Below are 234,945 nucleotides of genomic sequence, written 5' to 3'. Positions count from 1 at the left end.
ATCCCCATCCTGTCTCTCACGCTCAAAAAACTAACACATCACTCTATGTGGAAAACAGCAATAAGGACACCAAAATCAAACCCCCAAGCCACCCATTGGCATTGGGAAAGAATGGGTAAAGCACAGAAAACTGAAGGAGACCAATTTGAATTATAGTTAGTTTGAGCGTCAGTCCACGGTCCAATCTATAAAGCTTAGAATTTTGATAACATCGAAATATTGGGGGGAGGTAGAGTGAAGATGATGTTTGGGGATTCTAGGTTAATTCTAATTTGGGTGAATGGTGAACTTTGAACTTTCTCAAGGATTAACTTTATTTGCCATATACATTTATATTAATTGGGAATTTGCTGTCGTGTCAGTGTGGGCATGTGGCCAAGTGGTTAAGGCACTGGACTAGCAACCTGAAGGTTGTGAGTTTGAGCCCCAGCCCAGGCAACATGTTGTGTCCTTGAGCAAGGCACTTAATCACACATTGCACTGCGACGACACTGGTGCCAAGCTGTATGGGTCCTAATGCCCTTCCCTTGGACAACATTGGTGTCGTGGAGAGGGGAGACTTGCAGCATAGCCAGCTGCTGGTCTTCCATACAACCTTGCCCAAGCCTGCGCCCTGGAGAGTGAAGACTTTCCAGGCGCAGATCCATGGTCTCGCAATAACTAACGGATGCCTAAGAAAGTTAGTGTGCCATGCAACAAAAATCAACAACATTCAACAATCAAGAATAAAGAATTACATATAAAAGTTAGAGGTTAAAGTACAGAAATGGAATAAAATGTAAGTACATAAAAAGCAGCATGTATTTACAATTTAAGCAACATTTTAACAAGTAGTTTAAAGTTTACTCTGCAGTGCAGTGTAGGAGCTAACTAGAATAATAGTTGATTAGATTAAGTGCCTGGAAGAAGAAACTTTTAAGATGGCTTGAAGTTTTTGTCTTAATAGCTCTAAAGCACTTCCCATAAAGGAGCATTTGGAAAAGGCAGTTTGTTGGGTGGCCAGTGTCCACAATGATTTCCAGCCCACTTCCTTGTTCTGGACACATATGGGTCCTGTAGTAATGGTAGACTGCAACCAATAACCCTTGGTCGATTCACTGTAGGTTTCATATACAATATTGAGAGGATGCTGCACCAAACCAGAGGGTAATATCTGATGCAAGGATATGATGGCAGTGTAGAATTGCACCAGTATGTTCTGGAGAAGGTGGAATTTTACCAACTGCAGTAAGAAGTATATCTTCTGCTGACACTTTTTGTTAATGAAGGAGATATGGTTCTCTCTCGTGCAAAATAAGGATGCCCAGGAAACCAAATATTGAAATGGTGCCAACTGTAGAGTTGTTGATAATGAGTGCATGGAAAGGAGATACTTTTCTCCTGAAGTTCACTTTATTTTAAGTGTTATGTATTTTCCCGTCCATTGATCCCCTTCTTCCCCTCAACCTAAAGAATTCAAATTCCAGCCATAATAATTGAGAAGGCAGTCACACAAATTGTTTTACTTTTTCTGAGCAAAATTAATTTTGCAGTACCGGTGGACTTAGAAACATTCCAGTTTATGTTACATGCTTGGGATTGGTGGACAAGTTTCTTTATTCAATTGTAATGGAGAAGGGGTGGGGAGTTGATCAGGCCACACTTCGAGTATTGTGAGCCTCTTATCTAAGAAAGGATGTGCAGGCATTGGAGAGGGTTGTTACAAGGAAGCAGGTTCACTAGTTTGGTAAGTGGGGCAGAAGACACTAATTATGAGGTAAGCATGTTAACCATTTACTTACAACAAAACATCTAATATTTGACCAAATATCTAAGTTACAAAAACTACAACCCAAAATATTCAGTAACACTTCAAAACTCAACAGGTATTTCATTAAGTCTCAAGTTATACAACTACAAAACTAAACATTGAACCGATACTTAGTTCAATGTGTGTGTGTGTGGGCCCTCCCATATCTGTAGCACACTTTCCCAATGGCTCTTCAGCACTTGTCACAAACTCAGTGTAAAGAGGAGCCCGTGGTGACAAGGGAAAAGCCTATGAGTCTCTCACACAAACTCTTCTTATAGCCCTGAGGTGCTGTGGCACACATGGCAACCAATGGGAAAGCTGCTCCATCCCTTGAATGGGCCAATCAACAAACAGCAAGGCGGAAGCAGCTTTCAACCAGCAAGTAAACTATCCCTTCGCATTACAAGAGCAGGTTTACGAGAATGATCTCAGGAATGAAAGGGCCAAATTATTAGGAGGGATGGATGGCTCTGGGCCTGTGCTTGCTGGAATTTAGAAGAACAAGTGGAGGGATCTCATGGAAACCTATCAAATATTGAAAGGCCTAGATAGAGTGGATGTGGAGCAGATGTTTTCCATGGTGGACGAGTCTAGGGCCAGAAGTCATAGCCTCAGAATAGAAGGATGTCCCTTTATAACAGAGATGAGGAGGAATTTCTTCAGCGAGAGAAGGGTGAATCTGTGGAATCCATTGCTACAGATGGCTGTGGATGTCAAGTCATTGGGTACATTTAAAGTGGATGTTGATAGGTTCTTGATTAGTACGGAAGTCAAAGGTTAGGAGGAGAAGGCAGGAGAATGGGTTTGTGAGGGATACTAAATCAGCCATGATGGAATAACAGCAGACACAATGGGCCAAATGTCCTAATCCTTCTCGTATGTCTTTGATCTTACGAAAGGCGGAGGAGAAATGTTTTTCAGATCATGAAAGATAAGAATAAAGGTGAAAATTTCAGTACTAATACTGATAAATCTTGAACCCAGAACAGGAAATAGTATTTGTACCATTGGTTTGTGACCCAGCTATAGCAAAGGTTGGGGTAGTGTAGAAGATTGTCGTAAGTTGCAGCAGGACATTGGTAGGATGCAGAGCTGGGCTGAGAGGTGGCAGATGGAGTTCAACTGAGAAAAGTGCAAAGTGATACACTTTGGAAAGTTGAATTTGAATGGCACTATTAGCAGTGTGGAGAAAGAGGGATCTTAGAGTCCATGTCTGTAAATCCCTCAGTGTTGCAACATACGTTAGAAGGTGGTAAAGTATGCATATGGTGAGTTGGCCAATGTTAGTCAGGGGATTGAGTTCAAGAGCCACAAGTAATGTTGCAGGTTTATAAAAAATGGTTACACCACACTTGGTGTATTTAGTTCTGGTCACCTCATTATTAAAAGAATGTGGACGCTTTAGAGAAGGTGCAGAGGAAATTTACCAGAATGCTGCCTGGATTAGAGAGCATGTCCTATAAAGATAGGTTGAGTGAGCTAGGGTTTTTCCCTTTTGAGAGAAGGAGGATGAGAGATAACTTGAGAGCGGCATACAAGATGATAAGAGGCATAGTTGGAGTGGACTTTTTCCCAGGATGTAAATTGGTAATAAAGGGGGTACAATTTTGGAGAAAAGTATAGTGGGATGCCAGATGTAGGTTTACTACACAAGAGTGGTGAGTGTGTGAAATACTCTGCCAGGAGTGGTGGTAGAAGCAGATACATTAGGGCCATTTAAATAACCCTTAGATAGACAAATGGATGATAGAAAAATGATGAGGTATGTCAGGGAAGGGTTAGATTGATCTTGGAGTAGGTTCAAAGACTGGCAGAATATCATGAACCAAAGGGTCTGTACTGTGTTGTACTGTTCAAAGTGTTAATTCAATTAAACTTTGAAATAATGCACGAGGTACTGGAGCAAATTAATCCCAACCACCTCTTCGTCCAAACTGCCTCTTTCCTCTCTTTCTTTCAGTAAAGATGAAGAGATTTTGCAGATGCTGGAAAGCTCGAGGAACACAGGAAAACTGCTGGAGGAACTCAATAGTTCAGGCAGTATCTATGGAGAGGAATAAACAGTCCACGTTTCAGGCTGAGACTGGCGATGAACGGAAAAGAAACCAGAATAATACTGGTGGAGGGGAAGGAGCACAAGCTGGCAGGCGATAGGTGAGACCAGGTGAGGGGTAAAGTAAGTGAGTGGGGGAGGTGGAGGATGAAGTAAAAAGCTAGGAGATGATAGGTGGAAAAGATAAATGGTTCAAGAAGAAGAAATCTGATAGGAAAAGAGAGTTCAATAGACCATGGGAGGAAGGGAAGGAAGAGGGGAACCAGAGGGAAAGATGGGCAGGTGAGGAGAAGATGTGAGAGTAACCAGAATTAGAAATGGAAAGAGAGAGGAGGGAGAGGGATAAATTACACAGTACAACAAAGATTTTGCTTCCTGAACATTTTTGGGTGTACCTTATGCTGACTTTGTCCGATGATTTCACCGCTTCCCAAATGTGCTGTTATCACATCTTTGATAACTGACTCCAGCAGTTTCCCCACCACCGAGGTTAGGCTAACCGGTCTATAACTCCCCGGTTTCTCGCTCCCTCCTTTTTTAAAAAGCGGGGTTACATTAGCCACCCTCCAATCCTCAGGAACTAGTCCAGAATCTAAAGAGTTTTGAAAAATTATTACTAATGCATCCACTATTTCTTGGGCTACTTCCTTAAGCACTCTGGGATGCAGACCATCTGGCCCTGGGGATTTATCTGCCTTCAATCCCTTCAATTTACCTAACACCACTTCCCTACTAACATGTATTTCCCTCTGTTGCTCCATCTCACTAGACCCTCTGTCCCCTAGTAGTTCCGGAAGATTATTTATGTCCTCCTTAGTGAAGACAGAACCAAAGTAATTATTCAATTGGTCTGCCATGTCCTTGTTCCCCATGATCAATTTACCTGTTTCTGACTGTAAGGGACCTACATTTGTCTTTACCAGTCTTTTTCTTTTCACATATCTATAAAAGCTTTTACAGTCAGTTTTTATGTTCCCTTCCAGTTTTCTCTCATAATCTTTTTTCCCTTTCCTAATTAAGCCATTTGTTATTTCAATGCATAATCTAAGTCAATTAAAATGTTGCCCACAATGTAAGCTGAAAAGTTTTCTATCTTGTCCAGGTATGCTTTGGCAGGGCAGATACTGCATGGCAGGACAGGTTTCAGAAAGGCTATAAATGGTTCACGCACACACCGTTCTACGCATCACGTTTACATGTATATCAGTTTGTGATCACGTTGATGTGCATAGCATATTGTGTGTACTCAATATAATAAAATAATTTTTTTTCTTTCTTAGCCAAAAAGAAAAAAAATAATAAAATAATTACATTTTCAGGAGTATTTGTGACAGCAAAATGTCTCGCCAATGTTGTAACAGCCGCGATAGCTTCTGTTATATTTGTGGCAAGTCCCAAAGTGGATGATTCCTCTTATTAAGAAAGCCTATGAGGTCTACTTTGGGTATAAGATTGTTGGCCAAGACAAACAACAGACAAGAGAAAATCTACAGATGCCGGAAATTCAAGCAACACATGCAAAATGCTGGAGGAACTCAGCAGGCCAGGCAGCATCCACAGAAAAGAGTACAGTTGACGCTTTGGGTTGAGAGTCTCAGCCCAAAATGTCAACTGTACACTTTTCCATAGATGCTGCCTGGCCTGCTGAGTTTCTCCAGCATTATGTGTATGTTGTGACCAAGACAAAGCCTGGATTCCTCACATGTGTTGTGCAACATGCACTGTCAATCTGAGATCTTGCATCAGAGGTACTCGGAGGTCAATGCCATTCACTGTAAGAATGATGTAGTGAGAGAAGGATCATTTGACAGGCTGTTACGTCTGTCTGACTAGTGTGTCTAGTTTTTCTGCTAAAAATCAGAAATCCATTGAATACCCTAATCTCCCTTCAGCCATGAGACCTGTGCCGCATGACAATGCTCTTTCAATAGCAAAGCCATGAGAGACATGGAGTTTAGAGGAGGCAGATGAAGATGAAGCTGTATGAATCAGGAAAATGACACTGATACTGTTACAGATTTTGAACCCTTTATGACAAGTGACCTCATCCAATAACTCAATCTGAGTTAAGTGCAAACAACAGGAATTCTGCAGATGCTGGAAATTCAAGCAACACACATCAAAGTTGCTGGTGAACGCAGCAGGCCAGGCAGCATCTGTAGGAAGAGGTGCAGTCAACGTTTCAGGCCGAGACCCTTCGTCAGGACTAACTGAAGGAAGAGTGAGTAAAGGATTTGAAAGTTGGAGGGGGAGGGGGAGATCCAAAATGATAGGAGAAGACAGGAGGGGGAGGGATGGAGCCAAGAGCTGGACAGGTGATAGGCAAAAGGGATACGAGAGGATCATGGGACAGAAGGTCTGGGAAGAAAGGCGGGGGGGGGGAACCAGAGGATGGGCAAGGGGCAAGGGGCAAGGGGTATATTCAGAGGGACAGAGGGAGAAAAAAAGAGAGTGAGAGAAAGAATGTGTGTATAAAAATAAGTAACAGATGGGGTACGAAGGGGAGGTGGGGCATTAGCGAAAGTTAGAGAAGTCGATGTTCATGCCATCAGGTTGGAGGCTACCCAGACGGTATATAAGGTGTTGTTCCTCCAACCTGAGTGTGGCTTCATCTTTACAGTAGAGGAGGCCGTGGATAGACATGTCAGAATGGGAATGGGATGTGGAATTAAAATGTGTGGCCACTGGGAGGTTGACCTGGTCAGAGACTTGGGTTTGTCAAAGGCAAAAGCAGAATTACTGGGTTCAAGACTGCAAGGATGGAATCAGCTGTCACCAGGTACAAAATCTTCCGTGAAGGAGACAGATGTTACCCTGAATAACTAACGTCAAGATTGATGAAGGCACTTTTGTTGGTCCATAAATCAAGCAGATCATCAATGATTTGCAACTTCTAGTGGAACCGGAGAAAATCACATGGAAGGCATTCAAAGATGTTGCTGAAAATTTTATTGGCAGCTATGGAGCACCAAACTACGTGCAGCTGGTTGACAACATGTTTCAAGCATAAAAAAAACATGAAGCACATGTCACTAAAGATTGTTTTCTGCGTTCCCATTTTAACTTTGTTCCTGCAAATCTTGGTGCTGTCGGCGATGAACATGGTGAAAGGTTTCACCAGGACATTGTGGTCATGGAGAAATGGTATCAGAGCAACTGGAATCCATCAATCCTGCCTGATTATTGTTGGACACTTAAGCGAGAAGCCTCAGACACTGAGTACAAATGAAAATCATCAACAAAACAATTTTAGCTTAGTTGAACTATTGCAAAGTTTCAGCAGTGTTATGCAATTAAACACATTATATTAAATAAAAGCTAATTTCTTGTTTCTCCAAAATCCTACTTGTCACTAGTGGTTCGTAATTATAGTTGTGCTCAACTTCAATGCGTCTCCCATAACCATGAAAATTTTTAAGGAACCAGCACTTAGAAAAATTGTAGTCCAGTGTTAACAGAAGTTAGAGAAATCGATGTTCATGCCATCAGGTTGGAAGCTACCCAGATGGAATATGAGGTAATGCTCTTCCAACTGAAAGTAGCCTCATTCTGGCTGTAGAGGAGGTCATGGTGTGACAAATGAAAATGGCAAGTTGAATTGAAATGGGAAATAAATGAATGAATAAATAAACAAATTGATTAATCAATGCTCTGTTTCCTACACTATAACTATTCTTCATTGTGCTTTGGCACATACCATGAAAGACATTGAATAAAAACAACTCCTTATTAAATATGTATATGTCACTAAAAAACAAATAAATCTTTTTGCACAATAGCTCATTCTGATAGTATCCTTAGCATCAATATTGCGTTTCTTGTACCTATCAGAATGAGCTATTCAAGTGCAAAAAGATTTGTTTGTTTGTTTTATCGACTACACAAAAGCATTTGATAAAGTGAAGCACAATAAGTTATTTGAAATATTACAGGAAACTCTAGGTCTAGATTCGAAAGACCTCTGCCTAATCAGTAATCTGTACTGGGAACAAACTGCCGCTGTAAGAATAGATGGAGAAATGAGTCAGTTTATGAAAATCAAGAGAGGTGTTGGACAAAGGTGTGTTTTCTCCCCTGATTTTTTTTAAGTGTACAGTGAAACAATATTATAAAAAATAAGAGCCATCTTGGGAATCAAAGTTGGCAGTGAAAACATCAATAATTTTAGATATGTGGATGACACTGTGTTAATTGCAAGTACAGAGGAAGAACTACAAAATTAATTGATATAGTTGTTAAAGAAAGTGCAAAAGTGGGTCATCTATCAATTGCAAACAGGCAGAATGTATGGTGATATCCAAAAAGAAGGAGAATCCTATCTGCAGGCTGAGAGTAAATGGGGAAGACATAAAACAAGTACAGAACTTTTGCTACTTAGGAAGCTGGGTGACATCAGATGGCAAGTGCGACATGGACAGCAAAAGAAGAATAGGGATGGCAAAAGACACCTTTACGAGAATGAAGAACCATAGAACCATAGAAACTACAGCACAGAAATAGGCCTTTTGGCCCTTCTTGGCTGTGCCGAACCATTTTCAGCCTAGTCCCACTGACCTGCACACGGACCATATCCCTCCACCCCCCCCCCATCCATGTATCTGTCCAACTTATTCTTAAATGTTAAAAAAGGATCCGCATTTACCACCTTGTCTGGTAGCTCATTCCATACTCCCACCACTCTCTGTGTGAAGAAGTCCCCCCTAATGTTCCCTTTAAACTTTTCCCCCCTCACTCTTAACCCATGTCCTCTGGTTTTTTTCTCCCCTTGCCTCAGTGGAAAAAGTCTGCTTGCATTCACTCTATCTATACCCATCATAATTTTATATACCTCTATCAAATCTCCCCTCATTCTTCTATGCTCCAGGGAATAAAGTCCTAACCTATTCAACCTTTCTCTGTAACTGAGTTTCTCAAGTCCTGGCAACATCCTTGTAAACCTTCTCTGCACTCTTTCAAGCTTATTTTTATCCTTCCTGTAATTTGGTGACCAAAACTGAACACAATACTCCAGATTCGGCCTCACCAATGCCTTATACAACCTGATCATAACTTTCCAGCTCTTATACTCAATACTTTGATTAATAAAGGCCAATGTACCAAAAGCTCTCTTTACGACCCTATCTACCTGTGACGCCACTTTTAGGGAATTTTGTTTCTGTAGAGTATACTGACCAACACTAAACTAGGCATGATAACCCGCCTCAGAGTACTGAAATGTTACATTTATCCAGTTATGTTATATGGCTCAGAATGTTGGACAATATCTAGTAACATGAGGAAATGAATTGAAGCAGCAGAGATGTGATTTCTGAGGAGGATGCAAAGAATATCATGGACGAAACGAATATCTAATGAGGATGTCATGAACAGAGCAAGCACAAAAAGAGAAATAATGTATGAGATCATGAAAAGGCAACATGACTTTATTGGACATGTGATTAGGAAAGAGGAGTTAGAATGCACGGTAATTATGGAAAAGATTGAAGGGAAGAAAGCAAGAGGAAGGCAAAGACAAATGATGATGGAGACAGCAGCCAGAGAACTGGAAATGAATACCAATGAATTGATCCATTTGACCCAAAACAGGAGTGTGTGGGCCATGGCAGACAAAGCTTAGACTGGGTATGGCACCTGATGATGATGATGATGATGATGATGATGATGTGTCACAAAAGAGCTAAAACCAATTTAACCACGTGGTATTTATTGCAGGTCTAATCTCCAATGAGCATAGTCAAACTAGTTTACATTTCCATGTAGATTAACGACATCACAATTCTGACGTATTCACTGACATCACAATCATCTTGCCAGTCACCACACGCACGAGCTTTTCACCAGTTTAAGTTTAAATTGCATCCAACTGACATACTTACCTCAGAAATAACCATCATGTATAAAAAGTTTCAAATGTCCATAAGGATACCATTTACTAAGGGATGGTTGGCTAGAGAAAATGCTATATCAGCTCTTTTTTTCCCCCCAAATCATAAAGCTGCTAGAGATACCAGCTTCACACTAACTCCTCACATTTGATAAGAATGTCTTTTTTCTTCAATTACCATAGCAATGGAATGCTCTGACATCAGCTGCTTCGATTTAAACAATAACTCCACTTGGTGTTCTCACACTCCCATTTTGATGTTCCCACATTTGACTTAATATTCCAACACAGATGAGTTTTGGTTTAAAGGGGGCATCTGTTATCAAAAGAAACCAATCACGTTACTTTCGGATCTCAAAGGGTCCTCAACACCATATAAACACGTTTGATGACATAAAGGTCATAGAGATGGAAAGGTTTCCAATTTAATAAAGACTGGAGGCGCCAATATTGATGATGTTGCGCAGTCAGCCAGAACTGCTGAAGGGATGCAAGATTGCGAGGAAGAGCACTTCATTTCAAACTGAAAGGATTGCGTGATGTGTAAGTAGTTTCCTCTGGTCTGTGGCAGGATTGTTATTAGGAGGGAAACTACAATACTTCAAGAGCCAAATATTGTAGGTATCAGTAAAAAAAAAGCAACCTTTGTGGAGAGAGAGAGAGAAACAAAGTTATTTTTGTATGACAGAGAGATTTTGTCAGAAGTATATTGGTGAATAAAAAGTTGAAGCACTTCCGGGAAGCTCACTCATTTGGGGACTTAGGAATGATCGCAGATTCGAACATCAATCCCAGCTGAATATGGTCGATCACAGTTAGATTCCAGATTTCAAGATTCAAGATTGTTTATTGTCATTCTTCAACACGCAAGTGTAAAGGAGAATAAAATGATTGTTACTCTGGATCTGATGCAGAATTTAAAAAAAACACAATAAGCATAAAGAACACAATAAATATAAAACAATCCTATGAAGTACAATGTACAAGTAATTGCGTGTCGCTGTGTATACATAAGATTAGCTTATGTACATAGACTGATACAGTACTGTGCAAAGGTTTTGGGCACATACGTATAGCTAGGATGCCTAAAACTTGCACAGTACTGCAGAAATTTTATGTTTTGCACTGTACTGCTGCCACATAAAAACCTAATTTCATGGCATATGTGAGTGATGATAAACCTGATTCTGATACAGGTCTTTATTATGGACTGAAAGTGGGAAGGGAGCAGGGAGAAGGAAGTCATTGTTGAGCAGGGAGTAGGAAGTACTGTACCTGAGAGATATTATGTAATGATCAGTTTGGAATCATATGACCTTGTCTGGTGTGTCAGTGCTTGGTGTGTCTGCACCCACTCCAGAATAGGAATGGAAAAAGAACAAAGGGGGAAAAGGGAGAAATTACCGGCCGTTAGAGAATTCAATGTTCATGCAGTCAAGCTGGAAGTAGGCCAGATGGAAGATAAGGTGGTGCTCCTCCAATCTGAGAGTGGCCTCATTGTGGTAGTAGAGGAGACAATGGACTGACATGTCAGAATGGGAATGGAAAGTAGAATTAAAACCTGCGGCCACTGGGAAATCCCACCTGTTGTAGTGGTTAATGATTGTCTTAAAGGAGGAGGGAGATGTAGAAAATTCTGTCTAGAGCAGGAGTTCCCAACCTGGGGTCTACAAACCCCTTGGTTAATGGTAAAGCTCCATGGCAAAAGAGAGGTTGGGAACCTCTGATCTGGAGATTAGGTAGCTGAACGCATAGCTGTGAAGGGTGGAGGGCAGGAAAAGGAGCTGGGTATCAGGTGGTAATTGAAGACCCTGCAAGGTTATGGGGCTGGAGGTTACTGTTTTCAAGAGGTGAAGTAATGCAAGAATTGAGGCAAGAGATCAACTTTAAGGTACTCTGGGCCAAAGATCAACATAGGCAGAGGGTTGATGGTTAACTGGGGCCTGATGGGAGTTACAAAAATGCAGCATCAAAAGTAAATTTTGGTTTGGAAATGGGAGGTCACTGCCAGTCAAGAAGGAATCCAATCCCAGCCAACCTTGACCCATTTGCCAGTGTTTTCACTTCCTAAACCTTTCTAGTCCAAATTCTTGTTCAAGTATATTTTAGGAGTTTAAGAATATAAGGAGCAACACCTTATATTCCATCTGGGAATCCCCCAACCTGATGGCATGAATGTCGATTTTTCCTTCCAGTAAAAAAATTCTCCCCCTCCCTTCTTCTTCTATTTCCCACTCCGGCCTCTTACCTTGTCTCATCTGCCTATCACCTGCCCCTGGGTTCCCTCCCTTCCCTTTCTCCTATGGTCCACTCTTCTCTCCTATCAGATACTTTCCTCACCAGCACTTTACCTTTCCTACCCAACTGACTTCACCTGTCACCTTCAAGCTCTCTTCCTTCCCCTTCCTCCACTTTTTTATTCTGTCATCTTCCCCCTTCCTTTCCAGTCCTGAAGAAGGGTTTCAGCCTGGAAAGTCAACTGTTTATTCACTTCCATAGATGCTGTCTGACCTGCTGAGTTCCTCCACCATTTTGTGTGTGAGTCTTTTAAAAGTTGTTATTTTACCTAATTTAGCCATAACCATAAATTAAAATAACACCACCTGTTGGAAAAAAAACAACTTTCTAACCATGTGAAAAATAACTGTCTAACATGGGTCACTGCTTTTTCATCTTTTCAACTCCCTTGATTCCTTATCTATGTGACCAATGACCAATTCATTTCACTTCTTGAATTACTCATCAGTCTTTAATGTAGGACTTTGTTTACATTTTATATTTATATTTTTAAAATCTGTTCACACACAGTGGCCACTTTATTATGTGTACCTGTACATCTGCTTGTTAATGCACATATCTAATCAGCCAATCATCTAGCAGAAACTCAACGCATAAATACATGCAGGCATGGTCAAGAGGTTCAGCTGATGTTCAGACCAAACATCAAAATGGGGAAGAAATGTGATCTAAGCGACTGACCATGGAATGATGGTTGGTGCCAGATGGGGTGGTTTGAGTATCTCAGGATCTGCTAATCTCCTGGAATTTTCACATACAACAAACACTCTCTAGAGTTTACAGAGAATGGTACAAGAAACAAAAAGCATCAAGTGAGTGGTAGTTCTGTAGGTGAAAACACCTTGTTAATGAGACAGATCAGAGGAGAATGGCCGGACTGGTTCAAGCTGACAGTGAGGAGAGATTAACTCAAACAACCACTCATTACAGCACAGTGATGTGCAGAAGAGCATCTCTGAAAGCACAACACATTGAACCTTGAAGTGGATGGGCTACCGCAGCAGAAGATCATGAACATACACTCAGAGGCCTTTTTGTTAGGTACAGGAGGTAACTAATAAAGTGGCCACTGAGTATAGTTTAGCTGACCTGATTCCCTATCATTACCCTTTTCTGTTACCTCAGTGAAAACATCTATCAGTTTTATTCCTGCCAACAAATCAATGATTGTTTAGTTATTAACTCAAACTTCTCCAATAGTCCATTGATTTTTCTCTCTCCTTGAGAACTGAGAGAAATTTGTTTGACAGGAAATGAGATTGCTCCTTCAAAAAGAAAAGAAAATTGGAAACAATTGGTTAGAAATTCACATGGGGAAAGACAATGAATCAGTATCACATTGGCCATCCATATGCTCCTTCTGATATTCGGTTGCATTTCACTTAATGGGAGTGAATATCACAAGGTTGCTTATAGAAAATCAAGGCAAATTCTCTGGTTATATTCAGTAGCCACTTAATTAGTTACCTCCTGTAGCTAATAAAGTGGCCACTGAGTCTATGTTTGTGATCGTCTGCAGCTGTAGCCCATCCAATTCAAAGTTCGACATGTGTGTTCAGAGATGCTCTTCTGCACATCACTGTTGTAATGCGTGGTTATTTGAGTTACTGTTGCCTTCCTGTCAGTTTGAACCAATCTAACCATTGGCAGTGGCCACCCATTTTAATTCCACTTTCCATTCCCATTCCAATATATCCATGATGAGGCCACACTTAGGTTGGAGGAGTAACACCTTATTTTCCGTTTGGGTAGCCTCCAGTCTGATGGCATAAACATCAATTTGTCAAACTTCTGGTAATGCCCCCCCCCAAACCCTTTTCCCTCACTCATCTCTTTGCCCACCCATTGCCTCCCTCTGGTGCTCCTCCCCTTTTTCTTTCTTCCATAGCCTTCTGTCTTTTTCACCAATCAACATCCCAGCTCTTTACTTCATTCCTCTCCCTCCAGGTTTGACCTATTGTCTGGTGTTTCTGTCTCCCCTCCCCCCATCTTTTAAATCTATTCCTCAGCAATTTTTCTCCAGACCTGCCAAAGGGTTTTGGCCCAAGACGACGACTGTACTTTTTTCCATAGATGTTGCCTGGCCTGCTGAGTTCCTCCAGCATTTTGAATATGTTGCTGGCCATTCTCCTCTGACTTCTCTTGTCAAAGAAACATTTTTTTCCCATATTATACTCCTCACCCGATTTTTTTTTTGTTTTTACCTACAGGAAGATGAATCTCAGAGTTGTATGCTGCATACATACTTTGATAATAAATGTATTTTATTCTCTGTAAACTGTAGAGTTTGTAGTGCATGAAGATCCCAGGAGATCAGCAGATTCTGACCTATCCCGTCTAGCACCAACAATCATTCTACAGTCGAAGTTTCTTAGATCATATTTCTTCCCCAATCTGAAGTTTGGTCTGAACAACAAGTGAACCTTTTGACCATGTCTGCGTGCTTTTATGCATTGGCTTGTTGCCAAATGATTGGCTGATTAGATATTTGCATTAACGAGCAGGTGTACCTAAAAACTTAGCACTGAGTGCAGAATATAAAACGCTCTGATCCTCGCAGTTTCAATTCACCATTACGATTTCAATAAGCTAACATCCTCAGGACTTAAAAATCAAACTCTCCAGACCAACCAATGTTATTCCTAAACACACTTTTATTTCACTTTTTCATTCTATGTTACACTGTAGTGTAGGAAGTTTTTCAGAGGACCTGGTGAGTTTAAAGGGAGCTAGAAATGCAGAAGTTTGTGGTAGCGTTATGTCCTGGTACGTCAATTCCATCGTATAGTATTGCAAGAGATTGCAGAGAGACAGCCCAGCAATCATGGGCAGAGCTCTTCCTACCACTGACAGTACCGACAGCACAGTGCTGCCTCAGGAAGGTGGCATCTGTCATCAAGGGTCCTGGACATGTATTCTTCGCACTGCTACCATCAGACAGAAGTTCGAGAAGCCTGAAGATCCACACCACCAAATTCAAGAACAGCTAATGTACTTTCCTACTAGCATCTGGTTCTTGAACAGACTTGTATAGCTCTAATCCTAACTCAGTGATGGAACACCATGAACCATCTCTTGCACGAGGTTGGACTTGTCTATTGATTGTGCCTTTTTTTTTGGACTGGCTTGGTTTGTTTTTGTCTTTCTTTTGTATAATTTGTTTGCTGTCTGTAACTATGTGCCTGTGAAGTTGCTGCAAGTAGGGTTTTCAGAATCAGGTTTAATATCACTGGCATGTTGAGCCTGGAAGTTTGAAATCGGAAGGTGAGCGAGAGTTTAGCTCAGTGCCGACTGTGACTGCCTTGTCTGCGAGTGGCCTATCATTGAGTGGCTCACTGTGGCAGGAGGGTAGGCCTCTGCGTCATGTGGTGTTCCTCTCTTTCAGTGAGGCAGAGGATGTTTCGTGGTTCTGCATTCATGGATTGGACTATGGCATTTGTGAACTGTAGACTTGTTCAGACTTATGGTTTTTTATATTCTGCGTTTATTCACCCATTCCTTTTCCATTATGTTGTGTGAGAGGAGGGGGGTTTGGGGTTGATGTTCTTGTTCCGTTTTGTGCAGGGGAGGGGATTTGGGGGCTGATAATTGGGGTGCTGTCCTTTTTTGTGTGGGGGGGGTGGGCTTGATGTTTATCTCTGAATGACTTTCATATTCTTTCTTTGTTTCGTGGCTACCTGGAGAAGACGATTCTCAAAGTTGTACATGAATACATGCTTCAATAATAAGTGAATCTTTGAGCCTTTGATACATCGTGAAATTTGTTGTAATGTGGCAGCAGTACATTGCAATGCAATGCATAATAATAACTGTAAATGGATGAAAAAAGTAGTGAGGTAGTGTTCATGGGTTCAATGTCAGTGCAGAAATGGCATTGCACATGTACCTCAGAGCACTTGAATTGAATTGACCATGTTCCTGACCACTTGTGTTTTAGCCTCCCTAGAACACAAAACTGTACAGCATGGGAACAGAATCTTTGTCCCAAAATGTTTTGCCAGACTAATTACATTAGTAATCAAGTGCCCAAATTAACATTCACGTGCCTAAGAGACTCTTGAACAACTTTATTGTGTTTCCCTCCACTAGCAGCCCTGTGAAAATAAAATGGTCACACATCTAGAGATAACCCAGGAAATTATAGATCAATGAGTATGACTTCAGTGGTGGGCAAGTTGTTGGAGAAGATCCTGAGAGGCAGAATTTATGAGCATCTGGAGAGACATAATCTGATTAAGGATAGTCAGCATGTCTTTGTCAAGGGCAGGTCATGCCTTACAAACCTGATTGAATTCTTTGAGGAAGTAACAAAACACATTGATGAAGGTAGAGCAGTGGATGTGGTGTATATGGATTTCAGTAAAGCATTTGATAAGGTTCCCCATGCCAGGCTCCTTCAGAAAGTAAGGAGGCATGGGATCCAAGGAGACCTTGCTTTGTGGATTCAGAATTGGCTTGCCCACAGAAAGCCCACAGGTGGTTGTAGATGGTTCGTATTCTGCATGGAGGTTGGTGACCAGTGGTGTTCCACAGGGATCTGTTCTGGGACCCCTCCTCTTTGTGATTTTTATAAATGACCTGGATGAAGAAGTAGAAGGGTGGGTTAGTAAGTTTGCTAATGACACAAAGGTTGGCGGTGTTGTGGATAGTCTGGAGGGTTGTCAGGGGTTACAGCAGGACATCAATAGGATGCAGAACTGGGCTGAGAAGTGGCAGTTGGACTTCAACCAGAGAAGTGTGAAGTGGGGTTCATTCTGGTAGGTCAAATTTGAAGAATATAATATTAATAGTAAGACTCCTGGCAGTGCGGAGGATCTGAGAGATCTTGGGGTCCATGTCCATAGGACACTCAAAGTTGCTGTGCAGGTTGACAGTGCTGGTAAGAAGGCGTATGGTGTGTTGGCATTCATCATCCATTGGATTGAGTTCAAGAGCCATGAGGTAATGTTACAGCTAGATAACTCCTTGGTCAGAGCCCATTTGGAGTACTGTGTTCAATTCTGGTCACCTCACTACAGGAAGGATGTAGATACTATAGGGAGAGTGCCAAGGAGATTTACAAGGATGTTGCCTGGATTGAAGGGCATACCTTATGAGAATAGGTTGAGTGAACTTGGTCTTTTCTCCTTGGACCGTCGGAGGATGACAGGTGACCTGATGGAGGTGTATAAGATGATGAGGAGCATTGATCATGTGGATAGCCAGAGGTTTTCTCCCAGGGCGGAAATGGCTAACATGAGGGGGCATAGTGCTTAGAAATAGGTACCGAGGGGTGTCAGGGGTAAGTTTTTCACTCAGAGAGTGGTGAGTGTGTGGAATGCACTGCCAGCGGCGGTGGTGGAAGCGGATACAATAGTGTCTTTTAAGAGCCTCTTAGATAGGTACACGGAGCTTAGAAAAATAGAGGGCTATGCAGTAAGGAAATTCTGGGCAGTTTCTAGAGGAGGTTACATGGTCGGCACAACATTGTGGGCTGAAGGGCCTGTAATGTGCTGTAGATTTCTACGTTCTACGTTTTATCTCCTTTAAATTTGCTCCTTTCACTTTAAATCTTGTATCAGAAATTTCAATCCTGAGAAAAAGATGCTGCCTGGCTGCTGTATCTCTGCTTCTCATAATCTTATAAACCTCTATCAGATCTCCCTTCAGCCTCTGCTGCTGCAGATAAAAACAACCCAAGTTTATCCATCCTCTCATTATAGCACTTGCCCTCTAATCGAGGCAGCATCCTGGTAAACCTTTTCTGCACCCTCTCCAAAGCCTTAACGTCCTTCCCATTACGGGGCAGCCAGAACCGAATGCAATATTCTGGATGCAGCATAACTGAGGTTTAATAAACCCGCAAAAATAACTTCCTGAGTCTTGAACTTAATTTCTCAAAGTCCAAAGTTCAAAGTAAATTTTATTATCAAAGTATAAATATGTCACCATATACAACCCTGGGATTCATTTCCTTGTGGGCATGCTCAATAAATCTATAGAATAGAAACTATAACATAATCAACGAAAGACCGCCCAACTAGGGTGCTCAACTAGAATACAGAAAACTACAAACTGTGCATATACAAAAAGAATAATAATAAATAAATAAGCAATAAATATTTAAAACATAAGATGAAGAGTCCTTGAAGATGAGTGCATTGGTTGTGGGAACATTTCACTGATGGGGCAAGTGACGTTGAATGAAGTTATATCTTTTGTTCAAAAGCCTGATGGTTGAGGGTAGTAACTGTTCCTGAACCTGCTGATGTGACTCCTGAGGCTCCTATACCTTCTTCCTGATGGCAGCAGCAAGAAGAGAGCATGTCCTGAGTGGTTGGGGTCCCTGATGATGGATGCTGCTTTCCTGTGACCGTATTTCAGTGTGCCATGGACTGAGCCATATCCATTACTTTTTGGAGAATTTTCTGTTCAAGGGCATTGGTGTTTACATACCAGGCTCTTATGTAGCCAGTTAATATACTCTCCACCACACATCTATAGAAGTTCGTCAAAGTTTTAGACGTCACGCCAAATATCCACTCAACTACTAAATGCAAGTATGCCAAATGCTTTTTTTCACCACCCTACCAATCTGTATAACCACTTTCATGGACTTGGACCGCAATATCATACTGCACATCAATGCTGTAAAGGGTCTTGCCATTAACTGTGTACTGTCACTTTACATTTGATCTCCTAAAGTGCAGAACTTCACATTTGGTGCAGATAAATTCCATCTGACATTTCTCCACCCATATTTACAACGCATCTACGTATATCCCACTGCATTCCTTGGCAATCCTCTACACTATCCGCAATGCCACCAAGCATCATATTATTGCTAAACTTACTAACCCACCCATCAATACTTTCATCCAAGTCATTTATATATGTATCACAAATAGCAGAGGTCCCAGTATGGATCTCAGTGGAACAAGAGATTCTGCAGCAGTTGAGAAATCCAGAGCAACACACAAAATAATGGAGGAACTCAGCAGGTCAGGCAGCATCTATAGAGGCAAATGAAAAGTCAATGTTTCGGGCAGAGATCCTTCATCTGGACTGGACTGATGAAGGATCTCAGTCTAATGCATTGACTGTCAATTTCCCTCCGTAGATGCTGCCTGACCTGCTAAGTATTGCCCGTCACAGACATTCAGCCAGAATAAGTGCCACTACCCTCTGTTTTCCATGAGCAAGCCAATTCAAGAATCCAAACGGCCAATCCACCATGAATTCTAAACATCTTAACCTTCTGGATGAACCTACCAGGAGGAACCTTTTTAAACCACTTACAAAAATTCACATATACAACATCTACAACTCTACCTTCATTCAACTTCATTACCTCCTCACACAGTTCATAAGACACAACTTGCCCAGCACAAAGCCATGCTAACTGTGAGCAATTAGGCCACGGTTTTCCGAATGGTCATAAATCCTATCCCTAAGAATTCTCTCCAGAAACCTCTCTACCATTAACAAGAAACTCACCAGTTTATAGTTTCCAGGATTATCCCTATTTTCCGCCTTGAATAATGGGACAGCATTATCTATTCCCTTGTCCTCCAGGACTTTGCTTGTGGTTAGAGAGGAGATGAAGATATCAGTCAAAACCCCAGCAGTCACACCTCTTGCTTCTCTCAGTAAGCTGGAGTATATCCATCAGGCTCTGGGGACCTATCCACCTTAATATTCTTTGAGAAACCTGGCACTACCTCCTTCTTTATCTTAAAATGCCTGCGCATATTAGCACACTCTGCACTAATCTCTGTATCTTTCATGTTCTTCTCCTTTTAATCATTTAAGACCTCACTCATATCCTCCGTGTCCAAGCACATGTTATCTCCTTTATCCTTGAGTGATCCTACCTGCTCCCTAGTTAAGTGTATGTAGAATACCTTGGGATTCTCTTTAATCCCATTTGCCAAGGACTTCTCATGGCATATCCTGGTCTCTCCTAACTCCTTTCTTGAGTTCTTTTCTGCCCTCTTTATAACCCGTTTGATTTTAGCTTCCAAAGCAAGGTGTACAAATAAGAGTTGCTGTAGTGGGTGACTTCAACTTCTCTAACATTGACTTGCACCTCCTTAGTACAAGAGGTTGAATTGGGGAAGAATTTGTTAGGGGCATCCAGGGGGGTTTCTTAAGTCAGTACGTAGATAGTTCAACACTCTGCTTCTACTGTTTTCTTAAAGAAGAGCACTCCATGACTCAATACTCAAGGAGAAAAACGTATTTTAAAATTCATTTAGCAATTGAGCCCTTCTCGCCCAATCAGCCAGTGCCATCTAATTTCAACCATGTGACTAATTAACTTGTATGTCTTTGGAATGTGGGAGGAAACCGGAGCACCCAGAGCAAACTTGTGCGGGCATGGGGAGAGCACACAAGTTCCTTATGGACAGATTTGGACCTGGGCCGCTGGCACTGTAATAGTGTTACACTGCCTGCCGTGCTGCCTTCATTCAGCTGGGTGGTCAACGCACAACCCTTTCTTATTTCAACAGTGGGAAGTAGCTGAGGTTTCTGCCGCCAGGGGAAACAAACTCTCCACATTACCCTGCAAACACCTTCCACCCTGCCAAAGTAGGGGAGTGCACGAAAATTTAAACTGACCAATGACACTGGAGGATATTAAACAGATGGATTTTATACACATTCAAATACATGTGACTCCATAAGACATTGGACGGACCACACTTGGAGTGGTGAATCTATGGAATTCGTTGCCACGAGCAGCTGTGAAGGTCAAGCCTTTATGTCTGTTTAAGGCAGAGACTGATAAATTCTTGATTTGTCAGGGCATAGAGGGATACGGTGGAAAGGCAGGAGACTGGAGCTGGATCAGCCAGCATGAAATGGCGAAGCAGACTTGATGGGCCAAATGGCCTCATTCTGTTCCTCTATCTTACGTTCTTATGGTCTTTCTGGCCCCTCAATCCACACCACCCAGTAATCCCCTGATTTAATCCTAGCCTAGTCATGGGACAATTTACAATGACCCATTAATTTACCAAGTGGTACGTCTTTGGACTGTGGGAGGAAACTGTCACTGATACAGTCAATTTTCAAAGGGAAAAGACTATGTAGAAATCATCCTTTGATTTACTTTCTGTCCTACTCAATTGTTTATATGCACTTACTAACTAGAAAGCCACTTTGTATTTAATCTCTAGTTTCCATTTTGAATGAAGAAAAGGCTTATCCTTGTTTGTTTTAGATACTCCTTTGACTTTTGAGTCTAGTGGTGATTTGGCAAGTATTTCCTCATTACTATGCTACCAACTTCAAATACCGGTTCTCTGTTGACAGATGACTTTGAGGTAAATATTTATATTTTACATCAGAGTCTTTGTTTGGAAAGAGCTCTTTCCTTTTGCTGCCTTTATCCAAGGCCATCATTACTCCCAAATTACACGTTCATTTCAAAATTTCACCATTGCTCTAGAGTAACATACACAAAATGCTGGAGGAACTCAGCAGGTTAGGCAGCATCCATGGAGAGGAATGAAGTTTCCGGCTGAGACCTTTCTTCAGGCCTAGAAAGGAAGGGGGATAAAGCCAGAAAGATCTTCATTGCTGTTCTTTTGAACTTTTAAGCTTATTTTTAGACTCGAGGTTCTGCAGATGTAGGAAATCTTGAGCAACACACACAAGATGCTGGAGACCCCATCACTTTCTCTCTACCTATCGCCCACCACCTTGTACCCCACTCCCTCCCCCCACCTCCTTATTCTGTCTTCTTCCCCCTTTCTTTTCAGTCTTGATGAAGGGTCTTGACTCGAAACATCAACTATCTATTCTCCTCCATAGATGCTGCCTGACTTGCTGAGTTCCTCCAATCTTTTGTGTACGTTGTTAACCTATTTCAATCATTGAATTGTATTTTCAAACCCATATTTGGCTTTAGCAAAGCCACCATTTAAAAATTCCATTCTTCACCTCCCACATGATCTCATTTCTCTCCAGTTCTATAATTCTCTAATGCAGGAGTTCCCAAACTTCTTAATGTCACAGACCAATACTATTAAGCAAGCGCTCTGTGGACCCCAGGTTGGGAACCCCTGCTCTAAGGTCTCAGCTCTTCCAACCATCTTCTCTTTAGGATCCTAAAGCTTAATGGACTTAGCCATTAGAGTCACAGATTCATAGAGATACACTGCATGGAAATAAGACCTTTGGCCCAACTCATCCATGTTGACCACGTTGTCTAACTGAGCTAGTTTCCACTTACCCGAACATCTCTCCTATCCATGTACCTGTCTAAGTGACGTTGAAACATCATGATGGAAACCACCTCCATCATTTCCTCTGGCAGCTCACTCCATATAGGTGCCACTTTGAAAACATTTGAACATAGAACATCAAACAGCGTTGGAACAAGGTGCTCAACCCATGACGCCCATGCTGAACACAACGCCAAAGTAAACTAACTCTCTTCTGCCTGTACCTGATCCCTATCCTTCCATATTCAAGTGTTTCTCTAAAAGCCTCTTAAGCATAGATATGTTTCCGACACTATCTATCCCATTATGATCTTGTACTTTACTGTTTACCTGCACTGCACTTTGTGGTGGTTGCCCATGGGGTCCGACAATGACAGGAAACCCGTGTGGTTAGAGCTTCGAAACTGGAAAAGCCATTGTATTGGGGCAGAGCCACTCTCTCGATCTTAGAAGCAAGGGTCCAGTGGTACGAACGACCATCACAAACTGGTGTTCTTGGTTGCAGTGGATGACTACGACGTCTTCTATGCCTTGTCATGCCCTTCGCTGGTTGCAGTACCACCTTCCTGCCCACTAGATTTTATTGCAGATTGCCCAGTCCGCCAGAGCAGACTTTGTGCGCTAAGACAGGCATGTCCCTATCTCAGCGAGGTATGAGGCCCACTGGCTACCCTCACCTAGTTAGTCCACCTGTTGAAGCGGGTGTGGCTGCTGTCACTTGCTAACAGCTACTTGGAGCCACAGGTGACAGCTGAGTGTCCGGTGGGGGCCAAAGGCGAGTAAGCTGCCCCAGAATGGACACAACAAGCCCCTTCACCAGAGATGCTACCCCTCCATGGACACCTCATATACCCCATTATATACTTCATACTGCGTTGTTAATGTTCTACCTTCTTCTACCTCAATGCACGTTAAAATGGTTTCATCTGTATGAGTAATATGCAAGACAGGCATTATTACATTTCCATAATTTTCTTGTCTACAACTTAGCCAGAACATTTTAAGTTAACCCTGCAACTACTGTAGTAGTAATAATAAGATCACTCCAAGTCATGTGTGATGTTTTCCCAAGGGGTTGTTTATTGGTGGGTCCTCAGGTAGCTGCAGAGGCCAATCTGGGGTCCACATATTCTGACAATGGAGAATACCTGTGCATGACTTTGTTTAACGGTGGGAGGCTGATGCACGGGCAGACTCCATGCAGTCCTTGACAGATTGGGGCAGTGTCCAGTGGCATGAAATGCAAGACAACTGAGAATCTTTCACTGCTGCAGTCTTCTTCCACCTTCTCTGCCATTGTGATGTCTCATCATCTCCCTCCAACTCTACCATCGGAGCTCTCTTCCTCTGGACACCACCCTGCCGTACTAGGACCCGAACTCCAGATGTTATCATCCTTGCGATCTTAGGAACTCACAAGCCTCTCCACCATGACAAGGTGACAATCATCAGAGAAGCATCTAGTGTAGGGGCTTATGGTGGGCTGAAGCATTGTTCACTTCTCATTGGTCTGGACCCCTCTGGTCCCACGCGCCCAGGTGCAGCTCAGCTAGCAAGATGTCACCTTTGACAGGTTTATTCATCTTAAAATAACTTGGTCACCTCATCCAGAATCAATGGCTGGTCTGGACAATGAGTGACCATTTACTCAACACTTATAAAAGTACAGAGAAGATTTACAAGGATATTGCTGGGACTTGAGGACCTGCATTATAGGGAAAGGTTGAATAGATTAGTATTTCATTCCCTAGAGCACAGATGAGGGAAAATTTGATGGAGGTATACAAAGCTATACAGGATGTAAATAAGGTAAATGAATTCAGGCTTTTGTCCTTAGGTTGGGTGAGACTAGAACTAAAGATCAGAGGTTTAGGGTGAAAAGTGAAATATTTAACTGGAACCTGAGGGAAAACATCTTCCTCAGAGGGTGATGCGAGTGTGGAACAAGCTGCCAGTGGAAGTGGTAGATGCAGATTCAATTGCAACATTTAAGAGGAGTTTGGATAGGTACGTGATTGAGAGGGCTACAGAGGGCATGGTCCAGTTGCAGGTAAATGCAGGAGACCACATTGGCACAAATTTCATGGGTTGAAGCTCCTGTTTCTGTGTTGTAAACCTATATGACTGGAACACTGCTGAAATAGAGGGCAGGAAGTTCCCTCTGGGCGAGGGGGGTAATAACCACTGCGGCTTCAAGCTGCGGTCGGGTGCTTCCAATGGTGCTGCATCGGCAAGTTGGTGGCACTTGGAGGTTCATGGCAGGGAGAGTTTCTCCCTTCTGCCGCCTGTGTGTGATGATGAGTCTATCGGGACTTTGAGACTTTTTTTACTGTGCCCATGGTCTGCTCTTTATCAAATTATGGTATTGCTTTGCACTGTTGTAACAATATGTTATAATTATGTGGTTTTGTAAGTTTTAGTCTTGGTTTGTCCTGTGTTTTTCTTGTGATATCATTCTGGAGGAACGTTGTATCATTTTTTAATGCATGCATTTCTAAATGACAATAAACGAGGACTGAGTGTCCTCATAATCTAATCTAATCTAATATGCAATAGCAATGGCCTGCCAGGCCAGAGAAACAGTTGCCATTGCCTCCTGATCAAATCGATTTGCTGTTGAGCCGTCCCTGCGACCACTGCCCATAACAGCCGGGTATGATAAGCTGTGTGCCTCAAGAAGATGCTTTGCTCCCAAGGTGCAAGGCATGGACGTCCTATGATCAGTTCATTTTGCCATCAACATCTGCCATTCAATGACACCATGCCAACTTCTATAACCAAAAATTGCACTTGGGAGGAACCCAAGGTAAAAATCAAAAAAAGGGAAACTGCAAACAGGTTTTCCCATTGAGGTTGGGTGATATTGCAGAGATGTTTGGATGGGCACATGGATGGGAGGGGCACAGAGGCCATTGTCCGGGTACACGACGGTGGGACGAGGCAGATTAACTGTTTGACATGGACTAGATAGGCCTACTTCTGTGCTGTGGTGTTCTATGACTCTCTCGCCAAATTCCTGTTGAAAACCCTCAACGTTACTCAAGTTAGCCTCCTTGCTTTGTCTTTTCAAGTTCACCTTCAAGCTCAAGCTTGTCACAGGTGTTAATACTCAGGGCATATAAGCCATGAAAGTTAGCATTATGCAACAGCACAGTACAGTAGAGACATGTCAAACATAAGTGAGCCTGAACTGAAGTTAATACAAACTGCATAGAGTTCACACAATAACATAAACATCACGGCACTATTGTAGGTTGAGGGTGAGAAAAAGAAGGATAGCCTGAGAGAGTGTTAGGAGTTGTTAAGTAGGTTCAAGAACCTGATGGGAGTCAGGAAGGAGCTGTTGTTGAACTTTGGGTTGTGTACCTCCTGCCTGATGGCAGCATCAAGAAGAATAATGTCCCAGATGGTGGTGGTCCCTCATCATTGATATCATCTTCCTGAGATGTTGCTTGTTGTCGCTGAAGTATCGCCTACGGTTCTAGTCGCCCCACTATAGGAAGGATGTCGAAGTTTTGGAGAGGGTGCAGAAGAGGTTTACCAGGATGCTGTCTGGATTAGAAGGCGTGTGCTATAACGAGAGGTTGGACCAAGTTAATGAGCTGCCAGCGCAAGTGGTGGATGTGATTTTAATTCCAAAGTTTAAGAGCAGTTTCAATAGATACATGAATAGGAGGGGTATCGTTCTGCAGCAGATCAATAGGACGAGGCAGTTTAAATGGTCTAGCGTAGAGTTGAAGGGCCAAAGGGCATGCTTCTGTACTTTTCCATGACTCTAAACTTGGGATGTTTTCTCTCAAATGGTGGAGATCTGATAGATGTTTAACGATTATGAGAGCCATAGATAGAGTTGACAGATAGTATCTTTTTCCCAGGGTTGAAATGTCTAATACCAGAGGGCATGCATTTAAAGTGAGGGGGAGGGGGTTTAAGTTCAAAGGAGATGTGAGGGGCAAGTTTTTTTAATACAGAAAGTGGTGGGTGTCTGGAATGCACTGCGTGGGATTGGTGGTAGAGGCAGAAACATTAGAGAATTTTAAGATATGTTTAGATAGTCACAAGAATATGAGGGAAATGAGAGGATGTAGATACTGTGCAGGCAGTGTGAGTTAACTTAGTTGCCATTTGATTACTAATTTAATTGGTTTGGCACAAGATTGTGGGCCAAAGGTCCTGTTCCTGTGTTGTACCGTTCTGTGTTCCTTGTCTCCTCCATGGGGGGGAGGAGGGAGATCTGTGCCCTTGATGGGACATTACCTCCTGTCGGCACTTGCAGTGACTCTTTGGAAAAATTCCCGAGGAAGAGAAAGCTAACAACTCATATTGCTATTCTGCCTTTAACATACACCAAAACTAACAATGGTGTACCATCCACTGAGCTCAGACTGAACAGCAGCTACTGCCATGAGAGGCTAAGATTAGAATCTCTCTGTCATGTGCATTACTGCTCCAGAATGGATAATGTGACCTCTGGAAAATGACAGTCTCTCTCCTGTTAGGTAGGAGCTCTTGATGAAAGCAACTCAGATTCAGATTAATTTACCACAAGTACATCAAAATATACCGTGAATGTGTTATTTGCATTAACAACCAACACGTCCGAGGATGAGCTGGGGGCTGCCTGCAAGTGTCGCCACACATTCCGGTGCTAACATAGTGTGCTCATTGTGTTCAGCAGAACACAAGCAGCAGCAACAACAACAAAACAGGACAACAACAGCAAGACAAGCCTCTTTCCCAGGCCCATCCACCCACACACAGGCCTCCAACCCTGGGACTGGCTGCTTCTGGGTCTCCAGCCCTCGGCCCCAGACTCACAGATGTCAGATCTCCAACCGCCAGTGTCCGGCCTGGACTTGCAGACATCTTCGGACAAGTCAGCCCAGTGGATTTGACCTCAGGTCTCTACCTCTGGACCCATCAGCTTCAGTCTTTGCCCTCCACACTTTGCTGACCTCTTGGGTACTGACATACCAATTACAGGTTTGACCTTTGGGCCTCAACCCCAGGACTCACACGGACCTCTGACCTTAGTGACCTGGGTGTCACCTTTCCTCATAATGCCTGCAGGTCCAATCTAGGATATACAGACCTGAGAAAAACCCAGGTCTCCCTTTGTTGTCTACATGCCAATGATGCAGCTGGAAGCGAGCTTGTGTGTACTTGTGCACATGACAATAAACTGGACTTGACCTAATTTATAACACTTACTTGATTGAATTACAATTTGTACAGGTGATATTTTCCACCAACTGTTTTAGAAAAGACAAGCGCCCTTTTAACACCAAGTCAGAAGATCTTTGAGTTGAAACTTCAGCCTTGCCCTTGGCAAACGTGCTCTGAAATTGGAGTGGAGACGATTGCATCCCATTGAGCGCGTGTCCTGTCTGTTGGCACACATCCCTCACTTCCAACTCTCTCTTTGCCCTGACACAAACGCTCCGGGTGACATTGTGCAATGTCAAAGTTAGGAGGACGGTAGACGACAACAGCACCTTGCTCCAGAGAGGGGGCTCGGGTTTATTTTTACTTGCGGTCAGAGATTGACCATTGCCCATTTTTAAAAAAATGACTTGGAGCTCCGGCGCTGACCCCGCCCCGGCAGGTTGATTGGACGGAGCCGTCTGTAAACCCGAGCGGTGGGGAGGGTTTGATCAGGTGTTAAGACACTGCTTGAAGCCGCAGTGGTTATCACCCCTTCGCCCAGAGGGACGGCAGTCCAAGGAGTTTCTCCCTTTTTTTTCCCTTTGAAAATTTCACTGCGGGACGCAATTGTCAGCATGCCTGGTGAGTATGCATTTTTATTTTAAACACCTGACTGTGCTACAAAAAGGCTCTGCAACTTGTTTGGAGCGTTCCGAACGAGAGGTAACTCCGGTCGTGGCAACAAGTGAACCCCGCGTCGTGCGTTCGTCTGTCTTGTCTGGGTGCTCACCGAGTCCCCAGCTGCAACACTAACTGACCCCTGCGTGAGCAAGTGGGGGAAGTGACCGGCCCCAACAGCGAGAGATTCTCCAACCACCCCGTCTTCCACCCGGGCACTATCAGAATTGGAATGATTACTACGACAGAGCGTACAGATAACTGGCAGCCCATTACGCTGCGTGTATATTTAAATACATTTTTGTTTCCTTCTTTAATCCCCCTGTTTAACGTTACAATTTAGACACGTGCTAATAATCTCATTTGCGCCTTCTCAATTTGTGAGGAAAAAATACGGTTTTATTTTATCTTTCTGTCCCCCTCTGTATCTCTTCTTTGTCCCACGTAGCTTGCGAGGGGACTGTTGCTTAGATCCTTGAAAATATTCAGCGAGACGGGCCTCGTCCGTGGAGCGATGGAGACCGAGTTAACGTTTGGGTCAACGACCTTTCGTCAGACTATCAATGGCTCGGACGAAAGGCCATTGAGTTGACTCATTAACTCATTTGCTCTCGTCACATGTGCAGCCTGACCAATATTTCCAGCATATTTTGAATTCCACATCCGATGCTTCTGTCATGCTGTGCTTTCATGTATGCGTAGAGTTTTCTATAGTTCCATATAGAACAACAGATAGGCCCTTCGGCCCATTTTGTTGTGCTACACGTTGACCATACTTCTTGACATTTCAATTTGGAGGGCTCTGGTCCAGGTGCAAGTCAATGGGACTGGGAGAATAACAGTTCAGTACAGAGTAGATGGGCCAAAGGGCCTGTTTCTAGACAATGACTCTATAAGACATGGAGCAGAATTAGGTCATTCACCCATTGAGTCTGCTGTGCCATTCCATCATGGCTGATTTATTATCCCCCTCAACCCCATTCTCCTGCCTTCTCCCTGTATGATTAACTGTGTGACTCTAGTGCAGATCTAAGAGTCTCTGAAATACTCCAGTGGTATCTGCCTCTATTGCCACTCCTGTGTAACAAAAAAAATCTTACCTTGCATATCCATAAACTTTCTTCCACTCATCTTAAATATATGCTAAATATTAGACATTTCAATCCTTGGATAAAGATACTGGCCGTCCATTTGTGCCTTGTGTAATTTTATAAATTTCTATCAAATCTCCTCCCAGCCTTTGCCACTGTAGGAAAAACAGCCTCGGCTCGTCCACCTTCTCATAGTCCTCCAAACCGGTCAGCATCCTGATAAACATTCACACACTCTCCAAAGTCATCCTGTCCTTCAGTAATGAGAATTTCATATATTGAATTGCATGCAGACTCCTTAAATACAGGAGATCCTGAAGATACTGGAAATCCAGAGCAAAACACACCCACAGTCTATGGTTTTTGGGCCGAGAGCCTTCGTCAGGACTTGAGCACCCTTACCTCTGGTCCTTCTGCTCCAGCACCTACTTTAGAGAGGAATTTTTCTTTTATATTATCTCTTTATTCTCTGCCTTGTATTTCTTCACATTATCTTCATCTGCCCCATATATCAATGTGCTTGTATTCTGCTTCAGTTTATAGAATATTGAACAGGTCCGCACAGAAGCAGGCCCCTTGGCCAACGTTGTTGTGCTGAACCAGTTAAATTAGTAATCAAATGGGCAACTAAACTCCTCCCTCCTGCCTGCATAACATCCATATCCTTCCATTTCCCTCATGTTCGTGTGCTGGTCTAAATGTCTCTTGGAATTCCCTAATGCATCTGCCTCTACCACCACACCAGGCAGCATGTTCAAACATTCACAACCCTCTGTATGTTTTTAAAAAATTTGCTCATCTCAGTTCTTTTGGGCTTGCCTCCTCTCACCTTAAATGCATGCCCTCTGGTATTGGAGTCACTGGCATGTGTCATGAAATTTGTTGTTTGGTGACAGCAGTGCATTGCAATACATAGTAATTGCAAACACCATAAACACAATAAGAAAAAAGTAGTGGAAAAAGAGAGCCAAAAAAAAGTGAGGTAGTTTATATGGTTCATTGTCCATTCAGAAATCTGATGGCAGAGGGGAAGAATCTGTTCCTAAAATGTTGAGTCTTCAGGCTCCTGTACCACCTCCGTGATGGTTACAATGAGAAAAAAGCATGGACTGAGTGACGGGAGTCCTTAATAATGGATGCTGCCTTTTTGAGGCTTTGCCTTTTGAAGATGTCCTCAATGCTGGGGAGGCTGGTGCCCATGATGGAACTGGCTGAGTTTGCAACCTTCCGCAGCTTCTTCTGATCCGGTACAGTGGCCTTTCCGTACTAGATGGTGTTGCAACCAGTTAGAATGCTCTCCATGGTACATGGTTAGAAATTTTGTGAGAGTACTTGGTGACTGTACCAAACCTCCCCAAACTCCTAATGAAATTGCAGTATAGATGCTGCCATGCCTTTTTGGTAATTGCATCAGTATCTTGGGCCCAGGATGGATCTTCAGAGTCTTCAAAAAAATATTCATACACAGGATGTGGGGGTCGCCAGCTAAGCCAGCATTTATAACCCATCCCTAGTTGCCCTTGAGAAGGTGGTGATGAGCTGCCTTCTTGAACGGCTGCAGTCCCTGAGGTGTAGGTACACCCACAGTGCTGTTAGGATTACTTTCTTTTTAGCAGTGGGATAGAACTGAATGGCTTGCTAGGCTATTTCAGAGGGCATTTAAAAGTCAACCATATTGCTGTTGGTCTGAAGAGGTAAGGATGGCAGGATTCCTTCCCTAAAAGATATTAGTGAACTAGATGGATTTTTATGACAATCAACATGGTTTCATGGTCATCAGGTTTTTTTTATTGAATTCAAATTCACCAGCTGTCATGGTGGGATTCGAACTCTTGTCCCTAGTATATAACTGCGTCTCTGAATTACTGATCCAGTGGCAATTACCACTATGCCAAATCTCTCCCAGGAAACTGGATGACACCCAGGAACTTGAAACTGCTCCCCCTTTGCACCACTAATCCCTCGATGATGACTGGTGTGTGTTCCCTTGACTTGCTCTTCTTGAAGTCTTACGATCCATTCCTTGGTCTTAAATTTGGTGCAAAGTTGTCACCGTCTGAAATTCTGCCAACAGTAGTTGTGTCCACTGTTCCCTCTAAGCTGCATTGGTGCATGACCACACAGTGACTGAAAGTTATTTATTTATTGAGATACAGCACAGAACAGGTCCTACCGGTACCTGGCAGCTCATGATTTAACCCCAGCCTATTCATAGAACAATTTTGCAATGAGTAATTAACCTACCAACTGGCGCATCTGCAGACTGTGGGAGGAAACTGGAATACCTGGAGGAAACCCACGTGGTCAAACGGAGAATATAAAAACTCCTTACAGGGTGTCAGGAAATGCTCCTGTGCACATAGCCTTTGTTGCTGCACAGCAGGCATTTTCTTTTGCAGTAAAGTTATTATAAATTGCTGCCCAGTTTTCAGGCCGTGTAAAAAGTAAATAAATTAATTTATTTCCTGCTTAGAGCAATGCTCAGTCCCACACAGCTGTTTTCAAAAATAAAAATTAGGGTGAACGTTGGTTGTGTCATTGGGAAATTTATAGTTGATGGTTGAGCTGTGACTAGCCACACAGTCTTGGGTGCAGAGAGAGTAGAGCAGTGCTGAAGCACACGTCCTTGAGATTGTCAGCGAGGAGGAGACGTTATTACCAACCCACACAGACTGTGGTCTCCCGATGAGAAAGTCAAGGAACCAGTTGCAGAGGGAGGTACAGGGGCCCAGCATTTGGAGCTTGTTGATTAGTAGTGAGGGGATAATTGTATTATACAATCCATGATGATACAATCATCGTGTACTATCATGATTGGGGGGGTGGTGGAGAAGATACTATCTGTCGACTCTATCTATGCCTCTCATAATCTTACCTCGAACAGATCTCTCCTCATCCTCGCTCCAGAGGAAAAAAACTCAAATTTGTCCAACTTGATGTTATAGCATATGTCGTCTAATCCAGGTTCTGTTTGTAGTTGACAAAACTATCCAATTCTGTCCTCTACAAGTTTAGACTGTGGCTAGATCTAGCTTATTTCTTTATAATAAAGATAAAACAGAATATTTAACATGGATCCCTCTATTACAGCTGTTCAATTTCCCCCTGGTCTAAGAAGCAACTATTTACCATTATCCTCTGTTGTAGAAATCTCAACAAGAGTGTGAACCGTAACAATTTCTCTCACTCTGATTCCAAGCTAGATGACATAAAATTTCATTGGCTGATGGGAGTGAAATCAGAACGAATTTCGGCACTGGCAAGAAGAAGTGATGGGTGCAGTTAACGTGGATTGGGCTAGGTTATCTCTGAAAGTAGCCAGCTGTTATTTAGGCAAGTAATTTGAAATATTTTGGCAAAGTCAAGTTTATTGTCATTTGCATCATTGTGCAGGTGCAATGGAAATCTTGCCTGCAGCTGCATCACAGGCACAGAGAGTTAGTTCAGTGGTGTTCACAGGAAAAACATTAATTAAACATAGTATACACAACAGTACAAAAATGCAAGTAGAACCAAAATACAAAGTTCATATTGGGACATAGAACAGTATAGGCTTTTCAGCCCATGATGTTATGCTGACATTTTAACCAACTCCTAAGAACAAACTAACCCAGCCCTCCCACATAACCGTCCAGTATTCTTTCGTCCATGAGTCTCTTTTATCGCCCTCATGCATTCACCTCTACCACCACCCCTGGCAGTGTGGTTCATGCACTTATGCACTGTGATTTAAAAAAAAACCCTACCTTTGACATCATCCCTATACTTCAATCACTTTTTAAAATTATGCCCTCTTGCTGTTTGTGTCCTGGGAAAAAGACGCCTGCTGTTCCCTCAATGACTCTTTATCAATTCCTACACCTCTGTCAAGTCACCCGTCATTGTCCTTAACTTCAAAGAGACAAACTCTGGCTTTTCAATCCAGACAGCATCCTGGTAAATCTCCTCTGCGCACTCTCTAAAGCTTCCACATCCTTACTATTGTGAGGCAACTAGAAGTGATCACACTACTCCAAAGCTGTGTCCCAGAATTGAACATGATACTTTTAGTACAAAGTATCGTATTCCCAAACTCAGTGCAATACTCTTAGTGCAAAGTGATCCTAGTACTGTTATACTAAGGTAGTGATTAGGGTTGTGCCAACTGGTTCAAGAATTGAATGGTTAAAGAGAAGTTGCTGCTGTTGAACATGGGAGTGTGGGACTTAAAGTTTCTTTACATTTTGTCCGATGTGTGGTATGCCTGCAGAGGTGTTCTGACCCATTATCTTAGAATTACCTACCAAATATTGATGGGCCTGGATAGAGTGGATGTGGAGAGGACATTTCCTATATGTTAGGGTGTATTCTGGAGCTAGGGATACAGCAAATGTTAACCTTCAGCAACTAACTTTCAGACATGAACGTGGATTGCAGATTGTTATGAACCCATGGGTTTTGTTTACTGTGGACTGTCGCTTTAAGCACCTGAGTGAGGTGGGACTATGATGTCAGTCACAGGCTGAAGGAGTTTGCTTCAGATTTTTACACAGACAGAGAAAGAGGGAGAGAGACTGGGGAAGCCGGTAGCTTCAGCTTGTCACAGCTGAGGCTTGGAACTCTCCTATGCCCACAAGGGTGGGTTGATCATCGGCACGCAGTGCACAACGAACGTGTGACTGTCACTTCGTATAATCCATAGGAGTGGATTTTGGGATATCTTGTGGGACTACTTGTGTAGCCCTTGCCTGGGTATGTTGTGTGGTAACCACTGGAAGGCGATGTTCCTGTGACAGGTCACTTTTGGTCTTAATTTGTACGTGGACAGATTCTACAGACAAGATCTTCAGCATATTACTTTGTTTTACCTGACATGGAACTTGTGGAATACTTCGTACTCACCTTCTCTCTCCATTACAACGTGGATTACAAATATCCCTGCCCCATCATTTATTTTGTGGATTACTGAGCTTTCCTACTTTGCTGTCTCAAGACTCTAAGCCTTGTTCCCCCAAGCTCAATAGTTTGGGAGTTATATTTACATACATATATACACATAACACTGTTAACTTTTGTTTATCTTGGTTGAGTTATTATATTATAAGTAGATACTAATAAAGATAGTGGTTTTAACATTAAAACCTGACTCAGTGTGAGATCTCTTGCTGCTGGTTTGTTTCTAAAACGTTACAGTTGGTAACAAGATCGAATTTAAAATGCAGCCCTGAACAATAATTTTCCTGGAGTTTGAGGACTAGAGTTGATTGCAAACTAGACATTACTGATTAACATTCATTTTGGTTGTCTGGAGTATGGGTGCGAAGTAGGAGGTGTGTGAAAACTGTATGCAATTCAAAGGAAGTGTTGTAGATACATTGTAACTATAGAATTGTCCTGCTGTTACCTTTAATCTTTAGCATGTAAAAATGTCATGTCATGTTGGGTCGGGAGACCTCTTCCTCCAAGAGCGTCCTTGTTTGTGTTGAACAAAACAATTCTATACCCGTTAGCTTCAGTGTCTCTCCGGTGAATTTGTTCATGTTACAACAGTCTAGGACCAGAGAGTGCAGCCTCAGAATTAAAAGGATCTCCCTTTAGAATAGAGATGAGAAAAAATTTCTTAGCCAGAGGGTGGTGAATCTGTGGAATAATTGCCATAGATGGCTATGCAGGTCATGTAATTGGGTATATTGAAAGTAAAGTTAGGTTCTTGATTAGTAAGGGCAACAAAGGTTATGGGGAGAAGGCAGAAGAATGGGGTTGAGAGGGGAAATAAATCTACCTCATTGGCCTACTGCATCCCATGTCTTTTGGACTTAACTACCAGGATTATCATCTTGGACACTTCCAATCTTAGAATGCTTCCAATCTAGTTTTGTGTGTTATGGTGTGGGTACCTTTGACTTGCCCACAGGTGAGATAGGTGCAGAACCCAGGTGAGTTGCTTGTGAGCTGGTCTTTGTGCAAGTTGAAGCATACAGTGAAGTGCATTGTTTGCATCAACCACCAACACTGTCCAAGAGAATTCACTAATAGGTATAAGTCCAAAGCTCTGGTGTGGAATTTTAAATGTAGAAGGTGGCGGTGCGATGCAGTGCGTGCGGCTGTTCTGAATGAATATCGATATGTGTAACTAGGGGACCATGCACAATCTGGATTTGATGGGGACAGCTGTGAGAAGTGCAGAGGAACATCTGGAGTAACTTCTGAAATGCCTGCTTTGCTGCCGCTGATACTGTGTGATCGAGAATCTCCGGAGAGGAAGGCTCCAAATCCTCGGCTTTGCGTATCGCCTGTTGCCGGGGCTGGGGTCAAAACGCTCGGCAGAGATGGAGCTCGGTGTCGAAGAGGTGGTCGGAGGCTCGGAGTTTTCGGACGGACTCAGGTCGGACTGTGTTTGGATGCTTCCGGGATGCTGCATCGGCAAGTTGGCGGCGCTGGAGGTTTACCGTCTGCATGAGATGATGGGACTTTTGAGAGACTTTGAGACTTTTACTGTGCCATGGTCTGTTCTTATCAAATTACGGTATTGCTTTGCACTGTTGTAACTATATGTTATAATTATGTGGGTTTTGTTTTTAATTCAGTTTGTCACGTGTTTTCGTGATATTCTGGAAAAACATTTTTATCATTTCTTAATGCATGCATTATTAAATGACAATAAAAGGGGACTGCATGTCCTCATAACCATAATCATAAATTTTATTGATCTGAAATTGGAAGAAAACTTTAAGGATGTTGTTTTTCTAAAGAAAATATATATTGAGATCATTAAAATCATTGAGGGGAGGACATATTCCAACATTGTCCGGTCTAGTCTGTATGTAACTCCAGGTCTTCCTTTGTGGTTCAGTGGTTGGTTCGAGCACTGCTGGGTATGGGCCTCACCAATGACACTCAGATCTTGAGAAAAGAATCATTACATGCTAATTAAACAGAAAACTGTCTTCTACACTTCATCCCTCCACAAAGATATGGACCACCCCTTACCTTAAAGCAATATTCAAATGAAAATTTTACTCTACAGTTGTAGGAAAAAAAATGCAGACTCATGAGAGAGTTGAAACAAAAGCAGAGAAAAAGTGGGAAGACATGGCAGGTCAGGCAGCCTCCACAGTGAGAGAAACAGTCTGCCTTACTGCAACCTTCTCGGTTTTTATTTGGGGTTTCTTTCATCTGCATCTTTTTATTTTGTTTATCGATAATGGAAGGTGGTGTGTAGTTGAGTGGAAGATATTGGGGATGAATGGAGAATATTTGACTATAGGGTGTGCTACCTGCCTTGCGCAAGCATTTTACTAACGTGTGGGTGCATTAGGTGTTCATTTCAATATGTGGCAACTTTCTAAAATAACAGGAAATCACCTGAACAATGCTTTTCTTTTAGGTAAAGTGTTTTGCAAAGAGAACATCTTTTTCTTTGACCTCACAACTTGCTAAGTGGTATTGTTAATTGATTTCAGAAGTAAAAGAATGGGAATTGGTGTCAGGTTGACCCTGGAGTATATTTCCTCACAGCGAGTTGATGATAGAATGATGATAATGCATTACCAGATGAACATTATTATAAATGAGATTTGGATTCCAGTCATCAGCTTGTACAAGAGTATAAACCAAAAGTACACCAAATAAATACATAAATCCTTCTGTGTGGAATTAGCTGTGTAGATCCTACAATGCACAACTGGCCTCTGGAGATGCCTAGAGTCATGCAGCACCACAGTAGAGAAACAGGCCCTTTGCCCCATCTGGTCTGTGCCAAACTGTTCTTTTGCCTTGTCCCATTAAACTGCACTGAATTGTGACCCACCATACCCGTCCCCTCCATGTACTTATCCAAATTTCTCTTAAAATGTTGAAATTGAACCCACTTTCACTGGCAGCTCATTATATACACACACACACACACACACACACACACACCCACACCCAAGTGGAAGTGTTTCTCTCAAACAACAGGAATTCTGCAGATGCTGGAAATTCAAGCAACACACATCAAAGTTGCTGGTGAACGCAGCAGGCCAGGCAGCATCTGTAGGAAGAGGTGCAGTCGACGTTTCAGGCCGAGACCCTTCGTCAGGACTAACTGAAGGAAGAGTGAGTAAGGGATTTGAAAGTTGGAGGGGGAGGGGGAGATCCAAAATGATAGGAGAAGACAGGAGGGGGAGGGATAGAGCCAAGAGCTGGACAGGTGATAGGCAAATGGGGATACGAGAAGATCATGGGACAGGAGGTCCGGGAACAAAGACAAGGGGGGGGGGGGACCCAGAGGATGGGCAAGAGGTATATTCAGAGGGACAGAGGGAGAAAAAGGAGAGTGAGAGAAAGAATGTGTGCATAAAAATAAGTAACAGATGGGGTACGAGGGGGAGGTGGGGCCTAGCGGAAGTTAGAGAAGTCGATGTTCATGCCATCAGGTTGGAGGCTACCCAGACGGAATATAAGGTGTTGTTCCTCCAACCTGAGTGTGGCTTCATCTTTACAGTAGAGGAGGCCATGGATAGATTCCCCCATTTCACGTACAATTCCTCCGTCTCCGCCGCATCTGCTCTCAGGATGAGGCTTTTCATTCTAGGACGAGGGAGATGTCTTCATTTTTTAAAGAAAGGGGCTTCCCTTCCTCCACTATCAACTCTGCTCTTAAACACATCTCCCCCATTTCACGTACATCTGCTCTCACTCCATCCTCCCGCCACCCCACTAGGAATAGGGTTCCCCTGGTCCTCACCTACCACCCCACCAGCCTCCGGGTCCAACATATTATTCTCTGTAACTTCCGCCACCTCCAACGGGATCCCACCACTAAGCACATCTTTCCCTCCCCCCCTCTCTCTGCATTCTGCAGGGATCGCTCCCTACACAACTCCCTTGTCCATTCGTCCCCCCCATCCCTCCCCACTGATCTCCCTCCTGGCACTTATCCGTGTAAGCGGAACAAGTGCTACAAATGCCCTTACACTTCCTCCCTTACCACCATTCAGGGCCCCAAACAGTCCTTCCAGGTGAGGCAACACTTCACCTGTGAGTCGACTGGGGTGATTTACTGCGTCCGGTGCTCCCGATGTGGCCTTTTATATATTGGTGAGACCCGATGCAGACTGGGAGTCCGCTTTGCTGAACATCTACACTCTGTCCGCCAGAGAAAGCAGGATCTCCCAGTGGCCACACATTTTAATTCCACATCCCATTCCCATTCTCACATTTCTATCCACGGCCTCCTCTACTGTGAAGATGAAGCCACACTCAGGTTGGAGGAACAACACCTTATATTCCGTCTGGATAGCCTCCAACCTGATGGCATGAACATCGACTTCTTTAACTTCCGCTAGGCCCCACCTCCCCCTCGTACCCCATCTGTTACTTATTTTTATGCACACATTCTTTCTCTCACTCTCCTTTTTCTCCCTCTGTCCCTCTGAATATACCTCTTGCCCATCCTCTGGGTCCCCCCCCCCCCTTGTCTTTGTTCCCGGACCTCCTGTCCCATGATCCTCTCGTATCCCCTTTTGCCTATCACCTGTCCAGCTCTTGGCTCCATCCCTCCCCCTCCTGTCTTCTCCTATCATTTTGGATCTCCCCCTCCCCCTCCAACTTTCAAATCCCTTACTCACTCTTCCTTCAGTTAGTCCTGACGAAGGGTCTCGGCCTGAAACGTCGACTGCACCTCTTCCTACAGATGCTGCCTGGCCTGCTGCGTTCACCAGCAACTTTGATGTGTGTTGCTGGAAATGTTTCTCTTAAATGTTTCACCTTTCACCCTTGACCTATGACCTCTAGTCCTCGAGTCACCCAACCTTAGTGACCATGATTGTTCTTGGCAATTTTTTTCTGCAGAATTGGGTTGCCATTGCCACCTTCTGGGCAGTGTCTTTACAGGACAGGTGACCCCATTATCAATATTCTTTGGAGGTTGTCTACCTAGCATCAGCGGTCACATAACCAGGACATGTGATATGTATTAGTGCATCAGCGGCTCATACAGCCATCCACCACCTGCGCTTATGGCTTTATGTGGCCCTCATTTGTTGGGGGGGGGGGTTGCTAAGTTACGTTGCTCCTTGCATGAGAGTGACTTGCAGGCTAGCCCAGCGGTCCCCAACCACCAGGCCGCGGACCGGTACTGGCCCGCAAAGCATATGCGACCAGGCCACTGGCTGCGAGCCGCGAGGAAATGATATGATTTGGCGACATGAAATGATATGAGTCAGCTGCACCTTTCCTCATTGCCTGTCACACCCACTGTTGAACTTTAACGCACGCGAGGTCATCAGTGACCCAAGACGTGCAAAGGAATGGGTCCGTGACCTACTTGTGAATGTTTCCGGTGAATCTTCCATGTCAGCGCGGGAAGAAGATCAACTCCTCGAGCTTGCAAATGACAGTGGGCTGAAAAGAAAGTGACATAACATCTCTGCCGGCATTCTGGATCAAAGTCAAGGCTAAACATCCTGAGATAGCCACAAAAGCAGTGAAAACGTTGCTTCCATTTCCAACATCATACCTCTGCGAAGCAGGGTTTCTGCGATGAATGCAACGAAAACTAAATTGCAGAATAGACTGGACATAACAAACCCCCTTCGAGTATCGCTGTCTCCCAGCACCCCTCGATAGGACCGTCTTGTTGCAGGGAAACAAGCCCAGGGCTCCCACTGATTCAGCGATATTGGTGTGTTGCAATGATTTTATATGTTCATACAAGGAAAATATGTGCTGTGTTTAATATCCAAACATTACTTAAAATGTTATGATGCTATTGACTTATAGGTGACTTATAATTCTGTGCTCCCCAATCTCCGGGCTGCGAAGGATGCAGCGGTACAGCGGTGGCCGGAATGCACCCAGCACATCTTCAAGAAAAAAAAGCCAAAATAAACAAGTTTCTTCCAGCATCTGCAGAATTCCTGTTGTTTGAAATAAACAAGCTAATTATTTAGGTGCTGCCCGGCACGTAAATGTCGGCCCAGATCAGAGGCAATTGCCGATTGCGTTGCCTCTGATCTGGGCTGGTACTTACGTGCCGGGCAGCACCTAATCAATTAGCTTGTTTATTTCGGCTTTTTTTTAAAGACGTGCTGGGTGCATTCCGACTACCGCTGCTGTGAAGAATGGAGCGGTACAATGTATCAGCTCGCGGCCCGGAGGTTTGGGACCACTGTTACAATTGACTTATCACTATATTCATGCGAGGAAAATATGCGCTGTGTGTTTAATATTAAATTCGATAGATAAACCCCTTTAGAAACGAAATTGAGTGTATTAGCCACTTATAAGTGACTTATCACCTATATTCCAGTGGTGATTAACACCCAACCCCCTTCCCCCGATTGGCCGGTTTGCCGGTCCGCAAGAATATTGTCAATATTAAACCGGTCCACAGTGCAAAAAAGGTTGGGGACCCCTGGGCTAGCGGATGGAAGGAGCACCTTACAGCTCCTTTGGTAGAAACTTAACTCCACCTCACCACCGTCTCGTTATAGGTATACATCACATAAACTTTCTTTGGCTCCTTATCCAATCAGCAGAAATTCTACTCTTTCCTCCCTCTGTAATCTCTTTTGAAATACACATAAAATTCACTTCAAAAACTTGCTGTGGAGGTGAGTTTTGGTTTATGGACTCAAAGATTTCTCCTACCTTTCTCATTAGCTACATTGTTGTATGGATATTTAAGTCAATCGGAACAATGACATTTATGACATTATTAGACTGGAGCTGGGTATGGGGAGGGGAGTTAATTGGGAGCAGCTGTTCGTAGTTGATTTGACATCTGACATGTGGAAAGTTTTTTTTTAAAAGACCAGTTGCTCAGAGCTTGGGACAGATTTGATCCAGTAAGGAGGAAGGACAACTTGGCAGGGTAATGGAATCTTCGATGAGTAGAGAGGTTATGAACTTTGTCAAAACAAAAAGAAAGTGTACGTGTGGTTCAGAATTAGACAGGGCACTTTAAGAGTATAGAAATGGCAGGAACGAGGTCGAGCATGGAATTAGAAGTTCAAAGAGGTCTTTAAATATCATTGGCAAGTGGGTTTCAAGTGAATATCAAGGTATTTTATACCTGTATTAAAAATTAGAATAACTAGGGAGAGTAGGATCCCTCAAGGAAAAAGGGATCTTGAGGTCCAAGGCCATTAACTCACTGAAAGGGGCCACACAAGGAAGGAAAATGGTGTGTGGTTGCCTTCATTGTTTAGGGCACTGAGTAGAAGAGTCAGGAAATTGTGTTGCAGCTGTAGAGAGCTGTTAGCATTGTATACTTCAAAACTTGGAGTTGACATCATCATCATGTGCCATGTTGTATGGTGTAGGCAATCATGGTCACATGACCATGGTTGTTTTTTGAAAAGTTTTTGACAGATGTGGTTATCATTGCCTTCTGGGGAGTGTTTTTTCAAGATGGTCTACCCCAGCCACTATCGATACTCTTCAGAGATTGTCTGCCTGGCTTCAGAGGTCGCATAACGAGGACCTGTGATATGCACCTGCGGCTCAAATAACCATCCACCTGCTCCCATGGCTTCAGGTGACCCTGATCGGTGGTGGTGGGGGCGGTGGGGGCTTAGCAGGTGCTGCATCTTTCCCAAGGGTGACCTGCAGGCTAGCGGAGGGAAGGAGCACCTTAAACCTCCTTTAGTAGAGACTTATCTCCATCCCACCATCCAAAACTTGGAGTATTGTGTGCAATTCTGCTTATCCCATTACAGGAACAATGTGCAGGCTTTGGAAAGGGTGGCAATAATATTCAGTGGATGTTGGCTGGATTAGCGGGTAGAAGCTTTAAGGGCAGGTTGGACAAACTTGGGTTGATTTCTCTTGGAGGCTGAAGGAAGATCTGATAGAAGCTAATAGTTTGAGAGTCATAGAGTAGATAGTCAATCTTATTTCCAAAGTAGAAATGTCAAGAAAGAAGGCGTGCATTTAAGATTAGAGGGTAAGAGTTCAAAAATAAAGATTTAAATATTAGTTTTGTCACATGATGGGTTGGAGATTGGTATTTGCCAACGGAGGTGTAAGGCGCTTCTTTCCTCTGCTAGCCTGCAGGTCACCAATGGGCAAGGTGTAGCACCTGCTTAGCCTCCCAATCAGGATCAAGTGAAGCCACAGGAGCAGGTGGTGGATGGTCATATGAACAGCTGGTGCATATCACAAGTATGTGACTACTGATACCAGGCAGACAATCTCTGAAGAGTGCTAATAATGGCTGGGGTCACCTGTCCTGTAAAGACACTGGCCAGAAGAAGGTAATAGCAAACCAATTCAGTAGGAAAATTTGCCAAAAAACAATCAGTCATGGTCATGGAAAGACCATGATCTCCTTCATCATACAGCATGACACATAATGAATGAACATTGAAACATAGGTAAGAGTATGTACTTTGTGACAATGACCAACACAGTTTGAGGGGGTGCTGGGGTGGGAGGGGGTGCAGCCCATAAGTGTCAACATGTTTCTGGTGCCAACACAGCATGTCCACAACTCACTAACCAGAATCCATGTGGCTTTAGAATGTGGGAGGAAACCAGAGCACCTGGAGGAGATCCATGGAGACATGAGAGAGATATGTGCAGGGCAAGTTTCATTTACACAGAGTGTAAATGCTTGGAAAGGGCTACTGGGAGCAGAGGTGGGGTCAAGTGGAAGCAGATACTATAGTGGTGTTTCGCAGTTGTCAGATACAACATGCAGGGAATGCAAATGTACGGATTATGCACAAGCAGAACAGAATTAGTTGAATTTCACATCTTGTTCACTGCAGACATTGTGGGCTGCATTGTGTTCTGTTCTAAGGTTTCATGTAATTCAAGTGTCCTGTGATTGTTTTATGGTTGCAAATGGTGAGTGAAAATGGGATCTCCTGCAGCACCCTAGTGTAATTACTAATGCAGCCACTGGAGACAGTTAGATTGTCCTTCCATTCCTTTCCTTCCAACCATCAGTGACAGACGGTCCTTGCCACTGAAGTAGTGATACTTACATTTCTTCCAGCTTGATGCATTACATTGTGTTCATGATGTGGTTTTCTTGACATTGATGATAGATTTACTTTGAACTTTGATTTCTCCAAAGTACATATACGTTAGCCACGCAGGCAGGGGATTAGTGAGGGAGGCCACCAAGAGACCTATGACAACTCTGGAAGAGTTACAAGCTTCAGTGGCTGAGATGAGAGAGACTGCACATACAACAACTGTTGCCCAGGTGCTTCACCTGTCACAGCTTCATGGGAGAGTGGCAAAGAGAAAACCACTGTTATAACAAAAAACTCCCATGAAATCTCAGCTAGAGTTTGCCAGAATACATGTGGGAGACTCTGAAGTCAGCTGGAAGAAGATTCTATCGTCTGATGAAACCAAAATTGAGCTTTTTGGCCATTAGACGAAACACTATGTTTGGCATACCCCAAACACTGCACATAATCAAAAACACACCATTCCTACCATGAAGCATGGTGGTGGCTGCATCATGCTGTGGGGATGCTTCACTGCAGCAGGCCCTGGAAGGCTTGTGAAGGTAGAGGGCAAAATGAATGCAGCAAAGTACAGGGAAATCCTGGAAGAAAACCTGATGCAGTCTGTAAGAGAACTGCGACTTGGGAGAAGATTTTTCCAGCAAGACGATGACCCCAAGCATAAAGCCAAAGCTACACAGGAGTGGTTTAAAATCAACAAAGTTAATGTCCTGGAATGGCCAAGTCAGAATCCAGACCTCAATCCAATTGAGGATTTGTAGATGGACTTGAAAAAGGCTGTTCACTCATGACCCCCATGCAATCTGACAGAGCTTGAACAATTTTGTAAAGAAGAATGGGGGAAAAATTGCAGTGTCCAGATATGCAAAGCTGATGGAGACCTATCCACACAGACTCAAGGCTGTAATTGCTGCCAAAGGCGCATCTACTAAATACTGATTTGAAGGAGGTGAATACTTATGCAATCAATTATTTTGTGTTTCATACTTGTAATTAATTTATTGCACTTTGTAGGGATCAATTTTCACTTTGACATGAAAGAGTCTTCTTTTTCTATTGATCAGTGTCAAAAAGCCAAATTAAGTCCACTGTGATTCAATGTTGTAAAACAAAAAAAAAAATGAAAACTTCCAAGAGGTCTGAGTACTTTTTGTAGGCACTGTGTGTCACCATTTACAACCCTGAGATTCATTTTCCTGTGGGCATACTCAATGTCCAAGAACTGTGATCAAATCAACGAACGATTGCACCCTGTAGGGTGGACAAACAACCAATATGCAAAAGGCAACAAACTGTGCAAATACAAGAGAAAGAAAAATAATAAGTAAGTAATAATTATCGATAATTTGAGATGAAGAGTCCTTGAAAGTGAGTCCATAGTTGTGGGAACAGTTGGGGCAAGTGAAGTTAACCCCTTTGTTTCAAGCGTCTCTTGGTTGAGGAGTGATAACTGTTCCTGAACCTGGTGGTGTGGGCTTTGAGGCTCCTGTACTACCTTCCTGGTGACAGCAGCGAGAAGAGAGCATGACCTGGGCGGAACGAGTCCCTGATGATGGATGCTGTTTTCCTGCCACAACGCTCCGCACAGATGTGCTCAGTGGTGGGGAGGGCTTTATCTGTGATGGACTGGGCTGTATCCACTACCTTTTATAGGGTTTTCCATTCCATTGGTGTTTCAATACCAGCCTGTGTTGCAGCCAGTTACTACACATCTATAGAAGTTTGTCACAGTTTTAGATGTCATACCAAATCTTCACAAACTAAGGAAATAGAGGTGCTGCTGTGCTTGCCCAGGGCAGGTTCTCTGAAATGATAACACCGAGGAATTTAAAGCCACCTCATTTTCTGTCTGAGCACTCTACGCCCTTCTGGACTGTATATGAAATTCTACAACTTCAGTTAACTGACTGGCATCCCTCCATATGTCTCAGACCTAGCTATTTCTGCATTGATCAATTATTTTTGGCTTGTTTTCTATCTCCATTAGCGCAGACTGATCTGGGCATGCTCTGCAGCCGTGCATTCTCCAGTGTTTTGCAGTCTTTCATTTGTATCATTACCCTATCAGGTTTTGTTGTTTTCTCTCTTTAACTGTCCCCATCAACCAGATGATTACTGTAATTTTTATCCCCATGGCAACCCCATTTTCACCTAATCAGATATTTGCCTTTATCTTGTCCACCCCTCCTATATATTCAAGAACTTTTATTAAAAAAGAACCTGTTTTTCTCTCTTGAGCAACACATACAAAATGCTGGAGGAACAGCAAGTCAGGCTGCATCTATAGAGGGGAATAGAGAAGTGGCTAGTAGAACTACTTGCAGTACAAGTGGCCCGGGTTTATTCCCCGCCTATGCCTGTAAGGAGTTTGCACGTTTTCCCCGTAACCGCATGGGTTTCTTCTGGGTGCTTTGGTTTTCTCCCACCATCCAAAGACGTACTGGTTGGTAGGTTAATTGGTCATTGTAAACTGTCCTGTGGTTTAAATTGGGGGATTGCTGGGTGGTGCAGGTCAAAGGGCCAGAAGGGCCGACTCGGTGTTGAATAGCAATAAATAAATATAGTCCATGTTTCGGGCCATAAGACCATTAGACATAGGAGTAGAATTAACCATTCAGCCCATCCAGTCTGCTCTGCTATCCCTCAGGGCTGATTTATTATCCCTCTCAAACCCCATCCTCCTGCTTTCTCCCCATAACCTTTGGCCTTACTAAAAAGAGCCCTTCAGCCTCTGCTTTAATTATACCCAAGACCCTTCATCGGGACAGCTTACCTGTTGAGTTCCTCCAGCATTTTGTGTGTGTTGCTCAAGATTGCCATCATCTGCAGAATCTCTTGTGTTTGGTTTTCAGAATCGGAATCGGGTTTAATATCACCGGTGTATGTCGTGAAATTTGTTGTGTTTGCGGCAGCAGTGCAATGCAATTCATGATAATAGAGGGAAAAAAAAATTGTGATGTAGGGTCTTTGAGTGGAAGCATTATCACTATTTCTCTTTCAGATGCTGCCCGACCTGCTCAGTGTTTCCAGCATCCCTTGGTTGCTGTATAAAAGACAATTTTTAAAAAATTAATTTTGAAAAGCCTTCAACAGGAATGGGTAATACTGGCCTTATCAGCACTTGATGCCCACTTGTATTGTAAGGGTTAATCTTTGTGCTTGTCTAATATCTTCACCATTGTGGCCTTGGGTGTACGTGAACTGGCGGCAGAAGCTTTGATTATGACCATGGGATACAATATAACAGTGAGAATACAAAATTATGGGGGTACGACTGGAAACATAAAGGTTAGGTGAACACAAGGGTTGGATGTGAAGACTGGTAACGAGTGATGGTTGGTTGATATTTGGTAGTTTGAACTGGTGCAGGTGTATTGATCTACTTGTGCAGCATTCCATATCGGTGGACGGGGATAAAAATAGAGCTTTTGGGGGGTATGGAGATTTTCAGGGTTTCACTGGGCTGGTTGCAACTGGCACCATGGACTGGCAAAATGGGAGATGTGCTGCAGTGAGAGGGACCTGTGCGTACCTAGATAAGTGTTTTAATTTTTAGAAACATAGAAAACCTCTAGTACAATACAGGTCCTTCGGCCCACAAAGCTGTGCCGAACATGTCCTTACCTTAGAAATTACCTAGGGTTACCCATAACCCTCTATTTTTCTGAGCTCCATGTACCTGTCCAGGAGTCTCTTAAAAGACCCTATCGTATCTGCCTCCACCACCATCGTCGGCAGCCCATTTCATGCACTCACCGCTCTCTGCGTGTGTTTAATAAAAAAAAAAACAAACTTACCCCTGATATCTCCTCTGTACCTACTTCCAAGCACCTTAAAACTGTGCTGTCTCGTGCTAACCATTCCAGCCCTGGAGAAAAAACCTCTGACTATCTGCACGATTAATTCCTCTCATCATCTTATACACCTCTCTGTTCTGTTCTAACAAACAAAGTTTTGACTAGAAATTGGAGTTTGTGTATTACTGCCTATCTGAGCCAGACCGAGAACATTTTGGAGTGATGTAACATTTTGGAGTAGCCGGCAGGATAGGCTGAAAGGCACAATTTGCCCGAGAGAAGATGTAGCATTAAGAGAACTGCTATAGGAACTTGGAATCATAATGGGCGTATTGTCATGAAATTTGTTATGTTTCATTACAATGTAGGCATAACAAGTTACTATAAGTTGCATAAAAATAAAATAGTGCAAAGGTTCTCACTGTTGCTATCTGGAAGGAGGTACAGGAGCTTCAGCACTCACACCGCCAGGTTCAGGAACTGTTATTACCTCTCAACCTTCAGGCTCTTGAACCAAAGGAAATAACTTCACTTGTTCCATCATTCAAATTTTCCCGCAACCTATGGATTCGCTTCCAAGGGCTCTTCCATCTCATGTTCTCAATTTTTATTGCTTTATTTATTTATGTATGTATGTATGTGTTTGCACAGCTAGTCTTTTGTATTGTATACTGGTTGAACAAAAGACAAATGGTCTTTCATTGATTGTATTATGTTATTATCCTATTATGGATTTATTTAGTACGCCCATAAGAAAATAAATCTCGGGGTTGTATATGGTGATATATATGTGTGTTGGCGCATGGCCAAGTGGTTAAGGTGTTCATCTAGTGATTTGAAGGTCGCTAGTTGAGCCTTGGCTGAGGCAGTGTGTGTGTCCTTGAGCAAGGCACTTAACCACACATTGCTCTGCGACGACACTGGTGCCAAGCTCTATGGATCCTAATGCCCTTCCCTTGGACAACATCGGTGGCGTGGAGAGGAGAGACTTGCAGCATGGGCAACTGCTGGTCTTCCATACAACCTTGCCCAGCCCTGCGCCCTGGAAACCTTCCAAGGCGCAAATCCATGGTCTTGTGAGACTAACGGATGCCTATAAATAAATATATATGTGTACTTTGATAATACGTTTACTTTGAACTTTGAAAAGGGGATTAGTGAGATAGTGTTCATGGGCCATTCAGAAATCTGATTGGCAGAGAGGAAGAAGCTGTTGCTAAAATGTTATGTGGGTTTTCATGCTCCTGTACCTCCTCCCTGATGCAATAAAGAGGACATGTCTTGAATAGTGAGGATCCTTAATGATACATGCTACCTTCTTGAGTCACCACATTTGGAAAATGCCCTTGATGGTGGGGACAGTTTAAGTTCATTGTCATCTGACTGTAAATAAATACAACCAAAAGAAACGATGTTCCTCTGGACCATGGTGTGCCCACAAAACTGATATCACACATAGCACATAAACCAAATATTATTGCAAATTGGGTAATAAAATATTTCAAAGTGCATTTTGTGTGCAACACAGGTAAACAGCTGATTGTCCTAGTGCTGAGAGCTTGGTGGCGGCAGAGTATTCATTAGTCTCGCAGTGGAGGGAAGAAGCTGTTACCCAGTCTAACAGTCTGAGTCCTATTACTTTTGTACCTCCTTGATGGTAGTGGGTTAAAAAGATTGTGGGGTGGGTGGTAGGGATCCTCAGCAATTCTTTAGGCCCTTTGTCTGCAATGCTGATGGTGATTGTCACAAATGGGGTTGGACAGAGACCCCAATGATCCCCTCGGTGGTTTCACCATCCTCTGTAGGGGCTTGTGATCCGATGCCTTGTGGTTTCCATACCACACATTGATGCAGCCAGACAGGTCACTCTTGTAGAAAGATGTTAGAATGGGTCAGGGAGCATTGCACAATTCAGTCTCCTCAGAAAACGTAGTCACCTTTTTGACTAGTGAGGAATTGTTGTGGGTTCATCCATTATGTGCACACCAATATGCACTTCACTCTCTCCATAGCAAAAGCTATTGATGTGCAATGAACAATGGTCAACCTGCGCCTTCCTGAAGTCCGCAATCATCTCTTTTGTCTTGTCCATGTAGAGACGCAGATTGTTGTTCTCACACCATTTGACAAGCCTCTCTATCTCCTCTCTGTATGCCATTGTTGCTGATGAGGCCAACTATTGTAGTATCATCAGCGAACATGATGACGTAGTTTGAGTTGAATCTGGCAGTGCATTTGTGAGTCAGCAACGTGAACAGCAATGGACTGAGCTCACAACCCTGGGGGTCATCAGTCCTCAGCATGATGGAGCTTGAAATGTTGCTGCCAACTCATTGGGGTCTTTCCATCAAGAAGTCTAAGATCCAGTTACAGAGGAGGTGTTGAGTCCCATTGAGGACAACTTTATAGGCATCCATTAGTCTCATGAGACCATGGATTTGCACCTTGGAAGGTTTCCAGGGTGCAGGCCTGGGCAAGGTTGTATGGAAGGCCAGCAGTTGCCCATGCTGCAAGTCTCCCCTCTCCACGACACCAATGTTGTCCAAGGGAAGGGCATTAGGACCCATACAGCTTGGCACCGGTGTCGTCGCAGAGCAATGTGTGGTTAAGTGCCTTGCTCAAGGACACACACGCTGCCTCAGCCAAGACTCGAACTAGCGACCTTCGAGTCACTAGACAAACGCTTTAACCACTTGGCCACGCGCCAACACACAAGGACAACTTACCCACGATCATTCCTCACAGGCTGGTGTTAAACAAGTTGAAGTTGATGAATAACATCCTGGTGTATGAGGCCTCGTTTTCGAGGTGGGACAGGCCGGAGTAGAGGGCTGAGGCTATGGCATCATGAGTGGATTGGTTTGAGTGGTAGTTGAAGTGGAAAAGGTCCAATGTAACTGGAAGGTGGGATTTTTCTGCGATCCGTCGCCAGCCGCACAGAGCACTTCATGATTGTTGAAGTCAGTGTCAATGATTAAGCCCGTTACTGTCACTCTGTTGGGCACCAGGATGACGGTGGCTGACTTGAAGCCTGTAGGGACAGTGGACTGGGTTGTGCCCGTGCTGGAGATAGCTGAGTCTACCCCCCTCTGCAGCTTCTTTCGATCCTGCACATTGGAACCTCCATATCAGACAATGATACCCACGGTACCTCTATAGCAATTTGCTGCAAGCAACACCTGCCACCTCTTGCCTCCTCTTTGCCCTTGAGAATGGAAGCAAGCTACCACTTCAGACCACAGCATTCCTTCTGGTGAAGGTGCTTCCTGAATCCTCTCAGCAGGAAGTTGCAAGTTTAAAACTAGTAAAATTAAAGACATCCGTTAGTCTTGCGAGACTGTGAATCTGCACCTGGAAAGCCTTCACTCTCCAGGGCGCAGGCCTGGGCAAGGTTATATGGAAGACCAGTAGTTGCCTATGCTGCAAGTCTCCCCTCTCCACGACACCAATGTTGTCCAAGGGAAGGGCAGTAGGACCCATACAGCTTGGCAACAGTGTCGTCGCAAAAGTAAAATAAGGAACAATGATGTGTTCACTTAGATGCAAATCTGCAGGTTGTGATATTCCAAGGTGCTTGTTGCTCTAGTGGTTACAAATTTGGAAGTGATACGGGATTGGGTCAGTTGAGTCGATTTAGAGCTCGTTTGTTTGCTCATTATGTGCCATGTCCTATGATGTGGGTGATTATGCTCTTTCCAAGATCATGACAGTGCTGCCTTCTGGACAGTGTCTTTACAAGACGGGTGACCCCAGCCGTAATCGATACTCTTCAGAGATTGTCCGCCTGGCATAAATGGTCAAACAACCAGGACCTGTGATATGCACCAGCTGCTCACATGACCACCAGCACCTGCTCCCATGGTTTCACATGATCCTGACTGTGGGTGGTGGGGGGGGGGGCTAAGCAGGTGCTACACCTTGCCCAAGGGTGACTTGCAGGCTAGCAGAGGGAAGGAGCGAGCACCTTACACTTCCTTTGGTCAAGATGTGTCTCTACCCCTCCACCCTCAGATTTAGAGCTACAGCATGGAAATGCGCCTTTCCGCCCATTAAATCAGCCATCACTAACTCATTCACATTAATAATCCATAGATCATAGAACATTACAGCACTATGCAGACTCTTTGACCCATGCTGTTGTGCTGACCTTTAACCTGCTCTAGGATACATAGAAACATAGAAAATAGGTGCAGGAGTAGGCCATTTGGCCCTTCGAGCCTGCACCGCCATTTATTATGATCATGGCTGATCATCCAACTCAGAACCCTGCCCCAGCCTTCCCTCCATACCCCCTGATCCCCGTAGCCACAAGGGCCATATCTAACTCCCTCTTAAATATAGCCAATGTACTGGCCTCAACTGCTTCCTGTGGCAGAGAATTCCACAGATTCACCACTCTCTGTGTGAAGAAGTTTTTCCTAATCTCAGTCCTAAAAGGCTTCTCCTTTATCCTCAAACTGTGACCCCTTGTTCTGGACTTCCCCAACATCGGGAACAATCTTCCTGCATCTAGCCTGTCCAATCCCTTTAGGATTTTATATGTTTCAATCAGATCCCCCCTCAATCTTCTAAATTCCAACGAGTACAAGCCCAGTTCATCCAGTCTTTCTTCATATGAAAGTCCTGCCATCCCAGGAATCAATCTGGTGAACCTCCTTTGTACTCCCTCTATGGCAAGGATGTCTTTCCTCAGATTAGGGGACCAAAACTGCACACAATACTCCAGGTGTGGTCTCACCAAGACCTTGTACAACTGCAGTAGTACCTCCCTGCTCCTGTACTCGAATCCTCTCGCTATAAATGCCAGCATACCATTCGCCTTTTTCACTGCCTGCTGTACCTGCATGCCCACTTTCAATGACTGGTGTATAATGACACCCAGGTCTCGTTGCACCTCCCCTTTTCCTAATTGGCCACCATTCAGATAATAATCTGTTTTCCTATTTTTGCCACCAAAGTGGATAACTTCACATTTATCCACATTAAATTGCATCTGCCATGAATTTGCCCACTCACCCAACCTATCCAAGTCACTCTGCATCTCTTAGCATCTTCCTCACAGCTAACACTGCCACCCAGCTTCGTGTCATCTGCAAACTTGGAGATGCTGCATTTAATTCCCTCATCCAAGTCATTAATATATATTGTAAACAACTGGGGTCCCAGCACTGAGCCTTGCGGTTCCCCACTAGTCACCACCTGCCATTCTGAAAAAGTCCCATTTATTCCCACTCTTTGCTTCCTGTCTGCTAACCAACTCTCCATCCACACCAATACCTTACCCCCAATACCGTGTGCTTTAAGTTTGCACACTAATCTCCTGTGTGGGACTTTGTCAAAAGCCTTCTGAAAATCCAAATATACCACATCCACTGGTTCTCCCCTATCCACTCTACTAGTTACATCCTCAAAAAATTCTATGAGATTCGTCAGACATGATTTTCCTTTCACAAATCCATGTTGACTTTGTCCAATGACTTCACCGCTTTCCAAATGTGCTGTTATCACATCTTTGATAACTGACTCCAGCAGTTTCCCCACCATCGACGTTAGGCTAACCGGTCTATAATTCCCCGGTTTCTTTCTCCCTCCTTTTTTAAAAAGTGGGGTTACATTAGCCACCCTCCAATCCTCAGGAACTAGTCCAGAATCTAACGAGTTTTGAAAAATTATCACTAATGCATCCACTATTTCTTGGGCTACTTCCTTAAGCACTCTGGGATGCAGACCATCTGGCCCTGGGGATTTATCTGCCTTCAATCCCTTCAATTTACCTAACACCACTTCCCTACTAACAAGTATTTCGCTCAGTTCCTCCATCTCACTGGACCCTCTGTCCCCTACTATTTCTGGAAGATTATTTATGTCCTCCTTAGTGAAGACAGAACCAAAGTAATTATTCAATTGGTCTGCCATGTCCTTGCTCCCCATAATCAATTCACCTGTTTCTGTCTGTAGGGGACCTACATTTGTCTTTACCAGTCTTTTCCATTTTACATACCTATAAAAGCTTTTATAGTCAGTTTTTATGTTCCCTGCCAGTTTTCTCTCATAATCTTTTTTCCCTTTCCTAATTAAGCCCTTTGTTCTCCTCTGCTGAACTCTGAATTTCTCCCAGTCCTCAGGTGAGCCACTTTCTCTGGCTAATTTGTATGCTTCTTCTTTGGAATTGATACTATCCCTAATTTCTCTTGTCAGCCACGGGTGCACTACCTTCCTTGATTTATTCTTTTGCCAAACTGGGATGAACAATTGTTGTAATCCATGCAACCTTTAAATACAATACACTAATCCTATATTAATTCTGTTTTTTTTTAACTAACCCTACATTCTCATTCATTGCTAGAAAAACTAAGTGTAGGTCGTCAATGCCTTTCATTCGAGTCACACTTGCTGCATATGGATCTCAGATGTTCCCAAAAGTAGAGAGTCCAGGGCACAGCCTCAGAATACAAGGACATCCCTTTAAAACATAGGTGAGAAGAAACTTCTTTAACCAGGGGGTGGTGAATCTGTGGAATTCATCGCCACAGATGGCTGTGGAGGTCATAGTCATAGTCATACTTTATTGATCCCGGGGGAAATTGGTTTTCATTACAGTTGCACCATAAATAATAAATAGTAATAACACCATAAATAGTTAAATAGTAATATGTAAATTATGCCAGTAAATTATGAAATAAGTCCAGGACCAGTCCATTGGCTCAGGGTGTCTGACCCTCCAAGGGAGCAGTTGTAAAGTTTGATGACCACAGGCAGGAATGACCTCCTATGACACTGTGTTGCATCTCGGTGGAATGAGGCTCTGGCTGAATGTACTCCTGTGCCCAACCAGTACATTATGTAGTGGATGGGAAACATTGACCAAGATGGCATGCAACTTAGACAGCATCCTCTTTTCAGACACCACCGTGAGAGAGTCCAGTTCTATCCCCACAACATCACTGGCCTTACAAATGAGTTTGTTGATTCTGTTGGTGTCTGCTACCCTCAGCCTGCTGCCCCAGCACACAACAGCAAACATGATAGCACTGGCTACCACAGACTCGTAGAACATCCTCAGCATCGTCCGGCAGATGTTAAAGGACTTCAGTCTGCTCAGGAAATAGAGACGGCTCTGACCCTTCTTGTAGACAGCCTCAGTGTTCTTAGACCAATCCAGTTTATTGTCAATTCATATCCCCAGGTATTAGTAATCCTCCACCATGTCCACCCTGACCCCCTGGATGGAAACAGGGGTCACCGGTACCTTAGCTTTCCTCAGGTTTACCACCAGCTCCTTAGTCTTTTTCACATTAAGCTACAAGTCATTGGGCATATCTAAAGTGGAGGTTGATGGGTTTCTGATTAGTAAGGACATCATAAGTTGGAAGAGAGGACAGGAGAATGGGGTTGAGGGGAATAATAAATCAGCCATGGTGGAATAGTGGAGCAGACTCGATGGGCCAAATGGCCTAATTCTGCTCCTATATCTTATGGTCTTGTATCAGCCCAAGCCTGAATGATATTTTAGTGTTGCTGTGTGCAAGCACTGCCTTACCATCTGAGGCATTGTGAATGTAATTAAGCAATGTATATTGTATTCGCTGCAGTCTGCAAAAAAAAAAAGCAGTAAGTAGTTTTATTTTCATTCTTCAGAGTTCTGTGATGGGAAAGAGAAATAATTAATGTTGGACAAAATCTAATTCACAAGGAAGAGTGCATTACTTGCTCATTGGTACATCAGGGAAAAAGAGATTAACAAGCATGTCTGTCAGGTCTGAGTGATAGTCACAGAAAAGAGCATGAATATCTGGAGATGTTTTAATTTTTGATAGAAAGGAGCAAATTAATGGAAGTCTAGGCAGGATGAGCAGGGAGAACCCATTTCCTTGGGAGAGGAGTTATTTCGTGGGTACTGGCGTGGGCCAATTGGTAGAAGATCTGGAGGAGATTGGGCTGGTGTTATGGAACTTGCTGCCTGAGTAGTGGTGGGAATGGAAGCCCTCATGTCTTAAGCACAGTACTTGTTACATATACCTGGAGTATATGCAGCAACAGAGCCTGTTTGAGTATCAGATGGGGCTGCTCCTCAAATTTTGGCTGCACTTCAGCTGTGTACTCCTGATCTACAGTCACCCAGTACGGAAGGGGATGGGTCACTCGTGGGATATCCTGGTAGGCTTGCTCCTGGGCCTAGCCATGATGGCCATTCACACATCCAGGCAGCGGTCAGACAAGGACTCTTTGGAGTGAAAGAGGATGAGAAGTGATTTGATAGAGGTGTGCAAGGTGATAAGAGGCATAGATTAAGTGGTAGACAGACTTTTCCCAGGGTGAAATGGATAATTCAAAGGGGCATAAATTTGAAGTGATGGGGGGGGGGGGCAGAATATAGAGGTGATATCAAAAGTAGGCCTTTTATGAGGAGTGGTAGGTATGTGGAATGCCCTGCCAGCGTGGTGGTGGAAACAGATACGTAAGGGACATTTAAGAAACACTTAGGCACTTGAATGTTAGAAAAATGGAAAATTATGCAGGAAGGGAGGGTTTGATTGATCTTGGAGATAGGGTAAAGGGTTAGCAGAACATTGTGGGCCTAAAGGCCTGTACTGTGCTATTTTGTTCTAAGACTGTTACAAAGTGGGAATAATGTACGTATTGGAAAGGAGCAGATATCTCGCATTTACAATCTGTGCACCCCCTAGTAATTGGTATTTCTTGATTAACTGGTCCTTTCAGTTAACTTGTATTCATGGCATCTATTGGAGTTTTTACTATAACCTTCCCCGTCCGCTCCGTCTCAATGTAGGGTCTTCACCCGAGGTGTTGACAATTCCCCTTTTCCCTCACAGGTGCAGTTTGACCTGCTGAGTTCCACTAGCCGGTTGCTTTTCCACTACAATTCCATCTTTAGTGAACATTGGTACCGTGAGCTAAGCAGCTACCTCCTGGGCTTGGAATTGGCTTATTATTGTGGCATGTACTGAGGTACAGTGAAAAGTTTGTTGTGCATGCTGGTCATTCAGATCAATTCATTACCCAGCGCGTTGAGGTCAACCAAGGAAAAGCAATAACAGAATGCAGAATGAAGTCTACAGAGAACGTGCAATGCAGGTAGACAGGTTGATACAATACATTTCCAGTGTTGTGAATAAACTCTTTCAATTTATGATTGGTCCAACTGGATCTTACAATGTGTCACATTATTTTAATAATCCAGTGGACCTTCACAGTAATCTAATCAACATTATTTTCCTAAATTTATGACTATGCCCTCAGTGATTGAATTGAAGAACTTCTGGAAGTAGATGTTAACTGTAGAAAGCATCTTATCCACTGTGGCAGCTGCTCCGCCTGAGACAGTAATAAACTGCAGGGAGTTATGGGCACGGCTTAGCACGTCATGGAAATCAGTCTCCCCGAAATAGACTCTCTACACTTGTTGCCTTAGTAAAGCAGCCAAAATAACCAAACCTGGGCCATTCTCTCTTACTCATCCTCCTATTAGGTAGGAAATACAAAAGCCTAAAAGCATGTACTACCAGATTCAAAGATGGCTGTTATCAGTCTCCTGAATGATAACATTAAGTTACAGCTACATGATTGGCTGTTTGTTTGAATTAGGTGTACCTAATAAAGTGGTCTAGTATCATCAGGTAGATAGGTAGATAGATACCTTATTGATGCCAATGGAAATTACAGCGTCACAGCAGCATTACAAATGGATAGATATACGAATGTACAAATATTAGAAGAGAAGTAAGAAAGAATAAAAAATAAATTACCTCAAACAGTCTAACGGGAGGGTATCGTCACTTCCCTGGCTATAGGTTGACTTATTGTAGAGCCTAATGGCCGAGGGTAAAAATGACCTCATATAGCACTGTTTGGAACAGCGTAGTTGTCTTACTCTATTACTAAAAATATTCCTCTGTTCATCTGTTCAGCCAAGGTGGCATACAGAGAGTGAGAAACATTGTCCAGATCTGCCAGAATTTACCATGGGGACCTTTGTTCTACAACAGCCTCCAGTGTGTCCAGTTTGACTCCTGTAACAGAGCCAGCCTTTCCAATTAGTTTAGTGTCTCATGACCGCTCAATCTCCCTCAAGGCCTAGCATGTTATTTTTACCCGTACTGCGCTTTCTCTGCAAATGCAGCATTCTGTTATTCCTTTTCCCTTGTACAGATGTGATGAAGTAGTCCAGATGGATGGCATGCACAGCAAAGATTTTCTCTCTACCTCCGTACATGTGACAATAATAATCTAATTTATTCATGAATTTAATCTCCTGTTGCAACCAGTGTGATGCATTAAGCTACGTGCATTGAACTGCTTACTTTAATAGAATCAGACAATTTCTGAAGTAGAGTTCATTGTGTGTTATTTTATTGACATTGTCCAGGTCAACTTGTTCTGTATTCACTAGAGTTTAGAAGACTGATGGGGGATTTCATTAAAACTTCTGACACGACTGCACAGCTGGGGATGAGAGGTCACATTCTTATATGACAAGGGGTTGTAGTCTCTGGTACCAGAGCAAGAGAAGTTATTATTAAACAGTGCAGAAACAGACTCTTTAGCCCCTGTTTTCCTCCCCCCCCCCCCCCCCAATCCATGCTTCCATCATACTTACTACTTCTATTTCAAAATTCAAAGTAAATTCATTATCAAGGGACACAATACATAAGAACATAAGAAATAAGAGCAGGAGTAGGCCATCCGGCCCATCGAGCCTGCCCTGCCATTCAATAAGATCATGGTAAAGTCAGCTCCATCTACCTGCCTTTTCCCCATAACCCTTAATTCCCCTACTATGTAAAAACCTATCTAACTGTATCTTAAATATATTTAGTGAAGAAGCCTCAGTTGCTTCCCTGGGCAGAGAATTCCACAGATTCATCACTCTCTGGGGAAAAACAGTTTCTCCTCATCTCCGTCCTAAACCTTCTCTCCTGAATCTTGAGGCAATGTCCCCTAGTTCTAGTCTCACCTACCAATGGAAACAACTTTCCTACTTCTATCTTATTTATCACTTTCAAAATGTTGTATGTTTCTATAAGATCCCCTCTCATTCTTCTGAACTCCAGAGAGTATAGTCCCAGGCAACTCAATCTCTCCTCATAGGTTAACCTCTTCATCCCCAGTATCAATCTGGTGAACCTCCACTGCACTGCCTCCAAAGCCACTATATCCTTCCTCAAGTATGGAGACCAGAACTGCACACAGTACTCCAGGTGCGGCCTCACCAGTACCCTGTATAGTTGCAGCATGACCTCCCTGCTCTTGAATTCAATCCCTCTAGCAATGAAGGCCAACATCCCGTTTGCCTTCTTAATAACCTGTTGTATAACAATATGACACCTTGAGATTTTCTAGCAGGAATTCACAGTGGAACATAGAAATACAATAGAATCAATGAAAAACTACACACAAATAAACTTTGACAACCAACCAATGTGCAAAAGAAGACAAATTCTGCAAGGTTTTTTTTAAAAAAAAAGCATAAGTAATACTGAGAATATGAGTTGTATTGTCCTTGAAAGTGATTCTATAGGTTGTGGAATCAGTTCAGTGTTGAGGTGAGTGAAGTTATCCATGGTGGTTCAGAAGCCTGATGGTTGAGAGGTAATAACTGTTCCTGAACCTGGTGGTGTGGGACTTAGGGCTCCTATACCTCCTTCTTGGTAACAGCAGTGAGAAGAGCAGTGGATGATGGATGGATTGGCATGTGTTAAGTCTGCAGTCTTCTGCGTCTTGGTGACTTCAGGTGCTTGGCCTGATGCTGCTTAAATGTTGCAAGCGTATCTTTCTTCACCGCTTCCCTCCTACCACCCAAGGTGTGGGGGTGGGGTGTGTGGGAGATTGCCCTCTGAATCTCCTACCTTACACCATCAACCCATGTCCTCTTAGAGAATTCTGATAGTGACGTGGAGGCATTTCTTTATTTGGGTGGTAGTATCATTATGGATTTTTTTTTTTAAACTGCTGAGATCCATAGCTCAAACATTTGGAGCTGAATCAATACAACAGCCAAACAGGCCCTTTGGCCCAACTCGCCCATGCTAGGCTCATTTGGCTGTATTTGTCCCTGCAACAGTTGAGACAGATTATTGTACCAGCCTCAACCACTTTCTCAGCAGCTTTCCGCATATTCAGACTATCTTCTGCGTGATGAAGTTGCCCCTTGTGTTTCTTGTAAATTTCCCTCTCACCTTAAAACTGTGCCCTCTGTTTTTGATTCCCTGTCCTTGGGTGGAAAAAAGTGATGTGCATTCACCCCATCTAACTTTCAGTTTACCATGCTGTGCCTAACATGATGCCAAATTAAACCAAATCCCTCTTGCCTGCATCTAATCCACATCTTTTTAATCCCTGCATATGCATGCCTCTTAAATGCCACTAGTGTATCTGATTCCACCGTTGCCTCTGGGAGTGATTTCAAGCCACCTACCACTGCCTGGGTGTAAAAAGAACTTGCTCTCGCACCATCATAGAATTATTGCAGCAAGGAAACAGAACTTGGGCCCGATTGATCCATATGCACCCAGGGGCCACTTGATTAGGGACCTCCTGTATCTAGTATCAGAATCAGATTTATTATCACCAGCATGTGACGTGAAATTTGTTAGTTTAGCAGCAGCAGTTCAATGCAATACATAATATAGAAGAGAAAAAAATAAGTAAATCAATTGCAGTATACATATATTAAATAGATTAAAAATGTGCAAAAAACAAATACTGTACAGTATATTTTTAAAAAAAGTGAGGTAGTGTCCAAAACTTCAATGTCCATTTAGGAATTGGATGGCAGAGGGGAAGAAGCTGTTCCTGAATCGCTGAGTGTGTGCCTTCAGGCTTCTGTACCTCCTACCTGATGGTAACAGTGAGAAAAAGACATGCCCTGGGTGCTGGAGATGCTGCCTTTCTGAAACACCGCTCCCTAAAGATGTCTTGGGTACTTTGTAGACTAGTACCCAAGATGGAGCGGACTAGATTTACAACCTTCTGCAGCTTCTTTCGGTCCTGTGCAGTAGCCCTCTTCCCCCCAACCCCCCACCCCACACCCAGCCCTACAACGTCAGACAGTGATGCAGCCTGTCAGAATGCTCTCCTTGGTACATCTATAGAAGTTTATGAGTGTATTTGTTGATATACCAAATCTGTTCAAACTCCTAATGAAGTATAGCCGCTGTCTTGCCTTCCTTATAACTGCATCAATATATTGGGACCAGGTTAGATCCTCAGATATCTTGACACCCAGGAATTTGAAGCTGCTCACTCTCTCCACTTCTGATCCCTCTATGAGGATTGGTATGTGTTCCTTCGTCTTACCCTTCCTGAAGTCCACAATCAGCTCTTTCGTCTTACTGACATTGAGTGCCAGGTTGTTGCTGCGACACCAATCTACTAGTTGGCATATCTCACTCCTGTACGCCCTCTCCTCACCACCTGAGATTCTACCAACAATAGTTGTATCATCAGCAAATTTGTAGATGGTATTTGAGCTATGCCTAGCCACACAGTCATGGGTATTGACAGAGTAGAGCAGTGGGCTAAGCACACACCCCTGAGGTGCGCCAGTGTTGATTGTCAGCGAGCAGGAGATATTATCACCAATCCACACAGACTGTGGTCTTCCGGTTATGAAGTCAAGGATCCAATTGCAGAGGGTGGTGCAGAGGCCCAGGTTCTGCAACTTCTCAATCAGGATTGTGAGAATGATGGTATTAAATGCTGAGCTATAGTCGATGAACAGCATCCTGACATAGGTGTTTGTGTTGTCCAGGTGGTCTAAAGCTGTGTGAAGAGCCATTGTGATTGCGTCTGCTGTTGACCTATTGTGGTGATCGGCAAATTACAATGGGTCCAGGTCCTTGCTGAGGCAGGAGTTCAGTCTAGTCATGACCAACCTCTCAAAGCATTTCATCACTGTCGATGTGAGTGCTACTGGGTGATTGTTGTTAAGGCAGCTCACATTATTCTTCTTAGGCACTGGTATAATTGTTGCCTTTTTGAAGCAAGTGAGAACTTCGGCCTGTAGCAGTGAGAGGTTAAAAATGTCCTTGAATACTCCCGCAGGTTGGTTGGGACAGATTTTGAGAGCCTTACCAGGTACTCCATCGGAACCTTCCACCTTGTGAAGGTTCACTCTCTTTAATGACAGCCTAACATCGGCCTCTGAGACAGAGATCACAGGGTCATCAGGGGTAGCAGGGATCTTCACAGCTGTAGTTGTGTTCTCCCTTTCAAAGTGTGCATAGAAGGTGTTGAGTTCATCTGGTAGTGAAACATCGCTGCCATTCATGCTATTGGGTTTCGCTTTGTGGGAAGAAATGTCTTGCAAACCCTGCCAGAGTTGCCATGCATCCGATTTATTTTTTTTTGTGCATGTCTTTGGGTCTTCTGCTGCCGTAGCTCATTCAAAGTTTGATGTGCTGTGTGCTCAGAGATGCTCTTCTGCTACCACTGTTGTATGATTATCTGAGTTGCTTTTATCTTCCTGTCAGATTGAACCGGACTGTTCATTCTCTTCTGACCTCATTAATAAGGCATTTTTGCCCACAGAACTGCTGCTCACGATTTTTGTTTTTCCATACCTTTGTCTGCAAACTCTAGAACAGATGTTCCACGGACCCGTCAGTTAATGGTCGGGGTCCATGACATAAAAAGGATTGGGAACCCCTGCTTTAGAGACTGAGCATGAAAATCCCCAGAGATCACCAGTTTCTGACACACTGAAACTTCCCTGTCTGGCACCAACAATCATTCCATGGTCAAAGTCAGTTAAATCACTTTTTTTTCCCCCATTCTGATGCTTGATCTGAAAAACAACGGAACCTCTTGACTATGTCTGCATGCTTTTATTCATTAAGTTACTGCTACATGATTGGTTGTTTAGATGTTTTAATTAATGACCCGGTGTACCTAATAAAGTGGCCACTGTATACGTAATGTACCACTTTGTGTTTTTAAAAAAAAAACAAAATAATATCTCTCAAGTCTGTTAAATTTTTCCCCTCTCAGCTTAAGCCCTATACCCTCTAGACTTTAGTTCCCTGTCCCTGGGCTAGATGGAGTGGGCGTGGAGAGGATGTTTCTTATAAAGGGAGAGTCTAGCACTAGGGGACACATCCTTAGAATATAAGGATGTCCTTTTAAAACAGAGATGAGTAATTTTGTTAGCCTGTGGGTGGTGAATCTTTGGAATTCATTGCCACAGATGGTTGTGGAGGTTGAGTCATTGGGTATATTGAAAGTGGATGTTTAAAGGTGAGTGTGCTTTAAAAGGAGCGCGGAGCGGGGACTTGGGACAGTGTGATCGCGGGACCGTCACAGCAGGAGGAGGAGCGAGGGGCTCGGGAGAGCGCTGGTTTCTGGGAAGCAGCTGAGGAGCTGATGGGAGTGTGCTTTAAAAGGAGCGTGGAGGACAACTGAAGGGTTAAACAGAGTTGATTAGAGGGAGTGAGTACTTGAGATAATTGGCAGGGACAAATAAAAGGAGGAGTAACTGAAGAGGAGCGGCCAGTGTGTGAGTGGCCCAGGGTAGGAGTGGAGCTTTGAGGCTTTGGCTCGAGAGGCTTTGGCGAGCAGAGGCAGAGGACGAGCCTGCTCCCAGTGAGGTAAGGCCGGGTAAGTTCATTTAATGAATTAAATTAATTCAGGAGTAGATAATGGAAGTAGCAGTTAGGGCAGTCGAGTGCTCCGTATGCAGGATGTGGGAAGTCAGGGCGAGCACAATTGTCCCTGATGACTACACCTGTAAAAGGTGCATCCAGCTGCAGCTCCTGACAAACCGAGTTAGGGAGCTGGAGCTGGGTGAACCGGATCATTCGTGATGCAGAGGCAGAAATAGACCAGAGTTTCAGGGAGACAGTCACCCCTAAAAGTTAGGAGGCAGGTAGCTGGGTGACTGTCAGGAGAGGGAAGGGGAATAGACAGAATGAGCAGAGCACCCCTGTAGCCGTTCCCATCAACAATAAGTATACCGTTTTGGATACTGTTGGTGGGGACGACCTACCAGGGACAAGTTGCAGTGGTCGTGCCTCTGGCACTGGAGACTGGACCCTCAACTCAGAAAGGAAGGAGGGAAAAGAGGAGAGCAGTAGTGATAGGGGATTTGATAGTTAGGGGGACAGATAAGAGGTTCTGTGGGAGAGATCGAGAATCCCGGATGGTCTGTTGCCTCCCTGGTGCCAGGGTCCGCGATATCTCGGATCGAGTTCTTGGTATTCTCATAAGGGAGGGTGAGCAGCCGGATGTCGTGGTCCATGTAGGGACCAATGACATGGATAGGAAGGAGGAGGAGGTCCTGCAAAGAGAGTTTAGGGAATTAGGTGCAAAGTTGAAGGACAGGACCAACAGGTTTGCAATCTCAGGATTGATATCTATGCCACGTGCTCGTGAGGCTAGAAATAGGAAGATAATGCAGCTAAATACGTGGCTAAGGAGTTGGTGCAGGAGGGAAGGCTTTTGGGCTTTGTTCCAGGGAAGGTGGGACTTATTCCGATGGGATGGTTTGCACCTGAATTGGAGGAGGACTAACATCCTTGCAGGTACGTTTGCTAGTGCTGCTCCGAGGGGTTTAAACTAGATTTTCAGGGGGAGGGGAATCAGAGTGTTAGAGCAGATAGTGAGGTGGAGGAGGATAAAGGTCATGCGAGGACTGCATGTATAGGCAGAAATCAAAGGTTTGTATGTGATAGAAATGTTCTCAGGTGCATCTATTTCAATGCAAGGAGTATTGTAGGTAAGGCAGATGAGTTTAGGGCATGGATTGGCATGTGGGATTGCGACATTATTGCTATTGTTCCGTTGTTTCAGACGTGATAGAAGGGGAGGGATGAAAGAGGGAGGAGTGCATTACTAGTCAGGGAAAATATCACAGCTGTGCGTAGGTAGGACAGCCCAGGGGGCTTGTCTACAGAGGCCATATGGGTGGAGCTGAGGAACGGGAAAGGTGTGACTGCACTAATAGGGTTGTATTATAGACTGCCCAATAGTCAGAGAGAATTGGAGGAGCAACCCTGTAGAGAGAAAGCAGACCGATGTAAGAAACAGAAAGTTGTGATAGTAGGGGTTTTTAACTTTCCACATATTGACTGGGACTCCCACACTGTGAAAGGGCTAGATGGCTTGGAGTGTGTCAAATGTGTTCAGGAAAGTTTTTTAAATCAATATGTAGAGGTACCAACGAGAGAGGATGCAATACTTGATCTCTTATTAGGGAACCAGATAGGTCAGGTGACAGAAGTATGTGTAGGCGAACATTTTGGGTCCAGTGACCATAATATCATTAGTTTCAGGTTAATTATGGATAAGGATAGGTCTGGTCCTCGAGTTGAGGTTCTAAATTGGAGAAGGGCCAATTTTGTGGAAATGAGAAAGGATTTAGGAAGAGTGGATTGGGATAGGTTGTTTTCTGGCAAGGATGTGTTTAGTAAGTGGAAGGCCTTCAAAGGTGAAATTTTGAGAGCGCAGAGTTTGCATGTTCCTGCCAGGATTAAAGGCAAAGTCAACAGACATAGGGAACCTTGGTATTCAAGGGATATTGATGATCTGGTTAAGAAAAAGAGAGAGGTGTATAGAGGTATAGACAACAAGGAACAAATGAGGTACTTGAAGAGTATAGAAAATGTAAGAAAATACTAAAGAAGGAAATCAGGAAGGCAAAAAGAAGACATGAGGTTGCTTTGGCAGATAATGTGAAGGTAAACCCGAAGGGTTTCTACAAGTATATTAAAATTAAAAGGATAGTAAGGGACAAAATTCTTCCCCTAGAAGATCAGAGTGGTCGTCTATGTGTGGAGCCTCACGAGATGGGGGAGATCTTAAACAGTTTTTTTACATCAGTATTTACTCAGGAAACTGGCATAGCATATATGGAAGGAAGGGAAACAAGCAGTAATGTCATGGAACATATAGAGATTAATGAGGAGGAGGTGCTTGCTGCCTTACAGCGAATAAAGGTAGATAAATCCCCCGAGCCTGACATGATATTTCCTCAGACCTTGAGAGAGACTAGTGTAGAAATTGCAGGGGCCCTGGCAGAAATATTTAAAACGTCCTTAGCCACTGGTGTGGCGCCGGAGGATTGGAGGGTAGCTCATGTTGTTACGTTGTTTAAAAAAGGTTCCAAAAGTAAACCAGGTAATTACAGGCTGGTGAGCCTGACATCTGTAGTAGGTAAATTATTGGAAGGTGTTCTGAGAGATCAGATATACAGGTATTTGGACAGCCAAAGGGCTGATTAAGGATAGTCAGCATGGCTTTGTGTGTTGTAGATTGTGTTTAATGAATCTTGTAGAGTTTTTCGAAGAGGTTACCAAGAAAGTAGATGAAGGAAAGGCTGTGGATGTTGTCCACATGGACTTTAGTAAGGCCTTTGACAAGGTCCCACATGGGAGATTAGTTCAGAAGGTTCAGACACTAGGTATCCATGGAGAGGTTGTAAACTGGATTTAAAATTGGCTGTGTGGGAGAAGACAGAGAGTGGTAGTAGATGATTACTTTTCAGACTAGAGGCCTGTGACTAGTGGTTTGCCTCTGGGATCTGTGCTGGGATCATTGTTGTTTGTTGTCTATATCAATGATCTAGATGATAATGTGGTAAATTGGATCAGCAAGTTTGCTGATGACACTAAGATTGGAGGTGTTGTGGACAGTGAGGAAGGCTTTCAAAGCTTGCAGAGGGATCTGGACCAACTGGAAAAATGGGACAGAAGACGGCAGATGGAAGTTAATGCAGACAAGTTTGAGGTGTTGCATTTTGGAAGGACAAATCAAGGTAGGACATACACAATAAATGGTAGGGCACTGAGGAGTGCGGAGGAACAAAGGGATCTGGGAGTTCAGCTACATAATTCCCTGAAAGTGGCGTCACAGGTAGACAGGGTTGTAAAGAAGGCTTTTGGCATCCTGGCATTCATAAATCAAAGTATTGAGTATAGGAGTTGGGATGTTATGGTGAACTTGTATAAGACATTGGTGAGGCCAAATTTGGAGTATCGTGCACAGTTCTGGTCACCTAACTATAGGAAGGATATCAGTAAGATTGAAAGAGTGCAGAGAAGATTTACTCGTATGTTGCTGGGTCTTCAGGAGTTGAATTACAGGGAAAGATTGAACTGGTTAGGACTTTATTCTTTGGAGCATAGAAGAATGAGGGGAGATTTGATAGAGGTTTACAAAATTATGAGGGGTATAGACAGAGTAAATGTGAGTAGGCTCATTCCACTTAGATTAGGAGAGAGAAATACGAGAGGACATGGCTTTAGGGTGAAAGGGGAAAGGTTTAGGGGGAACTTCTTCACTCAGAGGGTGGTGGGAGTGTGGAACGAGCTGCCGTCTGACATGCTAAATGCGGGCTCACTCTTAAGCTTTAAGAATAAATTGGATAGATACATGGATGGGAGAGGTCTGGAGGGTTAAGGACAGGGTACAGGTCAGTGGGACTAGCGGAATAAAGTTTCAGCACGGATGAGAAGGGCCAAATGGCCTGTTTTCTATGCTGTAGTGTTCTGTGGTTCTTTGGTTAATAGGTTCTAGATTAGTCAGGATGTCAATGGTTACAGGCAGCAGAATGTGGTTGAGGGGGATAATAAATTAGCCATGATGGAATGGTGGATCAGACTCAATGGGCCAATTGGCCTAATTCTGCTCTGATGTCTTGTGAAAATTACCCGATTATGTGTCTCATGATCTTTGTACATCTCTATAAGGACACCCCTGTCTCCTATGCCTTGAGGAATAAAGTCCTAGCTTGTCCAACTGCTGCTTATAACTCAAAAGCTGCATCTTGAAAACACTAAGAACTTGTGAGATGATGGTTAGAATTGTAGGTGGGAAAGGCATCAAGGTGAATGAGGACAGCAAGGATGGAGAGACGAGGTGGGCAGTCAGCCATGATTGTATTGAATGGCAGTGCAGGTTCAAAGGCTAAATAGTCCTGTTGTATAGAGTGTGAGGTCAGCCTGCAACCCCTGATATTGCTCCCTTTAGAATAAAGTTCTTATTGAATTAGCTAATTCAACAGCACTTTTCAACTCTCCTGGGGCACAGGACAGTTTTATACAGCTCTAGTGTTATTATTTGAATTGCAGTTGCTGTCGGAATATAGAAAATGCAACATTCCATTTGCACTTAGCGAGGTACTAATAACAGCCGTGTCATGATGGACAAGTAATGTCTTAGCAATGCAAGTTGTACAGTAATTGTCCAAAGTTGCAGTACCAGAATTGGGTTTATTATCTGTGACATATGTCGTGAAATCTGTTTTGTGCCTGCAATGCAATACATAAACATGCTAAAAATTGTAGTAAATAGATTTATTTTAGTTTGGAGATGCAGCACGGTAACAGGTCCTTCTAGTTCAATGAGTCTGCACTGCCCAATTATACCCATGTGACCAATTAACCTACGAACTGATTTGTCTTTGGAATGTGGGAGGAAATTGGAGCACCCAGAGGAAACTCAGGAAGCACGTATGAACTCCTTACAGACGGCGCTGGGAACTGGACCCTGGTCACTGGTGGTGTAAAGTGATGTGTTAACTGCTACATTACAGTGATGTTCAATGTGTATATACAAATATTGTGTGTGTGTACAGTAGTGCAAAAAGTATTGAGGTAGTATTCATGGTTCATTCAGAAATCTGATGGTGGAGGGGAAGAAGCTGTTCCTAAAACAGTGAGTGCATGTCTTTACACTCCCTGACCACCTCCCTGATGGTAACAATAAGAAGAGGGCATGTCCTGGATGGTAAGGGTCCTTAACGGTGGAGTTGGCTGAAAGACAATTAGAATGTTTGCTGTGGTGATTTTAGTTTATTCTTTCACAATGTATCAATTCTACTAGTATTTCAAACAACATTTTCTGTGTCTTGGTTGCAATGCATGCATTTATGCATGGGTTTATTGGATTTTAATTAATTAAACCTCTAAAGAATTGCTGGCTTTTGGCCCACTTCCAGTAACTGGGTGACTTGCTTGAAGTGAGCTTTACAACAGGGAGGCTGGTGAAGTAACGCAGTACAAGCTTTGCTAATCCACTTCTGTCATCCTCTTTGCAACTCTCCAGTGGCTGATGATGGTTGAAATTAGGCAGTTGTTTCTGGCATATGTGGGGGCATCCCAAGTCGTGGTTGACCTTGGCTGTACAGAAGGGCCTCTTGGCTATTTGATCGTAGAACACTGTAGCACAGAAATAGGCCCTTTGGTGCATCTAATCCAGCGGTCCCCAACCACCGGGCCGCAAAGCATACGCTACCGGGCCGCGAGGAAACGATATGATTTGGCGATAGGAGTCAGCTGCACCTTTCCTCATTCCCTGTCACGCCCACCGTTGAGCTTGAACTTACGTGAGGTTATTACGCACGCGTCATCCATGTCAGCGCGGGAAGGAGATCAACTCCTCGAGCTTGCAAATGATGGCGGGCTGAAAAGTATGTTTGATATAACATCTCTGCCAGCATTCAGGATCAAAGTCAAGACTAAATATCCTGAGATTGACACGAAAGCACTGAAACGTTGCTTTCATTTCCAACATTCTTCTGCGAAGTGAAGTTTTCTGCAATGAATGCAACAAAAACCAAATTGCGGAATAGACTGGACATAAGGAACCCCCTTCGAGTATCGCTGTCTCCCATCACCCCTCGATAGGACTGTCTTGTTGCAGGAAAACAAGCCCAGGGCTCCCACTGATTCAGCAATATTGGTGTGTTGCAATGATTTTATATGTTCATATGGAGAAAATATGCACTGTGTGTTTAATATCCAAACGTTACTTAAAATGCTTTGATACTATTGACTTACTTATATAACCATATAACAATTACAGCACGGAAACAGGCCATCTGGGACCTACTAGTCTGTGCCGAACACTACTCTCACCTACTCCCACCGACCTGCACTCAGCCCATAACCCTCCATTCCTTTCCCGTCCATATACCTGTCCAATTTTTCTTTAAATGATAATATCGAACCTGCTTCTACCACTTCTACGGAAGTTCGTTCAACACTTATTTCAAGCTCCCCTGCCCTCCCCTGATAATTGACTTATCGCTATATTCATGTGAGGAAAATATACACTGTGTGTTTAATATTAAATTCATTAGATAAATCATTTTAGAAACGAAATTGAGTATATTAGCCACTTATCACCTATATTCCGGTCGTGATTAACCCTTCCCCCCCAAACAGAATCTCCAGAAACGATTTGCAGAAAAAAAAAACCGGCTGGTACACGCATGTGCAGGTCACGCATGCTCACTGGTGCCCGCGCAAGGCTTCATGGTCATTGTAGTCTTTTTGGGTAAACACAACGTATTTGACTGCCACTCTAGTCTGTTGGCAACCCTACCCACCCCCCCCCCCCCCCCCCCCGGGTCGGTCGGTCCGCAAGAATATTGTCAATACTAAACCGGTCCACAGTGCAAAAGAGGTTAGGGACCCCTGATCTAATCGGTGCTGGACTGGAACCCCAGCCCAGTCCCATTTCCCTGTACCTGGGCCATAGCTCTCCCATCTATGCACCCCTCTAAACTTCTCTTAAATTTTACAAATTAAACTCACAACTGTCACTTCCATTGGCAGCTTGTTGTACACTCGCCCAACCCTCTGAGTGAAGAAGTTCCCCCTCAGATTCCCCTTAAATATCTCACTTTTCAACGTAAACCTGTGACCTCTAGATCTAGTCACACCCAACCGGAGGAAGGAAAAAGCCAGCAAGTATTTACCTATCATTGCCTCTCAATTACGTATACCTCTGTAAGATCTACTCTCATTCTCCTGGGCCCCAGGGAATATTCAGCCTATTCAACCTTTCCCTCTAACTCGTTCTTAAAGCCCGGCAATATTCTCTGTCCTCTTTCAAACTTATTGATATTGCTCCTGTAGATAGATAAGACCATAAGGCACAGGAGTGGAATTAGGCCACTTGGCTCATTGAGCCTGTTCCACCACTCAAGCATGGCTGAGCTTTTTTTTTCTCCCCTCCACGACCCGGCCTTCTCTCTGTAACCTTTGATGCCATAGCCAATCAAGAACCTATCAATCTCTTCTTTAAATGTACCTGTTGACCTGGCCTCCACAGCTGCCTGTGGTAACAAATTCACCGCCCTCTACCTAAAGAAATTTCTTTAATTCTTTGTTTTAAATGGATGCCCCTCTTTCCTGAGGCCGTGCTTTCTTGTTCTAGACTCCCCTACCATGAGAAATATATCCTTTCCACATCTGCTCTATCTAGGCTGTTCAAAATTAGACCATAAGACAAAGGAGCAGAAGCCGGCTATTTGGCCCTTCGAGTCTGCTCTGCCATTTTATTATGAGCTGATCCATTCTCCCATTTAGTCCCACTCTCCTGCCTTCTCACCATAATCTTTGATGCCCTGGCTACTCAGATACCTATCAATCTCTGCCTTAAATACACCCAATGACTTGGCCTCCACTGCTGCCCGTGGCAACAAATTCCACAGATTCACCACCCTCTGGCTAAAAAAATTTCTTGGCATCTCTGTTCTGAATGGGTGCCCTTCAATCCTTAAGTCATGCCCTCTCGTACTAGACTCCCCCATCATGGGGAAACAACTTTGCCACATCCACTCTGTCCATGTCTTTCAACATTCGAAATGTTTCTATGAGGTCTCCCCTCATTCTTCTAAACTCCAATGAGTACAATCCAAGAGCAGTCAAACGTTTCTCATATGCTAACCCTCTCAATCCCGGAATCATTCTAGTGAATCTTCTCTATACCCTCTCCAACGTCAACACATCCTTTCTTAAATAAGGAGCCCAAAACTGCACACAGTACTCCAAGTGAGGTCTTACCAGCGCCTTATAGAGCCTCAACATCATATCCTCGCTCTTATACTCTATTCCTCTAAAAATGAATGCCAACATTGCATTTGCCTTCTTCACCACTGACTCAACCTGGAGGTTAACCTTAAGGGTATCCTGCACGAGGACTCCCAAGTCCCGTTGCATCTCAGAACTTCGAATTTTCTCCCCATTTGAATAATAGTCTTCCCGTTTATTTTTTCTACCAAAGTGCATACCCATACACTTTCCAACATTGTATTTCATTTGCCACTTCTTTGCCCATTCTCCCAATCTGTCCGTCTCTCTGCAGACTCTCTGTTTCCTCAGCACCACCGACCCCTCCACCTATCTTCGTATCGTCAGCAAACTTAGCCACGAAGCCATCTATTCCATAAATTCTAAAGGTTTCAATGAGATTCCCCTCCCCCATCCTTCTAAACTCCAGTGGTTACAGACCCAGAGCCATCAAAGGTTCCTCGTATGATAATATTTTCATTCCTGGAATCATCCTTGTGAGCCTCCTCTGAACCCTCTCCAATGCCAGCACATCTTTTCTTAGCTGAGGAGCACAAAACTGTTCACAATACTCAAGGTGAGGCCTCAACAGTGCCTTGTAAACCTCAGCATCACCTCCGTGCTCTTGTTTTCTAGACCACCTGAAATGAATCTAAATACTGCAATTGCCTTCCTCACCACTGACCCAACCTATAAGTTAATTTTTGAGGTGTTCTGCACAAGAACTCCCAAGTTTTGGATTTTCTCCCCATTTATAAAATGGTCTGCACATTTATTTCTTCTACCAAAGTGCATGACCATACATTTTCCAACATTGTATTGACTGCATTATAGGCAGATATTCTCTTTTACTTTTGTTTCACTTTTTACACCCTTGAGCAACAATATTTACAGGAATTTAAATCTGACCAATGTTATTGGGACAATTTAATCATGTGTAATGCATGTACAGTACTGTGCAAAAGACTTGGGTACTATGCAAATGCACAGTACTATAGTAATTTTATGTATTGCATTTTGCTACAAAAAAAATCATGACATACATGAGTGATGATAAACCTGATTCTGATGTGTGTTTCTATTGTGGACTGACAGTGGGAAGCGAGAGGAGAAGACTTTTACACAGTACTGTATGTGGGAGGAAAGTGTTAGAATGGAGTTGGTTAAAGGTCAGAACAACAATCTTGGCCTGAGTACCTGTACTGTCAGGTTCTATGTTTTAAAGGGGGTTGGAGTAGAGCAGAGGTTCCCAACCTGGTGTCCATGGACCCCTTGGTTAATGGTAAGGCTCCATGGCTTAAAAAGGGTTGAAAACTCCTGGAATAGAGTAAAAGGAGAAATCAATCCAATGTCTGTGTTCCAACCTGGAATGCTTTCATCAACAAAGAAATGATTGAAGACTCATTTATGGTCTCACTTCTGCATGCATGTGAACCAGAAACAATGATATCTTCAGTTCTATACTTAAGGAATGCTTGCAAAGACTATTAGGCCAGTTCCTGCGTTTAGCAGGTATTGATTTCCATCCGTTGCTCTAAACACCTGCCAAAAAATGTTTCACTGCAAGCCATCTGGCACGTTTGAGTCTGCTGATAGGATCTACTTCATTGTCTCCCTAGGCAACCCTTACATTACCAACTTGCTGACTGAAGCACAGACATCAGCATCATACCTTCAGCTTCCGATCTGAAGCTACACCTTTTGTGTCGTGAGCTGGAAAGCATTTTGGTGCTTGTCTTTGTTGTACTACAGTAAGCTGCTGCTTGGGGTTTCCCTCGATCAGGTTGCCCCTCAGTTTGAGGCTGAGGATGAATAATCAATGTTCAGAATCAGGTTTAATATCACTGGCATACGTTGTGAAATGTGTTGTTTTGCGGCAGGAGTAAATTGCAATGCATAATAATAAAGATGGTGAATTATATTAAATATGTATAGTGGTGCTAGAAAGTTTGAAACCCTGTAGATTTTTCTCTATTTCTATATAAATATGACCTAAAATGTGAGAAGACCATTAGGCCATAAGACATAGGAGCAGAATTAGGCCACTCATCCCGTTGTGTCCGTTCCGCCATTCCATCATGGCTGATCCCCAATCCCAGTCAACCACATATACCTGCCTTCTCACCATCTCCTTTGGTGCCCTGACCGATCAGGAAACCGTTACCTTCCACCTGAAATATACCCATGGACTTGGCTCCACTGTTTCTGTGGCAGAGGATTCCACAGATTTACCACTCTCTTGTCTTTTTTTTAAAAAAAAATCCTCCTTGCCTCTCTTAAGGGGTTACCCCTCAATTTTTGAGGCTGTGCCCTTTAGTTCTGGATACTCCCACATAAGAAACTTCCTCTCCACATCCACCCTACATAGTCCTTTCAACACTTGGTAGGTTTCAATGAGATTCCCCCATGTGCTTCTAAATTCCAGTGAGTACAGGCCCAAAGCTGCCAAATGCTGCTCCTGTTAACTCCTTCATTCCAGGAATCATCCTTGTGAACCTCTTCTGGACTCTCTCCAATGAGAACACATCCTTTCTGAGATATAGGGCCCAAAGCTGTTGACAATACTCCGTGCAGCCTGATCGGTGTCTTATAAAGGCTTGACATTATCTCCTTGCTTTTATATTCTATTCCCCTTGAAATAAATGCCAACATTGCATTTGCCGCCTTTACCACAGACTCAACTTGTAAAGTTAACCTTCTGGGAATCTAGCATGAGGACTCGTCAGTCGCTCTGCATCTCTGATGTTTGAACCTTCTCCCCATTTTGATAATAGCCCACACAATTGTCCCTTTTACCAAAATGCAATATCATACATTTCCCAACACTGTATTCCATCTGCCTGTTTTTGGCCCATTCTTCTAGATGATCAGATCTTCATGCAAGTCTTAATACTAGAAATTGAGAACCCAATTAAATAAATAACACTAAAAGCATTATACTTGTTCATTTATTTATTGAGAAAAATGATCCAATATTACATGTGTTTCTGGAAAAAGTGTATGAACCTTTGCTTTCAGTAACTGGTGTGACCCCCTTGTATAGCAATAACTTCAACCAAACATTTTCAGTAACTGTTGATCAGTCCTGCACATTGTCCTAAAATTCCTCCAAGCCATTCCTCCTGAAAAAACTGCTTCAACCCTGAGATGGTGATGGGCTTCCTTGCATGAACTGCTTGCTTTACGTCCTTCCACAACATTTCTAAAGGATTAAGTTCAGGACATTGACAAAGCCATTCCAAAACACAAATTTTCTTCTTTTTAAACCGTTCTGTTGTTGATTTACTCTTGTGTTCTGGATAATCGACTCGTTGCATTATTCAACTCTTATCTTGATACAATTTTGAGTTCATTGTTCCCTCAATGATTGCAAGCTGTCCAGCCCCTGAGGCAGTAAAGCAGCCCCAAACCATGATGCTCCTTCCACCATGCCTTCATAGTTGGAATGAGGTTTTGGTGTTTATGTGCAGTGCCCTTTTCCCTCCAAACTGCTTGGAAGTAGGCATAGAGGAGATGTCAGGGGTAAGTTTCTTAAGCAGAGAGTACTGAGTGTGTGGAATGGGCTGCCGGTGGCAGTGGTGGAGGCGGAAATGATAGGGTATTTTAAGAGACACCTGGATGGGTACATGGAGCTTAGAACAATAGAGGGCTATCGGTAAAGCCTAGGTGGTTCTAAGGTAGGGACAGTTTTGTGGGCTGAGGGGCCTGTATTGTGCTGTATGTTTTCTATGTTTCTAAACATAGCAATGTGCATTTCTGCCAAAAAGTTCAACTTTAGTCTCACCTATCCACAGAACATTGTCCGAGAAGCATTGTAGAACATCCAGGTATTCTGCAAACGTGAGATTGCAGCAAATTTTTTTTTTATTTTGGAGAGCAGTGGTTTCCTCCATGGTGTCCTTCCATGAACACCATTCTTGTTCAATGTTTTTCTTATGGTGGACGCATGAACAGAGACCTTAGCAAGTTCTAGGGATTTCTGCAGGTCCTTTGCTGTTGCCCTTGGGTTCTTTTTCACCTCCTTCAGCATTGCACGTTGTGCTCTTGGTGTGATCTTTGCAGGTTACTGCCTCCTAGGGAGAGTAGCGGCAGTAATGATTTTCCTCCATTTGTAGACAATTTCTTTGACTGTGGACTGATGAACACTCAGGTCTTTAAAAATGCTTTTGTAGCCTTTTCCAACTTCATGCATCTCTACAATTCTAAGGTCATCTGAAAGATTTTTTGATTGATGCATGGTGCACATAAACAGATCTTTCTTGATAAGAGCAGGCTTTGTCAGTAAAATGTCTTTGTATGCCTTTTTTTTAATATAGGGCAGGGCAGCCTACAATGCACACCTCCAATCCCATCTCATTGATTGGGACACCTGACTTTGGATAACTTTTGTCGACGTCATTACCCCCGAGGTTCACATGCTTTTTCCAACAAATACATGAAAGATTGGATCATTTTTCTCAATCAATAAATGAACAAGTATAACATTTTTGTATTATTTATTTAATTCGGTTCTCTTTATCTAGTTGTAGGACTTGCATGAAGATCTGATCACATTTTAGGTCATTAATGCAGAAAAAGAGAAAATTCTACAGAGTTCACAAACTTTCTAGCACCACTATTAGTTAAACTAAATAAGTAGTGCGAAAAAGGAGTGATAAGGTAATGTTCATGGGTTGAAGTGTTCAGTGTCCATTCATAAATCGAATGGCAGAGGGGAAGAAGCTGTTCCTGAATCATTGTGTGTGTCTTCAGGCTCCTGTACCACCTTCCTCAGTGAGAAGAGGGCATGCCCTGGGTGATGGGAGTCCTTAATGACAGATGCCACCTTTTTGAGGCATCGCTCCATAAAAATGTCCTGGGGCAGACCCCGTTTGGAGGGTGAATATGATCCAAGAATAAATATGATTGAGAATAAAATGCCGTACATTTTTTTTTGCATAAATTCAGTGGGTGAATTTTATTCCATATCTCAAATTTTTGGGGAGTGATCTGTGAATTCCGTAAGGGTAAATTTCTTTTACCCAAGATGTATTAATGCAGGTTTGCTGAAAATATAAAATCAGAAAAGGTATAGATAGGGGAGACAGTTCTTCCAGGTTTTAGTGGGACATACTCCTAAGAATAGGAGTGTGGGCACATGGCCAAGTGGTTAAGGCATTGGACTAGCGACCAGCCGAGGCAGTGGGCTGTGTCCTTGAGCAAGGCACTTAATCACACGTTGCTCTGCGACGACACTGGTGCCAAGCTGTATGGGTCCCTTGGACAACATTGGTGTCGTGGAGAGGGGAGACTTGCAGCATGGGCAAATGCTGGTCTTCCATACAACCTTGCCCAGGCCTGTGCCCAGGAGAGTGAAGACTTTCCAGGCGCAGATCCATGGTCTTGCAAGACTAACAGATGCCTTCTTTCTACTCCTAAGAATGGGTTTAAGATGATGAGATTTACAAGATAAGTGTTTTGTTGTGTTTTTTACACAATCATACTGCCCAGAACTGCCTGATTTTCCAGGTGGAGGAATCAAATATGATAGCAATGTTTAAGTGGCACTTATTCCAACACAAACTGGTAAGGAGTGCAGAATATAGACCATGTGCAGACAGATATGATTAGTTTAGGTTGACACCATGCTCAGTGCAGACATGGGCTGAAGAGCCTGTTCTTGTGCTGTAAACTGCTATGTTCTATTTCCAGTTAAAACAATTTGGACAGTGGCATTTAAGATGGTGCTGATGAAGCATAGCAATGACTTACTGGCAGCAAGCAGAACCATCAGCTACTTTATTAATCACACTTTTTCTCAAATGATCACTGCCATCAGTAGCGTGCAACATCCATTTTGGAGTTCAGCTTTTGAACTGCCCGTACGACCTGGCATTTTTACAGTGCGAACTGATGTCTTAAAGGTGCAGGGCAGTTCCGACGTGGCGTGTATGGGCAGAAATGAGGTGGCGAGGTCTGGGACTGACACCGCAAGCCTTCCTTTGTAGTCTCTTTTTAATGTTCCAATGCTTTTATTTTCCTTCCTCTGGACCCTGAATGGGAGAAGAAAAGTACAAAATATTATAAGTTGGAAAAGAGGTTATTTTGGATCAGTACTTGCTGAAAGAAGTCTAGCAGTGGGGATTATTGATACCGTACATCCAAAGCAAAGGCACAAAGCCTTTGTCCACTGGTGTTCAGTGATCGGCAGGTCCTGGGTCAATGCCAGGGGTCAGGCCCAAAGGTCGACTGGAAGTCGAGGCCCGATACCCTAAGTCTGGGGTATCTGAGGAAATTGAAGGCCCAATATCTGCAACTCAGAGTTCGCTGGAGGACAAGGACTGGAGCATTGTGAGTGGTTTTGGGCCACTTGCCTAGGAAAGGATGTGCTGACATTGGAGAGGATCCAGAGGAGGTTCACGAGAATAATCCCAGGAATTAAAGGGTTAATGTATGAGGAGCATTTGATGGCTCTGGGCCTGTACTCACTGGAGTTTAAAAGAATGGGGGGAGGGGGGGGAAACTCATTGAAATCTATCAAATATTGAAAGGCCTAAACAGAGTGGGCATGCACAGAATGTTTCCTGTAGTGGGTGAGTCTCGGACCAGAGAGTACAGCCTCAGAATAGAAGGATGTCACTTTACAGCAGAGATGAAAAGGAATTTCTTTAGCTAGGGGAATGTGAGTTTGTGGAATTCATTGCCACAGCTGGCTATGGAGGCCACGTGATTGGGTATATTTAAAGCATAGCTTGTTAGGTTTTTGATTAGTAAGAGTGTCAAAGGTTATGGTGAGAATGCAGGAGAATGGGGATGAGAGGGATAGTAAATCAGTCATGATGGAATGGTGGAACAGATTCGATGGACCAAATGGCCTAATTCTGCTCCTGTGCCCTATGGTCTAAGATGGGCTGTCGTGGGCTGGAGGACTGTGCATGTGTGTAGGTAGCTGGGAGGGAGGGGCAGGGCTTGTTTTGTTGCTGGTGGTGTTCTGTATTCTGCAGCGCATGGTGGGCATGCTGTGCTGGTGCTGGAATGTGTGGCAACATTTGCAGCTGTCCCTAGCATATCCTTGACTGTTGACACGAGATGCATTTCACTGCATGTTTCAATGTGCACGGGGTAAAACTGAATCTTAATGTTAACTCTGCCCCATTCTGACCTGCTCACTTTGTGTTAGATCATCGTTTCACAGCTCAATGTTAATTCCTGCTGCATTAATTCAAATACTCGCAGTTGCCCCTGTGTCTAGTTTGTCACTTATTAAAACTATGGGTACTTTATGCATTCCAGACGTGTGGGGAATTGAGTCCAAGAGCCACAAGGTAATGTTGCAGCTCCATAAAACCCCGGTTGGAATTTTGTGTTCCGTTCTGGTTACCTCATTATAGGATGGATGGAGAGGGCACAGAGGAGGTTTATCAAGATGCTGCTTGGATTAGAAAGAGTGTGTCTTGTGAGGATAGGTTGGGTGAGCTCGGGCTTTGCTCCTTGGAGTGATGGAGGCTGTGAGGTGACTTGACAGAGGTGTACAAGATGATAAGGGGCATAGATCAATTTACAGCTAGTATGAAGTGGCATTGTTTTAAGATGATTGGAGGAAAGTGTAGTGCATGATCCTCTCATATCCCTTTTGCCAATCCCCTGTCCAGATCTTGGCTCCATCCCTCTCCCTCCTGTCTTCTCCTATCATTTTGGATCTCCCCCTCCCCCTCCCACTTTCAAATCTCTTACTAACTCTTCCTTCAGTTAGTCCTGACGAAGGGTCTCGGCCCGAAACGTCGACTGTACCTCTTCCTAGAGATGCTGCCTGGCCTGCTGCGTTCACCAGCAACCTTGATGTGTGTTGCTTGAATTTCCAGCATCTGCAGAATTCCTTGTGTTTGCATGTCAAGGGTTGTTTTAAAAAAAACAGTGGTGAGTGAGTGGAACACTGGTAGTGGTAGAGGCATTTAAGACACTGTTAGATAAATGCATTGGATGATAGAAAAATGAAGGGCTATTTCCAAAGGAAGGGTTAGGATCTTGGAGCAGGTTATAAGGTTGGCACAACATTGTAGGTAAAATTACTGTGCTGTGGTGTTTTGTGTTCTATGTAGATATGGGTCTCACAGGCTGAGTTCACCTACAACTGTCCTTGAGAAGGTGGTGATGAACTGTCTGGAACCACTGCAGTCCTTGAGGTGAGGGCATACTGCTGCTGGGGTGGGAATCCTGGGATTTTCACCTGGCAGCAGTGAAGGAATGGCAATTTATTTCCATACCAGGATGAAGTGTGGCTTAGAAGGCAAGGTTCAGATGACGGTGTTCCCTCTGTTCTGCTGCCCTTGTCCGTCTAGTGTACCATGGAGAGCATCCTAACTGCTTGCATCACTATCTGGTGCAGAGAGGCCACTGCACGGGATCAGAAAAAGCTGCAGAACATTCCAAGCTCTGCCAGCTTCATTTGCACTAGCCTCCCTGAATTCCCTCCCCAGAACTAGAATACCCACAACTCAAGGACGGCAGAGATTCAGGGTGGCAGCTCATCACCATCTTCTCAAGGGCAGTTATGGATGAACTATTAAGCGCTCACTCAGCACCAAGTTCATCTTTAAAAGGCGATGCCTCAATAAAGGCATCCATCATTAAGGACCCTCATCACCCATGACATGCCCTCTTCTCATTACTGCCATCACAGGGAGGGGAGGTACAGGATCTAGAAGTCATGCCCTCAATATTTTGGGAATAGTTTCTACCCCTCGACCACCACATTCCTGAATGGGCAATGAACTAACCCATAGCACTACCTTACTTTTTTTTAAACATTCTTTTTGCACTACCTTTCTTACATGTTTCTTATTGTATTTTACAGTTTTTGTATATTGCACTCTACTGTTACTGCAAGGCAACAAATATACCAGTGATATTAAATCTGATTCTGTTAGGTGGTAGGTTTGGAAGGTGTTGTCTAAGGTGTCTTGGTAATTCTCCCAGTGTAACCTGTAGATTGTGCACTGCTGAATCGGTATTGGAGTGGTAACTTGCATCAACAGTGTATTTTTATAATGTGGGGCCCCGCACACCCGTTACTGACTTGGCCACTACTTTGGTACCTTCCCAGTGACGGTGGTCCTCTCTTCTCCTTTCTCTCTGACAGCTGCAGCAAGGCGAGGGTTAAGATAGTGTGCAGAGATGGTGAACAGCTGAACGAGGTCCTTAGGAGCTTAGCTCCCATTTTACTGCATGGGCCCCAAGGATAGCAGGCATACTGGAGCAAGATAAGGATGTTAATAATGAACTGGAAATTGCACTTTCCAATTGGCCAATACCTTGGTTTCAATGAGATCTGTAATTGAATTAATCGGGTCCTTTATCACTGAATTGAATTGACTTCATTTCTTACATCCTTCACGTACATGAGGAGTAAAAACTCTACGTTATGTCTCCGTCTATATGTGCAATCATAGTAATTTATAATAAATGGCACAATGTAATATAGAGTATACTCAAGTCAGCGTGAGTTCATCAGTCTGATGGCCTGGTGGAAGAAGCTGTCCCGGATCCTGTTGGTCCCGGCTTTTATGCTGCGGTACCATTTCCGGGATGGTAGCAGCTGGAATAGCTTGTGGTTGGGATGGCTTGGAATTTGTTTTTCACTGCAGTAAAGTGCAATATATAAAAACACTATCACTTAAAATAAGAGATGTCAAAACTAAATTAGTGCAAAATAGTGAGATGTTGTTCATGGGTTCACAAGCCGTTCAGAAATCTGACGACGGAGGGAAGAAGCTGTTCCTAGAAAGTTGAGTATGTCACTTCAGCTCCTGCACCATCTCCTGGATGGTAGTAATGAGAAGAGGGTGTTTCTTGGGTGATGGGGGTCCTTGATGGAGTGGCTGCTGTTGATGAGGTTAACTGCCAATGAAAGATTGAATTGTGTGTAGGTCTTGGACGCATACAGCACTACAAGGCAGAAGCAGGCTCTTTGGCCCGTCTATGCTGAGGCTGAACTATTATTCTGCCTAGTCCTATTGCTCTGCACCTGGACCATAATCCTCATCCCCCTCCCCTCTGTGCTTATCCAAACCTTTCCGAAATGTTGAAAGTGAACCCACATAGAGTCATAGAAAATTTACTGCACAGAAATGGGCACTTCAGTCCATCTGGTTTGAGACGAACCATTTAAGCTGCCTACTCCCTTCGATCTGCACTGGGATCATATTCCTACCATCCATGTCCCTAACTAAATTCTCTTAAACATTGAAATGATGCTGGCACCCACCATTTCTGGCAGTTTATTCCACATTTGCGCCACCATCTGTGTGAAGAAGTTGCTGCTCAGGATCCCCGTGAACAGTTCCTTTTCACCCTAATGTGTCTTTTTATGGATTTTGTACTTGTGGTTAATCTCTGTGAATTATATTTGGCAGTGTTTCATTGTTCAATACAAACTTGGCATCAAGTTTTGTTTTGTACTGCTCCTGTCAATGTGTAACATTGGGCTGTGTAAGGGGTCCTGAGTAAGTTAGTCCAGCCGTCATTGATCAGAATAGATTTCTCGGAAGGATAAATACGGTCAGAATACAGTCTATTAAAATGATGGCCAAATAACATAATGGAATGATAAGTTTTTCCTTTGTAAAGAGGAGGTAGAATGGGGGTTAACAGAACTTGTGAAGTCAAGTGTTTTGGTTTTGGTGTTTAAAATGTTTCTGTATGTTTACTTTTCAACCATTTCCAAAGAGAGCATGCAATGTGACAAAGCAAAATCAGGATTTTTTTTATCACAGACGTGACATGAAATTTGTATTGTGGCAGCAAAACACAAAATAATTACTACAAGTTACAGAAGTAAATGGTGCAGAAGATGAATAATGCAGTTGGGTTCATGGACCATTTGGAAATCTGACGGCGGAGGGGATAAAGCTGTTCCTGAATCGTTGAGTGTGCATCTTTAGGTTCCTGTACCTCCTCACTGGTAGTAATGCGAAAAGGGCATGTCACAGATGGTGAGGGTCTTTAATGATGTATGGCATCTTCTTCGGGTACTGCCTGTTGAAGATGTTCTTGTTCGTGAGGAGTGTTGTGCCTGTGAAGGAGCTGGGTGAGTCTACAAACTTCCTCGGCTCTCTCAATCCTGTGCATAATGTTTGTGTGGAAAGGAAGGTTTCCCTCTGTGAAAAGATCACAAATGTTACAAGTGAATAGACACACCATGCTATAATTGTTTTATTGGTTTTTGAGAGTAATCATCATAGAATGGGATTCATGGCCATTTGGTAAACATGCTTAAAGAATACTTCTGCAGTTCCCCCCCCCCCCCCCCACTTTCACTGAAGTAGGGCAAAAGGTGAGGTTTCTTCTAAGGAGCTTGAGAAAGAAGAGTTTTGTGTAGGGGCAGTACTCCTATGTGGCCCTGAAACCTGGAGAACAAGGAGGACTCTACAGAAATTGCAGGCTTTCATCAACCAGTGCCTGAGAAAGATCCTGAGCATTAGGTGGACTGACAAACTAGCCAACCAGACACTGTGGCGGGGGGGGGGGGGGGGACACACCAACAAAGATTCCCCAGAGATACAAATACACAAATGGAAATGGAGGTGGATTGGCCACAACTCAAGGAAGCCCAACCAGCAATGTCACCAGGCAGGCATTAAAAATGGAATCCCCTAAGGAAAGAGGAAAAAGTAATGTCCAAGGAACACACATAGGAGAGACGTCAAGGACGAAATTAGACAATGGGGTCACTCTTGGTCTACCCTCAAGAAACTGGGTCAGAACAGAGAGCAATAGAGATGGGAGGTCATCGATGGCCTATGCTCAACTGAGAGCTAAAGGTCCAAGAAGAAGTGGTTTTATATAATTACACCCTCTGAGCTGTTAGCCTTCTATTTAAACCTGAGCTGCAGTTTGTGCTCACCAAGCCGATGGAAATGCCTAGCTTTAGTGTATTGTGAGATTGACTACCCTATGAGATTTATTAGTCACATGTACATCGAAACATACAGTGTAATGGGTTGTTCTACATCAACAACCAACTGAGTCCGAGGATTGTGCTGGGGGAAGCTCACGTGTGTGGCTTCCAGCGCCTACATCGCATGCCCATGAGTACATTTCTGATTATGTGGGAGGAAACCCATGTGGTCACAGGGAGAACGTACGATAGAACAGGGATTTCCAATTTGGGATCCGTGGACCTCTCAGTTAATGGCAGGGTTCCATGGCATTAAAAATAAAAGGTGGGAAACCCCTGTTATAGAGAGTGGTGGGTTCTGAACTCCAGCCAAAGAGTGCTAGCACTGTCAACCAATTGCACTAACCACTACGCAAATGTGATGCCATTTTACATAGGTTTTAACTAACTTGATGCAATACCACTCTTCTATATCATTCGTTCCTTGTCTTGCTATTTCTTTTCCCTATGATTTGCAGTCATCTATTTTGTGACCCATCTGAAATTGTAGATTGGGATTTCAAATTGATTTTAATTATCATCAACCTTACATGGCTACGGCTGAGCAAAACAAGTGTTCCTTTGGGGCCAAGGTGAAAACGTACACAGCGCATTCAAAATAGCAAGGGAGGAGGGGGGAAAAATGTCATACAGAAAAAAACACATCTAGTCCAAGACCCTGAGCGACAAGTCCCGCAAGTTGATAGCACAGTCTCCAGGCAGTGCGCAGACGCACACAATCCAGCCTGTCATTCCACCGATTGAACACTGGAGGGCAACGATGGGTGAGGCCAGCCCCACCGCTCTTCAGAAAAAAAGGTGATTTAGATTTTTTTTCATAAGAACCAATGAGCCCATAATGTACTCTAATCTGAAATAGAAACATAGCGCAATACAGGCCCTTCAGCCCACAATGCTGTGCCGAAACTGTACTTACTTTTGAAATTACCTAGGGTTACCCATGGCCTCTATTTTCCGTGCCTTCATTAGAATATTTGTTTCTAGTGATAGATTTGTAGGATACACCCTCAGACATGACTTCAGTACATCCTAATGGAAAGAGGGATTGCTCTGTTGACACTAAGCCATTTTGTGCTTCACTGAGCAGTCCCCAGATGTGTTAACTATATTGCATTTCATCCAGCTTAATAGGTGATTAGCTGTTTCAAAGGCTTCAAGAGTTGTTATCCCTTGAACATTGTCAGTGCCTAATAATATCCCATTGAGTATTTGTAATGTAATCCTGACAAAAGTGATTTTTATAACTTATTTTTTCTCTATTGTTCTTGTGTTGTCAATCTGATTATTTTAAGAAAAATTGGTATTAAATATTTTCCATCAGTCATTTAAAAATAGCAATTCTTCCTTTCTACTTCAAATGTCAACTGGTCCAGTGCCAAGCTAGACTGAAGTGTGTTTCTGCTGTTTCTATGGTGGTTTGCCCTGTTGGTGAGGGCAAAGTGAGACAAGGTGATTTCCTGTGTGCGGTAGTCTCCAGGGCTGTAGCTAGGGTAATTCTCCAAGCTCCTTGTCTCTAAGTGTCTTCTTCCCTGCCCGACACATTGCCAAGGGACATGTTGTGCATGCCTGCAATTATGTTAGGCCGGCTGGTTTCAGTGTGTGGTTTTGGAGTCACAGTGGTTATGCTAGTTTTAACATGTCTGGTTAAGATGGCGCTGAGTTGTGGCCTCTGTGAAGATCATTGATCAGACTTAGTTGTTTTAAAAGTTGAAAGTGCATTCATTATCAGTGTATATTATATACAACCTTGGGAATATTCTCCCTATAAGCAGCCACAAAACAAAGAAACCCAATAGAACCCACTTTAAAAAGAATGAAACCACCAATGTATAGAAACACAGAAAACCTATAGCACAATACAAAGTTGTGCCGAACATGTCCCTACCTTAGAAATTACTAGGCCTCTATTTTTCTGAGCTCCATGTACCTATCCAAACGTCTCTTAAAAGACCCTATTGTATCCGCCTCCACCACCGTCGCCGGCAGCCCATTCCACGCACTCACCATCTCTGAGTAAAAAACTTACCCTGACATCTCCTCTGTACCTACTCCCCAGCACCTTAAACCTGTGTCCTCTTGTGGCAACCATTTCAGCCCTGGGAAAAAGCCTCTGACTATCCACACGATCAATGCCTCTCATCTTATACACCTAGAGAAAAAAAAACAAATTGTGCTAACAATCAAAATAAGCAAATAACATTCATAACTGAAGTTGACGAAGGTGAGTCCACGGCCATCACTGCAGTCGACCCAGGAGTCCGTTAGTTGCAGGCCACCGCCTCAGTTCAGCATAGAGATGGGTAAAATTTGTAAGGACAGTTTTGGGGACGGAGGGGTGTTGGGGGTCAGTTTAAGGTTTATGGACGGGAATGTGTGGGAATTAGAGGACAGGCCATGAGCGTGCATCCAGTGGTCACTTTATTAGGGAGGCACCTTCACAACTTTTTTTTCTGCACTGGCCTGATATGCTGTCCATGGGTCAAGTATTACACAGTGCAGGATATTGGGTAAATTCCCTGGCATAAGTCTTGAGGCATTGGCATGAGAAGGTAAATATTAGCTCTATTTCAAATTCAAGGTACATTTATTATCGAAGTATGTATGCAGTGTGCAACCCAGAGGTTCATCTGAGATTTGTCACACGTGCATCGAAACATGCAGTGAAATGTGTCGTTGGTGTGAAGGACGTGCTGGAGGTAGCTTGCAAGTGTCGGCGTGCTTTTGGTGCCAACACTGCATGCCCGAAACTTGCTAACCCTGACTCAACATCTTGGAATGTGGGAGGAAGCTGGAGCATCCGGAGAAAACCTACGCAATCCCGGGGAGAACGTATAAACGCCTCACAGATAGTGGTAGGAGTTAAACCCTGATCTTACGCTGTAAAGCGTAATGCTAACTTGTCACCCCACATTGATGCACTGATCAACAAAAGCTGATGAAGTGTAGGAGGCAAGTACTGATGATTCCAGCTCACAGCTACTCCCCTTATTGTCTTGCCTAGACCTATTGCATGCCATTTGTGAAGGAAAAGTACTTAGTTTGTCTTTGGTCTTTCTGTTTCTTTATTCCAGTAGTAACAGACCAGGCCTTTGTGACTCTGGCTACCAATGATGCTTACGCCAAGGGTGCTCTTGTGCTCTGTCAGTCTCTGAAACGACACAACACTACCAGGCAGGTTGTGGTTCTATTTACACCACAGGTATCCAGTAAGATGAGGTAAGAATCCATTTTGTTTCTTGGAAATGTTCAGAAACTGGTTTAATATCACTGACCTACAGTTGTGAAATTTCTTTTGTGGCAACATTAAAGTGGAAGGAGTAAAAAATGACACCAGTCTTCACCTCTTGATCATTTTCGCTTTTGCCCGATGAGGTGCCCTTGTCTTCGAAGTGGCATTGTTGTACTTTGGGCTGTCCTCTTGATTGCGATCGCTATTTCAATATAAATATTGCAGGTAAGTGGAGACTGCAGATGCTGAAAAAATGAGCTGCTGAAGGAATTAATCTGTGGTGGGAAATGAAGACTCAATATTTCGGGTTGAGATCTGCTCTGAATGAATAGAGGGAAGATGACTAGGATCAAGGAGTGCAGGGGTGGGCAATTAGTGGTTTCTGGGGAGGAGTGTGGATTGAAGGTGGTGATGGGTGAGGACTATAAGTTTTGTAGTCAGCTGTCTGTCTCCTTTGATAGTCTTTAATTTATGAATCCATCTTAAAGGGGTAAAACATTTAAGTCTCTCAAAATAGAGCAGCTGAATGCTTATTGCACATACAAACACTCTACAAACTTGCTATTCACTTTAAGGTGGCCAGTGCTATCATGTTTGCTGTTGTGTGCTGGGGCAGCAGGCTGAGGGTAGCAGACACCAACAGAATCAACAAACTCACTTGTAAGGCCAGTGATGTTGTGGGGATGGAACTGGACTCTCTCACGGTGGTGTCTGAAAAGAGGATGCTGTCCAAGTTGCATGCCATCTTGGTCAAGGTCTCCCATCCACTACATAATGTACTGGTTGGGCACAGGAGTACATTCAGCCAGAGACTCATTCCTCCGAGATGCAGCACTGAGTGTCGTAGGAAGTCATTCCTGCCTGTGGTCATCAAACTTTAAAACTCTTCCCTTGGAGGGTCAGATACCCTGAGCCAATAGGCCGGTCCTGGACTTATTTCATAATTTACTGGCATAATTTACATATTACTATTTAACTAATTATGGTTCTATTACTATTTATTATTTATGGTGCAAATGTAATGAAAACCAATTTCCCCCGGGATCAATAAAGTATGACTATGACTAATACACCCTTCCCATTAACTTTAACATAGAGTCACAAGCAATTGCAGATGCTGGAACATGGAGCAATGCACAAAACACCAGAGAAACTCCACAGGTCAAGCAACAGCTACAGAGTGAAATGGACGGCTGATGTTTTCAGATTGAGAATATTTGGAACGCTTTCTTTCTTGAAAGCCCAGATGAAGGGGCTTGACCTGAAACATTAACTGTCCATAGATGTTGCCAGTTCACCCCAGCATTTTGTGTGATGCTGCATTAACATTAAACACTATGCAGAGTCATTTACTTTGTCTTTGATTCCATACACCACTCGCCCCAGCATTTGGTTGGAGTATAGGCGTCTGCATTTCCCCCAAGTTGTTAAGGTTTTCCCCACAACTCCTTGCTCACTTCATTCTTTATATTGGATTAGATTAGATTAGATTCAACTTTATTGTCATTATGCCAAGTACAGATACAAAGCCAATGAAATGCATTTAGCATCTGACCAGAAATGCAAAGAATAGTGTTATTTACAAAATAACTGCGAATAAAAAAAAGTGCTACAGCACACAAATATAAAAGTACTGAGACAGTACAATACGGATGCAATACTGCTTAGCGCTGTGATGTGAGGTTCAGCAGTGTCACAGCCTCGGGGAAGAAGCTCTTCCTGTGCCTGCTGGTGTGGGAGCGGAGACTCCTGTAGTGCCTACTGGATGGGAGGAGAGTACAAAGTCCATGGTTAGGGTGAGATGCATCCCTCATAATGCTTTTCGCCCTGCCCAAGCAGCGTTTATCGTAGATGTCCTCAATGGTGGGCAATTGGGTGCCGATAATTCGCTGGGCAGTTTGTATAAGATACAAGTAATCACAGTGGTAATGATTGATTGATATGAACTCCCCCTACCTCAGCCCCTTGATTGCATCAAAGATTAATGTTGTTCACCATATAGGCTTGCATGTATTTGCTCTGAAGTGGTGTTGGTGTGACTTGCAACCGAAGATCAAAGGACATTTATTATTAAAATATATATACAACATTATTTTGTGGCTGTCTGCAAGAAGATGAATCTTAAAGAAACACCACAGACCTGTTTAAAGAAAATCCCTACACGTGACCATCAAAATTAAAGAACAAATTGCACAAACAGCAGAAAGTGAACAAACAACAGACAAAACATTAAGAACGTTAAACATCAAACCGTAAAGTCCCCAAAAGTGGGTCCACAGCCACAAGCTGCCAAGACGAGTAAAGCCAGTCCAGGAGCTGATGTCTGCGGCCGCAGCCGCTCAGTCGGTCAGTTCAGTGCTGTGGCGGTGGCTTCAGACCACAGGCGCAGATCCAGTTCCGTGCTGAAGTGCCTTGATCAAATCACACAAATAGCAAAGCACGTTCCACACAGAGCACAGTAAACATCAAACATCAGCCGAAAGTAAGCTGATTTACAGTGGCATGCAAAAGTTTGGGCACCCCTGCAAAAAATTTCTGTTACTGTGAATAACTAAGCGAGTAAAAGATGACCTGATTTCCAAAAGGTATAAAGTTAAAGATGACACATTTCTGTAATATTTTAAGCAAAATTACTTTTTTATTTCCATCTTTTACAGTTTCAAAATAACAAAAAAGGAAAAGGGCCCGAAACAAAAGTTTGGGAACCCTGCATGGTCAGTACTTAGTAACACCCCCTTTGGCAAGTATCTCAGCTTGTAAACGCTTTCTGTAGCCAGTTAAGAGTCTTTTAATTCTTATTTGGGGGACTTTCGCCCATTCATCCTTGCAAAAGGCTTCTAGTTCTGTTATATTCTTGGGCCGTCTTGCAAGCACTGCTCTTTTGAGGTCTATCCACAGATTCTGGATGATGTTTAGGTTCGGGGACTGTGAGGGTCATGGCAAAACCTTCAGCTTGCTTCTCTTGAGGTAGAACATTGTGGATTTTGAGGTGTGTTTAGAATCATTAGCTTGTTGAAGAAGCCATCCTCTTTTCATCTTCAGCTTTTTTACAGATGGTGTGATGTTTGCTTCCAGAATTTGCTGGTGTTTAATTGAATTCATTCTTCCCTCTACCAGTGAAATGTTCCCCATGCCACTGGCTGCAACACAAGCCCAAAGTATGATCGATCCACCCCTGTGCTTAATAGTTGGCGAGGTGTTCTTTTCATGAAATTCTGCACCCTTTTTTCTTCAAACATGCCTTTACTCATTGCGGCAAAAAAGTTCTACTTTAACTTCATCAGTCCACACATTTCCAAAATGCATCAGGCTTGTTTAGATGTTCCTTTGCAAACTTCTGACGCTGAATTTTGTGGTGAGGACGCAGGAAAGGTTTTCTTCTGATGACTCTTCCATGAAGGTCATATTTGTGCAGGTGTCGTTGCACAGTAGAACAGTGCACCACCACTCCAGAGTCTGCTAAGTCTTCCTGAAGGTCTTTTGCAGTCAAACGGGGGTTTTGATTTGCCTTTCTAGCAATCCCATGAGCAGTTCTCTCGGAAAGTTTTCTCGGTCTTCCAGACCTCAACTTGACCTCCACCATTCCTGTTAACTGCCATTTCTTAATTACATTACAAACTGAGGAAACGGCTGCCTGAAAACGCTTTGCTATCTTCTTATAGCCTTCTCCTGCTTTGTGGGCATCATTTATTTTAACTTTCAAAGTGCTAGGCAGCTGCTTAAAGGGGCCCATGGCTATTGATTGTTGGGACAAGGTTTGAGGAGTCAGGGTATTTATAAAGCTTTGAAATTTGCATCTTCTGACCTTTCCTAACGATGACTGTGAACAAGCCATAGCCCTAACAAGCTAATTAAGATCTGAGACCTTGGTAAAAGTTATCTGAGAACTCAAATCTCTTGGGGTGCCCAAACTTTTGCATGGTGCTCCTTTCATTTTTTTTCACTCTAAAATTGTACAAAACAAAAATAATACTCTAATCTTGCTTAAAATGTTGAAAAGAATGTTTCATCTTTAACTTTATGTCTTTTGGAGATCAGTTCATCTTTTACTTAGCTATTCACAATAACAGAAATTTTGACCAGGGGTGCCCAAACTTTTGCATGCCACTGTATATATTTAAGAACTTCAACAATTATGAAGAATAAAGAATTATATAAACAATAAAGTTAGAGGTTTAAAGTACAGATATGGAATAAAATGTGCATAAATACATAAATATCAGCATATGTTTACAATGTAAACAGCTTTATAAAAAGTGGTTTAAAGTGTTGACAGTGCAGTGATGTGACGGGCAATAAATAGAGGGGTTGGGAGGGAGCTAGCCTGAACAGTAGATCAGATTAAACTTTTAAGATGATGTGAAGATTTTGTTTTTATAGCCCTGTAGCACTTTCCAGAAGGGAGCTTTTGGAAAAGGCAGTTTGCTGGGTGAGTAGTGTTTGCCATGATTTTTCCTACCCACTTCATTGTCCTGGACGCATACAAGTCCTGCAGCTTTGCTGCTGAACTGACAGTTCGCTGTAGTTTTTATATATTGTGAGAAGATGCTGCACCAGACCAGACATAATGGCTTATCCCTGTCTTCCCTGTTTGCTGTATTTCTGAGAAAGGATAGCCAACCATCCTTAGTCTAACCTAGTTGTTGGTTTGGCCAATGTCAGACATAAGGATCCCACCAGCATTTTGAAAAGGCTAGTGGATGGATTTCGGTCCAACACAGATTTTAACACTTCTAAAGACTCTGGGAATAATTTGCGACCGGGGATGTCACATGTATTTTAAACTCTTGTGGGTAATGACAAAGAAGCCAAGCAGTTTAAATAAATGCATGCTGTGTGGTTTCATTGCTCTGATTAGTTTCTTGGAACATAGAATGCTGCAGTACAGTACAGGCCCTTCGGCCCACAATGTGCTGCCTTTTAACCTACTCTAAGATCAATCTAACCCTTCGCTCCTGTGTAGCCTATGTATCACGCGCAAAACACTGGAGGAACGCAGTCAGCATCAATGGAAAGGAATGTACAGGATGTTACCAGCATACATCGGTGACTCTCTGCGGGCTGCAGAAAGTTGCACCAGTTTCCTCTTAAATATACTCCTTTTCAACTGCTTTGCCTGCAATCTGCAGCGTGTAAACTTCCTCTCAACAACGGACTACGAAATTACAAGAGTGACCTTCAGGTCTCATCACCGGCGATCGAACGTGGAGCTCCAGCAGAGCAGTAAAGCGCAGCGCCTTTGAGGATCGGTGGCATGGCGGGAAGCGCGGTCGGAGAGGCGGAATTCAAACCAGGCTGAAGCACAGGGGGATGAGGCCTGCGCTATCCAGCATCTTGTTGGCAAACGTGCAGTCACTGGAAAATAAGGTTGACAATCTCAGGGCAAGGCACAGGAAACAGTTGAGGCCAGTTCATTGGCTATATTTAAGAGGGAGTTAGATATGGCCCTTGTGGCTAAAGGGATCAGGGGTATGGAGAGAAGGCAGGTATAGGGTTCTGAGTGGGATGATCAGCCATGATCGTAATGAATGGCAGTGCAGGCTCGAAGGGCCGAAAGGCCTACTCCTGCACCTATTTTCTATGTTTCTATTAACATAACAAAGAAGCTGTTTTAAATTTAACATAACAAAGAAGAAACCCTGTACACTCCTACAGTTTCCAAGTTAACATCTACTTCTTTTGGTCTACTGGCACAGCGTTCACTGACTCGGTCTGCTTTATTCTTGTACAAAACTTAGGCATGCCCTCCAGTGTCTGTTTGATGAGGCCAGAGAAGTCAACATACTGGACAGTGGGGACTCGGCTCACCTGGCCCTCTTATCGAGGCCAGAGCTTGGGATCACCTTCACCAAAATACACTGCTGGTGCCTCGTGCAGTACTCGAAGTGCGTCTTTATGGATGCTGATACTCTGGTGAGTTTGGCACTCTCTTGACATCAAGTTCTTCCTCACTGAGTGTGAGGCGAGAATGAATTCATGTCCTTGGGTAAGGGGAAAGAGATTTGTTTCCTGCTGGGTCTGAAATGCGCAACTGGAGTACTGCGTACAGTTCTGGTTAGCCCATTATAGGAATGATGTTGAAACTTTGGAGATGATGCAGAAGAGGTTTACCAGGATGTTGCCCTGGATTAGAGAGCAAGAGGTAGACAAATTTGTCTGGAGCGGCAGAGGCTGAGGGGAGATCAGATAGAGGTTTATGACATTATGAAAGGCATAGATAGAGTAGATAGTATCTTTTTCCCATGGTTGAAATGTCTAATACCAGAAGACATGCATTTAAGAGGAGAGGGGGATAATTTCAAAGGAGTTGAGGGGCAAGTGTTTACAGAGTGGTGGGTGCCTGGAATGCAATGCCTGGGGTGGTGATAGAGGTAGATACATTAAAGACTTTTAAGGGGCATTTTTACGGCCTCCATCTGCTTTACCCTTGTACAAAACCTAGGTGTGTCCCTGAGCATCTGTTTGATGAGACCAGAGTCGATGTATGTCGCTGGTGCGTTATCACAAGTCCTGGTTATGTGACCACCGACACCAGGCAGACAGTCCCTGACGAGCATTGATAATGGCAGAGTCATCTGCCTTGCAAAGACACTGCCCAGAAGGCGGCAATGGCAAGCTATTGCTGTAGAGAAATTTTCCAAGAAATTTGTGGGTAAGACCATGATTGCCCACGTCATATGGCACGCTACATGATGATGATGAGGATGAAGGGATGTTTAGATAGGCAAATGAATGTGAGCGAAATGGAAGAATAGAGACGTTGTGTCAGCAGAAGGGATTAGTTTAGTTGGCCATTTGATTATTTAGTTCAGTGCAAGACTGGGTAGAGGGGCCTGTTCCTGAACAATACTTTTCTATGTTCTAAATTGAGAAGTCACGGTGAAATGTTAAGGGCTACAATGTGGCTATTGAAAGTGTTGTCCAGAGAAGGAAAAATTTCCCATTGAATAAAGAAGCAGCAAATGGTATGAAACACACACAAAATGTTGGAGGAACGTGGCAAGTCAAGCAGCATTTTAGAACCCTCCAGAGATGCTGCCTGACTTGCTGAGTTCCTCCGGCACTTTGTGAGTGTTTCTCAAGATTTCTAGTACCCGCAGAATGTCTAGTGTCTGAATGATATGAAATCTGCATCAAATTCTGTAATTCCGTCTGCCTTTTGAGGCATCTGTTCCAATGGCATTTTTCAGGTTTGTCAAAACATAGATGAACTCTTTGAACGAGAAGAACTCTCTGCTGCTCCAGATCCCGGCTGGCCTGACTGCTTCAACACTGGGGTATTCGTCTACGTACCTTCCATCGAAACCTACAACCGATTACTACAATTTGCAGTAGAGAATGGTAGTTTTGATGGTGGGTGCAATTCAGTTTCACTTGTTGCTGGCTCTTATTTAGCTTTGTAGCAGCTTTTATGTCTGTTTTGTTTGCTTTGGATGTTAGGGGGAGATCAAGGCCTGTTGAATAGTTTCTTCAGTAATTGGTCTACAACGGATATCCATAAACACCTGCCATTCATTTACAATCTGTCCAGCATTGCCTTGTACAGCTACCTCCCTGCCTTCAAACAGTAAGTATCTTTTTCTTTAATCAACTGTTCCATTAAATGAAATATTTTTACCAACATTCCTTGTGTGGTCTTCTACAGCTTCATGATGTACTCAATGGCTGCTTTATCGGGTACCCAGCTGGTGGCGCAGTGGCATCAGTGCCGGACTTCAGGACAAAAGGTCCCGGGTTCGAATCCAAGCAGCTGGCTCCCTTGCACGCTTTCCATCCATTGCTGGGTTACGAGCTGGTGATCTCTTTGGAAACTCACCCGGCAGAAGGCAGTTCCCCACTATGTCAGAGAGGTGTGGAGGGAAATCGTCCGCTAACCGGAGAAACTCCGGATGCGACGTACCTTTCCTTTTCCTGTACCTTTGAGTGTATATTTGTGGCCTACTGCTGCAGCAACCCATCCACTTCAAGGTTCGACATGTTGTGTGTCCAGAGATGCTCTCCTGCACACCACTGTTGTAACATCTGGTTAATTGAATTATTGTTGCCTTTCTGTCAGCTTGAACCAGTCTGGCCATTCTCCTCTGACTTCTGTCATTAACAAGTTTTCACCCACAGAACTGCCGCTCACAAGATGTTTTTTTTTGTTTTTTTGCAACATTCTATGTAAACTTTAGGGTCTGTTGTGAGTGAAAATCCTAGGAGATTAGCAGTTTCTGAGATACTTAAGCTACCCCACCTGCCACCCACAATCATTCCCCAGTCTAAAATCACATTCTTTCCCCATTCTCATGTTTGGTCTGAACAACAACTGAATCTCTTGACCATGTCTGCAGGCTTTTGTGCATTGAGTTGCTGCCACATGATTCATCTTCATCATTAGGTGACGTGTCATATGACATGGGTGATCATGGTCTATGACCATCATTGTTCTTGACAAATTCTACAGAAGTGGTTTGCCATTTCTGCGCTCTGGGCAGTGTCTTTACAAGACAAGGGACCCCAGCCATTATCAATACTCTTCAATGATTGTCTGCCTGGTGTGAGTGGACGCATAACTGGGACTTGTGATGTGCACCGGCTGCTCACACAGACGCCCACCACCTGCTCTCATGGCTTCACGTGACCCTGATCCGGTGGGGGGTGTGGAGGGGGAGATAAGCAGGTGCTCCACCTTGCCCAAGGGTGACCTGTGAAATGAAAGAGTGCCTTACGCCTCCTTTGGTAGAGACGTATCTCCACCCCATCACCCACATGATTGACTAGTTAAATATTTGTGTTAATATGCAGGTGTACCTCATAAAATGGCCACTGAGTATTTTTGTAGTTGCAAACATTCATGCTAGCCTGATAGTACAGATTATTATGTACTCTAGTGTGAAGTATGCTGACTTGGTTATGGAGCATAGAACAGCACAGGAACAGTCTCTGTGGGCCATGATGTCTGCACCAAGCATGTTGACAAACTAATCCTCTGTCTCCTTATCACCAATATCCCTCGCTTCCTGCATATTCATCAGTTTGCCTAAATGCCTCTTACAATCGTCGTGTTTATCTTCCTCCACCATCAGCCCTGGCTGTGCTTTTCAGGCACTTACTGCTCTCTACAATAAAACAAATTCTTTGTCCCAAATCTCCTTTAAACTTCTTCAGCACCCACAAAATGCTGGAGGAACTCAGTAAGTCCTACTGGATTCAGGGCTGCGATGAAGAATGCTACAAAGTGCTATCACTCATGGTAGGGTTACTCAGTTAGAATAAAGTATTAACAAAATCCTTTGTTTGGCATAATGAAGGGTCTCAGCCCGAAATGTCGACTGTTTACTCTTTTCCGTAGATGCTGCCTGACCTGAGTTCCTCCAGCATTTTGTGTGTTTTGCTTTGGATTTCCAGCATCTGGAGAATTTCTTGTCTTTGTTAGACATATCTCCCTCGGCAACATTGTTGGACTCTTTTGTCCCTCAATCTCCTTGACCCCCTACCATCAGGCGGGAGGCATTAGCATTAGGCATAGACTGTTCAGAAGGGAAACAGCTTCTTCCTCCAGGCCATGAGACCACTGAACTCCCTGCCATCACCCAGGTCTCGCCACGTATGAAGCGCCAGTCACGTTTTACTGTTTACTTTTTAACTTGTGACATAAATTAGTAAATAATAGTGTGCATTTATTCATGGTAATATTACTTCAAAGTTCAAAGTAAATTTATTAAAGTATATATGTCAGCAAATATAACCCTGTGATTTATTTTCTTGCAGGCATACCCAATAAATCCATACTAGGATAATAACCATAATAGAATCAGTGAAAGATTTCACCAACTTGGGCATTCATCTAGTACGCAAAAGATGACAAACTGTGCAAATACAAAAATAAATGATAATAAATAAGTAAATATGCAATAAATATTGAGGATATGAGATGAAGAGTCCTTGAAAGTGAGTTTGTAGGTTGTGGGAGCATCTCAATGATGGAGCAAGTGAAGTTGAGTGAAGTTATCCCTTTTCGTTCAAGAGCCCGATGGCTGAGGGATAGTAGTTGTTCCTGAAACTCGTAGCGTGAGTCTTGAGGCCTTTGTACATTCTTCCTGATGAGGGCAGCAAGAAGAGAGCTTGACCTGGGAGGTGGGGGTCCCTGATGATGGATGCTGCTTTCCTGCAATAGCGTTCCATGTAGATTTGCTCAATAGTGGGGACCCATGATGGACTGAGCTGTATCCTTTACTTTTTGTAGGATTTGCCATTCGAGAGCAGTGTAGCATTTCCATACCAGTCTGTGATGCAGCCAGTGAATATACTCTCCTCCACCCACCTGCAGAAGTTTGTCAACGTTGAAGATGTCATGTCAAATCTTTGCAGACTCCTAAGGAAGTAGAGGAACTGCTGTGCTTCCTTCGTAATTGCACCTGCATGCTAGGCCCAGGACAGCTCCACTGAAGTGATAGCACTGAGGAATTTAAAGTTGCTGACTCTCTCTACCTCTGATCCTCTGATGACTGGCTCATGGACCTCTAGTTTCCTCCTCCTGAATTCAATAATCAGCTCCTTAGTCTTGCTGACATTGAGTGAGAGGTTGTTGTTGTGACACCACTCAGACAGACTTTCAATCTGCCTCCTTTTTGCTGATTCATTGCTATCTTTGATTTAGCCTAACACAGTAGTGTTGTCACAAACTTGAATATGGGATTGAAGCTGTGCTTAGCCACACAGTTGTAAGTGTAAAGGGAATACAGCAGGGGGCTAAACACACAGCCTTGTGGTGCGCCAGTGCTAATCTAGATTGTGGAGGACATGTTGCCAATCTAAACTGACTGGAGTTTGTTTGCAGGTGAGGAAATCGAGGGTCCAATTGCACTTATGGATTAGTATTGAACAGATGATGATACTGAATGCTGAGCTGTTGTCAATATAGAGCATCCTGATGTATGCATCTCTTACTCAACCCTGGAACATCTGGACAGCAAAGAGATGTCACCTGCCGTGGACCTATTGCTGCATTAGGCAAATTGGAGCAGTTCTAAGTTGCTTCTCAGGCAGTAGATGATGTTTCATCACCGACCTCTCAAAACACTTCATCACAGTGTACGTAAGTGCTACTGGATGATAACCATTGAGGCAAACTTTCTTCTTTGTCATCAGTATAACTGAAGCCTGTTTGAAGCAGTTGGGTACTTTAGGTGGCCAAAGTGAGAGGTTAAAGATCCCAGTGATCACTCCAATGAGTGGATCAGCATAGGTCTTTAGTACTTGGGCACCTACCCCAACTGGACTGGATGATTTTCATGGATGTGTTGTCTTGATGGCTGCTCACACGTCGGCCTCAGATGCTGAAATCAGAGGGTCGTCGGGGGCCGTGGAAGTTCATGATGTTTCCTCCGTGTTCTTATGGCCAAATCAAGCATAGAAGGTATTGAGCTCATCTGAAAGCGAAGCCCTTTTGTCACCTGTGTCGCTTGATTGTACTTTATAAAAGACGATAGCAGTGAAGCCCTGCCTGAACTGTTGAGCATCTTTCATCGATTCGTTTAGTCCAGAATCGTCATCTTGCCTGTGAGTTAGGTTTCCAGAGATCCTACCTGACCCTCATAGAATTTTTTTGGTCATCAGACTTGAATACCTCTGACCTAGCCCTCAGCAGATTATGGATCTCAAGGTTCATCCAGGCTTCTGTTTGGGAAAGACCCTGAATGATTTTGTGGGGACACACTCATCTACACAACCATGGTATATTTATTAAGATCCTCTGAGTTCTTGTACGTGGCCTAGTCCATCGACTTGAATAATGCCGTAGCCACTTCTCTGCCTCCTGCGACCACCTCTTATTTGTCCCAATCTCTGGAGCCTTGTTCTTCAGCATCTGCCTGTATGCAGGTTGGAGAAGGATAGCCAAGTGATCAGATATCTTGAAATGCAGTCTAGGCATGGAACTGTAGGCATTCCTTATTTTAGCATACTGTGGCATTGCTCCAGGGTGTAGGGTCCTTTGGTGCTCCAGGTTATATGCTGATTGTAATTGGGCAGGGATTTCTTCAGACAAGCCTGATTGAAATCAACAACCATGATATAAAAATGCGTCAGGACGGACGGCTTCTTGTTTGGAGACGGCATCGTGCAGTATCTCAAGCACTTGTTTTATAGTCGGCTGCTGGTGGTATGCAAACTCCAGTGAGGATCACGGATGAGAACTCCCTTGCTAAATAGAACGGGTGGCATTTGACTGTTAGGTGTTCAGGGTCGGGGCAATGTGAGTTTGACAAAACTGCCTCATTGGAGCATCACCGAGAGTTTATCGTGAAACACACGCCTCCACCTTTTTTTCCTTTTCCAAATCATGTACTGTGTTGTGCACCCTGGTCTGGAGGAACATTGTTTTATCTGAATGACAATAAACTTGAGCTTAATAAACAGACCGACAAACCATTTGCATCCTTTCCATTCCCTTCCTCGTGGTTCTGCAACAATGGACACTGTAGATGTAAACTGTCACTGCCCTCATTAGGTCTAGCATGTTGGGCATTAATTGCTCAATTACTTTGAGTAATAAAACATTCAGAGTGGGTCAATGAATGTAGACTCTGAACCAGAGATACATATTTAAATCTGATCACAGCAACTGGGGAACTTCAATTCAATTTCCGCTCCAATGTCTTGGGGGTCGTACAGTCTCAATTAATTGAACAAGCCTGGAATTAAAAAAGTCATAGTCATACCTTATTGATCCTGGGGGAAATTGGTTTTTGTTACAGTTACACCATAAATAATAAATAGTAATAGTAATATTACTATTGTAAATAGTAATAGTCATAGAAATAATAAATAGTAATAGAATAGTAGTAGAAAATAGTAATAGTAAATAGTTAAATAGTAAAAAGACAAAAAACCTGGCCTCACTAATAACTGTGGTACTACCACATTGTTGTAAAATACATAATTTCATTACTCTTTAGGAAAGGTCATCTGCCATCCTTGCCTGGTCTGGTCCATATCTGACTCCAGACCTATCAAAGTGGTTGACTCTTAACTGTCTCTTCAGGTCAATGTGACATGGTTTTAGGGAGGTTGGAGAGAAGTATGGGGGGGATGTCAGAGGTAAGATCTTTACCCAGGGACAGTTGGTGTGTGGAACACCCTGCCAGGGGTGTTTAAGAAGCTGTTAGATGGGCACATGGATGGTAAAGAAAAATGGGGGGTGATGCAGGAGGGAGTGGTTAGATTGATCTTAGAGTGGATTAAAAGGTCAGCACAGCATTGTCGGCTGAAGGGCCTGTACAGTTCTGTAATGTTTCATCAGAGATCATTGGGGTTGGTGTAATTCCTTGACAGCAATATCCACTTGAACAAATATTTGGAAAAACGCCTGTACCCTTATGGCCTCCTATTCGGGGTGAAGCATTGACATCTGAACAGCGCTTCGTGACAGAGAGGAACAGAATGAAATGGGTCCATTGGTCCATTGAATCAGAGCTGCCCGTCACATTTGCCCCAATCCTAAGCTAATTCTAATTTTTATCTTTCCATGTTCTCAATGACTCTCCCCAAAGTTCACCATTCACCTGCACACTAGGCCAATTAACCTACCAAACCACGTGTCATTGGGATGTGGGAGGAAGCTGGAAGCACTGGGAAGAAATATTTGCAGTCACAGAGAGAATGTACAAACTCCATATTGTTAGCATGAGAAATTCTGCAGATACTGTACTGGAAATCCAAAGCAACACACACAAAATTCTGAAGAACATAACAAGTCAGGCAGCATCTAGGGAAATGAATAAACAATCGACATTTTGGGTAGAGACCTTTTTATCAGGACTGGAAAGGAAGGGGGAAGATGCCAAAATAAAAAGTTGGGGGAAGGGGACAAAGAATGGCTAGAAGGTGATAGGTGAAGCCAAGTGGGTGGGTGGGAAAGATAAAGTGCTGGAAAGGAAGGAATCTGATAGAAGAGGATGGTAGACCAATAGGAGAAAGGGAATGAGAAGGGGACCCAGGGGGAAGTGATAGACGGGTGAGAAGCGGTAAGAGGCCAGAATGAGGAATAGAATAAGATGGGTGGGGGAAGGAAACTTTTATGGAGAAATCGATATTTATGCCATCAGGTTGGAAGCTACCCACATGTAATATAAGGTGTTGCCCCTCCATCCTGAGGGGGCCATGGACCCACATGTCAGAAAGGGAATGGAAATTAGAATGTTTGGCCACTGGGAAGTTCTACGTGTTTTGGATGGAGCAGAGGTACTTGACGAAGCAGTCCCCCAACTTACAACGGGTCTCTCCAATGTAGAGGAGGCTGCATTATTAGCATCTGAGATCAAAATTGAAGCCTGCTCTCTGGCAGTGAGAGACGCAGACTCTATTAGCTGTGCCACTGAATTAAATATTAGCACCTTGTCAACGAGCTGTGTTCTATATGACATACATAATTCTGATCATTTAGAGTCCATCATGATCTCCTGTGTTGCTTTATGTAAATGTAAAATACTTTTAATCTTCTTGTTTCCTCAACTGCCTTTAGGTTTGGTACATCTGTAAAAGTGGTTCACTTTTTGGGACCGACGAAACCTTGGCATCACGTGTACAGTGGGGAGACGAGGAGTGTTGTACAGGAGGATATGTCGCCCACAGACTCCATGTTTATAAACTTCTTGAACATGTGGTGGGACATTTATACCGCTTCCATTTTGCCCCTATTGACGCAGGAGAATGGAGAGAAAAGGGAAACTCAGAAACTGGTAAGCTGGAAAAACTATTTGCCACCTTGGTAAATTCCAAATTCAACTTAAGGGCTTTGCCTTTCAGAGATTTTCAAAGCTCTGATAATAGAATTTACTTTAAGTACATGTATGTCACCATATACATCCCTGAGATTGATATTCTTGTGGGCAAACTCAGCAAATCTATAGAATAGTAACTATAATGGAATCAATGAAAGATCAAGTAGAGTGCAGGGGACATGGTAAATAAATGACAAGAACATGAGATAAAGAGTCCTTAAAGTGATATCATTGGTTGTGGGAACATCTCAATGGACGGCCAAGTGAGGGTTGTTATCCTCTGTTGTTCAAGAGCTTGATGGTTGAGGGGGAGTAATTGTTCTTGAACCTGCTGGTGCGAGTCCTGAAGCTCTTGTTCCTTCTACTTCATGGCAGCAATGAGAAGAGAGCATGGCCTGGATGGTGGGGATCTCTGATGATGGATGATCTCTGACATGGATAGGGTTGAAAGAGGGCTTTTAGCACATTCGCTTTCATAAATCTGGGTATTGATGTTAATCTGGGTATTGATCTGAGTTTGGATGTTAATGCCAAAGTTGTACAAGACATCGGTGAGGTTGAATTTGGAGTACTGTGTACAGTTCTGGTCACCTTCCTACAGGAAAGATGTCTATAAGATTGAAACAATACAGACAAAATTTTCAGGAGTTTTGCTGGGAATTGAGCTGTAGGGAAAGTTTGAATAAGCTAGAACTTTATTTCCTGGAGTGTAGGAGAAGGAAGGGAAACCTTATAAAGGTGTACAGAATAATAAGGGTTTAGAATGGGGGCGGGGGGGGGGGGGAGCGGAGCCTGAATGCATATGCCCCGAGATGGGTCAGACCGGAAGCAGAAGTTGTAGGTTTAGTCTGGAAGGTGAGATATTTAAGGGGCACCTGAAGGGGAACATCTTCACTCGAGGGTGATGTGGGTGTGGAATGAGCTGCCAGCGGAAGTAGTAGTTGCAGATTTGGTTGTAACATTGAAGAGACGTTTGGTAAGTAAGTGGATAGGGGAGTTAGAAGGGCTATGTTCTGGGTGCAGGTAGAGGGGGACTTGGCTAGCATTGAGTAGATGGGCCAGAAGGACTGTTTCTCTACTGTAGTGCTCTATGACTCTGTGCTTCCAATAGTACAAATTTAGTCAATAGGCTTTTCCCGGATCTGTATTTTGAATGTGTTCTTGGCATGTGTATTTGTTCAGTCACAATGCTTTTGTTAAAGTTGATAATTTTTTTATTAGAGATAAAGCATAGGCCCTTCTGGCGTCTTGAGCCAGTGCAGTCCAATTACACCCATGCAACCAATTAACCTACTAACCCCTCCCAACCATAGAGCACACCGACATGAAACGCAGCATCCATCATCTGGGATCCTCACCAGCCAGGCCGTGCTCTTTTCTCACTGCTGCCACCAGGTGGAAGAAACAAGCCTCAGCATTTGCACCACCAAGTTCAAGAACAGTTACTACCCCTCAACCATCAGGTCTTGAAAAAAAGAGGGTAACTACACTCATCTATTGAGCTGTTCCCACAGCCAAAGATCTGACTTTAAGGACTCTTTATTTATGCTCTTTTTATTTATTGCTAATCAATTATATTTGCATTTGCACAGTTTGTTGTCTGCTATGCTCTTTCATTGACCCTGTTTGGTTACTATTCCATTGATGTGCCGAGTTTCCCCACAGGAAAAAGAATCTCAGGGTTGTATGTAGTAACATGTATGTACTCTGATAATACATTTTATGTTGAACTTTGAACCCATATGTTTTTTGGAATATGGGAGGAAACTGAAGCACCCGGAGGGAGCGCATATGATCACAGAGAGAGTGTACAGACTCCTTGCAGAAAGCGGTGGGATTTGAACTCTGGATGTTGGTGCTGTAATATCGTTACACTAACTGCCATGCCATCCAGTACTTGCTCAGAAGCTCATTCTGATTGGCAGTGCCATTTCATAGTGTCAGTGCATTGTGGTTGGGAATTTATTCCATTGAAGTTGCTTAGGAGGCAGGAGGAAGACTGCTAAGCAATGGTATGACTTGTATCATGTTTTTCATTCTCATTAACCTCCTCTGCACCCACCCCAATGCCAGCACATCTCTTCTTAGATAAGGAGCCCAAAATTGCTTACAATACTCCAAGTGTGTTCTGATCATTGCCTCAGCATTGCATTGCTCTTGTATCCTAGTCCTCTTCAGATGAATGTTAATGTTGCATTTACCTTCCTTACCAATGATTCAACCTGCAAATTAACCTTCAGGGAATCCTGCACAAGGACTCCCAAGTCCTTCTAATCAACCTTGGCCAGCTGCTCTCTCATGCTTCTACAAACCCCTTGGCTCCACTGCAATACGGATACATTTGACTTTATCTTCTCCCTCTCAAATTGCGGGGTGAATTGGATCATGATCACAGCCTCCTAAGGGTTCCTTTACCTTGAGCTCCCTAATCAAATCTGGTTTATTACACAACACCTAATCCAGAATTTCCTCTCCTCTAGTGAGCTCAACCACAAGTTTCTCTAAAAAGCTATTTTGTAGGCATTCTACAAATCCCCCCTCTTGGGATCCAGCACCAGCCTGATTTTCTTGATCTGCCTTCATAGTGAAATCCCCCATGACTATCATAACATTGCCATTTTATATGCCTTTTAAATTTCCTGTTTAAATTTTTCCATTAAAACATTGAGTGTTTTTGTTTAAAAAAAAGTACATTTTAACAATATATTGGAGTAAAAATAACATTTGATGGTTTGGGAAATCTGTTGGTTTAGTACCGGCATTCCAGAATGTCCAAGTTTCTCAGCGCCCTACAATTTTTGGGTTCAGCAGTGGTTATTTACAGGGTTGTTTTCGAGGCAGAAGGGGACTAAACCTGCCAAGGTTAGTGGAGCTGGGAGCTGGAGTTTAGGTGGGCTGGGAGACCAGCTGCTGACCTCTTGCACGAAAGAGCAACTAGCCTGGTGAGAGGGACCTTCTGCATCCTCCCCGCCCCCCGCCGCAACCCGGCCTGGGGCCAATGGTTGGTGTTTTAAACCTCCTGTGTCTCATGATTCCTAGGAGATGTGCTGTGGTTCCTGTTCTTTGTCACCGGATTCTAACCTCTTTTAGCCACACAAACACTCAAATGTATGTTTAATTTTCCTGTACTTCACCTTGTTAAATTTTAGATTTAACAGTCAAAACACAAATACACGCTGTCTGAGTGCCTGTGTGCCTGCATGTCCAATCACTGCTCCTACTGCAAGTTTCCATTGCTAGGAAGTTTATGAGTGAATTCAGGTTGCAGTTGGAGATGTGTAGAGTAACTATGCTCAAACCACAATTGGAATATTGTGAGTAGCTTTGGGTCCCTTCTCTAATAAAAGGATGTGCTGGCATTGGAGAGGGTCCAGAGGAGATTCAAGAGAATGATACTGGAAATGAAAGGATTAATACACGAGGAGCATTTGATGGCTCTGGGCCTGTACTCACTGGAATTTAGAAGAATGAGGTTGAAACCTATTGAAAATTGAAAAGCTGAGATGGAGTGGTTGGGGAGATGATGTTTCCTATAGTGGGAATCTATGACCGGAGGGAACTGCTTCAGTATAGAAAGATGTCTCTTTAGAACAGAGATGAGGAATTTCTTGGCCAGGGAGTGGTGAATCTCAGGAATTCATTGCCATAAACAGTATATTTAAATCAGAGATTGATGGTTTTCTTGATTAGTAAAGGTTATGGGGAGAAGGCAGGAGAATGGGGGTCAAGAGGCATAATATGTCAGCCATGATGAAACAGTGGAGGAGACTTGACGGGCTGTATGGCCAAATTCTTCTTTGTAATATGGTCTTATTACCTCATGTTGGGACTGCAATGCAGGAGTAATTTAGGGTGAAGTTGACTCTGGGCAAGGGTGAGCTCCCACCATTCCTGCAGATCAGGTGGATCACTTTGGGTTGGCTCTGACTTGGTCTTGGGGTCAGGGGTCCATGCAGGCAGAAGTTATGAGGGGCAGTGACTGGCATGGTTGGTGGGTCCGTGGGTCAACTTGCATTAGTAAGACGAAAGAGCTGATTGTGGACTTCAGGAAGGATAAGACGAAGGAACATATACCAGTCCTCATAGAGGGATCAGAAGTGGAGAGAGTGAGCAGTTTCAAGTCCCTGGGTGTCAAGATCTCTGAGGACCTAACCTGATCCCAACATATCGATGTAGTTATAAAGAAGGCAAGGCAGCGACTATACTTCATTAGGAGTTTGAAGAGATTTAGTATATTAACAAATACACTCATAAACTTCTATAGATGTACTGTGGAGAGCATTCTGACAGGCTGCATCACTGTCTGGTATGGAGGGGCTACTGCACAGGACTGAAAGAAGCTGCAGAAGGTTGTAAATTTAATCAGCTCCATCTTGAGTACTAGCCTACAAAGTATCCAGGACATCTTTAGGGAGCGGTGTCTCAGAAAGGCAGCGCATATTATTAAAGACCTCCAGCACCCAGGGCATTCCCTTTTCTCACTGCTACCATCAGGTAGGAGGTACAGAAGCCTGAAGGCACACACTCAGCGATTCAGGAACAGCTTCTTCCCCTCTGCCATCCGATTCCTAAATGGACAATGAACCCTTGAACACTACCTCACTTTTTAATGTATATTATTTCTGTTTTTTTTGCACAATTTTTTTATCTATTCAATATACGTATACTGTATTTAATTTACTTATTATTGTTTTATTTATTTTTACTTCTATATTGTATACTGCATTGAACTGCTGCTGCTAAATTAACAAATTTCACGACACGTACCAGTGATAATAAACCTGATTTTGGTTCTGATACTGGAGGTCAAAGACCAAAGTCTGCAAATCCAGAGGTCGAGGGTTGAAGCCCTTGGATTGTCATGTCCAGAGGATGGAAGCCCAGTGTCTGCAAATCTGAGAGCTGGGTGCGAAGGACTGGAGGTTGGAAAGTTGAGCGGGGTGTGTGGGTGCGGGGTGGGAGAGGGGCTGTGTGTGTGTGTGTGTGTGTGTGTGTGTGCATGGCTTATTTTGCTGGGATTTTTTGTTGCTTTGTTGTTGCTTGTACTTTGCTGAGCACTGTGGACGTGCTATCTTGGTACCAAAATGAATGGAACATCCTTAGATTGTGTTGGTTGTTCATGTAAATGACACATTTCACTGTCCGTGTGATAGATGAATGGATCTGGATCTGGGGTGGAGAATGCTGTGTTGGAACATGTGGAAGAAGGTTCCAGTGGGCACAACTGGACAGAGTCGTGGGATGAAACCTGGTTGGGCAGGCATCCAAGACACTTCAGTGATCTCTGACAAGGAACATCCTTGTACCAGATGCATCCTTAGAAGAGATGTTGCGGAGTTGAAATGCAAGGAAATACTGAGCATGGGAATAGAACTGCTGGCCTTGGGAGGTGGCATGAATTTGGTGGACCGAGTGGCCTCTTATTATAAGCTATATCTCTGGAGTGGGATTTGAAGCCAAGCCTTGGAGTGTTAGTACAAGCGGTGGTTATTGAAGTTCTTTTTCAGGTCTGCTTGCTGCGTGTTTTTTTTTTGAAAATGTGCTTGCTCATTTACTGTGTTGTATCTTGAAATAAAACAATAAATAGAAATATGCTTTTGCTCTGATATTTTTGTTAGCCTCAAGTAAGCATGTGGCAGGTCAGCACGAGAGGGCAAAAAGAGACTGATACGAATGAAAAGACACCTCCGGAGCCTCAAAAGTCTGAGGTAAGTGTCAGTTGCTTTGCAATTTTGCACCCCTGCATTGTAGGATTCATGTTTCTTCCCTTATTCATTTGGGAAAATCTTCCTGATGTCTGGAAATGTAGAATCCTGAATAAAGGATACCTTGTTCTTTTTTGAGTGGAAATTCCAACTTGGGAGAAAAATTGTATGCATTGGGGTGAGTGAGGGTGAGGGCCTCCGTTGGTCAGAGTCAACCATGGATGTTGTGTTCTGGCTGTCTAGATGCGCAAGCCAGTGCTCTACGACAGTGGTCCCCAACCTCCGGGCCGCGATGTTGGCCCAGATCAGAGGTGACGCAATCGGCAATTGCCTCTGATCTGGGCCGACAATTACGTGCCAGGTGGCACCTAATTAATTAGCTTGTTCATTTCGGCTTTTTTCTTCAAGATGTGCTGGGTGCTTTCCGGCTACCGCTGCACAGCTGCATTCTTTGCGGCCTGGTATCGGTCCGTGGCCCAGAGGTTGGGGACCACTGCTCTACGATATGGAGGGCAAGCTGCTGCCCATGTAGCAAACTCCCCCTCTCCATGCATCTGTTAAACCCAAGGAATGGCAGAGGTCAATGCAGTTTGGCATCAGCGGCATCACAGGAGTTGCCAGTCAACATTGAACTCAATGTAGGACTGCTTTAGGGCCTCTAGCTCTGGATTTTTCTCTCAGGATTTACTCCCAGCGCCTTCTCCATAAGTGAGTATAACCACAAGACAGCGAATGTTTGAGATTAGAGTCTTCCTTCTCCTAGATGAGTTGCCAACCATGACTGACAAGCCACATCTACCCGAAGTGAATTGTTTTAAGGCGCCAGTAGCCCGCCTTTTACCCTTTCTCCTGTCAGGAGAAACAGTTCCACTGGGCTTAGTCGTGAAGCCACACATGAAAGCCAGGAGCTGGACTTGGTTGTCAGAGGCTGTGTGAGCTGCACCTGTATAAAATCTATCTAATTAATGATCAACACACAAAGCGCTGGAGGAGCTCAGCAGATCAGGCAGCATTTATGGAGGGGAATAAGCAGTCAATATTTCAGGCCAAGATCTTTCATCAGGACCTGATGCTGCCTGACCTGCTGAGTTCCTTCAGCATTTTGTGTATGTTGCTCAAGTTCTCCAGCATTTGCAACATCTCTTGAACGTAGTTAAAGATGTGGTGTTTACATTTGTATTTGTATTGAAGCAAGTTTGTTCCTTGGAGGTTTGCTTTTGATTCCCAGACTTGGGCCCTGGTTAAACTCAGTCAGCTCTATTGGACAGGCAATGTTGCCTACATGCCTAATGCCACTTTATGGTTCAATTTAATATCAGAGATTGTATACAGTATACAACCTGAAATCCTTACTCTTCGCGGACATCCACGAAACACCCAAAAAAAAATGAGTGACAGAAAATGTTGGAACCCCAATGTCCCTTCCCCCCCCCATCCCTCTTCCCACGCACAAGTAGCAGCAAAGCATAAACTCCCACCACCCATCAGGCAAGCAATAGCAAAACCCTCAGAGACCGAAGTCTAGAGCACATCAAAAACTACTGTCCATCCCAACACTTTGACATATCAGACAGTCCCTCCATCTCCCATCTCCGTCATTTACATCACAAAATCTTTGCAAGGTTTCGTTTTTGCATGAACTGGAGTCAAGTGTTGTTGCTAGAAGGGTTTCCAAAATGGATTGATAGACAAAATAGTTTGCGAGAATGTGAACCAGGATGTGAGTCTTTCTCAAAGGGAAATTACAGGCTGCAGACTGCAGCAATTACAGTTCAGAAGGTTTAACTCTTGTAGCTTTGTGAATTGTCCACAAGACGCCACTGTATAACTGTATATTGCCAGCAGCACCTTGATCAATTGGGCTGATAATCCCTTTCTTTCTTTTTCTCACAGCCGGAAATGGATAGCGAGGTTCAATCTGCCCATGTCCAGCCACCTCAACCTCCAGAGTCGACTGGCCTTTCAGAACCGGTATATCTGCTTTTCTCTGCATTTGTTGAATAGACAAAAGTTGAGAATGTGATGATTTTTGGTTTAACTAAATCAGTGTTCTAATTATAGTGCATAGGGGAGACACAGTGCATGCTTGGTGGTGTGATAATTATGTTACTGGTTCAGTAATCAGTAGTTTAGGCTAAAAGCAGTTTGAATCCAACCATAGTAGTTAGAATCGTTTGGCACCGAGGTGGAAAAGGTATCACTTGCTGGATTGTGGCAATGTGGTAGAAATGTTTATCTGTCTTTTATGGGAACTCAAATAAACCAATGCTGCTGCTGGCAACCGAGAATGGGGGGTTATTTGTATCATGTGCCCTCTAATCAATCCAAGAATAATGTCCCAGAAAGTCAAAGAAATGTATTCCGTCCTTTATTAGCAACTGGCAAAACATACAATCTTAAAGCAATGAAACTAAAAATAGCGATACTAAACAGACTTAAACGGAGTTAAGTGGGAAACAAAAGATATGATATCCAACACTAATCTAACCAGAACAAATTATGAATACATAGCTAAACCCTTTGCTTTTACTACACCCCCACCAATGTGACTAGCTACCTTAATAAACACACAACACAGAATACAGTGCAGATAAAAAACCAGATGCGTGGCTGCTACAGTGGTCAATGCACCCAAATTCAATAGAAACACAAAGTAAACCTGCTGGCCATAATACCATAGTTGACTCTTGATGGGGTCAGCTAGCTATTTGTCATATCCCACTATTATAAAGAGTAAGTACACCACTAGGTTCTATGAACATAAAACATTAAAGGACAATGCAGCCCACTATGTTGTGCCGACCTTTTAAGTTCATCTAAGACCAATCTAACCCTTTTCTCCAACGTAGCCACGCACAAAAAAATGCTGGAGGAACTCAGCAGACCTGCGCTTCTCCAGCATTTTTTGTGTGTTACTTGGATTTCCAGCAGCTGCAGATTTTCTCTTGTTTGTGATCCACCTACATAGCCCTCCCTTTTTCTATCATTTGCTAATTGTGCTACGGCTCGTATATCAAGTGTTCTAAAAGTGATGATCAGTAAATACCTGCAGTGTCACAGCACCCAAGAATGCGTTTATACATCTATGCTAAGACCTTTGCGTAGTCTTGTAGTAATTTTATTAATTGCACTGTAATGTGGCCACAAAAAAAAAACAAATTTTGTGACGTGTCAGTGATGATAAACCTGATTCTGATATGGGTCTCTATTGTGGACTGAGAGTGGGAAGTGTGCAGGGAGATGGGAAGGAGCGGGAAGCACCAGAAAGAAATTCTGACATGATCAATAAACCAATTGTTTGGAATCAAATGACTTTGCCTAGTGTCTCAGGCCTGGGTGTATCTGCACCTGCACCACACCCCACCCCTGACTCTCCTTGTCTATCTCCTGTCCCCTGTCCCACACCACTCTCGCCATTCCCAACATCCTTTACTCCCATCAGGTTTACAAACTCGCTCTCCACTCCACAATGACAAATACAGTACTGTGCAAAAGTTTTGGACACCTTAGCTATATACATGTGCCTAAGACTTTTGCACTACTGTATGTTGTGAGTTTAAAAAACGATTACGAAAAAAGCCTTTGTTTTTCTGCTGGGTGTTTTATGAATTTAAGTGGTTAAAACTAATGTCCTTTTTGTACAAGTTGCTTTTAAACCTTGTGTTGCTGGCTAATCATTTTGACTTCATTAACCACCTATAAATTGGACCTTTGGTACAAGCTACAATACAGATGGTATTGTACTTTTTGGTACAGTTAAGAGCTTAGATAAAAGGAGTCTGCCCTTGCAGGATTCATAAATCATTTCCAAAAAGTTTGAGCCAAGGAATAAAATTTGCTGTCCTAGAATTTGTGCTGGATGGGGGGTGGGGGGTGGTGTGGTGGAGGATAATTAAATCAACACAGGAACGTAACTTCTCCCTGTAACGCAGGGCTTGCCTGTAATGTGGTACGTGTACCCTAGACAAACATCTCGCCTTTGGCACATGCAGATCCCTTTACACTGTTGTCAGATTGCACATATTAATTGTGTGTATACTTAAACTTCTGCCCCTGCTGCACATCCACGCACATACCATTCTGTGTGTTGGGAAAAAAAGACTACTTCTGACGTCCCCCATACTCTCCGCAAATCACCTTAAATTATGTTCTCTTGTATCAGTTATTGCCACCGTGAGTAAAGGTGCATTCTATCTATGCATCTTCTGCACATCTTATCAATTCACCCATCTTCCCCCTTTGCTCCAAACAAAAAAACCCGAGCTCATTAATCTCTCCTCCATAAGACGTTCTCTAATCCAGGCAGCATTCTGCTAAATCTCTTCTGCACCCTATAAAACCATAAGATATAGGAGCAGAATTAGTCCATTCTGCCCATTGAGTCTGTTCCGCCTTTCAATCATGGGCTAATCCATTTCTTCCAGTCATCCCCACTTCCCTGCCTTCTCCCCATACCCTTTGATGCCTTTGCTAATTGAGAACCTATCTATCTCTGCCTTAAATGCACCCAATGACTTGGCCTCCATAGCCGCTTGTGCCAACAAATTCAGCAGATTTACCACCCTCTGACTAAAGTAATTTCTCTGTATCTCTGTTCTAAATAGACATCCTTCAATCCTGAAGTCATGATCTCTTGTCCTGGACTCCCCTACCATGGGAAATAACCCTCTCTAATGCTGTACATCCTTCCTGTAATGAAGTGACCAGAAATGAAAATATAATAAATTATAAGTTTTTAAATGGGCTGAAATCCAGACATCTGGATTAGTGACCTGGACACTTTTTTTCTCCACAATGTTGGAAGCCATTCTCCAAGTCTATACTAGCTTTGTGGATTCACAATCACTCTATCCCATACCTTATTCCCTCTGAAATGTCCACCAGCTTCCCCAAGCTCTCCCGCCACCCATTCATGCACACTAGGGCTAATTTGCTGCGGGCGTTGAACCCACGTCCTCCAGATGTGGGAGGAAACTGAAGCACTTGGATCACAGAGGGGATGTGGAGACTTCAAACATACACTCAGGGTCATAGCTGAGGAATTAGGGAGTCTGCAGAAGGAGCTGGACAGATTAGGAGAATGTGGCAGATGGAATACAGTGTAGGGAAGTATATGGTCATGCACTTTGGCAGAAGGGATAAAGGTGTGGACTGTTTTCTATATGGGAAGCAAATTTAGTAATTGAAGGTGCAAAGGGACTTGGGAATCCTTGAGTAGATTCCTGAAATGTTAACTTACAGGTTGAACCTACTGGGAAGGAGAGCAAATGCAATGTCATTTCAAGAGGACTAAAATTAAAGTTAAATGTTGCAATGATGAAAATTTTTACGGCTTTGGTTGGATTGCAGTTTTGGGCCCCGTATCTAAGAAAGGAGGTGCTGCATTGGAGAGGGTGCAGAGGAGGTTTACAAGAATGACCCTGGGAACAATGGACCAAATGGGCTAATGATCTAGCCCAACCCAAACCACTGAAGCTGTGTGGTGGGACTGTGCTGCTCATGATTTTAAATCAGTTTAAAAAGTTAGCGACCAATCAGAATGTATTTTTATTTTTAAATCCATCATGAAGAAAAATCCATCATTGCTACTTCGTCTTCCCTGCATTTAACTATAAAGCAACCATTGTGGTTAATATTTTTAATTCTCTGAAATAGCAATTACAGATCAACAGTAAATGGCTTAAACATGATCTGCTGGAGGAACTGGGCAGCTGGACTGTGTCCAGGGGTGAGGGAAAGGAATTGCCAATGTGTTGTGTTGAAACCCAGCGTCGGTTCTATTGTTTTTCTAAGTTATTCAATTCCAGTGTGTTTCTAGTACATGGTGTCTTAGTAGCAAACTAATAAAATAAGTCATGCTTACATTAAGACTGAAGTCTTCCTCACGTGCAGTATTGTATTTAGATGGTGTAGAAAATTTAGAGTTTAATTTAAGTGTATTGTTAATACTTTGAGGAGCAGATAGTGTTTTATTATGTACTGCAGTATTGAGAGAGACTCCTGTTTGAAGAATTGTTATTTACAGATTATTTTGCTTACTTTTAACAGAGAACCAATATTCTACAAGCTAAGTTCAGGCAGCAGGTCGTGTCAATACTCAAAACATCCAGAAAGCCAGCCTTGAAGATGGTACATGACAATAAGAGACCGCGGCTAGCCTTGTAAATCAAACCTCTCAACTACCTGTCTGTGCTTAAAATTAAATGATAATCGAGTTTACAGTCTAATTCTTAGGAATGTTAGCATTGCCAGTTATACAGATTTTAGTATAGTTGCCAAGAGGGCTCATTGTTTCACCAGAGTTTGCTTTGCAATCTTGTTTAGTGCCATAGAACCAAAGTACATTTACTATTGAAGTATCTATACTACTGTTTATACAACCCAGAGATTGGTCTTCCTACAGGCCATCACCAAACAAAGAAACCCAAAAGAACCCACTTAAAAGAAAGACCTCAAACACCAAAATGTGCAGAGAAAAAACAAATTCTGCAAACAATTCAAGTAAGCAAATAACATTCAGAACTAAAGTGAGTTCATAGCCACAAAGTCAGTCACCACTGCAGCTGATTCAGGAACCCATTAGCTGTACTGACCACAGCCTCAGTTCACCGCGAAGCACCAGGCTGAACCGGCTTCGACACCCTGACCTTTTTAATCTGGCCCGGTGCTTAAATCTCCCAAACCTAGCAAAGTTCCTTGCTCTTGGACTCAGGCCTGCCATTTCCGTATGCCAGCTTGCACAGACAGTTCTCCAGCTCGGCTCTGAAAGGAAAGTTGCAGGCTATTGATTGCAGTGATCGTATCTGACAAGGTGTGTGGCTAATACGGTAATAGAACCATACAGCACAGTTTAGGCCCTCCAGCCAACAGTGTTCTGCTGACCCCTAATGTACTCCAAGATCAATTTAACCCTTTCCTTCTACAGAGCCCTCCATTTTTTTTCATTATCCATATGCCACTTTGTCCCACATTATTCTACTGAGAGAGCAAGGTGCAGCGCAATGGGAGGGGTCCACACCTTGCCAGTCTATATATAGCCTCTGCAGGCTTCCTGCACACACTCAGGCAATCCGAACTCTCCATTGGCTCATGTTTTCCTGTTTATAATCTCCAGTCCTGCAAATCTCTCAATTCCCAGTTTTGCTCCTGGAGTAATAAGGCATGGAAATGGATTCCTCATCCCAACTTGTGCATGCCAACCATGGCGTCCACCAATCGCATTCCATTTGCCCACATTTGGCCTATAGCACTCTAGATCACTCCCATTCAAATACTGAGGGGTCTTTTTAAAATTGTGCTTGCTTCCACACTCCCTTTTGGCAGCTCATTCCATATACAAACCATCCTCTGTGTGATGATGGATCCTTTTAAATTTTTCACCTCTCACCTTAAACCTATGCCGTCTAGTTTCCGGTTCCCCTTCTCTGGGGAAAAAGACCTGTGCGTTCGTTCTATTTATGCCCTAATGATGATATACTGTATGTCTAAGGTCACTTTACAGTCTTCTACACTCTAAGTCCTAGCTTCCCAATCTCTCCGTGTAGCACAGGTCCTCGTAAACACAAAATAATCTGCAGATGCTGGGGTCAAAGCAACACTCACAACACGCTGGAGGAACTCAGCAGGTCGGGCTGATTAGTCAGCGTTTCAGGCCGGAACCCTTCGTCAGGACTGTAGGGGGAAGGGGCAGAGGCCCTATAAAGAAGGTGGGGGGAAGGTGGGAAGGAGGAGGCTGGTAGGTTCCAGGTGAAAAACCAGTAAGGGGAAAGATAAAGGGGTGGGGGAAGCAGGGAGGTGATAGGCAGGAAAGGTGAAAACACAATGGGTGGTAGAAGGAGGTGGAACCATGAGGGAGGTGATAGGCAGCTGGGAGAGGGGGCAGAGTGACATAGGGATAGAGGAAGGGAGGGGAAGGGAATTACAGGAAGTTGGAGAATTCTATGTTCATACCAAGGGGCTGGAGACTTCCTAGACAGTATATGAGGTGTTGCTCCTCCAACCTGAGTTTAGCCTCATCATGGCAGTAGAGGAGGCCATGTATGGACATATCTGAATGGGAGTGGGAAGCAGAGTTGAAGTGGGTGGCTACTGGAAGATCCTGTCTGTTGTGGTGGACGGAGTGGAGGTGCTCGACGAAACGGTCCCCCAATCTGCGTCGGGTTTCACCGATGTAGAGGAGGCCGCACCGGGAGCACTGGATGCAACAGATGACCCCAACAGATTCACAAGTGAAGTGTTGCCTCACTTGGAAGTACTGTTTGGGGCCCTGAATGGTGGCAAGAGAGGAGGTGTAGGGACAGGTGTAGCACTTGCACTTACAGGGATAAGTGCTGGGTAGGTAATCCGTGGGGAGGGATGTGTGGATCAGGGAGTCGCGGAGGGGCCGATCCCTGCGGAGGGGTGGAGAGGGAAAGATGTGCTTAGTGGTGGGGTCCTATTGAAGGTGGCGGAAGTTGCGGAGGATAATGTGCTGGATCCGGGGGCTGGTGGGGTGGTAGGTGAGGACAAGTGGAACTCTGTCCCTGTTGTGGTGGTGGGAGGATGGGGTGAGGGCCGAAGTGTGGGAAATGGAGGAGATGCAGGTGAGGGCATCATTGATGAAAGCAGAAGGGAAACCACGATCCTTAAAGAAAGAGGACATTTGAGATGTCCTGGAACGGAAAACCTCATCCTTGGAGCAGATGCAGCGGAGACGGAGGAACTGGGAATAGGGAATGGCATTTTTGCATGTGGCAGGGTGGGAAGAGTTATAGTTGAGGTAGTTCTGAGAGTCAGTGGGCTTGTAGAAGATGTCAGTGGACAGTCTGTCTCCAGAGATGGAGACCGAGAGATTGAGAAAGGGGAGAGAAGTGTTCCGAGATAGACCAAGTGAATTTGAGGGCTGGGTGGAAGTTAGAAGTAAAGTCGATGAAATTGACGAGCTCAGCATGGGTGCAGGAAGCAGCACCAATGTAGCCATCAATGTAGCGAAGGAAAAGTTAGGGAGCAGTACCAGAATAGGTTTGGAGCACAGACTGTTCCACATAACCAACGAAGAGGCAGGCATAGCACAGGTCCTCGAGTCCTGGTAGCATCCTTGTAAATCTTCCTTAGTTTTATGTGCCCCATCTGGCTGCTGATGCCTTCAGCTGCCTGGCTGTTTGTTCTCAAGTTGCCTCTGTACCTTTTGAACATTGGAATGCTAAGGAATATTTTTTTTAGAAACGAGCGCATTTTTATCTTCATGTGTGGCTAATATCAAAATCTCTTAGATAACTGTTTTAAAAATACTACTTAAATAGTTGTTCTCTCCATAATCTCCTTGGAGTTCTCTCTCCTTGAATTTAGAGCAGTTTCTCTTTCCTTGAAATTGGAGCAATGACGGTTTTGGAGCCGATTTGGCCACTGAACTGGAGCACTTTCTTGCGTGCGATTTAGTTGTACATCTAAAACTATTTCAGGTACACGTTCAGTGGTGCTGTTCCCATGCAGGGATTGCTTTTGGGAGCCTGTGAGGGGAAAGCGATGGTTGTGGATAGGCACTCCCCGGATGACTGATGGGTCTTGGATTTGTAATTGCTTTATTGTTGTCACATGTGCCGAGATAGCTCAAAGCTTGTCTTGCATACTGTTCGTACAGATCAATTCACAGCCTTGGTTAACTTGCCACAGGTGGCTGTGGAGGCCAAGTCATTTGGCATATCTAAAGCGGAGGATGTTAAGTTGTTGATTAGTATGGGTGTCAAAGGTTATTGGAAAAAGGCTGTGATGGAATGGTGGAGCAGACTCAATGGGCTGAATGGGTTAATTCTGCTCCCGTGTCTGTGAATGTGTCAGGTGGCATTCAACATGACGGTGCATTGTGCAACACCAGTGGAGCTCTTCTTGCCTGTTTACGATTGTCAATATGTTACTTGGAAAACTGATGTATCAAAACGTTTTTACCTTTCTACTAGTCTTTTCTCCAAATCAAAGGTTCACCTTGCCTAGCTCACCAGTGTTTTATCAGAAAGTTCCCGGGAGGGGGGAGAAGATGGCAGCACAACGGCAGCGCGCGGCCGCTTTGGTGATGACGTCTATTATCTGTCAAGTAGGGGACCATGCACAATTCTGATTTGATGGAGACGGACGTGAGAGCACGGAGGAACACCTGGAAAACTTCTGAAATGCCCGCTTCGCTGCCGCTGCTACTGTGTGGTAACCGGAATCTCCGGAGCTGAAGGCTCTGAAATCCTTGGATTTGCGTGTTTCAGTGGCCGGGGAGAGGTTGAAGGCGCTTGGCAGAGGATGGCGTTCAGGAAGCTGTATCAGAGAGGCTGGTCGAAAGCTCGAAGTTTTCGGATGGATGGGCTCAGCATCGGCTGTGGTCGGCTGCTTCCAAGGTATCGGCAAGTTGATGGTGCCTGGAGGTTTATGGCAGGGAGTTTCTCCCTTTTGCCGCCTGCTATCGGGGACTCGAGAGTCGATTGACTTGGGACTTTGAGACTTCTTTTTACTGTGCCCATGGTTTGTTCTTCATCAAATTATGGTATTGCTTTGCACTGCCGTAACTATATGTTATAATTATGTGGTTCTGTCAGTGTTAGTCTTTGGTTTGTCCTGTTTTCTGTGATATCACTCCAGAGAAACACTGTATCATTTCTTAATGCATGTATGCGTTTCTAAATGACAATAAAAGAGGACTGAGTGTTCTCATAATCTTAAAAAAAAGTAAGCACTTGTTTGGCAGAAAGTGGCAGAGATGCATTTTAATGCTTGTTCTCTGGGAGTGATGGTGCCTTGTGGCAGCTATGGTGATCTGAGGAGCTTATGGATCTTGAGCAAGGTGTCTTCTAAGGGAAATGATCAGTGAGCTTTGCTCAAAAGAGAATAACACTCAAAATGCAGAGGAAACCCAGCAAGACAGGCAACCTTCATGGAGAAGAATAAATATTTGAAGTTTTAGCCTGAGAACCTCTTTTCAGTACTGGAAAGGAAGTGAGCAGAAGCCAGGAAAAGATGGGGATGGGGGGAGGGAGTACAAGCTGGCAGATGGGTGAAACTGGGTGGGTGGGGAAGGGGATGAAGTAAGATGCTGAGAGGTGATAGCTGGTCTAGAGGTCATTTTCAGCCCTTTATCTCCTCCAGCAATTGCCTGCCAGCTTGTACTTTATCCCCTACCCCTACTCCACTTCACTTATCTCTGGCCTCTGCCCCCTTCCTTTCCAGTCCTGTTGAAGGGCCTTGGCCCAAAACCTTCAAGGAATGTTAAGGAAGGTGGTACTACTATGGAAAGGCAGGTGATTAAGCATCGTATTCCCACATAGAAACCCAGGATCTGGCTGGCTTTTACTTTCAATATGGACTTTACAGGGAGATACTATATTTGGCAAATCCAACATTTAATTTCTATTTCTGGTTTGCTCTTGATAAGGGCGGCAAAGTAGTGTAGCAGTCAGTATTGCAGTGCCAGCAACCCCTGTTCAATTCTGCTGCTGTCTGTAGGAGTTTCTGTGTTCTTCCCATGACTGCAGGCATTTCCTCCAGATCCTCCGGTTTCCACCCACATTCCAACGACATACGGGTTAGTAGGTTAATTGGTCACATGGGCTTGGGGTCATTGGGCAGAGAGGGGTCTGTAGTCGTGCTGTATCTTTACATAAATAAAAGGTGGTGTTATATTTCTACACAGAACTACTCTTTTGGCTGTGAAGCGCCCCCTATTGGTTAAATAAGGAATTCCATAATGTTGAGCCCGTGATAATCAAGGAATGACAGTATACTTCCAAGATGGTATGATGTGCAAGAGGGGGAACCTCTGAATAACATGGAAGTATTTTTATTTATATGATGTAAGTCGTGCTGGCAAAGCCAGTATACATTACCCATCTCTCATTGTCTCCTCACCCTGATGAGCCACTTCACAAGATAGTAAAGATGCCACTCGACTGAAAGTTCTGGTGTGATCAGACTGAGGAGGTCTTCCTTCCCAAATGGTTATCAATGAGCCAGAATAGTTTAATCAGCAACCTGATGGCCGATTGTAATTTGATATGAATTTGCAGAACTGCCCTGGGACTCTAGATATTTATAGAAGGCTTTTGGGAATATGTGGTATGAGTTGGAGGTTCCTTTGCTTTAGTATTTATAGATTCCTTCAGCACTGTTATGTTGAAGCCAGACATACAGTATAGAAAAGTGAAGCCATTATCTTGGGATCTGAAAAGTTTTTTTAATGTGGCAAATATGAATTTTAGTAAAGCAAAGAGACTTAAATATCCAACAAAAGTTTATCTTGACACTCAGCATTTAGTTTTCTGAGCTCTTTTCATTGGAATTGGAAAGTAAGCGTAAGAGGGGAAGAAAGTACAGGCCAGTAACACTACATCTCATATGGCATTGTTGTAACGTGGTCATTTGAGTTACTGTTGCCTTCCTGTCAGCTTGAGCCAGTCTGGTCTTTCTCCTCTGATCTCTGTCTGATTTCATTTTCACCCACAGAACTGCTGCTCACTGGATGTTTTTTTTTGTTTTTCACACCATTCTCTGTAAACCCTGGAGACCGTTGTGCCGAAAAATCCCTGGAGATCAGGAGTTTTTATATGTAAAATACCCAAACCACCCCATCTGGCATCAACAATCATTCCGTGGTCAAAGTCGCTTAGGTCAAATTTCTTCCCCATTCTGATGTTATGTCTGAACAACAACTAAGCCTCTTGACCACATCAGCATGCTCTAATGCCTTGAGTTGCTGCCACACAATCGGCTGCTTAGATATTTGCATTAACGAGCAGGCATATAGGTATACCTTAAAAAGTGGCCACTAAGTGTGCATATGACTCAAATTTGAATCAACTTAGTTAACAGTAGAAGGCTGAGCAAAGCACATCTTTAAATGAAAGGCTTGTTGTGAGTTCAACTACGCATGCTCATCTTATTTTGTTACCATTCGTTTGGGGGTTGCTAGCATCATTATTGCATGCTGCTCAAGGCTAATTGCACTTGAGTTGGTTGTGGTGAAGTACCTTTGTGAACTTCTCCTGTTCTTCTGGTGGAGCTGCTCCCACTGTGCCTGTTGAAGAGAGTTCCAGGATTTGCATCCTGAAGCAGTAAAGAAATGACAACCTATCATCTCAGGGTGGTCCACAGCTTGGAGGGGAACCTGTCAGTGGTGGTGGTCCCGTGCCTTTGTTGCTGTTGTCCTCTGTGCTTGAAGTGCCCTCAGAGTACTCTGGGCAAATAATTAGTGCGTTTGAGCTCAAGAGATTCTGTTGATGCTGGAAATGCAGAGTAACGTGTACACAATTCTGGAGGAACTCAACAGGTCAGGCAGCATCTATGGAAAGGAATAAATGGTTGCCATTTTGGGCTAAGACCCTTCATGTGTACAGGAGAGGAAGTGGGAAGAAGGCTGGGGGAGTGAAGTTCTGTGATTATATCAGTTCAGGATGATTTGCAGGGCTAGTTGATATTATACTTGTCAATGTCTTTGTCCACAAGAACTTCTGACCTTCGTAAGTTTTGCATTTCTTTTTAATGTACAAGAAGAGTGTTTTGCTCATTGTGTTCCTCAAGCAATTCTTCCATATATCTTTGAACTCCTGTTCACTTACCAGCTACTACTCAATGAGGAAATTACAGGAGCCAATGAAATTACTCAGCAGCACGTCTTTGGGGTGTGGAAGGAAACCCGAGCATCGGGGGAAATCTCACTGGATTATGGGGCGAACGTGCAAACTATGCGGAGTACCCATGATTGGGATGAAGCTCAGTCACTGAAGCTGTAAGGTGGTATTGCTACCTTCTGCATCATTTGCTGCCCTCGGCTGCACTTTGGACACCTTGGTACCGGTGACTGGTTTATCAAACCAGTGGACTTGGTGTATTATTGTCACACTTACCAGAAGACAGTGAAGAGCTTGCCTTGCATACTGATCAGATCATCATTGCACTGAGGCAGAACTAGGCAACACAATAACAATGCAGAATAGAGTGTGAAAGCCACAGGAAAAAAGGCTGTGCAGGTAAACAATAAAGTGCAGGATCGTGCAATAGACTGAGGTCAAGTGTCCATCTTGCTGTACAAGAAGTCCACTCTAGAATCTGTAACAGTGGCTTAGAAGCTGTTCTTCAGCCTCGTGTCTCCTGCAGCACTCTGCTTGGGGTACCCTAGCAGCACCAACACCAGATTGCAGCCAATTCAGTTGCGTTGGCAGAAAACAGCCTGAATTGGTGAATTAAAAATAATCAGTGTTTGATTTGTCCGATTCACGTCCTTCAAGCAAGGACAAATGTTAATATAAACTATTTTTTTTACACTAGAGAACAAAGAGAACCTTGGAGTGGTCAACATCACAAGAGGCAGTAAGTATCTAATAGTATAGCGGAACTAAGGTAATTTAGTTTTCTGTTATAAGTTATGTTATTTTGGGGTTCATTATTCTCAAGGAAGTTTGTTTTTACTTGGTCTCCATTCACCAGCCCTTTGGCAGGGATGCCAGTTGTGGTTGATATTATTACTGGTAGCTTCATTCCATGTCTGCTCCATCCAGACCTCCACCAGCGGACCACCTAGCTGACTGTATTTATTAAGGTAGACAGAGAACTAGCCTTTTGCTGTCCAGAGGCACAAGGGACCGCAGATGTGGAGGAACACGCACAAATCTGGAGGAATTCAGCAGTTCAGGCAGCTTCTATGGAAGGATGTGGACCCCAGTCAAGGCCCTTCATCAGGGCTGGACAGAATAGTTTGAATATATAAAAAAAAATCCCTCTAAACTCAGGCCCAGGGCTGTCAAACAGAAGTGGGGAAGGGTTCCTTTTTTTCTCTTTTCAGCCTATTTATTTCATAATAGCTCTTGGAGCTGCCCTTCCATCTCTCTGGACCTCTAGTTTATTCACTACTTGTAGTAAATTCAAACTACTAACGAGCATGTTTTTGGGATGAGGATAGGAGGAGGCAGAGCAACTGGAGGAATCCATAAGTTCACGGGGAAATAGTGTAAACTGTGCACACAGCACCCTTGGTCATGATCGAACTCAGTCGCTGGAGCTACAGGGGTGGCTGTATTGCCTTCTATATCACTGTGCTGCCCTACATCGTGCTTTGGGTACCTTAGCACCAGCAACACCAGGTTAGAAGCAGAGCGCTCCCTCCGCGCACTGTCCACAGGATGAACGTAAGGAGAAGGAGACAGGAGCTCGCCTCTTTGTGGACTCTGGGTTTACGAAGAGGTTGTGGGGAAAGGCACAAAGGCCTGTGTCATGGTTCGTTCCAAGCAGCTGCCTGGCAGGAGACTGTACCTAGGGACGCACACGGGGGTGGACATCAAGTGCTGCAGGTAGACCATCAGCACAGTGAAGGACTCCCTTTGGTCTGCCCAGAGGTTGGTGGTTGGCCAGTGCGCCGAGAGGTCCGTGGAGGAATGCTGCCGACTGGCACGTTCCAGGCTGCAGGAGTACTGAATCTTGGTGCAGCCAGCACAAGGGTTTGGTGGGGAAGCACCCCAGTGTGGGGTTCTTCTACTGGAAAGGGAGGGGCTGGGCTGAGAGAGGAAACCCCTCAATTACTGCAGAGGTATACCATCCCAGAGGGCAGCAGTGTTATAGACTGGTATGTAGGAATGTAATAGAACACTACCGAAAACATTGATTTAGAATGCAAAGAATGAAAAGGCATGGCACGGTTTATTCTTGTAATTATTTTTTTATTATGAATAACATTTATTTTCATTTTAAGATAATCATTTTAGGTAAAGGATTGGCAGAAAACTGATTGAATCTGTGAATGAAAATAATTAATATTAAACTTGTTTTATTCATGTGCTGTGAGAAGAGGTGTTCATAGAACTTTTTATGTTTTCACTTTAGAGAAAAGAAATATCCTCAGAGTCATCAACAGCACAAGAGGAAGTAAGTAACTAAGTTGTACAGAGCAAAATTGTACAGAGCAGGTATATAGAGAAATTTAAGATGGGGGGTTATATGGGAGGCAGGGTTTGAGGGTCAGCACAACATTGTGGGCTGAAGGGCCTATAATGTGCTGTACTATTCTACGGCTTTCTTTTTCTATGGTTCTATGTAAACAATCTCCCTCAAAAGAAAATTAGCCACTCAGCTTTTTTTTAAACTATGCTCCTAAACTATGGAACTCAATACCTGAAACTATAAGGGATGCAGTACCATTTCAAAACCTATTTATTTAGCCTTGCATTTAACTAACATCATTTTGTCTTATGTTTGCACATTATCCCATTGTAAAGTATTTTGAACTATATCGTTTGTATGAGAAGTGCTTCATAAATAAGTTGTTATTATTCCTCTTGGGGAATGGGGCAGGATAAGTGATTGAAGGGTCAGTGGGAACAGACTATGGGTCCAGTTACCATAGTACAGATAATTTCAAATTAGTTGTGCAAATGGATAGATGTGGTCCATTAAATTAAGTTTTAAATCAGAGCAAGGCAAAATGTAATGGTACATGACAGAAACTAGAAAAAGTTGAGGAGTAGGTTGTTTACAGGCAGAGACTTTTACGAAGTGGGAGTCTTTTACAAGTAATGACAGAGTTTAAGGTCTACCTGTTTCAGTTAGATTGAAGGGCAAGACTGGCAACCTCCTGATGAAGGATATGGAGGCTCTGTTGAGAAGTTAAAAAAGGAGGCATGGATCAGATACAGGCAATTGGGATCAAGTGAATCTCTGCAGGGGTATAGGGGATGCAGGAATACATTTGCGTAGGAGATCAGAAGGGCAAAAAGGGGGCTTGAGATTGCTTTCGTAAAGAAGGTTACGGAGCATCCAAGATTTTACATCAAGTGATTAAGAGACTTGGGCCTCTCAAAGACCAAAATGGACATCATCGTGTGGAGCCAGAGGAGGTGGGTGAGACCCTCAACGGATATTTCTTTGTTTCTTACAGTACACTGGAGAAAGCCATGATGAGTTTGGAACTAGAGATTGTAAAAGGCATGTCCTGGAGATGGTCTGCATTGCAGCAGAAGAGTTGCTGGGTGTCTTAAAGGCAGATCCATCTCTGGGGCCTAATCAGGTATGTCCAAGGACACTGGGGGTAGATTAAAAAATTGTGAGAGCTGTAGCTGTGATAACTATTTTTGTCATTAGTGATGGGTAAGTGATAGAGGACTGAAGGGCGGCTAATGTTGTTCCTTATTTAAGTAGGGCTGAAAAGAAAAACTGGGAACTGGGAACCACTGAACATAAGTTATGAGAGGGGATTCCAAAGGACAGGATATGCATGTACCTGGAAAGACAAGTTGATTGGGGGTAATCAGTATAACTTTGGTTGATCAGGCCTCGGAATTTTTTTTTTGAGTTTTTTTGAAGAGGTAATCAAGCAGATCAAAGAGGGCAGGACAATAGACACATAGTAAGGCCTTTGAGATTCTGCTGTGGAAAGTTGGATTGAGTGGGATCCAGGCAGAGCAAGCTAAATGGATGCACATTGGCTTGATAGTAGGAAGCAGAGCGTTGAAGGTTGTTGTTTTGGACTGCAGGCCCTTAACTCCAGTTCCCCAGGGGTTGGTGCTAGGCCTATTACTGTTTGGCATCTGTATTGATGATTGGAATAAGCATCTACAAGGCATAATTGCTAAGTTTGCAGGTGACACTTATAGTAGGTGATATTGATTGTGACAATGGTTATCAGGATATTCAGAGTGACCTTGATCAGCTGAGTAAATGGTTGAGGAAAAGCAAATGGAGTTTAATTTTGGATGAATGAGAGATATTGCATTTTGGAAGTCAAACGAGGGTATGACTTCTCAATAACAGTAAGATCTGGGGCATGTTGCAGAGCGGGAGGACCTTGGCATATAAGTATGTGTTTCTCTGAAAGTGGCATTGCAGGTAGAAAAGGTGGAGAAGGCAGCATAAGTACGAGATTCTGCAGCTGCTGGAATCCAAAGCAACACACACACACAACTCAGCAGGCCAGGCGGCATCTATGGAAATGAATAAACAGTCGATGTTTGGGGCTGAGACCCTTCATCGGAACTGGAAAGGAAGTGTGAAGAAGTGGAATAAGAAGGTGGGGAGGGGGAAGGGGTACGGCTTTTGGCGTGTTGGCCTTCATCAGTCAGGGCATTGAGTGTAGAAGTTGGGATGTTATGTTCCAGTTATACATGACCAGTCATGGGGAGAACACCTTTCCGACTCCTCCCCTGCGTGCATCGTCCAGTGCAGAACAAAACTCAGTGGGTCAGGCAAGTTGGGTAATGGACAACGCCGCCTAACCTACCAAGTTTGCAGTTTGTTTTCTTGTTCAGATTCCAGCATCTACACAGCTTCCATACCATCTAGCTCCTGACCAAATCTTACTTCCTCTCCTCCCATTTGCCATGTCTGTGTCCTCCATTGAATAGAATTGGTAAAAATATTGTATTTTTATATTTAGTCTTAGTCATACTGGGGGAAATTGGTTTTCGTTACAGTTGCACCATAAATAATTAAATAGTAATAAAACCATAAATAGTTAAATAGTAATATGTAAATTATGCCAGTAAATTATGAAATAAGTCCAGGACCAGCCTATTGGCTCAGGGTGTCTGACCCTCCAAGGGAGGAGTTGTAAATTTCGATGGCCACAGGCAGGAATGACTTCCTATGACGCTCAGTGCTACATCTCGGTGGAATGAGTTTCTGGCTGAATGTATTCCTGTGCCCAATCAGTACATTATGTAGTGGATGGGAGACATTGTCCAAGATGGCATGCATCCTCTCTTCAGACACCACCGTGAGAGAGTCCAGTTCCATCCCCACAACATCGCTGGCCTTGCAAATGAGTTTGTTGATCCTGTTAGTGTCTGCTACCCTCAGCCTGCTGCCCCAGCACACAACAGCAAACATGATCGCACTGGCCACCACAGACTCGTAGAACATCCTCAGCATCGTCCGACAGATGTTAAAGGACCTCAGTCTCCTCAGGAAATAGAGATGGCTCTGACGCTTCTTGTAGACAGCCTCAGTGTTCTTTGACCAGTCCAGTTTATTGTCAATTCATATCCCCAGGTATTTGTAATCCTCCACCATGTCCACACTGACCCCCTGGATGGAAACAGGGGTCACCGGTGCCTTAGCTCTCCTCAGGTCTACCACCAGCTCCTTAGTCTTTTTCACATTAAGCTGCAGATAATTCTGCTCACACCATGTGACAAAGTTTCCTACTGTAGCCCTGTACTCAGCCTCATCTCCCTTGCTGATGCATCCAACTATGGCAGAGCCATCCGAAAACTTCTGAAGATGACAAGATTCTGTGCAGTAGTTGGAAGTCCGAGGTGTAAATGGTGAAGAGAAATGGAGACAAGACAGTCCCCTTTGGAGCCCCAGTGCTGCTGATCACTCTGTCGGACACACAGTGTTGCATGCACACGTACTGTGGTCTGCCAGTCAGGTAATCAAGAATCCATGATACCAGGGAAGCATCCACCTGCATTGCTGTCAGCTTCTCCCCCAGCAGAGCAGGGCGGATGGTGTTGAACGCACTGGAGAAGTCAAAAAACATGACCCTCACAGTGCTCGCTGGCTTGTCCAGGTGGGCGTAGACACTGTTCAGCAGGTAGACGATGGCATCCTCAACTCCTAGTCGGGGCTGGTAGGCAAACTGGAGGGGATCTAAGTGTGACCTAACCATCGGCTGGAGCAGCTCCAGAACAAGTCTCTCCAGTGTCTTCATGATGTGGGAGGTCAATGCCACCAGTCTGTAGTCATTGAGGCCGCTGGGGCGCGGCGTCTTCAGCACAGGGACGAGGCAGGACGCCTTCCACAGCACAGGGACCCTCCGGAGCCTCAGGCACAGGTTGAGGACATGGCGAAGTACTCCACACAGCTGAGGGGCACCGGTGTATACCCTGCTCATTGTGGAAATAGACTGCATTAACAGCCTTTCCACAAAAGGTCATTAAGTATGATTACAGAGAGCTGTTAAAAGAACGTACTAAAAATCTGCCACTTAAAACTTCATACCTGGATGGTTAGAGTAAAAGTGCTACAGAACAACTTAGCAGCACAGTAGCATAGTGGCTAGTGTAATGCTTTACAGCACTAGTGACCGGGGTTCGATTCCCACTACCATCTGGAAAGAGTTTGTATGTTTTTCCCCATGACCACGTGGGTTTCGTCTGGGTCCTCTGGCTTCTCTTCGCATTCCAAAGACATACGGCTTAGGGTTAGTAAGTCGTGGGCATGCTGTGTTGGTGTTGGAAGCATGGCAACGCTTGCGGACTGTGCCAGTATAATCCTTGGACTGTGTTGGTTGTTGACACAAACAGTGCATTTTAAGCAGCCCGGATGAATGGTCTCAGCCCAAAATGTTGACTCTTTACTCCTTTAAATAGATGCTGCTTGACTTGCTGAGCTCTTGCTTGGATTTCCAGCATCTGCAGATTTTCTGGTGTTTGTGAATGCATTTTACTGTACGTTTCAGTGTACGTGTGGCAAGTAAAGCTAATCTCTAAGTAGCTATCATAGGTCGTATCTGTCTCTGAAATGCATTACATTGCGAAGTACTTGGGCTGCTTTAACCCGACCCTGGGTGAATTCCTAAGTTTTAATAAACAGTAGTTGTATCTATATGGCTCCAAACCTGGTCTGAACATTGTTATGATTCATTTCCCTTCTTTTCAACAGCCAGTATTTACAAATAAAGTAGAACAGAAGAGTGTCCAGTTCGTAATAGAACCCAGATCACCGTCTCCAGAGATGGTACAGGTGAATATCAAACTGCAACTACCATCGTAAACCAGAACAGCTCATCTGGATGGTTACTCATTAAGATAAAATCCACTTATGTGGGAAGGAAGTACTACCTGGCTACCTACCCTCAGTGCCACTTTATTGGGTACTTTCTTACCTAATGTAGCCCATCCACCTCAGATATTTGACACGTGTGTTCAGAGATGCTCTTCTGCACACCACTGTTGTAACACATGTTTATATGAGTTAATGTCTCCTTCCTGTCAGTTTGAACCAGTCATTCTCTGACCTCTCTCATTAATAAGGCACTTTGGCTCGCAGGACTGCTGCTCACTGGATATTTGTTGGTTTTTTGGCACCATTCTCTGTAAACTTTAGAAACTGTGTTGTGTGTGAAAATCCCAGGAGATCAGCAATTTCTGAGATGCTCAACCCAACTCGTCTGCCACCAACAATCATTCCATGGTCAAAGGCACTTTGATAACATTTCTTTCCCTGATCTGATGCTTGTTTGGAACAATTGAATCTCATGACCATGCTTTTATGCTTTGGGTTGCTGCCACATGATTGGCTGATAACAAGTAGGTGTACAAGTGTACCTAATAAAGTGGCCACTGAGAGTATGTTATACCCAGAGTTTAACAGATTATGCCAGGGGTGATTGTTTAGAGGAAATCATGTCACGCTGTTTTGTCAGGTAAATATGGGGGACCACAACAAATAACCTGTGGTATATTGCATTCCTGTGCCACACAAACTCTGCCTTTTTGGCTCGCACCACAAATCTTTGCACTGCTGTGGGAGTTGTTTTGTGAAAATTGAGTTCTGTTCTGGTCACCTCATTATAGGAAGGATATGAAAACTTTAGAGAGGGTGCAGAGGAGATTTACCAACCCGCTGCCTGGATTAGAGATGATGTCTTATGGGGCAAGGTTGAGTGAGCTAGGGCTTTTCCTTTTGTAGCGAAGGAAGATGAGAGGAGAATTGATTAAAATTTACGAGATGAGAGGTATAGATCAAGTGGACGGTAAGAGCTTTTTTTCCCTCTGGGGTGAAAATGGCTAATATGAGAAGACATACTTTCCTCCAGTCACATTAAAATTATCGGGTGTGTTTTTTTTACGCAGAGTGAGCAGTGCATGGAATGCAGGAGTGGTGGTAGAGACTGATACATTAGGGATATTTAAGAATTCAGGCACATGAGTGACAGAAAAATGGAGGGCTGTGTGGGAAGGAAGAGTTAGCTTGATCTTGGAATGGGTTAAAAGGTTGGCACAACATTGTGGGTCGAAGGGCCTGTACTGTGTCTTCGGAGGAGAATGGCTAGAGTTTTCATAGCACAGAGCCCTCTCTTTTTCTCAGCTCTTAAAAGACCCTATTAGAAACATAGAAAATAGGTGCAGGAGTAGGCCATTCAGCCCTTCGAGCCTGCACCGCCATTTATTATGATCATGGCTGATCATCCAACTCAGAACCCCGCCCCAGCCTTCCCTCCATACCCCCTGATCCCCGTAGCCACAAGGGCCATATCTAACTCCCTCTTAAATATAGCCAATGAACTGGCCTCAACTGTTTCCTGTGGCAGAGAATTCCACAGATTCACCACTCTCTGTGTAAAGAAGTTTTTCCTAATCTCGGTCCTAAAAGGCTTCCCCTCTATCCTCAAACTGCGGCCCCTCATTGTGGACTTCCCCAACATCGGGAATAATCTTCCTGCATCTAGCCTGTCCAATCCCTTTAGGATCTTGTACGTTTCAATCAGATCCCCCCTCAATCTTCTAAATTCCAACGAGTACAAGCCCAGTTCATCCAGTCTTTCTTCATATGAAAGTCCTGCCATCCCAGGAATCAACCTGGTGAACCTTCTTTGTACTCCCTCTATGGCAAGGATGTCTTTCCTCAGATTAGGGGACCAAAACTGCACACAATACTCCAGGTGTTGTCTCACCAAGGCCTTGTACAACTGCAGTAGTACCTCCCTGCTCCTGTACTCGAATCCTCTCGCTATAAATGCCAGCATACCATTCGCCTTTTTCACCGCCTGCTGTACCTGCATGCCCACTTTCAATGACTGGTGTATAATGACACCCAGGTCTCGTTGCACCTCCCCTTTTCCTAATCGGCCACCACTCAGATAATAATCTGTTTTCCTATTTTTGCCACCAAAGTGGATAACTTCACATTTATCCACATTAAATTGCATCTGCCATGAATTTGCCCACTCACCCAACCTATCCAAGTCACCCTGCATCCTCTTAGCATCCTCCTCACAGCTAACACTGCCACCCAGCTTCGTGTCATCCGCAAACTTGGAGATGTTGCATTTAATTCCCTCATCCAAGTCATTAATATATATTGTAAACAACTGGGGTCCCAGCACTGAGCCTTGCGGTATCTGCTTCCACCACCACTGCTGGCAGTTCATTCCACGCACCCACCGCTCTCTGTGTGGAAAAACTTACCCCTGGCAGCCCCTATTTCAAAGCACCTTAAAACTGTGCCCTCTTGTGTTAGCCATTTTAGCCCTGGGAAAAAGTCTCTGACCATCCACACAATCAATACCTCTCATCATCTTATACACCTCTATCAGGTCACCTCTCATCCTCCGTCACTCCAAGGAGAAAAGGCCAAGTTCACTCAACCTATTCTCATAAGCTACGCTCTCCAATCCTGGCAACATCCTTGTGTAGAGTGACAGAAACCTACACATGGTGTTGGTGGAACTCAGCAGGCCAGGTAGCATCTATGTAGAGGAACTCATGCAAACTGACCCCCGTATTGATCTGCTCTTGTTTGGGATGGTGCATCCTTTCAGTAAACCCTTTGTCCAGGAACCTTTCTGAATGCTCTGCTTGAACCAGATTGACCATGGACATCCTGTAGTTAAAAACATTCACAGGCCAAGGTTGAGACCACATCTAGTTTTAAAGGGAACAATGAGCATTTATGAAACACATTAAAATAACACAGGATTTTCAGTTGTTTACTCAATCATCTAGAAAGTTTGTTTGTTAATATATTACATTTGAATAATCTTTCCTTCAGGTGAAGGAAATATCTCCTGCCACATCTGAACAGACTGTAAAAGTAAGTGCATATTTTCAAGGTAAAAGCACATCCAATTTAGATTTTTTTGGTTCTTGTAGCTCGGTATTCTTTCTAAGAAACAGTGTACAGTAATGGATGGATCTGCAGGCAAATTTACCATGTAATGGGATTGTGCTGTCTATGCATTTGACTGTCTGTTGTTCCAGCTGGCCCTTCAGGACGGCAATATTTCCTAGAGATTACACAATACGTGTGAGATGGGTTGGGGCAGGGTGAGGTGGTAATGGATCCAATTGATGGATACAGCTCAGTCAATCACAGGCAAAGCCCTTCCCACCACTGAGCATGTTTGTAAGGATCGCTGTCACAAGAAAGCAGCATCCATTATCAAGGATCCCCACCATCCAGGCCATGGTGTCTTCTTGCTGCTACCGTCGGGCTGGAGGTAGACGAGCCTTAGCTTCCACATCACCGGGTTCAGGAACAATTATTGCCCTTCAACTATCAGGCTCCTGGGTAACTTCACTTGACTCAATGCTGGGCTCACTTTCAAGGATTCTGCAATTTATGTTCTTAGTTCCCTCCTCCCCCCCCCACCCTTCCTTCCATCCCTCCTTCCTTCCCTCCCAGTTTGTCTTCTTTTGCCTATTGGTTGTCTGTCAGTCTTCATATGTAGTTTTTCATTGATTCTATGTGGTTTGTTCAACTGTGAATATCCATCAACTTATTTTCAAGGGCTCTATAACTTGTGCTCTCTGTATAATTGTTTTATTTGCACAATTTGCTTTTACATTTTGGTTGTTTCACAGTCCACTGAGTGTATGTTCATGATCTTCTATTGCTGTAGCCCATCCACTTCAACTTTTACACGTGTTCGACGTGTTGTGTGTTCAGAGATGCTCTTCTGCACACCACTGTTGTAACGCATGGTTACTTGAGTTACTGTCTCCCTCCTGTCAGCTTGAACCAGTCTGGTCATTCTCTTCTGACCTCTCACAAGGCAATACTGCTCACTGGATGTCTCTTTTTATTTTTTTGCACCATTCCCTGTAAACTCTGGAGACTGTTGTGAGTGAAAATCTCAGGAGTTCAGCTGCTTATACAACCCCATCTGGCAACAACAATCATTCCACGGTCAAAGTCACTTGGATCACATTTTTTCCTCGTTCAGATGTTTGGTCTGAACAACAACTGAACCTCCTTGACCATGTCTGCATGCTTTTATGCATTGAATTGCTGACATATGATTGGCTGATTAGATATTTGTATTAACAAGCAGGTGTGCAAGTGTACCTAATAAAGTGGACACTGAGTGTATATGGTGAGATATAGGTACTTTGATAATGTATTTAATTTTGACTTGACCAAAACCACCAATGTTAGGGAATAATTTTAGTATTGTATTATTATCACAAGATACAGTGAAAAGCTTGTCTTGCATGCTGTACTTGCAGGTCAGATCATGACACAGTGCATTGAGGTAGTACAAGGTAAAACAATTAACAAAAGTATTCAACCCCTCCCCCCCCCGGAACATTTCATGCTTTATTGTTTTACAACATTGAGTCACAGTGGATTTAATTTGGCGTTGACACTGATCAACAGAAAAAACTTTTGTGTCAAAGTGAAAATAGATCTCTACAAAGTGATATAAATTAATTACAAATATAAAACAAATTAATTGATTGTGTAAGTATTCACCTCTTCAAGTCAGTATTTAGTAGATGTACCTTTGACAGCAATTACAGCCTTGAGTCTGTGTGGATTGGTCTCTATCAGCTTTTCACATCTGAACACATTTTCCCCATTCTTCTTTACAACACTACTCAAGCGCTGTCAGATTGCATGGGGATTGTGAGTGAACAGTCCTTTCAAGTCCGGCCACATATTCTCACTTGGATTGAGGTCTGGACTCTGACATGACCACTCCAGGTCATTAACTTTGTTGTTTTTGAGCCATTCCTGTGTGACTTAGGCTTTATGCTTGGGGGTCATTGTCTTGCTGGAAAACAAATCTCCCAAGTCGCAGTTCTCTTGCTGCATCAGGATTTCCCTGTATTTTGCTGCATTCATTTTGCCCTTTACCTTCACAGGCCTTCCAGGGCCTGCTGCAGTGAAGCATCACCACGGCATGATGCAGCCACCACCATGCTTCACGGTAGGGAGTGTGTTTTTGATGATGTGTGGTATTTGGCTTATGCCAAACGTAGCATATAGACCAGGAGTCGGCAACCTTTTTGCCTCTGTGGGCCAGATCGTGTATTAATGAGCGGACGGTGGGCCAGATAAATGCCATAAAAAACTTGAAATATGGGAATTATCCATTTAAATACATCTAGTTATGTTTTGCATCAATTTAATGAATAACGCATGCTAGAAAATCATTTGTGCTTAACCAAGGATGCCAATTAATAATCAAAGAACTCAGTTTAGTTGCAATTTATTTCAATCAAGGCATCTTTTGAATCTATTAAAAGGACACAAAGAATCTTTAAACATAAAACGTATGAACATGATGCATTGAATGGTGGTAAATAAAGTATAATAAAAAAGAAAATTTTAATGCAAACAGTCGATAAATCAATGTGACACTTGATGTTGTTTGTTGCTTGAAAGCTTCTCAATATTGGGTGTCAGACTTGTTGATGCCAAGAGCAAGACATTATCCAGATGGAAATCAGTCAATCTCGTTCTCAAATGGTTCTTGGTGTGCTTCATTTCTGAAAGTAATTGCTCACACAGATAACCGCTGCCAAACAATGATGCCATCTTTTTTGCATGGTCCACTAAGTTAGGATACTTTCCACTTGGATGAATATATTTCCTATGGAAGTCAAGCACTGACACATCTTCAGAATGAAATTTCGATCTCAATATGTCGTCACACTGCATCTCAATCAATTCCATTTGAAAAATTTCTGATGCAGTGTCCACTTCCACATCAAATGGAGTAGCAAACAGTATGAACCCATTTGCATGCAGGTGAAAATCTGCAAAACGAGATGAAAACACTTTTCTCAATTCTTGGACCATATTCACAAAAGTGCCTGGATCTTGTGCTTTAATTTTTGAAAAGTGGGAAAATGTGCACAATTTCCTTTTTGAAGCTGGTACTCCCACAATTGCAGCTTTCTTTCAGAGGCCACAATATGACCATACATCTCATGTATCAGCAGATTTTTTTTTCCCTTGAAGTTGTAAATTCAAGTTATTTAAATGGGATGTAATGTCTACAAGAAATGCCAAGGTTGCAAAGCCAATCAGGATCACGAAAATGTGAAGCATCCTCATTTTTGCTTTCAAAGGATATTGCCACCTCTTCCTGCAATGCAAATACTCTTTCCAGCATTGACCCTTGGCTAAGCCAGCGTACATTGCAGAAATAAGCCAGGTCCCCATATACAATATCCACCACTGCCAGTAAACATTCTTTGACAAATTCTTCATCTGTAAAAGGCTTCATCTTTTCTGCAATACGTTTTGAGACTTCGTAACTGACATGGGTACTTCCTTTATTTTCACTTCTTTACTTGGCAAAAAATGACGTTTGTTAGCCTTCATTCACTTAACTTAGTCTTTGCTTGCTTGCCCAGTAAACTTGTTAAAATTTCCTCTATGCTGGGTCTCGTAATGTCACCTTGTATTTGCCACCTTCTTCACAGAAACATTTTCTAGGCAAATGAGAATCAGAATAAGGAAAAATCGCTCGTGGGCCGAATAAGCATAGTATCCCAATATTTGCTTGCGGGCCGGTCAAAATAGCTTCACGGGCCGGATCTGGCCTATCCCTGATTTAGACTGATGGCCAAAAAGCGCAATTTTGGTTTCATCAGACCATAGGATCTTCTACCAACTGACTTGAGTCTCCTAAAAGCCCTCTGGCAAACTCTAGCCAAGATTTCATGTGAGTTATTTTTTTCAACAGTGGCTTTCTCTTTGCTAGTCTCACATAAAGCTATGACTGGTGAAGCACTTGGGCAACAGTTGGATGCACAGTCTCTCCCATCTCAGTCACTGAAGCTTGTAACTCCTCCAGAGTTGTCATAGGTTCTTGGTGGCCTCCCTCACTAGTCCTCTTCTTGCAGGATCACTCAGTTTTTGAGGACGGCCTGCTCTAGGCAGATTTACAGCTATGTCATATTTTTTCTTTTTCTTGATGATTGACTTAACTATTCCAAGGGACATTTCGTGACTTGGAAAGTTTCTTGCATCCCTCTCCTGACTTGTGCTTTCCAATAACGTTTTTTGCGAAGTTACTTGGAGTGCTCTTTTGTCTTCAAGGTGTAGTTTTTGCCAGGATACTGACTCACCAACAGTTGGACCTTCCACATACAAGTGTCTTTTTACTACAATCAATTGAAACACCTTGAGTGCACATAGATCTCAAAAAACAGGTCTCAATTTAACTAATCTTGTGATTTCTAAAACCAACTGGTTGCACCAGTGAAGATTTGGTTTGTCATATTAAAGGGTGAATACTTATGCAATCAATTATTTTGTGTTTTATATTTGTAATTAATTTAGATCACTTTGTAGAGATCTGTTTTTACTTTGACATGAAAGAGTATTTTTTCGTTGATCAGTGTAAAAAATGTCACAATAAATCCACTGTGATTCAATAAAGAATAAAACATAAAAACTTCTGGGGGGGGTAGTGAATACTTTTTATAGGCACCATAAATGATAAAGCACAAGATCATCATGAGGTAGATTGTGAGGAAATACTTAAGAGATCTGAACACTGGCCAGTTATTGCATTTGCAATTTGATCTTTGTCATTCATCTTCTGATTGACCAAGGAGGATTTCTAATTTCCAATTTTTGGTTATATTTTAATGTTAACCATATTTGAAAAGGGATATTCAATAAGGTATAATCATAAACTTGAGAAAGTCTGCAGATGCTGGAAATCCTAAGCAACACACACAAAATGCTGAAAGAACTCAGCATGTCACACAGCATCTATGGAAATGAATAAACAGACGAAGTTTTGGGCCAAGACCCTTCATGAGGACTCCTTATTGTATTCAATAAAATGATTTAGTTTTTAGATCAAGCACACTTGTCTGCTGTCTGTTCAATTTTTTGTATACATGTGTGATTCTGTAGCACCCCCCCCCACACCCCATGTCATTTCTCTTTACTCCCCACAACGTCCTGCTCTCATTTGTATTTGTGCCTTTTCTGTTTTACATGGGTAGAATGTTCTCACACCTTCTCTTTCCTCCTCCCCAGGAGGAGATAACGGACTCGTTCTCGGCGCTCTCGCTGGGCTCGGCGCCTGTGGACCCCGACCAAGCTCAGGACCGGCGCAGGTGGGAGGAAGGAAACGTGGACTACATGGGAAAGGATGCTTTTGCAAACATTCAGAAAAAGTTGGACAAGTTTCTGAAGTAGTGTGTCGGACGTTATTAAGCACTCTTCAGCAAAAGTGTTTTTTTTTTTTGCTTATATATATTAATGTGGATGGCAGCTTATTTGTGGCATATTTAATATTGCCGATTTACTATTACACTGTAAATAGAATTTTGTTCTGGATGAATTTTTTTTACATTTATTAGTGGTATTAAAAATTCTTTACAAATCAGTTGATTGTATTAGTACAAGGAAATTCCTAGGACACAGATGCAAGTGATTCTGCAGATGCTGGAAATGGAAATCCAGTTAGCTGCTTTGTTGTCATTGCTGAGGACAACAAGATTGCAGTGCTATTCCAGTCAGTGTAAAACAGCACACTGGCAATTCAGATACCAAAAACACAATCACTAAACTTAAAATAACATCTGAGCTACTTAGAGTGACATTTTTGTTATGACTGAATTAAAAACAAACAACTCTAAAATTAAAAGAACAGTATTGCACATATCGATGTTATAAAGTAGAATAATTAAACATAAAAATAGCACGAAGCATTATCTCCACGTAATGCACTTATAGATTGTCCATTGTGCCTATGGACTATGGGTAGGAGGGTGGTGGGTCATTGTTCAGTTGCATAACAGCCCTGGGGGAGAAAATGCTGTTTTTTTTAACTCTAGATGTCCATGCAGAGAGGTTTCTGTATCTCCTGCTGGATGGTAGGAGATTGAACAGGTGACTACTGGGGTGGGATGAGTCCATCACGATGTTGTGAGCCTTTTGCTGACATCTTGACTTATAGATGGTTTCCATATCTGGTAGTTGCTTCTCAATGATGTTCTGTGCAGTCCTGATCACTCCGTGGATGTGCCTTTTGGTCGAACACACAAAGACAGAGACACAGATGCATATATACACACACACACACGCGTACATAGATATACATACACAACCACTCCGTTTTACATAGGACATAGAATAGTACAGCAGAGTACAGGCCCTTCGGCCCACAATGTTGTGCCGACCCTCAAACCCTGCCTCCCATATAAGCCCCCACCTTAAATTCCTCCATATACCTGTCTAGTAGTCTCTTAAACTTCACGAGTGTATCTGCCTCCACCACTGACTCAGGCAGTGCATTCCACGTACCAACCACTCTCTGAGTAAAAAAAAACTTTCCTCTAATATCCCCCTTGAACTTCCCACCCCTTACCTTAAAGCCATGTCCTCTCGTATTGAGCAGTGGTGCCCCGGGGAAGAGGCACTGGGCTGAAACCCTTCACCAGGACTGGAATGGAAGGGGAAGAGCCAGAATAAGGGGATGGGGGGGGGGGGGGAGGAGAAGAAGCACAAGCCGGCAGATGATTAGTGAAGCCAGATGATGGATAAGGTCGGTGAGTGGGGGAGAGGAGGGATGGAGTGAGAAACCAGGAAGTGATTGACGGAAGAGGTAAAGAGCTGAAGAAGAAATCTGGTTGAAGGGGACAATGGACCATGAGAGAAAGGGAAGGAGGAGCAACACTATCTCATATCTTCCCAAGACATGATGCTTCTTCAGTGGAACTATAGGAGTTTCAAGGTAATAACTATAATAGTTTTATTACTAAAGATACTTGAGTTTCTCTCCACAAGCTTGCCATTTCTTTAGCATTTGTCTGTTTTTTACGAGGCTGAGGTGCTAGCTCAGGGGTGGCCAACCTTTTACATTCCATGTGTCAATTTTTCCCACGCATGAGTTCTATATTAACATATTTTTACAAGAATTGAATGGGGGTACATGAGTTGTATGGCGCATCTGAACTCGTGAGTGAAAAAATTGACGCATGGAATGTAAAAGATTGGCCACCCCTGTGCTAGCTGGACGCTCAACCCAGCACGGAGAAGGCATGCAAGGATCCAGCCGGTTTCGAACCAGGGATCCGACGTGGATGCCACTACACCACCAGCTGGCTAAAGATACCTGGCTTAAGATAAAATGAAAATTGTTTTAAAAAAAAAATCTGCACATCTAAGGATGCCTTCATTGTGGAATTAGTTGTGCATAGGCTATTGCCCTTTTGATCATTGTAACTATGTAAATCAAATGGCTAGAAGTTACTAGTTTGGAAGGGAACCTCTGATTTTGTTCTTCACTCCAAACTACTGCAATCTAAATCATGAGATTTCATTATTATGCCCAGTTTTGCAAATATTTTCAGCAGCTGGAAATCAAAATCAAAATGTTGCAGATGCTCAATCTTTTTTCAGCGGTTTGCCGGTGCTTGTGCCTGCACAGATCAGTCCTGCAATCTTTGTATCCAGGCTTGCGGAAATGCTGTGGTCTTCTCTATGCAGGGTCTCATCACCACACATTGGCATCAATATCTCTGTTTTGAATTGATAATTACCCATTTTAACCAGGATCACATTTGAAGGGCACTTGACCATGACGACAAATGTTAGGGAAACATTTTTATTTATCATCATCTCAAGATTTGTCTATTATGGCTCACAGGAGGGGTGTATTTTTAAGATGTTTGGAGGTAAGTCTAGGGGAGATGTCAGAGTTGAGTTTTTACACAGGTGGTGGTGGGTGTGCAGAACGAGCAGCCAGGTGTGGTGGTAGAGGCAGATACATTACGGGCACTTACATTTAAGAGATTCTTGGATAGGCACATGGGTGAAAGAAAAATGGGGGGGTAGGGTTAGATTGATCTTAGAGTAGGTTAAAAGGACAGAACCAAAGGGCCTGTACTATGCTAAAATGTTCTATGTTCTAAAGGAAGCCATTCAGCCCATCTGGAGCCAATTATGTTTCCAAAACAATAACTAATTGAAAGGAAAACAAGGGAGCCTGGAGATAAACTTGTGTACATTCATTTTTACTTTAAGTGAGGTGGGCATGTATCATGTGGCAGTGTCATGATGTATACAATAAACTTATGTTTTTCACATAACCTGTAATGAATTATTTAAACTGACAAGAATGCCGAATGAAGCAATATATTTACAACATTACACAAACACTACTGAAATATTAAATATACAACATCAACATGATCAGTTCACACTTTTCCATAGTCTGGCAAGTTTTTCTGATTCCTCATTTGTAATTATTTTTTCTTTGTGGGAGTTCCCGTTGGCTTTCAGCCTGCTTTGACCAGTACCATTTTAGAACTGCCAAAATCTATTATTCTCATGTTCCAGTTTTTTTCCAACACTCACCTAGGGACTAGGGACAATAGACAGTGTTTAATTAACCCTCCAACTTGCACATCTTTTTGGGTTGTGGGAGGGAACCATGAGTTTCACTCCTTTTGAGGGGGAATACCCAGAGTAGAGTCAAATCATTGTTTTTTATGTGAGTGCGTGGGATCTGCAAAGAATAATCATTGTGAACAGGTAAAGGGAGGCAAGGAAATGGCATCAGACTTCATAGTGAATGTCACAGCAAAGAACCTTAAGGAAGTGGAAATTCAGGGAACATACACCACCTTCGAGGGATTAGCAGTGGAAAGGGTGAGCAGTTTCAACTTCCTGGGTGTTACTATCTCTGAATATCCATCCTGGGCCCAACATATTAATGTAATTACAAAGAAGGCACGGCAGTAGCTATATTTCATTAGGAGTTTCTGGAGCCTTGATATGTCACCAAAGACTCTTGCAAGAGCATTCTAACTGGTTGCATCATTGTCTGGAGGGGCCGCTGCACAGGATATAAAAAAAAAGCTGCAGGAGGTTACAAATTCAGCCTGTTCCATCGTGGGCAGCAGCATCGGGAGTCCCTTCAAAGAGTGGTGCTTCAAAAAGGCAGCATCTATCATTAAGGACCCCCATCACCCAGGATGTGTCCTATTTTCATTGCTACCATCCCAGAAGAGGTATAGGAGCCTAAAGATACACATCAATGTTTTAGGAACAGCTTGTTTCCCACTGCCATCAGAATTCTGAATGGACAATGAACCCATGTATACTACCTCAGTATTTCTTTTTGTATTAAACAAAGTGTATATGCACACACTTATTTATGATTATGAAGACACGCAGTCCTCTTTTATTGTCATTTAGTAATGCATGCATTAAGAAATGATACATTATTTCCTCTGGTGTGATATCACAAAACACAGAACAAACCAAGACTGAAAAAAACTGACAAAACCACATAATTATAACATATAGTTACAAACAGTGTAACAATACCATAACTTGATGAAGAAGTCTGTGAGCACAGTAAAGTTCAAAGTTTCTCAAATGTCCCACATCTCACGCAGACGGGAGAAGGAAGAATAACTCTCCCTGCCATGCCGACCACAATCCGACTCTGAGTCATCCGCAAACTTCGAGCTCTGATCAGCCCTCCGACACCGAGTACTGAGCGCCATCTCTGTCCGAACGATTCGACCTCCTTATCGGTCGCCAAAAGCCAGCAAGGCCGGGGACTTTGAGGCCTACCCTCAAATAAATATCTTAATTGTAATCTATAATTTAAGAAATTGCAATGCATTTCTGCTGCAAAACATTTCACATCATACGCCAGTGATACTAAACCTGATTCTGATTCTGATGTGATGGACATATTTGAACCACCGTGGGCGAGCCTGTCCTTTGCTATAGAGACGGTTTTGGTTACTTATCTACAGGGACGATGTCAAGAAGATTTACACGGATGTTGCTTGAGGATCTGAGTTATAGGATTTAATAGATTGGGACTTTATTCCCCAGAGCGTAGGAAATAAGGGAAGATGATGATGATGATACAAAATGATGAGGGATACACACAGTGTAAAGGTTTGCAGATTTTTTTTCACTGAAATTGAGTGAGACTAGAAATGAGACCATGCAGTAATGGGGGAAAGGTGAAACATTTAAGGGGAATATGAGGGGAAACTTCTTCAGAGGGTGGTGAGTATGAAACGAGGAAGTGGTGGATATGGGTTCAATTTCAAAATTGAAGAGAAATTTGGATAGGTACATGAGTCTGTGGTGGCCAGTGTGATCATGCTTGCTGTTGTGTGCTGGGGCAGCAGGCTGAGGGTAGCAGACACCAACAGAATCAACAAACTCATTCGTAAGGCCAGTGATGTTGTGGGGATGGAACTGGACTCTCTGACGGTGGTGTCTGAAAAGAGGATGCTGTCCAAATTGCATGCCATCTTGGACAATGTCTCCCATCCGCTACATAATGTACTGGGTGGGCACAGGAGTACATTCAGCCAGAGACTCATTCCACCGAGATGCAACACAGAGCGTCATAGGAAGTCATTCCTGCCTGTGGCCATCAAACTTTACAACTCCTCCCTTGGAGGGTCAGACACCCTGAGCCAATAGGCTGGTCCTGGACTTATTTCATAATTTACTGGCATAATTTACATATTACTATTTAACTATTTATGGTTTTATTACTATTTATTATTTATGGAGCAACTGTAACGAAAACCAATTAACCCCGGGATCAATAAAGTACGACTATGACTATAATGCAGACAGAGCAAAGAGTTAAATTGTACCATGGAGGCAAAATTCAAAAGGGCGAAGAATGCAGGACTGAAGGTGCTGTATTTAAGTGGCGTAGCATTCGGAATAAGGTGGCCGAACTCGGCGCAATTAGAGATTGGTTAGTACGACGTGGGCATCACTGAGTCATGGTTGAAAGAAGGCCATAGTTAGGAGCTTAACATCAAAGGATATACTTTGTTTCAAAAGGACAGGCAGGAAGGCATAGGTGGTGGTGTGGCTCTGGTGGTAAGAGATGGAATTACACCTTTAAAAAGAGGTGACATGGAGTCAGAGAATATTGAATCTTTGTAGGTAAAATTAAGAAACTGCACGGGTTAAAAAAACAATTATGTAAATCATATATAGGCTTCTAAATAGTAGCCGAGATGTGGGGTTGTGATTGCAAAGGGAGCTGGAAAAGGCATGTAATAAAGTTACTCACATAAAAGTTGCTGGTGAACGCAGCAGGCCAAGCAGCAGCTCTAGGAAGAGGTAAACGTCGACTGTACCTCTTCCTAGAGATGCTGCCTGGCCTGCTGCGCTCACCAGCAACTTTTATGTGTGTTGCTTGAAATTCCAGCATCTGCAGGATTTCCTCGTGTTTGCGTAATAAGGTTACTGACGCAATTGTACTGGGGTTCATCAATATGCAAGGGAATGGGGAAAATCAGATTGGTGTCGGATCGCAAGAGATAAAATTGTTGAGTGCCTACGAGATGGCTTTTTAGAGCAGCTTGTGCTTCAGCCTACTCGGGGAAAGGCAATCTTAGATTTGGTGTTGTGTAATAGTGCAGATTTTAATAGGAAGCTTAATGTAAAGGAAACTTTAGGAGACAGTGATCATAATATGATTGAATTCATACTGCAGTTTGAGAGGGAGAAGCATAAGTCACATGTATCAGTATCACAATGGAATAAAGGGAATTACAGAGGCATGAGAGAGGAGCTTGCCCAGGTGGATTGGAGGAGGAGACTGGTGGGGATGATGGCAGAACAGAGATGGCTGAAGTTTCTGAGAATAGTTCACAAGGCGCAGGATAGATATGTCCCACAGAGGAAGTAGTTCTCAATGGCAGGGGTCGGCAACCGTGGCTGACAAGGGAAGTTAAGGACTGCATAAAAGCCAAGGAAAGAGCATCTTATTGAAACCTACTTAATGTTGAAAGGATTAGACAGGGCGGATGTGGAGAGGATGCTTCCTATCCAGAACTAGAGGGCACAGCCTCAAAATTGAGGGATGACCTTTTAGAACAGAGGTAAGGAGGAATTTTTTTAGCTAGAGAATAGTGAATCTGTGGAATGCTCTGTCACAGACTGTAGTGGTGGCCAAGTCTATGGGTATATCTAAGGTGAAAGTTGATAGTTTCCTGATCGGTCAGAGCATAAAAGGATATGGTGAGAAGGCAGGTGTATGGGGGTTGGGTGGGATCTGGGATCAGCCGTGATGGAATGGCAGAGCAGACTTGATGGGCTGAATGGCCTAATTCTGCTCCTATGTCTTATGGTCTTATGAGAGAGCTATGGAAGGCTATGGTCCATGGGTCCAGATGGGACCAGACAGATTAACAGTTTGGCATGGATTAGATGGGCTAATGGGCTTGATTCTGTGCTGATAGTGTTCTATGGCTGAAGGACAAAGCGAAGTGAAAGGTATCCAGGTGTAATGTTGAGATGAAAGTAGGTGGAAGGGCAGGTTGTCATTAAGATATTCGACTCTGCAAATGGTAGTCAAAGTTGAATTTATTGTCATCTGCATAAATGTTGAGATGTAATGAAAAATGCAGGATGTGGCATTAAAGGAACAATAGGTCATATTGTGGCTAAGCACAGATCCAACACAAGATACAAATTTGCTGATGACACCACTACTGGGGGCTGTGTCAAAGGAGGTGATGAATCAGCATAGAGGAGGGAGACTGAAATTTTGGCTGAATGGTGCCACAACAACAATGCCAATAAGACCAAGGAACTGGTCTTGTAGACTTCGGGAGAGGGAAACCAGTATTCCATGAGTCAGTAATCATCGAAGGATCAGAGCTGGAGAGGGTCAGTAACCCTAAATTCCTGAGTGTCACTATCTCAGAGGGACCTGTCCTGGACCCATCATATAAATATAATTCTGAAGATAGTATGACAGCATCTCTACTTCCTCTGGACTCAATGGAGATTTGACATGCCATCAAAAACCTTGGCAAACTTCTATAGAGGTGTGGTGGAAAGAGTGCTGACTGGCTGCATTATGGCCTGGTATGGGAACACCAATGCCTTTGAGTGGAAAATCATATAAAGGTAGTGGATTTGTTATGTTAATAGAAACATAGAAAATAGGTGCAGGAGTAGGCCTTTCGGCCCTTCGAGCCTGCACTGCCATTCATTACGATCATGGCTGATCATCCCACTCAGAACCCTATACCTGCCTTCTCTCCATACCCCTGATCCCTTTAGCCACAAGGGCCATATCTAACTCCCTCTTAAATATAGCCAATGAACTGGCCTCAACCGTTTCCTGTGGCAGAGAATTCCACAGATTCACCACTCTCTGTGTGAAGAAGTTTTTTCTCATCTTGGTCCTAAAAGGCTTCCCCTTTATCTTCAAACTGTGACCCCTCGTTCTGGACTTCCCCAACATCAGGAACAATCTTCCTGCATCTAGCCTGTCCAATCCCTTTAGAATTTTATACATTTCAATCAGATCCCTCCTCAATCTTCCAAATTCCAGAGAGTATAAGCCTAGTCGATCCAGTCTTTCATCATATGAAAGTCCTGCCATCCCAGGAATCAATCTGGTGAACCTTCTTTGTACTCCCTCTATGGCAAGGATGTCTTTCCTCAGATTAGGGGACCAAAACTGCACACAATACTCCAGGTGTGGTCTCACCAAGGCCTTGTACAACTGCGGTAGTACCTCACTGCTCCTGTACTCGAATCCTCTTGCTATGAATGCCAGCATATGAATACCAGCATAATCTTTTAAACTGCTGCATATGTGGATTAAAATGGTTTCTATGTTATGTTAAATGCTGAGTAAGTCTCTAGCTAGAAATTTGCTTGGGTTAATACAGACAGCAGAGGTACTACTAGCCAATGGGTGTCCATGTTATTCTTTCTTGGGGCGATACGCTGTCTCATGTGACTGGGAACCAGGGGCTTTTGGCGGGGAGTCGGACAAGAGACCGGGAGGACGACAGGCGTGCAGGAAGGCTCAGTCGATCACTCCAGGTGATCCCAAGCCGCGACTCGCCGGGGTCAAGGTAGTTCCGAAGAAATTCCTGAGCAATTGGCCCAGTACACCATGAGTAAAAACCCTTCCATCCATTGAGCACATCTACAAGAAACGATGCCATAGAAAAGCAGCATTCATCTTCAAAGATCCTCATCACCCAGGCCATGATCTTTTCTTGCTGTTGCCACTGAGTGAAAGACTCGCACCACCAGGTTCAAGAACGGTTACTACCCCTCAGCCATCAGGCTCTTGAACAAAGGAAGATAGCTACACTCATTTAAGGACTCTTATCTTGTTATTTCATGCTGATTATTTATTACTATTTATTTATATCTGCATTTGCAGATGTTGTCCATTGTTTACAGTTACTGTTCTGATTACGCCTGCAGAAAAAGAGTGGTTACGTGTATGTACACTGATAATAAATTTATTTTGAATAAATAGGAAAATTATGTCCTCTCATACTAACCTTTTCTGCCCTGGGAAAATTTTCAGGTTCAAGTTTAATTATCATTCAACCATATATGAATACAGCCAAAAAAAATAGCACTCCTCTGGGGCCAAGATGCAAAGCACACGCAGCACAAAGCACATACAGCACATATAAGATAGCAAGTAAATATACCATCACACTAAAATATATATATATATAAGCCCAAATTCCTGAGTGACATGTCCTGTAAATTGATGGTGCATGGGTGCAGTTTTCAGCAGTCTCTAGCTGACTCGTGGAGGCATAGCAGTCTCTATGCCTCTTACCATCTTGTACTGCTCTATCAAGTTACCTCTCATCCTCCTTCACTCCCAAGACAAAAGCAAGAGTTTATTCCCAAGTAAACAAATAATAATGCAGAATAAAATTCTGTCCCTTCGTATTAGCCATTAGCTGCAGCAACAGTTACAGTGCAGGCAACCAAATTGCAAGGTGCAAGATTATAACAAGGTAGATTGTGAGGTCTAGAGTCCATCTTATCGTACCAGGGAACTACTTATTTGTCTTACGACAGTGGGGTCGAAGCTGTCCTTGAGCCTGGAGAGTTAGCAGGTGGATGGAGCAAGTGCATCTCAAGGATCCCCAAATCCTGGCTATGCTGTCTTCTTACTGCTGCCATCAGGAAGGAGTTTTAGGAGCCTTGGGTCCCACACCACCAGCTTCAGGGACAGTTATTACACTTTAACCAGCGTGGATAACTTCACTCACCTCAAATCTGTACTGATTCCACAACCTATGGGCTCATTTCAGGGACTTTACAACTCATGTTCTCAGTTCCCTCCTTCCTTCCTTTCCCTCCTTCCCTCTGTTTGTTGTCTTTTGCCTATTGGCTTTAGTGTGTAATTTTTTGATTGATTGTTCTACTGAGAATGCCTACGTGAAAATGAATCTCAAGTTTGTATACGCTTACATATACATACTTCGATAATGAATTTGCTTTGAACTTTTTGAGCTTTATTGCAAGAGGGATGGAGTATTGTGTCAGCAATGATATACGGGCAGTGGAGGCAGTACAAAAAAGATTTTGGTGAGGCCTAATTTACAATATTGTGTGCAGTTCTGGTCACCCTCTTACCTAGAGGAAAAAATATTAATAAAATTGAGAGTGCAGAGAAAATTCACAGAGATGTTGTCAGGACTCGAGTTACTTAATTTGGATAGGTACATGGAAGGGAGTGGTATGGAGGGCTATGGTCTGCATGCAGATTGAAAGGATTAGGGAGATTAATAGTTTACTTTTACTTTATACTTCATTGTCACCAAACAATTGATACTAGAGCGTACAATCAGTACAGCGATATTAGATTCTGCTCTTTGTGCTCCCTGGAGTACAAATCGATAGTAAATATTAAAAATTTAAATTATAAATCATAAATAGAAAATAGAAAAGGGAAAGTAAGGTAGTCCAAAAAAACCAAGAGGCAGGTCCAGATATTTGGAGGGTATGGCCCAGATCTGGGTCAGGATCCGTTCAGCAGTCTTATAGTCATGGTCATACTTTATTGATCCCGGGGGAAATTGGTTTTCGTTACAGTTGCACCATAAATAATTAAATAGTAATATGTAAATTATGTCAGGAAATAATTCCAGGACCAGCCTATTGGCTCAGGGTGTCTGACCCTCCAAGGGAGGTATTGTAAAGTTTGATGGCCACAGGCAGAAATGACTTCCTATGACGCTCTGTGCTGCATCTTGGTGGAATGAGTCTCTGGCTGAACGTACTCCTGTGCCCACCCAGTACATTATGTAGTGGATGGGAGACATTGTCCAAGATGGCATGCAACTTGGACAGCATCCTTTTTTCAGACACCACCGTCAGAGAGTCCAGTTCCATCCCCACAACATCACTGGCCTTACGAATGAGTTTGTTGATTCTGTTGGTGTCTACTACCCTCAGCCTGCTGCCCCAGCACACAACAGCAAACATGATAGCACTGGCCACCACAGGCTCGTAGAACATCCTCAGCATTGTGCGGCAGATGTTAAAGAAACCTCAGTCTCCTCAGGAAATAGAGACGGCTCTGACCCTTCTTGTAGACAGCCTCAATGTTCTTTGACCAGTCCAGTTTATTGTCAATTCATATCCCCAGGTATTTGTAATCCTGCACTATGTCCACACTGACACCCTGGATGGAAACAGGGGTCACCGGTGCCTTAGCTCTCCTCAGGTCTACCACCAGCTCCTTAGTCTTTTTCACAGTTGGAAAGAAGCTGTCCCAAATATAGCAGAGACTAGATGGACCCAAGGGCCTGTTTCTGTGCTGTAGTGTTCTATGACTATGTTTGCACTAATGGGAGAGTCTTAAACAATTTGATAGTCACAAATGTAATGCTCAGGTCTATCGGCTCGTGTTTATCTAGGGGAAACCCCGTCCACCCGCCAAACCGTGTCTCACGTTTGCGTAGTTGCTGTGTAATGCCACCTGGTACAAACTCACAGATCAAATATCAGACAGCACACAATGTACGATTTATAGATTACACTTTATAGATCTTACTGGAACTATGTAATTAGTAGAGATACGATATAAAGGAAAGTAAAAGGCGCTAAACTTATCGGAGTTCAACCGCTTCGTGTACAACCGTTGGAGCTCAATTAACGGGGTCTTCGTTCCACCCCTCGATCCCCACTGACCACCTCGACCCGCCGCCTGGGACCAACCACGGTGGTCGACCAGAGCGCGTCCAGCACGTCCTTCCTCTTTGGTTCTCCTCCCAAAAAGCCCGCCAGACCACACAGTTCCCAGCAATATGAGACAGAATATCACCTACAAAAAGAAGGACATGGGCACTCGTTGGTTCATTTTCTCCCTTATCAATAATATAACCCAAACAGGCAGGGAGAGAGAGAGCTTCTTACATCACAGTTATTATTACAGAAAAGCCATTTTATATATCATAAAATGAAGCCATTTTAGACACCTCAGCAGCCAGTGTAACCAAGATCCAGTTACACAAGTGTAGGGAATAGTCATTTAAAACTGAGGTGTAGGAAATTCTCACAGAGAATAGCATATCTCTGGAATTCTCTACCCCAGAGGGTTGGAAGTACTAAAAAAGGAAGCTGATACACTTTCCTATAATCAGCAATTGAGGACTATGGGAACTGGCACAGGCTGGGGGGGGAATGAGACTTGGAGCATGCTGTCTTCTAGCTGCTGCCTCAGGAAGGAGGTACGGGAGCCTCAGGACCCACACCATCAGGTTCAGGAACAGTTATTACCCCTCAACCATCAGGCTCTTGAACCCGAGGGCAGAACTTCACTTGCCCCATCATTTAAATGTTTTTTTTTCTTTTTGTATTTGCACAGTTTGTTATCTTTTCTATTGGTTGTTTGCCTGTCTTTGTCGTGTGCAGTTTTTCATTGATTCTTTTGTATTTCTTTGTATTAGCTATGAATCTGTCACAAGAAAATGAATCTCAAGGTAGTATATGGTGACTTATGGTACATAAAGTGAAAATGCTTTCAATAACAATGAAATGAAAAGTTCCTAAATATCAAAAAATTACTATGAAAAGCAGTAAACAGTAAGAAAAAAATCATATCAACATTTGGTGCGAACACCCTTTGCCTTTAAAACTGCATCAATTCTCTTAGGTACACTGCCATACAGTTTTATAAGACAATCAGTTGTTAGGTTGATCCAAGCATCTTGGTGAACTTGTCCCAGTTCTTCTGAAGACGTTGAGTGTCTTGCTTGCTTCTGTCTCTCCAGGTAGTCCTAAACAGCCTCAAAGATATTGAGATCAGGCTCTGACGAGGCCATACCACTGCAACCATATAAAAAAATCTAGGGTGCCTAAGACTTTTGCACATACTGTATGCACTTTGATAATACCCCTTATCCAAAATTCCAAAATCAAATTATCTACAAAATCCAATTTTTGAGTGCTGACATGATGTCACAAATGGCAAATTCCACAAGACGCTGGGAAGGTTCCCAGGTGATGCGCAGGTGTCAGTGACCTCATATGTAACGAACAGAAGTTAATGAAAAATAGAAAAAACACTGCATAAAGTGAAAAAAGATCTTGACCGTGTATTTAAAGAGTGGATTCGTCAACGTTGGAGTGAACATATGCCACTTAACGGTATCCTGATCATGAAACAAGCAAAGATCTATCATGATGAACTGAAAATTGAAGGTAATTGTGAATATTAATCAGGCTGGTTGCAGAAATTTAAGAAAAGGTATAGCATTTTTTTATATATGTAAGGGGGTTTCGTCTCTTATATTACTGTGTAGGCGAATTAAAATGGCTTCTTTGTTATGTTATACTTGGGAATGCTTCTTTGTTATGTTAAACGCTGAGAAAGTCCTTCCCGCTAGCGGTTTGTTTTGTATTATCTATTGATATGAGGACGAATGAACCAATTTCGATAGTTGTTAGCTTTTGGTGTGTCTGAAGATATTGTATGCCCGGGGCTTTGGGGCAGAAGGCAGGAGAGAGAGACAGAGAATGGGACCAGGTGCTGTCAGGTCCGCTAACGGGGTCGGACCCCGAGGAGGGCGTTCGGTGACGAGAGGAGACCGAGACGGACTCGTGTGGAGCGTCTGGTCGACCACCGTTGTTGGTCCCAGGGGGCCGGTCAAGGTGGTCCGAGGGGTGGCAGGGTGAAGAAGGGTCCTGAGTTCCAGCTGTCTGTGCACAAAGAGATTGAACTTTGATAAGTGTGGCGCCTTTTATTTTCCTTTTATATTTTATTCTCTATTAATTATATAGTTCCGGTAATATCTATAAACTGTAACTCATTTAATCGTATCTGGTGTATTGTCTGTTATTTGGGCGGGGTGGGGTACATCGCACAGCATCCACACAAACTGATTACCCAGTTTGGCGGGGCTGAGGGCTGTTTCCCTAGACGAAAGCGAGCCGAGTGACCCTGAGAGTGGCCAGGGGAGCTACATATAAATAAAGAGTCTGCTGATCATGAAGCAGCAAACAAATTCATTGATGAGTTTGCGAGGATCGTCGCTGATGAAAATCTAACACCAGAAAAAGTCTCCAATGCAGATTGTTTTTATACCTTGCATAAAACCTAAATACAGTGTACTGTAACCTTTTAATCAAAACATGGCGTCGTAGGTGGAGACTGAAAGCCTGCTGTTGTTTGTTGTTCAACAGCTGATTCAGGTATTCTCCCGATGCTGCTGTGCTGCTTCTGCTACCCAGCACACATTATATTTTCATGCCACCGTATAATACCCTGAGATTTATTTTCTTGTGGGTTTTCAAAGGAAATAGAAAGAGGGACAATAGAATCAATGAAAAATGTGCACAAAGACAAACAACCAATATGCAAAATAGAACAAACTCTGCAAATACAACAAAGAGAAATAATAATAAATAAATAACTAATAAATATTGAGAACAGAAGTTGTAGAGTTCTTGCAAGTGAGCCCATAGGTTGTGGAATCAGTTCAGTACTGGGGTAGAATCACTCTGGTTCAGGAGCCTGATGGCTGAGAAGTAATAATTGTTCCTGAACCAAGTACTGTGAGAGCTGGTGTTCCTATACTTCCTTCCTGATGTCAGCAGCGAGAAGACAGCATGACCTGGATGGTGGGCGTTCTTGATGATGCGGCTTTCCTGTGACACCACTCATTTCAGATGTGCTCAGTGGTGGAGGGACCTTTATGTGCTGAGACCATTCATTGGGACTGGAAAGAAAGGGGGAAGAAGCCATAATAAGGCGGGGGAGGGGAAGGAGTACAAGTGACAGAAGATACGTTTGTAGGTGAAGCTAAATGAAAGGGATGAAAAGAGAAAATGAGAAGCAGTTGGTCAACAATTTTGATTCTACTCACCATTCCCATTCTGCCATATTGGTCCATGGCCTCCTCTACAGCCACAATGAGGCCACTCTCAGGTTGGAGGAGCAACACATCATATTCTCTCTGGGTAGCTTCTAACGCAATGGCATGAATATTGATTACTTTAACTTATAATAATTTTCCCCTTTTCCCCATCACTCCATTCTCATTCCCTATTCTGGCTCCTCTCTTTTCATCTGCCAATCGCCTCCCTCTGGTGCCTCTCCTCCTTCACTTTCTCCCATGTTCCACTGTCCTCTCCTATCAGGTTCTTCCTTCTTCAGTCCTTCAGCTCATCCACCCAACATCTTCCAGCTTCTCACTTCATCCCCCTCCTCTACCTACCTTCCTGCTCATCTGGCTTCACCTATCACCTGCCAGCTTGTACTCTTTCCCGCTTCCCCCCACCTTCTAATTTTGACATCTTCCGCCCTTCCTTTCCAGTCCTAGAGAAGAGTCTCGGCCCAATATGTCGGTTCTTAATTCACCTCCCTGGGTGCTTCTTGGTGTGTATTGGTCTAGATTTCCAACATCTGCAATTAATTTACATTTGCTCTGTTGCCGCCGGTAAGGCTACAAGAAAAAGCACCAGTAACTCTGAGTCATCCCGTAGCCGGCTATAGACAGACAACGCAGGGCAGCACATCACAGGAACAGCCCTTTCGAATCACTTTAATGCCAGTAAGTGAAATATACCAGAATTGATTATGAGTTGGTGCCAAGCATAAAACACAGGACAATGCCATAAAAGACAACGTAATAGCAACCAACAATTTACAAGACAATCGTGCAAACCCTGAGCAATCAACAGTTAGCAGAATGGCCACATGCGCAAAGTCAATAATCAAATTTAAATTTATGTGAACATATGAACCGACTCCATAATTATCAACAGAACAAGGAGCGCATGAATGACCACTGAACGGACGTTGTGCAGGGACAGCTAAGGGCAGTACATCTGACCCAGTTAGTATTGAGAAGCTGGATAGTTACAGGAAAGAAACTTCCGAGATGACGTGGATATCTGGTGGTCATGGACTTGCAGAGTCTCCCTGATGGCAATTGGCCCACGGTGTCTGCGCCGAACATCAAGCCAAATTAAACTAAATCTCTTCCGCCTGTCTCTGATCCGCATCGCCCCACTCTCGGCATATTCCTGTGTCTAAAAGCATCTTAAACAACACTGGCCTTTCAGTCACTTCCAGTTGGGCCACAGAATAAGATGCCAGCCCGTCTCAGTCACTGCCCAGTGGGCTAAAGGTGGGAGGTTCCTGCATGTCTCGGTCGGGGAGGCGGTGTATCCTCCCTGTACCGGTGCCCTCCCCCGTGGGCTGAACCGTCTCTGTGTTCGCCGGCGCTAGACATTGCCCTCCCTAACCCCGATCACTTCATTCTTCGATAGTCGCCTCACGGCTCACGCTTCAGACGAGATTTCCGGATCCCGGAGGCGGAGACGCTGCCGACAGCCGGTGAGTTTGTGTTCGGTAGGAAACGGGGCAGCGAATGGGGCCGCACTGCCACAGGGCACCGGGCGAGGTCTGTGGCTCCGAAATTTGCTGCTGCCGACAGTTGCACGTTCACAAAATAGTAATTTAACAGAGAAGCGAAGAAGTATGCGAGGTGCTTCCTCCAGGCGTCACTGGGTCAGCGGGTGGCTCTGTGAAGTAGTAGAGCTGGTAACAGCGGCGGAGGTTGTTCTCTGTGTGATGCTACTCTGGCCTCAGTCATGTCTTTGTAAAACGTGCAAGTGTTTGATTCTGTCCTGATGTTTAGGCGCACGTTTTGTGTGTGTGTGTGCGCACATGAGCCTGCCTGCTTGTGTGTAGTGCATATGAACCCGTACGCTTGTGTGCGCGCTTGTATGTGAGTCTGGCTATGTATGTGTTTCTCCACGTAGGCATGCATGATATCTCAGTGTGGTGTCGAGCTTCTCAGGGGTTGTTAGGGAAGAAACTAGCTGGGAGGGAAGGTTTGGGATTTGGTTCCAGTAACATGGAAGACATGTGTTCCTGTGTTCATACACCTTTGTTCTTGGAGGAATTTGGAATGGGGTGAGGTGAACTCCGCCATGGGCAGCCCCAAGCCCAGCTGTAAAAGGAGGGTAGGGCATGGGGCTGGCATTCCCATCCCTTAAAAAGCTAGAGCTGCAGAGACACCAACAGAAGTTCCAAAGATCTCTTGGGGAAAAATTGAAAGACTGGCCCAGGACAGAGATACTGTCGGTGGCCTATGGCCCAGTAGGGATGATCAGCTTAAGAAGAAGAAGAAGAAGAAAGTGAAGGGGGGTGCTTCTCATGTGCAGAAGTCATCTTGCTGCTTTAAGGTACTTTAGGTTGGGTTCCTTTCTCGCTGCCTCTGACCTACACACATTAACAATTATGCACACCCATACATGTGGAAAGGCATGTGTACTGTATTAATAATATAGACACACATACACCTTTGCACACAGTACACACAATCACACCAGCATTCAATGGCATGGACACTAACAAAGAAACCACACATGTAGTTATGGAGAAACACATATCTGTGGGGGGGGGGTATGGGACAGGGGGCAGCGGGAGTGCGAGGAGTGTGGTGGGACTTGGCGTGGATGCAGATGCACCTGGCCCTGAGACACCAGGCAAGGTAATTTGCTTCCAAACAATTGGTTTATTGATCATTGCAGAATGTCTCTCTAGTGCTTCCCACTCCCTCCCCTCTCCCTTCCTCTTTTCCCAGCCATGGTTCCCCTCTCCCTGCCCCCTTCCCACTCTCAGTCCACAATAGAGACCCATATCAGAATCGGGTTTATCCGCACACAGATATGCAGATAGATGGTTTGCTTAGGAGCTGAACTCTCTCCCAGAGAATACATTTGGGAGTTCACAGATTCCTCTGGTTCAAGCTGACAGAAGTGATGTCAGACCATATCGGAATACACCAATTCGAGTTCCATTTCCTTAATGGGAATCCACCATGGCAGCCATGAAAGTTCTATAAAAAGTGGCAGAAAATGCAGAGGAAGGGGGGATATGATGATCTGCTGTATAAGTGACCTTAACTATCCGCAACTCCTATGCCAGTGATTAGCTTTATTTATTTGTTAAATGTACATCAAAAGATACGGTGAAATACATTGTTCTGCGCCAAATCAAATCAGCGAGGATTGTGCAGGGGGAAGCCCACAAGCGTCACCATGCTTCAAGTGGCAACATAGCATGCCCACAACTTATTAACCCTAATTATATGTCTTTGATGCGTGGGAAGGAACCGAAGCACCCGGGGGAACCCCACGTAGTAATGGGGAGAACATACAAACTCCTTAAGTCAGTGATGGAAATGGAACCCCAATCTTACAGCTGCCACTTTAAAGCATTGCTCTAACCACTGTGCTACCATATCGCCCTGATTTCCCTGATGGACTCCTTATCCTGAGTGTGACTGTTGCAATTGTGAGGTGTGGGATCAACATACCCTCCAATTTTCTTTTACAGCTGCATGAACCGACCATTACTCTGAGCAGGAAATTTTTACATGGCCTGAAAACTACGTGGCACTGTACATTTTTTTTGTAATGTGCATTCTATGAATATTTAAAATGAAAATTGAAAAAAAAATCACATTTTTATTTTATTTATTAATTGAAGGATACAATGAAATGCAGTACAACTAACAAACTCTTTCACGTTTCTGAAGCATTTTCTAGCTGTGTCCAATTCCAGCTGCATGGCACAAAGGCTACGTGCATGGGAGCATTTCAGTTATTGCACAGCTGTGCTCCCACACAGCTTAGAGGGAACATTGTGTAGGATATTTCAACAGAAGAACTTTGCTGTGCATAAAATAGAAGGCTGCAATCGGGGGTGGAACAATTCTTAAAAGGTTTCGTATGCCTGACTTTGAGATCTAAGGCTTTATGCAAGGCATTGATTTTAAAAGAGAGACTGTTTAATTGATATCTCAGCATGATGCGGTTGTTATGACTGCTCAACAAGTGTCATTAGTCAAACCAGGAATCTGTTATTAAAGAGGCAGCATGGTCAGCAAATGTTAATGCAGTCAAGAGCAATCCAGGTGGTTTTAAGAAATTAAATTGTGTTTGACATCTTAGAGTTCTTTGAGAAAAAGGAAATTAGGTGTAGTTTATTTGGATTTCTAAAAGACATTCAGTAAGATGTTACAGAAAGTGTTCTCAGTTGGAAATATTGACTGTTTAATCTCTTCCATAGATGCTGCCTGACTAGCTGAGTTCCTCCAGCATTGTGTCTGTTTTGCTTTAAATTTCCAATATCCACAGAATACACTCAATTGCTGCCTCCTGTACCTAATAAAGTGACCACAGAATGTATGTTTGTAGAGTTCTGCTGCTTCAGCCCATCCACTTCAAGGTTCGATGTCTTGTGCGTTCTGAGATGTTCTTCTGCACAACACTTTGGTAACATGTGGTTATTTGAGTTACTTGGGTTATTGGTGTCCTGTCAGCTTGAACCAGTCTGGCCATTTTCCCTGACCTCTCTCATTAACAAGGTATGTGCCCACGGAACTGCCGCTCACTGGATGTTTTTTGTTTTTGGCACCATTCTCTGTAAACACTAGGTCTGTTGTGCATGAAAATTCCAAGAGATCAGCAGTTTCTGAGATACTCAATCCACCCATCTGGCACCAACAATTATTCCATGGTCAAAGTCACTTTAGATCACATTTCTTCCCCGTTTGGATATTTGGCCTGAACAACATCTGAACCTCTTGACCACGTCTACGTGCTTTTATGCATTCATTGGCTGCCACGTGATTGGCCGATTAGATATTTGCATTAACAACTAGGTGTACAGGTGTAACTAATAAAGTGGCCAGTGAGTATAAAATATGTATTATATGAATATATATTGAAATGAATATGAATATATAAACTTAAAAATTAAATGTTGTATATAATTACATCATAATAATTATATACAACATTTAATTTTTAATTTTATATATTCATATTCATTTAAGGATGTGGGCTTTGCAAACTAAGTAAGCATTTAATTGATGATCACTAATTGCTGTTGAGATGGAGGTGAAATGCCTTTTTGCCTCATTGCAATGCTGAAGATACAGCTTAGTCCACAGTTCAAAGTAGATTTATTATCAAAGGGCAGCTATGTCAACATGTACAACACTGAGATTCATTTTCTTGTGGGCATTCACAGCAAGTCTAAGAAGCACAATAGAATCAATGAAAGTCAGCAGCCAACAGGAAGGACAAACAGCCGATGTGCAAATACAAAAGAGAAATAATAAAAATAAATTAATAAACAATAAACATGGATAACATGAGATGAAGAGTTCTTGAAAGTGATTCTATAGGATTGGGACCAATTCAGTGATGGGCCAAGTGAAGTTATCCGCTCTGGTTCAAGAGTCTGATGGCTAATGGTTCCTGAACTTGTTTGTGTGGGTCCTGAGGCTCCGGTACCTTCTTCCTGATGGCAGCAATGAGAAGAGAGCATGACCTGGGATGGTGAGAGTCCTTGCTGATGGATGCTGCTTTCTTCCAACGGCACCCACTTAAATGTGCTCAGTGGTGGGGAGGGCTTTTCCTGTGATGGAGTAGGGTGTATCTATTACTTTTTGTAGAATTTTCCATACAAGGCATTTGTGTTTCCATCCCAGGCCATGTACTCTCCACCACATATCTTTAGAAGTCTGTCAAAGTTTTAGATCTCATGCTCCAAAGGGAGTGAGATACTGCAGTGCTTTCTCCGTAGTTTCACTTGCGTTCTGGGCCCAGGACAAGTTGGCTGAAATGATAACACTGAGGAATTTGAGGTTGCTAACCCTCTCTACCTCTGATCCCCCGATGAGGACTAGCTTATGGACCTTCGGTTTCCTCCTCCTGAGGTCAATAATCAGCTCCTTGGTCTTGCTGACGTTGAGTAAGAGATTGCCAATCTCCCTCCTATATGTTAATTTGTCACCATCTTTGATTCGGTCTATGACAGTAGTGTCATTAGCAAACTTAAATATGGCATTGGAGCTGTGCTTAGCCTCACGGTCATAAGCTTAAAGCAAGTAGAGCAGGGGCTAAGCACACAGCCTTAAGATACACCTGTGGTGATGGAGGTTAAAACAGCTGCGGATGAGTGTGTTCCCACAAAATTGTCCAGGGTTTTCCCCAATCAGGAGACCTGGACGAACAATGAATTCTGGAATCTGCTGAGAGGCAGATTGGAAGCATTCAGGACTGGAGATCGAGAATACTACAAGTGCAAGTACGATCTCCAGAAATCCATCTCTTGGACGAAGCGGAGATTCTGGACTGGACTGGAATCAACAAGGGATGCTCAACAGCTGTGGCAGGGTTTGAAAGCCATAACCTCTGACAAAGCTAAATCTTGTGACATAGGGGACAGCAGAGCTTCACTTCCAGATGAGCTCAATGCCTTCTATGCTAGCTTTGATCACCAGAACAGGGAGGAACCCTCATGTCTCCTGATGACTCTTCAGTCTTAGTACCTGAAGATGATATGTGGGCTACCTTCAAGAGAGTGAATCCAAGGAAAGCATCGAGTCCGGACAAGTACTGAAGACCTGTGCCGACCAACTGGCTGATATATTCAACACTCACAACACGCTGGAGGAACTCAGCAGGTCGGGCAGCATCCGTGGAAAAGATTGTTGACGTTTCAGGCCGGAACCCTTTGTCAGGACTGTCACTCCAGCAGTGTGTGGTACCTACCTGCTTCAAGTAGGCTTCATTCGTACCAATGCCCAAGAAGAGTTTGATAATCGTTCTCAATGACTGTCACCCAGCGGCACTTACATCCACAGTGATGAAATGTTTTGAGAGGCTGGCGTTGAAGCATATCACCTCCAATCTGAGTGGTGACTTGGGTCCACTCCAATTCACCTACCAAAGCAACAGGTCTACAGCAGATGTATCCTGTTGATGCTTCCCACAGCCCTGGAACACCTGGACAGCAAAGCTGCATACATCAGGACCCTCTTTATCGATTGCAGCTTGGCATTTAACACCATCATCACCTCTAATCTAATCAGACCTGTGCCTCAATATCCCCTTGTGCAATTGGATCCTGGATTTCCTTACTTATAGATCCCAGTCAGTTCGTATGGCTAAAAACATCTCCTCCACAATCGCCATCAACACAGAAGCATCCCAGGGATGTGCACTAAGCCCCCTGCTGTGCTCACTTTACACCTATGACTGTTTGGTTGAATACAGCTCCAACACCATTTACAAGTTTGCTGATGACACCACTGTTGTGGGCTGAATCAAAGGTGGAGTTGAATCAGCGTACAGGAGGGAGATTGAAAATTTGGCCAAGTGGTGTAGTAACAACAACCTCTCACTCAATGTCAATAAGACCAAGAGACTGATAGCAGACATCAGGAGAGGGAAACCAGAGGTCCACAAGCCAGTAATCATCGGAGGATCAGAGGTGGAGAGGGTCAATAACTTCAAATTCCTGGGTGTCACTATCTCAGAGGACCTGTCATGGACCCATCATATAAATGTTATTGCAAAGAAAACACAACAGTCCCTCTACTTCCTCAGGAGTCAGCAGAGATTTGGCATGCATCAAGAACTTTGGCAAACTTCTATAGATGTGTGGTGGAAAGTGTGCTTACTGACTGCATTGTGGCCCAGTACGGGAACACCAATGCCTTTGAACAGAAAATCCTACAAAAGGTAGTGGATTCGGCCCAGTATATCATGAGTAAAACCCTCCCAGCCATTGAACACGTCTACTGCACATGAAACGTTGCCATCGAAAAGCAGCATCCATCATTAAAGATCCTCACCAACCAGGCCATGCTCTTTTCTCACTGCTGTCATCAGGCAGAAAGTACAAGTGCCTCAGGACTTGCACCACCAGATTCAAGAACAGTTATGACCCCTCAACGATCAGGCTCTTACTCAAAAGGGGATAACTACACTCATTTAAGGACTCTGTTATATTGTTATTTCATGCTTGTTATTTATTGCTATTTATTTATATGGTATCTGCATTTGCAGTTTGTTTACAGTTAACAGTTCCTAATGTTTACAATTTGCGGTTACTGTTCTATAGACTTGCTAAGTATGTCCGCAAAGAAAGAATCTCAGGGTTGTATGTGCTGACTTGTATGTACTCTGATAATAAATTATACTTTGAACTTTGAATTCTGAGATGCTGTTGCCAATCTGAACTGACTGGCATCTGGAAGTGAGGAAACTGAGGATCCAATTGAACAATAAGGTAATGAGGCTATAGTCTTAGTTTTGAGGGGATGATAGTATTGAATGTCGAGCTGTAATTGATAAGGAACATCATGATGCATGCATTTTCGATGTCCAAATGTTCCAGGATTGATTGAAGAGCCAATCAAATGGCATCTGTGTGGTCCTGTTGCACCGGTAGACAAATTGGAATGGATCCAAGTTGCTTCACAGGCAGTAGTTGATATGCTTCGTTACCAACATCTCAAAGCACTTCATCACAGTGATTGTAAGTGTTACTGGATGATAGTCATTGGGACAGGTTACTGCATTTTCCTTAGGCACCAGTATCATTGAAGCCTGCTTGAAGTAAGTGGGTACCTCAGACTGCTGAAGTGAGAGGTTAAATGTATCAGTGAACACTCCAGCCAGTTGATCAGTGCAGGTGTTTAGTACTTAGCCAGGTACACCATTGGGGCCAGATGCTTTCTGTGGGTTCACCCTCCTGAAGGATGTTCTCACATCGGCCTCAGAGATTGAAATCATAGGGTCATCGGCGGCTGTGAGAGTTTGTGAAGGTTCCTCTATATTTTTACAGTCAAAGTGAGCATAGAAGGTGTTGAGCTCAACTGGGAGTGAAACTCTGTTGTCACCTAAGTTGCTTGGTTTTACTTTGTAAGATGTAATAGCATTCAAACGCTGCCACAGCTATCGAACATCCTTAGCTTAGCCTGGAATTGCCACTTCCCCTGTGAGATGGCTTTCCAAAGATCATACCAGGCCCTCTTGTATCTTACTCCAGACCCGGCCCTCTTGTATCTTACTCCAGACCCGAATGCCACTGATCTGGCCCTCAGCAGGTTGCTGATTTCATAGTTCATCCCGTACTTTTGACTGGGGAAGACTCCGAATGATTTTTTGGGGGCACACTCATTATGACTGTTTCAATGAAGCCCGTGACAACTTTGGTGTATTCCTATAGAACCTCTGAGCCCTTGAGCACGGCCTAGTCCACCGACTCGAAGCAATCCTGTAGCTGTTCTTCTCCTTCCAGTGACCACCTCTTTGTTGTCCCTATCTCTAGAGCCTTGCTGTTTAGCCTTTGGCTATATGCAGGTAAGAGCAGGACAATCAAGTGATCAAATTTACTGAAATGTGGTCTAGGCATGGAATAGCAGACCTTCCTAATCATAGTATAGCAGTGGTCGAGTGTGTTGGCACTCCTGGTTCTGCAGGTTATATGCTGATGATAACTGGGCAGAGATTACTTCAAACAAGCCCCTGACTATGAATGTAATGCTTTGGAGTGGACTGTTTCTTGTTTGATGATGTCAGAATTCAATATCACGAGTGCCTGATAACTGTTGTCTTTTGGTGGTATATAAACTGCGATCAGGACTCTTTTGGTAAATAGAATGGTTGGCACTTAATTATTGGATGTTCTAGGTTGGGGAAACAAAACTCTATAGCCTTGTACTTCATTAAAGTGTTTTTGGTGATTAAACACAAGATTCTGCAGATGCTGGAAATTCTAAGCAATGCACACAAAATGCTGGGGTAACTCAGCAGGTCAGGCAGCACCTATGGAAAGGAATAAGCAGTCGACATTTCAGGCCAAAACCCTTGAATTCTTGGGAAGAACATTACTCAAAAGAATCACAAATCCTAGTTCATCTGCACTTTGTCTTTGCTAAATTACTCTTGTGCCTTATTTGTTTCCAGAACCTAATAACTGTACTGCACTTTTTGGTGGCTTTTGCCCTTTATTCTGCATTGTTACTGTTTTACCTTGTTCTACCTCAATACAGTGTGTAATGATCTGATCTGTATGAGCAGTGTGCAAGGCAGGCTTTTCCCTGTACCTTGGTGCATGTGACAATGATAAGCCAATACCAATAACATTGAGGCACAGCGCTGTTGATGCTGAACTGCAAATTAAATGTCATCAACCTGAAATCTCATCTCTGCTTCTGTCTTCTCAGATCCTGACTGATCTGCTGAGTATTTCCATAATTAGTTCTTCAATATCGGAATTCAGAATCAGAATGAGATTTATTATCACCGGCGTATGCCATGAAATTTGTTGTTTTGGGGCAGCTGCTCTCTGAAAGACATAAAAATTATTGTAAATTTCAAAAATTGGGTGGCTGGTAGGAGATATGTCTCTACCAAAGGAGGTGTAAGGCACTCCTCCTCTCTGCTAGCCTGCGGGTCACCCTTGGGCAAGGTGTAGCACCTCCTTAGCTCCCCAAATCACGGTCGCGTGAAGCCATAAGAGCAGGTGGTGGTTGGTTGTAGGAGCAGCTGGTACACATCACAAGTCCTGGTTATGTGACCATTGATGCCAGGCAGATGATCTCTGAAGAGTATGGATAATGGCTGGGGTCACCCGTTTTTTAAGGACACTGCCCAGAAGGTGGCAATGGCAAACCACTCTGTAGAAAAATTTGCTAAGGGCAATCATGGTCACCGTGATCATCCATCCACGTCGTGCGACAAGGCACATAACAAACAAACAAAATTACAAAAATAAATAAATTGAGCAGAGGATGAATAATGAGCTAGTGTTCATGGGTGTGGGGACCATTCAGAAATCTATTGTCCAAGGATAGAAAAGACTACAGAAAGTGGTGGACACAACCCAGTCCAATGCAGGCTAAGCCATCACCACCATTAAATATACTTATGTGGAGTGCTGCCACAAGAAAAAAGGATCCATCATCAAAGACCCCCATCATCCAGGCCATGCCATCTTCCCACTACTACCATTGGGCAGGAAGTACTTGGGTCCCACACCTCCAGGTTCAAGAACAGTTATTACTATACAACTATCAGGCTCGTGAACCAGAGGTTAATTCACCACAACTCTGAACTGATTCTATGACTTACAGACTCACCATCAAGGACACTTTTACAACTCATATTTTCATTTTTTTTAAATTTGCACTGTTTGTCTTCATTTGCACATTGTTTTTTGTCTGTCGTTTACGGTATTTATGTTTTTGTAGATTATACTGTAGTTCTTTAATTTTCTTGTGAAAGCCTGAGGAAACTGAATCTCAAGATCATATACATGGTAACATATATGTACTTTGATTATAAATTTACTTTGAAATAAGCTGAATATGGATCTTGTGCTTTCCTGGCGTATATGATGTATATACTCTTCTTGGGTTATAATCGATACCTTTACCTGGCTGGAAGCCTGAGAAGAGTTATTCATTTAAAATAAGAACTTTTAACATCAGAGGAAGAGGTGTTCTCAAATGAAATGCAAATTGCCGGATTGATAAGACAGGCAAGGAGCGACTTGTTGAAACTAAACTAATAAACTGTTGTGTGAATGCTAGATTTCATGCCCTTTCACTTGTGTGTTTTGCTCAACTTTTCCATGGCTTCTATGAACAACTCATTGTTTATAGAACAATACGTTTTCTCAGTGGTAGCCTTGTACTTTTGGGTTTCTTTGTTTTGTAGCTGCCTGTAAGGAGATGAATCTGGAAGTTGTATATAGTTTACATACTTTAATAATAAATGTACTTTGAATGTCACCATATACTACTCCGAGATTAATTTTCTTGCAGGCATCCATAGCAGAACAAAGAAGTACAACAGTATCAATGAAAACCACACACGAAGACTGACCATCAATCAATGTGCAAAAGAAGATAAACTGTGGAAATACCAAAAAAACATATAAATAATAAAAATTCAAAGTGCATTTATTATCAAAGTATGTATGCAGTATACAGCCTTGATTAAATTTGCCACAGATAGCCTCAAAACAAAGAACCCGTTCAAAAAAAATCAATCTAACACCCATCACTCGGATAAAAGAACGAATTACACAAATAACAAAAAAAAGTGTAAAACACAGAATATAAAACATCAAACTACAGAGTCAGTGAAACAGTTTAAGAACGTTCAGTTCAGCTCAATTTGGCGTTGTCGTTCATTGACCGGAGGCCACAGAGTCTGTCCTCCCTGATCGAAATAGCAATAAAAAAGGAGTAACCAGAAACTGGAAACACATAACACGAACTACAGAGTCCAATTTACAAACCGTATTGATTAAACCCTGCCCAAGAGAACAAGAGATTGAACATGAGTTGACAAGTCCTTGAAAGGGAGCCAGTCCATAGTTTGTGGAATCAGTTCGGTGTTGGGGTGAGTAAAGTTATCCATGCTGATTTCATAGTCATAGTCATACTTTATTGATCCCGGGGGAAATTGGTTTTCGTTACAGTTGCACCATAAATAATTAAATAGTAATAAAACCATAAATAATTAAATAGTAATATGTAAATTACACCGATTTGCAGCTCCTCAGAGACCGTGTTAGGGATCTGCAGCTGCAGCTTGATGACCCAGTGCTTATCAGGGAAAGTGAAGAGGTGATAGACAGGAGCTACAGGGAAGTTGTCATCCCTAGGCTACAGGAATCAGAACACTGGGTCACTGTCAAGAGAGGGAAGGGAAATGCCCGGATAGTGGAGAGCACCCCTGTGGCTGTCCCCCTCAGCAACAAATATCTTGTTCTGGATGCTGTTGAGGGGGATGACCTGACAGGGGACGCCCACGGTGACCGGGTCTCTGGCACTGAGCCTGGCGCTGTTGTGCAGGAGAGAAGGAGGGAGAAGAGAAATGCGGTAGTCGTGGGGGATTCCATAGTTAGGGGAACAGACAGGAGATTCTGTGAGCCTGACAGAGATACCCACATGGTGTGTTGCCTCCCAGGTGCCAGGGTACAGGATATCTCGGATCGGGTCCTGAATATTCTAAAGGGGGAGGGTGAGCAGCCGGTTGTCTTGGTACATGTTGGTACCAATGACATAGATAGGACAAAGGAGGAGGTCCTGAAGAGAGATTTCCAGGAGTTAGGAAGGAAGCTGAGAAGCAGGACCTCCAGGGTAGTAATCTCGGGATTGCTACCTGTGCCACGTGCTAGCGAGGGCAAGAGTAGTCGGATCAGGCAGATGAATGCGTGGCTGAGAGACTGGTGTAGGGGGCAGGGCTTCAGATTCTTGGATCATTGGGATCTCTTCTGGGGAAAGTATGACCTGTTCAAAAAGGACAGGTTACACCTGAACCCGAAGGGGACCAATATCCTGACGGGAAAGTTTAATAGAGCTGTTAGGGAGGGTTTAAACTAATTTGGCAGGGGGATGGGAATCGGAATGATAGAGCGGAGGAAGGGGAAAACAGAAATAAATCTAAGATAGTGAGCAGTAAAGATGTCAGGAAAGACAGGCAGGTGATGGGGCAAATGTGTAGCGAGGCAACACACCATGCAGGTATCTCTGTCAGGCTCATAGAATCTCCTGTTTGTTTCCCTGACTATGGAATCCCCCACAACTACCGCATTTCTCTTCTCCCTCCTTCTCTCCTGCACAACAGCGCCAGGCTCAGTGCCAGAGACCTGGTCACTGTGGGCGTCCCCTGTCAGGTCATCCCCCTGAACAGCATCCGAACAAGATATTTGTTGCTGAGGGGGACAGTCACAGGGGTGCTCTCCACTATCCGGGCATTTCCCTGCTTTATTGGTAAGAAATGATATTAAATGATATTAAATCATTAGAAAGAGGTGATATAGGATCGGAAGGCGCAGAATCTTTATGGGTTGAGCTAAGGAATAGCAGGGCTAAAAAGACCCTGATGGCAGTTATTTATAGGCCTCCAAACAGCTGCAGGGATGTGGACTACAAATTACAACTGGAAATAGAAAAGGCTTGTCAGAAGGGCAGTGTTATGATAATTGTGGGGGATTTTAACATGCGAGTAGATTGGAAAAATCAGGTCGGCACTGGATCTCAAGAGAGAGAATTTGTAGAATGTCTGCGAGATGGCTTTTTAGAACAGGTTGTTGAGCCCACTAGGGGATCGGCTGTACTGGATTGGGTATTGTGTAATGAACCGGAGGTGATTGGAGAGATTGAGGTGAAGGAACCCTTAGGAGGCAGTGATCATAACATGATTGAGTTCACTGTGAAATTAGAAAAAGAGAAGCCGAAATCTGATGTGTCGGTGTTTCAGTGGAGTAAAGGAAATTACAGTGGCATGAGAGAGGAACTGACCAAAGTTGACTGGAAAGAGACACTGGCGGGAAAGACGGCAGAGCAGAAGTGGCTGGAGTTTATGCGAGAAATGAGGAATGTGCAAGACAGGTATATTCCAAAAAAGAAGAAATTTTCGAGTGGAAAAAGGATGCAACCGTGGTTGACAAGAGAAGTCAAAGCCAAAGTTAAAGCAAAGGAGAGGACATACAAGGAAGCAAAAATTAGTGGGAAGACAGAGGATTGGGAAGTTTTTAAAACCTTACAAAAGGAAACCAAGAAGGTCATCAAGAGAGAAAAGATTAACTATGAAAGGAAACTAGCAAATAATATTGAAGAGGATACTAAAAGCTTTTTCAAGTCTATAAAGAGTAAAAGACAGGTGAGAGTAGATATAGGACCGATAGAAAATGATACTGGAGAAATTGTAATGGGAGATGGGGAGATGAGGAGATGGCAGAGGAACTGAACAAGTATTTTGCGTCAGTCTTCACTGAGGAAGACAGCCGGATACTGGACACTCAAGGGTGGCAGGGAAGAGAAGTGTGCGCAGTCACAATTACGACAGAGAAAGTACTCGGGAAGCTGAATAGGCTAAAGGTTGATAAATCTCCTGGACCAGATGGAATGCACCCTCGTGTTCTGAAGGAAGTAGCTGTGGAGATTGCGGAGGCATTAGCGATGATCTTTCAAAAGTCGATAGATTCTGGCATGGTTCCGGAAGACTGTAAGATTGCAAATGTCACTCCTCTATTTAAGAAGGGGGCAAGGAAGCAAAAAGGAAATTATAGATCTGTTAACTTGACGTCGGTGGTTGGGAATTTGTTGGAGTCGATTGTCAAGGATGAGGTTACAGAGTACCTGGAGGCATATGACAAGATAGGCAGAACTCAGCATGGATTCCTTAAAGGAAAATCCTGCCTGACAAACCTATTACAATTTTTTGAGGAAATTACCAGTAGGCTAGACAAGGGAGATGCAGTGGATGTTGTATATTTGGATTTTCAGAAGGCCTTTGACAAGGTGCCACACATGAGGCTACTTAACAAGATAAGAGCCCATGGAATTACAGGAAAGTTACATACGTGGATAGAGCATTGGCTGATTGGCAGGAAACAGAGAGTGGGAATAAAGGGATCCTATTCTGGTTGGCTGCCGGTTACCAGTGGTGTTCCACAGGGATCAGTGTTGGGGCCGCTTCTTTTTACATTGTACATCTACGATTTGGATTATGGAATAGATGGCTTTGTGGCTAAGTTTGCTGACGATACGAAGATAGGTGGAGGGGCCAGTAGTGCTGAGGAAACGGAGAGTCTGCAGAGAGACTTGGATAGATTGGAAGAATGGGCAGAGAAGTGGCAAATGAAGTACAATGTTGGAAAGTGTATGGTTATGCACTTTGGCAGAAGAAATAAACGGGCAGACTATTATTTAAATGGGGAAAGAATTCAAAGTTCTGAGATGCAACGGGACTTGGGAGTCCTCGTACAGGATTCCTTTAAAGTTAACCTCCAGGTTGAGTCAGTAGTGAAGAAGGTGAATGCAATGTTGGCATTCATTTCTAGAGGAATAGAGTATAGGAGCAGGGGTGTGATGTTGAGGCTCTATAAGGCACTGGTGAGACCTCACTTGGTGTACTGTGTGCAGTTTTGGTCTCCTTATTTAAGAAAGGATGTGCTGATGTTGGAGACGGTACAGAGAAGATTCACTAGAATGATTCCAGGAATGAGAGGGTTAACATATGAGGAATGTTTGTCCGCTCTTGGACTGTATTCCTTGGAGTTTAGAAGAATGAGGGGAGACCTCATAGAAACATTTCGAATGTTAAAAGGCATGGACAGAGTGGATGTGGCAAAGTTGTTTCCCATGATGGGGGAGTCTAGTACGAGAGAACATGACTTCAGGATTGAAGGGCGCCCTTTCAGAACAGAAATGCGAAAAAATTTTTTTAGTCAGAGGGTGGTGAATCTATGGAATTTGTTGCCACGGGCAGCAGTGGAGGCCAAGTCATTGGGTGTATTTAAGGCAGAGATTGATAGGTATCTGAGTAGCCAGGGCATCAAAGGTTATGGTGAGAAGGCGGGGCAGTGGGACTAAATAGGATAAAATGGATCCGCTCATGATAAAATGGCGGAGCAGACTTGATGGGCCAAATGACCTACTTCTGTTCCTTTGTCTTATGGTCTTATGGCCTAAATTATGCCAGGAAATAAGTCCAGGACCAGCCTATTGGCTCAGGGAGTCTGACCCTCCAAGGGAGGAGTTGTAAAGTTTGATGGCCACAGGCAGGAATGACTTCCTATGACGCTCTGTGCTGCATCTCGGTGGAATGAGTCTCGGGCTGAATGTACTCCTGTGCCCAACCAGTACATTATGCAGTGGATGGGAGACATTGTCCAGGATGGCATGCAACTTGGAAGGCATCCTCTTTTCAGACACCACCGTCAGAGACTGATGGTTGAAGGATAATAAATGTTCCTGAATCTGGTGGTGTGGGACCTAAAACTCCTGTACATCCTTCCTGTAGGCCTGAATGGTGGGGGATCCTTAAAGACACGCGCTGCTTTCTTGTGGCAGCAATCCTTGTAGGGTGTGCTCAATGGTGGAATAGACTGGGTCCTAGCCACTACTTTTTGTCGACTTTTCAGTTCTTGGGCATTCGTATTTCTATACCAGGCTATGAGACAACCAGTCCGTATACTGTGCATCTATGGAAACTTGTTAAAGTTTTGATGAAATGTCAGATCTGCACAAGCCTCTAAGAAAGTAGAGGTACTGCCATGCCAAATGATGGTGCATTACGGTAGCATCAAAATGCTTTACAGCCCCAGCGATCCGGGTTCAATTCCTGCCACTGACTGTAAGGAATTACGTACTCCCATGACCACATGGGTTTCCTCTGGGTGCTCTGGTCTCCTCCCACATTCCAGAGAACTGTGGTTAGTGTTAGTGAGCTGTGGGTCTGCTGTGCTGGCTCTAGAACTATACTGGCCTCCAGCTCAATTCCTCGCTAATTTGATGCATTTCACTGCAAGTTTCGATGCTTAGAAGTACATATAACGAATTAAGCCAGCCTTTATCTGTCAAGACAGCAGTGGAAACATAGAAACATAGAAAATAGGTGCAGGAGTAGGCCATTCAGCCCTTCGAGCCTGCACGGCCATTCAGTATGATCATGGCTGATCATCCAACTCAGAACCCTGTACCAGCCTTCCCTCCATACCCCCTGATCCCTTTAGCCACAAGGGCCATATCTAACTCCCTCTTAAATATAGCCAATGAACTGGCCCCAACTGTTTCCTGTGGCAGAGAATTCCACAGATTCACCACTCTCTGTGTGAAGAAGTTTTCCTTAATCTTGGTCCTAAAAGGCTTCCCCTTTATCCTCAAACTGTGACCCCTCATCTGGACTTCCCCAACATCGGGAACAATCTTCCTGCATCTAGCCTGTCCAATCCCTTTAGGATTTTATATGTTTCAATCAGATCCCCCCTCAATCTTCTAAATTCCAACGAGCATAAGCCTAGTTCATCTAGTCTTTCATCATATGAAAGTCCTGCCATCCCAGGAATCAATCTGGTGAACCTTCTTTGTACTCCCTTCAGGATCACAACACTCCTCCTTTGTTATTGATCATGGATTATTGATCCCGTAGGTGCCACTGTTGGACCCTTAGGAACAGAGCAAAAATTTTGTTCATTTATTGAGACACAGCACGGAATAGGCCCTCCGAGCCAGGCTGTCCAGCAATCCCCTGATTGAATCGGAGCCCAATCACGAGACAATTTACAATGACCAATTGACCTATCAACCAGTGCACCTTTAGGCTGTGGGAGGAAATCGGAGCACCCAGAGGAAAGCCACGTGCGGGGAGAATGTACTAAGTCCTTACAGACAGTGGCAACAATTGAACCTGGGTCACCCATACTGTAAAGCATTGTGTGAACCACTGTGCTACTGTGCTAACCCATGTAAAAAATACATACATAGACGCATATGCTTTGCCTACACCCTGGACAGATTTTAATTACAGTTGAGCATTCTTGAAGCTGCGTGGCAGTTAACAGGAGGGCATAACCTTCAAGTTGATTGGAGTAAGGATTGGAGGGTTAATGATGAAAAATAAACATTTCACTCAATGAGGGGCGAGTGTCTGGAATTCACTAAGGAAATCTTACCTTTACCAATAAACAACCTGCTGTCAAGCAGCATCTGCGGGAGGAAAGGAACTGCGTCAGGACTGAGAATGGAGAGGTGTAGCCAGTGTAAAGAGGAAGGAGCGGAGGGGTGAGACAGGAGTCCATGGTGATTGGTGGACTGAGCAGTGGCGTAAGATGATGGGCAGTTAGTGCTAGGGAGGGTGGAGGGGCGCAAGGCTGGAGCTGGGAGACCATGGCAGGTGAATCATAGATGGAGGCGGACAAAAGGAAGGAGAAAAATAAACAAGAGGCTCTTGTGTCTCCATTGCCTTCAGGGCTAATGGACAAACATAGGAAATAGGACTAACTTAACGTTCATGTTTTTGATGACTACAAGCATTCTTTGTTGATGTGCTTTAAATATTTATAAACCTTGATGTCTTGCACAAAATTAATTATCCTCCACTCTGCGTTAAGTGCTGCACTGAAGCGTAGAGGTCATTAAGGATATTTACAGAACCAGTGACCCGGTTTCAAACCCCGACACTGTCTGTAAGGAGTTTGTAAGTTCTCTGTGTGACTGTGTGGTTTTCCTCTAGTAGGTGCTCCGGTTTCGTCTCATATTCCAAAGATGTACGGGTAAGTAGGTTAATTGGTCACATGAGTGTAATTAGGCAACATAGGCTTGTTGGGCTGAAAGGGCCTATTACTCTACTGTATCTCGAAATAAATAACTAAATGGAAGTAATATCAACTCAAATACTTTTTGCAGTTATTAACATTTCGTCTTTACTAGTTACTCATGACTCTGTTCTTGCCTCTCTGTTTATATGTACATTTCTTTCAAAGGGCCTTCAATGATTAAAAATAAAATTCTTCCTTTTTATTCCAGAAAACTTGAATGAGACGAAGGAGGGACAAATCAATGGAGTTACATATAAAACTTGCGTAAGTTTCACAAACCACAATCAGTTTGAAGAATGCTGTGTCTGCAACATTTCCAAGACTGGAATTTATTTAACTTTCTTTGATTAAAACAGTAGCTGCCAAAGGTAGCTCCATCCACCACAAGTGGAAGTTCCCTGTGGTCAGACATTTTAATTCCGATTCCCCTTCCCGTTCCGACGTGTGTTAGTCCATGGCCTCCTCTTGTGTTATGATGAGGCCACTCTCAGGGCATCAAGATAGCCTCCAACCTGGTGGCATGAATATCGATTTCTCCTTTCAGTAAATAAAAAGTAAAACTCCTCATCCTCCCCTCTTCTTCCACTCCCCACTCTGGCCTCTTATCTCTTTTCACCTGCCTATCACCTCCCCCTGGGTCCCCTCTTCCTATGGTTCACTCTCCTCTCCACTCAGATTCCTTCCTCTCCAGCCCTTTACCTTTCCTACCCACCTGGCTTCACCTATCACCTTCTAGCTAGCCTCCTTCTCCTTCCCCTCCCCCCCACCTTCTTATTCTGGCGTCTTCCCCCTTCCTTTCCTGTCCTGAAGAAGGGTCTCGGCCCAAAACTTCGAGTGTTTATTCATTTCCGTAGATGCTGCCCGAGCTGCTGAGTCCCTCCAGCATTTTGTGTGTTTTGTTGCTTTAAACATGTTTAAAATGTCCAGTATAGTGGTGCCACGTTGTAAGACCTCTTGCAGTGAGACTTTGAGGCGGTCCCTCGGTAATCAGCCAGCCATGATCAACTGGCAGAGCTGAATCAATAGACCGTATGACCTAATTCTGCTCCCGTCTAATGGTCCTATTGACATTCCTATGAGGAACTGCATTTAATAGCACACATCTTGCCAAGGTGCAGTCTGAAAATTAATCCTGATGTAATTTATTAGTAAATTGTGACAAAGCCATTGTATTTTATGGATTAATATAATTTCTTTTAAAACAAAATGCTGTATATTTGTAGTGAAATGCAAATTAGTTATTCTATTCACACTCTCTCCTCCATGTGCAGGAACATTGTGGCCATTATTCTGTGGTTCAATTCTATGCTAATGATCTGTATAAACTGCACAGAGATCGACTATCAGCCTAACATTGTACTCATAATGGCAGATGACCTCGGCATCGGCGACGTTGGCTGCTATGGAAATAATACCATAAGGTAATGACTTTTGACCTCTGACCCTTTGCCTGCCGGGCAGATTGTGAAGCTGGAGGAGGTGGAGCATGTTGAGTGGGAAGGTGTTGGCTTCTCTTGGTAAATTACTGAGTCAATTTTTGTATAAGTGTCTCATTAATGCCTTGGAAACACAATTATCACCCAAGTTCAAAGTAAATTTATTATCAAAGTACGTATATGTTACCATATACCACCCTATAATCACAGTAGAACAAAGCAACACAAAAGAATAAATGAAAAACTACACACAAATACTGACAAACAACCAATGTACAAAAGAAGATAAACAAGGCAATAAATACAACAATAATAAAAATGATAATAAATAACAATATTGAGAACATGATTGTAGAGTCCTTAAAAGTGAGTCCACAGCTGGTGGAGTCAGTTCAGTGTTGTGAGTAAATTTATCCATGCTGGTTCAGGAGCCTGATGGTTGAGTGTTCTTGAAGAGGAGACTACACACAGGCCAGAGCGACAGATTTAAAAAGGAGCATTCGCAGGCTTTTGACTTTATCCGGTGGCCCAATCGAATTGCAATTCATCAGGAAGGCAAATAAGTAACATAGGGACAAGCGGAGCGGGCATTGTGTTGGTGGACCAGTGTTAGAGTGGGGTAGCTTTGTCTCAACAGTCTTGGGTGAAGTAAGTTTCTTCTTCATTCTTTGTCTGTTTGTGCATTGCTAATGCAGAGAGAATGGCTCCAGGGGCTGGGTTGAGTTCTTTGTGTGAGACGTAGGAATTCTGGGAGACCTCCACCACCCAAGTAACCAGGCTGAGGGTAGCAGACACCAACAGAATCAACAAACTCATTCGTAAGGCCAGTGATGTTGTGGGGATGGAACTGGACTCTCTGACGGTGGGGTCTGAAAAGAGGATGCTGTCGAAGTTGCGTTGCATCTTGGACAATGTCTCCCATCCACTACATAATGTACTGGGTGGGCACAGGAGTACATTTAGCCAGAGACTCATTCCACCGAGATGCAACACAGAGCGTCACAGGAAGTCATTCCTGCCTGTGGCCATCAAACTTTACAACTCCTTCCTTGGAGGGTCAGACACCCTGAGCCAATAGGCTGGTCCTGGACTTACTTCCTGGCATAATTTACAGATTACTATTTAATTATTTATGGTTTATCACTATTTAATTATTTAGGGTGCAACTGTAAAGAAAACCAACTTCCCTCGGGATCAATTAGGTATGACTATGACTATTTGGCCCATCTGAACTGAGCTGCAGCTCCTCAGAAAACGTGTTACGGAAATGGAGCTGAAACTCAACGACCTTCGGCTCATACAGGAAACTAAGGTGGTGATAGACTGGAGCTGCAGAGAGGTAGTCACCCCTAGGTTGCAGGAGGCAGGTACCTGAGTGACTGTCTGGAGAGGGAAACGAAGTGGGCAGTCAGTGCAGAGTACTCCTGTAACCATTCCCTTTAATAATAAGTATACTATTTTGGATATTGTTAGGGGGGGGGTGTGTGCAACCAACTGTGGGGGAGGGGATCTGCAGCAACTGGGTCTCTGGCACTGTGGCTCAGGAGGGAATGGGGAGAAGAGGACTGCAGTAGTCCATAGCTAGAGAAGTAGACACGAGATTCTGTGGACGTGAAAGAGGCACCTGGATGCTATGTTACCTCCCAAATGCCAGGCCAGCCAGAGGTCTTGGTACATATAGGATGATAGGATGCAGAAGTGGGCTGAGAAGTGCCAGATGGAGTTCAACCCGGAGAAGTGTGAGGTGGTACATTTTGGAAGGACAAACTCCAAGGCAGAGTACAAAGTAAATGGCAGGATATTTGGTAGTGTGGAGGAGCAGAGGGATCTGGGGGTACATGTCCACAGATCCCTGAAAGTTGCCTCACAGGTGGATAGGGTAGTTAAGAAAGCTTATGGGGTGTTAGCTTTCATAAGTCGAGGAATAGAGTTTAAGAGTCACGATGTAATGATGCAGCTCTATAAAACTGTGGCTAAGCCACACTTGGAGTACTGTGTCCATTTCTGGTTGCCTCACTATAGGAAGGATGTGGAAGCATTGGAAAAGGTACAGAGGAGATTTACCAGGATGCTGCCTGGTTTAGAGAGTATGCATTGATCAGAGATTAAGGGAGCTAGGGCTTTACTCTTTGGAGAGAAGGAGGATGAGAGGAGACATGATAGAGGTGTATAAGATAATAAGAGGAATAGATAGAGTGGATAGCCAACGCCTCTTCCCCAGGGCACCACTGCTCAATACAAGAGGACATGGCTTTAAGGTAAGGGCTGGGAAGTTGAAGGGGGATATTAGAGGAAGGTTTTCTACTCAGAGAGTGGTTGGTGCGTGGAATGCACTGCCTGAGTCAGTGATGGAGGCAGATACACTAGTGAAGTTTAAGAGACTACTAGACAGGTATATGGAGGAATTTAAGGTGGGGGGTTATATGGGAGGCAGGGTTTGAGGGTCAGCATAACATTGTGGGCCGAAGGGCCTGTACTGTGCTGTACTATTCTATGTTCTATGTTCTATATTGGCACCAATGACATAGGGAGGAGGTATTGAAGAGAGAATTTAAGGAGCTAGGTAGAAAGCTGAAAAGCAGGATCTCATGCTCGCCAGTGAGGGTAAGATTAGGGTGATTTGGCAAATGGCCATTGGGGAAGGTGAGAACTGTACAAAAGGGAAGGTTTTCACCTGAACCCGAAGGGGTCCCATATCCTTGCAGACAGGTTTGGTAGATCTCTTGGGGAGGATTTAAACTAAATTGGCAAGGGGATGGGAACAAGGCTGTTGGAGCTGAGGATGGTGCAGTTGGTGCACCACTAGATGTAGTGTGATATGAAACTGAGGAAGGACAGGCAGATGATAAGACAAAATTGCATTAGGTGGGATGAGTTCAAGTATAACATGGGGGCAAAATCGAAAAGAGTGATGGATACAAGGTGCAAGATGTATATTTGAATGCACACAGCATACAGAATAAAGTAGATTATGGGTTATTGGCTGAGTGCAGGTTGGTGGGACTAGGTGAGAGTAAGAGTTCGGCATGGACTAGTAGGGCTGAGATGGCCTGTTTCTGTGCTGAAATTGTTATATGGTTATATGATTATATAGATGATTTTGTAGTGTAGTTAGACGTTGACATTGTGAGCGTCACTGAGCAGTGGCTGAAAGAACAACATAGTTCGGAGCTTAACATCCAAGGCTACACATTATATCAAATGGGCAGACAGGTAGGCAGAGAGTGTGGAGTGGCTCTTTTGGTTTTAAAAAAAGAAATCAAATCCTTAGTAAGAGGTGACATAGGACCAGAAGATGTATAATCCGGTGGATAGAGCTAAGTAACTGCAAGGGTAAAAAGACCCTGATAGGAGTTATATACAGGCCTCCTAACAATAGCCAGGATATGGGCTACAAATTACAATGGGAAGTAGAAAACACATGTCAAAAGGGCAATGTTAAGATAGTCAGGAGGAATTCCAATAAGCAGATAGATTGGGAAAGTCATGTTGATGCTGGAATCTGAGAGAGAGTTTGTGGGATGCCTACAAGGTGACTTTTTAGAGCAACTTGTAGTTGAAACCACCTGGGGAAAGACGATTCTGGATTGGGTGTTGTGTAATGAACCAGATTTGATTAGGGAGCTTAAGATAAAGGCACCTTTAGGAGACAGTGATCATAATATGATAGAATTCACCCTGCAATTTGAGAGGGAGATGCTAAAGTCAGATGTATTGGTATTACAGTGGAGCAAAGGGAATTACAGAGGCACGGGAGAGGAGCTGACCAAAGTTGATTGAAAGGGGACACAAGCAAGGATGATGGCTGAACAGCAGTGGCTGTAGTTTCTGGGAGAAATTCAAAGGTGCAGGACATTGGTTATCTGTTCTGTTCTAATAAGTGTGGTGTGGCCACTGAATTGAGGATTAGCATTGCTGTGTGAGGAGTCAATACTGTGCAGGGATGGTTCAATATTATAGGCGCTGCCTTTTCACCCAGCACTGCCTTTGCCACCAAGCTTGTAGGCAGCCAGGTAGACTACACACTGCAGGTGGTAAGTTGTGCAAAAATATGCCACTGCTCCTTTCAAGCCACTGTGTTCCTGAGCCAGCACGGTGCTCGCAAATCCCTCCTTTTCTTTTGTATATAACTGGAAGGATTTAGAGTAGTCAGATATGCCCAAGGCTGGTTCCTTCTTCAGAGTCTCATGCCTGTTTCATACCTGGGCTCCAGTGGATCTGCAGAACATAGCCCAAATAGATGACAGTTGTTTGGCAGAACAGTTACAGGTAATGGGGCTGGATGTCCGTGGACTGCCAAGTAGTTTAACAGCACTACAGGGTCCTTCTGGTAATCTGCCAGTGTCTTGTCAAATGACACTAATGCGAGGCAACAGTAATGTATTCAAATTGCCTCTTACAGCAACTGCATATACTGTTAGCCTCTCAGTGTAACCCTGAGGCAACCTCATCCAGGAATATTGTTGTCTATCATACATAAAGGCAAACAGGTATTGACTGTCTTTGTGCAGAGCGACTGAGAAGAAGGCAGAGCAGAAGTCAATCACCATGTACCACCGAGATGCAGATGGTATAGAAGCCAAAATGATATTTGTGTCCGGTACAGCTGGGAAAACAGTCAGTACCATCTGGTTGGGCAGTCTGTGAGTCTCATACATCTACCCTGCCCTGTTTTGGGATTGGCAATATTGTGCAATGCCCACAAGGACGGGTTCACTTCTTTGAGTCGAAGTGGCGCGTCTTACTGAGGAGAAGCGGACGGGCTTTTCAGTCTAAAAATAACAAGGGATCCTAATAGGGAGAGTCTTAAAAGGATTTGTCACTATCACTCCAGGATCGGGACCAAAGTAGGTCACGCCAATCAGAAGGGTGCCCTGAATTAGCTCTTTTAACCGTTTTACCCTTGGACTCAGATCTTTGGGTTTGTTTGGGGGGTGAGGTACAGGAATACATGAGGTACAGAGTGCTCTCATTCCAGGAAATAATTTATCTGAGAAAGTTATGGCTCTATTTTGGCGGCTATCCCTTCAGGACTAAAAAATATTTGGCTCTTAAAGCACAGATTATAATGCTGTCTGTCATGAGCCACGACTTTTCTGACTTCCATCATCAATTTGAGTGACTGTGCTACTTTGGGCCACAAATAATCTAAGAGGTTTGCACTATAAAAGGTCCATTCTGTTCCAGTTGTACTCCCGCACTATTTTCCCGTGCATCTTTAAACCGGGCGATGAACTATATTACGGGCTCAACCATTTTCTGTTGGCATCTTGTGACCTTCCCAAGATCACTATGCTGCCTGGACCCTGCTAGGATTGTCCCTTTGGCCTGTTCTAACCATGTCTGTCAGCATACTGGGGTTGCCTTCACCTCCATCTGCATTCAGGACCCAATCACCATATGTTCCCCGGGGTACAGTGTGTTATTGTTTGAGGGTTGTCCTGGCGCTGCCTGAGGCGACCAGCAGGAGACGCAGCACACTTCCGGGTAAAGGGTTAAAAATTTCACAAGTGTGTATTAACTAGCCGTGGAATGCAATAGGTTTCCTAACAGAGTTAGGGGCATCTCTGATCACATTCCTAATATCTGCAGGGGCCCGGGGTTTGAGGATCAATATTTCTCCTACCATTATTTGGGGTACCTGCCTATGAGTGGTATTATCACTTTCCCTAAGGCTATCGCTAGGTCCTGCTACCTGCTCCAAAGACTGTACTCTCCCGGTCTGAGACCATGTTTGCATCCCCACACCCGCGCAATGTCCACAGATGATGACTATTCCCGTTCCATAGAACCAGAAGGATCCCCTGCGCTCGACGCACGGGATGGGGAAGCCTGTTCATATGAGGGAAGCTGGTTCCCGGAATAGGACTGAGACAATCATATTTGTCGTCGCAGCTGCTGGGCTCTATGTGATGCAGTGGGTGTGTCAAACGTTGCTATTTCCACAATGGGATCTTCTGGCAGCCCATCATATAGAATTTCAGGGGAGAGGGGGGAGAAAGAATGGGATGGTGAGGAGGATCTATTCCCATTTTTGTATTTTGCCTCCTCCATCTTAGGTTTAGGTTTTGGTTTGCTGCATTTTGGCCACTTCTTCCCATTTACTGAAACACCACATCCCAGTTCAGTTCTCCATCCCCTCCTTTGGTCTCACCTTTACAGTAACAAATTTTCTTTGATGAAAAGAGCCTTCATATGGCCAGTCTTTCTGGCTCAACCATATAAATTAATAGGAAAATTAATCACACACCTCCCATCTCCTGTTTCCAGCCATACCTTGTCCACAGGGGAGCCCAGAGGCACTGGGACTCACCCAGAAGTTGCTTAGACTTCTTGCACTGCTTTACCCTTTTCTCAGTATGTGTATTAATTGGAGCCTCTGTTGATCGATTGAATGGCAGATGAACTTAATGGGTACTTTGCAACTGTCTTCACTATGGAAGACACTAGCAGTGTGCCAGAGATCCGTGAGTGTCAGGGAGCAGCAGTGAGTGCCATTGGTATTACAAAGAAAAGAAATGCTAGGCAAACTGAAAGGTCTTAAGGTGGATAAGTCACCCAGAGTCCTGAGAGAGGTTGCTGAAGAGATAATGGATGCATTGGCCATGATCTTTCAAGAATCACTTGATTATGCATGGTCCTGGAGGATTTGAAGATTGCAAATGTCGCTCCACTCTAAGAAGGGAGGAAGGCAAAGGAAGGGAAATTATAGGCCAGTTAGCCTAACCTCAGTGGTTGGGAAAGTGTTGGAGTCTATTATTAAGGATGAGATTTCAAGGTACATGGAAACTAATGATAAAATAAGTCAAAGTCAGCATGGTTTCTGAAAAGGGTAATCTTGTCTGACAAATTTGTTTGAGTTCGAGGAAGTAACAAGCAGGGTGGACAAAGGAGAGGCAGTGGATGTCATTTACTTGGATTTTCAGAAGGTGTTAGATAAGGTGCCACACATGAGGCTGCTTAACAAAATAAAATCCATTGGCATTACAGGAAAGAAACTGGCATGGAAAGCGGAATGGCTGACAGGCTGGAGGCAGCTAGTGGGAACGAAAAGGGCCTTTTCTGGTTGGCTGCCATTGAGTGGTTGTGTTCCTCAGGGGTCAGTATTGGGACTGCTACTTTTCACATTGTTTGTCAGTGATCTGGATAATGGAATTGATGGCTTTGTGGCAAAGTTTGCGGATGATACAAAGATAGGTGGAGGGGCAGGTAGTGCTGAGGAAGCAAGCGATTGCAGCAGAACTTATGCAAATTGGAAGAATGGGCAGAAAAGTTGCAGATGGAATACAGCATTGGGAAATGTATAATAATGCATTTTGGTAAAAGAAACAATAGTGCAGACTGTTATTTAAATGGGGAGAAGAATCAAACATCAAAGGTGCAGAGGGATTTAGGAATCCTTGTACAAGACCCCCTGAAGGTTAATTTACAGGTTACGTCTGTGGTTAAGAAAGGCAACACAACTTTGGCATTTATTTCAAGCAGAATAGAATATAAAAGCAAGGAGATAGTGCCGAGCCTTTAAAAGACACTAGTCAGGTCACACTTGGAGTATTGTCAACAGTTTTGGGCCCCATATCTCAGAAAGGATGTGTTGTCATTGGAGAGGGTTCAGAGGAGGCTCATGAGGATGATTCTGGGAAAGAAGGGGTTAACGTATTAGGAGCGTTTGACAGCTCTGGGCCTGTACTCACTGGAATTTAGAAGACTGTGTGGGGGATCTCATTGAAACCTACTGAAAGTTGAAAGCACTGAATAGGGTAGATGTGGAGAGGATGTTTCCTATGGTGGGGGTATCCAGAACTAGAGGGCACAGCCTCAGTATTGAGGGGTGACCCTTTAGAATAGTGGTAAGGAGGCATTTTTTTTTTAGCCAGAGAGTAGTAAATCTGTGGAATGCTCTGCTACAGATTGCAGTGGAGGCCAAGTCTGCATCTACGTTTAAGACAGAAATTGATTCCTGATTGGTCATCAAAGGTTGTGGCGAGAAGGCAGGTGTATGGGATTGAGTGGGATCCGGGATTAGCCGTGATGGAATGGCTGAGCAGACTCAATGGGCGGACTGGCCTAATTCTGCTCCCATGTCTTAAGGTCTCGGACCCAGTCTTCCATCTACAGTCTTGCCCCTTTCCAGAAGCTCAGAGATGGTCACTGGCCGGGTGGGACCCAGCCCCTTGTCTGCACTGGTTTTGCCCTACTGATCTTGTTTCACCCCCCTCCCCCCACCCCGCTCTGGAGACTCACAGCAGCTCATGGTGAAACATTACACATGAAACCTTCCCAAGCGTAACTCACAAATCTCCTTGTCTCTGGATCTTGTTCACTGATCCCACTTCTCAAGCTCACGGTAACTCACAGTGTAGCAGGTCGCTGGATCTCGTATGGAAGGGGTCCCTGTTCAGGCACCAAATCGTTAGGAAAATTCAATTAAAGTTGATCACAAGTAAATTAGACGTGGACTTCAAAGTAAAGAGAGCTTTAGTCATGATATTGTGGGGAGTGGAACTGCTAACAATGGGTTTCGAACTCCAAATAATACAGAGAGCACAGCTCCTTTTATGCAGGTACAAATCGATCAAAGAACAAAGGCTGTTGGATTCCCTTGTGAATTACAGAAGATAAACTCGATTCACATGCTGTTCTCTAAAGATAAGCCACACCCACAGCAACAGCCAAAAATTTAAAATTCAGTCCTATGCACAACTTTCTATTAGTAGACAGTTTATCTCATATTCTTAAGGCTAATTCTTACAAGATAAGCAATTGCAAGTGTTTATTCTAAGACTTGTCTCTGCTAAAAATCAAGGTCATGTCTATCACAAACTAAATTACAAACTGGTTTCCATATTCAAAACCTGATATTAACCCTTTGTCCATCAAAATCTTTAACTCACATGCTTTCCTCCACAGGATGAGTTCTCTGGGTGCTTTGAGGCATGTGGTAAAATAGGCTTCCTTAAGGGAAAATCTTGCCTGACAAATCTGTTGGAATTCTTTGAAGAAATAATGAATAGGATAGATAAAGGAGAATTGGTTGATGTTGTGTACTTGGATTTTCAGAAGGCCTTTGACAAGGTGCCACACATGAGGCTGCTTGACAAGATAAGAGCCCATGATATTACAGGAAAGATGCTAGCATGGATGAAGCAATGGATAATTGGCGGGAGGCAAAGAGTGGGAATAAAAGGAGCCTTTTCTGGTTGGCTGCTGGTGACTAGTGGTGTAACGCAGGGGTCAGTGTTGGGACCACTTCTTTTTATGTTATATGTCAATGCTTTGAATGTTGGAATTGATGGCTTTGTGGCCAACTTTGCAGATGATAGTGATGCAGCTATAAAGAAGACAAGACATTGGTTCTCTTTCTTTCGGAGTTTGAGGAGATTTGGTTCATCAACTAAAATGCTCAAAAAAGAGGGCTAGTGTTGGAATAGGTTTAATTTTGTCACATTTACAAGGTACAGTGGAAAAACTTCTCTTGCAGGATTCGAGAGTCAAGAGTTAAGTTAATTTATCATGTGTACATAGAAACATACACTCAGCAATCACTTCATTAAGTACTCCTGCTCATTAATACAAATGTCTAATCAGCTAATCATGTGGCAGCACCTCAGTGCAAAATCACACACAGAGGTTCAGTTGTTGCTCAGACTAAAGTTCAAAGTACATTTATTATCAAAGAATGTATACATTATCCAACCTTGAGATTGGTCTCCCAACAGCAGACATCCCACCCTGCAAAAACTCATTTCAGGGAGGTAGCACCCCTGCCCCCCACAACCCCATATTCCCCCCCCCCCCCCCCCCCGGTTGACCTCCAAGGGTGTAGGTAATACTTTGCTTAGTGATTTTGTCTGATCTGTAAACCAAGTTGGGTATGTGCAGAAAATGTGACATTGAAATATGTACTTATATTATCATGTTTATTCTATTATAACTTTACAGGGAGTTTAGCCTCATCAAGTAGGACATCAATAGAGTAGCTCCTTAGCAGCTAGCCAGCTAGTTTAAATAATGTTAGCTGCTAATGAACGAGTGACACCTGTTAAACTCATCACAACATGTCTTTTACATTTTAACCCACTATGGGCAATAGAAAAGTCACTGTTGCAAACAGTGCAGCGAGCAACACTCTCATTATTTTTGAGGTCGACTGTAAAGCCCGCCCACAGAGAAAACTGATAGGTCTACTTAGCAGGGGTCCCCAACCTTTTCTGCACCGCGGACCGGTTAAATATTGACAATATTCTTGCGGACCGGCTGACCGGGGGTGGGGGTGTTAATCACAACTGGAATATTGGTGATAAGTCACTTATACACTCAATTTCATTTCTAAAAGAGTTTACCTAATGAATCTAATATTAAACACTCAGCACGTATTTTCCTCAGATGAATATAGTGATAAGTCAATTATAAGTCAATAGCATCATAACATTTTAAGTAACATTTGGATATTAAACACACAGCGCATATTTTCCTCGTATGAACATATAAAATCTTTGCAAAACACCAATATCGCTGAATCAGTGGGAGCCCTGGGCTTGTTTCCCTGCAACAAGACGGTCCTATCGAGGGGTGATGGGAGACAGCGATACTCGAAGGGGATTCCTTATGTCCAGTCTATTCCGCAGTTTAGTTTTCGTTGCATTCATTGCAGAATACACTGCTTCGCAGAGATATGTTGGAAATGGAAGCAACATTTTCAGTGCTTCTGTGGCTATCTCAGGATATTCAGCCTTGACTTTGATCCAGAATGCCAGCAGAGATGTTATGTCAAACATACTTTTCAGCCCACCGTCATTTGTAAGCTTGAGGAGTTGATCTTCTTCCAGCATTGACAAGGATGACCTCATGTGCATTCAAGTTCAACGGTGGGCGTGACAGGGAATGAGGAAAGGTGCAGCTGACTCATATCGTTTCATATAGCCAAATCATAATCATTTCCTCGTGGCCCGGTGGTTGGGGACCACGCTTAGCACGAAGAGAGAGCAATCAAGATGCTCGCTCTCCCTCTCCCTCTCTTTCTCAAAAAAAATCAAATTCCGGGATATTGTATATAATTTGCGGGCATCAGGAAGCCACTATCGATATGCGGGAGACTCCTGGAACTTCCGGGTGAGGTGAGATGTCTGTAACAGGCAGCCAAAGAACAAAGAAACCCAAAAGAACCATTTAAAAAAAAACTGTCAAACACCCAATGTGCAGATGCAAAAAAAATCATGCAAGCAATAACCACAAGCAAATGGTGTTCTGAAATGAAGTCTACAAAGAGAGTCCCATAGTACAGCACAGAGTCAGTGGTGTCTAGAAGGCCATCTCTGAACAAACAAGATGTTGAACTTTGAAGTACATGATCGACAGCAGAAGAAAACCACACCATGTTCCACTCCTGTACCTAATAATGTGGCCACTGAGTGTATAGTGAAATGACAACGAGGACGTGCTGGGGGCAGTCCGCAAGTGGCGGCACACATTTCGGCGTCAGCATCGCATGCGCACCGTGCTCGGCAGAACGAAACTGAGCACAATAAGCAATGAAACAACAACAGCAAAACAAGCAACACTCACAGCACGCTGGAGGAACTCAGCAGGTCGGGCAGCATCAGTGGAAACGATGAGTCGACGTTTCGGGCCGGAACCCTTTGTCAGGACTGAATAAAGAATGAGGGGGAAGGATTTGAAGAATGCTAGTAAATTCAGTTGAAAAACCAGTAATTTGAAAGACAAAGGGGTGGGGGAGGGGAAACAGGGACGTCATAGGCAGGAAAACAATGGGTAGTAGAAGAAGAAGAAGGAGGTGGAACCTTGAGGGAGGTGATAGGTAGCTGGGGGAGGGGGCAGAGTGACATAGGGATAGAGGAAGGGAGGGGGAAGGAATTACTGGGAGTTGGAGAATTCTATGTTCATACCAAGGGGCTGGAGACTACCTAGACGGTATATGAGGTGTTGCTCCTCCAACCTGAATTTAGCCTCATCATGGCAGTAGAGAAGGCCATGTATGGACATATCTGAATGGGAGTGGGAAGCAGAGTTGAAGTGGGTGGTTACCAGGAGATGTTGTCTGTTGTGGCGGACGGAGCGGAGGTGCTCGACGAAGCGGTCCCCCAATCTGCGTCGGGTTTCACTGATTTAGAGGAGGCCGCACCGGGAGCACCGGATGCAATAGATGACCCCAACAGACTCACAAGTGAAGTGTTGCCTCACCTGGAAGGACTGTTTGGGGCCCTGAATGGTGGCAAGAGGGGAGGTGTAGGGACAGGTATAGCACTTACGCTTACAGGGATAAGTGCCGAGTGGGAGATCCATGGGGATGGTCGTGCGGATAAGGGAGTCGTGGAGGGACCACTCCCTGCGGAAAATGGAGAGGGAAAGATGTGCTTAGTGGTGGGGTCCCGTTGAAGGTGGCGGAAGTTGCGGAGGATAATGTGCTGGATCCAGGGGCTGGTGGAGTGGTAGGTGAGGACAAGGGGAACTCTGTCCCTGTTGTGGTGGCAGGAGGATGGGGTGAGGGCCGAAGTGCGGGAAATGGAGGAGATGCGGGTGAGGGCATCATTGATGACGGTAGAAGGGAAACCACGATCCTTAAAGAAAGAGGACATTTGAGATGTCCTGGAACGGAAAGCCTCATCCTGGGAGCAGATACGGCGGAGACGGAGGAACTGGGAATAGAGAATGGCATTTTTGCATCTGGCTGGGTGGGAAGAGGTTTTTCCGCCTCCTTCTTCTTCTACTACCCATTGTTTTCCTGCCTATGACGTCCCTGCTTCCCATCCTCCACCCCTTTGTCTTTCGAATTACTGGTTTTTCAACTGAACGTACTAGCATTCTTCAAATCCTTCCCCCTCCTTCTTTCTTCAGTCCTGACGGAGGGTTCCGGCCCAAAACGTCGACTCATCGTTTCCACTGATGCTGCCCGACCTACTGAGTTCCTCCAGCGTGCTGTGAGTGTTGCTTTGATCCCAGCATCTGCAGATTATTTTGTGTTTAGCAGAACAAGCTCTCTGTTCCTCCCTCCCCATCACGCACGGACACTGTCCTTTAACCGCAGGACTGGCCTCCAGTAGACTCGGACTTGGAGCTGTATGCATACTGTTCATATAGATCAAATCTTTACACAGTGCATTGAGGACGTACAAGGTAAAACAATGAAAGAATGCAGAATAAAGTGCAACAGTTACAGAGAAAGTGCAGTGCAGGTAGACAATCACGTGCAAGATTATAACAAGGAAGCTTAGGAGATCAAGAATCCATTGTATCTTACCAGGGAACCTCTCAATAGTCTTGTAACAGCAGGAGAGAAGCTGTTCTTCGGACTGATTGGTATCTTTGGCAGAGGATGGAAGAGAGAATGTCCGGGACGGCTGGGGTCTTTGATTACCTCTGCTGCTTTACTGAGGCAGTGGAAGGTACAGACAGAGTCCATAGAGGGGAGACTGGTTCCCATGATGTGCTGAGCTGTGTCCACAACTCGCTACAGAATGTGGAGGGAGGAGTTTTCATGCAGTTGGAAGTGCAATTGTCAGCCTGCAAATTCCTGTTAAGTTTTGTAACATTAAAAATTTAAATGAATTGCAAGAAAAAGATGGAGCCGAGAATATGAGTCTAACTATGTGTTTTACTTTCAGCAAGGCTTGCACGTATCATGTGGTGACATAATGATGGATGCTATTCAAGGATATTTTACATATAACCCATAGTAAATGAACAAGATTGCCTAATCAACAACATACTTACAAGACCACTCAAATGTTACTGAAATGTTAAATACGCAACAAGCAAAATCAATGTTGCAAAGCAAGCTCAGTTATTGTGTTCTTAACATTTACATATTTTCAAAGATTAGCTTTATTTGTCACATGTATAGCAAAACATACAAGGAAATATATTGTTTGTGTCAAATCAAATCAGCAAGCCTTGTGCTGGGCAGCCCACGAGTGTTGTCACGCATCTCAGTTAGTTAGTTAAAGTCTGTCCCGAGCCTTATAGGTTCATCAGGCCAGTGCTTATGCCGGTTTCCATGGCGTGAAGCAACTGAGAGTACGAGACTCCCCCCCCCCCCGGATAGGACACCAGCATTATCGCGAAGTTAACCCCCAGCATTTTGCCAATACCCATTTTCATCTGGGTGGACTGGAGCACTGTGTGTTTAAGTGCCTTGCTCAAGGACACAACACGCTGGCTCGGCTGGGGCTCGAACTCACGACCTTCAGATCGCTAGTCCAGTGCCTTAACCACTTGGCCACGCACCACGTAGTTGTCATGCATCTGGTGCCAATATAATATGTCTGCAACTCACTAACCCTAACCATACATCTTTGGAAAGTAGGGGGAAACTGGAGCACCCAGAGGAAACCCACGCAATCTTGGGGAGAATGTACAATCGCTTTACAGGCAGACGTGGGAATTGAACCCTGATCGGTGGTCTTTATCGCTGTAAAATGATGCGTTAACCACTTCACAGCCATGCCGTCCTTTAATTTACCTTGATTCTTCCATGTATAGAGGGAAGGCACTGAATAGCGCTATCTAGAAGCAGCCCCCCACAGAAGAAAATAATCTTCAAAGCACTGCACAATTGGGAAGAACCATGTCAACTGTGCTCCTGGGCCCTCGGAGGCTCCATCTTCCTCTCACCCCAACCCTCCCCTCTCCATTGACACACCCAGCCTCCCCCCTCCCCCCTCTGATCCCACTTCTCATCCGTGCCGGGTCTTTACCATCCCCCCTGACATTCAACTGTCGTTGGCAGAATGCTCTGTTCTCAGTAAGGGCCTCACGTTTGTCCCCCTTTGCCCACACCTCAGCGAGTTCCGTGTTCGCCATGATGCGGAACTTTTCTTCCGCCGTCTCCGTCTCCGAGCCTACTTCTTCGGCAAGGACTCTTCCACCCCCACCGATGACCCCTTATCCCGTCTTCAACCCTCCTCTTCTTCATGGACACCCCGCTCTGATCTTCTTTCTGCTCTGGATCTCTTTATCGCTAATTGCCGACGGGACATCAACCGTCTCGACTTCACCACACCTTGTCCCCATTCCAACCTCACTCCTTCGGAACGCTCTGCTCTCCACTCCCTCCGCACTAATCCTAACCTTATTATTAAACCCGCTGATAAGGAGGGTGCTGTTGTAGTCTGGCGTACTGACCTCTACCTTGCTGAGGCACAGCGACAACTCGCGGATACCTCCCCTTATTTACCCCTCGATCGTGACCCTGCTAAGGAGCACCAGGCCATTGTCTCCCACACCATCACCGACTTTATCCGCTCAGGGGATCTCCCATCCACTGCTACCAACCTTATAGTTCCCACACCCCGCACTTCCCGTTTCTACCTCCTACCCAAGATCCACAAACCTGCCTGTCCTGGCCGACCTATTGTCTCAGCTTGCTCCTGCCCCACCGAACTCGTTTCTGCATACCTCAACACGGTTTTATCACCCCTTGTTCAATCCCTTCCGACCTATGTTCGTGACACTTCTCACGCTCTTAAATTTTTCGATGATTTTAAGTTCCCTGGCCCCCACCACTTTATTTTCACCATGGATGTCCAGTCCTTATATACTTCCATCCCCCATCAGGATGGTCTCAAAGCTCTACGCTTCTTTTTGGATTCGAGAGCTAATCAGTTCCCCTCTACCACCACTCTGCTCCGTCTAGCAGAATTAGTCCTACTCTTAATAATTTCTCCTTTGGCTCCTCCCACTTCCTCCAAACTAAAGGTGTAGCTATGGGCACCCGTATGGGTCCTAACTATGCCTGCCTTTTTGTTGGCTTTGTGGAACAATCTATGTTCCGTGCCTATTCTGGTATCTGTCCCCCACTTTTCCTTCGCTACATCGACGACTGCATTGGCGCTGCTTCCTGCACGCATGCAGAACTCGTTGACTTTATTAACTTTGCCTCCAACTTTCACCCTGCCCTCAAGTTTACCTGGTTCATTTCCGACACCTCCCTCCCCTTTCTAGATCTTTCTGTCTCTGTCTCTGGAGACAGCTTATCCACTGATGTCTACTATAAGCCTACTGACTCTCACAGCTATCTGGACTATTCCTCTTCTCACCCTGTCTCTTGCAAAAACGCCATCCCCTTCTCGCAATTCCTCCGTCTCCGCGGCATCTGCTCTCAGGATGAGGCTTTTCATTCTAGGACGAGGGAGATGTCTTCCTTTTTTAAAGAAAGGGGCTTCCCTTCCTCCACTATCAACTCTGCTCTTAAACGCATCTCCCCCATTTCACGTACATCTGCTCTCACTCCATCCTCCCGCCACCCCACTAGGAATAGGGTTCCCCTGGTCCTCACCTACCACCCCACTAGCCTCCGGGTCCAACATATTATTCTCTGTAACTTCCGCCACCTCCAACGGGATCCCACCACTAAGCACATCTTTCCCTCCCCCCCTCTCTCTGCATTCCGCAGGGATCGCTCCCTACACAACTCCCTTGTCCATTCGTCCCCCCCATCCCTCCCCACTGATCTCCCTCCTGGCACTTATCCGTGTAAGCGGAACAAGTGCTACACATGCCCTTACACTTCCTCCCTTACCACCATTCAGGGCCCCAAACAGTCCTTCCAGGTGAGGCAACACTTCAGCTGTGAGTCGGCTGGGGTGATATACTGCGTCCGGTGCTCCCGATGTGGCCTTTTATATATTAGCGAGACCCAACGCAGACTGGGAGACCGCTTTGCTGAACATCTACGCTCTGTCCGCCAGAGAAAGCAGGATCTCCCAGTGGCCACACATTTTAATTCCACATCCCATTCCCATTCTGACATGTCTATCCACGGCCTCCTCTACTGTAAAGATGAAGCCACACTCAGGTTGGAGGAACAACACCTTATATTCCGTCTGGGTAGCCTCCAACCTGATGGCATGAACATCGACTTCTCTAACTTCCGCTAAGGCCCCACCTCCCCCTTGTACCCCAACTGTTACTTATTTTTATGCACACATTCTTTCTCTCACTCTCCTTTTTCTCCCACTGTCCCTCTGAATATACCTCTTGCCCATCCTCTGGGTCCCCCCACCCCCCTTGTCTTTCTTCCCGGACCTCCTGTCCCATGATCCTCTCGTATCCCCTTTTGCCTATCACCTGTCCAGCTCTTGGCTCTATCCCTCCCCCTCCTGTCTTACCCTATCATTTTGGATCTCCCCCTTCCCCTCCAACTTTCAAATCCCTTACTCACTCTTCCTTCAGTTAGTCCTGACGAAGGGTCTCGGCCTAAAACGTCGACTGCACCTCTTCCTAGAGATGCTGCCTGGCCTGCTGCGTTCACCAGCAACTTTGATGTGTGTTGCTTGAATTTCCAGCATCTGCAGAATTCCTGTTGTTTGATGTCAACTGTGATGTTGTATTCCTCCATCCCAATAACAATTGGTTTCTCTCCAATAGAACTCCCAATATTGATCGCCTGGCTGAGGAAGGGGTAATGCTGACCCATCATATAGCAGCTGCTCCATTGTGCACACCCAGTAGGGCTGCCTTTATGACAGGCCGGTACCCTATTCGCTCAGGTAAGGTTGTGTGTACAGGAATATTTCTGCTTATCACTCTGTCGCAGTTACTTGAGAAAACAAACGGAAACTGCTGAGAGACTGAGACAGTATGACGCACTTCTAAGTAACTGAGTTCCAAGTCCAAGAAAGTAGTACTTTCGATCATTTATTAAGAAACCAGTAAAGACTAACGGTCTTACATAGTGATTTAAAAATGAACAAGACTAGCTTAGCAACAGTGAAATGAGCGGAATAAGCAAAGTTAAATTAACCAAATGAACAATATATTAGTTAAGTTATATAAAAAAAAATCCACCCTAATCCCAACCCCTGACCCTAATGCTGGCCGACATCCCCCACACCTGAGCACTCATTCCCTACAGTCCAACATCAACCCCTCCCACACCGAACATAAGTAATAACCTTAGCATATTCATAACCCTAAACTTAAAATGGATGTAAGGAGGAGGAAGTTCTCAATAAAGGCAGGTGTTGGGCCAGGTTAATGAAGGTGTGGGCCAAATCAAAGTCACTGGGTCGTGTGACACTGAATCCCCAGTAATGAGATCAAGAACCATAGAGGGATCATTTTTCCACTGCCCGCATAATTACACCTGCCTCACTTACTTCTAGCACCCCCCAACACACGTGACAAATTACCATAATAAATGTGCAACATAAAATACGATACAGACAGACAGAAAATAGATACATGGCTCCTACATGTATTTTTGTACATGTGAGTTATATTAATGAATTGAAGAGCTTCCCTCGAATGCAGATGAGTCCAGCCGATTGATTTTAAAACTGATGGTGACCACTTCAATGCAAGCGATTGTTTCCTTTAACCAAGATTATACATGGAAGTTCATCAAATTTTATAGCACAGAATTAGACCATTTGGCACAACTGCTCATACAGCATAGAACAAAGAAAAGAACAGTGTAATGTCTGTATTGAATATGATGCAGGATTAAATGAAGCCCCTTTTGCCTGTAAGCTGGCCGGTGGTATAGTGACATCTGAGGCGAGTGGTCCCGGGTTCGAATCCAGCTGCTTTTTGCACGCTTCCCATCCGTGCTGGGTTGAGCTTTGAGCTGGCAAATCAGCTTCATATAAACAGACACATGCTAAAGAAACTGCAAGGTCATCACCTGATGCGCAACAAGGCATGGAGAAGCTCAATAATCATCTGCCTGTACATGATCCATATCTTTCTGTGTGTTACAGCCTCTTGAACACCACCGTCATATCAGAGAGTTTTACAGCACTGGATTCAAAATTTTGCAGCACAGAATTAGGCAATATGGCCCAAGTGTTAATAAGGCACACAAGAAAGAGCATAGAATGGTAATGTACAGGGAAAGACCAAACAACATCTGTGCCAAAAATGATACTGAATCAAACATAATCTCCTGTCCACGTATGATCCATATCCCTTTACCCCTGTATATTCTTCTGTCCACCAAACAGCCTCTCAAGTTATTATGTGTAATTTATTTGTGGCAATATTACTTTGCATTGTGAACCTTAGTCTAGTGGAAAAATGCTTCATTTGGCAGTATACATGTATCCGGTTGAATGACAATAAATTGAACTTAAACTTAAAACTCCACTCTCATATCCTGGCAGCCTATTCCAAGCTCCTTCCACTGTCTGTATTTAAAACACAAGAAAATCTACAGATGCTGGAATTCTAGAGTAACACACAAAACGCTGGAGGAATTCTAAAGATCAGGCAGCTTCTATGGAAATGAATACTGTGTGTGTGTGCGTGTATTCGTCTCAAAGTGAAAACAGATTTCTTCAAATTGGTCTAATTTTATTAAAATTATTAAGCACGAAATAATTGCATAATTACTCACCTCCTTCAAGTCGGTATTTAGTAGATGCACCTTTGGCAGCAATTACAGTTTTGAGTCTATGTGGTTATGTCTCTATCAATTTTGCACATCTGAACACTGCAATTTTTCCCCATTCTTCTTTACAAGACAGCTCAAACTCTCTCAGAATGCATGGAATCATGAGTGAACAGCCCTTTTCAAGTCCAGCCACAAATTCTCAATTGGATTGAGATCTGGACTCTGACTTGACTGATCCAGGACATTAAATTTGTTGTTCTTAAGTCATTACAGTGTAGCTTTGGCTTTATGCTTCAGGTCATTGTCTTGCTGGATACATTCACTTTACCCTCTACCTTCACAAGCCTTCCAGGGCCTGCTGCAGTGAAGCATCCCCACAGCATGATGCAGCCACCACCATTCTTAATGGTCAGAATGCTGTGTTTTTGATGATGTGTGGTGTTTAGCTTATGCCAAACGTAGCATTTAGTCTGGTGGTCCAAAAGCTCAATTTCGGTTTCATCAGACAATGGAACCTTCTTCCAGCTGACTTCAGGTTCTTCCATGTGCCTTCTGGGAAACTCTAGCCGAGATTTCATGTGAGTTTTTTTTTCCAAACAGTGGCTTTCTCTTTCCCACTCTCCCATAAAGCTGCAAATGGTGAAGCACTTGGGCAACAGTTGTTTTACGCACAGTCTCGCCCATCTCAGCCACTGAAGCTTGTAACTCCTCCAGAGTTGTCATAGGTCTCTTGGTGGCCTCCCTCACTAGTCCCCTACTTGCACATTCACTCACTTTTTGAGGATGACCTGCTGTAGGCAGATTTGCAGCTACTATGCCATATTCTTTCCATTTCTTGATGATTGACTTAACTGTACGCCATGGGATATTCAGTGACTTGAAGGCTTTCTTGCATCCATCTCCTGACTTGTGCTTTTCAATAGCCTTTTTGAAGAGTTGCTTAGAGTATTCTTTTGTCTTCATGGTGTAGTATTTGCCAGGATACTGACTCACCAGCAGTTGGACCTTCCAGATGCAGGTGTATTTTTACTGCAATGAATAGAAACAGACAGTGATCACTAATTATGTAACTTCTAAAACCAATTGGCTGCAGCAGTGATAATTTGGTGTGCCATATTAAAGGGAGTGAATACTTATGCAATCAATTATTTTGTGTTTTATATTTGTAATTAATTAATTTGTAAGTCTGGGTTGTAGCGAAGGATGCATCCAGCCTGCTTGATGAGTTTATTTAGTCTTTTTGCATCACCAGCACCAATGCTGCTTCCCCAACATAAAGCCGCAACATTGTGGCCCAAAGGGCCTGTATTGTGCTGTAGCTTGTCTATGTTGCTAAGATTGCACTTGCTGTAGCAGACTGGTAAAAGATCTCCAACATCCTGCTACACATATTGAAGGATCTCAGCTTCCTTAGAAAATAGAGTCCACTCATCCCCTTCTTTTAAACAGCCCTGGTGTTGGTTTTCCAGTCAAATCTGTCGTCATGGTGAACACCCAAGTACTTGCAATCCTCCAGCATCGCAACTTCTTCTCCCAGAACGTACACAGGACTCATCACAGTCCCTTTCCTCCTAAAATCAATTACCATCTCCCTGGTTTTGGCCACATTCAGAAGAGGGCGATTCCTCCCGCACCCCTCCACAAACTTCTCTACCGGTCCTCTGTGCCCTGACTCCTGCCCACCTCTGATGAACCCAACCACGCAGACTCATCGGAGAACTTCTGCAAGTGAACAAAACGCGGATTTGTACCGGAAGTCTGAGGTGTACAGTGTGAACAGAAATGGAGACAGGAAAAGGAGCCAGGAGACAGAAGTAGAGCCTCTATCACCATCCCGTGTACTCACCACTCTCTGTGGCTCAAAAAAAAATCTTACCACTGACATCCTCCCTGTACTTTCCTCCAATCACCTTAAAATGATGTCCCCTCACGTTAGCCAGTTTCACCCTGGGAAAGAGTCTCTGGCTGCTCACTCGATTGATGCCACATTGTTTTGTACACCTCTATCAAGTCATCTCATATCCTCCTCCTTTCCAAAGAGAAAGACCCTAGCTCACTTAACCTTCTGTGATAAGACAGAAACATAGAAAACCGGCCCACAAAGTTGTGCCGAGCATGTCCCTACCTTAGAAATTACTAGGCTTATCCATAGCCCTCTACTTTACTAAGCTCCATGTCCCTATCCAAAAGTCTCTTAAAAGACCCTATCGTATCCACCTCCACCACTGCCACCAGCAGCCTATTCCACGCACTCACCACTCTTTGCGTTTAAAAAAAAAAAAACAACAACTTACCCCTGACATCTCTGTACCTACTCCCAAGCACCTTAAACCTGCGCCCTCTCGTGGCAGCCATTTCAGCCCTGGGAAAAAGCCTCTGACTATCCACACAATCAATGCCTCTCGTCATCTTATACACCTCTATCAGGTCACCTCTCATCCTCCGTCGTTCTAAGGAGAAAAGGCCGAGTTTACTCAACCTTCCTTCATAAGGCATGCTCCCCAATCCAGGCAACATCCTTGTAAATCTCCTCTGCACCCTTTCTATGGTTTCCACATCCTTTCTGTAGTGAGGCGACCAGAACTGAGCACAGTACTCCAAGTGGGGTCTGACCAGGGTCCTATATAGCTGCAACATTACCTCTCGGCTTCTAAATTCAATTCCACGATCAATGAAGGCCAATACACCATATGCCTTCTTAACCACAGTCAACCTGCACAGCTGCTTTGAGTGTCCTATAGACTCGGACTCCCTCTGATCCCCCACACTGCCAAGAGTCTTACCATTAATACTATATTCTGCCATCATATTTGACCTAACAAAATGAACCACTTCACACTTATCTGGGTTGAACTCATGCTCTCTAATCCAGGCAACGTTCGGGTAGATCTCCTCTCCACCCTCTTTCATCTGATTCCAGACAGATCATTACATATGTACTGTAAGAGCATCAAGATGATAGGAAAGGAAAAGCAATAGCAGGATGGAGAATATAGTGTTACATTTACAGAGAAAGTGGCGAGCAGGTTAGCAATGTAGTGTAAGTGCCACAAGGAGGTAGACTGAGAGATAAAGAGATCAAGTTTCTACTGTGTAAAGTCCTTGCATTAGCTGATATGCAACAGCTACCCTACTCTAACAGAAACGATTCAACTCTGTTCGGTGATGTGAAGTTCAGGGCCGGGAATGTCAGGACCTTCATGAATAACCCCAATAGGGAATGGGATGAGAGCAACTCCACAGGAGGATGTCTGAAGAAAAAGGGAGGAGGGTGGTTGAGGAATAAACGTTGACTCACACCCACCAGGAAAATTCATCTGCAGATACAGGAACGATTTAACTGCTTCTTCATTTAGGGTTATCAAATCCTTTGTGTTCACAGCTTGTGACATTTACCAGGAGTATTGTAGATGAAGGGCCCAAAGTATTGTTGAGGATCCCTATCACCCATCCCACAATCTCCTTGACCCACTACCGTCAGGAGGAAGGTGCAGGAGTTTCAGGAGTAAGACTGACAGACTGGGTGACAGCTTCTTCGCTCAGGCTGTGAGACAAATGAATACTTTGCCACCACCGAGGTCTCATCACCAGGACACTGAGCTGTTTACTGTTTACACATGCATTTTACATTATATTTTATTAACTTATTTGTGCTAATATTTTGTTTTTTCTGCTCTGTGTGATATATGTATTGTAGGTACACCGTGGTCTGGAGGAATGTTGTTTCATTTGGTTTGTATGTATGTTCAGTCAGATGACAATAAACTTGAACATGAATTGTATATTGTTGATCCTCAAAGCAAAGCAAGCAATATAACTTTGGCTGTCAGTGAAAAGTCCTGCCTTCTTCATATTCTGTTCCATTGAAGTCAAGGGACCTAGAGCTCAGGAAGAGAGAATGACAAGGGACCAAAACCATTGCTGGCTTTTAATCTCAAACTATAAAACAACTCTACATTGGTGAGATCTGTTGTAAATTGAAGAACTGCTTCATCGAGCACCTCCACACTATCCGCCACATGTGGTACTTCCTGGTGGCCAAAAGTTTTAATTCTGATTCCCATTCCTATTCTGACATGTTGATCCATGGCCTTCTCTTGTACTAAGATGAGGTCACCTTCAGGGTGAAGGGACAACCCCCTTATATTCCGTCTGAGTACCCTCCAACCTGATGGTATGAATATTGATTACTCCTTTCGAAGAACAAAATTCCACCCCTCCTCTATTCCCCACTCTAACTTTTTTTATATCTCACCTGCCTATTAGATTAGATTAGATTAGATTATGAGGACACACAGTCCTCTTTTATTGTCATTTAGTAATGCATGCATTATGAAATGATACAATATTCTTCCGGTGTGATATCGCAGAAACACAGGACAGACCAAGACTGAAAAACGAACAAAAACCACATAATTATAACATAGTTACAACAGTGCAACAATACCATAACTTGATGAAGAAAAGGCCATGGGACAGTAAAAAAGTTCAAAGTCTCTCGAAAGTCCCGCATCTCACGCAGACGGGAGAAGGAAGAAAACTCTCCCTGCCATGCCCGACCACAGTCTGACTCTGAGTCGTCCGAAAACTCCGAGCTCCGATCAGCCCTCCGACACTGAGCATCGAGCACCATCTCTGCCGAACGTTTCGACCTCAGCCTCGGTCGCCAGCAGCAGGCAAAGCCGGGGATTTTGGTGCTTTCCCTCCGGCGATTCTCGATCGCGCAGTAGCAGTGGCAGCAAACCGGGCATTTCAGAATTTTCTCCAGATGTTCCTCTGCTTCTCACGTCTGTCACAAATCAGAATTGTGCACGGCATCCTACTTTCAAATATGATATCATTTCACCGGAGAGCTGTGCGCGCTGCGTCGCATCGCCATCTTCTCCTCCCGCCTATTACTTACCCCTGGGTCCTCTTCTGCTTCCCTTTCTCCTGTTGTCCTCTTTTCTCTCCTATTAGTTTCTTTCTTCTCCAGCCCTTGACCTTTCTCACCCACCCAGTTTCACCTATAACCTTCTAGCTAGCCTCCTTCCCCTTCCCCCCCATCTTTTTATTCTGGCATCTTCCTCCTTCCTCCTCAGTCACTGCCCGAAACATCGACTGTTTACTCTTTTCCATAGGTGCTGCCTGATATGCTGAGTACCTCCTGCATTTTGTGTGTGTTGCTCTGGATTTCCAGCATCTCTGGATTTTGTTGCCTTTCCAATAAATCAGCTAATTGTTTGCACTTTGATTCAAGGTATGGACAATGGTTACAGAGTCCGCGTCCTTATTTTCACTGGCAGCTCTGGTGGACTTCCGAGAAATGAGACAACGTTTGCAGCAATATTACAGAAACAAGGATATGCTACAGGCATTATAGGTACGCCCCAACAAAATATCAACATTGGTTTTCATTTACTTATTCACGGGATGCAGCTGCTGCAGTCAATCCCAGTATATTAATACCTTGTTATTCCTTGTTTTGCACTCTACACTCAGTGGCTACTTTATTAGGGTAATCTGTACACCTGCTGTTAATGCAAATATCTATTCAGCCAATCATGTGACAGCAAATCAATCCATAAAATCATGAGGACTTGCTCAAGAGGTTCAATTGTTTCTCTGACCAAACATCAGAATGGCAGGGGGCGGGGAAGAAGTGTGATCTAAGTGACTTTGACCATGGAATGATTGTTGGTGCCAGATGGGGTGATTTGTGTATCAGAGAAACTGCTGATCTCTTGGGATTTTCACTCACAACAGTTTCCAGAGTTTACAGGGAATGGTGCGAGAAACAAGAAGCATCCGGTGAGTAGCAGTGCTGTGGGGGGATAAAATGAGGTCGGAGGAGAATAGCCAGATCAGTCCAAGCTGACAGGAAGGTGATATTTGCTGAAGTAACCATTACAACAGTGGTGTGCGGAAGAGCGTCTCTGAATGCACAAGACTTCAAACCTTGAAGTGGATGGGCTACAGCAGCAGAAGACCATGAACATGAACTCATTGGTCTCCTTATTAGGTACAGGAAGTATCTAATAAAGTGGACTCTGAGTATATATTTATTTTCCTAACTTATAAGTTTCTTATATCTTTGCATTCTTGTCATAAGTTGACACATTTCATCTCATATGTTGGTTATAATGAATCTGATTCTTGTTCAGGGGTTGTTAAGAATGAGTGAGTGAGTTTGGGTTTCCAAGGGTGTAAGGTCACCAGGAGGAAGTGGGATGTGGTGTTGAGCAAGATCAGTTTCAATATGAGGATCTGTGTAGCCTGGACTAGGTTGATCGGCAGGTACCCTCCCCTAGAAGGATGTTAGCGTATCACAGTCTGTTATAGGTACAAGCTTTAAAATTCCAGAATTAATTTAGTGATGATGGATGTTCACAGGGTAAATGCGAGCAGGCTTTTATCCCCACTTAGGTTTGTTGTGACTAGAAGGTCATAGGTTAAGAGTGAAAGGTGACATGTTTAAGGGGAAATGAGGGAAACCTTTTCACTCTGCGAGTGTAGAGCGAGCTGCCAGTGGAGGTGGTGGATGTGGGTTTGATTTCAACAATTAAGAGATGTACATGGGTGGGAGGGGTATGGTGTGTGTGTGGGTTGATGGAAGTCGGCAGAAGAACAGTTCATCATGGAATAGATGGGCCAAAGGTCCTACTTCTGTGCTGTAGTGCTCTGTGACTCTACTGGAATTTAAACTCCCCTATCTGAAGCAGTGGTATTTGAGTCCAGGGCCCAGGCTTCTGAATGCTGTTAAGACATTCGAAGCTGGCCAATTAAAGGAATAAATAATGAAACCTTTGGAAAAAAAAAGGAAGCTCTTCTTGGCTATTACTATAATGTCCATACTGCAAACTTTATAAAAGTACAGCTGAATGAAAGGTAAAATTTTCATCTCGGGGGGGGGCGGGTAGGAGAGGGAGGGAATAAAAGCAGAGAAACTGTTTTGGGACAGATTACATTGGTTCAGGGAAATATCATCAGGGTTGACTTCAATTTTAAATGACATAATTGAGCTCCCTGATGTAAAGCTGATAGCCAGGTATTAAGTGCAGCAACAGCCCCTCTCCTCAGTCAGCCACTGAGCCACCACTGGGCTCAGTGTCTAGACACAGGATGGCTGGTCAGACGTAGGTACATTGTATTCTGCTTTGCGCCTCAGGAGTATGGGTTTCTGGGGCCTTCTGAATCACAGAAGAACCAGCTATCAGCCAGCCAATATGACCTGTTGGTTATGGTTCTATATAGTGGGTCAAAGTCATATTTTTCCCAATGCAATGCTTTTTGATTGATACTATAAACTTATTGTGCCCTTTATATCCCTCTCCCCAGGGAAGGGAATTTGAGGTGAAGATCATAGAACATAGAATACCACAGAACAGTACAGATGCTTCAGCCCACAATGTTGTGCTGACTTTTTAATCTACTCTAAGATCAATCTAACCCTACATGGCCCTCTATTTTTCTGTCATCCATGTGCCTAAGAGTTTCATAAATATCCTTAATGTGTCTGCCCCCACTGCTACCCTGGCAGGGCATTCCACACACCCACCACTCTATGCCAAGAAAAACCCACTTGCCTCGGACTTCCAAGGTGGGTAGGATTACATTAGAAAAGTTTACCTTGAAAGATTAATTCAGAAACTTTTCTTTTCCAACAGGCAAATGGCACCTGGGTGTAAACTGTGAAACCAGGATTGATAACTGTCATCACCCACTCAGTCATGGCTTTGATTACTTCTATGGCATGCCATTCACCAATTTGTATGATTGCAAGCCGGGAGCTCAAAGCATCATTTTAGCAGATGTACAAACCATTGTCTATCTGATCACCGAAGTGGTCTTTGCTGGATTTTTGACCCTGCTGGCTTTAAGATGGACCGGCTATGTATGCGTTGGTTGGAAGTGGATCGTATGGCCTGCGGTGTTTTATTCCCTGCTCTTTGGATCTTGGTACAGCATGTTTGGATTCCTGAGACTCTGGAACTGTCTGGTCATGAGGAACCACCAAGTCATCCAACAGCCATCAGATTCAGAAACCCTCCCAACAAGAATGATCGAGGAAGCTCTGACATTCATTGAAAGGTAGAACTATCTTAAAAACTGGAAAAGATTGCAGAGGCATTAACAATGATCTTTCAAGAAACGATAGATTCTGGCATTGTACTAGCATTGTACTGGATGACTGGAAAATTGCAAATGTTACTCTGCTATTTAAGAATGGTGGGAGGCAGCAGAAAGGAAACTACAGACCTGTTAGCCTGACATCAGTGGTTGGAAAGTTGTTGGAATCGATTGCTAGGGATGAGATTACAGAGTACCTGGAGGCACATGATAAGATAGGCCAAAGCCAGCGTGCTTTCTTGAAAGAAAAATCCTGCCTGACTAACCTACTTCAACTTTTTGAGGAAATTACAAGCAGGGTAGGCAAAGAAGATGCAGTAGATGTGGTGAATTTGGATTTTCAGAAGGCCTTTGAGAAGGTGCTGTACATGAGGCTGCTTATCAAGGTAAGAACCCATGGAATCACAGGGGAGTTACTAGCATTGGTGGAGCATTGGCGGATTGGCAGGAAACAGAGAATGGGAATAAAGAGATCCTCTTCTGGCTGGCTGCCAGTTACCAGTGGTGTTCCACAGGGTTCCATGTTGGGACCGCTGTTTTTTGCAATGATTTGGACTATGGGATTAATGGATTTGTGGCTAAATTTGCTGATGATACAAAGATAAGTGGAGGAGCGGGCAGTGTTGAGGAAACAGAGAGCCTGCAGAGAGACTTAGATAGTTTAGGGGAATGGGCAAGATGGCAAATGAAATACAATGTTGGAAATTGTATGTTCATGCACTTTGGTGAAAGAAGTAAACGGGCAGACTACTATTTAGATGGGGAGAGAATTTAAAATGCAGAGATGCAAAGGGACTTGGGAGTCCTTGTGCAGGATACCCTAAAGGTTAACCTCCAGGTGGAGTTGATGGTGAAGAAGGCAAATGCAATGTTGGCATTAATTTCTGGAGGTATAGAATATAAGGGCAGGGATGTGATGTTGAGGCTCCACAAGGCACTCGTGAGACCACGCTTGAGTATTGTGTGCAGTTCCTTTATTTTATTTTAGAAAGGATATACTGACATTGGAGAGGGTTCAGACAAGATTCACGAGGATGATTCCAGGAATGAAAGTGTTAGTGTATGAGGAACGTCTGGCAGCTCTTGGGCTGTATTTCCTGGAGTTCAGGAGAATGAGAGGGAATCTCTTAGAAATATTCCAAATGTTAAAAGGCCTGAACAGATTAGATATGGCAAAGTTATTTCCCATGGTAGGGGATTCTAGGACAAGAGGACACGACTTCAGGCTTGAAGGACGTCCATTTATAACAGAGATGTGGAGAAATTACTTCAGTCAGAGGGTGGTAAATCTGTGGAATTTGTTGCCACGAGCAGCTGTGGAGGCCAAGTCATTGGGTGTATTTAAGGCAGAGATAGATAGGTTCTTGATTAGCCAGGGCATCAAAGGGTACGGGGAGAAGACAGGGAAGTGGGGATGACTGGAAGAATTGGATCAGCCCATGATTGAATGGCGGAGCAGACTCGATGGGCCGAATGGCCTGAGATACAACCCTGAGATTCATTTTCTTGCGAGCATTCTCAACAAATCCATCATAGAACAAAAACCATAATGGAATCACTGAAAGACCATTTGTCTTTTGTTCACCCAGTGTGCAAAAGACAATAAACTGTGCAAATACAAAAAGAAAGAAATACTAATAATAGATAAATACCTCGAACATAAGATGAAGAGTCCTTAAAAGTGAGTCCAAAGGTTGTAGGAAAATTTCTGTGATGGGGCAAGTGAAGTTGGGTGAAGTTATCCCTTTAGTTCAAAGCCTAATGGTTGAGGGGTAATAATTATTTCTTAACCTGGTAGTGTGAGTCCTGAGGCTCCTGTACCCCCTTCCTGATGATAGCAGTGAGAAGAGACCATGGCGTGGGTGGTGGGGATCCCTGATAATAGATGCGGCTTTCCTATGAAAATACTCGTTGGAAAGAGTTTTACCAGTGGTGGACTGAGCCATATCCATTACTTTTTGTAGGATTTTCCATTCAAGAGCATTGCTGTTTTCATTCCAGGCTGTGATGCAGCCAGTCAATATATTCTCTGCTACACATCTACAGAAGTTTGTCAAAGTTTTAAATGTAATGGTGAATCATTACAAACTCCTAAGGAAGTAGAGGCTTTGCCGTGCCTTCTTTGTAATTGCACTTGCGTGCTGGGCCCAGGACGCGTCCTCTGAAATGATTCCATTGGGGAATTTAAAGCTGTTGACCCTGATCACCTCTGAGGCCTAGCTCATCAACATCTGATTTCATCCTTGTTAAGTCAACAATCAGCTTCTTGGTCTTGTTCATTGAGTAAGAGGTTGTTGATGCATCACTCAGCCAGATTTTCAGTCTCCTTCCTATATGCTGATTTATCCATAAGACCATAAGAGACAGGAGCAGAATTAGGCTATTTAGCCCATCGAGTCTGCTCCACCATTCAATCATGGTGGACTTTTTTTTTCTCCTCCTCATTTCTCCCCATTTCCAGGTCTCCTTGGAACCTTTGATGCCATGTCCAATCAAGATCCTATCGATATCTGCCTTAAATACACCCAATGACCTGGACTCCACAGCTGCATGTGGCAACACATTCCACAAATTCACCACCCTCTAGCTAGCAAAATTTCTCTGTATCTCAGTTTTGAATAGACGCCCCTGTATCCTGAGGCTATGCCCTCTTGTCCTAGACTCTCCCACCATGGGAAACATCCTTTCCACACCTACTCTGTCTAGGCCTTTCAATATTCAAAAGGTTTCATTGAGATTCCCCCCCGCCCATCCTTCTGAACTCCAGCGAGTACAGACCCAGAGCCATCAAACATTCCTCATATGATAACCCTTTCATTCCTGGAATCATCCTTGTGAACCTCCTCTGGACCCTCTCCAGTGCCAGCACATCTTTTCTAAGATGAGGAGCCCAAAACTGTTCACTATACTCAAGCTGAGGCCTCACCAATGCTTTATAAAGCCTCAGCATCCCATCCTTGCTCTTGTATTCTAGATCCCTTGAAATGAGTGCTAACATTGCATTTGCCTTCCTCACCACCATCTCAACCTGCAAGTTAATCTTCAGGGTGTTTTGCACTAAGACCCAGATTTTTGGATTTTCTCCCTATTTAGAAAATAGTCCGCACATTTATTTCTACTACGAAAGTGCATGGCCATGCATTTTCCAACACTGTATTTCATTTGCCACTTTCTTGTCCATTCTCCTGACCTGTCTAAGTCCTCCCGCATCCTCCCTGTTTCCTCAACACTATCTGCCAATCCACCAATCTTTGTACCATCTGCAAACCTGGCAACAAAGCCATCCATTTCATCATCTAAATCTTTTATATACAATATAAAAAGTAGTGGTCCCAACACCGACCCCTGCGGAACACCACTAGTCACTGGCAGCCAACCAGACAGGGATCCTTTTATTTGCAGTTGCTGCCTTCTTCCAATCAGCCAATGCTCTAACCATCTTAGTAACTTTCCTGTAATAGCACGGGCTCTTAACTTGGTAAGCAGCCTCGTGTGGCACCTTGTCAAAGGCCTTCTGAAAGTCCAAATATACAACATCTACTGCATTCCCTTTATCCGTCCTACTTGTACTCTCCTCAAAGAATTTCAACAGGTTTGTCAGGCAAGATTTTCCCTGAAGGAAACCATGCTGACTTTGTCCTATCTTGACCTGTGTCACCAAGGACTCCATCACCTCGTCCTTAACAATTGACTCTAACATCTTCCTAACCACTGAATTTGATTGGCACCACTCTAACATCATCCCAACCACTGAGATGTAAAATTAGTCAGCTCCATCACGAGTACTAACCTCCGTAGTATCTAAGATGTCTTCAAGGAACGAAGCCTTGGGAAGGCAGCGTTCATGATTAAGGACCCCCACCACCCAGGACATGCCCTCTTCTCATTGTTACCATCAGGGAGGAGGTACAGATGGCTGAAGGCACACACTCAGATTCAGGATCGGCTTCTTCCTTTCCGCCATATGATTTCTAAATGGACATTGAACCCATGAACACTACCTCTCTACTTTTTAAAAAATTTATTTCTGTTTTTGCATCATTTATTTTAGCATAACTATTTTATAAATACTTACAGAATGTCTCTCTGGTGCTTCCCCACTCTCTCCGCTCTCCCTTCCCCTTTTCCCAAACATGATTCCCCTTCCCACTCTCAGTCCACAATAGAGACCCATATCAGAATCACGTTTATCGTTACTCACATATATTATATTTATTATAGCTAGGGTGTCTAATACTTTTGCACAGTACTGTATATCTGGCAGGAACAAAGGATTTGTGGAATGGGGAGAGCAGAATGCCCTGTGATGGGGTCTGGAACTGGTGGCAGAGGAATGCCTGGGGTGGGGGTGGTGTGGGTGCAGACACACCCAGCCCTGTGACACCAAAGAAGGTCATTTAATTCCAAACAATTAAATTATTGATCATTGCAGAATGTCTCTCTGGTGCTTCCTGCTCCCTCCTCTTTCCCTTCCCCCATTCTCAGTCATGATTCCCCTCTCCCTGCCCCCTTCCCATTCTCAGTCCACAATACAGACCCATGTCTGAATCAGGTTTATCATCACTCACATATGTCATGAAATTTGTTATTTTTTTGTCACAGTAGTACAATGCAATACATAAAGAACTTCAGTACTGTGCAAAAGGCATATATATGTCCAAGACTTTTACACAGTGCTGTATATTTATTATTATTGTTTGGAATGTAATATGTAATGCCTGTACAGTACTTTGGTAATTTTATGTGTTACACTGCACTACTCCTGACACATGAGTGATGATAAGAGGATACTGTCCAAGTTGCATGCCATCTTGGATAATGTCTCCCATCCACTACATAATGTACTGGGTGGGCACAGGAGTACATTCAGCCAGAGACTCATTCCACCGAGATACAGCACAGAGTGTAATAGGAAGTCATTCCTGCCTGTGGCCATCAAACTTTACAACTCCTCCCTTGGAGGGTCAGACACCTTGAGCCAATAGGCTGGTCCTGGACTTACTTCCTGGCATAATTTACATATTACTATTTAACTATTTATGGTTTATTACTATTTAATTATTTATGGTGCAACTGTAACGAGAACCAATTTCCCCCGGGATCAATAAAGTATGACTATGACAATGACTAAACTTAGGTCACTATTAGGTTCCCACAACCATCCCACAGCGCTCCACTTTTGCTATTCCCAACATCCTTTGATCTCGCCAGATTTACAAACTCATTCTCAGTTCCACACTGACAAATACAATACCCTGCAAGTCTTAGGCACCCTAGCTACTGTGTGTGTATATACAGTGGCATGCAAAAGTTTGGGCACCCCGGTCAAAATTTCTGTTACTGTGAATAGCTAAGCAAGTAAAAGTTGAGCTGATTTCCAAAGGGCATAAAGTTAAAGATGACACATTTCTTTAATATTTTAAGCAAGATTACTTTTTTATTTCCATCTTTTACAGTTTAAAAACAAGGAAAAGGGCCTGAAGCAAAGGTTTGGGCACCCCGTATGGCAGTACTTAGTAACACCCCCTTTGGCAAGTATCACAGCTTGTAAACGCTTTTTGTAGCCAGCTAAGAGTCTTTCAATTCTTGTTTGGGGGATTTTCGCCCATTCTTCCTTGCAAAAGGCTTCTAGTTCTGTGAGATTCTTGGGCCGTCTTGCATGCACTGCTCTTTTGAGGTCTATCCACAGATTCTCGATGTTTAGGTCAGGGGACAGTGAGGGCCATGACAAAGCCTTCAGCTTGCGCCTCTTGAGGTAGTCCATTGTGGATTTTGACGTGTGTTTAGGATCATTATCCTGTTGTGGAAGCCATCCTCAGCTTTTTTACAGATGGTGTGATGTTTGCTTCCAGAATTTGCTGGTATTTAATTGAACTCATTCTTCCCTCTACCAGTAAATGTTCCCCGTGCCACTGGCTGCAACACAAGGAACATCTAAACAAGCCTGATGCATTTTGGAAACAAGTCCTGTGGACTGATGAAGTTAAAATAGAACTTTTTGGCTGCAGTGAGCAAAGGTATGTTGGAGAGAAAAGGTTGCAGAATTTCATGAAAAGAACCCCTCTCCAACTGTTAAGCACGGGGGTGGATCGATCATGCTTTGAGCTTGTGTTGCAGCCAGTGGCACGGGGAACATTTACTGGTAGAGGGAAGAATGAATTCAATTAAATACCAGCAAATTCTGGAAGCAAACATCACACCGTCTGTTTAAAAAAAAGCTGAAGACGAAAAGAGGATGGCTTCTCCAACAGGATAATGAACCTAAACACACCTCAAAATCCACAATGGACTACCTCAAGAAGAGCAAGCTGAAGGTTTTGCCATGGCCCTCACAGTTCCCTGACCTCAACATCATCGAGAATCTGTGGATAGACCTCAAAAGAGCAGTGCATGCAAGACAGCCCAGGAATCTCACAGAATTAGAAGCCTTTTGCAAGGAAGAATGGGTGAAAATCCAAGCTGGTTTTTGGCTCTTGTTGAGCCAATATAGCCAAAAAGATAATTGTCGAATATTAGCAGCCCAATAATACAATCTTAAATTAGGTAGTGCAAGTCCACCATCTTTTTTTAGATTTTTGTAAATGATAGTTATTAATTCTTGTTTTTTTTATTATCCAAATAAAGGACGAAATAATAGAATCAATTTGATCAAACAAATTTTAGTTAAGAAGATGGGTATATTCTGAAAGATATATAAAAATCTTGGTAAAATCATCATTTTCATGGCATGAATACAACCTATTAAAGAAAGTGTAAGTGGGTTCCATCTAGAAAATAATTGTTTCATAGAGTCCATTAAAGGAACTACATTAGCTTTATAAAGATCTTTATATTTTTTAGTAGTGATAATACCTAAATATTTAAAAGAATTCACAATTCTAAATGGAATATCGTTATATATAAAAACAGGAGCATTTAATGGGAACAATTCACTTTTATTTAAGTTAAGTTTATATCCTGAAAATTTTCCAAAATCATTTAATATTTCCAAAAGATTAGGAATAGATTCTTCAGGGTTTGAAATATAAACCAAAAGGTCATCTGCGTAAAGAGAAATCTTATGTATGGTCCCATTTATAGAGATACCATGAATGTTTTTAGCTTCACGGAGTATTATAGCCAAAGGCTCCAGTACAAGATTAAATAATAAAGGACTTAATGGACATCTCTGTCTAGTACCTCATGAAAGTGGAAAAAAAGGGGACCTAAAATTATTAGTAATAACAGCAGCAATAGGATTCTTATGGATCATTTGAATCCACTTATTAAAATTATTACCAAAGCCAAATTTTTCTAATACATTAAACAGATATATCCATTCAACTCTATCAAAAGCCTTTTCTGTGTCAAGAGAAGTAACACATTGGGATAACAAGAATTGAAAGACTCTTAGCTGGCTACAAAAAGCATTTACAAGCTGTGATACTTGCCAAAGGGGGTGTTACTAAGTACTGCCATGCAGGGTGCCCAAACTTTTGCTTCAGGCCCTTTTCCTTTTTTGTTATTTTGAAACTGTAAAAGATGGAAATAAAAGTTTTCTTAAAATATTAAAGAAATATGTCATCTTTAACTTTATGCCTTTTGGAAATCAGGTTATCTTTTACTTGTCTATTCGCAGTTACAGAAATTTTGACTAGGGGTGCCCAAACTTTTGCATGCCACTGTATACACATTATATTGTCAGGTCACTCGTCTGAGTGCTACTGGTACCATGTAACCCAGTACTACCTGTCGCATGGTCGGGTGGTTGGTGACTAAACCAGCTCCCCCACCAGGCTTGCCTGGTGAAGAGGGTGGCTAGACACCCTGCAGGACGAAAAACAAGACCTGCGGATGAACCCTCTCATAGGGTCAATGGCCATCTAGCAAACACGTGCCGTGGAGCGCGAAAGGGACATCCCTTGCATCGAAGCTTGGTCTGGCCACTCACGGCAACAAAACTTCCCCCAGCTGTCTTAGACCCCACCATGCCGCTGGATCCGGAAGGGGATGTGGAGAGGGTGGGTCTGGACCTGTGCAACCCCATACTCACCTAAAATCCATTCACGCATACATTGTTCCTTTCTGAGGAACTGAAAGGAACCATCATCATCCTATGGGATGGATAGCCAGAGAGAGAGAGAGTGTGTATATATATGTGTGTCTGTAAATATATATTTTCGTCTTTCATTTGACCTCTCAAAGTGCAACACCTCACACTTGTTGGATTAAATTCTATCAGCCACTTCTCTGCCCATATCTATAACGGATCTATACTCTGTTGGCATTGTATTAGCTACACCTGTACACCTGCTCGTTAATGCACATATCTCATCAGCCAATCATGTGGCAGCAACTCAATGCATAAAAGTATGCAGACATGGTCAACAGGCTCAGTTGTTGTTCAGACCAAACGTTAGAGTGGGGAAGAAATGTGATCTAAGTGACTTTGACCATGAAATGAATGTTGATGCCAGATGGGGTGGTTTGAGTATCTCAGAAACTGCTGGTCTCCTGGGATTTTCATGCACAGCAGTCTCTAGAGTTAGAGAAAGTGGTGTGAAAAACACAAAATCATCCAGTGAGCAGCAGTTCTGTGGGTGAAAATGCCTTGTTTAATGAGAGAGGTCAGAAGAGAATGGCCAGACTGGTTCGAGTGATGGTAACTCAGTTAACCACAGGATACTTTTACAAACTTTTTAATTTTTTTCTTACAAACTTGCTCTTCACTACACGTTGACAAATACAGTGCCGTGCAGAAGTCTTAGGCATGTATAGTATATATAGTTAGGGTGCCAAGTCCATCTGAGTGAGGATGGGTTTGCAATAAATGAATAATGGAAAGGAAATAATTATGCTCAGGAAATTGGAAACCCTAGATCCTACCACTAAGCACATTTTCCCTCCAGTCACCTCTCCCCACTGATCTTCCTTGTGGCAATTAGTACTGCAAGTGGAGCAAGTGTCACACCTGCCGCCACACTTCCTCCCTCTCCACCACTCAGGGCCCCAAAGACCTCTTCTACGTGAGGTTACATTGGGCTCTTCTAATGTATCTGGTACTCCTGGTGCAGCCTCCTCGACATTGGTGCAGATTGAGGGACCGCTTCGTTGAGCACCTTCGCCCTGTCTGTCGCAAAAGGCAGGATTTTCATGTGACACCCACTTCAATTTGACTTCTCATTCCTCTTCTGCCACCATGAGTCCACCCTCAGATAGGAGGAGCAGCACCTTGTATTCAGTCTGGGTAGCCTCCAACTTGATAGTATGAGCATCAATTTCTCTAACCTCTGGTAATTTCTACCTCTTCCCTCTTTCTGTCTTTTTTCCCTTCCCATTCTGGTTCCCCTCTCACCTCTTCTCCTCTTGGCCTGACCATCACCAGCCTCTGGTTCCCACCTCATTCCCTTTATTCCTAGGTCCAGTCTCCTCCCCTTCTTCTTCAAGCCCTTTACCTCCTCCACTCATCACCTCCAGCTTCTTACTTTATCCACCCCATCTCCCCACCCAGACACCTTCTCCTTTACCTGGTCTCAACAATCACCTACCAGCTTGTTCTCCTCCTCCACTCCCTCCCTCTTATTCTGGCTTCTGCCCCCTTCCTTTCCAGTCCCGATGAAGAGCCTCAGCAAAAGACATGTTCATTTCCCTCTGTAGATGCTGCCTGCTGAGTTTCTCCAGGTGTGTATGAGCGTGTGCTGTCATAAGTGCCATGGATGTAGGTGGGAAAATCTTAAAATTGCAAGGAAATGGGGGAGAAAATAAATGTTATTTCTGGTGAACAAGCTAAACAGGTACTGTAGTTGTGTATCTGAGGAAGGAGGCAGAAACGGATTGTTTGGGTGAGCTCGTTATATGACAGGCTAGTCCGACAATTCCTTCTGTATTTAGGCTGACGCAAGCTGTTCTAACACAATGTTTCATATTTTAGAAACCAGAAGAAACCATTTCTACTTTTCCTATCACTACTACATGTTCATTCTCCCTTCTTTACCACCGAGCCATTCATTGGGAAAAGTAATCACGGTTCTTACGGAGATAATGTGGAGGAGATGGATTGGCATGTGGGTAAGTTCTCCCAAGAATAATGGAAGGGTACAACTGGTAATGAAGTCAAGTTTATGGTCGAATGCACAAGTACAGTGGAAAACTTACTTGCATCAGCATCACAGGCAGAGCATCAGAGACACAATGCATAAGTACTTTATACTTTATTGTCGCCAAACAATTAGTACTAGAACGTACAATCACATTTGTGATATTGACCCCATGGAACTTTAAGTTTTTGACCTGTTCCACTTGCGCACCACCGATGTAAATTGGGTCGCGCGGTCCACTACTCCTTCTGAAGTCAACAACCAATTCCTTCGTCTTGCTGACGTTGAGGGATAGGTTATTGTCTTCGCACCATGCCATCAGGTTCTTAATTTCCTCTCTATCCTCAAACTCATCATTACCCGAGATATGGCCTACAATTGTTGTGTCATCAGCAAACTTATATATTGAGTTTGATGGAAACTTGGCTACACAATCATGGGTGTACAGTGAGTACAGCAGGGGGCTGAGTACACAGCCTTGTGGGGCACCGGTGCTCAGAGTGATTGTAGAGGAGAGCTTGTCCCTTATTTTTACAGCCTGGGTCCTGTCTGTGAGGAAGTTGAAGATCCAGCTGCAGATCTGAGTGCTAAGGCCCAGGATCCAGAGCTTAGGAATCAGTTTATTAGGAATGACAGTATTAAAGGCAGAGCTGTAGTCAATGCTCACAAGGATATCATAATCGATACAAAATCATACAAGAAAGAACACAATTACAACCAAAAAAGAAGTCCATTGTAGTGCTAGTAATCCAAGTCATAGAACAATGCAGCACAGAAACAGGCCCTTCAGCCCATCTAGTCCATGCCAAACTATTATTCTGCCTAATCCCATTGATCTGCACCATGTACTAATTCAAATTTCTGTTAGTTGTTGAAATCGAACCCGCACCCACCGCTTCCAGTTGAAGCTTGTTCCACACTCTCACCAACCTCTGAATGAAGAAGCTCCCCCCATGTTCCCCTTAAACATTTTGCCTTCCACCCATTGCACATGACCTCTAGTTGTAGTCTCACCCAACCTCAGTGAAAAGAGCTTGTTTGCATTGACCCTCATAATTTTGTATACCTAGTAGTCATAGTCTTACTGAGGTATTGATAAGGGTTGTGCCAGTTGGTTCCAGAACCGAATACTTGAAGGGAAGTAGCTGTTCCTGTATTTGCTGGTGTGGGACTTCAGGTTTCTGTACCTCTTACCCAATGATAACTGCGAGAAGGTAGCATGGCCTGGATGGCAGGGACTTTTGATAATGCACATTGCCTTTTTTGAGGCAGCACCTCATAGATACTTCTGATGGTGAGGGGAGGGGAAGACAGTTTTGGATATTCTAGTGATATACCAGACGGAGTCCACCACACATTGAAACTTTATACACTCCTGTACATTTGAATTGCTGAATTTCAGTAGCAGAGTTACCAGGTTCCTGTACCAATACAGAGGCTCTGACTATTGATATGGTGACTTAAAACCACATCCATCACAGTAACTGGGAACTAAGTTCAAGTCAACAAATAAAGCTAAAATAAAAAGCTGTAACCATAGAATTGAAAGGTAGTTGTAAAACCAATTTGATTCATTAGTCCTCTTCCGATCTGGCCAATATTTGATTCCACAGGTAATGTGGTTGCCAACTGAAACTGCCCAGCAACTAAAAATGTATTTGGGATGGGCAATAAAGTAAGGGTCCAATCACACAGGTTGGATCATCTCAGGACCTTCATACTAATGATTATAGAAGACGTTTACTTAAGCCCATCACCCCTACTGGGGCATAAGCTGTTGACTGTAGCTTGCCAGAGTTCTCTATCCTGGGCCAGTCTTTCATGTTGTTTCCAGGTGTAGCCCTATCCTTCCTCTCCCAGGGATGAGGTCTTTGGAGCTTCTGTTGGTGTTTCTGTAGAACTGTTTTTTTTTTGACCAGATGGGGTTGCTAGCCCCATGCCCAACCCTCCTTCTTTCACAGCTGGACTTGGGACTCTCCATGGCGAATTATAGAAGACACTATCATTTAATTTCATGGTCTTCAGACTTTCTCTAAACAATGTTTTCTTATCACTATTTAGGACACGTGTTGGCATGTGGCCAAGTGGTTAAGGCGTTCGACTAGCGATCTGAAGGTCGTGAGTTCGAGCCCCAGCTGAGGCAGCGCATTGTGTCCTTGAGCAAGGCACTTAATCACACATTGCTCTGTGACGACACCGGTGGCAAGCTGTATGGGTCCTAATGCCCTTCCCTTGGACGACATCGGTGTCGTGGAGAGGGGAGACTTGCAGCATGGGCGACTGCCAGTCTTCCATACAATCTTGCCCAGGCCTGTGCCCTGGAGAGTGAAGACTTTCCAGGTGCAGATCCATGGTCTCGCAAGACTAACGGATGCCTTTACTTTATTTAGGGTTTCATTTTTTTTTGCAGAGCTACAAAAGTTTATTCATTCACAAAACACACAAAATCCCCACATCAGGGAATTGCAAGAGTGTTCAAATCAAAATCCAGTTGCTACTATCTACAGAATACTCAGTTCCCTTAGGGGAATACTGCTCTCAGAAACCCCCCACTTCACCCATAGTGACCATATGCTCCCGCTCTAGGGACACTTGGGCACAAACATAACTCCGGAAGAGGGGCAGGCAGTCTGCTTGGGCAGAGCCCTCAACTCCCGCTGCCTGGACCCGTGAGTGACCATCCTGGCCAGACCCAGGAGCAAGTCCACCAGTAGATCCCCCGAGCAATCCACCCCTCTCAGTGCTGGCTGACCATATGTCAAGAGTGTGGGGCTAATTTGCAACCAGAACTTGAGGAACAGCCCCTTCAGATACACAAACAAGGACTGCAACCTCTCAATTAGGATTCTCTTTGTTACATATTGTTTAATTAAATTTAGTCTCATCGAAATTCCTGGAAACATGCGTTACCCCCTCCCCCAGGAACTTCCTTGGAAATAATGAACCAAGCTTTTGTTCACGTCATATCATCAAACAAAACAACGTTTCTCCAGACCAAGGTGCACAATGCAGTACATGTAACTCACACACAACACATGAAGTAATGTTACCACAAATGTATTAACAAATACCAAGGTGCATTTACGTCACAAGTCTAGAGTTGTGGTGGTGGTTGGGCCAGGCGAAAGTTGCAGGAGTGTATGGATGAATGGAATCACGTGGATGATGGGAAAAGTCGGGTTGGGTACTCCTATCCTCATTTCAACTTTGGAATCACAGTTGGAGCTGGTACTGTTTATAGGAATATATGTATACGTACATATACAGTACTGTATTTATTATAAATTATAATATATTTTACATATTTCACTGCACTGCTGCTGCAAAACTACAGACTTCACAATATGTCAGTGTTAATAAACAGACTCTGGTTCTGATTCTGAGCTGGGCTCCCAGCACCAACCTGTGAAAACCAGTGAAGCTCACAAAAGCAAAGTTCCATCACAAGCCTGGATCCACCACATGGAGGACCCTGAGTGAAAATCGTAGCAACGTGCCCAGTCCCCAGCTTGCAGCCGAGACACAATGGCGCGGCAATCCGACTTCTAACCGCAGAATCGTCCACAGAACTCTTCCACTCTTAATCTTATTTTCGTGTTGATTCCAGGTCGGATTGTAAATTCCATCAACAATTTTGGCCTTGCAAATAAAACTCTCATCTATTTTGCCTCGGATCATGGAGGTAACAGAGGCTCTGTTGGAGTGAACGGAGAGATTGATGGAGGTTGGAATGGAATATACAGAGGTAACTGCTTTATGAAACACGTAAGACCTGGTTAACTCTTATTGTTTCTGAATTCAAATCTTGCATGTAACTATTCCACCAAATCATTTTCTGTTTTGGAAAGTTTGTTTAGAATAGTCTTAGTTCCCTTACCCCGTACTGCTTGCTTCTACTTCCCACCCAAGATCCACAAACCAGGTTGTCCGGGCACGCGTATTGTAACTGCCTGCTCTTGTCCCTCTGAAGCTGTGTCCTCATACCTCGATTCCATTCTATCCCCCTTGTTCAGTGCCTTTCCACCAACATACGTGATGTTTCTCAAGCTCTCGATCTCTTCACTAACTTTCAATTCTCTGGCCCTGACCACCTCACTTTCACCATGGAAGTCCAGTTCCTACACCATAAGACCATAAGATATTGGAGCATAATTAGACCATTTTGCCCATCAAGTCTGCTCCACTATTTCATCATGGCTGATCAAATTTTCCTCTCAGCCCCAATCTCCTGCCTTCCCCTACCAACACACAGGAGAAAATTTGCAGATGCTGCAGCTCCAAGCAACACACACAAAATGCTGGAGGAACTCAGCAGGCCAGGCAGCATCTATGGAAAAGAGTACAGTCGATGTTTTGGGCTGGAGCCTCTGCCTTAAATATACATAAGGACTTGGCCTCCACAGCTGCCTGTGGCAAAGAATTCCACAAGCTCACCACTCTCCAGCTAAAGAAGTTCCTCCTCATCTCTGTTCTAAAAGATGCCCCTCTATTCTGAGGCTGTGTCCTCTGGTCGTAGACTCTCCCACCATAGGAAACTTCCTTGCCACATCCACTCTACCAAGGCCTCTCATCATTCGATAGGTTTCAATGAGGGCACCCCTTGTTCTTCTGAATTCTAGTGAATACAGGCCCAGAGCCATCAAATGTTCCTCATATGACAAACCATTCAATCCTGAAATCATTTTCATGGATCTTCTTTGAACCCTGTCCAGTTACAACACATCCTAAGATAACACTTAGATAAGGGGCCCAAACTTCTCTCAATACTCCAAGGGAGGCCTCACCAGTGCTTTATAAAGTCTCAACATTACATCCTTGTTTTTATATTCTAGTCCTCTTGAAATGAATGCTAACATTGTATTTGCCTTGCTCACCACAGACTCAACCTGGAAATTAACCTTTAGGAATCTTGGACAAGGACTCCCAAGTTCCTTTGCATCTCAGTTTTTTTTTGTATTTTCTCTCCGTTTTGAAAATAGTCAACCCTTTCCTTTCTTCTACCAAAGTGCATGACCGTACACTTCCCGACACTGCATTCCTTCTGACGTTTCTTTGCCCATTCTCCTAATCTGTCTAAGTCTTTCTGTAGCCTCTGTACTTCCTCAAAACTACCTGCCCCTCCACCTATATTAATATTGGCTGCATAATTTGCAACAAAGCCATCAATTCCATCATCCAAATCATTGACATATGACTTAAAAGGAATTGGTCCCAGCACAGACCCCTGTTGAACATCCCTAGTCACTGGCAGCCAACCAGAAAAGGCTTCCTTTATTCCCACTCTTTGCCTCCAGCCAATCAGCCACTGCTTTATCCATGCTAGTATCTTTCCTTTAATACCACGTGCTCGTAGCTGATTAGGCAGCCTCATGTGCAGCATCTTGTCAAAGGCCTGCTGAAAATCCAAGTACATATCATCAAACAATTCTTTGTCTATCTTGCTTGTGATTCCTTCAAAGAATTCCAACAAATTTGTCAAACAAGATTTTCCCTTGAGGAAACCATGCTGACTGCAGCATATTTTCTCATGTGCCTCCAAGTACTCTGAGACCTCACCCTTAATCATCGACTCCAACATCTTCCAACCACTGAGGTCAGACTGAAACAACAGGAAACGTCGACTGTACCTCTTCCTAAAGATGCTGCCTGGCCTGCTGCGTTCACCAGCAACTTTGATGTGTGTTGAATGAGATCAGACTTATAGTTTCCTTTCTTCTGCCTCTCTTCCCCCCCCCCCCTTGAAGAGTGGAGTAACATTTGCAATTTTCCAGTCTTCCAGAACCATTCCAGAATCTAGTGATTTTTGAAAGATCATTACTATAGGAAGGATGTGGAAGCATTGGAAAGGGTACAGAAGAGATTTACCAGGATGCTGCCTGGTTTAGAGAGTATGCATTATGATCAGAGATTAAGGGAACTAAGGCTTTACTCTTTGGAGAGAAGGAGGATGAGAGGAGACATGATAGAGGTGTACAAGATAATAAGAGGAATAGACAGAGTGGATAGCCAGCGCCTCTTCCCCAGGGCACCACTGCTCAATACAAGAGGACATGCCTTTAAGGTAAGGGGTGGGAAGTTCAAGGGAGATATTAGAGGAAGGTTTTTTTACTCAGAAAGTGGTTGGTGCGTGGAATGCACTGCCTGAGTCAGTGTTGGAGGCAGATACACTAGTGAAGTTTAAGAGACTACTAGACAGGTATATGGAGGAATCTAAGGTGGGGGCTTATATGGGAGGCAGGTTTGAGGGTTGGCACAACATTGTGGGCCGAAGGGCCTGTTCTGTGCTATACTATTCTATGTTCTATATATTACTAATGCCTCCACAATCTCTTCAGCCCCCTCACTCAGAACTCTGGGGCGTACACTATCTGGTCCAGGCCACCTTCAGACCTTTCAGTTTCTCAAGAACCTTCTCTCTAGTAATGGCAACTTCACACACGTCATGACCCCTGACACCTGGAACTTCCACCATACTGCAAGTGTTTTCCACAGTGAAGACTGATGAAAAATACTTAGTCAGTTTGTCTGCCATTTCATTGTCCCCCATTACTACCTATCCAGCGTGGTTTTGCAGTGGTCCGATATCCAGTCTTGCCTCTCTTTTACACTTTATGTATCTGAAGAAACTTTTAGTATCTTTTTAACATTATTGGCTAGCTTACTTACATATTGCCTGACGCCGGCCCCCTAGGCCTGAGTTGACATAATAGTAGTACTTACATATTCAATCTTTACCTTCTTACACAGTTCTATCTGCCACTAAGAAGGCCTTAAAGCTTCATTCTCTGTAAAACAAACATCCATTTCCCCTCCACACCCTCCACCTGGCAGAACCGATCCTTACACTCAAAGTTTTCCTTTCGCTCCTCTCATTTTCTCCAGACTCAGGGTAGCCATGGAAACCTGCATGGGCCCAGCTACGCCTGCCTCTTCATTGGCTGTGTAGAACAGTCCATGTGTCAAGCCATCCCCGATAATGCTACCCAGCTCTTCCATTTCTGACACCCCCTCCCCTTTTTCTATCTCAGGAGACAAGCTGTTGACCACCATCTTTTATAAACCTACATCCTCCCACTCTGTCTCCTGTAAAAATGCTATTCCCTTTTCTCAGTTCCTTCATCCCCGCTACACCTGCTTCCAGGATGCAGCTTTCCTTTCCAGAACGTCAGAGATGTGCTCCTTCTTTAAAGAACAGGACTTCCCTTCCTCCACCGTTGATGCTGTCCTCACCCTCATCTCCTCCATTTCCTGAACATTCATGCTCACCCCATCTTTCCGCCACCTTAACAGGGATAGAGTTCCCCTTGTCCTTGCCTACCACCCTATGAGCCTCTATGTCCAATGTATCATCCTTTTGCAACTTCTGCCATCTCCAAATGGATCATACTGTTGTGTTCGTTATTGAGGGATAGTGCAGAGCACACCAGGAAGCTAGCATGCAACTGAACTATATTGGTAACCCTGCTTGTACAGTATGTGAACTCCCCACACGTGGGAGTGTCATAGGAATAACGCTATTGACTACCACTACACATACCACCAAATATATCTTTACCTTCACCTCCCCCCTTCCACTTTCACAAGGATTGTTCCCTGTGTGATTCCCTTGTCCACTTGTCCCTCTCTACTAATCTCCATCCCGGCACTTATCCCTGAAAGCAGCCAAAGTGCTACGCCTGCCCATTCACCTTCTCCCTCACCTCCATTCAGGACCCCAAACAGTCCTTCCAGCTGAGGCGATGCTTCGCCTGCTGGTGTTGTCTATTGCGTCGTGTGCTTATGAGGCAGCCTCCTCTACATTGGTGAGACCCGTCGCAAATTGGGGGACTGCTTCGTTGAGCACCTCCTCTCCATCCGCCAAAAGTGGAAATCCCAGTAGCCAAACATTTTAATTCCGATTCCAGTTCCTACATGTTGATCCGTGGCTCCTCTTGTCCCAACCTAAGACCAGCCTCAGGGTGGAGGAACAACACCTTGTATTTCACCTGGGTTGCCTCCAACCTGATGGCATGAATATATGTTTCTCCTTCCGGTAAATTAATTTCCCTCCTCTTCCCCTTTTTCTTCTATTCCCCACTCTGACCTCTTGCCTCTTCTCACCTGCTTGTCACCTCCCCCTAGATCCCCTTCTCTTCCTTTTTCCTATGATCCGCTCTCCTCTCCTGTCAGATACCTTCTTCTCCAGTCCTTTATTGTTCCCACCCACCTGGCTTCACCTATCGCCTTCTAGATATTCTCTTTCCTCTTCCCCCTTCCAACTTTTTAATCTGGCACCCTGTTCCCTTCCTTTCCAGTCCTAAAGAAGGATCTTGGCCCAAAACGTCAGCTGTTCATTCATTTCCATAGATGCTGCCTGATCTGCAGAGTTCCTCCAGCATTTTGTGTGTGTGTGATACTCTGGATTTCCAGCAACTGCGGACTGTATCGTGTTTAGATTAGTTTACTGTAATATGTTGTTAATGCTTTCTTCATGTGAAGTTCAGAGTAAATAGTGTATGTGGTAGTTACACACTCAGTGGCCACTGGGTATGTTTGTGGACTTCCACATCACGGTTCAATGTGTTGTGCATTCAGGGATTCTCTCCTGCACACCACTATTATAAAAGGTGGTTATTTGACTTACTGCCACCTTCCTGTCAGCCAATAACTGTCTGGCCATCCCCCTTCGACCTCTCTCATTAACAAGGCAGCTTCATCCACAGAACTGCTGCTCACTGGATGCTTTTTGTTTCTCGCACCATCTTCTGTCAACTCCAGAGATTATCGTGCGTGAAATTTGCAGCAGATCAGCAGTTTCTGAGATGCTCAAACCATCCAGTCTGGCGCCAACAATCATTCCACGGTCATAGTTGCTTAGATCACATTTCTTCCCCTTTCTGATGTTTAACAACTGAATCTCCTGACCATGTCTGCCTGCTTTTATGTACTGAGTTGCTGCCGCATGATTGGCTGATTAGATACTTGCATTAACGAGCAGGTGTACCTTATAAAGTGGCCACTGAGTTTAAATACAACAATAAACACACAGACAAACACAGTAACAACAGAATAATGCAATGGTTGGAGTGTAATCTGAACATAGAATGGAACAGGACCGTACAGGTCCTTCGGCCCACGATGCAGTGGGGCAGAAAGTATTGTTAATGTGACAATAATGGAAGAGGAAGAACAAAGAATCTGAGAAGGTGGTAGCACCACCAGGAAGGGGATGTGAAAGGGGTGATGAGCTCTAAGGTCTGATAGAAGAAAGCTGTTCCTGTTTCTGGTGGTCCAACCCTTCAAGCTCCTGTATTGAAAGGTAGCAGTGGGAAAAGGGAATGTCAGGATGGTATTTGACCCCATGAGCACTACCTCACTAGTCCCCTTTGCGCTCTTAATTATTTTTGTAACTTAATTGTAATTTTTATGTTTGTACTGTACACTTGCCACAAAGAAACTAATTTCACGACAATGTCGGAGATGATAAACCTGATTCTGCCACTGATTTCTGTACCTCCTGCTTGATGGTAGTAACGGGAAGAGAGCCTGGCCTGGATACTGGGAGTCCTTGATGAGGAATGCTGCTTTCTCGTGGCAACACTTCATGTAACTGTACTCAATGGTACTTTGCCTGTGATAGACTGGGCTATATCCACCACATTCTGTAGTCCTTTCTATTCCTGGGTATTAACGTTTCCATAACAGGCCGTGATGCATCCAGTTAGGACGCTGTCCATGGTGCATTGATAGAAGTTTGTTAAAGTTTTTGCTGACATACTGAATCTACACAAACTATAGACACTACTGTGCTTTTTTTTTTAAATGAAGGCACTGTGTCCTGGTCCTAGGTCATACCCTCTATAATGATAACGCCAACATATTTAAAACTATTGACCCTCTCCACCCCTGTTCCCCTAATGAGGATGGGCTCATTGACCTCCGGCATTTTCGTCCTGTCGTCAATAGTCAGGTATTTGGTTCTGTAAGTTTTGAAATTCTGTTTGAAACTCATGACCCTCTTCACCTCTGATCACCTGGTGGGAACTGGGTTTGTGGACCCCTGGCCGCTTTTTCCTGTAGTTGATATCCAGCTCTTTAGAAATTCAGTTTGATTGAGGCATAGAGTCACACAGCGCTGAAACACGTCCTGCAGAGTATGGGTCGGGGATGATATTCCCTCACAGTGTATTTGTACGCTGTCCTTGGAGTCAATTGTGAGTCCAAAAGGGTGGGAGGTCAGATGTTCTGGGAACTATCCTCAATCTCATTTTAACTTTGATGTAGCTATTCACAGTGGTGACACGGTGACCCAGGCATCGCAGATAATCCACAATTCCCGGTGGAATAGAGGACGTGGCTGAGGCTGCACCTGGAGTATTGTGTACAGTTCTGGTTACAGGGAGATATCATTGAGATGGAGAGAGTCCAAAGAACACTAAAGACCATAAGACCATGAGACAAAGGAGCAGAAGTTGGCCATTCAGCCCATCGAGTTTGCTCCGCCATTTTATCATGAGCTGATCCATTCTCCCATTTAGTCCCACTCCCCTGCCTTCTCACTATAACCTTTGATGCCCTGGCTACTTAGATACCTATCAATCTCTGCCTTAAATACACCCAATGACTTGGTCTCCACTGCTGCCCGTGGCAACAAATTCCATAGATTCACCACCCTCTGGCTAAAAAAATTTCTTCACATCTCTGTTCTGAATGTTGCTAGAATTGTGGGCCTGAGTTACAGGGAGAAGTCAGGCAGGCTAGGACTTTGTTTATTGGAGAGTAGTGGACTGAGGGGTGACCTTATAGAGTTGCATACATTCTTAAGGAGTGTAGATAGATTGCATCAGTCCTTAAGAAGGGTCTCAGCCCAAAACATTGACTATTTACACATTTCTATTGATGCTGCCTGACCTGCTGAGTTTCTCCAGCATTATTTATTTATTTGTGTGTTTATTTGTCTATATATTAGGCTAGAAATTTTTTAAATATATATATATACACACACACACACACACACACACACACACACACACACACACACACACACACACACACACACACACACCCCTTGGAAACCGGAGCACCTGGAGGAAACCCGCATGATCACAGGGAGAACGTACAAACTCCTTACAGGCAGTGGCGGGAATTGAACCCAGTTTGCCTGTACTGTAAATTGTTGTGCTAACCACTATGCTGCCATTTTGTGTGTGTTGCTTTGAATATCCAGCATCCACAAACTTTCCTGAGTGAATCGACACTTTTGTATCCAGGATTAGGAAATTAAGAATTACACGACATAAGTTTAAGGGGAAAAGGAGGAGATTTAATAGGAATCTGAGGGGCACACTTATAACCCAGATATGGTCAATATAGGAACTGATTGGGGAAGGTACCTTAACATTTAAAAGACATTTGGATAGGTAAATTTGCCTGTGTTTGGTACATACTCCCTTAAACTTCATCTTGGAAAGGTTTAGAGCAAGGGTTCCCAACCTGGGATACACGGAGCCCTTGGTTAACGGTAGGGGTCCATGGCATAAAAAACCTTGGGAACTCCTGGTTTAGATCGCGGTGATTTTCTGATCTCTGGGTTCTTTTAGAAGTTCAAGAACAAATGGAAATTTGGCTTCACAGTCATTTATTTTAAAGTCTAAACAAAGGAACAGGTGGAGAGCATATAAAACTAAGTGAGGAGCTGAGGAACAAAAGAACAAAGAACAACTAAAATGGCACTTTTGCAAAAGCTGGCAGTTATATATTACAGATAACATCTCATTCTTGAGATAAGAAGAAACCAATTAAAACAAACATAGCATGTGTGTTATATGCTAATATTTAAAAAAATAAAAAATGAAGAATGTGACAACCACTCCTCTGTCAGTAAACGGAGACAAAACACTGCATATTGTGAAAATATACAAGTTTAAAAACAATAGTAAACTGCAATTTTAGTCTTGTATTAATATTTTATCAAAAGCATGACAAATAATCAATTCCAACAGAGGGATATGGGCCAAATGTAAGCAAATGGGACTAGCTTAGATGGGAATCTTGGTCAGCATGGACTAGTTGGGCAGAAGAGCCTGTTTCTATGCTGTATGTTCTGAAGACTATGAATCGCATGCATGTGGTAGCATATTTAGACCCAATGTCACATGACATGGGAGGTGGGAAAGAATGGTAAGAAAGTAGCTGAAAGGAAATCGTTTTTTTTTCTAAATATTAACTCCAAATGAAATAACCACAGATGCCTTTTTGTTTTTCAGGTAAAAAGGGACTTGCTGGATGGGAAGGTGGGATACGTGTCCCTGGAATATTCAGATGGCCGGGCCAGTTGCCTTCTGGTAGGGAAATTGATGAGCCCACCAGCCTGATGGACATTTACCCAACTGTTATCAACCTGGCTGGGGCATCCTTGCCACAGGATAGGTGAACAATTCAAAATATAAATTTCCTTCAGTGTAAAGTATTCCCATCTGGACAAACTTACAAGCATTTTTAGTCTTTGTATTCCCAATTACCTCCCCCCAGCATCGGTCTCCTACCTTCACTCTCCCTTGACCTCACCTCGCTGCATCTGCCTGTTCTTCCTATCCCCTTCCCTCCTCCATCTCTCTTTATCTCTATCTCCCTCTATTTATCTTTATTTCTATCTCCCTTTATCTCGGTCTCCCTCTATTTCACTCAAATACCTGCCACTTACTCCCTACACCCCTCCCCTCCCTGGCACTACCTGCCCGTCACCTTTCACCCCTCCTCAGTCAACCAGTCACCTTGGACCCCTGCCATCTAACATCTCCACTCGTAGTCCTGATCCTGAGTTTCGATCTGAAATGTGAACAATGCCTTTCTTCAAACAGACACCTTGACTGTGCTAAGTTCCTCCAGCAAACAGTTGACAAGCACTCTTCCCGCTCTCATCTCTTTGCATCACAGGTCAATTTTTCTGTTCTAAATTCCCTGCATGAACATACAGAATGAAAACTCTATATGCAAGAATTTTGTCATTGTACTTTTTTCTTGAGACTGATGGAGATTTAGATATATTGCATGGATCCACAAGCTCTTGCTTAATGGTATAGGTCCATGGCATTAAAAAAAGGTTGGGAACTCCGATCTACTGGAACATAGGAACATGAACTTTGTCTCTCAACCCTATTCTGCGGTTCAATGAAATTATCCTCAACCTAGTTTTTAGTAACTCTGGTTGCTTGAAAACAAACAGCTTTAAAATTGACACTTGGTTCAAACTCTAACACTACTTGCTGAAGAGAATTCCTAATTCTCATTGAAGTTGCCTATCTTTACTTGGAGTCAGAGTCATAGAACTATACAAGTGAGAAACAATCCCTTCAGCTCAACCTCTCTGCGCTGACCGAACTGACTCACAGAGCAAGTCCACTTACCTGCACTTGGCCTTCATCCCTTAACCTTTCCTATTCATGTAATTGTCCAAGTACCCCGTTGATGTGGTAATTGTGCCCTCAGTTGGCCTCTTGCTGACATTGCCTCAATCACTCAGCATGACTACTTCGCGCCCAAAATAGCCAGTAGTTGGCTGCCTCGTCCCTATACTGTGAGAGCCGTGAGCATGGCTCAAAGCTGTGTGGGGAATCCCCATTGGATTTCAAGTCAAACGCTTTAACTACTTGGCCATATTTTCATACTCTATGGGTTTGAGTCTCGGCATAGCTGCAAATTACGTGACTTTAGTGGGGCCAAAGCTGGAATATGGCGAGCAGTTCTGGAGACTACTGTTCATGAACAAAACGGCAATTGTGGAGAAGTTACTTGTGGATTTACTAGAAAGATGCCTGATTCAAATTACTGTGTAAGATTAATGGAGCTAAGCTCACATTTCCTGCTTAGACAATGATAAATGCTCAATTGTTAGTTTATTAGGCACCTCCTATACCTAATAACATAGCCACTGAGTGTATGTTCATGGTCTTCTGCTGCTGTAGCCCATCCACTTCAAGTTTCGATGTTCTTCTGCACACCACTGTTATCACATTTGGTTATTTGAGTTAGTGTTGTCTTCTTGTCAGCTTGAACTAATCTGGCCATTCTCCTCGACCACTCCCATTAACAAGATGTTTTCACCCACAGAACTGCTGCTCACTGGCTGTTTTTTATTCGCCATACTCCGCAAACTCTAGAGACAGCTGTGTGCAAAAATCTCAGGAGCTCAGCAGTTTCTGAGATACACAAACCACCCTGTCTGGCACCAACAATCATTCCATCATCAAAGTCACTTAAATCACATTTCTTCCCCATTCTGATGTTTGCTTCGAACCACAACTAAATCCCTGGGCCAATGCCTGCATGCTTTTATGCATTACCCTGCTGCCACATGATTGGCTATTTAGATATTTACAACTGTACCTAATAAAGTGGCTACTGAATGTGTACTTAAATGCATAGTGAATATTGTTCTCTTCTCAGTGATCTTGAAATATAAAGCCTGCCCTTGTACCTTTCTAGGGTAATTGATGGACGTAACCTGATGGGACTACTGAGGGGCGAGGTGCAGAGGTCAGAGCATGAGTTTCTGTTTCATTACTGCGGAAGTGCTTTGCATGCAGTGCGATGGCATCCAAAAGACTGTAAGTGTTCACCACCTAACATTTCTTCATACTCTGTAGGTGTGAGTCTCAGTATAGCTACAGGTATGCCTGACTTCATTGGGGCCACGTCTGGCCGACTGAGCAGTTCGGCCTTCCAGAGGTAGAGGCCCGAACGTTGAAGCTCCTAGGCCAGCTTCTCTGGAGGTTGGAGGCCCACTGCCTGCAAGTCTCTTGAGTCTGGACGAGGGATTGGAGATTGGAAGCCCAGTGTCTGTGAGTCCAGGCCAGGGATTGGAGGTTGGAGGCCCCATGTCTGTGAGTCCAGGCCAGGGATTGGAGGTTGGAGGCCCAGTGTCTGTGAGTCCAGGCCAGGGATTGGAGGTTGGAGGCCCAGTGTCTGTGAGTCCAGGCCAGGGATTGGAGGTTAGAGGCCCCATGTCTGTGAGTCCAGGCCAGGGATTGGAGGTTGGAGGCCCAGTGTCTGTGAGTCCAGGCCAGGGATTGGAGGTTGGAGGCCCAGTGTCTCTGAGTCCAGGCCAGGGATTGGAGGTTGGATGCCTGATCTCTGAGAGTCTGGGCCACGTTTTGGAGGTTGGAGACCTGATATCTGAGAGTTCTGTGCTGAGGACTGGAGACCCAACGTGAGTATGAGAGTCAGGACCGAGGACTGGGGGCCCAGAAGCAGCCTGTCCTGAGGTCGAAGGCCTGTCTGTGTATACTAATGGGCAGAGGGGGGTGGGAAAGGGGATTGTGGTGCCGTTGTTGTCTCATTTTGCTGTTGTTACTGTTGCTGCTTGTATTGCTATGTTAGCGCCAGAATGTGTCGGGACACCTGCAGGCTGCCCACATCCCCACACTTCCTTAGGTTGTGTTGGTTGTTAACACAAACGACACATTTCATTCTGTTTTGATGTACATGTGATAAATAAATGAATCCAATCTGGTAAAATCAAAGGAGACTCACAGACTCACATCACCAGCTCGTTGATGTTTTCTCTCTTGAAGGTCCAGTTTTAAGCTTAATTAATGGAGGCATAGGTAAGGCAGGGTTCCTCCAGGTTGCCTTCGCCATGTGGTAGTGGGGATCAGCTCCCACTACTTACTAAATGCTCCCAATGGCGTGTGTCTCAAATAGGCTCTGACAACCAAGTCCTTGGCCTACACGTGTGGTTTAGCCACTAAGCCTGGTGCAACCATTCCACTGACAGGAGAAGGAGCAAAGATGGGTTACCGGCACCTTAAGACCAGTTGCTTCAGACAGAAGGGGCTCATCAGCTGCGGTCAGCAGCTCATCCAAGAAAAGGAAAACTCTGATCTCAAATCTCCGCTGCCTTGCGGCTGTACATGTTCGAGGGCAAGGGTTCAGGAGTAAGTTCCAAGAAAAAATCCTGAACTGAAGTCCCTAAGGCAGTCCTACATTGAGTTCAATGCTGAATGGCAATTTCCGCAGCGCTGTTGGTGCCTAACTGTATCAGTGTCTGACCTGCACCAGGACTGTAGCCCTCTACATCACTCCTGTCCACGTACTTAACCAAACTTCGCTAAAATGTTGAAATTGAACCCGCATCCACCCCTTCCGGTGGCATCTCGTTCTGCGCTGTCACCACCGTCTGAGTGAAGTAGATCCCCCTCATGTTCCCCTTAAACATCCCACTTTTCATCCTTAACCTCTGAGAAGCTTCGGTCATGCATGGAAATTAAAATCCTTTTGTCAGCTGCGTGATGTAACCTTACCTTGCTGCATTTTCAAGAATTTATTTCCTTCCTTCACAATTTTTTTCCCTCCCTTTCAGCTGACTCTGTGTGGAAGGCTCACTTGTTTACACCTAGATCCGAAGATAAAAACTGCTACCAAACTGAAGCAGGAGGATGCCACGGTGAGTTTAACACCTACCATGACCCACCTTTGCTCTTTGACCTCTTAAAAGACCCCTCGGAGGCAAACCCATTGTCGCCTGCCACAGAGCCTCTTTTCCATGAAATCCAGGACCAAATCCGATTGGGTGTGGAACAACATCGGAAGACCTTGTCTCCAGTGCCTCTTCAGCTGTCTTGGAGTAATGCTCTCTGGAAGCCCTGGCTTCAGCCCTGTTGTGGTACATTTCCATTCTGTGGCTGCAGTGAAGATCCCATTCAGCCCAGTAAAACACTCAGACCTGGCAAATGATTCTAATGACTGCTTCATTATTAAATTATTGACATTCCATGATTTCGCTTGGGAATAAAAAGCAGGAGTGAAATCTGACCATAAGATACAGGAGCAGAATTAGGCCATTTGACCCATCAAGTCTGCTTTGCCATTTCATCACGGCTGATCCAATTTTTCTCTTGGCCCCAATCTCCTGCCTTCTCCCCGTATCCCTTCATGCCCTAAACAATCAAGAATCTATCAAACTCTGAACATCCGTAGGGATGTTTGAATGGGGATTAGAACAACTTTATTATTAGTGTGAGTACTGATATATAGTGAAACACTTAGATTAGCGTGCCATTCATACAGATCATTTCAAAACATAACTACATCAAGATAGTGCGAGGGAACAGATACAACATCATGTTACATATAGTGTTACAGTTACAGAGAAGGTGCGGTGCAGGTAGACAATAAGGTGCAGGGCTGCGATGATATAAATTGTGCAGACAAGATTTCATCCTAAATGTACAAGAGGTCCATTCAAGGGTCGAGGTAGAAGCTGTCCTTCAGCCTGCTGGTGTGTTTTTTCAAATTTTTGTATATTCTGGAGGAGGGGAGAAGAGAGAATTTTCTGAGTGGTGGGTGCCTTTGATTATGCTGCTTTGTCAGCGGCAGCAAGAAATGGATTTTATTTTATTTATTGAGATAGATCAGAGAACAGGCCCTTCTGGCCCTCCAAGCTCGGTCCCAGAGCAATCCACCAATTTAACCTAGCCTGATCACAGGACAACTTACAATGACCAATTATCCTACCAACCAGTACGTCTTTGGATTGTGATAGGAAACTGGAGCGCCCGGAAGAAACCCACATTGTTACGGGGAGAACATACAAACCCCTTACAGGCAGCGTTGGGAACTGACGCCCGGTCACTCGTACTGTGAAAACGTTCTGCTGACCACTATGCTATCGTGATGCCCCATTTTGTCAGGCTCCTATCTTCATCTGCTGGGGCTTTAATCTTTGCAGTTTGCCTTCATGACTCTCTCCATCTCTCTAACTCTGTTTCCCAACCCTTTTTAGCCCAACGCTCCCCCCCCCACCCCCAAAGCACCTTCGTACTTGTCAACGCCTTTCTTAGGCATAATACATTATCTGGTGCCCCCATAGTGTAAAAACATATCTACCATATGCTAACATTATAAAAATGATTCTGCTTTAAATAATTATTTGTCATTAAACCTAGCTGACACGGTATCTGTGCATTGTACAGCAGCTTTGATATCAATGTGATCCTTGAGCTTGATGATCTATAGCAAGCATTGAAATATCTGGTTCAAGATGTGACACCAAAAGCCTCAAGTCCCCACGTGTAACAATGTCCAAGCGGTTTCTGTTTTTTGTGAGTACATGGTTCACTGCACTGAAGCCTCTTTCAACAAGATAGGAGGATCGAAATGTAACGAAAAGCAGTTTGGCTCTTCTCCAAAGACCTGGAAACTTTGTATGACAGTGTAGCCACATACCACAAAAGCTGACATTTTTGAAAAGTATTTTTGATTTTTCATCATTCTGAATTTCGATAATTTCTTCTTGCAAGCTCTCTTCCTGTTCTTCCACCTTGAAAAGGAATGGGTTAATTAATTACCCAGTAAGGAATTTCCAGATCCTTCAAATCCTTGAATCAATGCTGAAAATCCTTCTTCAGTGACTGCAGGTGTAAGCAGTACTCTTGCAAATCAGCAGCTGTGAAAGAGAGTCCCATACTTTCCATGCAGGGAAACTAAGAACATTCTGCTCCCAATGTTTTGCTTTTCCAATTTTCTGATAAAAATGGACACTGCAGTTTTTGCCTAGATTAAATTAAAATGCTCACCCTGCAGTTTCATATTTAGAATGTTCATTTTGTTATACAGATTGGCTAGGTATGTCATTTCTTGGCAAATGACCCGAGTGTACAACGCTTTTCGAATGCTTCTTCCATCCTCTGGAATTGAGTAATACCATAAGTAGCCTTTTCAGGGTATCTTTTATCAAGTGTTCCTGCAATTTTGATGGTTTCATGGCTTCATTAGGCAGTGCAATGTAACAAATAAGGCATTGCTGATTTGATGGGAACAGAATAAAACCATACTCCTAGTATGTTAACTTGTATTGACACACTTTGTTTCTGAATAGGATTAGAATTCAAGGCTCCACTGCCTTCAGACTCATAGAGATCGCACTATACGTACTTATCCATCATTAACAGGGCTAAATTAAAACAAAAGATTAACACAAACTGGAAATGCCTGTCAGATGTCAGATGTTGACGATGACAGCGAGTTGACACAGTCAGTCAGGTCTCGTGCCTCAAGTTAGGGTGCCGCTTAACCCCCCCCCCCCCCCCGAATCTTGAATGCCCCCCGATGACTTCTATTACCCCTACCGCCCCTTTAGGACTCCTAACGGCCCCCTTGAGGGCGTGGTACTGCCCCCGTTGGGAATCACTGCTCTAACTCTTTCTTGTTCCTTTACAATGCTTCATTCCTCTTTGTCCCCTACTGTCATGATGAAGCCACTCACAGTTTGGAGAAGCAACCCCTCATATTCCGTCTGGAAAGCCACCAGCCTGATGGCGTAAACATCAATTTCTCTGACTTTAAGTAATTTTTCTCTCTCCGCCCTCCCCCCTTCCTATTCTTCCATCCCCGCTCTGGCTCTCCAGTTTTCTCTTATCACGTCCCATGGTGCTTCTCCACCTTGCCTTTCCCCCATGTTCCACTCTCCTCTCCTATCAGATTCCTTCTTCGGCCTTTAGCCTTTCCACATATCACCTCCCGCTGCTCTGGTTTCCTCCCACGTTCCAAAGGGTGTTAGTAGGTTAATTGTAAGTTATCATGTGATTAGACTCAGATTAAATAGGCTTGTTGCGCCAGTAGGGCCTGATCCATGCTGTATCTCTAAATAAAAAAAAAATTCTTGTTCCAGTAATGTCTTGGACCCTTTGCTGCATTAAAGGTGCTACAGAGATGAAACCTTTTAGACCATAGGACCATTAGGTCTAGGAGCAGAACTGGGCCATCGAGTCTGCTCTGCCATTTCGTCATGGCCGATCCAGTTTTCCTTCTTATCCTCAATCTCCTGCCTTCTCTTCATATCCCTTCGTGCCCTGGCCAACCAGGAATCTATCAACCTCTGCCGTAAATATACGTAAAGACTTGGCTTCCACAGCTGCCCGTGAATTCCACAGATTCACCAATCTCTGGCTGCAGAAGTTCTTCCTCATCTCCGTTCTAAAAGCACACACCTCTATTCCAAGGCTGTGTCCTCTGGTCTTGGACTCTCCCACCATATGAAATACCCTTTGGTATCCTCTTTAATATTATTGGCTAGCTTACTTTCATATTTCACCTTAACCTTCTTAATGATTTTATGTTGTCTTCTGTTGCTCTAGAAAAGCTTTCCAATCCTTTAATTTCCCACTAATTTTTGCTCCATTATATGCCCTCTCTTTGGCTTTATGTTGCTTTTGACTTGTTAGCCACGGTTGTGTCGTCTTGCCTTCAGAATACTACTTTCTCTTTGGAATGTATGTATCCTGTGCCTTCTGAACTGGTTCCAGAAATTCCAGCCATTGCTAATCTGCTGTCATCCCTGCCAGTGTTCTTTTCCAATCAATTCTGGCCAACAGCAGCAGAAGATCTCAAGCTTACATGCAGTGACCATTTAATTAAGTATAAGAGCTAACTAATAGTCATAGTCATACTTTATTGATCCCGGGGGAAATTGGTTTTCATTACAGTTGCACCATAAATAAATAACTAGTAATAAAACCATAAATAATTAAATGGTAATATGTAAATTACGCCAGGAAATAAGTCCAGGACCAGCCTATTGGCTCAGGATGTCTGACCCTCCAAGGGAGGAGTTGTAAAGTTTGATGGCCACAAGCTGGAAAGACTTCCTATGACGCTCTGTGCTGCATCTCGGTGGAATGAGTCTCTGGCTGAATGTAGCCCTGTGCCCAACCAGTACATTATGTAGTGGATGGGAGACATTGACCAAGATGGCATGCAACTTGGACAGCATCCTCTTTTCAGACACCACCGTCAGAGAGCCCAATTCCATCCCCACAACATCACTGGCCTTACGAATGAGTTTGTTGATTCTGTTGGTGTCTGCTGCCCCAGCAAACAAATAAATTGGAAACTGAGAGTACCAGGCAAGATCATGAATGGTTTAAATGTTATAGATAGAAATGAATGGTGTAAGAGCCAGAGATGACAAAAGGTTGGGCAAAAGATAGACTGAGGATGTGAGGAAAGTTACTTTTGCAAAGAAAGTGAGTCTAACTTGAAGCAGCATATACAAAATGCTGGAGGAACTCAGCAGCCCGGGCAGCATCTAAGGAAAAGAGTGAACAGTTGACGTTTCAGGTGACACCTTTCATCTGATCCTGATGAAGGATCTGGACCCAAAATGTCAACTGTTTACTCTTTTCCATAGATGGTGTCTGGCCTGCCGAGTTCCTCCAGCATTTTGTTTGCGTTGCTTTGGATTTCCAGCACCTGCAGATTTTCTCGTGTTTGTGAGTTTGACCTGAATTTCAGCATCTGTATGAATGGCAGAAACGGAATAAAGCCTTCTGAATGGAGGGAATATTGTACAGAGCTTTGTGAAAGGAACAGCTGAACATGACTGACACATTTGCTTTACTAGTTCAATGGGCTAAATTGTCTTCAGGCCTAAGTTCAAAGTCAATTTATTATTAAAGTACATATAAGTCACCATTTTGTGAGGAGATCCTGGAGTACTCCTATTAACTGTGCTTTTGAAGAGAGAGAGAGAGAGAGAGAGTTATTTACCACCAATATGTTGCTTTTGAAGAGAGAGAGAGAGAGAGAGAGACACGTAGAGTAACGGTTGGACTATCACTTTAAGGCATTGGAAGTAACTTTGGATTTCTACTGAGTTGGGTTTGGAGACAGCACCGAGCAGCTCGAACGTTGCTATGGTGACTGAAGGCAGGTTGTTGATGTTACTTTCAAGGACTCGTTGCCTGCTTGCATTTCTCTGCAGACAAAGGAAGGAGGGACTCTTTGAGTGACAATTGATGCTCAGCACGGGAAGATAAAATGGGAGGTCAGATGATACAGACCTCAGACACAAGACCTGGACACTGAAGGAGCATTGTTGTGCCCGCAGAGAAAGTGGGTTTTGGAGAATTGATCAGGCGGGTTGATCCAAATTGCTATTCCAGTGAAGGAGAAGGGGTTGACCGGGGGGGGGGGAAGTTGTCTATGTGTCCACCCTTGCCGGGGTGATAGCTCCACCACAGGAAAACCGGTCCCCCGGTTAAACTCACAGTCGGTGACTTGTGAAGGATTTCAGAGGACGACGAGAAGATCGACGGCAACAGCTCACCTGAAGACTCAACTCACTCTCTCTCTCTCTCTTTCTATTTTTTAAAAATGTAATTTTTATTGAGTTTTCGAAGTGATTACATAGAATGATAATATCTACCCACCCCTCTCCCTTTAACCCTTCCCCCTGATATATACCCCTACCTGAAAAAAAAGAAAAAGAAAAAGAAAGAAGAACTGCCTGGATATTGGAAGGTTTCCACATGCTCCATGGGATTCAAAATAAATTTAGTATATTTATTTATTACTTTCCCCAAGGGACCAACATCTTTATCATCGGAGCAACTAAATATGCCATCCTATCTTTTGTAAATATGGGTGCCAAATATTCAAAAATGTATCATATTTATCTCTTAAATTATAAATAATTTTTTCAAGTGGAATACAACTGGAAATTTCATTATTCCAATGATTCGTACTTAAAAACGAATCCGATTTCCAAGTAACTACTATAGCCTTCTTGGCTACTGCCAATGCAATTTTTATAAATTCTTTCTGATATTTATTCAGTTTAAGTTTCGGTTTTATCCCTTCAATATCACCTAATAGAAATAATATAGGGTTGTGTGGAAGTTGAGTTCCAGTCATTTCTCTCTCTCTCTCTCCATCACTATTCAACTAAATACCACGAACTGAACTGAACTTTACTCAACATCGTAAGACTGTATCTTTTACCCCTAGACTTAAAGAAGCTTGGTTTTTCATACATATATATTCCACACTTACTTTTATATATAATCATTGCTAACCTGTTTGATTTATCTACATATATATTAATGTATTGCATTGTTACTAATAAATATTAGTAGTTTATAGCAATGCTGGACTCCAAAGTGGTTTCTACTTCAGCTGGTTTCTTTATCCCCGTCATGGGGTACATGACATTATTTAGTGCCTATAAAAAGTATACAATCCTCCCCCCTTGGAAGTTTTTCTGTTTTATTGTTTTACAACACTGAATCACATTGGATTTAATGTGTTTTATATGCTGATCAACAGAAATAGACTTTTTTGTGTCAAAGTGAAAATAGATCTCTGCAAAGTGATCTAAATTAATCACAAATATAAAACACAAAATAATTGATTGCAAAAATATTCACCACCCCCTCCTTAATATGACACACCAAATCATCACTAGTGTAACCAATTGGATTCAGATGTCACATAATTAGTTAAATGGAGATCACCTGTGTGCAGTCAAGGTGTTTCTATTCATTGTAGTAAAAATACACCTGGATCTGGATGGTCCAACTGCTGAGTGACAGGGTTTGGGGTGGCTATACCACCAAAGGATAGTGGAATCAGCAGAAGAACTTCTAATAAGTTAGGGGTATATACAGTGAGGATGCTGGCGGTGTTGGTTGTGTTGCAATGGGTGGAGAAAGCTAGACAAGTCAAAGTGTTGATATGCTCAGATTCATCCTCAGTTCTAGCAAGTTTAAGGTCTTTTTACTCAAACAGTTAGCAAGATGTAATTTATAAAGTCCTTCAGTTAGTCACAAGAATTGCAAATCAGAGAGGTCAGGTAAAATTTCTATGGGTTCCAGCACATGTAGGGGTGAGGGGGAATGAGAGGGTGGATGAGTTGGCAAAGAGGGTGTTAAAGAAAGAAAATATAGAAATGCACATCAGTATCAAAAAAGCAGAAGTTAAGTGTGTAATCTGGGGAAAAAAAATCATCCAAATGTGGCAAGAAAGAAGGGACAGAGAGGGAAAAGGGAGGCATTTATATCAAATACGAAAGAGTGTTGCAGTTACTAGGGTAGGTAGTGGATACAGAAGAGAGGAGACTGTGTGGACTAGGTTAAGGCTGGGGTACTGTGCATTAAACAAAACATTGAAAATGATAGGGAAACACCAGATAGGATTGTGTGAGGAATGTCAGGAAGAGGAGTCAGTAGAACTTGTAGTTCTGAGTTGCAGGAAGTATGGGATACAGAGAGAGATGATGAGAATTAATCTAAGGGAATTGGGGGTGCAGGAATTCACATTAACAGGATTGCTGGGCATGGCTGAGAAAGCACAGGTTAGGGTACTTTTAGCTTTCTTAAGGGATACGGGGGTTTTTTATAGGATATGATGGATAAGCAGGAATAGGGTACTAGGATGAGCAAAGATGGGAGGGTAAAGTGTAGGTTAGGGTGGGTGTGTGTGTGTGAGAGAGATTGGGTGAAGGGATTTAGAATGTAAGTCTATCATACACTCCGGAGCAGAAGGTGGCGGTAATGCACCATTAAGCTGGGTGCCAACCGTCGTAAAACAAGACGAAGAAGAAGAGAAGAAGGTCCAACTGCTGGTGAGTCATTATCCTGGCAAAAACTACATCATGAAGACAAAAGAACACTCCAAGCAACTCTGCGAAAAGGTTATTGAAAAGCACAAGTCAGGAGATGGATACAAGAAAATTTCCAAGTCCCTGAATATCCCTTGGAATACAGTTAAGTCAATCAAAAAGAAATGGAAGGAATATGGCCCAGCTGTAAATCTGACTAGAGCAGGCCAGCCTCAAAAGCTGAGTGACCGTGCAAGAAGGGGTCAAGTGAAAGAGGTCACCAAGAGACCTGACAACTCTCGAGGAGCTTCAAGCTTCAGTGGCTGAGAAGGGAGAGACTGCATATACTACTGTTGCCCGGGTGCTTCAGCAGTCACAGTTTTATGGGAGAATGACAAAGAGATGGCCACTGTTGGAAAAAAAAACTCACATGAAATCTTGGTTAGATTTTGTCAGAAGGCTTGTGGAAGCTCTAAAGTCAACTGGAAGAAGGTTCTATGGTCTGATGAAAGCAAAATTGAGCTTTTTGGCCATCAGACTAAACGTTATGTTTGGCTTAAGCCAAACACCACACATAATCAAAAACACACTAACCCTACTGTGAAGCATGGCATACTGTGAGGATGTTTCAGTGCAGCAGGTCCAGGAAGACTTGTGAGGGTAGAGAATAAAATGAATGCAGCAAATTACAGAAATCCCAGAGGAAACTCTGACGCAGTCTGCAAGAGAACTGCGACTTGTGAGAAGATTTATTTTCCAGCAAGACAATGAACCCAAGCATAAAACCAAAGCTACATAGGAATGGCTAAAAAACAACAATGTTAATGTCCTGGAGTGGCCAAGTCAGAGTCCAGACCTCAATCGAATTGGGAATTTGTGGCTAGTTTTGAAAAGAGCTGTTCACTCACAATCTCCATGCAATCTGACGGAACTTGAGCAATGTTGTAAAGAAGAATGGAGAACAATTGTAGTGTTCAGCTATGCAAAGCTGATAGAGCGGACACAGACTCAAGGCTGTAATTGCTGCCAAAGGTGCCTCTACTAAATACTGATTTGAAGGGGGTGGGTAATTATGTAATCAGTTGTTTTGTGTTTGATAATTGTAATAAATGTAGACTGATTTGTAGAAATTAGTTTTCACTTTGACCTGAAAGATTCTTTTCCATTGGTCAGTGTCAAAAAAGCCAAAAAACTTAGCCCTGACATCTCCTCTGTACCTGCTTCCAAGCACCTTGAAACTGTGCCCTCCTGTGCTAGCCATTTCAGCTCTGGGAAAAAGCTGCTGACTATCCACACAATCAATGCCTCTCATCATCTTGTACACCTCTATCAGGTCACCACTCATCCTCCGTCGCTCTAAGTAGAAAAGGCAGAGTTCACTCAATCTATTCTCATAAGGCATGCTCCCCAATCCAGGCAACATCCTTGTAAATCTCCTCTGCACCCTTTCTATGGTTTCCACATCCTTCCTGTGGTGAGGCAACCAGAACTGAGCACAGTACTCCAAATGGGATCTGACCAGAGTCCTATATAGCTGCCACATTACCTCTCGGATCTTAGACTCAATCCCACAATTAATGAAGGCCAATGCACTGTATGCCTTCTTAACCTGCACAGCAACTTTGAGTGTCCTATGGACTCAGAACCCAAGATCACAGAAGAATCATGGAGTGATGTCTTTGATCCTTCAGACCTTTGGTTGACAAACAATTTGTTGGAGGGAAGCAAGGGGTCAAACAACATCTTTGTGTGGAAGGCAACCGTCAATATTTTGGGTCGAAATCCTGCATCAGGATGTATTGAGCTGTAATTCAGCATTCTTCCCCGAAAACTGCTATGATGAGTGTATGATGTCTCTGGATCTGTACTTGATGGAGTTCAGAAGGATGTGGGGAGATCTCATTGAAACCCATTGGCTACTGAAAGAGCTAGATAGAGTGGACGTGGAGAGAATGCGTTCATTAGAAGAGTCTAGGATCATAGAAACATAGAAAATAGGTGCAGGAGTAGGCCATTTGGCCCTTCGAGCCTGCACCGCCATTTATTATGATCATGGCTGATCATCCAACTCAGAACCCCGCCCCAGCCTTCCCTCCATACCCCCTGATCCCCGTAGCCACAA

The 234,945-nt window shown here is 43.7% G+C and overlaps 2 protein-coding genes and 1 long non-coding RNA gene across 11 annotated transcripts; 2 read left to right on the top strand and 1 right to left on the bottom strand.

The window, feature by feature from the left end:
* The first annotated feature begins 27,786 nt into the window (after nt 1–27,786).
* On the top strand, nt 27,787–135,597 carry gyg2 (glycogenin 2). 8 transcript variants are annotated; one of them, XM_072262645.1, is made up of 16 exons: nt 27,787–28,025; nt 85,721–85,862; nt 91,614–91,788; nt 93,066–93,228; nt 93,316–93,442; nt 100,382–100,598; nt 105,446–105,562; nt 106,259–106,348; nt 108,239–108,316; nt 112,394–112,474; nt 120,626–120,667; nt 122,174–122,215; nt 123,225–123,353; nt 126,950–127,030; nt 130,061–130,102; nt 135,299–135,597. In XM_072262645.1, exons 1-16 carry the CDS (start codon nt 28,019–28,021, stop codon nt 135,458–135,460), a joined length of 1,695 nt encoding a protein of 564 aa, XP_072118746.1. In that variant the 5' UTR covers nt 27,787–28,018; the 3' UTR covers nt 135,461–135,597. The 8 variants fall into 8 exon arrangements, with proteins under 8 accessions (XP_072118746.1, XP_072118747.1, XP_072118744.1 ...); XM_072262646.1 differs by having other exon boundaries at nt 85,718–85,862; nt 93,066–93,216; XM_072262643.1 differs by having other exon boundaries at nt 85,718–85,862.
* A 3,869-nt stretch (nt 135,598–139,466) lies between these two features.
* Nucleotides 139,467–151,973, bottom strand: LOC140200019 (uncharacterized). Its single transcript, XR_011886545.1, has 4 exons — nt 151,423–151,973; nt 150,424–150,524; nt 147,166–147,380; nt 139,467–139,848 (listed from the first exon to the last, which is right to left on the bottom strand). It is a non-coding gene; the product is annotated as an uncharacterized lncRNA (long non-coding RNA).
* LOC140200017 (arylsulfatase D-like) lies at nt 151,563–229,520 on the top strand. 2 transcript variants are annotated; one of them, XM_072262641.1, is made up of 11 exons: nt 151,563–151,898; nt 169,705–169,760; nt 170,768–170,917; nt 188,318–188,439; nt 195,523–195,645; nt 197,930–198,353; nt 208,303–208,439; nt 212,076–212,213; nt 220,714–220,876; nt 222,932–223,053; nt 224,808–229,520. In XM_072262641.1, the coding sequence occupies exons 2-11, from the start codon at nt 169,714–169,716 to the stop codon at nt 225,179–225,181; spliced, it is 1,800 nt and encodes a 599-aa protein (XP_072118742.1). In that variant the 5' UTR covers nt 151,563–151,898; nt 169,705–169,713; the 3' UTR covers nt 225,182–229,520. The 2 variants fall into 2 exon arrangements, with proteins under 2 accessions (XP_072118742.1, XP_072118743.1); XM_072262642.1 differs by lacking the exon at nt 151,563–151,898 and adding an exon at nt 162,378–162,787.
* Nucleotides 229,521–234,945: the final 5,425 nt, after the last annotated feature.

This window comes from Mobula birostris, chromosome 7 (assembly GCF_030028105.1).
Source record: "Mobula birostris isolate sMobBir1 chromosome 7, sMobBir1.hap1, whole genome shotgun sequence".
Taxonomy (NCBI): domain Eukaryota; kingdom Metazoa; phylum Chordata; class Chondrichthyes; order Myliobatiformes; family Myliobatidae; genus Mobula; species Mobula birostris.
Note: the sequence above shows the minus strand (reverse complement) of the source record. Positions and strands in the feature narration are given on the sequence as shown.

What these genes read in the sequence shown, in the direction of transcription:
- LOC140200017 (XM_072262641.1), top strand. Translation starts at nt 169,714, where the DNA reads ATGAGACGAAGGAGGGACAAATCAATGGAGTTACATATAAAACTTGC. An exon ending in GCTCTGACATTCATTGAAAG is followed by an intron (nt 198,354 to 208,302) that starts GTAGAACTATCT and finishes TTCATATTTTAG; the next exon opens with AAACCAGAAGAAACCATTTC. An exon ending in GCATCCTTGCCACAGGATAG is followed by an intron (nt 220,877 to 222,931) that starts GTGAACAATTCA and finishes GTACCTTTCTAG; the next exon opens with GGTAATTGATGGACGTAACC.
- gyg2 (XM_072262643.1), top strand. An exon ending in TTATGGATGCTGATACTCTG is followed by an intron (nt 91,789 to 93,065) that starts GTGAGTTTGGCA and finishes GGCATTTTTCAG; the next exon opens with GTTTGTCAAAACATAGATGA. An exon ending in CGACTGGCCTTTCAGAACCG is followed by an intron (nt 108,317 to 112,393) that starts GTATATCTGCTT and finishes TACTTTTAACAG; the next exon opens with AGAACCAATATTCTACAAGC.